General features: G+C 41.8%; 15 protein-coding genes and 2 long non-coding RNA genes across 23 annotated transcripts; 9 read left to right on the top strand and 8 right to left on the bottom strand.

The window, feature by feature from the left end:
- Window positions 1-413: 413 nt before the first annotated feature.
- Window positions 414-1,502, top strand: her5 (hairy-related 5). Its single transcript, XM_035161913.2, has 3 exons — window positions 414-478; window positions 564-659; window positions 765-1,502. The coding sequence occupies exons 1-3, from the start codon at window positions 428-430 to the stop codon at window positions 1,224-1,226; spliced, it is 609 nt and encodes a 202-aa protein (XP_035017804.2). The 5' UTR covers window positions 414-427; the 3' UTR covers window positions 1,227-1,502.
- Window positions 1,503-5,600: 4,098 nt separating this feature from the next.
- On the bottom strand, window positions 5,601-8,848 carry pfdn6 (prefoldin subunit 6). Its single transcript, XM_035161324.2, has 4 exons — window positions 8,654-8,848; window positions 8,375-8,445; window positions 7,715-7,839; window positions 5,601-5,977 (listed from the first exon to the last, which is right to left on the bottom strand). Exons 1-4 carry the CDS (start codon window positions 8,715-8,717, stop codon window positions 5,857-5,859), a joined length of 381 nt encoding a protein of 126 aa, XP_035017215.1. The 5' UTR covers window positions 8,718-8,848; the 3' UTR covers window positions 5,601-5,856.
- A 203-nt stretch (window positions 8,849-9,051) lies between these two features.
- mmgt1 (membrane magnesium transporter 1) lies at window positions 9,052-11,870 on the top strand. Its single transcript, XM_035161323.1, has 4 exons — window positions 9,052-9,174; window positions 9,473-9,525; window positions 9,629-9,732; window positions 11,010-11,870. Exons 1-4 carry the CDS (start codon window positions 9,096-9,098, stop codon window positions 11,164-11,166), a joined length of 393 nt encoding a protein of 130 aa, XP_035017214.1. The 5' UTR covers window positions 9,052-9,095; the 3' UTR covers window positions 11,167-11,870.
- A 1,142-nt stretch (window positions 11,871-13,012) lies between these two features.
- ints6l (integrator complex subunit 6 like) lies at window positions 13,013-30,452 on the bottom strand. The gene is made up of 18 exons (XM_035161322.2): window positions 30,179-30,452; window positions 29,982-30,059; window positions 26,649-26,798; window positions 25,174-25,263; window positions 24,778-24,961; window positions 24,531-24,653; window positions 23,577-23,740; window positions 22,773-22,925; window positions 22,508-22,640; window positions 21,178-21,272; window positions 20,957-21,067; window positions 19,628-19,843; window positions 19,380-19,506; window positions 19,011-19,153; window positions 18,083-18,314; window positions 17,553-17,993; window positions 16,255-16,348; window positions 13,013-15,946 (listed from the first exon to the last, which is right to left on the bottom strand). The coding sequence occupies exons 1-18, from the start codon at window positions 30,287-30,289 to the stop codon at window positions 15,844-15,846; spliced, it is 2,748 nt and encodes a 915-aa protein (XP_035017213.2). The 5' UTR covers window positions 30,290-30,452; the 3' UTR covers window positions 13,013-15,843.
- A 1,674-nt stretch (window positions 30,453-32,126) lies between these two features.
- mospd1 (motile sperm domain containing 1) lies at window positions 32,127-38,106 on the top strand. The gene is made up of 6 exons (XM_035160773.2): window positions 32,127-32,284; window positions 33,877-34,177; window positions 34,291-34,366; window positions 34,583-34,815; window positions 36,714-36,875; window positions 37,401-38,106. The coding sequence occupies exons 2-6, from the start codon at window positions 34,024-34,026 to the stop codon at window positions 37,430-37,432; spliced, it is 657 nt and encodes a 218-aa protein (XP_035016664.1). The 5' UTR covers window positions 32,127-32,284; window positions 33,877-34,023; the 3' UTR covers window positions 37,433-38,106.
- Window positions 38,107-38,642: 536 nt separating this feature from the next.
- Window positions 38,643-46,142, bottom strand: pabir2 (PABIR family member 2). The gene is made up of 10 exons (XM_035160771.2): window positions 44,765-46,142; window positions 44,549-44,627; window positions 44,394-44,447; window positions 43,442-43,485; window positions 43,262-43,316; window positions 42,819-42,920; window positions 42,191-42,276; window positions 41,740-41,804; window positions 41,256-41,355; window positions 38,643-40,436 (listed from the first exon to the last, which is right to left on the bottom strand). The coding sequence occupies exons 1-10, from the start codon at window positions 44,869-44,871 to the stop codon at window positions 40,298-40,300; spliced, it is 831 nt and encodes a 276-aa protein (XP_035016662.1). The 5' UTR covers window positions 44,872-46,142; the 3' UTR covers window positions 38,643-40,297.
- Window positions 46,143-47,351: 1,209 nt separating this feature from the next.
- hprt1 (hypoxanthine phosphoribosyltransferase 1) lies at window positions 47,352-55,343 on the bottom strand. The gene is made up of 9 exons (XM_035160772.2): window positions 55,111-55,343; window positions 51,198-51,304; window positions 50,059-50,242; window positions 48,618-48,683; window positions 48,200-48,217; window positions 48,039-48,121; window positions 47,850-47,896; window positions 47,655-47,731; window positions 47,352-47,485 (listed from the first exon to the last, which is right to left on the bottom strand). Exons 1-9 carry the CDS (start codon window positions 55,135-55,137, stop codon window positions 47,438-47,440), a joined length of 657 nt encoding a protein of 218 aa, XP_035016663.1. The 5' UTR covers window positions 55,138-55,343; the 3' UTR covers window positions 47,352-47,437.
- A 4,486-nt stretch (window positions 55,344-59,829) lies between these two features.
- On the bottom strand, window positions 59,830-69,904 carry phf6 (PHD finger protein 6). 3 transcript variants are annotated; one of them, XM_035162157.2, is made up of 11 exons: window positions 69,742-69,904; window positions 66,179-66,341; window positions 65,440-65,541; window positions 64,014-64,147; window positions 63,864-63,910; window positions 63,149-63,312; window positions 62,910-63,053; window positions 62,709-62,813; window positions 62,498-62,631; window positions 60,761-60,890; window positions 59,830-60,655 (listed from the first exon to the last, which is right to left on the bottom strand). In XM_035162157.2, exons 2-10 carry the CDS (start codon window positions 66,308-66,310, stop codon window positions 60,761-60,763), a joined length of 1,092 nt encoding a protein of 363 aa, XP_035018048.2. In that variant the 5' UTR covers window positions 66,311-66,341; window positions 69,742-69,904; the 3' UTR covers window positions 59,830-60,655. The 3 variants fall into 3 exon arrangements, with proteins under 3 accessions (XP_035018048.2, XP_035018047.2, XP_035018049.2); XM_035162156.2 differs by having other exon boundaries at window positions 69,747-69,903; XM_035162158.2 differs by having other exon boundaries at window positions 63,149-63,309; window positions 69,747-69,903.
- A 1,553-nt stretch (window positions 69,905-71,457) lies between these two features.
- cab39l1 (calcium binding protein 39, like 1) lies at window positions 71,458-78,589 on the top strand. Of its 2 annotated transcripts, none has more exons than XM_035161320.2 (9): window positions 71,458-71,831; window positions 72,403-72,550; window positions 72,653-72,817; window positions 72,980-73,098; window positions 73,809-73,977; window positions 74,058-74,117; window positions 74,202-74,267; window positions 74,373-74,516; window positions 74,905-78,589. In XM_035161320.2, exons 2-9 carry the CDS (start codon window positions 72,434-72,436, stop codon window positions 75,094-75,096), a joined length of 1,032 nt encoding a protein of 343 aa, XP_035017211.1. In that variant the 5' UTR covers window positions 71,458-71,831; window positions 72,403-72,433; the 3' UTR covers window positions 75,097-78,589. The 2 variants fall into 2 exon arrangements, with proteins under 2 accessions (XP_035017211.1, XP_035017212.1); XM_035161321.2 differs by lacking the exon at window positions 71,458-71,831 and adding an exon at window positions 71,900-72,293.
- An 8,295-nt stretch (window positions 78,590-86,884) lies between these two features.
- On the top strand, window positions 86,885-200,416 carry gpc3 (glypican 3). Its single transcript, XM_035160598.2, has 8 exons — window positions 86,885-87,443; window positions 96,954-97,115; window positions 152,556-153,241; window positions 162,258-162,403; window positions 163,400-163,525; window positions 168,927-169,038; window positions 184,920-185,106; window positions 198,474-200,416. Exons 1-8 carry the CDS (start codon window positions 87,287-87,289, stop codon window positions 198,647-198,649), a joined length of 1,752 nt encoding a protein of 583 aa, XP_035016489.1. The 5' UTR covers window positions 86,885-87,286; the 3' UTR covers window positions 198,650-200,416.
- Window positions 104,652-121,724, top strand: LOC118111858. Its single transcript, XR_004697147.2, has 3 exons — window positions 104,652-104,843; window positions 105,349-105,439; window positions 121,634-121,724. It is a non-coding gene; the product is annotated as an uncharacterized LOC118111858 (long non-coding RNA).
- Window positions 200,417-206,393: 5,977 nt separating the features above from the next.
- gpc4 (glypican 4) lies at window positions 206,394-237,906 on the top strand. The gene is made up of 9 exons (XM_035162265.2): window positions 206,394-207,158; window positions 226,349-226,507; window positions 231,929-232,326; window positions 232,702-232,867; window positions 233,913-234,043; window positions 234,140-234,286; window positions 234,381-234,505; window positions 234,602-234,774; window positions 234,864-237,906. Exons 1-9 carry the CDS (start codon window positions 207,008-207,010, stop codon window positions 235,085-235,087), a joined length of 1,674 nt encoding a protein of 557 aa, XP_035018156.1. The 5' UTR covers window positions 206,394-207,007; the 3' UTR covers window positions 235,088-237,906.
- On the bottom strand, window positions 237,206-239,133 carry LOC118112742. The gene is made up of 2 exons (XR_004697260.2): window positions 238,996-239,133; window positions 237,206-237,683 (listed from the first exon to the last, which is right to left on the bottom strand). It is a non-coding gene; the product is annotated as an uncharacterized LOC118112742 (long non-coding RNA).
- On the top strand, window positions 238,616-241,000 carry LOC118112741 (DELTA-sagatoxin-Srs1a). Of its 4 annotated transcripts, none has more exons than XM_035162267.2 (3): window positions 238,616-238,844; window positions 239,836-239,943; window positions 240,492-241,000. In XM_035162267.2, exons 2-3 carry the CDS (start codon window positions 239,876-239,878, stop codon window positions 240,916-240,918), a joined length of 495 nt encoding a protein of 164 aa, XP_035018158.1. In that variant the 5' UTR covers window positions 238,616-238,844; window positions 239,836-239,875; the 3' UTR covers window positions 240,919-241,000. The 4 variants fall into 4 exon arrangements, with proteins under 4 accessions (XP_035018158.1, XP_035018159.1, XP_035018160.1 ...); XM_035162268.2 differs by lacking the exon at window positions 238,616-238,844 and adding an exon at window positions 238,925-239,165; XM_035162269.2 differs by lacking the exon at window positions 238,616-238,844 and adding an exon at window positions 239,154-239,283.
- A 4,935-nt stretch (window positions 241,001-245,935) lies between these two features.
- brd8b (bromodomain containing 8b) lies at window positions 245,936-263,186 on the top strand. Its single transcript, XM_035162264.2, is given in 19 exon segments — window positions 245,936-246,039; window positions 246,822-246,918; window positions 248,355-248,424; window positions 248,568-248,617; window positions 248,741-248,863; window positions 248,944-249,024; window positions 249,953-250,017; window positions 250,595-250,761; window positions 251,241-251,432; window positions 251,783-251,876; window positions 252,215-252,357; window positions 252,537-252,975; window positions 253,624-253,661; window positions 253,747-253,816; window positions 253,819-253,939; window positions 254,352-254,444; window positions 255,787-255,855; window positions 256,145-256,430; window positions 261,542-263,186. Coding segments are annotated over 19 exon segments (2,277 nt in total). The 5' UTR covers window positions 245,936-246,020; the 3' UTR covers window positions 261,602-263,186.
- Window positions 263,187-263,280: 94 nt separating this feature from the next.
- On the bottom strand, window positions 263,281-265,210 carry si:ch211-39i2.2 (DNA damage-inducible transcript 4-like protein-like). Its single transcript, XM_035162266.2, has 2 exons — window positions 264,826-265,210; window positions 263,281-264,060 (listed from the first exon to the last, which is right to left on the bottom strand). Exons 1-2 carry the CDS (start codon window positions 265,193-265,195, stop codon window positions 263,615-263,617), a joined length of 816 nt encoding a protein of 271 aa, XP_035018157.1. The 5' UTR covers window positions 265,196-265,210; the 3' UTR covers window positions 263,281-263,614.
- An 8,448-nt stretch (window positions 265,211-273,658) lies between these two features.
- On the bottom strand, window positions 273,659-281,883 carry sting1 (stimulator of interferon response cGAMP interactor 1). The gene is made up of 7 exons (XM_035162386.2): window positions 281,485-281,883; window positions 280,344-280,570; window positions 279,744-279,936; window positions 277,840-277,948; window positions 276,669-276,916; window positions 274,433-274,619; window positions 273,659-274,101 (listed from the first exon to the last, which is right to left on the bottom strand). The coding sequence occupies exons 2-7, from the start codon at window positions 280,568-280,570 to the stop codon at window positions 273,821-273,823; spliced, it is 1,245 nt and encodes a 414-aa protein (XP_035018277.1). The 5' UTR covers window positions 281,485-281,883; the 3' UTR covers window positions 273,659-273,820.
- Between the last annotated feature and the right edge of the window lie 3,986 nt (window positions 281,884-285,869).

Here is a 285,869-nt window from a genome sequence, read left to right as displayed (position 1 = left end):
AGAAAGAAAGAGTTTCCCTCTTGTCCTGAATAAAGTAGGACATTGGGAAATTGTTACTTTTATTTGGCTTCATGAGTGAGAGAAGGAAAATAATTACACGACAGATCGAATGACTTGATAAAACACAACTTTGAGTAAATAAACGAAAGTTTAAACATTTGAGTGAACCGACTAACAGATGAAGTAACCATTGAAACCTGTGGAGAAAAAACGTTTTCTGCCATTCTGATCTCTAAATTATAAATTGAAAATAGAATGGGTGCTGTAGAGGTCATGTAATTTCAGTTATCTTCGATGTCACTGCTGCTGAATGAGTGGGGGGCGTGTCAGGGGCGTGGCTGTGAGCAAATAAATCAACAAATTCCAACGAGAACGCAAATATGCGCGCATTTCATTTTGGATCCACTGTACCGACACCGCTCTGAGCATGAAGGCTTTATCTTCACCTGAGTCTCCCAGACCGAGGGCCATGAGAAGGGTAAGCTGCCGAACTCCGGCTTTTAAAGAGAATATCTCATTTAGGAAATAAACGTTATCAGTCTAATGTTACCGTTTCCCTCCAGGTGCCCAAACCTCTGATGGAGAAGCGCAGACGTGAGCGAATCAACCACAGTCTGGAGACGTTAAGACTTCTGATGCTGGAGGGCACACAAAATGAGGTTCGTCTGTGCGTCATGGTTTTGTTACGGTGTTCGGGATTCCTGGGTTTCTGAATGTATTAATTAATTTAGTGGCTAATTTGTACTGTGGTTTTCTTGATTTAGAAACTGAAGAATCCAAAGGTGGAGAAGGCAGAGATTCTGGAGAGCGTGGTCCACTTCTTGAGGACAGAGAAGGATGAGGACAGAGTCATGTCCAAGAACCAGGCCTGCAGTGCCCGCCAGCACAACTACCATGACGGCATGAGGTCCTGCCTGCTACGGGTCAGCCACTTCATAGCCACCAAGAGCCAGGAGGCAGAGGAAACCGGCGGAGATGCAATTCAGGCTTCTCTTGCGCTCCCCGAGGAGCAGACTCACGCTTCCTCATCCGAACACATCCACAAGACATTAGTACCCGCTGGTGACTCTTCTTCTGTGGCTCCTCTTGTGGCCCGCCATCACAACAAGCACGGACTCTCTCATCCGTACCTCACCGGCCTCCACTGCGAGAGCAGGAAGTCGTTTTCCTCCGACGCAGCGTGCACGAACGTCACTGATCCAGTATGGAGGCCTTGGCCTCAGTAACAGACACTTGGGACACAGATTTTTATTTGAGACTATGAAGCTGACTGTATATGACAGCAAACTGTGTAAATATGTATTTTATTGTACAATATTGTATTGTACAGCCATGAACCCCTGTACAGTTAGGGTTAGGGTTACAGACATCATGAGATGATTTTTTTTCCCACATTTGTGTGGCGTTTTTATTTTGGCATCCTCGTGTGCAAATATTTTCCTTTTTTATATTTGATCTGTACATATGATATTTTTTCCAGACGGGGATGTACCAATATATTTGGTGGCGCTTTTACGCGTGCGTAAAATGTTGTAAACCGTGCGTAAAATCTGCTTTACTTTTGCAGCTCGATCAGGGGCGCTGATTTTTTTCCCTATTTGCACTGTGAGGTATATAAGGTTGTTGAAACTGTTCTACTGAAGTTGAGCTTGTATCTGACCTATCTACAATAAAAGTACAGTTTCCTGATCATTCACAGATTACTGGAGTGGCCTATTCGCTGTGTGAAACGTTTGTACTTGAGTAGACTATCCAGCTGCTGTTGAAGAAGAATAGGTTGCAGTTAACACATACTTTATCCAGGCTGGACACAACAGTTATGACACATCTTGTCTATTGAAATGTTGATGGTTTTCAAAGCAGAGTGGTCATTCACACTGCTCGGTCTCCAGACTGCTTCTGGTCCGAAAGTGTCCAATCTACAAAACCCCCGACGTCGAAACAATGCTAGAAACATACCTTCACTGAACCCGTTGGAGTGGGTTTAATATGCCTATACACCAACTCAAATTCTCCAGAAACATATGTTGATGAGCCCACATTAGCTTCTCTCTGATGAACGATTATGAGTGAGGCTGCAACCAATAGATTCAGTCTCCATTTCCACTTCTTTAGACCTTTCCACATCCTGAATCTTAGCTTGCCTTTAAAAAAATAACACGACATGGTAGAATAGGATGTACTCAAGTTGAATATTCAGATTAAACATGCCGAGAACATTTAGTGGTCATTTCAGTCCATTTAAAATAATTTTGTCAACAATAACTTCATACATCAAGCTGAAGTGGTTCAAACGTGGCCTAGCTTTTTGATGTTTTGCTAACTTTTCAGCGACAACATGTTTTTTGTTGTTGTTCAGAATCTGGGACTATATAGGTTTTGTTTGTTGGATTGTGTCCGCATGTTGCAGATGCGCACACGGTGTGTCCACTGTCGTGTGCTTCTCTAACTTTGAATAATGCACTAAAAGCAACAGGCCCCCGCATATCAACATATGAATGCACGCTGGATGGTTTCCTAACCGTTCCCCATCCTGGGTAAGGTGCGTGCTAACTGCCCAGTATAGACCCCTCTCTGAGCGCATGGAAATGGAGAGTTCACCTCCAAGTACAGACTGTAATCTTTGACTCGTGGTGACCTGGTGGTTCTGATATGTTTTTAAATTACCTGGAGAAGATGCTTGTTGAAGGGAATTATAATTCACTGATGAGGTCTGTGCATTAAAACTGGATGATGGACGTGGATATAAGAAAATATCCAATATCCTATTTCTATTAAAAATAAAACTACAATTCATCCCATTTCTCATCTATAGATGACCAATGTTCAAGCTGTCTAACTCTGCTATCCTTGTGCCTGGCCCCGGGTTGCAGTGCGCATGCACGCATTGCCTCGCAGCCTGTTTGGAAACCTCTCGTATGAAAGGAGGTGTTAGTCCCGCTGCGCTGATCTGTGGACAGGATGCTCCTTTGTGCACCTCAAAGCTTCAGCTCCCTGGTGAAACGCACACATCACTGAAGTAAATCAATTAAAGCTGGAATCAGATTAGAGTTTCATTTGAGGAGCATCTGTCTGAATGAGGTTTAAACAAGGCCTGGTGTATTGTCTGAGTAAAATGGATCCGATTAGTCCGGCTCGGATGTGGGCTATCAGCTTTATATGAGATTTTTATGATAAGGTTTCCAGTTTGTTGACTTTGGACAAGAAGAAGAAATGTGTCCCAGTGACTGAAGAATGACCTCAACTAAACGTGTTGTTGTTTACCACATCAGCGCGAACACAATAAATGCAAAGTGATAAATCACCGTTTGGCCTCATCCACAAACCATTTGACGCCTTCAATTCCCACGAGCCAGAACGCTTGAATATCCATATACAGATATACACGTAGAGTATATGTTGTCATAGTATAAATGCACCTGAACATCTTCTGGACTTATTTAAACGATGTGTGGAATAAATCCGATCTTAGTTTATATCAGAGCCCTTCAAGTGTCACGGCTTGAATAAAACCACCCCATAATAAACTATAGAATTAATTACAGTTCTATAGACTCCCACAAAATCTACCGATTAATATATATATTCCAATCCAGGATTTAGAGAATGTGTGGGTCTATATTTTCACCCGCGGCCACGTGTCTGCAGGTTTACAGCCGCAGTGTGGACATTATAAAAACACAGCACCTCAGGGTGTCAATGGGTTTGCTGGCACCCACGCGTCGGAGGTGACGAGCTCGTGCACGGACACCGCTCTGTGACCTCTCTTGTTGTTGTTGCAGGTTTTGTTGTTATTTGTTTTTTCCCACAGGCTTTAAAACATTTATATGTCCCCTGCAGCCCTGAGAAAAATCATCCAAAAAATGATTTAATTCAAACAACTAAAAGTAACTTTCAATAAATGTTGTGCTGCGTTATTCTGGACATTTAAATTAGATATGTCGGTATGTTGAGTGATTGCAAAACACATGTAAGGTTCAGAGGTCAAGTTAATGAACATATTTAAGTTTAATTACTAAAAATAGATGCTTATGATGTTAATCATTGACATATTTTAAACCAACAATAGTCTGCTGTATCCTACTTTTGTGATAGTGTAAAGTGTATACCTTCTGATTGGTCCATTCAGTCACATCCAAGTCAGAAGGAAGAAGTGATGTGAAGCTGCTGAAATGTGGAGAACAGTGAAGACTTATCCATCTCCAAGCTTTAACCCCACAGTGAACGCTCATGTTACACACGTGTTTGCCTACTTCCACACTGTTGTGGAAGTTTTGTGGAAGCTGGTGAAAGGAGAACTCAGGCAGCAGCTGATGTCTTATGCAGAAGATTTTAATGTAGACTTGATGCATCAAGGAGACCAGAACGTGAAACAATATACAAACGCTGACAGAGTAACATGAGCAATTGTCACCCACAGGTCTGAAGATGTCTCCCACAGCATCCCAGTATATCTCCCTCACCCTGCATCACCCATTCTAACAGCACATCCATGAAAGGCTAGAATTGCTGTCACTCTCTATGTTACATGTAGGTGTTCGCATCCTATTGGATAGTTAAGCCTAAAGTATGTATTCCTAAATCACACTGTGTCCTTGCATCTTGCCACTGGTGAAATATGTAAAAGAATTAAAGTCGGTGAGAGTTGAAGTTGGTGTCTCTCTGTCTGGCACATCTGAGTTAGATATGAACGTCCCTGAGCGTAGACACTACAATGTACTGTTGGTTGGTCCTTTATCGATAACCTGACCTTGGGCACTGCTAAGAGAGAGAAGGGAGTATCTGTGGAATTTAGTCAGGCACTATTCTCCTGTACAGATATGTGTAATATTCAATATACATTAATATATAGTGGCATATACAGTAATGTGTGAGGATGGTCAAAGATTCCTCAACACACACTGTGTGCTTTGGTTGTACACACATTATCTTCTAGACTGACGGCTACTGTGGAAATATTAGGCAACAAATTACGCCAAATTCTTTAGGAACACTTGGTAAGAGGTTGAGGGGCATTAACTTACAGTGAAGGCAGTAACAGGATGTTTACATTTTAAGATATTACCTTACTATGTAAAGAGCCTTGAGATAATGTATATTATGACACTATATAAATAAAATTGGATTGATATATCTGTATAATATAGTCTACAGCACCCTAAAGAGTCAATCAGCAAAGAGTTGTGAATGTGTAAGCTACTTCCAGCCATAAATGTAAATTCACACAAGAACTCCCAAATGTTATCTTTTTTAATCTGGTTTCTGTTGAGGTTATTTACACAGTTAAATCTGTAGAAGACTTTGGTTTTGGTTATTCATGTTGCCTAAATCCTCTGCTGGTGGTCAACAGCAGGGAAATTCATTAATTAAGGTGAACAATGCTCCACCGCTGTGTCTTTATTCACGGCTGAGCTGAGGGGAGGGTCAGTGACTGGACAACATCTGCTCTGGTGGCCACAGGCCGGCCTCCGTAATTACAGCAAATGCTAAACAGAAAAACCCAGACACACACACAGTAATGCAAAGACCTTATTGTGTAATCTAACATTATCAGTTTAACAGAAACACTGCTCAGAAATTTTTTACTTGAGAAAACTATATGACCTTCAATGAAAAACATGTTTATTAGCAAACAAGAGAATAGTCACAGTAAAAGACAGGATACAAGCAGAATTGACTCAACCACATGTAGTAGATTTACATTGCATGACTGAATGGGGGGGCATGGTTCTGCGCAAAGTAATCAACAAAATCCAAGGAGGATGCAACGTGCAACCTTTTCATTTGGGATCAACTGTACCGACACTACACACTGTACAGTGTGTGTGTGTATGTGTGTGCAGCTTCTCCACTCGGTCAGACTTTGCCAACAGCGAGGCCTTGAGCTTTCTGATACTCCTGCTGTAAACTGGACAGGACTTCTCGGTGCTGGTCAGATTTCTTCTCCATGTCTTTCAGGAGCGCCTCGTACCTTTGACTGTGACAGGAAGAAAAAAGAGAACAACATAAATGTTACAATACTAAAGAAACACCAGAAAACACCCTTTTGAGATCAGTTGTATAAACTGAATGCACTCACATGAAACATGCTGCTCACAGCTCTGTATGCTATTTCCTGTTTTGACACACAGCTATGATAAGCATACTTCTATGAACTTAGGTAATGAAGATCCTGCTAGTGACAACACTACAAAACTATCCATTGAATATGAGGAGGCTTTTCAGAACACAGTCACAAATGCTCAACTGAGACACCTCCTCACACATCTAAAACATACAGCTCGGACACCGAGGGTGGATATATGATACATTCTACTTTCAGTTTCTTTGAATATGAAGAGAGACGCGTTCAAGGGGATGAGGGGTGTTTAATAAAACCACCATGGTGTTATCTGACAGAGGATATATGTAAATTATATAAGATATTAAGACTGAATATCGATGTATATCACAATATACATCAAATCAGTGCCACTGCACTGAGGTTCATTACTCTGCAGGCAAACAAGTGACACTGCTCCTCTGATGTTTTCTAATCATCACATTTAGAACTGATCTTAAAAAAAAACCTGATGAATTCATATTTATGTTTTTGGATAAACGGGGCGTCGCTTCTTCTGCAACAAAGAAGTTAAAACACCACGTGGCGTCATAATCTGAGGGAAGAGCTTCTGTCTGCAGGAGTGTGTGTTTGTGTCTGCTCATCTCTGTCCCTCTTCATACACCAACTGAAAATCACATTTATTTTGTTATTAATCGATGATGTTGGATCATGACTCCGGATTGTTCCGGTCACTTTAACCCTGATGTCCTGTCTGTGCGAGTCACGTTACGTCTCGTGTTGTGTAGCAGGTTTAAACATGTGTCTCATAAACTCGAGAGCGAATAAAACAAACCCAAAGTAAACATCAGTCCTGTACGTGTCCTAATAACTTCTGATCAGTGATGTTAATTGTTAAAGTGTAACAATAAACACCATCAGTAAGCACAGGTCAGAGGGGAGCAGTCAGAAACCGACAGACTCTGACTAAGGGCGACTGGACGTTTAATGTGCGTCTGTCCTGATCCTGAAGCAGCGGTGGTTTTAAGTATTCAGCAGTGGAAACCCGCTTAAAATGAACGTAGCGAAAAACATGAATCAATTATGTTCAGTCACTGCCTCGATGCAGAGTCATCCACCTCTGTGCAGGAGCCCAAACATTAACACGTGTGCTGCTGCTCCTCCTACACTCTGTGCCGTGTGCGTCAACCTAACCCGATGCTGTAACTACATTCCAGCCACATGATTGGTTCGGCGCTATGCTCATTTTTATTGGCTGTTCGAGTTATCTGTCAAGACATGGATGGATGAGTTCTATCGACCAGGTCTTAAATATGTATCGAGGAAACGTTATATCGCGATAATTATCTATACCGTTTTATCGCCCAGTCCTAACTGAACTACATGTGCCCCCCTCTCTGTCCTCATTCTGCCGTTATCTCTCCGCATGCTCCAGATCTGACACTACTAAGACATGATCATTGCAGGACTGACAGATATAAAAAGAATGGACTGATCTATGTACTACTACTCTTCTGATGATTGTGAAATACTGTTGTCATGTTTACACATAAGGCTAATGAGGGGAAGTAAGAACCAATGTGTCTTTTGTATATACCAGGCATTTCTGTGCTCTATAGCACTACAGGCATGAACCAAACTTCAGTGACTCACATTTCTCCTTTTATATACTCCAGCCTTTTTGCAACTGTGGCTTTGGCCTCGTCCTGATCTTGTACCACTAATACAGGACCAATAAGTTTATAAACTGTGTTTGTGCTGTTCAGCAGATCCAGCTCCTGGAAAGAGAGAGAGAGAGAGAGATGACATCTTAAATACTGATCACTACTTTGATGCAACACATGAAGGACATTGAATCTGTTCCCAATGCAGATAAGAGAAGTAAATACTAAATGTTCTTATACTGGTAAGCTGAAGAAATGAATTATTGATAATCAGATCTGTGCACATTAGACTAACTACTGACTGTAGCTGCCTGCCTGCAGTTTGTCTTTGTTGGTATTTACCTGCTGTGCTTTGTTTCATATCTTGTGCTGTTACTTATTGTTATGCATTGTACCTGTCGGGAATATATTGCTTGTATGTGTTGACTATAACAAGTCATTTTATCTTAGTTTTAGGTTGCCATTTTAAGAAACTCTCCAGGGAACAGATGAAAATTAGCCTGTCGAGCTAACGCTGTCTCATTGACAGTAATTTAGCTGTTGATTAATGAGCATTGTCCCTGTCACACAAACAAATAAATGAAATGACTATAACCAACAACGTGAACTCCACGCATGAAACATAAGACATTAGAAGGAGAAGAGTTACCTCTTTGACAAAGTTGTTCTCTGTTAGCTGCGCCTCCAGCTTCTGTCTGGCTGACACGCTCTTGCTAACATCTGAATGACAGACAAACATTAGCTGGTGAGCGTAGTTATTGATCACGTGTTTCAACAATACACTTTAGACATTTCTGAGCGTAATTACTAGTTTAGATGTGTATGAAATGTTTAAGTAGCGTATTTCATGTGGGGCTAACTGTCCTAATATGGTCAGTTAGCTTGTTCGCTACAACATGGCTCGATGTGTGTAAGGAAAATGACCCACCTTTCTGCATCTGGGTATATATTTCTAGTTCCGCTTTTATCTTCCTTTGAATGGCATCTGCCATGTTTGTGTTTGTTTAAATAAACACCGGGTGAACTATATAGAAGAATGAGTGGATGGCTAAATGTGGTATGACACGAAGGAGCAGCGGCAGCTAACAGGAAGAGGCAGTAGCAGTAGCTAGAGCGGATGTCAAGTCGTGTCTTCAAAGTAAGAGCCCTTACTGGTCACAAAAGTATTCATAACATATAAACTCGCACACATTCACTGCATATAAAACAAAAAATAACATTAAAAGTGGTTTGGATGTTGGATTTGATCTACACGTGTTGTCGTCGTCTTTTTTTCAGTTTGTGAATTTATTTTGACAGCGTCACGGTTGCGGCTCTTTACGACACTGTTTTACGACAGTGCGCTCAGCTCCTCGTCGCCCTGGTTCAAGATGGCCTCGTCGTTTTGGAAAGGTGTCGTCGGTGTCGGACTTTTTGCCTTAGCCCACGCAGCCTTCTCAGCGGCACAGCGTGAGTATCAGGGCGGGGGGTGGACGGCAGGTCTGCGGGTGTGTGTTAGCTCCAGGCCGGCGGGCTCGGTTGTTCCCCGGCTTGGTGATAGGACATCAGGACGGGCCTCTCGGCTAGCTGGCTAGCTGTATGCTAACGCTGCACAGCTCAGCCCAGAATCAGACAAAGATACATTTATTATCTGTTGTTCATAATACACCACCACAGTCAGTGCTACGTTACGGGTTGTGTGAATTGTGTAATCCTCCGTTTTAAAGATGACTTGTTTCAAATCAATCCATCTTTTTTCTGTCAACAGATCGGTCATACATGCGACTCACAGAGAAGGAAAACGAGACACTACCAATTGATGTGAGTGACTTTCATCCTCCCAATAGGACATTTCTACCTCCAGTTTACAACCCACCCTACAGGTGTCCCCTCTGTTCACTAATGTCCCTCTGTCCTGTCGCAGATTGTATTACAGACCCTGTTATCGTTTGTGATGACCTGTTATGGTATTGTCCACATCGCTGGAGAGTTCAAAGAAATGGATGCCTCCTCAGAGCTGAAAAACAAGTAGGTCCTGTTGCCCTGTGGCAGCTCACTCCCCCCGGTGTTCTGTAGGTGTTGTTGTCCTGTGCCACAGAGGACACGTGCACGTCCCCACCTGCACAGCTTTTATAGCAACGTTACTTTGAATCAGGTCCCACAGAGACACACACAAGTCCCTCAGCAGCGGCTGTGTTACACTGTGGTCTGTGTAGTGAAGGTCCTGTGTAGCTCATTAGTGTTAAACATTGTGTTTTTGTTATTGTTTGATCAGATAATTATTGTTTCGCTTCATTGATTAATCACTAAGTCTATGAAAAAACAGGAGAAATAGCAATGACAGTTTCTGAGGACACAACAGATGTCTCATCAGTGAATGGTAAATGCTCTGTATTTATATAGGTCTTTTCTAGCCTGTATGGCCACGCAGATGGGTTTACAGTGCAGTTTTTCCATTCTCACACACACACACACACACAGTGCATCTATGTGCAGCACAGTCTCTATCACACATCAGTAACACACATAGATGCAAATGCAAGATGTTGCCCTTGGACTCTTTGGCACCTGAAGTACAGAAACTCAATTAGCTGCCTTTTATATGACAAAGGAAATACAGCTTATGATTATATTATATTTTTAGAAGTTGAATCAAATACATTTTCAGTAGGCGGTGTATATGTTGTTTTCATTGAAGAAACATCCCAGTTAATGGCTCAAAAAGAGGAATACTTTTCTTTTTTTCTTTTTTTAGAACAGTTTTTCTTTATGCAGGGTTTCTACAGGGTCTTAAAAAGTATACGTTTAAATAATCAGAATTTTAGGCATTGATAGCCTTACAAGAGAAGTTTTTGCATAATGCATAGTTTGTGGTCTTTCTCTATGATACAGATATGAGCTCGCTGTAAGAAAATCTTCAATAAGAAATTCTGGTACTTCAATAAAGCTTCAATCTGTCATACTTGACCTAGGTCTTAAATTTCATTCATTATGGTCTTAAATAGTCTTAGATTCATCTTGTTAAAACCTGCAGGAACTCTGTTATGGTAAATCCTAAATGGGTTTAAAATCCCAGGCCTGAACCATTTTCTATCTGTCAAACCCATTAACTGTGTGTTTACAGTTTTTTAAATGGGTTCCATGTGAAATCATAAAGATGCAAATTAGACATTTATTTGTTTACATGTAACCCATGCATTATAATACACTGCTGAAGTCAGTGTCCAACATGTGCATAACTCCCTGTTCATCAACATCTGTGCAGCACCAGCTCTTTCATAACTAACATCTGTTTCTTCCTCCAGAACTTTTGATACACTGAGGAACCATCCATCCTTTTACCTTTTCAATCACCGGGGCCGGGTGCTTTTCCGCTCGCCGGAAGAGGAGCCCTCCTCTGCGTGCAACCAGCAAGGTCCTCCCAATCCCATACGACTACGCAAGCTGGAGCATTTGCACTGAGACTGGCCTTTTTCCTGCCTGTAACATCATCTACGTCAGATAAGATTTGTTTTTCGTTAGACAGAGGGAGGGCAAAGTGAGAGTTCATCTTCCCTCTACTTTTATATAATAACTAATATGCTGTCCAAACTGTCATCAGTCCATAGAAGTGGTCACTTCCATATTCAACACTGACTGTGCCAACCCTTCAGTTCTTCAAGCAGATTTTGTTTGTATATACAGTATGTAAATGCTTTGGAGTCTTAAGATACCGAGACATTTCCCCCCTCCTGTCCCTTCTGAACTGAAGTGGGATATTGCTGTACTTTGTATATCCTTTGTGTGAGGGGCATAAAAGCACTTGTCGGGTTCCTGTTTATTTTCAACCACACATAAGTCTTGAGCTGGGCAGATTTTTCTTTTTTTGTTAACTGAAATGTGTTGTATGAACTGAGAACTCTTTATTTCCTTGACGATTTCCTTGAAGTGTAAAGGCTCATCTGTACATCCTGTATGCAATAAAGAGGTTTGATTAATGCCACAGGAAATCAGCGTAAGCTGAGACAACATCAGATGACTGTTCTAATGATACTGTGAACAATAAGGCAAAGTAGAAAGAAAGTCATGGTACATTCATTTGGGTGAACTTTATTTTCCCTTCATTTTACATTTTGTTAAGATTCAACAGATTGTTTTTAATTTAATAAAAAGGCGTACTGATTTTACCTGGGGTGTCAGAATCTATTTTGTAGTTTTGCCTCTCCTCATATTCAGAGGCTGTGAAGTTGCTTTTCTCCAAAGTAAGTAAATCTCTCATGAGATCGTAATGCTATGAAATGACTGCGTGCAGAGGAGGACTATAAGGGTGACCTTGCAGCTGGTTTGCTGCATCAGTTAAAAATTCGACCTCATTCAAAGATGTGCAGTTGTTCATGTTGGCCTGTAGGTGTCAGCAGAGTCTGAAAGTTACAAAGGAAACCTCAAACTAAAATCTCTATTTCCAGCTGAATGTGGCTTCTCTGATTGAACGTACTTGTGGTTAGTTCCAGTTAATATTAATGTTAATTCATTTCAGATGGTTTTATTGAACTTTGAGGAAATTGGTTGTGTGCTTCCAGTAGATCATTGGGTCAAGGGATTATTAAACAAGACAGGAACGCAGGAAAACTTGTTTGTTTTCTCATGTGAATTTGTTTTCACTTCAGGCCTTAAAAGGATGCTGATAAAATGTGGGGAAAAAAACACTTTGGTTAAACTTAATAATGCCAGTCATCACATATAACGAACCCCTACAGGTGTCAAAAATAAACCTACACACTCGCACTGCAGCTGATAAGAGGCTGAGTCGTGTTCATAATTTTTCAACGCCCTGAGGATGTGGGTCGGATTCAGGGATCACATCTGTAAACTAAAAGGGCACTCGAAGAGCAGATACTTCCCCTAAGGCTGATTGGCCACTGGGCCACCATATTGTGGATACACTCACTTCAGTCTCTGGATCTGCAGCAGCTGTTTAGAGATAGTAGCACGCTACACCTGTCAGATTTTTTCATAAAGATGTCTGCATTATTTCTTGAGAAATTCACATAAATGTTGAAAAACACCCCTCATCTTGCAACGTTAAAGAAAGTGAAAACGATATCCTGGATCTGCCCTTTAAATTGAATCGGCTCCAACAGTTAATGGAACCATCTTAGGCCAATACCACACCTTATCACAAGTTTCCATGAAATCGATTTAGTAGTTTTTGCAAAATCTTCCTAACAGACAGACAAACAGCAAAGAAAATATAACCTCAGAGACGGAGAGAATAAAACCTGTGGATCTGTTTTTAGAAATACACACAAATGCACACACTGACAGTAAAAACCATTCTACTTGTGGTTTATTTTTTGGTTTTCTTAAAAAAATGGAGCATGTTCATAAAACTTTACACTTTTGTATATGCATTTAACAGTTTACAAAATTGGCTTTTAAACATTTCTTTTCAAAATAGTTCATATACTCTGAAATAAACAAATTCACAAAAATAATCTATATTCCTTATGAACATTAAAAAGTACTGTACAACTGTGGTAAAAATGAGGAGAACCAAGGAGGAGTGCTGACTGTGGTTTGTGTGAAAAGCAGCAGAGGGCGGCTAACCAGCTGTTCAACAACAGATGATCGTCCACTGAGCACACATGCACAGATTCCTCTGAATAAAGTTGTAATTCTGGGAATCAATGGAGTGTTTGTTGTGCTGAGGAGGATGTGTGTGTATGTGTGCGTCTGTGTGTCTGTGTGTCTGTGTGTCTGTGTGGTGAGGGTACCACCTCTAAATGGATACCAACAGCTGCATTCACTGAACCAATGTTGTGTTGCTGTAATGGCAGGTAGGACAACACCAATGCTCAGTCAGTAAATCAGTCTTGTGTTTGGTCCATTCTCAGTACAACTCACTAATGTGTAAAAAAACAACAACTGATACTTCTAGATTCTAGACTATTGTATGACGTTTGTTTTCAGGAGCGAGTCAGCACAACTGACTTTTAGTAACATATTGGACCCAGTTTGGACATTTAGAGACTAAATGACCTTAAGAGAGAAATGTTTGAGGTTTCACCTTATTGACAAAAGAGTGGGCAATATGGCCTCTGAGAGGAGAGAAATGTGTCTACCATTCAACATTTAGCTTTATCATTTATAGATGTAACTATCTCTTTAGTATGGAGGCCCCAAAGTCCAGACAGGTGATATTTTGTATCTTGTGTTTCTTGTGTGCACATTATAATAACAAATGAAAAATATCTCATGGGAACAAGTTAATGTATGTGCAGCAAATTATGTCTGCTGATGAGAAATCGCGTGTCTCCGTACATTCCAAGGTGAAAATAAAATTGGATTAGCTGATTTCTAACCACCACGGTGAAACCACTATATCGACCATATGAAGTCGATACAGATCCATATGAATTTGTAGTAAATTATCTTTTGCAAATAAGTTAGTAACTAAGTAAGCACAAGATTCTGCAAATAAGATAAAAAATATCACCTGCTACATACTTTGGTATGGAATGTGTATTTTTGTATCATCTTATTCTGTTGAAAGTTTCCAGAACAAATACGGTTTGGTTTGTCATCACTTCCGGCTGCTGCATCCCAAAACACAAAACCTGGACAATTTGAACACTTACTTTTTTAGGACTCTATTAAAGACATTTTTATTGACAGCTGCTTTTTGACTCACTAGGATCAACAAACCCTCCTCGTCTGTCTGTCTGTCTGTTGCTGTGTCCAAGGTATACTTTCGTATTGTTGTTCTATGGCTGCTGCTGTTTGTGCTTTGCCTGTTTGTCTTGCAGCTTGTGCATGCTACTCTTGTTCTGTTGTAGTATGTAATTCAAGTAATGCTTGTTGTCACGTTATGCTGTTTTGTTGTGTATTAGTGATGAGTGCGCCGAAACGTTTTTGAAGGTGTGCGCTTCTGTTCTTTTAGTGTTTTGCCCTTTGCCAGGCTGCCATCGTAAATAAGAATTTGTTTTTAATGACTTGCCTGGTTCAATAAAGGTCACTGACTAGATTGACCAAAAATACACATTTCATTCGGGGTATTTTATCGTTGAAGTCCCCCTCCACTGAAATTCATGTTTTTAAACATGTTAAAAGGTCCTTCTTGTGCCTTTTATGTAAGAAGAAGAATTTCGGAGTATTTCCTCAACACTGCAGTAAACAAATGCCAATTGGAAGAAACCAGGGGATTGTAAAGTAACAAACCTAATGACACCAATCCTGTCAACTTGTGGGTGGGGCTATGTATCTGGAAAAGGCTCCTTAACTGCAGGTGGCGCTGTGAGGGTGGGGAGACAGGGAGCGGGGGCAGGGCCATATTAGTGTTACATTTTAGCCATTTCAAGGCCATGTTGGGAATTTTTGAGTGTATCAATTGAAGTTTCAGTAAAGTGATGATATACTTCAGTATATATTGCTAATGCAACATAAAATCACATCATCATCCTTTGATCCATATTGCCCACCCTTCGTGTTAATGCATGTCAAGATCATCAAATGATTATTCTCCCAGTGAAGATGTTCAGTACCAGTATCAACATCAGATATTAACACTAAAAACATGAGGGGAACCCAATTGGATCAGATTCCTCCTGTCGTTCATACAGCTACATGGTATTAATTACTCTAGAAAAACTGGTCGCAGTCTTACAAACACTTTTCAGACCAGCTGAAGAAAGGTGTTTTTAAAAAGAAAATAACAATAACAGGAATAATCCATCCTGTCCCCGTTCTGCCAATGAAGGATCTGTGGGCTTACTGTGTCTGTCTAACGGAGTGTGTGTGTGTGTGTGTGTGTGTGTGTGTGTGTGTATCTGAACAATGTGCTGATACAGACAAAAGCCGTATGGATGTTTAAGGCATCTGTCAATATAAAGAGGATTATATTTAAAGTCTCTTTAGTCATCCTCAGTGGATCTGTGCTGGAGGCCCCTTCTCCAGCTAAACCCTGACCTTCCGCCTCTAACAGGATGTGATGTAACAGCACAGGGACAGTAGGAGCGTCGGCTCTCAGTGCATTTGTCCTTTTTATGCCTCCAGCTTCTCAGTCTTTTTGAGGCAAGTCAATGAGGACGTCTCTTCGATGGTGGTGATATTCAACCGTGAACAAAACATACTTCAGTAACAAAACCAGAGATGGCTTCATCACTATCTGCCATTGTCGTTGGAAAGCAGCAAAGACGCTGCATGTTTCTCCTCCAACTCAGCAAGGATCAACTCCAGCTGCTGGATCAGAACCCGCTTCTTGAACCTGGTGAACAAAGTGAGTAGAAGCACTGAAATACACATGGAAACAGTAATTATACTGCAAATTACTATCAACTGTAATTATACTGCAAATTTAAGTCAAGGAAGTTAGAAACCCTCTAGAAATAAGCCAGGGAAGATTCTTTAAGGTTAGGTTGCTTTGAAATGCAAGGAAAATATTTAAACACAGGTCTTAATGACACATTGTTGAACATTTGTGTTGTGTGTCAGAGACGGGACTGCTGCCATGCTTTAAACAGAGCAAAAACTCTTCCACTTAATCCTATGATTAATAAACCGAGTCACTCTTACCTGATGGCCTCTTTGATGGCGTGTTGGATGAAGTACCTCTGAACATTAAAAGGCCCTTTCACCTGCTGCAGGAGTGACTCTATTGCATCGTAGTCTGAGAAAAAGTACAGAGAAAGACAAGGATGAAGAAACTGTTCAAAAGTTCCCAACATGGCATCTACGTATTTCTATATATATATTAAATAAAGAAAAATGTGGGGCAATTATTCCTAACATGTATTCATCTAACCCTCATGACAAAGAAATGTATTTGAGGCTTGATATTTAACAGTTTAAGGATTAACTTCATTATAAATAGCTATAAACAAAGGAAATCACAAATGCAACCAAATTGTATAACGACACCTTTGAAAATAAAATAAAACCTTAAGCTCAGTCAAATTAAACTACATGTATGTATCTACCATGTACAAAGCTACTGAGATATGCTTTGATACAACCGCCCAACTTTTTTTCTTTTTGCCTTGCCATCACTTATTTTGTGTCAACACCATCAGACACCAAATAAATTTACATTATGCTGGACCTGTAAAAACTAGAACAAAAACAGGTCGACAGAGCCCTGAAGAAAATTACTAATAATATGAATATATTTTCGTCTGTTTTTTTCCTTTTTTTGCTTCATTTTTAACTTTAACTCACTGTCTCCAACTGTCTTAAAATTCAGTAAATTTAGTATTTATATATTATTAGACAAACTAATCTATTTCTATATTTGACTCAAAACACTTCTGGAGAAGTGGGTATACTCAGCCCATCCAGCAAAGAATTTAAACAGTGTTATAAACAGTGACATGTAAGACTACTTTTGCCTATTTAGCTAACCTAGAAATGGGCAAATTGTAACTTAATTACAGTAATGTAGGGGAAGTGGGAACATATTGCACACCAGCGTACCGCTGAACTACCATCACTACTTGTTTGGGTAGTTTGCTTCATGTTTTAATTTCCTTCGAGGACTAATCCTGTTGCTTTTTCGAATGAGTTGGGTTTATCAGGAGGTGGTGAGGGTGATATTTTTTACCAGGAAGACAAACACAGATATGACCCGCCCTACTTGGCCTCTGATTGGCTTACTCTGATATTCTTATCCTAACTTACCAATCAGAGGCAGAGTAAGGCGGGCAAGGCTTTTGCTGTCCTAGGAAAACATTGGCTTTCAGTACACAAATGAATGATGCGCACAACAGGCGATTTAGAACTGGGTATACGCTTTGCTGACGGAAAAATAAGTGGGTATACACTGCATACCTGCGTATACCCTGCACTACACTACTGGCTCTACTGCTCTTACTCACTTCGTCCAGGTTTGCGGACTTCCTTTATGACCCGCGTCCGCAGCTCTGCTTGGCTTCCGTCTAGTGGTGCTATGAAAATGGTCTCCAGCATTGCCGGGTCATCGTCAGAGTCGTCGAGCTCGCTCTGCGGACTCAGTTGTTCACAGTTGTGTTTATCCTCCAGCGGCTGCTCATCTAGACAATCCTCCACTAGTCTCTCCTCCACTAGTTTCTCCTCCACTAGTTTCTCCTCCACTAGTCTCTCCTCCACTATTCTCTCCTCCGCCAAGTCGATGTCCTCTTCCTGATCAGCTGCTACCACCCTGGACTTCTCCTCAAGGGTCAGTGAAGGTGAGTTTACTACTACAGGGTCCAACTCAGTGGGCCAGATCTCCCCCGACTCCGGCCCAAGGCCTCCATCGCCATTACTCTCGGGGACCACCAAGTTGTTGCCATCCACTCCTGCAGGGGTGACAAAGAATTGGTACTCTCTCAGTGACTTTCAAGCAGTAATGTACAATCACTTCCAATTTTTGTATAAATAGTCTTACCTTTGTGCTGTGGGATGGGTTTGATGAGATTCTGCTGCCCTTGAACCACCACCGGAGTCTTTCCCACCACCACATGGTTGGTGTTTGCTGGTGGAGTCTGCGGCCGCCGCAGCAATGGGGACATACTTCGCCTTCTCTTCACAGTAGCACTCGAGTTGGAATCATTGGAATTTCCTCTTTTCTTATTTTGAGGGCCTGCGACAAACTCATCTGCCTCATCGATCATCATGCCCTGAGATACAGGTTTCAGAGAACAGAACAATTAAAGATGAACGATACTAAATATTGAATGAAAAAAAACAACATTAAAGGGATAGTTCGCAGAAAAATTTTAATTCACTCATTATCTACTCACCACTAGGCCAATGGAGGTGTGGGTGAAGTGTCTGAGTCCACAAAACACTTTAGGAGTCTCAGGCCTAAACAGTGTTGCAGCTAAAGTGCCGTCTTCAGACGTAATAACAGAAAAAAACATAACATGCCTCCATACTGCTCGTGGGCAGGGTGCGTGTTGGCATACGTTGTCTAATTTGAATGTCAGGGCTTGCGGACACAGGAGCAGTATGGAGGCATGTTATGTTTTTTTTCTGTAGTTTTTTTTACGTCTGAAGAAGGGATCCCATTTACTTTAATTGTATTGGATTTGGCTGCAACAATGTTTACCCCTGAGACTCTGTGTTTTGTGGACTCAAACACTTCACCTACCCCTCCACCGGCATAGTGGTGAGTGGATAATGAGTGAATTTAAATTGTTTTGGTGAACCATCCCTTTAAGAAGAATTTCTACAGACATTATACTAGGAGGTCAGCAGAGAAAGTGTCTCACTCGGACATTTGCGTTCACTCATGCACCTCCTCCGGAGAAAATACGGAGGAACTGCGGAGTTCAGTGCATGTCTGAAAGCAGCTAATGTCGACATATCTTTACCTTCTTATCCTGTTTGAAAGGATTCCCAAATGTGTGCAGACGTTTCGGTTGGTCGGGGTCAATCTCTCTCAGAGGAGACGGCATCATTTTTAGGTACTCCTGATAGTTTCCCATCTGAGCCACTGGGATACTGTGCAGATAGTCTAACAACCACAAGGAGTTTTATTAGCATGAATAAAATACTAAACGAATTACACAGGATTTCCTATATAACGTTTGTGTTGGTGTTTTGGGTATGTGGTGGTTTGGGTCGTCAATATCATCAAAAACAGATGTTGTTGCAGACAGTGATGTGTATGTATTAAATTTTCTTATGTTACTGTTGCAAATACCAGAGATATGACTATTCAAAGAAGCAACCTCACATACCTTCGTCTTGCCCTCGGATCAGTTTCTGTGAAGTCCGCAGCAAATTGGAGCGCATTCGGGTGACCTGGTCTAGAAGGTTCCGTCTGGGGATGTCGAAGGCATTTCGATAAGCCTGAGGTTTTACATCCTGTGAACACGTTAGTAAATCTAATCAGAGAAAACCCACCAAACTGTGCACTTGCCCTGTTTTTCCTGTAACTTAAAGTGTGTCACACTCTTCAGAAATGTCCTCGCTCTCCTAAATCTACCTTGTTGGGCAGAGCGATCTGGAAGCCAGCAAACTCTTTGAAGTTGATGTCCACGAGTCGAAGAGGCCCCTCCCCAGTGATTCCCTGCAGCAGCTGCTTGAAGTCTCGTCGGTGGGCTAGAGATAGAGAGCTGGAGTGGTTCTTCACCTTGATGCCAGTTTCTTGAGGAGCTTTCTTCCCCACAGACACGATTAAACGGTCGGACTCAATCTTTGCCTTTAGTTCAATTAAAAAAAAAACATTTTACTGTCTTTCCAGATGATAAAATCACACTTAAATGAAATGTTGGTTAACAGTACTGTTCGTAGCACAGACACATTTAAGGATTATGGAGTCTTTTGTCCCAAATATTAATGTAAAACCTCAAGAGAGTTTGTTCCTTTATACATAGTCTAATTTAATCAATATTTGAAGTACAAACATCATAGACTGTAACTCCTCTACTCATATCAGAAAAATGGGATACTATTTTTCTAATTATGACAACTCGTGCTGTACCTGTTCTAAACATTCCTGTTTGGAATGGGCTGTTTGCTTGGCCTGTGGTTATGCTGGTGGCAGCTTTATTTCTGAAACTGTAAAAGTGACCTGCAGTAATTGAGTCACAGCTAATAAAGACCAGGTGCTGGACTACACTGGACCATGAAGCTTCACCACTACAGCTGTCCACCTGTTTATTCAAAGTTCTGTGAAGCTGGACTCAGTAGGCGTGAATCAGTTGTTGTTGCAGTGATTGACAATGTCACAAACGTCGATGAGTGTGAAGCTGATAAGTTGAATGGTTCTCAAGACATGTGAGCCACATACAGAAAGAGGAAGATATCTGGAATTACTACTGGGATACAGACTGATGTAAGTGGAAGATTTTGTTTTTCTGAGCATCCATCACTGCACTAATTATATTCAGAGCAAAAACATGTACATGTAGCATATGTAGTTATGTTTCAGTCTAAATTTAAAGGCTCAATCTGTGGTTTTTAAACATTTAAATTGCAGCCATATTAACACTATACTAGAGATTGATTTAATTCTATTTATATATTCACTATATATAATTTGACTTTGTTCTGTGCTTATAAATGTTACTGAATGAATGAAACCTTTACGGCATCAGAATAATAAATAACACATTTCTTAGGTTGTGGTATTGAGGTAGACTTTATACTACAACCTGTCAATCAATTTGAACTGAGAATTTTCTTTCCAGAGTGAAGATGATCTTCAGTTGAAGGGCACTTTGACAATTGATCCAAGCTTGGGCTTTTTTCTCCCCTCCTACTATATCTGTCACACTGATGTTAATGGAAGCTGTGAGTGAGGAGTCTTTACCTGCTGACTGAGCTTCTTCAGATAAGAGATGACACTGTAACTCAGGCCGCAGTCCATCGCGTCTGCTATCAGATTAGGTGCACCCATCATCCTCAACGCCTTTTTTAAGGGCTGTTGGATAATTGTGGGGAAACAGTTTTGGGATATTAGTTTATGTGCAAAAACATAATAAATCAATGGATTAAATAATTATCAAAGTAAGTGACATAGCATCAGCTTACCATGAGGTAGTATGGAGGCATCGTCTTCAGGTAAATCTCTAAGGCCTGACGCCACTTGAGGTTTGGTTTTAGTTTGTGCACTTTAAACAAATCATCTGAAAGGAGAGAAAAGAAGAGAGGGATGTCTGAGAAAAAGAAAGGTTTTGCTGTTCTGGATCAGCGACCAGTCAGTTGTCCACCTGCAGCTCCTCCTGCTGCTGTACACACAATATTTAAGTGGGGAGTCTAAAACAAGCATTAAAACACACACTACCTTTTTATCCATCTTAAAACCACATCATCTATTTGTTGTACAATGTTACATTTCATTTCATTTCGCTGATACTTTTATCCAAAGCGACTTACAATAAGTGCATTCAACCATGAGGGTACAAACCCAGAACAACAAGAATCAAGAAAGTACAATTTACTTCAAGAAAGCCAAAATACAAAGTGCTATATGTAAGTGCCATATAAGTGCTACTAAAGTCCTTTTTTTAAAAACATTTTTTATCCAAGGTATAGTCGGAAGAGATGTGTTTTTGGTCTGCGGTGGAAGATGTGTAAACTTTCTGCTGTCCTGATGTCATTGGAGAGCTCGTTCCACCATTTGGAGCCAGGACAGCAAACAGTCGTGATTTTGTTGAGTGGCTAGCTCGCAGTGAGGGAGCAACAAGCCGATTGGCAGATGCGGAGTGAACGGGCTGGGGTGTAAGGATTAAATATGTCCTGGATGTAGACTGGACCCGATCCATTCGCAGCACGGAACGCAAGGACTAGTGTCTTGAAACGGATGCGGGCAGCCGCTGGTAACCAGTGAAGGGAGCGGAGGAGCGGAGTAGTGTGAGTGAACTTAGGAAGGTTGAAGACCAGTCGAGCTGCTGCATTCTGGATGAGCTGCAGAGGTCGGATGGCACTAGCAGGTAGACCTGCCAGGAGGGAGTTACAATAGTCTAGGAGTGAGATGACCAGAGCCTGGACCAGAACCTGCGCCGCCTTCTGAGTGAGAAGGGGACGTATTCTCCTGATGTTGTACAGCATGAATCGACAGGAACGTGTTGTTGCAGTAATGTTGGCAGTAAGGGAGAGTTGACTGTCGAGTGTCACACCCAGGTTCCTAGCAGTCTGGGTGGGGGCTAACATGGAGTTGTCAAATCTTATTAAAGATTAACAGTGTAATTTGCTCTGTTATAACCTTGTTATTTGTGATCATGTTTAAAACTAAAGATGTACGCAGATAGAGAAGTGCCCCAGGAAAAAAGTCGTTTTTAAATTCATTTTCAGCTCTGACTCGATGACCCAGAATGTTTGAGGCCACTTTAACGACACAGTTAACTGTCACACATCTTACCGAGAAGTGGGAGAAGGACTGGGAAGTTGTAAGGCATGACGAACAGGTTGACACAGGTAAGAGTGGTGCTGGCTTTAAGGTAGCCAAACGGCTGTCCCAGGTCATTCGGCTTCCCACTGCTGTTCACAAACACCTGAGAACAACAAGATTGTAAATGTTTCTAGTTACTGGTTCTTTGGTAATTCACTGGTTTTCAGAATAGTCAACAGGAGTGAGAAAAGAAGCAACTCATCAGAGCTGATTGGTGTGTGAATATGTACAGTACCTGCCAGCACATGTGTGGAGATTTCCGTTCCAGAATGTACTGGGTGAGCGGAGAGGGCTCCAGTTCATACTTGTCAAAGGGAAGTTTGTCAATCACCATGGGCTCACAGTCCACACAAGAGAAACGCACCATGGGGTGAGCAGAGCGAGGAGGCTGAGAACAGGAGATGGAGACAGATGAAGAAACTGTTATTATCTGTGATTTCGAGCCATGTGACATCTTTGCAACAGCAACAAAACACTGAAGATTTAAAGACAATGGAAATCACAGAGCAAGCTGGAGACTGGATGATATTGGCTATGAGTCAAAGTTACTGACTCTGAAAAACACTACTGCCAATAAAAGAGAGAAAGACAGGAAGATAAGAGTGAAAGTAAAGAGCAGGTTTGTGTGTAAATGTGCGTACGCTGGGAGGTGTACATCTAGAGAGACACAGACAATATGAATTGGGGCTGCATGATATTAGGAAAACATCCGATAACGTTGAATGTTGCGATGACGATATGACTCGCGATAAATAAACAAATGCTTGAGTATATAGTGTTTTAGTCTTTCTGCTTTGGGTTCGCTGCTAAAATCGACCCCATACAGTGAGTAGCCTATGCAGAAAGTCCGCTAAGAGTGATCATTTGGGGCTTTTCATACATGTTTGGACCGTAAAAAAGTTATGTTTTACAGTTTGCCTGTTGATATCGCGATGACAAATTGTATTAAATATTGTGCAGCCCTAATATGAATAGCACGTGATTAACAGTGTTCGGTCAAAGGTGCCACTGAAATATTTCTGAGTGTGTCTCAACTCACAAGCGTGGGAGAATTCTGGTCCGGCCAGAAGGACTCTGGTATGGGCCAATGCCCAACTGGCACGCCTGTCTTTGGGTTCGGCCGCACGTATATGAGTTTGTGGCAACTGTGCCACAGCTGAGAACTGAAGGACGACACAGGACGACTTGACTCCACAGAGATATCTGTAAAACAAGGGATTGTATGACATTAGACAGAAACATTTCTCAGTCAAATGCAAACAATTACAAGCAATTAATGGGAATTTGAGAGTTTTTCAAAGTACCACAAATTCACCAATTATGAGATTTAGTATTATTTAAACTACACAAATTTCAATCTATCCTTTCGACAACTAAGAAAATAAGTAAGGACGATTTCACACCTAATTGGTTTGTTCTGAAGCACGGTTTGGTTCATTAGCAGTGTGAAAACACTTTTTAGGACTGTTCAGACTTTCGGACCAATCGCAGGAAGTTGAGACAGCACAATAGCAGGAGAAAGAGAAGCGGCTCATAAGGATTGCTTGCAGTCTTTGCACCGACAATACAATGTTTGCATGACAAGGATGTTCATTTGGCGCATTTTAACTTGTGTTGAGTACTGCGTCTGAAGTCAGCGATCCTGGTTCGAACTTTTAGGTGTGAGAACGCCCCAAATCAAGTTACCTCAGTATGAAAGAAGTTGCTTATATTCCTCTGTATTTGGCTGATCTAGAAAATGCACTCAGTTCTCCTTTCAGTGTAAAAGTACAATGTGATGATCCACATTACAAAGATTCTCCTCTACTTTCACCTGTTTTACTGCTCAGTGTCTTTGCTCCAACTATCTGTGATGAAATGATGTGCTTAGTAAAATGTCCTGCACTTCTTTTAGAATCCACTTGATTCATGTTTTGACTGTGCTTTTGAGCCATTCAAAATGTTGTGTATACCAAGCTGTGAAGAAAAGAGAAGGCAGTGTATGAAAACTCACCTTCCCCAACGGGATCTGGCCCCGTCTTCTCAAAATTAATAACAACTCCACTTTGGACCTTTTGGACCAGAGATTCCAGACACTGGTTCAACATCCTCTGTGTCCGTACACAGTATGATCGCCCTGAGAGGAAAAAACACACAATGATCATATCATATAGTAGAATGATTTATTGAGTGCTGCCAAAAAGAGTATAGACACGCACAATGAATGACTCCACATGCCAAAGATAAAGAAAATGCCGAACCTCCAGTAACTTCACACATCTGGGTGATTGCGGACTCATCTGTGGGGACGCTACCGAGCTGCTCCGTGTCTGGTGTTGCTGCTCCCGGCAGCCTCAGCACCAACGCAAACAGACGCTGGTCCCACCGAAAGGGCTCTTTGGTCAGTTCACTGCCAGCCAAAGGAGAGTTCAGAGGCAGGTGCAGCTAGACGACATGCCGGGTTAAGGGAAGACACATAAGAGAGGAAATTAGTAAGTGACAACTTTCTTCTTCACTAATTCCACTGTTACACAAACTTTACACTTTGTCATAAAAAAACTGAAAATGATTACATAAACATTTTACAAAGCATTTGACAGTATCAGTGGGTGCAGTGCATAGTGGTGCGGCCACATTTTTTATGTTCTTAATCTCACCTCATCTGGCACCCCAGAGCTGTGCGTAAGCTTGTTCCCGTCGGTGATAGTGATGATCACAGATGGCTCTAGGAAGAACGGGTTTCGTCCCTGAGAGGGAAATGATAACATTTAGCAATTAAATCCCAGTTCAGCCAAACAGTGACCCCGTTTATTCCAACAAGCCTGACTTCATTTCCTCATTTTCCAGACCAAATTTACTCTTGTGAGCTGTGTCTTAAAAAACATTCACATCTCCTCAAAATTGGTCTCTCATGCTCACAGTGATGGCAAAATACACTGTAGGTATACGGTTTAAACAGAGGTCGACTTAAACACAGTAATTGGTTTGGTATTAGCATCCCACCCCTGATAAGAACCCTTGTAGGGACTGTGTTGAAACTCTTTTTCTTTGCTTTGTGTCAGGATGCATCTAAGACAGCGTCCTTGTGTTACACGTTACAGACGGAGGCTTCTACCACTGTGAGCTCTGCAGCTCACAGTGGTAGAAGCCTCCGTCAGACTTGATCAATACAAATACACAAACATAGTAGATTTACGCACCCCTGATTCAAACTAGTTTATTCATATCTGCATTCAGGTCGCGCTTTGGAGAAAAGACAGTGTGAGGAGCGGATGACAGTGATGACTGAGGACAGACGGAGTGGATTAAACTACAATAAGATTCAGTAGTCTTAGTCTCCAGGTAAAAGAATCATTAAAAACTTCCCAAGAATTCACATATGCTGTTGTGAATTCAGCATATGTAAAAAAAAAACAGAGTTGGTTTGACAAATGAATAATGTAGAAAAAATGTGAGGTCATAAACTCCAGAAACTGTCCTGATAATTGGGTCCGGACATTTTTACCGGTGCCTCTAACAATCAATTTAAATGCAATGCACAATAGGGAAACCTCCCATTCCCATTTAAAATAAACCCACAGAATTATATCACCTTATCAGTATATACACAGTATTTCATGTGCCTATTTTTATGTTTACTACCATTATCAATAAGTGAAATTATTACATCTGTCAAGGAGATTATGTTTGTTTGTTTATCAGCAGGATTATGCAAAAACTACTGAACAGATTTTCACAAAACTTCTTTAACATTGCGAGATATGACATTTTCACCAATTTACCAGGGAATAATAATTGGAACTTGCTGAAAAAACATCTGACATATTAAGAAGACTGATTTCTGTGAGTGTGTGTAATTTGGTGCAGCTTGACTCAAATTTAAGGGGACTGTTGGGGCTTGGCAGAGGTAGGCATTCTACTAAATGTCATTCTAGTTTAATAAAAACAATTAAATAGGTTTTTATGTAATAATTGATCTGCAACTAAGCAAAAATGGAAATTACTCTGAAAACTTTCAAATAAATATTAAAGCATTGAAGAATGAGGAATTGTTCTACTATTCACTTGTAGCAACACATGAATCTGCTGCCAAATACATGTTTGTGCGTTATAGGATTTTGGTGTCAAATACCTGTCCATAGTTGTCGATGCCTGAGACGAGGCGGTTGAGGTTAAGCAGGTCAAAGGCTGTACGTAGAGCGTGACCTAGTGTGGTCAGCCCAGACGCCTGCAGGTTCTTCAGCTCGCACATGAAGGTTGCATGGTTCTCCTTCCAGCCTGCCTGAAATACAAACATCAACAGTGGGCTGAATTCACTGCACAGCAGGAAACCTGACAACGCAGCAGCAGAGTAGGCCTGAAGTCAGAGTGTATAGTGAACAGCCACACACAGAAATAGATCCAAACCCAGATACCCAGACTTTGTAATTACAAACAGAACAAGTTCTGTTCAGGTACCATCACAAAGCCATTCATGTTGGGCATTTGACTGTCACCTTTGTCAAGTTTAAAACTTTAAGAACACATCGATTCTGGGCACCATTACATATTAGTGACCATAAAATGAGATCAGGTCATGTGACGCTCTGGAAGTAGAAGATAATATTGTGGAAATTCAGACCCACATTTGAGCTGAATGGTGCCGTTTCAAAAAAAAAAGGAAAAAAAAAAGAGTCTAATTTCATAGATGACAAGCATCCCAAAATACACTCCCTACTGCTGCCTTGTCCTCTGTGACGGAGATCCACTCCCACAGGGCAGGATGTGGCCGTGTGACTGCTCTTGGACTTTTCTCCAGGGAGGTCAAGAACCTTATTGCTGCCGCTTCATGCTTAATCTAAAGATGACCTGCAAGCTTACCACTTCCTTTAATGGGAGAGGACAGAGGGATCTAAGGACGTACACAGAGAGGGGTGGAGAAAAAGGATTGAAGTTTATCAACATGTATGCTCTGAATCAGAACAGTGGGTCGATTTTTGGATTATCATGGGATATCATTGAAGAACATTGATTTGGGTGGAATTTCCAGGAAAGGGCCGAGCATTACATGAATGACGTTAGATAAATGCTGGGCACTCATACAAGCAACCTCACTGGGTTGCTGAAGCAACAATTAAAGTGGAAGCACACATTCACATTGGCAGAAGCAAAGAAACCAACCAAACAGACTCTTGTGTAGGCAATCAGAAATGTAAGGCTTGGCTTGCACTCAATAATTCAGACTACAGAATATTTCTATTTTCTTCCTGCCCAACCTCCTCTCTCCCCCTCTACATGAACAATGTATTTCCTCTGTAACTGTGCAATCAGAGTATCGCCATTCAGCATAACCTTGTCCTTTCATCATAATCCTTGGTACACAAAGCAGGCAGAAGACAACAAAGCAGAACACACTGAAGATAAAGTTAAGAAGAGAAGTTGATGATGGACTCTACAACAAGGGAGAAGCAACAGCAGCACCTGGATGATTTTATGTGAGGGAGGAGAATTAGATCTTGGATTATTTGGCTGAGATGACAATTGAATGCATTTTTCTATAATCTGGATTTGTGTATACTGCAATGACTCAAGTAGAAACATTTGAGTTATCACGAATGACAGCAACAATGCAATTTGTTGTGACCCCAGCACTATAATATCGTAAATCAAAATGACGTAGTAATGTTTCAAGTGCTGAGGCTGTGAGCTGAGAATGATCCTTTTTCCCTTTTTAATATGGAGGTCAATAAAGAGCCAGATATAGCCTGCGTTATTTTAAGGCTTGCGCAGCTTTAAGCATTAGCACTGAGCAAGACTGTACATTAGTTAATAGATGAAATACCAAACATTATTTACATTCTTCACAGTTGTAGATATATTTAAATAAACTGTTACGGTCTGTAGAATGAAGTGTGGCCATGCACTAAATACATTGCAGTTAAAGTACAATGACATATGATGTTTGAAGTTCTATTTGAGTAAAGAGAAGTGGTTACTCTTAGAAAATAGCTCAGTTTATGAATCAAACGTCGGACGTATATTAGATCAATATTTGAAAAAAGCCTTTAATTATAGGATAATTTACATAAGACTGATAATGTTTAAGATATTCAGCGTAATTATTTATTCAGTGTAAAAATGTAAGAAGCCCTAGAAGTGAGAAAGACTAATAATATACCATTTAAAAGTATAATTAACTACATAAATCATAGTGATGGATTTAAAATAAAAAAAATATTTTACTTGCACAAATTCATATTTTACCAGCTCTCATTCTCAAATGACTTCACCTGCACATTTAATTGTTTAATTCTCTTTCCATTTCATGTTTGTTGCTTGTCCGACAAAATAAGAGTGCATTCCTACTGCAAAGGCATATAAATGAACAGTGTATAAAATAATACTACATTACTATTATATAGTAATGTAATAAATTACTGTGATATTCTACTGCAATATTGTTAGCAAAGTAATGAAAACTGAACTTTTAAAAGTATTGTAAAACCAAGAGCTTATAAACTGGTAATTACGTTTTACTTGCTCTACATTTTGCACCATATGCCTCTGTATCGATATTCTAACCCTCACTCTAGCAACTCCAAGATTGCATTATTATTTACTTTCCTTGGCATTATCTATTTTGGTCATGATGCATGCAAACAAATATAAAACAAACTATTGTGTGTGCCTCCAGGCATTACTGGCTGGGACAAAGTAAGGAACAGAGCATATTGTGTTGACAGAAGTGCTGGGGTGTTATTTGTAGACAGTGTTAGCCAAGAGATTTGTAATACACCAGTCACTGATGCAGATCAGGGAGTTCAGGTGCTGCGAGTCGTTACAAATGCGTTTTTATTGGGCAGCAGGAGCTCAGAGGAGGAGATGTAAGCCAGGTCATAAAACATGTCATCAGATGAGTGGTGAAGGTGGCTCTGCTGGCATGAGACCCCTTCACAGATCTGGATGGGTGTGCGTGGCCACTAGGGTGGGTTTGCTGAGGCCATAATGCTCATGATAAATAATGATCATATTAATACAGATCAATTTCTTCTACCGAACTCGCATAAAGATAAAAAATAAAAAAAATAAAAACGTCACGGTGAAGGGGGTTTATCAACTTTCAGACCAGATTGGCCAATGGTAATGCGTGGATGAGACAAGGGGTGGGGTAAAATACGACTGGCAGGCTCTTTGGCCAATCCGAACGCGGTACGGTGAAAAAAAGAGCGACGTCACAGGCAATAATAAATCTCTCCGCCTCCATCTCAACGCCCGAGACTTTTCTCAACACAAAAGCAAAATGTCCGCTGGATGTGGCAGTGCATCTCCGGGGCTGCGGGTTTTTGGAGCAGACAAAAAAAGCCGTTTTTCGCCACGGGGAAGCCGCCCAACACTGACTCCATCCCAGACGGACAATAAAATCTCACTGACAGAAAAACACGTTGGTCTTGTCAAATGTAAAAAATGGTTATCAGCTGCTAATTACCTTCACTCCGTATGGTGGATCATCGAATGTAACTAGCATGTACCTGTCGCCTCTACTAGCCGGGTCTCGGGCACGCAGCTGTCAGAAAAAGAAAACCAAAACAACATATATTAATTTCGAACGACCTTGCCCAAGGAACCCGAAGCTCACCGAAGGTGCACATTTGCTGAAAGAGTCGGGGTGAAATCGTTCTTTACCTTCATAAAGACCTCAACCGCGCCTTTAGCAACGTCCAGATATGTCGTACCCAAATAAGTGCGCTGATTCATAGAGGCGGACGTGTCTAACAAGAAAAGTAAGATAGGCATTTTAAATGGAGAGCCGCGGTGGTATGCTTTTCTAAAAGAACTGTTGTCCACATATGAGCTATCGTGCGGCCAAGCAGCTCACACATGTGTGTGTATTTGTTCGGATAAGCGCCCCCTCCAGCAGAGGGCCGCTGCCTGTGGCCTCTCTCTGTCCGCCTCTCGACAGCTCTGAGCTGCCTCGCGCTGTTCAACTCCTGCTCCGGACCCACAGGAACGCCCCGCCGCCTCAGCCGCGGCGCCATTGGCTGAGCCCCTTTTCCACCGACCACGCCCCTTCCCATATATTAATATATAACGAGGACGCCATGGCTGGTCTGCACAGTGCCGCCTTCTTTATACTCCAGTGTATATGTTAAATTGTATAATATGTTAAAGTGTGTATAATATGATCATTACCACTGAGCGACCTGCCTGGTTTAAAGTGAGACAACTGGAATCTGGAGCTGTTCAGATCATATTCAATGTTCCTGCCACATCCACAACCTCCATCACCACACACACGTTTGCATAGTTTTCCTTATTGGGACTTTGCATTGACTTCAATTCATTGTTTACGCCCTAACCAAAACCTCATCCCTAACCTTACCTAAGACCAGTCCATGCCCAACCAGAACCAGAACCTGACCACACTTCACATGTTTCCATTCACTGTAACCTGGAGCTCAGAAAAGAGGTTTTGTCTCATCAGGACCAGGCTTTGTTTAGTCCCCATGAGGTCAAACAAGCACACACACACACACACACTCTTGTTTCTCTATAGTTCTGAGGACACTCATTGGCATAATACATTCCCTAGCCCCCTACCCTACCTAAACCTAATTCTAACCCTAACCCAATTCTAACCCTAACCCAATTCTAACCCTAACCTAAACCTAATTCTTACCTAAACCTAATATAACCTAAACCAGTCTAACCCTAACCCAAAGCTAAGTTTAACCTAAACCTAATTCTGACCTAAACCTAATTCTAACCTAAACCTAAACCTAATTCTAATTCTAATTCTAACCCTAACCTTAACCTTAACCTTAACCTTAACCTTAACCTTATTCTAACCTAAACCTAATTCTAACCCTAACCTAATTTTAAACTAAACCTAATTCTAACCCTAAAACCAAGTCTTAACCCTCAAACAAACACACACACAAGCACATCACCTCTGATTCTCTCCCCTGTCACTATTTTGCTGCGTTCACGGCCCCTCACAAGCTCCACCCATCCAACTGGCTTAATAAGTATTTAAGTTGAACATGTTGTAAGTATATCAGTAGGTTGTCATAATGTTTGTACCTAGGATGTGTGCAGCAGGGGTAGGATGCGGACTAGAGAGAGAAAATGCACAATTCGTGCATATATGGTGAAAGTGACATATATGAAGTCACTTTCACCACAGCCCTCATCATCGTCAGTCATCGCCTGTTCCACATTCTCTCCGACACTCCATGAAGGCAACATCGCTGGTACATGAAAGGAGATTATATCAAAAGAGATTTTAAAAAAATACATACACTCCATAGATTTAAAGGTCAGTGTAAAGTCATGGTGGCCAAACCCAGACACAATGTAATAAATGTAGGTGTCCGATTACAGTTACTTTGGCAGTATACTACAAATTGTATACAATTGCGTTTGTGGTTTTCATTTGCTGCCCTTAAAAACAAGTTTTTTTTTACAATTAATAAAGTATCGCGGATGCAGAGGGAATCTTTTATTCTTGAATAATGATCAATTATACAAATGCAGTGGTATCATGTGGGCATTTATATTCCATATCATAACGTGATTAACGAGCCTTTAAACGACATCCATTGAGTCTCTTATTTACTAGTTAGTTACTTCTTCCGCTTTGTTGACGTCTCATACGTACTGTGCCTTCCCAGCATTCACCGCGAGCTCTGCAGCATATTATTGACAAAGAGAAGAGGCTGGAGGGAACAACAACAGGGTGCGATCACACACACAGACCGCGGAGACTCTGATCTGTGTGCTGACAACAAGGTAAAACCCTCCTCTGGCTTTTTGTCTTGATGTAGAACCTCTCCGGGTTGTGTCCTGTGTAATGACACCGCGCACAGACAGCGTTAAGTGGCGATCAGCTATCACCTGGGCTCAGACTAGCAGGCTAATGCTAGCTAACGTCACCAGCCCTGTACGGCGTTAGCATTACACGATAACGACGTGTTGACAGGGACAGAGCGAGCGAGTGCGACCGTGAGCATTATGTATTCTTTCTATTTCTATTTCTAATATAAACACTGGATCATGAAGACCTTATATCTTGCGTCTGTTTACACTGTCACTCACGATTACGCTGCACTTTAAAGGCAGGCTACAGTATGTGCTTTAAATACAGTCTTTAGATGCAGTCTCTAAATGTGAATATGACGAACCACAAAATATGACGCCTCAGGAAGTGATGAGCGAGTTCAGCAGAGCTTAGTGGACATCGAGGTGACTGTATCGGGATTTCCACGTGTACGTGGAAAACAAAAGTGTTGATCGCCACTTGGGTTGCGACACCACGAGCCCCTGGTTCCTCGAGGTGCCCCGTAACCATGTAAACACAGAGACACGTGACCAGACAGGCCGAGCTTCTGTTTGTCTGAGCTCAACTTGATTAAGGTTCATGTTCTTCATGTTGAAAAAGTGATGATGAAAAAGCAAAAACATGTGTCTATCGGTAATTAAAACAGATTTGCCCTGTTATACTGTAGTTAGATAAAGAATGTTAGCACTAGCATATACGTGTGCACTGATCCCTTTGAGAGTATTGATGAATTAGCTTGTGTAAACTGTACTAAAATAGCAAGGTGCCACGGCTTCATGTACCTCTTCATCGTTTAAACCGCAGCTCAATCTTTTAAAATAAGTGTGAAGTTTAGCATTACAAGCCAGTGAATTCCACCCAGCCATTATCTATGGCACTTATCCTTTGAGTGAGCTAAAGCCTATACCAAACCTTGACAGGTTGGCACTTTAACTTTGGGCCAAGCTGATATATAGTTTTTTTATTTAGTTACTTCTTGCCTCAAAAATCCACTATTAATTCGGTTGTAGATCAAACCTTGGTAGTGCATCGTACAGTTTAAGCTTTAGTGCATTAGCCACAACAGAATATCGATGTGCAAAAAAACCACAAACAGCAGATGAATACATGGAATAACACGGCACTTGGTAGAACATATACCTCCTTCAAGGCCCAAGACTCCTCTTAAATTCACACAAGCTGCACCAAATGTCACATACTCATATATATCCATTCCCTAAGTGCCTGATTATTTTAGTTTTTTAGAAAAATGCCTTATCTTGCAATGTTAAAGAAAGTGACAAAATCTCCTGGACCTGCCGCTTGATCCAGATCGGCATCAATATTTAATGGAGTCTTCTCTGACCCATACCACACCCTTCAACCAAGTTTTGTGAAAATCTTGTTTTTTCTTACAAATGTACAAACCAACCAACTAACAAACAAATTACCTTCTTGGCGGAGGTAACTATGAAGTGTAGTCGAACAAAAACAAAGTGTCACAGATTGTGAATATGTGTCATTGAGTAACTGTACTTTATTATCCTACTGTGTTACTTCACAGTGTCATGACATGGCGCTAAGAAGCTGAGAGCAGGAAGTGCCGTTTCCACCAAAAGGGAGTTTTCACAGCTTGATAGTGAGTAGAGAAGGGTGGGGGGCCCAGCAGGCAGACCGTGGACGGGGAAGGGGAAGAGCTCAGCTGGAGCCAATGCAGCAGCAGCATCGACAGCCTGAGCTGGTGGAAGGAAACCTTCCCGTGTTCGTGTTCCCCACTGAGCTCATCTTCTACGCAGATGAGCAGACGTCCCACAAGCAGGTGCTCACCCTCTACAATCCCTATGAGTTCGCCCTCAAGTTTAAAGGTTAGTGGACAGAGGAAAACACAACTTATCTCATGCTTCTGTGTACACTGTATCATATTTGGGAATTATTTCAGAATAGATTGGTAACTTGTGTACTTGTTGATTTTTGTCAGTGCTCTGCACAGCGCCAAACAAGTACACTGTGGTGGATGCCACCGGTGCCGTCAAGCCACAATGTTGCGTTGACATGTGAGTTTGTTTTTGTGTGTAGGACATTTATTTTTCATGCAGTGGTACGCCACCAAACATCTATGAGGTTGTTATTCATGCCCATGTCTTTGTTGTTCATTGATTTCTTTAAAAATATTAGTAGGTTTGCAAGGCAGTGTTGACTTTATATCTCCTGTCAGTGTTTATACAGCTGACCTTCCCACCTTGTTAAATAAAGACTACGTGTCCACACAGAGTCATCAGACACAGAGATGTGCGGGCCTGCCATTATGGGGTGTACGACAAGTTCCGACTGCAGGTGTCGGAGCAGAGTCAGCGGAAAGCTCTGGGTCGCAAAGAGGTGACGGCGACGCTCCGCCCCTCTGCCTCGCAGGAGCCGCCCAGCCCCCGGCCCCTAGATGATGAACGCAGAATCAAAGAGCAGTTTGCAGAAAGCGAGTTTTTTGAACAGACTGCATTTCAGACAGGTGAGTAGACATGCCTGATGCGTGGTGCTGTCACTAGATGGCGCCAAATGCTTACAAAAGATGTGCAAATATGGGAATTTCTCACCATTCACAGGATAGAACATACGTGTTTTTGGGCCTATGAACATACCCCTATTAATATCTACCTACTAACTTATCTATGATTTAAAAAAAGCAGTGCTCTGTCTCACCTTCACAGACACACTGTGACAGTAATAATAGTATAATGCACAGGTTGTAATTATCTTCTGATTCACATTTGTTACCAGACTAGTAGGTGACTATGAAGTGTCTTTTTTTCCTCCTACACCACGTTTACCTGTTTCCTGTTCATATTCTCGCATACATACTGGTATAAAAAATAGGATTAGGATGGGGTATGGGCTAAGGGAGAACCTATTAATTTCTGGAGTGGAAGGTGGGGGGTGCATTCAGGTTTTTTTCCCCCATTTCCTTTAGCATGGCGAAATGGGGAGTTAGCCTTTAGGGAGATTTAGCCCTCTGATTGGACAAAGCCTCAGTGCTAAAAAATATAGTTTATCTTCATTATGAGTCAATGCTGTAACTGCATTTACCAGTTTGCCAATAATGAGTCAAGTCCTATCACTGTTCACTGCTATGTGTTGCTAATCTGAGTACATATTGTAGTTATACTGTTAAGTCAACAGTTTTAGTTTCATAAACCCTGTCTGATCTTATTCTGTAGCTACAACATTCTTTGAGGTCTAGCTCCCTCTCTTTGATTAGAATGAAAATAAGTTTGGCTTTTCTTTGCCACAAAATCTGTTTAAGGCACATAAGTCTGGTGAAGAGTTTATATATCTCGTATATTAAGCAGCAATGACGTGATCCCACTAACAAGACCTGTCTGTGAATCCAAACTCTGATCACACACTGTTTCCTCTTTCTCTCTGCCTCCTCCAATGTTGTCTAAACACTATTAAAAGCACATCAGTGAGCCGCACCTTTGCACTGGGCATCATCCTCATGCATTACCATGAGCATGGACATGGACCATGAGTTTATTTTGAGTCAATCCCACACACTGAGCCACTGCTGGAAATACTCAGCAGACTATAGCACCAAATGTGTGCTAGAAAATACTTTCCATATGCAAATACACTATTTAATCCTCTTTGAGTAATGTTTGCTAAAGTTAAAAGTACAGTTATTAGAATGTAGTGACATCTAGTCTGCATGTTGCAGCTGAATACCCCTCACCTCACCCTCCCCTTCCAAATATGGAAGAGAACCTTTGGAAGCCCTCAGTTCTCATAAAAACTCAAAAGGTGTTTAGTTTGTCCAGTTTGGGCTACTGTAAAAAAAACATGGCAGCCTCCATAGAGCGGACCCGCTATAAAGTATTTAAATATAAAGGGCCCATTCTAGGGTAAAGAAAACAATTCGTACAATTTAGATGAAATACAATAGTGAAAACATCACCAGGATTATTTTATATTTTTAATTTCTGCCGATAGATCCCGATCACCTAAATCTTACAAACTGAACCTTTTTAAGTAGCCCATTTTTAAATGATTTTAAAAGAGTTTATTTATCATTTATTTCAGATTTGGATTGTATTTTCACGTTATCTGACACTGGATTTGTTTTGGTTTTTATCCAATTATTTCCCTATTTATGTTTTAATTTACTGGCTTATGTGAAGCACATTGCAGTGTTTTTCAAAATAGCTCTATAAATAAACATCAAACAGTGAGCTACAGGCCAAGAGCCACAGACCAGCGGGGGATCTCTGAAAGTAAGACACAGTAACATGTTGTTGGTTTGGGTCTTTTTATAGGATTTATTTTTACACCCTTAGAATAATTTTGTGAACTTTTCTAAATGATGAATCTGATCACAGTGTATCCTTGTGTGTGTGTTTGTGTGCTTGGTAGAGAGCCGTCCTGTTGCCGGAGGACCCAGTCTGCTGACGGTGCTGCTTGGGCTGGTGTGTATGGCCGCCCTGATGCTCCCGACGCTGGGGGAGCAAGAATCTACTGTGCCTCTCTACCTCCACTTAAGTGTTAACAAGAAACTTGTAGCTGCTTATGTTCTCGGTGAGTGAGACAACTCACGTCAGTGGATAATATCATTAATAACTTAATACAACGTACAAAATGCTGCACAGCAAAAAAATTAAAAGTTAATTTAGGAATATACAAGCTATTTTTTATCCGAGACTTAAAAGACAACGTCTCAGTCAGCCTTATTTTTTAACACAATTCATTCCAGAGCCCTGATGGGGAAAGCTCTGTCACCCCTAGTTTCCTGCCTAGAACCAGGAAGTGACAGCAGACCCTTGTCTGAAAATTGAAAGCTGTGCCAAGGTAAATAAGGAATTAAAAGGTCAGAGATATAACCTGGGGTCAGGCCATGAAGAGCCTTAGAAGTAATCAATGACATTTTAAAATCAATCCTATAACAAACAGGGAGTCGATGTAAGTCCCTTAGTTCTAGCTAATAGCCTAGCTGCTTGCTAGGACAGAATGAGGTTACATTTAAATTGGATCTACGCTGATATTATATATTTTGTTAATATGAAATGACATTGTGTGTCTGTGTTGTCTCGTATCATATTGCAGGTCTTCTTACAATGGTCATCCTACGCACATGAGGCGCTGGGAGCTGAGGAGGAGGAGGAGGAGGATGAGGATCGAAAATGATCGAAAAGACTAAAGAAAACATTCTCCCACTAGAGGCACTACTACGCTTCAGTGTGTAGAGCTGACAGCAGGGGACGGGGTATATTATTATTCAAATCGCCTCGTCCCCTCATACATACATTTTTTAGCATACTTGTTTTTAAATCCACACATGTATTGTGTTAATACATACATTTACACAACACCGAACTGATGCAAACAGAAGAGACCTCCGGAGTGTTGGTGTGAGAGGAGCCGTCCCTGAACAGGGTCCGTGAAGAAACATGAGGCCACTCGCCCAGAGTTGTCCTGTGGCCTCATATTTCCTGTGTCTGTATTTCTGTGGTCAATATTAGTTTGAAGGAATCCACATGCGAACATGATACCATGTATATAAAGCCATTCAAGTTTTGTTATGGTACTCACCTGTAACCATCACTATATTCAATGTTTTGAAGCATTTTCAGTGTAGACGTCATGCAGCTTGCAAGCGTTGATACCTTATCTGAGTGAGTTCTTTTTTTTCAGCAGTACGATACTTTTACATGTCGCCAAAGGAAAAGATTTTTTCTTTTGTTTGCCGTATTATGTCAATGCTACATCAAATGTTTAATAAAGTCTCCATACATCTGTCTGGTATAATGTTCATAGATCAAATCAGGGGTTTTCTTTGACATTTTTAAAGGGTTGGTCAGGAGTACACAGAACGACATCTCTTGTCTACTTTGTATTGTGAGGTAGTTGAAACAATCCCTAATCCCAGTGTAATCAGGTTTGACAGCTGAGAAGAGTCTTTGTTTACAGAGCAGTCGATACGGTTCAGACTGAGATGATCTTACTGTGGCCACAAGTGTATAGTTGATATTTCATATCAGTACGTGTGTAGTTGTACTTAAATCTTTCTGAGGACCATTTTGGGCATAGACCTTACAGAATGACAACATTTTGACCAGTCCTCACCTTTTCAAACGGCAGTTGAGGTCACAGAAAGGGGCTTGGGAATGAATTATGCCAATGAATGTCCTCACTAAGAGAAGTACAAGAATGTGTTGGGTTCAGGTAATAATGTGGGTGCTTAATGTTGGTGGATTTAATGTTCTCTGATGCCATGGAGATAAGGTGGTGTGTTCATACTTTGATCATAAAGAAATAATGTTGATGTATTTAAAAAACACTTTCACAAACATAAAGAAATAATTTATTTTGTCCTGATGTTCGCTACAATTGCGATCACAAAAGACACAAGCGTAGGCGAGATGTTGGCCAGCTTGAAAGAATACAGCCTTTCCATTACAGACGCAGTGTAGAATAAGAATATCTGCTAGATTCATGCCCTCAATGCTTCTTCAGATGACAAAATGGTTTATCTCAAATACCTTGTTGGCAGCAGGGCAAGCCAACTGCTTCTCCCCTGCACATTTTCTCAATTGTAAAAAAATAAACATTCAGTAGAAGGACTGCAACCAAAACTTTTCCTTAAATTGAAAAGGGCACACTTCCATAAAATGATTTACAATCACTTCCTTTTGTACATACACATGGAAGGCGATGGGGTTGAGCCGTGTAAGTTACACAAGAGACATGAATGAAGGGAAGTACAGGTTGAACCTCAATATGCAGCATTTCTTGGGCTCTTCAACAGAAAGCTAATATTTCAGTGTCATGTCTTCCCTTTGTAAGACTTACACACAGGCTGGAAACACGACAGGATTGAGGGTCCTGTGCAACAAAAAAAAAAAGCTTTTAATAAATGTAACAACACAGCAGAAACAGCAGTCTCTTCACTCACTATGGTGCCATTTTGATTTTACTGCCAATTCATTCAGGCAGTCAGCTGATTTGGTGTAAATGACAACACAAATGGGTCATTTTTTTTGCTGATATAGAAACCTATCACCATCCAATTCATATAAACTGTTTTCTCCATAAATAAAACAAACATTTTTGCCAGAAGAAAAAAAAAAAAAGAACATCATGTCCATCCTGAAAAGAACACAGGATACAGAGGAACCGTTAGTGTTGACAGACCATGTCCTTCCATCTGCGATTTACACTGAGCTGTTAAAGTTGCAGTGACGAACGGCGACGGGCACAAACAAGCCCAACTGAAAATTTCACCAGTTCACAGCCTGTCTCATAAAAATATTTTGAATCTGCTGAACCCCAGAAGTAGTTTACGTTCTTTTAACAAAGAAAACCTTCGCTGTTGTGTGCCCACATTCACCTAACAGCCAAATTTAAAACTATGTACGACATCTGACAATGTTAATATGTACATAATTACAAACAAAGCAGGAAAAAACAATAAGTTAAATCTTTTCTTACAAAATCTGCAGACGGTGTACATACAAAAGGTCTGTAGACAAGTTTTCCAGCACAAAAAATATGGAGAAATGTACACATCCAAATAGTCTCTTTTCTTTTTGTCCAGTGCTCAATGTCTCTTTCCAGTGAGGGGAACTGGTGGGACAGTTTTACAGGATAGCCACTTTTTATATAAAAAAAAAAAAAAAAAAAAAAAAACACAATATCACTATGAAGCCAAGCACCATCCAAGATCCTCAACTAGCAGCTGATGCTCTGTGACTTCGGTCATCCCCAGTTTCACTAGGTTCAACCTCTGTAAACACCAAACCTCGTCCATGGCTTTCATTTCCTTAATTCAAACATATCTAGACCCTCCAGAGAGCAGCCATGAAAAGCAAACGCAGGGAACATTATACTAAAACTAGCCGATGGTGAGGTGGAGGGTCTGAAAAGGAAACTGGTTCCCTGGGGAGAGGGGCGTTTTTTCCCCCTATGCCAGTCCTTTTTAGTGTCTCTTTTCCACCCCCTTCTCATTTTGGGGACAAATCCTGGAGGGAAGCGAAGGGCGAGTTGCTGGATGAAGAGGGCGACACCCCCTCCATTTTGCCTGGGGAGTCGGTGGAGGAGCCGACGCTGCTGAGACTGACATCCAGTAAATCTGGAGAGTGACTGAAACGAAAGAAGTCTTGTTTGGAAATTTACCGAGACACTGTTCCTTTTCCAATTTATATAATACTTTAAAAACAATGCTGACATATACTGAACTCTCCAGAATGAGTTACTACATTTAAATGAGCATTTTACATAAACACAAAATGAGCTCCAACAGTAGACCTACTCATATTTCATATTATATGCCCACACATGACCAAAACAAGCCTGCTGACTGTATGCAATTTGCTCAAAAGGTAATATTCACAACTGGGTAAAAAATACAAAGACATTTTGCACAGTAGTAAGTATGCACTGTTTAAAAAGGGCAGGTGTGCAATAAGGGAAAAAGCAAATGTAGTTGCAATATATCTAAAACCCAGTGGAGAGTAGTTATTCCCACAAATTGAAATCTTTAATTCAAAGTTATTGACACGAAAATCCTACTAATTCATTTTAACCATAACTCCTTAAGTTACGGTGGTTGCCTGCATGTTTTTGTTTACAGCACATAGACACTGGCATCGGCCTTTGTGAAAAAGCTGTCAAATCATGTCGTCTTTCCAAGTTCTTCATTGGCGTCTTCTACATGTATGATCCTGAGATATTTGTATTCCTCCAGTTTTGCGTCTGTCTCGCGTTAGAAATGTCACCAACTCACTCACTGTGAATTTTCTACTATATTCTTAAAGTTGCTAACTGACATTTTCCAGACATGTTACTAGGGTGTTGGAAGGAAAACGTCCGGCGCAACTGAATTGGACATTTGCGTTCTATACAGGCCCTCCAGAAAACTTCAGGAGTTCAGTGCAAGTCTGAAAGCAACTTGAGTCTTACCAAGAACTCAGATCTGACAGGTTGGAGATGTCGGAGGACAGCATGGTGGTGGTGCCCTGGAAGAGCCTCTTGGGTTGACTCTCCGTCTCCATCTCACCTCCTGAGTCAACAGAGCCGGACATTTAGAAATGTATGTGCACACACGCACTACGATTCAATATAAAGCACAAATCTTATCAGATGACTTGTCAGTGTGCTATTTCAGTCTCTAAACCTTAAATCAAAAACAAGAAAATTAAGTGAACTATTAGAGAAAAGCAATTACAATATTTGAACATTTTAATTATTATTTAATAACTCTGCAACCATAAGCGCTTTGTGTAGGTTAAAGGTTTGAAGATGGTCCCTAAAAGTTTTTCATTAATGTCACAAAATGTAATACCTTATTGGCTCTGTGCATAGCAAAAACACCATTTACATACTTTATATATGTATATTATCCTGAACATGATGTCTCTCTCTAGAAGCATGTCAGGTATCTCACCTTTGCGTTTCATTGGCCCCAGTATGCTGGCTCTGATGCAGTTGATAGGGCTTTGACTGCGTCGGCTGAGGAAGACAGAAACTTGCATGTTGTCAAACCAGTATATTTTTTGTAATAGAGACACAATCAGTGGCAATCAGTAAAGTTACACAGGGCCCAAGAAAATAATCTGTCATCTTCAGATGTATCATACGGATATATTTATAGTTTACTATGGCATGTACACAAATTATTGAAATAAATTATCTTAAAGTGCACAGACATCGTATCATTTTCTGCTAAGAATCCAATTTAGTGCCACAGGCGGGAAATTACAGTTGTACTGGATCCAGCTGGTTTCAGTACTGGCTCACAGAAAACCGAAATTTTCATCAAAATTAGAAAAAGGACTTTAACTATAGTGATTATGAAGTTGTTAACGCAAAGTATTACTCAAAAACTTGGTCCTCACCTGAAGCGCCGTGTCGGGCTGGGTATTGAGCTGGGTGTTAGGCCATTGCTGCTTACAAGGATTTGTAATGAAGGAGAGAAACACTGCTGCTCGGAGGGAAGGGAAACAGAAGACAAAAGATATCAGCATTGACACATCAAACTGAACAGATGCATTTTATTAATTTGATCCAGATTAAGGAAATAATCAGATTGTTTCTGTAATTATAGTTAATGCCCTGTATATCTAATTAACATACAGGTTATTTGTTCATCATTTGAAGTTCTGTGACATCTATAAACATTTCCCTCAAAAATGCAGCAAAACATATATAAGATGCCAAGAAGTATTTCTAAAGTACACTGATGTAGCTTAAAATAAAAAAAAGCTCATTTTATTATTGAGGCAGCAGCATACCGTAAGAAATCAATTTACTCAAATCCAATAGGAATAAAGTTCCTGTGTTTTGGGGGGTTTCCAATAAATTGCTTCCTGCAGGCTACCAGGCACACAGACTTCCATTCATTAGCCTGATTGCAGCGTGTTCTGACAATCAGGTTACCACAGACCGTGAAAGTACTTTAACTTTGTTCCTTCACTGAATAATCAGGTTAGGGTGTGCATGTAAACATACTGAAGTCAGATGTACCTTTTTTCCAAGCCCTCTGGTTGGGGATGGGGCCGGCGACACAGGCACAAAGTCGATGCGCTTTGGAGACGATGATACCGACTTCTCCAAATCATTGTCACTCTGGAAACACAATATCACTGCATACGTTTATCTTTTCTCAATTTAAAACTAGAGTAATATAGAGTTAGGTTGTAAAAATCATTAAGAATGTGGGAGTATTATACTACCAACTCAGTCTGACCTTGAAGGACTGGTGGCCCTGTTAACTCCCGTACGTTTGAAGTGTTTATCTAGCATGTTTGTACAAGTCCACTCTATGGTAAACAGAGAGGCTGACCATGGCCTGAGGCCAAAACATGCAGTGGGAAGATACAGTAGAGGCGACTTTCAAGGATACGCAGCAAAAGAACATATAAACACCAATGGGGGTTGGACAAGCTGTAATGAAGAGTTGTTTTTACCAGACTAAGGCTTTCTTCCCAGGACTGGCTCATCTGCATGGCAGTTTGAACTTCCCTGCGTGCACAAAAACACACAACAAGGAATTTGATTATGACTTAGCATTTTAACTACAACTGAATAGCATTTCAAAAGGAAAAATCTATCCATCCACCAACTGCACAGATAAATAAAGAACTTACCGCTCGTGAGCAGTTTCTCTGTTCATCACATCTACACCCTCCTCCTGCAAGAGCACACAAGAGGGTTAACGGCTACAAAGTCTGAGTTTATGATTTTAACTCTGAATACTGAACAACATGCTTTTAACAGTTGAGATGTTCCGATACCAGCATCAGAAAAATGCCTTTGAAACTGCTGAAAATGTTGGGCCGGGCATCGTCAAGTGTGCACATCTATGTATCGATCTGATCTAATACTATGTCTTTAAAATATATTTGTTTTTCCCTTATAAAACTGCACATTTTTTCTTATCCCCTGGAATCACTTCTTTGCCACCTCAAAACAGCAGGTGTGATGTACTGCCATTGGCAAGAACTGTTTTTAGAGCCGTGAAGAAGTGAATTCTGGTAGTGTAGCATTAACCAGAGCTTATTAAAATGTCTGCAAACTAACCCTAAAATAATCGTTCATTAGTCGTAACCGAGGTAAAAGTCTGAAATAATCGTGATATTGATTTTAGGTCATATCGGCCGCCCCTCAAAAGAGCAATAATATTTATAAATTGCACTTTAACAGCTATTTAAAGGGTTTACTTTACAGGGTTAGTAGGGTACAGCTGCTACTATACAGGGAATATGGCATCGGAACATTTCTACTATGAACAGTGTTCACTCTCAAGTCACTGCAATCAAACTAATTCAGACTCAAAAGGTAAATCACACAAAAACATGTTTGCACTTCACGTATGGAGAAGACGGGAAGATGACACAACAAGGACCAGTTCCTCTGTTGGAGCCTGATACTACCAGTTGATCAACCCTGTAAGATCGACGGCCCTGTGAACTCCAAACATTGGTGCTCTAGCATGTTTTTGGAATCACCGTCACTCCCTATGGCTGGAGAGGGGGGACAGTGGTCTCACATGCTCCATCTCAAAATGAAACCCACCCTAGAAACAGTGACTTTTCTTACTTGTTTGATCTGGTGAAGTCTGGTGCTGGGGACACGAATAGGCGATGAAGGCACCTGTAGAGAAGGACGTGAGCGGAGGGGAGAGCATTCAATACTCAATTATTCACACATTCATTAATTGTGTTAACATGCATTTCAATCAGAGTAATATATACCATGTTGGGCCTGTTGACAACTGTAGTGCTGTTTCTCCGGCTGCGCAGGACCTCTCTCTGGAACACTTGGGAGTTATCACTGCAAGGACACATTTACACACACCAACCCGATGTCATCAATCTTTTTACTTTTGAGGACAAGGTGATGCATTTGCTGCAGTGTGAATGAAAAGGATACTGCAGTAAATTATAAACAGCTATGTGATCATGTAAAACCTTAAGCCATTGATCATGGGTGCACTGTTGGATCTCCTCAAGTGTCCATCGGTCTGAACTAACGAAGATGGGATTTCCAGATCCAGCTCCATCTTCTCTTGGGCCATGCCTCCCGAGTTGCTCCTTTTGCTAGCTAACGCTGCCCGTCAACAATTCCTCAAAATGCTCAATCGGCTCGGCCACGTTACATTGTTGCTCTGCAAACTTCGCTAACTTTACGTGTGAAGAGGAAACATCAGGAATCAGGCGACAGGGCGGACGTGAGAGCAGCTAGCTAACGCGGTGTGGAGCAGATAACCCACAGCAAGGCCCCGTCGTCTGTATGAAGGAGGTTAACACTGGCTGTTAACCACCATAACGTTATCGCTACACTTCATCATACAATGGCTGCATGGTCAGTTTCCACTACCAACATTGTCTGCAATGTTATGACCAGTCATGAACTTTCCTGATGGATGGTTAGCATGCCATAGCTACATACCGCACAATGCCCGGTAACAGCTAGCTACCGACCCGTGAGAGCGCTGGAGCGAGGCGGCAGAGGCTGGCGACTCAAACCCCGCTCAGCTGCTACAGCATGATAGCGCGCTCACTGAGCTAACGTTAGCCACACTAGCCTCTCCGTAACTCTGAGAACAAAATGAATGTTCGCCACAAGACTAACGTAGTTAACGAAGCGACGCTGCTGATACACTCGTCCCCATAAGTACGAGTCTTCCCTCTGGCTAACACAGCCAAGCAAGCTAACTTAAGCTAGTCGATGTTACAGCCAACCGCCCAGCAACCTAGCCTGCTGAGCTAACTAGCTAAATTAGCGTTAACTCCAATGGCCACAATGCCATGTCCAGAGAGAGTCCGGGTCAGCATATCAATAAACGCTCCTGTCGCATCAGCCCGGTAGCTGGCGGGGATAGCAGACTTTTAAAAACAAGTCTGTTCCAAGTAGTACACACTCTATAATGTGTTATTTTCGTTTCTGCAGGGCGCCACCAAGAATGAGCTGGATCACAGAGCAGCTAACTGTGCTAGCACTAAACTTCACGCCCCTTTTAACGTTAGCAGACCTGTCCAATCAAACCCCTCATCTACCGGCGTGCTCAGGCGGGATGTGGCGGCCTGCAGCCTCTGGTTCCTGGGTAGGCTCCTCTCATTCACCGTGCATGTAATGTATGAATGATGAAAGGTCTCCTTACTCCTGATCCGAGAAATCCTGCTGGAAAAGGCAGCTTTGAATTCATTTACCTTGTTCATTGACACCTGTCCTGTGCAGAGAGTGGATGAGGATGAGGGGTTGATGGTTACTCAGATATGAGCAGCCAACCACCTCACTGTCCATGTTGTAATACTGACTGCTAACAACATCACAGTAGTCTTCAATGTGATGTTTTCAAGAACATCTATTCAACTGTCACAAAGAAGTGTGTTATTATTAGTTAGAACACAAGAAATGGAAGCTTTGATCAACATTTGACAGTTAAAGGCAGAGTTTGATTAACTATTTAACTTATAAAAGCATAGAATTTAAATTAAAGAAATTGCAATTCCTTATTCAAAGTTTTGATTTGCAAAATCCTCCAAACTCTTTCAATGTAAAATAATCAAGGAAATGTATCAAACAATTTCAAATAAGCTCATATGAGGACACATAAACGCTCGGCATGAGAAAAATTTGCAATTGTTTAATTCAGTTATTTGTGTAATTTTCCTTGAGCATTAGGTAATGCAGATACAATCGACAACATGTACTCTGTGTGTCCCTAATCACACACTGCACACTTGCATTCCCACTGTTTCCCAGATATTATTTCAACGTTCAAAGTAGTTGGTGTTAAGGTGTATAAAAAGCTTTTCTAGTAAAATCCACAGGTCGCAGGAGAAGTGAGAAGTGTCAACATTTAATGGCTGGTATAGCAAACTTAAGTCAACATGGCATCACAGAGCATATGATATGGTTGAATTAAAAAAAGTTTAATTCCATGATAGGTACATGTAGATGAATTATTTGATGAGTCAGTGATTTTTGACTGCCCCTTTACAAATCTCAAAAATAAAAAAATAATTGCGTTTTTACGTTAAATACAATTACTGATACATTGGATGCATTGGTGTTAATTTAGACTCTTAAATAAGATGATGTCATCTTCAGCATGCCAATGGGTTTTAATACAGACAGAGGCCAACATCTGTGTTACTTTTCTACACTGAATCTTAAGAAAATGTTCTCAAACAACAGTTACATAGAAAAGGATTTTGTCCCAAAATATACAAACAGATGTTAAGAGAATGTAACATTGTCTTCTCGAGTGCCAGTATTGATTGCCCACTGGTAAAAACATAATTAAAATAAAAGCATTACATTATAAAATAGAATAAAGGTGGTCAAATCTTACGGTACTACAACAATTGTGATACTGTACTTAAAATTAGCAGCATTGCTTTGAATAAATTAATCAATCGCTTAGAAAAATAATCAGTGTGGGGACAAAGCTGGGCTTCGTGCTGTTTGATGGGTTTGTGGTTCTTTCAAAGGCAAATCAGGCTGAAAACAGCAAATACAGTGAGTCCTTGGTGACCCGAGTACTTTTTCTGACACAAATGTGAAGTAATAACATATAAAATGGACCGCAAAAGAAAATGATATAACCATACATTTAATTTGTTTTGAAATGCTCTTCATGCCTTGTACTTCTCCTTCCCTGTTTCACTAATGACGCAGATATGCTGAAACAGAAAAGGATTAATTTAGTACCGCAGCATATTATTGATTTACATTATACGTTTAGAGTCTCTTAGCCTGGTCATAATTATTATATATGTAAAAAGACATTTATTAGCATGAATTATGAGATACTTGAATCATTATCTTTCTTTGTGTATCTCAAATACTTACATTTAGATCTCTAAAGTACTCGTTGTAGTCCAACGCGTATCCCACCACAAATTTGTCAGGGACCTCGAATCCAACAACTACAAAGAAAACAGGTGAATGCATCACTTTCTCATCTCCTTTTGGGCAAACACACTGTAACATATAGTCAAGAAAAACAACTGTAAGATTAACAGAAAACATTTGTCTTGAACTCACAGTCTGGTCGGTAGCCAACACTTCTTGGAGTTCTCTTCACCAACAAACTAAGACAGAATCCAGGTTGATTATCAATCTTATAAAAATGCTTTATAGCTGCATGAAAGACTGATAAGAAACATGATTCCTTTTGTCGCATAAGATACAGTAGTTAGTATTTTAAAGGAAGTTATGAGCAGATGAAGTTACCTGGCTACTTTAACCATTTTGGGATTGTACTGCTTGAGGAGCTCCAACAAGGTCTTCATCGTCTTCCCTGTGTCGATAATGTCCTTGAAACACAAAGAAGAGCATTTTAGTGATGCTGGAATTCAAAGTTTCCTACTTCAATATAATGAAACAGTACTTACCTCCACAATCAGGACATTCTGTGTAAAGAGGAAAAAAAAAAACATTATTTCAGAGAGGAGCAGTACACTGGGCACATGACACCCTCATGTGCGATTGACCCATTGTCTGTATTTAAAGATGAGTGTTAGAAGTTAGAAGCCAATAGTGTTACTGGCAGCTGACAAACAAAACAAATCTGTTTAGCTTAGTTTGAGTGTAGCACAGTCATTATCATCAAATATCACCATCAATATGTTTATAGTCCAATTAAAACTTGTTTCCAAAATTATTAATCAAGTAAATGCCTTTCAGCAGCATTAGTCAGGATGGAAAACGAGCAGTAATGTCTGCTTCCTTTTTTAAGTTTATACAATTTTAAGCCAATATTATGTGTCAACCGGGTTGTATCAGTCGTAATAATGCCTCCATATGTCTTACCTTGCCCGTCAGTGTACACAAGTCATCTCCACCGATAACTTTGATTTCACCTGTTGACTGGTCGTTCTGTAGAGACAAGAATAATGTGAAGACAACAATGAAGTGCTACCGACTTCACATTGTGACTTGTACATGTACATCAAAGACCAAACCACACAGAAAGGGCTATATCTGTTGCATATTGCATAATTCTGTTATATATATATTTCAGTCCTTAGAAAACATGAACAAAGCAGATTTTCTTATTTTCTTAAATAAATAGAGAAACTAGTAGCGAGTAGTAAAAATTGCTCCATAATGGTGCTAGTGGTCAAGATCTCCATAGGTAACTGTAAGTCTATACAAACCTACTAAATTATTAAATAAAAGACAGAATATTTAGTGATATGATTAAAAAAAAGAATTATGGATGCACGAAATATATTGGTCCGATATATTATTAGCTCAATAGTGGGAATTTGATATTATTATTTATTTATTTGAATCGGAAATTATAGCCGATAAACCCAGCGCCAGCTAATTTCGCCAGCTAATGGCACATTTCGAGCCCCGCTACACTCTGCCAAGTCGCCGCTACTTTTCAGATTTGTCCCTGCCTGCACTATATGATGTGGTCGCCGCTCACATTCATAGTCTGATAGATGCCAACGTAAGCGACGTTAGTTTTACCACAGACATATGGAGCTCAGACGTCAGTCCAGTGAGTATGGTTAGTTTGACGGCTCAGTGGCTGTATGATCATTTCAATATGAAATGGACATTGTTGCATGCAGTCGCATACAGCAGCCTGTCAGTTCTATAAGAGCCTTCATTTTGTAATTAAAGGTGCACTTTATATTTTGTTTCAACTAATTTTGATTAATAATTGACATTTCTGTTCAGAGATATTGTCAAAGCATTTCATATATTTTGAATTTTTATGCAAAACATTTGATAAGATTTATGTTACATGAAGCCCAAAGTATAGAGAAACCTTCTTTACTCTCATGCACTAAAAGTACATAAGATATCCTCAACCTTTTTCCTTTTCTTTATTGAGCATAATATTCCATGTGCTTTCGTCAGGTTTTTATCAGGCTTTCAGTTCTATAATTGCCTTTTTGAGTGGACATTATTGTATCTGAATTACTATTTTAATACATTGACATGTCTTATTTGAGATGTCAAAATATTTCATTTAAAGTCTTTTGAAGGAGAAATGTTCCTACTCCACTTAAAGATGTCTGAAGTTTTCTGATGTACTTCACTAAAAAACTAAACGAACACTCAGAACTGAGTCAGAACTTTTCTTTCTTGTTAACAGTGACAAATTAATTCATCCATATTTTCTTACTATATTTTTTAATTTTACCCCCAGGTGTGCATAAACTACAGGTTTTAAACTTCTTTTCAAGAAAAGTGAAATTGTTGTGACAATAAAAGATTAATATTGATGGTTTACACAGTAGCTCTTGAGGCGAATGAAGTCCACTGTCATTGGGATGGAGCGGTCACTGTTCCTGTTCAGGGCCTTGATATAGTCCAGCAGGTCTGCAAAGAACTTGTAGCCCCCTTTGAGCACACAGAGGGCCACAATGTGATGGCCCCCCATTTCTTTCATGATCTCTTTGGCCAGTCTCTCTGTCCTGGGGTCACGTGGGAGGGAGAGGAAAACAGACAGAGAGATAGTAAGAGACAGAGGAAAAAAGAGAGAGAGAGAGAGAGAGAGAGAGAGAGAGAGAGAGAGAGATGGGGGCAGGGAGGATAGTCAGCTCAGTTTTCTGCAACTGTCAGCAGCAGTTTCCATTTCCTCACCATTTGTGTCAGCAGACATTACTGTTATTACTAAACACTCCAAAGTACAACGCCCATAGAGATCCGGTTAACAGAAATTAACACAGAAAAAAAAGGAAAAGATGATGAGTTCCTGTTTCTAAGTCTTTTTTTACACTACTGGGAAAAATGCGTCATCATCAACCCTCCCACTGGCTCGCTGTGAATCCAGCGGGGGATCCCCTGCTGTGTTCTCACATCGATTCTCCCGACTTTCTGCTGACTTTATATCAGGGGGAAATTTGCGTGCACCCATGCACCTCCTCCAGAAAAAGTGGGGAGAATCTCCGGAGTTCAGTGCATGTCTGAAAGCAGCAAAGGATTTACTGATTTCACGTTCAGGTTTTGTAATGCTCTCTCTCAAATACTTGCGCTCGCACTCAAATATACCCTGCTTGCATCCGCTTCAGCTCCTCCCACTCTCTTCTTGTTTTTCTTCTTTGCAACAAGTCTGTCAAAATTCCGCAACCAATATGGTAGGGAAATTTCATTCGTCATCACTACACCTGGTATTCTATTGGTAGGGTAATCACAAAGAATTAGAAAATCTGAATGTGAAATCAATAAGTCCTCCTCTCCAACTGAAAGACCACAATATTGAAATAAGGTGGGGGACATACACTTCAGTAACCCATCTGTTACTGAACCTATGGCTGGGAGTTAATCAACAGAACCAATAATTCAAATTACCTACGTTTTATTTGATCCTGAGAATTAATCACATTTTTTAAAACTCCGCTACAAGCCAATAAAAATGTTACACCCCACCTGTCCAAGATGAGTCCATGTGGGATGTAGACCCTCTCCAGGTCAGAGGCATAGTGCTTTGGTATGCAGAAAAGGTCCAGGTCATACCCCTGCTCCTCATCACTGATCTGAAATAAAACACGACACAAAGGGGTTAAAGAAAATCTCTGGGAGTATTACCTAACATGGGACAAGGAGCATTCATCTGATACAGGGTAGTACGAGGGGGCAGTGGGTGGAGTCGGTAGTGATCTATGTTCAACTCCCTCCATATGTTTCACAGTTAGAGGACAGTGTGTGATTTTGCAGAACAAATATCCAGGATCTCCGCCCAGATCTACACTGAGGCAGTAGATACGAACCTAAGATTCTTAGAGAGGAATCTTTCCATTATACTCGGTCATGATTAAAATCTCCCATCACCACAACAGATCATCTCCTTCTAATTACATGTCTTTCCAGTAATTTCACACCTAGCCTAATTCTGTAAATATTTTTTTTCCTGTGCTTTTTTGTGAAATCGAATTTTCCGCTCCGAAATGAACTGCATGCCACATGAACCCAGTCAGCATAACTGGTATCATGTGACATCGGGAAGCTGGTGCAGAGCTGGACATGCTGTGGGAATAAATAATGTGAGTGACCACAGGCAAATTCACAAGTCAACAAAGTCTTGTTACTTTGCTTAACTCGGAGTTGCCAAGTGTACATCCTCTCATTGCATGAGGTTAAAGCAGAATAAAGCATTTCGCCTTATGTCTGCTCAAAGGGAAAAAACAGGTCCATCTGGTCGGGCTAAATCCATTCAGTTACAAATAATAGAGACTGATACCAACCAGATGTCCATGTGTTCGCCGTTAGTCATATGATTGTTGCCTGTTATTTAAGGTTTGAACCAAAAACATGATAAAGAACACAATGAACTATGAGTTTTTAGCTAAAGGTGTATTTTATCATCTGTGTCAGTAGGGTTGCAAAGGGGCGGAAAATGTCCGGTAAATTTCCGGAAACTTTCCGGAAACTTTCCATGGGAAGTTAAGCTCGGGAATTTTGGAAATGTTGACACTTTTTTTGCAAATGTTCGCTTATAACAGGTAACTTAAATGTAGTAGAAAACAAGACTAGGCAAGCCTAGCTCAGCTGGAACCTGGATGCAGCTAGGTGGGAACATTGTCTGCCAGAAACGTAAACCTATGACTTTCTGTTGTTTTTGAACGTCTTTGTCATTACCTAGCATATTGATTACTTGTTACACTGAAGCCATGTTCATTTTAATACCAAGTTTATTTGTATACAGTAGGCTAACTTTTTACAGCAGTGAGAGTAGGATGTATGTATGTCCACACAAAAGTACACCATCACCTCGATTACTCGCGGCTGTTGGGGTCCATCAAAAAAGCGAGAGTTGGGCTACTTATCAAAAATAAAAGTAATTACCGCAAATTAAAGGCTGAGCAATAAAAACATCATTCAAAACTCTATTTTAAAGATGTATGGAATGCAGCACACTTTGTGTTTCTTTGAAAAGGATGTAGCTAAATTGACAGAATTAATGGATTGTTTTATTTGTCTCTCAACCCGACATTATCAAATGCGTCAAATGAGAGTCCGAAGTCCTCTTGTCCGAGAAAGCACGCTGTATCCATTATTGATTGACAACGCAAACAGGTGACTGTATTTATAGTCCATAGGAACAAAATTGTCTTGCTGGCAAGTGGCTAACATTAGCAATTCTAGATCTTGCAGCATGTTGATCATGGTCGATGACATCATCAACATCGCTTTCTCCTCCGCTGAGCCACAGGAGACATTTACAACTACTTCCCCTTTGCACTTTACATCCATTTCCTCTAAAGTAAAAATATATTCAGAAACCACCAATACTCATCTCCAACATACTGTCACATAGAGGAAACTGCTGAGGTCAGATTTTCATATTTAAGTCCATCGTTCCTGCAGGTTTTGATAAGTTTTCACTGACCGGGTTCTATCCTGAGATCCACATAGAGACGGTAGAGTTCTACTCACAAATGGATTAAGTCAAAAATGTCATTTTAAAATTTTTTATTAGAAATGTTTGCATGCATGTCTGCTTATGACAAAACAAAATGTTTATATTTATGTCTGTATATGACAAGGTAAATACAGTTAGTATAAATTACCCCAAGGTTTCCAGTTTATTCCCATTAATTCCTGTATATTCCCGTTAATTCCCATGGAAAGTTTCCAACTTTGAATATTCCCGGAATTTTGCAACCCTATGTGTCAGTCAGTCTGAAGTTCAGACTGAATGACGATGAAACATTGGATTTCAAGTTCTGGAAATGTCCTGAAAAATAGAGCATAGGTTATTCATTAATAGAGGCCATCACTGGTTAGTGATTCTATGTCTTATCTATAATACATGGTACAGAATGCACACAGGACCTAGTGCCCTCACTCAAAACTGAGCTGACCGGCTGACACACATACTGTACATGTATGTATTTCTGTTTTTGAAGTGTAGAAATTCATGTTCAGTTTGGGACACCTTAGAAAAAGAAGAGTTTTGTGAGGAACATATGTCAGTGTTGTGGCTTAGAAGAATCCAATCAACATAACATTATGTTACACATTAAGTAAATTATGAGAGACAGAGCACAGCTACAGTACATCTCTGTTATCCCCTGGCAATCATGATACAATCCAATTATCATGTCCTCTGAAAAACTCCTAATATAGAGAAAATTGGGGTCAAAATGTTTACAAATGTGCAATAAATGAGCTACAGCTAAAAAAAAGATCTGACAATGTGTGAAACAGTTTGGTTTTCACACATTTATTTACTGACTGTGAATTGTGCGTGTGAAGATCGCTTGATAAACATGAGTCAGTTTACATTTGCTTGTGGAGTTGTGACTGAGACTCTTTTCAAGGTCTCCAACTATCCACAAATACATGCTGCGTTTAAATACTGGGAGAAAACAAGGACATCTGGGCCTTTGGCGAAGTCATGTGTAATTTCAAAGTGGACATCGTGTTTTTTTAAATAGATAGAATAACTTATCTCACCCCTCATTTAAAAACACAAACATTTACAAACTATAACTGGATTCAAGAAACTGCTTCTCAGTGGTGGACTTTTCTGTTCTGCAGGGGAAATATGCAGCAAAGGCAAAAAAACCCGATGTTGCCTAGATCTAACGTTAACCACCGTGGTGTTAAAAACTGTTGACGATCAGATAAGACATGGAGGTTACAAATGTGAGACTATGAACCTCGCCTTGAAGAAAGCTTAGAGAGAGATTCTCCATATTTTCACTAAATTCCTGTGAGATCATGTCATTTGATCCCACAGACACACAACTACCAGGCAAACATAACCCAGTGTTGTTTGGGTTTGGGTTATCTCCTTTTGACTATTGTGTAATATTTGTTCAGTTGCAGTCACAGAGGTGAACTGCCCCACCCCTCCCCTCCCACTCTGAAAACCTCAGTTATTTCCATGGTTATAAATAAACATAAAGCTGAGCACTGTAAAGGAGACAGACTGCATAGCGCCCCCTGGTTAGCAGCTCGTTCGTTGTCCTCCTGTGTAATAATGTGTTTGTAATGTGTGTATCAACGTGTAACTATGCTCACATATAACCCGCACAGTCAGACACACTAACCCGCACATGTGTCCGTGACAGACGTCTTCTGCGTCACGGACACTGCGCGTGGAGGGCGCGTTTCTGTGACGGTCTCCACAGCCGCGGGCCATGCTACATGTGAAAAACGCACATTTATTTTCCGCCAAGGCGACACACGCACGCCAGTGATTCATTACCGACAGAGAACAGAAAACAGTGGAAGCTGTATTTTTTATCACGCGTGGCTTTCCTGTAAATGGCGCGTTGTGCACCTCGTTCCACCTTCTGCTGTTAATGTTCCGGTTGCTGCGGAGGAGACTCACCACCACGCAGGAGCTGGATGTCGCCATGTCCGGGTCGCTCCCTGTCGGTCAGCTGTACGCGGTCTGTGTTCAGATGAGGAAGACTACGATGTTTTCCACGATGTTCCCCTTGTGACAGGAGCACACACACACACTCAAACACACATGGAGGTACAGAGCGGAGTCGTCACAAAGGGTTTTTTCTGTCTTGTTCCGGAATGTGTGCGTGTAGGTGGTGACGTAGGAGAACGGCGGGCAAATCAAAGGTGAAAGAGCCGGGCTAGCCCCGCCCCGCCGCGCCTAGAGGCGCTGCCTGTGACTGTCACCAACAGACTGTTTATAAAAAGGTGAAGGGAACCTCTGAAGACCATCATTTACCCCCGAACCCCGACATTCAACGGGTACAACAACAAGCGGAGAAAGCAGAATCGCGGGCTGACCGGCGCAGAGAAATGCGCGTCCCGTGTGAACAGCCAGGCGGCTGCGCGCTTGAGAATGGCGCGGCGCGCCGCGCCATTCTATCTCCAATATTCAGCGAAAAAACTTTTAAAATATGAAGAATTCTAAACAGAGTTTTTTACAGCTGTTCTAGTTCTGGAAGCCGGGGATTGTGGGAAATATCAGCTGTTCAGTTGTGTTTCAGATCAGTGAGTGGGACTATACAGTCAGAGCTTCATTCAAGAGATTTATAGTTTGTTAGTTTTTCGCCACACGAACACCAATTAATTGGGCTGGGAAATGGAACTCAATAGAACCAATAATCCTGTGTGGCTGCAGAGGGCGCTGTTGCTCACTAAAAGTTACATAGTGTTGCTTTAAAGTGTAGAAAATGTCATCATCCTGACCTTGGATTCAGACAACAGGAAGAAGAAACTCTGAGAGTAAACCTGACCTCTGGGTTAACTAACTCTAAGCTGTCAAACTCTGAGGTTTTAGTTCAAAACAGGTGATAACAATTCGTTTATGCAACTCTGACATAAATAAACCCCAAGTGATAGTGAGGAGACAAAAAGCTCTCATCAGTAGAATGCAGATAACATGTAGACATGGCAACTGGCAGGAAAAAGACCCAAGCCTCCTTCTTGTCCCACGTTGAGTTTGAAATATTAACGATTATGAGCATATACATAAAAAATCCATAAAAAGACATTAATGGCAAAGTTACATAGTGTTGCTCTAAAGTGAAGTGCACTTTATCACACTGACCTTGGCGTGACAAAAAACTCCTGATTAAGTCAATGCATGAATATTGTAAAAAAAAAAGTGTTATATTGTCTATTTGAGAGCAACAACCGAATGTCTTTATACTTACAAGTCTCTAAATGTGTGCTTACTGGATGTGTTCAAATGTGACCTTCATTGTAGCCAATAACAAAAACGGAGGCTGAAGAGATGGCCCTTATAACTTCTTCATCTAACTTCTAACTGTTGATGATACAGTTGTTTGCATCAAACATTTTTGAGAACCCCCTTAAATTTTATAATCCGCTATTTCCAGGAGACTGCAGCGACACCATGGTTGGAAACCCCCTAACAAGCCCCTATGCTGCTAGATTTCTACCAAAAGCGTCATCATTTTAGACATTTGGTCGAAGACTTCAGTTTGGTTCAATTTAGGGCCCCTCAGATCCCTATTTCCTGGGGCCCCCAAAGTCCCTTGAAACACCCCTTCCTATGTGTACTTGAAGAGAGGAAAATAAAAATCCCATTCAGGGAGTTGTGTGTTAAACTGTATTCAGACCAGCAGGAAATAAAGAAGAGACAAAAGGATATTGTCTTTGACACTGGGGAGATGATGGTAGCATATTATGTGTCTGACTAAGAGGACACACCTAGTCAGATACCTCCTTAAATGTGAAGGTTTCAGCTGAGGAGAAGGAGAAAGAAAACCTGCCCACAAGCACTTTAGCTGTGGCCATAATAACTGACTCAGAGTGAAACAGAACTGTCAATTTGAAACCAAAAAAGGTAGAGGCAACTAAACCTACTCTCTGAAAAAGTCCTCGGAACATAACTGTTCATGTGATCATTTGATGACACAGCACAATGAATATGCAGTTTTCATGGCTGCAGTGTGAGAAAATTTACCATTATTTGATTATCTTCAGCTAATGGTTGTTTTCTTTATGGCCTAATCTGATTATTTTTTGGATATACTGCTTGTTTTTACAAGTCCCCCATTGAGCGTATAGGATGAGATGTCCTATATTCTCTTGATATAATTATTAAACAATTACAAGGAAACAGCAGCAAATCTTCACATTTGAGAAGCTATAGATCCCTGAAATCTTTTTCTTTTGGACATGCACCCTAATTTTGTTATTTCTTACAGTAACTACTTCAAAATAGTTGGATAGTTAAGCTCATCAGAATGTTATAAGAAGGTTGGGGTGTTTTTGGGTGGTGTGTGGCTATGGCTCTGCCTATTAGCCATTCTAAATTGTCATTACAGGAAAACACCATGCTACAACGTGGTCCATACAAACAGAGACAACTTTTTTTTAATGACTCCAGTCCAGACATGTCCTGAGGAGATGTCTTCTTAACGATGTTGGCATTTTGAGACAAAATCAAATTAAAAGAACCTTGGAAGTATTTGGAACGTTTCCTCTCAGCTGTGATCCCAAAGGTCCCCGTCATCATTGTTGTTTACGTTATTTACTCCTTCATTCACTGACTAAAGAGCAGCTCCAGAGTCTATGACTACACGATAAGGTGGATTTCTGTGTGTAGTGTGTTCAAAGTGGAGGCACCAAGATTAAAATACAATGCTGTTAATGTTCACTATTGACCCACAATATGATGCATAAAGGAAATTGAGAATATATTTACAGCTGTTAAATATGAAAACAACTTGCAGATGGTGGAGAAACATTTAGATGAAAAAAGATCTCGTAAAACCCCCAGAAAGAGTATTAAATAATTTAAAATATATTCTGCTTTATCTTTGTAAAGTTAAATTGACAGTGGCACTCTAAAGCTGGTGATTGATCAGCGCATATTGCATCACCTCCTCTCAGCACAAAACAGTGTACTTTGATCACGACATGAATATGATTAAAGGCACATAATGAGAAAGGCACATAATTATCCAATAAAAGCTGAATTCCTTCAGTTGCTTCATATTTAGGGACCTAACATCAACTCACTGTCACATGACTAACTGAGACATTTAAATGGAACTGATTCATGGTTAATGTTGTTTCTAAGAACAATAGGTTTTTCTGCTAAGAAAAGTCAACATTTCGGCTGTGAAATAGTTGAATTAGCATAACTGGAACACTGAGCTGTGCAAAACTGGAAGAACATAACATTGACTTTTATAATTGGTTTTCCCTTTTATGTATTAGGGGGTTGTCATTATGATATGATTAAATAGTGTTTTGAATAATTGAATTAAAAACATTAGAATTAGATCTTGTAAGGGAAATGTAACATTTTGACCACAATATGATCATGTTAATTTCCCTTTTGATTGATCATGATTGAATCTCCTACAATGTAACCTTGATCATGCTGTATCCTGTACAACTGAATGAATCTTGGCCTGATTGCTTTAACTAAGGCATTGTTGTTTTCATGTCATCAGAAGATCCTGACCTTTGACTTTGTAACAACCCCAACCAGAGTGGGAGGGATGAGCCAAATGTATAAAGACAAAGAACTGTTTCCCATCTGTGTGCATATTACAAACTAACCTTTGTCGTATGCACCATGCTCTGAGCATTAAAGTGTGACAATACTGTAAGAGAATTGTGTCTCGTTCCTCGTTGTTAAAGTGGGATTGCAGAAATTGCCACGACAATCTTAAGTTTTACTAATGAAAGCTCTGTTCCCGATTTATAATGCCTGCACCTCGATTACCAAAGGCTTTAACAGAAATGTTAGTATAGTCATGATTTGACTTTTAGTTTGCTGCACTGAGTCTTTCCACTCTCAGATCTGTTGGATCCTTTGACCAGCTGCTTCTGGTCGAAGTTGAGGGGTAAAGTAAATCATTTTTTAGGCTTTTGAGTATCCTCAAGTTGTGGATACTAGTTTTCCATCGGTTAGTTGACAGCATTAGGCAAGAACTTCTTAAGTGATTTAAATAAAATTCTGTGGAGGGCTGGTACATGACCAATGTAGGGACCCATTTAATTTCGATGCAGATCGGGGAGTGGATCACTTTTTTCACTTTTTTTAACATTGATAGATGGGTGTTTTTCAAAATTTTCATTTTTCCTCAGAGAATAATTGATGGATCTTTGGGAAAAAAGAATCAGGCATGTTTAGGGGTCTGATATTTATGAGTGTGTGCCATTAGGCGAAGCTCAAAATAAAAATCTGGATGTAGTGAATTTAAATGTCTTATTTCATTAGGGGACTGTTGGGCCATTGCAGAGGTATGAAATCCACTGACTGCCATTGTAGTATTTTTATTTAGTAAATTTGTTCTACTTTTTTGTTTTTAATTGTACAGTATTGGATGAATGGTTTATATATAAAATATAAATTCAATTAAATGTACACCAAGTAAATAACTGCAGAGTAAATATTCCAAATGAATGCATAAGAGGCTTTTACTATAAATGGAGAGTAGAGCTGAGGTAGTCTTGCATGACTGCACGGTCTCACTTCATGACCTTACAGCCTGTGACTTTCCTCCCTCTTCAAACCTCGACCTGCCAGAGGACTGCTTTCTGCTTGGTGTACCCTATGGACACACTTTCAAATGAAATGAAAGACTCACTCAGTAAATGTGTAAAATAAAAATATTTTCTATTTCCAATCATTCATGGATACATTTGTAGAGATACAAGTCAACAGTACATCAAACAAAGTCAAGCCAACTCTTCTAAAGAGCTCTACTTTGCCCTTTAACAGCTAAATAAAAAAATGCCACCTTTAACAGTGGGTAAATCCAAGTGCATGCTGGCAAAACCTGTAATAGTGACTGTCCGAAATCCAGATATCCAAAATGACTCATGATAATAATACAGTAGCAAAATATTACATATCAAGAAAGAAAGGCTAACATGAAGAGTATTCTTAAGACATGATTACAGAAACAAGGTAATCAAACGGCACAACTTCATAGTGAGACTAGTAACAAACAGACCCCTCTTAAAAGTGAGTCCTTCAGAAGCTAAGGAATAGGAAGAATGTGTCCACTTTCAGCAAGTGTGGGTCATGTAATCTGGGGGGACCTGGGCACTGAGTGACAATCAAAACTTCAGCTCTTATTCACTGCAATTGTTCGCGTGTTTGAGACTGAGTCCATGATGGACTCTCGCTAAAGTTTAGCCATGGCGTTTCATGATCCACTAGCAGCCCCCCCGTGCTCTGCTCAGTACCACCGGTCTGTGAAAAGCTCGTCCAGACAACTAAAAACAGGATTTCACAAAGAACACGTCTGTTGCACGCTGGGGACATCGAGTCAGTTTACTGGAAGAAATTGTGTGAAGGACTCGTGGGAGCTGAAGACCACGACTTTGTGAGTAGGCTAAGATTCAGTATAAAAAATATCTCTCCCTCGCTTGTGAGTTCTGCAGTTTTCTCCAAACATCACATCCATCAGAACTACCTGTAAAAAACACATGACAAAAACTTTACAAATCTTTTTTTATTCATCCTCATATTTCACCTAAGGACAATTCAAGAATCTTAACAACAGTTTTTGTGTAACAACCTAATTGCCGTTAACTTGCGTTGCCGGTGTTCCTCCATGGTCGATAGCTGCCCTCTCTCTGCTGCGATTCTCTCGTTCCTCATCTTCCTCATCCCTCTCCTCATTCCCACTGTGGTTCTTACAGTACAGTCTAAAATACACAGACACACACACACAAAATACAGTAATACAAAGATATTAGTTGTAGTTTCTGATGCGTTTCTGTGAAGTGGTGCAGAATTGGTATTAAAGGTAATCTATGAGGTTTTTACACAATGTTTTAATAGCTGCTTTCAGAGATGTCCTCTGGAGGACCTCCAGAGAGAATTAGATCTGGACTTTCTCCAGAGGTTGATTTCACACATGAACAACACAGTGGGAGATTCTCCGCAGGATTCAGGCCAGGGGTGGCCCAGTAGGCAGAGACAGGACGTGACGTATTAATTCTGCTGCGGAGATCACATGTTTTTGTTTGCATCATATTGACACAGGCATCGGCTCTTATCACCACAAACTCTCTTGACATCTCTGTCTGTGTCTTCTACATGTGTGGCTCCGCTTTTTCATCCTGAGATATTTGGTTTCTTTTAGTTTTTTGAATTTTTGGGTCTGTTGCGTGTAAGGAACATCATCAACCCCCACACTCGCTCGCAGTGAATCCTGCGGGGGACACATGAGTTACTCTTGACTTTCTCCAGACTTTACACTCAGGGGCCAGGCGGAAATAGTCTGCTGAAACTTTGGAGGCTCTCACGCAGACATTTGCGTTTGTACATGCAGCCCCTGCAGAGAAATATCTCTGGGGTTCAGTGCATGTCTGAAAGAAGCTAATGAGTGGTGTAACATTATTTATTAGCATCTCACAACAACAGGAATTGACTATATTGTTTACAGACGGGGATTTAGTTTCACTGAAATTCAGCTGCTTTCCATAAGCATTTCAGGAACTGGTCTGTGAAAGCTAAATGTAGTCTATTTCTGCCATCTACAGGTTAACATGTACAGCATACAATGTAGAAGATGGTTTAAGTAGTTTCAGGGAGGATTTACTGCCTGGCTGCTGCACAAAGTTCTTTCTAAAGTATATGTATATTCTGGCATTTTACCTTTATTTTGATAAAGGAGAGACAGGAAGCTGGGTGAGAGTGTAGGGGAGGGACGCTGTAAAGGGTCTGGGCATCCAGAAGTCTAACCAGGGACATGCTGCTTAAGGAACAAGTGTCCTTACAATACAGCTATAGGGTCGCCCCATTTTAAGATTCTTTTTAATGGTGAAGGATTCTCTTTGTTCTGATTGGCTTGTTTTTCAAGAGTTAAGATGCTATGTGTTTTGTAATATTGTTGCATCTTTCCAGACTAAATTGTTAAAATCTATTGGATTAAATCTCATTTGAAGCAGGTTTGCTTGAGTTTGAATAAAAAAAAAAAACTACATATTCTTGGTCTAAATTAAAACAAAACAAAAATTTCAAGTTTGAATCAACTAAAGCTAGACTGATATGTTTTTCTTTGACAATGACAAGACTACTGATTTCCAAAGTCTAAAAAGGTTGTATCTAAATAACACTACATAAAAATAACCCAGGCTTGAAATAGCTGACAAAATGAACATATGTTCATATGTAAAACTTAGTATCAAGCAATTGTGTGGCAGCAATTACTGGATATATGAAGAGAAAAGTCTGAATGTAAAAATAGGTTATAAATGAATGTTTTTATAGTGAAGTGAAAGTGTTTGTCTGTAGAGGCTGAGCTCACTTGTAGATTCCGCGTGCCATGTTTTCGATGTACTTGGCTTTGTCCTGCAGGCCGCAGTGATAGTGGTAGGTCTTCACACATGCTTTGATTTCACAGCCAATGGTGGCTCCCAGCTGAGTGCACAGAGTACATTTCTGGAAAAACAAGCCAACCAATTGATTTTAATGATGAAACTACATTTCAAAGCATCTTTCAAAATAAATTGTCCTACCATTCTTTTCCCTCGCTTGATTTCCTGGATGACTGTTTTCACTTCAAAGTTTCCAAACTCAGCGCGCGATGTTGTCGTCAGCTGGACTGTCCCCGATGAAAAAAGCTGCCAGGGATCAGAGATTACAGAGTAAAGTGATATATGTGCAAATTTACGGACAGTGTGTGACACAAACACACACTCTTACAAACTTCATCTTACCATGCACTTGTAGTGTGCAGCCACTTTCTTGGAGTTATCGGTGTGAAGCATGCCCCTTGTTGCGTTCTCTTCCTCACCAGCATGACAAAAGCCACAGCGCTGGCCGCCATCTCCTGGGCTGGTCCGGAGAGGTGACCTGTCCCGCTACAACAGACAGAACAAAACTCAGTACAATACAGCCAACACACCATTCAGGTGAATTTCCCAGACTGCTTCGAAGAACGAGCGTGCTGCCTTACATGGGAGGAGCTCTCCTCGTCTGCAGCCTGTGAGGAGGTGGAGCGGGTGTCTTCTGATTGGCCACGAGAGCCCGCCCTGGCTCTCACCTTCTCAAACCTTCCTCTGCCTCTGCTCTGTGGAGGTGATGAGTCTGACTCATTGGCTACACCTCCCTCTTCATCTGCTGACAAACCAACAACCAAGTTTAACCAAACTAAAATGTATCAAAGTAAAGTTGATGTGTTATTCATGACAACTTTGGCATCAGTGTTAATCTTTGCCAATATGCACACATTTTAAAATTCACATTTTTAATTCAAATTTTATACATTTGGTTGCATTTGTCTTCTCCATTTATAATTGTTTATGGTCAGACTAAAATATCAAGCCTCGAATAAAAAAAAAATTGTCATAAAGGAATCCTATCGTAGCAATTTTATCGTTTTCCTCCAAAAATCGTCAGGAATATCAGTTTTGCCGCCTGAAAATTCACATCAGTCTGGTTCTACTTGTCGCTGTAAGAGCGCATTTTGTGGTATTGTTAGTATTTATTACTGCAACACAAATCACAATACGATTTAAACAAGACAATAGAAATAACTTATGGTAAATAACATTGGAAACAACCCTAATTCATCGGATATAAGCGTTAATAATGTGTGTAATATGTCTTGTAACTGAAAAGGAAAATAGATCCAATAATAACAGTATAACACATGTTTGAGTGGACTCTACCTTGAATGTCGTCCAGAGAATCATCTCGGTGTTTGCGACAGTAAACACTACCAACACACAGATGCAAAGAAATGAGGATAAAATGAACAGATTAAAAATATCTTTCTTCACGTCATGATTGATTGAGCGTCCAAACACAGATTGACTTACAGGTAAATCCCTTGTGAGGGATTCTCGTTGATTTGAGCTTTGTCCTTTATGGCACAGTAATAGTGATACGTCCTCCGACAGGTCTTCACGTCGCAGCCGATAGTAGCACCCGGCCGGTGACAGGAAGAACACGTCTGAGGGGGAAAGGAGAAAAAAAAGAAGCTGAGCACATGCTGTTTCCCAAACATGAATGTTCACTTGAAGAACGTCCTCACTCAGTTAATAACGTGAAATTTTGACATGTGGATCAGAATAGTAATTCAAACAGACACAATTGTCTGCTAAGTCCATATACAGATATCATGCCGCCGACACATTTATTGAGGAAAAACAAATGAAATGCAGCAGTGAAAATGGCAGGGAAGCACAGAAGTTCATATAGTAGCAGAAAAAAAGCTGCAAAAATCTTTAAATGAATCAGAAAGAAAACATTTACATTCATGCAAAAATACATTTGCAGTATTAATCATTATTAATTGTGTTTTATTGGTTTTATAATTAAAAAAAACACATGTGTATGTTAAAAGGAAGAAAGAAAACAACAACTACATACAGGCACATGACTTTAAGTAAACACATAACCATGGCACAGGCTGGTGAAACCATTGTGAAATGTAATGTACAATTTGTAAAACTGATATATGAAATGTTGCTACTTAGACTAAATTGCACGTTAGCATCAGAGTCCTAATTCAACAGTTTTTCAATATGAGGAATGAATCACAACGTGTTGATTGTATGCATTAATCTAGATATTATATCCTGAAATAATAACAAAAGCTGATTATTTATTTGCCCCACAGAAGCAGCAGTGGTGTCGTCTCACATCAAGAAGGTTCTGGGTTCAAACCTAACGACCAGCCGGGGGCTCACAAAGACGTGCAGGTTAATCGGAGACTCTCAATTACCAGTAGGTGTGAATGTGAAAGTGAATGGTTGTTTGTCTTTAATGTCAGTCCTGTGATACGCTGGCGACCTCTCCAGAGTGTACACCTTAACGTCAGCTGGGATTGGTTCCTGCTCCACACCAACCCTCAAAAGGATAAGCAGTATAGATAAGGGATGGACTGATTCCCTACTTTAACATGATGCTCATAATAGCATCAATCTCTCTCTCCTCTGTAGGAAACTCCTATAAACATGCACACATACACACCAGGACTGCAAAGAAAAGACTGAACACACCCCGACACACTGAGAAAACTTAACATTGAAGACATAGGTCCACACTCTGGTGGCATCACTAAGCAGTGTGTAAAATCACGCGTGCATCCTAATCACAAATATCCACATAAATACGCTCAATTTCATTTGAATGAGTCATTTAAAATGTTTAGCTTTCACGTCACAGAAGCTCTGTGGCCTTACACAATTCAGTTCTCCTTGACTTAGTAATGCTTCATTAAGAGGAGCAGCAGGCACTTACCAGTTTGTTCCCCCTCTTGATCTCCTTCTTCACATCCTCAATGGAGAATCCGCCGATGTTTTCACTGTCTGAGTGAGATGTGACCAGAGCGGAGGAGAACAGCTACACAGGGAAAAATATCAAAACTATTATTCAATGGTCTTTTTCTAAACACTTCCCCTTGAATAAATGTTGTCTAATTAATTCTGATAATAATATATTTTATATTTATAATATTTTCTTGTGGGTTCCAATAACCTATTTTTAGCAAATTCATTTCCGTTTGCCACTTATGATGCATTATTTCCCAGCAAACTAATGGTTAACATTAGTTTTACAAGTTTTACTGACATCAGATCGTGCCGTCGGAGCTGATTTCACTCTAACACACTTACAATCTTACATTTCATACTTTTGACAGTTTTATTGAAAGAGGGTGTCAGAGGGTGTGTAGCAGTGTTTTCTTAACTCAGCATCAACCAGGGGGCTATTTCAAGGATTTCCAGATTATTTATGATATATACAGATTTATTCTGAATGGATACATTATATTTATTTTTTTGGGCTTTGTAAATGTTAGGATTTTTGTCATCTTCTTCTTATAAGCAGCTGAAACAACATAAAAATTCAAAATCCACACTTTCTTTTCGACATAACTGTTCACAATTCTGCATATGTGACAGGTAGTGTCGTATGCATGACTTTAGCTTGAAGAATCTCAGGTGATGGGGTTGAGAACTACTGTGTGTGCTTTCCTCACCATGCACTTATGGTGGGCTGCCACCTTCTGGCTGTCAGACAACAGCAACTTGCCACACTCCTTGTCTCTGTTGGTTCTGCAGAAGGCACATTTAAGCAGCCGTGCTGCAGCTACTTTCTTCTGTCCCGACATGGCCAGAGGCTTTTTTTGTTTGCCCAAGAATCTAATGAAAAAACAACAAAAAAACACATAAATAATGAGGATAACTTTGAACCATTTCAACATCTTTATTTTGATCTCATTATTAATGACTTCAAATAAAAGATCTAAGACTTTCTAAACACACTAATGGCTTATTTCTCTCAAATGTCCCCACAATGCCTCAGATGATCTGTATGTGTGCCGCAAATTAAAACCTCCAGTAGAAGTTGTGTCTGTGAGGTTTCTGATTTGCAGTGTGATTATCTCACATGTTGTTTTTGTTAAGTGTTGATGTAATTTATAGAAAACTCTGCACCCTGTTTCATTGTGTTCTAACTCCAGAGTATCTTGGGGCCTGTAGTGAAAAATAATATCTACAGAATATGTGTATTGCTGATCAATACCAGAATTTGGGGAGAATTGATGAAGTTTTAGGAAGGTAGTCGAGGATGTTGTTGATGTGTCATGGATTAAGAGACATTATCAACCCACCACAGGCCAGCAATTAGCTACGTCCACCAGTCATCCCACAACTAAATCAGATTAAACAGACAGAGAGGGAGATCAACAGAAGCTGGAGGACCAGATCTGATGCAAACACACACACGCGCACACGCACACGCGCACGCACACCTTATAATTACAGACAAACCCCCATATACATGTGATGTCGTCATTTTATCAGGGCCCGAGCACCAACAATGCGAATGCCCTTTTGCTTTTCGTTTGATTATTCAGTAAAATGAATCGCATTTTTGATGGCTTGAAAATGTACATATTCTGTAGCAATTCGAAATGGGTGTGGCAAAATGGCTCAACTGCGCCCCCTAACGCAGCAATTCCGTTTGGTTTAACCAATCTTCCCGAAATTTGGTACACACGTGTATCATGACCGGATGAAAAAAAAAAGTCCTCTGCACCAATTTGATAAACGCAACAGGAAGTCGTCCATTTTGATGACATCTACACAGAAATCATGACTTAAAATCACAGCGCCCCCTGGTGGCAACAGGAAATATCTTGTTTTTTGCACGTCTTACACTTTGTTGTACTCCTCCTCGTCCATTGACCAAAACCATGTCAGACTTTGTCAGAATGGTCTCAAGACATTGATGATGAAGTCTAATCAAAACTGTGAGTTTTTGTCGAACACCGTGTTAGTGACGTGGCATCAAATTTAAATTTGTCGCTGTGTACTTTGTTCATCTCCCTAAAACTACATGTAATAACAGCACCCCCCCCAAAGACATTCATATGTTTTTAAGGAATGGGGCTGGCAAAACATCTGAATAGCGCCTCCTAAAGTGCAGCCCCGGCACCACGATTGTCCGACATGTACAAAAATTGGTAGAAAAATGTGTCATTTCATAAAGAACAAAAAACCCTCTTGGATCGATAGACCAAACAGGAAGTCAGCCATTTTGAATTAAGTGGCCATTTTTTACCATTTACAAATGTTGTATTTTGACAAACTCCTCCTAGAGCTTTCATCAGATCAACTTTAAATTCAGTGAGTGTCATCTCAACTCTATGGAGATAAAAATGTATTAAAAGTTTTAGTGTACGTCACACGGTGTGACCGTGGCGTGGCATCAAAGTCTGATGATTGCCAAAAAAGAGGGATTTATTATAACTCCTCTGCGCATTGTCCTATCAGCACATAAAAGTCAACAAAGGACAACATTTTGTCACAAGATCAGTGTCCAGTGCTGGAACAGCTCCATATGTCAATATTAACTCAGGGTAAAAAAAAAAAACAGTAGATCGCCATCTACTGATTCATCCTGAAACAGGAAGTTTTTTTTAACTTCACTGCACATTGTCCAATCGACCCCAAATTGCTCAGGCTTCATCAGAGCCCCGACCTGAACAGATCTATAAGTCTGGTTGTAGTGATGGCGCCACCTACTGGCAACAGGAAGTAAGCCTCGTTTTACAACTTTAATTCGATTTACATAAAAATGTTACTGTGTGGTCTTCACTTGATGGCGTGGACCGTAATGTGTGATTAGTAGGTGTGGTCTAGCGCCGCGTGATGGATGATGGAAGTGACGTGTTTATCCTTCCCGCGATGCACAAACCACACGCAAAACGGAGCCGTTTCGCCCGGCCCCTGTTCCCCCTCCTCCGCGGCCTCATCAGATCCTAAGGTCGCAAGTGCTAGGGCCCGCACAGTGCTGCTCGCAGCCCTAGTCTTTGTTTATGTTTTATCACTTTTATTCTTTTTAGTAGTATTTACTACTTATACGTTACCATCCCACCTCTCTACAGAAAATCTATTATTAAGATGTAAATTTGAAGTTTATAACTGTATTGCCTGATTTGAGCAGCAGTGAACACACACACACACACACACAAGCTATACTTTTAAATATATTTTAAAAAAACATGTTTTTTAACAAACCCTATATTCACTCTCTTCCCATATTCTGCCACATGTCTGCCCCCAATTCTATAAAAAATATATACTTTTCAAATTTGCAATTTTAGACTATGTTGCCTGTTGTGATCAGCATCTACATTTTATTTTAAACGATTTGCTTCAGATGTGCAATAATTCACACGTTCCTTCGAAATCCAATACGACTGGTTGTAAACCATCATTGTGTTGTGTGGAGTGTAGGAGAGCTGTCATCAGAGATGGTGTGTGGTTGCGATGTCCATCATGTGCTGCATTTACATGACACACGAGGATTAATAGGATTTGGTCAGCCTCAAAGGAAAGTGTGTTTTCTTTTATAAACCACAATAGCAGTGTGTGTGCTGCTGCTGCAACGCCTTGATATAAAGCCATTATTCCAGCCATGATCGCAGGGCCAGGCTTTTCACTGCGGCGGCTCCAGACACACACAGACACACACACACACACACACGATGCTCACTCCGCATGTAAATAACAACAACCAGGCTTTATTCACACCTCTGATCGCCCCTGAAACACCTCTCATGTCACATCCCTGCATTGCTCGTCCTCGTCACAGATGGAGGCCAGCGTGGACGAGCCCATATAAAACAAAAGTGGCGGAAATTTAAGGTGGAAAGTTTTGAATTAAAGGGTGTGTGTGTGTGTTTGAGTCTTCCTCCAACATGAAGTGGCTGTAAGTGAAAACATTTGTCACTATGAACGCCCTGAAATCTCTCCACGGGCCCTTCCATGTAGCTCTCTGAAAGGAAAACGTCTCGCTGAAATGTTGTATTTTGTACTGGAAGTGGGGGAACTGTGAATATTTCCCTTTAACTGCGGGGAAATCTCGTGACGGACGCGGGTGTTTTCGAGTCGTTTCGAAGTAAAGAGCGCCATACGTGATGTGCGGCTGTGAGCGGAGAGCAGCCCGGGCTCGTACGACACCAATACGGCCTGAGAGCACAACAGGCCACGCTACACAACAACTACCGCACAGCCGCGGACACACACAACACACCTCACCTGCTGCTGGGCTCTTAAACGGGTGAGACCGTGGAAAAGAGGGGAAAGTGTCCCGGGCGGCCGCTGAGCTTCTCTCCGTCCTTCACTAGTGATCGTGGTGATTTTCACGCTAGCATCAAGCTAGCTGCAGCGTCACAGACCGCAGACACTTCCGGGTGAGGCTTTCAAAGTAAGACGCGTGTAGGCGGTGCGCATGTTGAGATGTTTTAAGTGTGAAGGGAAAGGCACAGGAGGTCTGCCGTGTGTGCAGGAAACGAAAGCGAATTGCCTGATAAATATCTCATGGACACGGCTTTAATTTTGAAGTATCGTTTCCCCTGAAACAGACATGACTTCAGGTCACCAGATGTGACTGTATGTATGAGTCAACCTGCTTTGCAATAAAACCCGATTCTGATTCGGTTGCCTCGTGTAGATGCAGAGCATGTTGGACTAACATGTTTGTTATGTCATGATTGCACTAGAATAAGAGATGTATGAGCTGATTTCAGATCTTTTTTTCACAAAATGAATGAATTGTTGTATGTGTTATGTTGTTGTTTTTCCATCAAAGCCTTGAACAATACAAAGCACCAGCATCAGTTTGATTATTCAAACATAGATAATTCATTTGATGATTGATTATCATATAGAAATTGATGATTACCAGTCAAATCATCGATTTGATAATTGATCATTTGTTCAAATTCACATACAAAACACAGAGGGTGCAGGGGTAAAAAAACTAAGTGTGAAAGTTAGCCCATTAACAGGATGATCTGAGCACAGACTTGAGAGGTGACAGTGTAAAACTGTACAGTGGTGTACTGCTGGGAGATAACTAAGAAAATATGCAAAAGCAGTTGAAACTGTAACTGAAAGTTCCGAACACTGATGAGAGATTTGAACCTACTGTGCCTGATGCATGATGGTAGAATGCTGTCGGCATCTTATGGGTATAAAAAGGAATAGATTTTCAGTGTGATTTGGTGTGAAAGACAAACTGGAAGATGACATCAGAAGATACAGGAAAGAAGGACACTTGAGATTGTAGCACAATGAGAGTATGTTGATAACATAGACTGTATGGTTTATAATGCCCATCATCATTAAAAATCAGTCTTTAAATTTGAAACTGGAAATGATAATGAGATTTTTATCATGATAACTATCAATATTGAATGGTATGAAAATGTTTGTCTTGATATTTTTATCTTGATGACATTTTTGGCCATATCACCGAGCACTAAGCAAACCTCGGGATTATGGTTGTTCCTATTTTTAAGAAGTGTGTTTTTACACACTTGTGTACACACAAGTACACACTTGTTGAATAAGTTTATATATAACCAAGAGTATTGATGTCTCTGAAGCTTTTGAAAAAGTTGATTAATTGCATACACCAACATATATGATGCATATTACTACTGAAACAGTTTGAAACAGCATACATTGTACACAGGATGAAAAGGATGAAAATTTCAAGCCTAAAACATTTCTGAACTCAACTTATTTGCCTTTATCTTTTCGCGAGAACTCGGGTGCACTTGCTTTACGTTACAAGGCAGTCCGGTGGACGGAGCTTCGTGTGAAGTCCTCAGTCTCTCCACCCGTACGAAGAGTCTCCGAGCACTGAAACACGCGCATCTACAGCGGAGAAGGCGTCACCGCATATGTAATTATCTGGGGCTGTAGTGATAGGCTGAGACGAGTGTCAGTCGTTTTTCGTTGGGCGAACACATCCCGCCCAGTGTCCCGGAGCCGAGCTGCGGGTGGAGAGAGAGAGAGGCTCCACCAGAGGAGAACCTATGAGGACATCAGCCCAGAGACCCGCTCCTCACCGACACCAGGCAGCCAGCAAGTTAGGTGACAGTCGGTCACGAGTGGAGAGATTTTTCATGAAACATCTCAGCGATGAAGGTCGTCGGTTTGAGCCACTTGTAGCGTCGGCTAGCTCGGGTTAGACAGCCGCGGCTCCAGATAACGTGCCGGACGCTCACAGCGACGCTGCGGCGGGGAAAAGAAAGTGGAGACAACTTGCTAGCCTGCTAGCTAACCTTTAGCCACCGCTGAGCCTCCTTCAGCCTGAAAAGCACAGTTCACTCGGTGAGTCTGTGACAGCCGGAGCTCGATGTCCCAGCAGTGTGTGTCTGTGTGCGTCTGTGTGTGTTTTCCACGGGGCTCTCTGACTACATGCTCTCGTTAGTTTGCCTGTTTTATCGCTACAGCTAACTAGGTCACAAGCTAGCTGAAGTTTGCTGATGAACATCGCTGCGGGGTTGACATTTTCTTCTTGCCCCTGACATCATTGTTCCACTTAGAAAGTCAGCGTTTTTACTCAACTGGGCTCATGTTCACTTTGAGAAACGAACCAAACTAAACCCGAGTAAACTAACAGTGGTAGAGTTACTTCAGCGCTTCGCCCTCGATGTTGACTAGTTTAAAGTTAGCTAAGTCAGCTAGCTGTGTGCGCTGCTAGGCTCTTAACAACTGTTATTGTGTTTTTTACCTCGGGAGTGTCGAGTTTCAGTCAGACAGTGGAGCTAACCTCACTCTCGCTTTCTTCAGGTGAGACATTTCAGCCATTTCCTGATGCAGAGAGGTACAGGAAGTGGAGTTGCATGTACTTGCACAGGATAGTTTGCTGAAAGTGTGTTGTGTTTTTATTTCAACACAGATTGTTGGGCTCGGTTCACCTCTCTGCAGCCATGCCTTTTCCCTTTGGTAAGTCTCAGAAGAGTCCCGCAGAAAACGTGAGGAGTTTGAAGGAGAATGTGGCGTACTTGGAGAAACTGGACCCTGGAGACAGCAAAAAGTGTGAGAAGGTCAGCAATGATTTCTCCCCTTACTGGCTGTTTGACATCTGGCTCTTATTCTCAGCACTAGCTCATGATCGTAGTCATTAACTATTTCCCCCCGATTTAAAGGTTGCAGATGAGGTGTCTAAAAGCCTGGCCTCGCTGAAGGAGGTGCTCTGTGGAACAGGTGACAAGGAGCCTCACACTGAAGCTGTGGCTCAGCTCGCACAGGAGCTGTACAACACCGACCTCCTCATCACCCTCATTGCCAACCTGCATAGGATTGACTTTGAGGTGCTTCTCTCTGCTGTGACTTTGTGTGTAATGAAAAAAAAAAAAGTATTGATTTACTCTGTGCAGACACCAAATTGCCAGTAGGAGCGATAATGTCTCTGCATATCATCATTAGCCAGTCAGCCATTCATCGGACTGACTCAGTGTTTCTGTTTCTCACAGAGGAAGAAGGATGTGGTTAATTTGTTCAGCAATATTGTCAGACGTCAGATTGGCACTCGCACACCCACGGTAGAGTACATCTCTACACACCCACAGATCCTCTTCATGCTTCTTAAAGGGTAAGTTCATCTTCTCATTAAAGGTAATTCTACTCTTAAATAACTGGTAAATATCACGAGCAAATCCCTCAAATTATTATTTTGTTGTTGTGTTTTGTGCTAAGATAACTTTCCGTAAGCATGCCTCGTGATTTCTACATTACCCAGTATGTGTTTCAACAACTCCCAGAGGAACAAGCATGAACTTGTTGCATTCACATGTGGGTTACACATTTAGATGAACAGAGTGAGAGTTGAGTGCTGGTTTTACAGCTCCAAAAAAAGAAAAGAAAAAAACAGAGTTGTCCCGCGTACTCAAAGAGCAACCTTGTTTAACGTCTACACTCCATTATGATCCGAGAGGCTGGTGTCGGTGGATCAAGTGCTCTCTTTGCAAATTTCCACCTGTGTCATGGATTTCCTCTGCAGTGTTTTTACACTTTTTACCAAAAAACTTCTCATTTATGAAGAGGAACATTCAGCTGGATTTCTTAACTTCTGTCAATGTTAAGTCAGCTCTTTTCAGCCATATCAAAAATACATCCTGGAAAATAAGGCCTAAAAATAAATGTTGTATAAGTGCTAAAAACTTAGCAGTGTTATGTGTTAAGAGTGGATTTTCCTACAAATGAGGCTGGTGAGTAGTGGTTTTCATTTGTGTTACATAGACAGTGTGTGGTGTATAACTGGCTTATTAGTTGACCTGGACCTGACATGTATTAACGACACAGATACGAGAGTGCCGAGGTGGCTCTGAATTGTGGAATGATGCTGAGGGAGTGCCTGCGTCACGAGCCTTTGGCCCGGACGGTTCTCCTCTCTGAAGACTTTTACTGCTTCTTCCATTACGTCGATCTCTCCACCTTTGACATTGCCTCAGACGCTTTCGCCTCATTCAAGGTACACTGGAATATTTTCTGTCTAGAAAGTTTTTACAGTTCTTATCTGATATCTAAGTCTCCTTTTTTTTTTTCTCTCAGGATCTCCTCACTAGACACAAGATTATGTGCGCAGATTTTCTGGAGAACCAATATGACAGGGTGAGCTTTCTCCTGTTGACTTTTGATCTTTAATTGAAAGCAGGCTCATGCTGTGCTTTAACGTACTTTAAAATTATCCTTCAGGTGTTTACAGAGTACGAGAAACTCCTGCATTCCGAAAACTATGTCACCAAACGACAGTCTTTGAAGGTGAATGCTCCAGCACTCTGTCAAATCACAATTACTGATGGGCTCTAATTTGAGCTGCAGATTCAACTGTTACTGACATGTTTTTAATGATGCGCTGTTTTCCAGCTCCTCGGGGAACTTCTCCTGGATCGACACAACTTCACTGTCATGACAAAGTACATCAGTCGGGCAGAGAACTTGAAGCTGATGATGAACTTGTTAAGAGACAACAGCCGAAACATCCAGTTTGAAGCGTTCCATGTCTTCAAGGTGTGAAAATAGAACACACACATTGTCAATTCATTGTTTAAACATTCAAGTTGAAATGTCACATAGAATTTCAAATTAAAGAGTGATAGTTAAATTCATAAAATATTGAAAGTTTATGGAGAAGTCTGGACTGATGAAGCCATTTAATTTTAGGATAAAACTTTTCAGATTGTCGGGTGAATTTGTATCTTCACCTGCTTAAATATGTAGCTTACAATAAGGCTGAGTTCTTTTCATAGTGGCCGGGGTTAGAGTCCAGCCAGGGTCCTTTTGCCATCATCCCCCCCTCTTCCACTAACTGTCAAATAAAGGCAGAACAGTCATCAACATAATTTGAACAGAAAAACATTTCAGATTGTTAGTTTACCTCATCTCTCTCCTTTCGAAGGTATTCGTTGCAAACCCCAACAAGACTCAGCCCGTGCTGGACATACTGCTGAAGAACCAGACCAAACTGGTGGAGTTCCTGAGCCACTTCCAGACGGACAGATCCGAAGACGAGCAGTTCTGCGGCGAGAAGAACTATCTGATTAAGCAGATCCGGGACCTGAAGAGGCCCACAGCGCCGGAGGAAGCATAAAAAGCTGTGTTGACGACTGCTCGGCCAGGTGGTAGATTGTAGAGGTAGTGGCTGGAGCTGCAGAGAGGCTGAGTGAGAGACATGCTTCATTAAGATTTAATATTAACTACAAAATATAGGAAAAAAAGAGTACAGATTACTTCCTTCACTTTCTGTTTTTTTAGTGTGGATATGGAGGTGATTTCCATCCAGATACCTGAGTGGGCCAAGAACTGTTATTTAAACCATAGTGTTTTCTCTTTCGTCATAATGCATTTAATCCGTTTTAGTATCCTTGGACCTTAAACTGTTGCCCTTCCACATACACTGTTGCTGGCAGAGACTTTAGAATGACAGAAACGTCACCCCATGCACAACCAACATCAGCTCCGAGGTTTTCTTTAGTCTTTTCATCTTCAGAAACTTTATTTTAGAGATTGAGGTAAATATATTATTTTTCTAATGTGTCTTCATGGTAAACAGTTTCAAACATAGAGTAACTCTCTTCTCTCTGGACATTGCTTAGCCTCACTAATCACAGCGGTTTGATTTGTTGCCTTATTGTGAAGCTGTTGTGTTGCACAGGGACCTAAATTATCTTTCACATGTGGATCATATTGGCCAGGTCAACACACAGTGATTTTTTTTTTCGGGGGGGGTGAGAATTGTGTATTTCTTTGGCCTTTGGTCGCATGTGTAAGGTTGCAAAAGTTTGAAATGATCCAGCTGTGCTGTACTTGCCAATGCGTTAGATGGAACAGGAAGAGAAAATCAAAACCATAGAGGAATCAATTTATTGTGCTGCGTTTTTGTTTTTTTAAAGCTGTGTTCACTGATGCTTGCATGACTGAAATAGAAGCACAGCATCAGATTATGCTGCAGGGTAGTAGACATCCATTCAGCGCTAACATGTACAGCCAGGATATACAAATTGATCTCACTCAGAGCACTCCATTTCATCCTCACATGCTGAGCACAGATAGCAATAACTCATTTGAAATAATGATGTAAGAAATAATTCATTCATGTCTCTTGAAACTACTTTCCATTACGGTATAAGCACTGCTTAAAACAAGAAATAATATCGCAGAGGCGTTGCATATTGGATGCATCATACGTATGTTACATTGTAAATCTATCATGTTCATATCGGAGCATGATATTTAAAATTAGTCAACCTGTGAGACTTTGTACTAACTTTGGTTGAAGTTTATTTTTCTTGATTAATTTAACAGATTTTCTTTGACTAGACGACTGAGTGGACTGTAGGAAATGGTTTCATTTAAAAGAAAAATTTGGCTAAAACGTAAAGTCTCATATCTCCCCCGTTATTCAGTGTAACTCCATCTCTCCAACCATTATCTACACTACTGATCTCAGCTGTCATTGAGCGAGAGGCGGGATACACCCTGGACAGATCACCATTGTATCCTAACCATTTGCCTCTCTTTTTCCCCCGGTGCGTCATGTTTGACATCACAAAGACACTGACAGCTGAGGCGTATTCACCCAGGAGTCTCGTTTCCATCAATGCTGTTTGAAGCCGGAGCTGATAAAAACCTGTCAACTGCAGAGTCATTTCACCCGGGAGTGAAAGCTGATTATATCTATTCTCATTGCAGGAAAAAGCCTGATGTAAGTGGCGTTTGTGGGTTTTTAGACCAGTGGAAAGGGGCCTGTAGAGGCAAACAACCATTCAGGCCCACATTCACAGCTACAGGCAATTTTTCTAATTAATTAATCTAATTCCTAATCTACATGTCTTTGGACTGTGGGAGGAGCCGGAGTACCCGGAGAAAACCCACACAAGCGCGGGAATAACCCGCACAGTCCACACAGAAAGACTCCCGCTGGCCATCAGGTTCAAACCCAGAAGCTTCTTGCTGTGACCGCTCTAAACACTGCACCAGCGTGTCGCCCCCACTTTAACACCAAAGAGCACAAAAAGAAAAGAGGGTGGCAGATGCTGAAACACATACATAATTTGAATTACCATGTCCTTTTCTGATATGATTGTAATGACACATTGACAGAGAAAACACTGTAACATAACTGTGATGCATCGGAGAGCACTTTCCTGTCAGAAGTTACCACATTGTCGAAAATAACCACATGCACTGTTAAAACATGAATGAGTTTGTTTTTGGATGATGAGCACTGAGGTCCTCACCAGATCAGTTCTACTTTTTAAAAAGACTCCTTGATATAGTTGCCTTACTTCTGCTGTTGTTACTAAAGTGGCATATTAGGGATTTGGAGACGTGTTGTCTGTGCACAGGTTTTCTAGTACATACCTCATGGGATTTGAGTTTGCAAATGCTGTGTTCTCTGTTCTTTCCTTCCTAGACGGGATATTTTATTTGACATTTAAAAAAACAACACAACAGTGGGTTGTATGCATGCCTAAACTTGATATATATACATATGTGTGTGTGTTAAAACTTGAACAGGGACTGCAACCTGGTTTTCACAATGGAAAACTAGATTTTTAAAAATACTTAAATATTTCATTGGTTGGTGCCACACAAAACGTTAATTCATAATGAATTGCAGTGTGGTACCTTGTAATGAATGTTGCCTTATTTAAAGACATGTAATGGGTCGTAATGATCATGTAAAATTCCAGAACTCTTCAATTTGCTTTTGTTTTTTTCAACCCAAAGTCGACAAAAAAAGTACATTTCAAGTCCCGCATTTATGACCAGTTAATTTCTCAGATCCACCGAGACACTTTTAATGCGATTCTGTGGGTGGAAATGCATTTTTCATAGAAATTAGTATGGCTGCACTCAAAAAAGATTTTCTGCTGTGATTAAGTTGCTTATTAAAAACTGCACCAGAGAGTCAGATCCTTTTCAAGATTCAGAAAATAAGTAGAGAAGTGTGATATGATTGTGGTACATTATTCATAAATACGACTGAAGTCCTGCTCACTGTGCACGGTCATGTCACCAGTTAATGAAAGAAAGTTTGAAAGTGTGTTTGAGTTTCTAATAATATCCTGATTTGAGGCTTTGCTCTGTAATAAAATCAATATTATCAGGCTGATGTTTTACTAAATTTTCAACATTAATACTAATGGGTGTAGATATTCAGTCAAACTTCCTTGAAATGTGAGTTCAGACGTGCCGTGCACTTTGTGAAGGACGTGCTATACACAGACATCCCACCAGAGGGAGCAGTTGGCAACAATTGGCACATTGCATTAATTGTACAAACAAAGTATTTCATGTTTTCTTTAACCCTACCTCTAATTATGAGTATATATAAATCACTGACAATATTATATAGACATCAACACAAATCCCTTAAGATCAATATTATGTATTTGATGATTTAAATTTCTCTGTTTAAAATATTTGTTGTGCTTTATTTTATCCTATTGCCTTATTTTCCCCCCTTGTCTTTTTCCACACTCTGGATATATTCTCTTTATTTACCATGGGAGTGAATTATGTGTACATAACTTTATAAAGGGTAAAATTGTGAAAGCAATAAACTTTGTGGCAATTGATTTTTGTGTTGCTTCACTAGTTTGGCACAAACGGAGGGACTTTCAGTCAGGTGCAGCCACACAGTTGTTTTCTATTTACTATGTAGGTGTGTACAGACGGAGCTTCACTCAAATCTCCCTGAATCCTGTTCGTCTATTTGCACGTTTGACAGAGACAACTGGCAGCTTAATCATTCCCATGGTGCGTGTAGTTGTGGCACCTTTTCCAGCATCAAGGATAAAACAAGTCGGGACAGATTAACCACGACACACAGCGTTCCGCACTACACACGAGCTGCTGCAGCTGCATCATCACGCCATTACCCGTGTGAACATCATAGCTTAACATAGCATGACATAATAATGTGACATTTATTATGATAAATATCTCTATTGACGGAAATGAAATTTCTTCAACTGGCTTTTGGCCATATTGTCCAGCTCTTGGTCTAATCAGCCACAAGAGGTGAGAACACGTCTGTGGTAAGTTTATCTGTACAAACATTTATATATGAGGAACATCTGTGTACGTTCAAGTAATAAACTATTACAGACATTTTTAAATCACCACTTTGGTTTTTGGGAAAACATTGTCAGTCTCAATACACCTTTAACTGAGACATCCAGATAAAGTCCATACAAAAGCTGAGCTGTTGAGAAATAACTATTTCATGGCTGTTTGACCTTCAGCAGGATTATGAAAAAACTACTGGACCCATTTTATTCAAACTTGACATAAAATATAACAATCTCTGAGATTGGACTACTTCGAGGTTAATCACAAAATAAAACTCTAAACTAAACAGACAACACGTATATACTGTTATACAGACATGGTGCACATTACGGTGCTTAAGTACATGATGGCAGAAGCTGGTAGTGCTTTTTACTGCTGGTCCTCAGAACTGGTGACACATCCAAGCAGAGAAAAGCCTCTGGAGTTCTGCTTTAACTGCCAAGGAAGAACCCATTACATTTAGTGATGTCTTAGTTCTGTGTTGCAACAGATCCAAAATATCAATTGGCCATATTGACACTGTTTGAGACTTTTACAAATATTCAAATATGACAAAACACACACAAACCCCCAAAAAACCTGAATGACAATAAAGCAAAATAAATAAGTAAACAGATAAAGGGTAAGAGACGATAAGGGAAAAGGAAATAAAAGAAATAAGACAAAAAGTGGAGATTGAAGAGAGTTGGAAAAATAGAATTGCCTTTTATTGTAGAACTTAGTTCTTACTGAATGTTTCCTTTTCTCCAGCTTTAGAGAGGACGTGACATCACTGAGCCACTGGGTGTTGGAAGGAGCTGTAGTAGACTTCTAGTGAAGAAGAAGAATGTGGTGTCTATAGCAATTAATGAGGTGAAAGGTAGAATTTCTAAATGCTCGTGGTAAACTTAGATAGGATGTTTTGTTTTCTTTTACATATTCACCACATTTTCCCTTTATTCATGGATCTTGATTTAAAAAAAAGATTAGGCACATTAAGGGAACTGATCAGTGGATGGAGTTTTATTTCTGAAAAGTTTAAGCACAAGTGGTGATCCTTTTTTGTCTCATCAATCTCTGTCTCTGATTAAGCCCCCTTCTTCTTCTTCTTTTAACCCAATTTATAATTAAATTTCATATCTCTATGTATTCGCTAAATTATATGTCATGGTTTTGTTTCAGGGTGCCATTTTTATTTATTTATTTATTTGTGCCTTTTTACTTTGAACATTTCTTAACATCTCAGAATCTGAAAGTATGTCGAGGTTCATGATTATTATTGTCTATCTCTTTTCCCCCCCGTACCTGTTGAGAAATTGGCCCTTATGATATGGTCTATTTTGTGTGTGGAGTTGATTGAATTTAAGGGGCCTTTTGACGGAGGTATGCGATCTCTGTGTATATCTGCTAGATGACAGAAGAGGAAAGAAACAAAGATCTTTGTTCAGTTTCACCAAATCATTTCAAACCCTGTCTGAAGTCTCCTCCTCAGGCTGCAGCTTTTGATGAAGTGTACCAACACTCCAGTGTAACTGTGGCCGAGTCCTCACAAACCTTCAAGGGTAATTCAGAGGATTCTCTCTTTGTCTCTGTTTTGTGTGTTAAGTGAACAGAAGCTCATACTTGTCCTTTGTGGAAGCGGTTAGTTGTATCAAAAGGAGTTTTAAACATTTAGTTGGACAAAATAAGGAATTTGAAACATCACCTTGTCAAATTCTCACATCCGTTCTTCACTACTCCTCTGACATGTTTTCTTCTTCAATGAAAGATAGACGATAAGAATAATCGTTAGCTGCAGCTCCACTGTGACCTGTAGTTTCTCTGCGAAAGGTTGAAAATCCAATAAACATTCTAGATCTGCTGTTCAGGCAGTTATACAATATAGCAGCAGTGTATTGGGTCAATATTGCCTGTTGCTGTGCTATTTATAGTGTAAACAACGACTGAGAGGAACTTTTCTTGTAGAAGTTGAATCGTAGCTTCGCCTCCAGAACATTCATCTGATCTAAGTCAATCCTTGTTTGCGTCTTTGAAGTTGAATTTATTTGTTGATAGTCGTAGCAGAGAGTGTGACGCTGTCATGTCAGTCCAGCTCAAAACACTGGGACACATTCCATCCTACCAGGAGGTGTCCTCCAGCATGAGGCCTGTTCAATAGGCTGGCAAGCTAATGTCTCTGTGGAGCGCAATTACAACTGATGAAAATTTACAATCTGTCTGTGTGTATAAAATATAAATCTTATCTGTTACATCTATATGTTTGTGTGTGTGTGTGTGTTGGGTTTGAGGGCAAAGAATAGTTTTTAGAGGGTTAGAGTTAGGGGTTAGGGTTAGTGTAAGAGACTATAGGGAATGCATTAGGCCAATGAGTGTCCTCACTAAGATAAAATACAAACCCATCCACACGAACACACCATCGTGTTCCTGTGACTTCAGAGAATATTACATTGTCTTACAATGATACCTAACCGTAACCATAGTTACTACTTGCCTAACACTGACCCTTAAACTAACTTTAACCTAAACAAATCTAAATCTAAACTTAACCTAATCGTAATCCTAAACCTAAACCTAATTTAAACCTAACCCCCCCTAACCCTAATCTGAAAACTAACATTAGCCTAATCCAATCCCCTAGCCCAAACAAATCTAAACCTAATTTAAACCTAACAATAACCTAATCCTAACCTTAATCTTTATTTAAATCTAAACCTAACCCAAACTAAAACCTAATCCTAGACCTAATGTTAAATTAAATCTAAACCTAACCTTAATTTAAATCTAAACCTAACCTTAACCATAATTAAAATATAACCTTAACCTAAACTAAAACCTAACCTCAACACAGACCCTAACCTGAACATTATTGTAACCCTAAAAACACTCTCAACCAGCCCTTTAAAGTTGTGAGGACTGGCCAAAAACTCCTCAGCTTCATAAAATGTCGTCACTGCGTCTGGTCTGGGATCAAATGGTCAATGCGAAGACATAACTACAAGTACACACACACACACACATACTTGTCATAATGCACAGTGATCTTCCACTAACCCATGTGTGTTTACATGGGCTGTAAGTGTAACAGTGTACCAGGCCAACAAACCCTGCTCTTTCTCTTCTATCAGCAGCTTCTTACCACACATCAACCATGGCCTGTACTGGCTGAAATGAATCAGTCAGGATGGGCAGCTGCAATTTCTCTTCGCTTAAAACTGCAGCCAATCAGAGCAGCGGCATCCGCAGAGAAAAAGGCAGCATGGGAAACTGGGTTAAAGTTCACTGAGGAAAAGAAGGCAAGTAAGGCAACGCTGCAGCCCGTTCCCACAGAGCCACTGCTGAGGGCCGCCGTGCGCCATAAACAACCCCTCTGCGTCCATGGTCAGGATCTGCGCACAAAGTCCAGTGTTGCAACAACAACGTTGCGGATTATTTGTGTGCACGTGAGGCGGGATGGTGGAGGGACGTGCTCCTGCAGACAGAGCACAGCAGAAGGCTATGTGGGGGCAGGGTTTACAGAGGTCACAGGTCACAAGCCTCCTGGGTTTCTTTTGGCCAGCAGCACGGCGCTGAATGGCGCAGGGAGATGGGTTAAATACAAAACAACTTCCCCCACTCAGTCCGTCTTAAAGTCTGGAGTTTTCAGAAGTTTTTTTTTTTTTTCCAGGGATGTTGCGCTGCTCTGGAGGGGAAATGGTCCAAATGTGGTGGTGCCAGAGTGCGGAGGGGGTGCCATGTTTGTGAGAGGATTTGAGGACTATATCCGCAAAGATGAGTGCGTCGCTTGTGCGCGCCTCTCCCCACCCCCACAAAGAGAAAAAACAACACACAAAAAAGAAAGGATGCTCTCACAATTACATGCATGACAAAACTTTTTGTGCAAAGAGGAGGGCTGCAGAGGAGGCAACATCTGCGGAGAGAGGTACGCTGCAATACTGGGACCTTTCTGCACACACACACACACACACACACACACACACACACACACACACACACACACACACACACACACACACACACACACACACACACACATATGTATATGTTACAGTAGATGAAGCCTATATGTGATTCAGTCACTTGGATGAACCTCAACACTCTCCAAAGGTAGGCTGCAGCATTTCCTGCTGATTCTATTACAGATGAGTGTGATGATTGTTGTGCGTAAAGATAAGGATTAGGATTGGAAAAGTTTTCATGAGCTAAAAATGTTTCTTTATGTGCTTTTGATGTGCCTTTGATCTGCTGCTTTGTTTAAGGAAATATGAAGCATGTGTTCAAGTCATCTTGTGCTAAATCTTAATTCATATAGAGCTTTATTTAGTTAGTTTCATTGATAGTTAAGTTATTGTCGTTAGTCAGACTTTACGCATCTTGTATTTTGGTGGTTACAGTGGTTCGATTAGTTGTGTTAACGCTGCAGAGCTGAGGTCTTTGTTGTGTGTGTGTGTGTGTTGGCACATTAACTTCATCCATGTGTTTTTCATAATGCGTAAAAGACACCCAGCTTCACCCAGCCTCCGCTCACCGGCCACAGTGTTTGTGCTCGTTACGTAACAGAATAAAAGCGGATGTGATCGTCATTGAGACGCATTTTTTAATTGACGCGCTCTTCATCACATTATATGACGCACGTTGGCGCCACTTTGTTACAGGAGCCACACACCACGCGCTCAGAGCCGCCTCCGACATCCTGGTTAAACCTCGCTCAGTCGCCACACTGTAAATAACACCCCGCGATTAAGATCATGGTGGATGAGAAGACATACTAATGATTAGTGAGTTTGGATTCAGATGATTTGAAATGAAGTGTTGATCAGAAAATGGAGTCTCGTGGTTTCCTCCCCCTCAGTTGGTGTTTGCAGTGTCTCCACACACTGAGATTTACTGCTCTCACACACACAATGAGGGTTTTTAATATAATTTATATATAATAGATAATAGTTAATAGTCAGTAATAACACATTTCAAGGGAATTGAACATTTTAGTCTCTTAAAACTGAGATGAAAACTTTCAATGATTAAAAAAGTAACAGTTAAAGTACTTGTACTCAAGTAGGCTATATTTTTAAGTACTTCTTAACGTGACTAATTCAATTTTAAGTTCTTATACAGCCTGCTTCTACTTTCAGAAGAAAAGTAGGTTTTACTCAAATATATTCATTTATTTTTACATTAAGTAATTTTACTGATTGAGATTTTACCTTTGTGGTAATAATATGTTTTAATATGATGCTTTGTTCAAGATTAATTACACAGTATATATATTAGCTCCAGCTACAACATGTTCCAATGTTAATACTTCACTAATGATAAAGTAATTTAGATTAAGTTTAAATACATTCTTCTGATAGTGCTTCTGTACTTTTACACAAGTACAAATGTTATTAGTCAGTATTTTTTTTTACATAGTTTTATTAATACCTGTTTAGAATATCTTTGCATTACCTCTTTATTTATTTCCACATCTTTGATGAAATGATTTTATTATCTCTGATCATTACAAAGGAAACAATCACCAACTTTAGCTAAGCTCATTTTACTTCCTGTTTTTTTTGTATTTGATCAACATCTGTGAATGTAGGTTTTGTTTAGGTTCATCTTACATCACATAGTGTTTTTTATGACTTTTCCTCTCATCATAAAAACACCTTCATACTGCTGCAGCTTACAAAGCATTTAGATAATCTCCAACAATTAGTAATCGGATGGATTTTAACATTGTATTCATTCGTCACTAACATTTGATCTTGTTGTTGTTTCAGATGATCCAGACCTGCAGCGGTTGGAAGTGCTCCACTACATCAGCCCCCATGCCTCTCATGGTCCTCCAGCTAAGGTGCATCTAGTGTAGTTAGTGAAGTAGCTCAGTATCTACTGCGCTAGTTGCTCCTTCTGGCTGGAGGGCCTGTCGTTCACGCTCCGTAATGTTTTTCACTACACTTTTCCCTGCAGAGTAGTCGTGATGCAACACCTCAAGTCTTTCTTTAAAGAGCCTGAATATATTTCAGCTCTCTAAAAGTGTTCCTATTAGCCGGAGTCTGCATGTCACAGCTTTTATTTCAAGGGATAATTTGAAGATATCTTCACTGACAAATATCAGACAGCTATAATACAGAGCATATATTTATGTTATTATGGGTTATTTTCATTATTTATTCATCTGTTGATGATTTTGTCCGTATCAATTGTTTAGTCTCAGAAAAATAATTAAATAGTAAAAGATGTCCATCGCAAGTTGCAAGAGTTCCGGATTACATTGTTTTCTGATTATTCTCTCTATGTATATGTGAAATATTCAATAAACAGAAATTTTCTGTTTAAAATGATTAAAAGAGATTAAACCAGCACATACACTGTAAATAGGCTGGAAACAGCAGAAAGAAAATCTATTTTACTTTATACATAATTTTCTCATTCTGTATTTTATGACTTCAAGTGCTACACACTCTCTCTTTGATTCTCCAAAATGAAAGCATATAACAATTATCAAAACAACCTGACACTAATCTATCAGAGTTTTCCAGTCTGATTTCTCTGTCTAGTTGAGACATCAAGGGCACTGATGGAATAATTCCCAGTCAACATTTGAATATGTCGTGTTGCCAAAACAGGAAGTTGAACAAACTGCTGTCAACTGGTTTGCCTACATCTCTCAGCGTGTTTGTACTCAGTTCTTCTCCCTCACACACGTCCCCTGTGACTCGCAGCTTCTCCAGCCTCTTTGAGCTGACCGCGTTGGCAGTTCAAAAGTGCTCACAGTGCAGGTAGTGTACACACTCATCTACTGCAGTTTGTGCACTTCAGGTACTGCCGGTCACCTCCTCCACGCCTCACACTGATATCACAGCACGTGAACCGACTTGGAGGTTAACAGCGAGTTTTGTTGGTTTGCCCTCAGCTTCTGTCAGCCTCTGCTGTGCAAATCCATGCAAAGCTCTCTGTTCCTCACACACACACACACACACACACACATGCACACACAGTCAGAAAGAAGAGATGCATCGCTTTTTGTCTTCTGTTCCGAGCTTTGATGAACTCTTGAAAGTCTGAAAAATCTCATTCCCAGCAGGCACCAGAGAGCAGCTGTTGTGTAGTCATTTTTGACTCAACAGGCAAATCCTAACATTACGTCTCTTTTGACACTGCTGTTGTGTCTCGCTGTTTTCGGGTGGATGACTCCGCAATTTCAATACTTGACAAGATGAAAAGAAATTGCACAGTATCCATCTGCAATCCGCCAGATGTTGTGAACAGCTACGCATTTATTAGATCGTGGTATTTGAGATATTTGGAGGAAATGAAAATAAGAGATGGGTGCTGTTCTTTTGACTCAGTGAACCTTTGTGCCAGTCTGCAGAGAGGATGGGTTTCTCAGGTCCTCTGTGCTGGCTGACATGGAGACTGGACACTAGATGGCACCATTTCAACTTTAATGGAAGTGGAAGTAAAATAACTGTCCACTCGAGAAAAAAACAACAACATATTAGTGTAAAATAGATTGCCACCAGGTAAATGTAACAGAATGAGATTTATGTAATTATTATAAATAAAATGAGTGTGAATCACTTTTTCTTTCGGTCTGTACACCTCTGTGAATGTGCCACATGCTTTCTGTTCACTTTCTCATGTGCCTGAATAATAAAAGCCCATCTCCAGCTCATTTACTGTGTGTGTGTCACTTTCATTGTAATGCATGTGCACCTCCATGGTCACATGTAACCACTGCGCCCTAATTGCATCCTACAACACACAGGGCCATCCATCTAACACGACAGCAGCTCTATCCTTACATCACCACTCCTGCAGCCTCACGGCACCAGTGTATCAGCTCACATCACTACTATTATCACACGAGAGCGCACATCCCTTCATGCGCGCAGGTTCTCGCCGTGGCGCGCGTTTTTCTTCTCCTGGTGAGCGCGCACACAAGTCTGTGGGCTCGTTCGTGTGCGCAGCTACAGCCGAGAGGGGTGATGCACGTGAAGAGGGACTCTTAAGTTGTTGTAGTCGGGGTATCGCTTCACGAAGAGGCGCATCTCTCCAGTTGGACGCACGGGCGCACGGGGGGAGAAACAAAACACCCAGCGGAAGGATGCTGAGCCGAGCGGATCCAGGAGCTGCAGCCTCACCTCGTCAGCGCAACACCGCGGCTCCGTCCTCCTGTAACTTTTAACGCGCTGAAGTTGATTCCAGCTCTCTGTCGCTCTCTGCTCGCCTCTGCCATGGATGCTTCGTCGGCCCGCGGTGCGCTCTTTCTGTGCGCCTTCCTCCAGCTGTTCTCCCTGCCCGGCGGACAGGTGCCAAACTGCCAGGAGGTGCGCACCGTGTTCCAGTCCCTGCACCCGGGCTCCAAATGGGTCCCCGAAACCCCAGTGTCAGGTAATTTATCATTACAACTTCCACCTTCTATCCATCTCCATGCTTTACGCACAGAACGCCTGGCAACCGCATCCTCATCCTGTGATTCCCTCACCTCTGCAATTCCAGCTCTGACTGTAAACTCCAGTGTTCCAGCTTCAGGGACATCACCATTGCAACAGTTCTCTAACGCTTCCGAGCTTTTTCTCTCTCTCCAAGGCTGCTGACCTCTCCACGTTTCAGTGCTGAGAGTCAACCCCCACACACTCTCCATCCCTCTGGCTGAACATTTAACTAACCTGCTCTGAAAAATCCAGTGGTTACAATTACAGTGTCTTACTAAAATTTCAGGTTGAATTATAAAAAAAACAGCTCACAGAGTCTTTCTATTGTTCCATGCATGGAGCCTCAAGTAACCCAGCTTTGATTGGGTCACCTCAGGTATTTGTTGTGTGGGGTTGAATCTTTCTTTTGGATTCACACACACACACACACACACACACACAAAAAATCATTTTTTCTTTATGAGTTGATTTATAGTCGTGTTACAGGCTGGTCTCCTGGCAGCTTCTCCTCAGCCACACTGTCACAGAGTATAGATTAACTGTGTGATATGAATTGTGGCCACCCCTGATAACAGTTTTGTCAAAGATGCAATTATCCCAGCAGGGTAATTATTGTTCCCTGGAGCTCAAATGTCACTGACTGTGTTTGAGATGAGGAGGAGACGTGTCAAAGTGAATTAAGATGAAATAATTATAATAAAGCTCTTATTGAGATACAGAGGCGCAGGCCTGTTTTGCAGGACACAGCATGTTGGTGCACTGCTGGAGCCTGTTGCATGCTTTCTTTTCCTGTCTGTGAGGGGGGACCCCTCTCATGTGGCTGAATCACAGCCTGCTGTAAATGTTAATTGGGTGTTTTAGTGTCATGTCAGCACCAGGGGAAGTGCTCCAGGTGAACTGTTTTCTCTCCATTCTCTGTGCAGACAACATGCCAGGGGTGACAACTAAACACAACATTCTTCAAAGCACACCGCGGGGGAGATGTGCGATGCACTTTGAAGCATGTTTGGGTCACGCTCCCACCGCCACATATTCATCTACCATCTGTGGGTGCAGGCAGCTCCAACCACTGAGCCCCACGTTTCTCCATGCATCCATCTTTAGTCACACACCCTCCACCCGAAGGCCATCAAGCTTTTTATCTGCCACGCAGCCGGGGGGGGAGTCATCTTAACAGGAGAGAGATATATAACCTACCCCAGTCCTGTGCTCCTTCAATGAGGAGTCAGGCCGGACACTACACACACACACACACACACACACACACACACACACACACACACACACACACACACACACACACACACACACACACACACACACACACACACACACACACACACACACACACACACACACACACACACACACACACACACACACACACACACACCATTACTTACACTGCAAATCAATTCACCAGTGTGCCAGAGGACATTCATCTTGGCGAGTTAAGGGATAGTTTGGTCAACACACTCCCATGATGCCACTGGATGCTGAGTTGCAGAATATTATTGGGTCTTATTATGGGAACTTGTTGTTCAGTCAATACGTGATGTCTGAATTACTCTGCAACACATCTTTTAATGCGAATGTTGTGTTTGGGCTCCTTTAGGCCGCCAGTAACACCTTAAATAGCATAATTTAAGATTTATCAGTTTGATTCATGATGTTAATTTAACAACCACAGCTGTAACACAAAGTGTTTTTTTTGTGTTCTGTATTTGTGATTGGTGCTGACAGAACCTGTTAACACATCACAATAGAGCAGGTCTATCAGGATTTAAAACAGCTTTGTCCTTAAGGAGTCAGGGCGTCACAACTCTTTGGGATCTAACTGACCTTAAAAATATATTTTTTTCAAAAAGAACATACCTGTGTTCATGCAGAAAAGCTAAAACATGAATTATAAATGTTCTTAATTGAAAACTATGCTTAATGGTTATTTCTGTATTTTGTCAACTTCGTTGAAATCTCTCGATTTCTGTAAAAGCAAAGTTTTTATTTTACTTGAATATATTTCCACAAGTTGTATCAATAAGATCAGAAGAATAGAGAACAAACATTCAAAGAAAATATTTCAAATGTTCAGTTACTGTTGATGTTATTACTCAATGAAACCACAAAACTAAGAAAGTAAAGTCAATATCCATTATGGATTCATGTTAGAGACCCATTTACACACAGGCTATGTATATATATTAAGAATTCCCATTTGTCCCATTGAGTCTCAAATGAAAACATGTTCGTCATCAGATATGATTCATCAATGATTATAATTGTACCTGGAACACGCAAAGGACATAGCCTCACAATGATCAAGAGCCCATATGAACATTAAAGTTATAAAGATCGTTTCCTAACCACCAGTCTTTTTAGTAGAATGTTCTCTCTTTGTGTTTCTGCCCTTTTTCTGCAGCTCAACTAGCAAACACTGTCCTGGAAAACACAAAGAGGCAGTTTCTCTTAAAAAAGGCCGTATAAATTTAGAAAACTTCTAAAGCCTCATTTTAGCTTTAGATCAACTTTCAAATAGGCTTTTTTTTTAACAGAACAAGGACTATTTCGTTCTCCCAGCTTTAACACTGGAAGTGCATCACAGAGGAGGGATCTTTAAACGGCCAGTCTGAACAGGTGGGACGATTATTGTGAGACCGACATAAAAAATGATGAATCTATCCTTTAAACCTCTGAGAGAGAAAAACACACTCCCTTCATGAGCGCGCTATTAGCACTTGGAGTAAAATAATACAGAAATGAAACAAATTAAACTGAACCCTCATGGTCCCGGAGAGATCGCAGGACCTCCCTTTATGAACCACTGCAGTAAAACAGAAATGGGATGCGTTTCAGGACTCTGAGCCAAAACAAAGCACAGTGAGTAGAGAGCAGCGGACAGATATTCCACTGATTTAACAGTAAAGTAAGGTTTGGATTTTGCACGGGGAAAATGTCCTGCAGTGAGGGGCTGCTGTGTGGCCTTGGCTGCCGCAAGAAGTCCTTCATAAAGTCAATTTGTGAAGTCTCATCACTATGGCACCAACATTCCTGTTACAATAATGTGTAAATCCAGAGAATGATGAAAATTTGTGATTCCTTTGATGGAATTTGGGGATTAAGTGATCCCCTCATGTATAAAACCCATTATATGGATCATTTTCAGATGTAAAATTTGAAGGAAACCTCCTCTCAAAAATAAGCAAAGACTAGAGCAACGTTTGACAAATATAATCTTTATGTCGCACAACTATCAAGTTTCTCTTTTCCTCTTCTCTGTGTGTCATCGGAATTCTCCCGTGGCCCAGCATGGGGGTCCCAACCTCCACTGGCATAATGCAATATTGATTAATTTTCACCGTGTGCGCAACACCGAACGTTACATCATCCACAAATAATCATATTTACTGCTTTCACTCCGCCTATAACGAATGATAATGTATTCAGTTTTTGTGGGTTCTTTTTCAGTGTCAGTCTACATATCCACATGCGAGGGGGAAAAGTAGATACTGCAAAGAAGATGTTTCATTATTTTCAAACGCTCGCACAGTCACAAGCTATTTCTAAATAAATGATATTACATTTCTTTTCCACTGCAAAAACTCTGCTGCCTTAAAAATTATGGCACATATCAAACTCTTCGGACATGATCCCATTATTCTATAGCTTTTTAAAATATCCAGTGAGGACACTGTCTTGTCCATCATGATCTTTTACAGTATTTAAACACTGTATAATTTTTTTTCCAAATGAATATCCTTAATGAGACAGAGTTACGGGCCAATGCTTGTACTGTAGGTAGGATTTCCATAACTCCATATTTCTATCTGGAGCTGACGTTCTTTCACAAAGCATGAAATATGCAGTCACTCTTATATTTGGTACATTTTTGTGTGTGTGTTATTTCTTTTTTGGCCAGGCCTCATCCATAATATATCCTTGTCATTAATTAATGCAGAATAAGTTGGAGGTTTTCCGTCTCAGTCTCGTCCTCTGTAATTATTCTGAACTTTGTGCTCCCACAGAATTTGGCATGTAAATGCGGAACAGAGGGCTTGTCGCGCATGTAACACGAGTTCTTCATCCAGGCATACGGCAAATGAAAGATTGATGAAATTAAATTTAGAGGATGGCTAGCTGTGATTTGACTGGGGAAGTATCACTTTCACTCTGTGTGTGTGTATGTGTGTGTGTGTAGCCTGTATTGATATGGAGTATTGTGTGTGGGAGGTAGCTGATTCAGGGAGATGTCCTCAGGACGGCAGGACAGACTTCTAATAATGCTGCATGTGGTGCCAGGGGGCAAACACACACACAAGCTCAAGTTTTTCTTTGCTTTCCTGCAGCATGATTCAAAAGAAGCAAGAGCAGAGAAACAACATCAGAGCGGAGATATGAGAAATCAAAACCCAACACAGCTGTAGGAGGTGTAGCACCACTCATGTCTTTGTAGTGGTTAGTGTGCTGCTGCTGCCGTGGGTGGTTGTAGTATCTGAAGGTGAAACGGAGGCTGCGGTGTCAGTTCACACCACCGAGTCGTCATGTAGCATACAACGGGCAGAGCCGAGCACGGGCAGAGCCGAGCACTTACCCCGGGACATGAGTGTGAGAGCGTCTTAATCAGAGTCAGCAGTGGTTAGAGAGCGGAGGACGGTGGAGCTCTGACAGGAGCAACTGACCTGACTCGTGAGAGGAGCATCTGATTCACTCTAAATAGAAAAGCAGACGGTGACAGCTGCCACTTCATTTTCAACAGAAAATACTCCACAGTTCAGATATGCACTGAACTGAAGATTATCTCCTGAAATTATCCAGCGAGGCTGCATGTGAGAACGCAAATGTCTGAGTCAGAGGGTCCAGAGTTTTTCCTGACTCTCTCCAAACTGCAGATAATGTCCGAGTAAGCCTACATGAGAGCACAGGAGATTCGCTGGAGGATTCAAAGTGAGCAAGTGGGCGTGTTGATGGCGTTTCTAAGGCCATGTCCACACTACGTTTTCAATTGAAGACAGCATTTTCAAACTAAAACAATCTCTGTCCACACAAGCATTTTGGCTTACTCTCAGTTGTATTCCCTGTCCATACTAACAAGCTAATAACGTGACCACTCAAGTACACTGTGCATGCACATGCTGGTGTGAACAAGAAGGCATTCCGTCCTGCTGGACACAGGAAATGTCGCAGATTGCTCTAATAACAGCTTGTCTCCCAAACATGTAAACAGTCGTATCATTGTAAACTGCTGCGGTTAGCAAAGACAACAGGGTCAGGGACATAATTAAATCTCCATGTTGCTTTCTACACTGGTAGCTGAGGCTAAGGCGTTTGTTAGGGGTTCTGGAAGGCCGGGGGTCATGTGATAGGAGCCTGATGAATCAGCTAAGACTTTGTTGTGATCTAAAAGATCCAATCAGGAAGCGGTTGTGAACGTCTACGTCATTGTTTCCAGACGTCTCGGTTTCCGCCCATCGAGAAAAAAATGCACCCCTGGAGTCTTCAAAAGAAAACAAGGCCAGCAGCCTGTTTCCAAACTTCTCAGGTTTAGCGGCTCTAAAATTTCAGCGTAGTGTGGATGCTGGCCATTTCTGTAGCAGAAAACAAAGTAGTGTGGATATAGCAAAACCGGCATCAGACACAAAACTGAAAAAAACATAACAAAAAGAAGAGGAGTCAAGTTAGAAAGACAATGAGATTTGAGATCTTTTTGTGATAAGGGGTGAAGATGGTGTTGATGTGCTGTAGATATAAACATGTGAGCTCAGCAGTGGAAGTCATACGTCATGTCCTGCCTCCAGTATGCTGCTCCACCCCCTCACCTGAATGTTCTTGATAATATCCTGTTGCTATAAATGTGTCTGACCCAGAGAATCTCCTGCTGCTTTCTTCATACGAGAAAAGCAAACGTCTGACCCTCAGTCCTGACCCCATCGCCCGGACATTTTCCGGACGTCATGTCTGAAAGCGGCTTGCGAGTGTGTTTTCCACTGTGAGCTGTATAGTTCTATATCTCTTGGAAGGATGCTAAAAGGAAGGGTTCAGGGGATGTGGAGTTCTCTGCAGTAATTAGCTGCAGGGTCAGGTCACCCAGGCTTGTTGTTCATCATGAAAACACTGAACAACAAAGACCTGTTGTGTAAATGACACCAGACACAACCGATAGGTGGATCAGTTTGACCTGGAGCAACAGCTCTTTTTGTCTAATTAAACGCCGAGTTGTGTTGTGTTTATTCAGCTTTTCCTTTTCTGAAAAATCCATCAACCCCTCTTTAATGAAGGGATCCTGTGTTTAGTGAAAAAAAGACTCTTTCACATTCATGCTTCCAGCTTTCAAATTATTGCTTCATCAAACGATTTAAAGTAGAGCAGTGCACAAAGCACTAAAAATACTTAAAACAATTGTAATCCCCAGTAGCTAATGGTATTATTATTCCTTGGGTGGGTTGTAAATTGCACTATCGTCATTTCATTTATTGTCTCTACAAAGTGACACTGGCTTATTTTGCCCCGGAGAGGAAGCCATGGATTCCCACATGCTTCCACTTGACACTGGTAGCTGATGTATAATTTATGCTCATAATGAAGAGCTTTTAACATATTCTATATCTTAATACAACTTGTTTTTTTCCCCTCCATGGTCTCCAAAATTAAACTTGCGTGGAGATATCTTTCTAATTGGTGCGGAGAAACTTGGAGATACATACTGTGCTGGTGGCTGCCCCCGGCGTGGTGTCCCCGAGCTTGTTAAAGATGTGAGGAGTGGGACTCCTCTTGTCGTACGTGTGTGTGCACAGGACTGTTTGAGCCCCCTGCTCGAGATCTCACCCCTATGGCATTTAAACTGAAACTTTCTATCTGGAAAGAAGCGGCGAAAGGATTGTCAGATAAGGAGGCGACAAAGTGAAGGGCGATCAATGTGCTCTCTTAAAAAGCCGCTCAAAGACCTTGACACACGTGGAAAACAGCGGCCGTGCTGCATGTTGAATTGTCTGGCTCACCATTTCAGTATTGACTGAAAACACGTATAATAATTTCAATGTGTCACCTTGAGCACAAGCTTGTGTGCTTGGGAAATTTACATGTAAATTGCTCTGAGCTCTCACCTTGTCTTTCTTCATTTGGTTTGAGGGAATTGGCCATCAGGACACAATCGACTAATTAACCGATAGCACACTGACAGAACGCTGCTCTCTGCAGAGCCTGATGGCTATTTAGGCTCAAGGGAGGTGAAGTGAAAGAAACTCGGAGCAAAACTGTGCACAGATGACAAGGAATACAAAAAGGTAAGGGGGAGGAGAAAGGGAACTGAGCCAAAAGCACAAAAAAAGAGAGAAAAGCATGAAGCTTATTCCCAAGGGATCTGTCAGTCAGGAAGAAGGCTTTATTTAGACGGTGTGATTTTATTATTTGTGAAGCTCAGCGGGGAATCGTTTCCACAGCTGAATCCCTCACTTATTCTCCACCGCGCTGGAACTTCTGTAATGAAATGCATTTATCATCTGCAAAACGACAAAAGTGCAGATGAAACTGTCTGTTTGTGCTGACAATAATTGCTAAATCCCTGCCTCGTCTCACCTATGGCGCTATTGACAGCTTAATAATTTTTGCCCCTGCAGTCTGAAATTAACTTGATCTTATCTGTCATGAGTCTTTTGTCGGTATTGATTTAAGATATTAAGCCTGTCAGTTTGCATACAATAGGTGCGGTTTGACAGTTTTATTGCCTGTCTCACTCATTAGACTGTGCACCTTAAACCCTGATGGGAGTCAGGAGTGAGTGTTTGACTCCCCGGTACTTAATTATCAAGGCTGTCACTCTGTAGCGTCTCCTGCTACTTTAGCTTCCCTCAATGCTGCCTGTTGTCATTGTTCCAGCCCGAGCTCTGTTTCTGAAAATCCATTGTTTGAAGATCTCAAAGAGACAAAGCCTCAAACCAGCGGAGATTTTCATTTTAAGATAAAACCCTCCACAGAAGCCTTTCTTCTGTCTTTTGACACGCTTGTGAAAAAAAGTTTTCTAATATAAATCTATACACATACATACATATGAAACTGCAAATTAATCTCTCCGCTTCTGCATCCTACGCATCCCGAGCAGCTGAAGCTGGCAGACTCCCCTGACATTTGTTTACCTCGCCATCAATCAGGCCCTTGTCACCGATGCCTCTCAGGCAGCAGATCCTGCAGACAACTCCTCGACACACACGTTACAACTGCAGCCTCCACTGAAGCTTTCAACAGACTCATGGGACAGAGAGACTGAGAGGGGGAATCACAGAGGAGGGGGGTTTTCACTGGAGCTCCTCTTTGTATTTAAACATCAGGTGTTTGTGGCCTATTTGTGTCTTTGCATCACTTTTAAGCAGGGATGTGGGAATAAAGTGGAAATTTATAGCGTGTGTATTGGAAGTTCTGTCTCCACTGGACATTTTCTTCAGAGGAAATTCTGTTGTAGAAATGTGTGTTAACTCTTTTGTAAAGGCATCATTGCTTGAAAACCCACATTAGTTTTAACTACAGTATAATCTGCTTTTCAAACTTTGTAGACCAGAGTTCATACATCCTGCAGTGTAGCTGTGACAATTTGATAGTAGAGGCATGTTCAGGTATTAAAAACAAGAATAGCTCTTTATAAAAGATGTCCTTCAGTCCGTCCCCACTCAGAATTGCAGTTCATTCATCGTCGCCGCTGCACCAGCTGAGGTTCCGTCTCTATCCTTGATCAGACTGAATTCTAAGCGCACAGACTTCATCTCCCTGCTCACCGGGATTGTTTTCAAATTAAATGAATTTCTCCAGGGCGTTTGTTTTTTGATCCGGTTTGTGCGCGGCCCCAATGAAACATCCTTGTCACCCTAAGCTTTTCTTGCTCTGGCGTACATCTGCACCTTTCAAAAGAGCTCTGGGAATCCAATTATTTCTCATCTGTGTAAACAACCCTTAGTGTCTGCGGCCAGGTGCAGAAATGTTGTTTCATTGCCTTCTATCTCACTTGTTGCTTTTTTTTTTCTTGATGCCATATAGTGAATGCAAGAACCTGGGTTTGTTTGTCTGCACGCTGCACCGCTCCCAGCTCCCATCTCTTTGGCAAAAAAAATACTCCTTTTGATCCTCGGTGTGAAAAACGCAGCCTTGAGTAGTGGGGAACTGTCTGTTGACCAAACTGATCTCTGAGGAGAGCATCACGGCCTTGGTGTTTTGCTCAAATTTATCATCAAAATGACTCTTTTTTTTTAAAGCAGCAATTTATTTTTGACTTGAAGCCTGCTAAATAACACAGCTGCTACATTATATTCACATTCTCATTACGGATAGTAGATAGTGTTTCCTGCATGCAGAGGATGCTGCTGAATCTCATTGTGTGTGTGAAAAGGAAGAATGTTTCTTTTCTGTTTTTAAAAACAGTTAAACAAAGACAGCCTTCCAGCTCCTTCATCAAGACTCCTGTCCTGTCTGTGTTATTTCCTGCCAGGTTCGGATCTGCAGGTTTGCCAAACAAAAGGCCCGACCTGCTGTTCCAAGAAGATGGAGGAGCGGTATCAGGTAGCCGCACGCAGCAACATGGAGTCTGGTCTGCAGGTGGTCAGCGCTCAACTCAAACGCCTCATCATCCAGAATGCTGCCATTTTCCAAGGTAAGCAGTGAGTACAGTTTGTCCAAACCTGTCACAACAAAAACAAGAGCGCTTTTAACTGGCACACTGAAGAACCAGCATCATAATTACAATTTGAAACTGATAATTGATGCTCTCAAATCAACACTGTCTGTTTCCACTTTCTTGGCTTCGCATCCCTGTGAACGTCAGCAGCTCACTCCTCCAGGCAGTGAGTCACATGTAAAAAAAAGGCAGAAACATAATGCACGCAGACAGGGATGAGACGTTCAGCTGCTGTTCTACTAAATGCTAGAATGGCAGAGACGTGTGGTTTAAGTGACTTTAGATGTAGCGTGGTTGTTGGTGCCAGACATGTTGCTCCAGAAAAGTGACAGCCCCCTGAGATATTGGCGCGCTGCAGTCGGTGATGACTGTTATTCACCGAGTGAAAAAAACGCCAGTCAGCGGTGGTTTGCGGAAGCCGCTCACAGATGAGAGGTCAGAGGAGGCTCACTAGTTGGACAGGTTCAATCTAGCAGACGTATTTGAAATAACAGCTCAGTGATGTGGGGGGAACAAAGTGCAAATTGTCAAACCTGCGCATGCGGCGGTTCAACTGCTGTCAGCTGAGAACAAGAAGATGGCGGTACAGGAGGCAGGTGATTGCAGAGAGTGAATGACTGATCAGTGAAGTGACACTTGAAGGTGGTGGAAGGGGAAAGTAAGACCTTACGGGGAGCTATGTGTCTAATCAGCGAATTTGTGCTTGAGAGAACAAGCTGTTCTGGAGGCAAAATGAAATCACACCTTGTAGGCTACCGAGATGTTCAAACTATGTCAGCAAAATCAGTGTGGTACAATGGTAATTTCCATATGAGTAGTATTATTATTATTTCTCAAGTGTTAGAGAATCTTCAATTAAGCAGCAACAGCAGACCATTAATATGGACTAAGACTAATCCTGGCTAAATGAGTAGTTTGACACTAATACGTTCATAGCTTGCAGAGCGCACATTCCATAGAGCACCACAGAGCTGGCTAGCTATTTCCAATTTTTCAAGTTGATTAGCCAAGCTAAGCTAAGCTAACTAGCTTAACGTACGGACATGAAAGTGTTTCTAGTATCACAGAGAATACAGAGTGATAGAAGCACAAATAAAGACGAGTAGAAAAAGTCCATGACACTGAAGTTGACTTTTTCTACTCGTCTTTACTTGTGCCACCATGACTCTGTTTTTGATGTTAATAGTTTGTTGCCTACTGGACAGCAGAAGTATTGGTTGAAAAGTTTAGGCGCTGGTTTCAAGTTAACTCCCTGACGACACATGGGAACACAACTTTTCTTTCGCAGTGCCGCCATATTAGCAACAGTTGTTGTGAAATATCCCTTTCACAGTTAATGTTGAGCTTTTGTTATCACCCCACGCAGGCCTTTTCAGAACCATGCAGCCGCTCTGTTTGCTGTCTCGGGGTTTCCACTTGAAGCGAGATGTGTGGACTTGCTGGGCCAACTTTTTTTTAGAAGGCACACTCATGGGTTGTGAAACGCAGCACCATCCTGACATGCTAATTAAAACTTGAGGTTTAATGGGGACCATGGGGTTTGACTCGGTTGTTACACACTAACTATGTTAGAGACTGCCGCTGTGGTTAGCCTGCACTTTCCTAGAAGGGGTTCGATAGTAATTGCGTTAGCATAGGACTTGAGAGAACTCCCCAAACAGCCCCCAGACTGAAACCCTTTTAACATCCTGGTCTTATCTGTTTCCGTCTACTTCATTTTCATCCTCTCACTCGCTTCTCCTCTGTTCCTCTCCATCTCTATCTCTCTCAGACCCTGTCATCCTCTCTCTCCATGGCTGTCTCGCTCAGTCTACTTGACTTTTCTTTCTCCTTCTGTCTTTCTCCCTCCGTCTGTCTCTTCCTCTCGTGTTCATGCTGCTATTGGGAATTGAGTGCATGACTTGTTTGCAATCTTCTCTGCTGCTCTCTTTCTCTCTTCTTCAGCACTCACTTCTACCAGAGATCAAAGGGCTTCCCCTTTCCACTCGTCTATCTCCCATCTCTGAGTGCTCCCTCTATCCCTGCTTCTCCTCTCCTTCCAGCTCCACCTGCCCTGCTCTGCTTTCCCAAGCCTCAGACTACACCAGAGGTTTTCACCCTTTTGAAGTCAACGTCTCCAAACAATAGAAAATGCAATCGCTGTTTCAATCTTTGTCTTTTAAGCAGTGAGATGACAGGCAGCTTTAACATTAGGCTTTCCTCAAGATCAATACCAGGAAATAGGTAAGACATTAGGAATTTCTAATGATGCGTGGCTCTCGTGCAAAAAGACTCATATGCCATTTGACAGTCTAATGAGCCTTAGCTGATCTCTTTATAGGATACCAGGGAAATACTTCGTAATGGATAAACGGCAGCATCCACTTCCATGTGTGACAGACTCTTGGATTTCATTTTGATTCACATTAGTGAGACGATAACACCATACTCCCCCGCGTGCTGTGATCGTGCCTCGTGCTCAGTGGCCTGATGTTGTCCATTTAGTTGAAAATGGGAATCTGCAAACCTGTGCAGGATGCTCATCCCTTAAATCAATCTTTTTTAAAATGAGAATCTGATCTTGTGCATGCTGAGAATTTAATTTTGTTAATAAATTATGGAGTCCAATATTTCTGAAGAGTGTATTAGTATGTGATGCTGCACATAGCTGGATATATGATTTGTATTGCAGCAGTGGCATAGAGATGGCATAGATTACTCAAAGTGGCACTGCACTCATTTAGATGTTGCAATTATCATTACTTACTACATTTTCAAGAAGTAATTATGTTACTTTACTTATTAGTCATCAGCTACAATAACTGCATTACTCATTATATTACTTTCCATTGCTCACTTTGTTGAATACATTCTCCATAACTACTTTGAGAATGTCCTTCCATGGATAAACATCTCCAAAGCAGCTTGTTACCATTGCATTCTATTCTTAAGCAACATTTTTGAAGTTTGTCCCATATAGAGACTAAAATCTGGAGATCCCGGCATAAGTGCTAAGATACCTAAGAGCTGTCTTTTTTCATCTATCAACTAATTATATGGAAATGCATCGGATTGTTGTAGAATCCCTAATAATGGAGTATTCCTTAATTGTTATTATTAAATAATCAGTTCCAGTTGGTGAAATAATGTAAAATTATATAAATAACTGAAAAAAGTTGGAAATTCATTTAAAAGTTTAGAACTCATGTTTGTAACCTTTCATTAGTCCCCTAGGAATCACGTATTCTACTGATTTCTTTTGCTGCCTGGCTTTACATTTTCCAGAGATGGAAGTGGGACATTTTCTATCACCTTCAAGTTTTAAGGGGGTGGTCTTATATCGTGGGGTTCACATCCATGATCTAACACTCAGAACCCCGTCTTTCTCAGATGTGTCGAACCTCAAACCTAAATGAGTGTCTAAACATGGAAAAATGTAATAATGCTGTAGTTGCTGTATTGCATTGCAAGATCAGATGCTAGAGGAAAACTAAGTATTTATAGTGTTACTAACAGTCCCTCATCATATTAATGAAAACTTCTGTTTGTGTGGTGCTTTTAACAATTTTAAAAGACATTTCAAAAACAAAACTTAAAAAACAGAGGAAGCAAATAAAAGTTAATTAAGTTAATTAATAGAAATATAAAATACACATTAAAAGCAGTAATCTTTCAAAATGTGTACATTTTTAGTATTAGTAATTATCAGTAGTAGTACTATTTACAATAAATGAAAAAAATACAACTTTTTTCTTTTTCATAGATGACTAAATCATTATGAAATGCACTTGAGTCTCCAACTGTTTTCCTTAAGTGTCTGTCTTGTACAGTATTTATAGAAAGATAGTTGGTAAATCAGTGTGTGTACTCAAACTCACTCAGTTCCACTTTGGGCTGCAACACTTTTCTGATTCCAAATCAGAGTCCTAACACGGTGACTCAGCTGACTACGGCACAGATTTGTGTTTGTGGTGTGATTTTACTTCTAGTCCCATGTCATCCCCTCTCTCTCACCCACCCTCTCTGTCTATATCCCCTGTACAACCGCCAGACGATGCAGAAACTCATCCAAAACCATCTTCTGGCATTTTTGGATGATTGGCAGCTCTAATTGTTGTTATTTCCCCATCGATGTGTCCTTCAGAGCCGTGCTGCTGCTGCTGTAGTGATGCTCAGCCTGAGCCTGCAGATTAGAAATTAGATTATCCTCCTCTGTTAACGAGACAAGCTTTTATTTAACTTTTTTCATTTTAATGACTTGTTTGGGTTATTATTGTGTAGGAGCTAAAAGCCCCTGTGCCTGAGAGGGATCTAGCCACTTTTTGTTGCGCAGCGCTTGTGTAAAATGACACTTCAGAAAATGAGCCTCTCCCGACTGCAGTGCCGCTGGAAAGAACAAGACCGTGCTGCTGTCTGCTCACTTTCATCACAGCTCGGTGCTCCTCTGCAGCCCGAGGAGAAGGCTTCACCCAGAGGGGAGTCACACTCAAGTCCAAAGAGCAAACCCAATTAATAAACATGAGAGGACGGGATTGGCCCCGATTGCTTATACAGTCAAATATGTGGCGGCGAGGGGGGGGTTGCAGCTGGAGTGTGTGTGCAGATATCAGAGAGTTTGTGTGATATCGGTTGAAAAAAAGTGGGACAGCCAGCCTGGTGCTCCTGGAATGACTCAGTGAGTCCATGGGAGGCTGGCACAGTGGGGTGTTGGAAAACAGGTCTGACTTGGACTAGTTTCAGGCAGCATGAGGGCGAGATGTACGTGGCTGCACTCGCTGCTGTGAGTTTGGGGAGCTTTCTCCACTTTACTCTGAGCTCACGGGGGCCACGCTCTGTAAATGATCCGTAGTTTGGAAGCAACTTGAAAGGACACTCATATATTTTTTATCAAACGTAAAGATCCCGGGCAACCTGCAGTCTGCACTGCTCGACAAACTTCTGCGGGGACAAACACTCATACCACAATTTTAAAAAGTTCACTCCATGAAAGTGTGAATAAATCTTCTTTTGTGTCCTTGAGTTCCTCGTACCTCATTCCTACTGGGCTAACAAATTAGCATCTCATTAGCAGTCTCAAAAAATTCTATCGACTCCCCCCCTTCTTCTCCTGGATGGGTTTTAATTACTCTAAGTGTATAAGGAATTAGAAAGGCACACCCCCAGTGGCCCTGCTGGAGTCGGTTGGTGACCTTGAGAGGCGTTCGCCCTCATTTGTCTCCGATAGTGCTGAGTGGACGTTTGCCGTGGCAGTAACCCAAACGAGATGTGGCAGGAGGTGGATGATGCAGAAACCTGGCAGGCCCTAGCTGCCTCTCCATACAGCAGCCAATAATCAAAATCAGACCTCGCTGCCCTCAGCATCCATCCCCTGTCTCCCGCTCGTTAGCCAGCCGCTCGATCCTAAGTGCTCCAGGCGTCTGGCCCGAGCAAACCTTTCCTCTGTTCTTCCCATCAGCTGCTTTCCAATAATCATTCCCTGCCTCCATCTCTCCGTGGAGTCGTTTTTGTCTTATGGAGAAGTTTTCCCTGAGTAATCCAATAACAGTGAGGACTGGTGGGATGTGCGCCTGCTCCGAGATGTCTGAAGTTGTTTACTTGCTGCCCCAGGCTAATCTAATAACTTAATGATGGGGAAAGGCAGTTTTCCTATGTCCAATGGGCTCCTTCGAGCGTCGTTTACCAGACACGATGGGGGTATACCAGCCATTACCACATCTTCTTTCAACTCGTAATTTGGTTTTAGCGTAATTGCTGCATCTTATCATTATGCATCACTTATTTGTTTTACTTGTAATGAGATTTTTGTGATTTTTTTTGTGAAAGCTGTTGTATAGATTGATACTCAATAAAGCTGTGCAATTCTGTGGAGTGCTATCTTGTCTGTTTGAGTTCTGTGATTTCTCTTGAAGGAAAAAAAAGTCAGTGTCTGTCTGCAGTGAACAGCCTGTGAGAACATGTTTGTGTTTGTGAGCCTGAGGAAGAAACATCAGCTGCTGAGAGACAAAAGCACAAAACATCCCAGGTACAGCGAATGCACCACCGCTGCCATCCATCTTATTATTTCCTCTCATTATCCAGTCTGGTGTTTGTGAAGGCAGACTCATAAAAAACAATCGCTCACCAGAGGCAAATACAAAGTAGATGTTTGGGGGCAGTTTGCAATTAAATGAAGATGGTTTGCATGTGAATCTAATGTGTGTTTTCCCTAGTGTGTCACATTTTCCTCATGTGAGTCAGGCAGATAACGTGAACGTGATGTGTTGTAAAATCTACAGGTATAAAAATATACCTTTGTACCCTCACAGATTTGCCTGCAGCTGTGAAGGTGGCGTTCGGACTCTTTTTCTCTGCCAACAAATGACTGTGGTGAATGAGAGTAGGGGAGGTTTGAATGGCAACATGATTTGAAAGGTCTGCAAGGCTGCAGCTGGACCCCGCTTGTATCTAAAATGTATTTTATCCCTGCAGTTATTTGAATACTCGTTTGAATTGATGTCACAATTCTCACATGATGGATTTATTTTGTTAAGAATGATAGTTTATATTTTCATCCACGTTTATACTTCTCTTCGAGGGTTGTTTAAGCAACGTTTTCAATCAATATCAAAAGCTTTCACCTCCCGGAAGAACATTTGCACAAAATAATGAATTTCAAATCGATTGCTCTGAAAGAAGAAAATTGGGAACATTTGCTGAAATAGCTAGTGGACATGCTGTCGGTTATGTTTAAAGAATGCCTTACGTTGGGCTGGAGTATGGTATGACCTGCTGTGGTTATAAAACACTGACAATTCGGAATTTAGATGGATGAACAGATTTTTTAAATTAACATAAAAACACCTCACCACATTTGACCAAAGCTGTGTTGGTCTTTGAGGCAGCAGCCTGTTGACCACTGCCACCAGGAGTAATGGAGCTGTAAGTGCTGAACCAACCACTCTGCAGCTTCATCAAAAATCAGACTACTATTAAAATGACAGAATTTAAAGACAAATCATCCACCAACCCTCATCTGAAGCTGCGGGTCTCTTATAAAATAATGAATTATACTCATACACCCTCTTTTTCTTCATCATGTGCTGTAAAAAAACCTGTTCATATGGGCATATATAGGACAACATATTAGCTCATATGACTGTGAGAAGTCTATATCAGTCATGAAAACTTGGGTTTGGCTCTATGTCAATCTCATTTTTATCGGAAATTCATCAAACAAATTTAAATACATTGTTCTAGGACATTATTCAATAACTCATCTACATGTCAATGGAGCCTCACATCCCAATGTTTAGACACAAAAACGTTTTACACACAAGGCCGGGCTATATAGCTGCCCTGGCATCAACCCATTTGCCCTCAGCTGCCCCTCTGGGGGAACATAAAGGTGAGGCAAAGCCATGATGGAGCACGTAGCATTCAAATATTTATGAAGTAGCTAATGACTAATGATATAAAACCAATGGGACTATGACTAATACCCTCAAACAATGCCCAGCTTCTCATGTTTCTATCACGTCATGCAGTATGGCCTTATATTATGCTATCACATGAACCATCGCTAGCTAGTGAGCTAACTGGCTAGTTAGTGAGCTATCTGGCTCGCTAGTGAGCTCACTGGCTAACTAGTGAGCTCACTGGCTAGCTTGTGAGCTAAATGGCTACCTAGCTTCTTTCTAAGGAGCATAACATTGAGGAGGAGAAGGAGCTGAGGGACTGAGCTAACAGGTAAGCAGCAGATCAGTAGGTAAAAAATCATGATGGAAATGTCAAGTAAACATTTCCCACGTAATTATTTGAATGTGAAGATGGTTTGTTCACTCAGAAGCAGTTTGGTGTTGGAAGTAACCTGTGAACTAACTGCAAACAACTCTTTCAATCAATATGTTAAATAAGTGTTTTTCTGACCGAGGCTAACCCCCAAAAGCTTCAGTTCAGACAGCATGAGAAAGTAATACATATCTCTATAAACAAAACTACAGTAGATATAGCCGACCCCAGTCTAATTCCTGGCCTTCACCTGAAATCTTTGAGTCAAGTCACTGTCAGAATCACGTCCATGAAAACTCAGCTGGCTGCCCTGAAGTGTTCAGTTTTCTTTGTGCATTTCTAACAATGAGAGATGAATGTTGATGAGTCAGTCAGACGTTTTGGTCTGAAATGATTGGAATTGAATGGAAAATGCTGTGGACAATGCTATTCTTTTTTTCTGATTCTAATAATTGTATTTAAGACGAGGCACACCCACAAGGCTCCAGACCAGGGAGTGAGGGAGAGCATGCTAAGCATCAGAAGAGACGTTAGACATGTCAGACAGGAGAGGGGTAAGTGCAGAGTGTGTTTTTATACTAAAGAAAAGAAAAATAAATTCTGTATTCTTAAAGGTGCATCGTGGAGCTTAGGCAGAATTATTCTAGAAGGTGAAAAAAGCACATATGCTGCTTTCAGACATGCACTGAACTCGGGGTTGTATTTAAAAACACAAATGTCCCAACCAGTTGCACCCAATATTTTCCAGAACTTTTCCTGCCAGCCCCCTCGTAAAAATATCTGTGAAATGTCTAAGTGAGCACAGGTGGGGAAACAGCAGTAAAATTCCCTGCTAGTGGGCATGTGTTGACATTTCTTACGTGTGATGTCACAAAATTGAAAAAAAGCACACAATTTATATCTCAGGATAAAACAGAGGCGCCCTTCACGAAGAAGATGGAAACCTGGAAAGACAACGAGATTTGAGAGCTTTTGGTAATAAGGGCCGAAGCCGGTGTCGATTTGCTGGTTCAAAACAACAAATTTCCCCCGTAGAATTCATACGTCATATCCCTGCATGCTCCACCTGGGCGCCACCCCTCGCCTGAATGTTCCTGACATTCATATGTAGAGTATCACAAAGTAAGAAACAATACTGCAATAGCCCCTCACATGTCAGTGCACGTCCTTGGTCAGGGGTTAACTCACATGTAAACCATAGTTAGGGAGGAGTCGTCATCACAGCCTCACTAACTAGAAGGTTGCTGAATGGCTACACATGAAATCACCCCATCCTGGGAATCATTTCACTTCTTATTCGTCCAAATGAACCTTTGTTTTCATTTTTCACATGCCTTCAGTTCCCATTGTTTGGCTTTCCAAACTGTCTGCCTTATCTCGGCAGGCTTTATGTAGGTTGCCAGGCACTCCTGTCTCCACGGGAGGCCTCCTCATCCTATTCCCAACAGGGCTGGCATCCTGTTTAAAGTGCTCCTGTTGTCTCGCGTGCTTTACAGGACACCTTTTTTGATTTGACCACACTCACATCCCCCCCTTCAGAAAAAAAAAAAAAACGCGACGGCTGCCTCTCTGCTGATAATATGTCAGCCAGTCAGCGCCCCATGGGGTGGATATTTGCATATTATTTCAGCTGTGGCTCTCGAAATCTTCAATAGCGGGATTATCACCACAGAAGAAAAAAGAGCCAACACTTTCAGACTTGTACTTTGGGCTGTTCATCTTCTGCATTTCCACCATTATATTTGAACAAAGGCTGATTTTACCACTGAGATTGAGAGTTGGTGTATTATGTTGATTCTGGGAGGACCTGTGGAGAGGACGACTGTTGAGCTTTGCCTTTGAGCTTGTTTCAGAAATGATGGGAAAAAGACAATTTAAAAAAAGAAAATGCAGTTAAAACGTAAAATCTTTTTTATTTCTCCATTGCTTGTTTTATCTTTTGTCCTTGAATAGTAAAGACGTGTCTTAGTTGATAAAGGAAACCTTTCGTGAAGTTTTTTACTCCAAATGTACTCTTTCTTCTTTAGCTTGAAGGCAGGAAATTGTGCCTTACTCTGCTCAGGCCAGAGACAACGCTTAGCTCTGACAGATCTGCCTCATTAGATTAATTATTCCCATTCAGTCTTTGCAGGGAGACCCGCATTTTGTTTTAGCATCGGTGTCACTGAATCATCTTCAGGGACAGCACATGATTCTTTTGTTCATCTTTACAATTCCTACGCCACCTACTATGTCGCATTCTTTACGACGTGACAAGAGTTGTCAGGGGCGGTTTCTCGGGACGAGTGTGGCTTCTCCGTGTTTGAGCCACATTTTAATGATGTGCCCTGTTGCACGCCTCTCGAGCTGAATTTCATCATAGGGGAAAAACAAACAGTGTGGAGTGAGGATCAAAGTGTCATTTGAAATGCTATCATCAAACAGAGCTGAAGGGACTGACAGCTCCTCCCAGCTCCAGCTGAGAGAAGGAGCCTTTGTTTCTTTCAGCGTGTGATGACTGGTGCATCGGGCGGGACGGAGAGGAGAGGAGAGGAGAGGAGAGGAGAGGAGAGGAGGAAAGAAAAGGCAGAGGTTGAAGAGTGAAAGCAGCATTTTGACATGAACACATCTCATACTGAGCTAATGAGCTCCTTTAAATGAATCACCCGGCATCTTCATACATCATGTGAGACTTTTTCCTCCAACTTAATGGATGATAACAAATATCCTTTTCAGAAATGCCCTTAGTTCTGTTTCATCAAAGGCGACTCTCTGAGCTAAATCAATGCAAATGCAAAATCACATTTGAGCAGCCACATCTATTAACAAGACGTGTTTGAGAAAGTACAATTTGTCTTCATATTAACCCAAATGGCGCCTATTCTTAGATGTCACTTTGTTTATATTTATCCTCTCTGCAGGGTCATGGGCACAGTCAGTATAAATCTAGAGCCTGAACGATTCTTTACCACTGATGTGTTTCGCCTGCTAAACTTCCCTTTTTACTACCCGTTATTACGACTGCGATCACCCCCTCAGTGTGAAGCTATTTGAGTTCAGCTCTGTGGGGGCAGCCCCAACAAGACCTGAAGCTGTTTACATGTCAATCTCTTTCTTTGTGCGTGGCGTTTGGCAGGCTGTGGCATGGGACACCTGCTCCTAAATAAATGTTCAAGGTCTCGTTGTTTATGAAAGGCATCTTCCACTTTGGCGCTCTGCAGTAGGTTCACTCGCAGGTCTAAGTTGTTTGAACATTATTCAGATCGCAGTTCTGTAATATCTGCACAGAGTTTCCCCGAATAGAAAGATTATAAGACTGTCACGGAGCCAGGGAGCGACCCATTTATTTCTCATCATCCTCTAAGTTTTCATAGTTCTTCCCTCACCTTGCGACCCCAACGGCTCGCTCTCGTCCTCCTGCTCCTGCCATGCACTTAAAGTTCAAAGAGATGCATTTTTCATTTTGGCCTATGAAATATTGAAATGCTTACGCAACATGTGCTCAGCCATGCAGACATAACAACCGTGTCAGGGCAGGGTGGAGCAGGGCAGAAGGGCTGATCTCACATCTGTGGGTTCTCATGGCTTATTTAGAACAATATAAATAAGTAACAACAATTAACCAAATTTAACTTCTTCTAAAAGAGGGAGACTGTCCTCATCTGAAATATAACTCCCACCACCCATGTGTTCAAACACCTAAGATGACCTGTGTTTACCCACTGACAAGTGACCTCTCCATAGCTGCTTTCAGACCCGCACTGAACTCCGCAGATCCTCTGTATTTTCTCCAGAGGAGGTGCATGTGTGAACGCAAATGTCCGAGTAACACCCTTAGCAGTTTCTACGGACTTTATCCGCCTTGCCTCCTAGTACTGTAGAAATCCAGGAAAAGTCGATGTGTGAACACAGCAGGGGATCCCCACTGGATTGAAAAAGAGGTGACACACAAGTAGAAGACACCAACGAAGATGTCAAGAGAGTTTGTGGTGATAAGAGCTGATGACAGTGTCAGGGTGGTGTAAACATGATCATGTGATCTACGCAGTGTAGTTAATATGTCACTTCCTGCCTCAGCGTGCTGCACCTGGGTGCTCCACCTCTCGCCTGAATAATGCGGAGGATTTGTTGCTGTTGTGAATGCCTCCTGCTTTGTTGTGCATGTGTGAAAGGCAGATTCTGGTTAAACTCTGTAGCCAATTCTCCGCATTTTACCCGGAAGTCATGTCTGAAAACGGCTCATGGCAATATTATTGTCTTCTTTAAAGGTTGAAGTACTGTGATGTTGTTATATCAAATTCATAGTTTCCGCTCCCACCAGTCCATTGGGATCCGCTATGGTCCTTGTGACATTTATGTTTTCATCCCCCAATGTTCGCTAGGATACGCATGGACCCCTTTGCGAGCACTTTGTGCCCGCGCTGACTGTATGCTGCGACTGTGCGTGCTCCAGATATAATACATCCACTTACTGGAATAGAATGGAATGAGAGATCTGGTACACATTTCATTCATTTTAGTATGCCTGGAATGGTTATGCAACTCATGGAATGCAGACAGTATGGTCAATCCTTAAGATTCTCAAACCAACACTTGTTTCTGTTGACCATGATTTCTTAACTTGTACTTAGTAGACTCAGGCTATGTTCATAATGATACATTTTCATTTAATGCAGCATTTTAAAATGGAAAGGATCTCTGTCCAGATGACCGTTATAGCTCTGTGCATGTCACATGACCATTCAAGTACATTGGTCATGCATGTGCCAGTGTAAACAAGAAGCATATTGTCTCTGCGGTTGGTTGCCAGTAAGTCTACATTTTAGCCCATTCAGAAACAAATTTAAGACAAGGACCTCCATGATAATGAGTGGGTTACCAAAGTCATAATAATTAATCCTTGCACAACTAAATTTGTTTACTTAATAGTTAGTTCAAAACATTAGTACTTGCGTACCGTGCTGGATCGGGTCCAGTCTACATCCAGGACATGGTCAAACGTTACACCCCAGCCCGTTCACGCCGCTCTGCATCTGCCAATCGGCTTGTTGCTCCCTCACTGCGAGCTAAACACTCAACAAAATCACGACTGTTTGCTTGACATCAGGACAGCAGAAAGTCTATACATCTTCCCCCGCAAAGTAAAAACACACCTCTTCCGACTATACCTTGAATAAAAATTTAAACTAACAATTTAGTAGCACTTAAATGGCACTTACTTATAGCACTTTGTAGTTTTGCTTTTTTGAAGAAATTGTACTTTCTTGATTCTTGTTGTTCTGGGTTTGTACCCTCATGGTTGATGCACTTATTGTTAAGTCACTTTGGATAAAAGCGTCAGCTAAATGAAATGTAATGTAATAGTTGTGAGCCACCGTTTCCCAAAAGCTTTAGACCAATTGTGGTTTAGATTTCATACAAAAGTGGTTTAAACTGGCATACTTAGGGAAGGTCATGAAAAGTGTTGGTGAATAACAATAATGGCTGCATTGCCTCTTGTAAACGTTTGGAATGGTTAATTTACTCACTGTGGTTTTGCTGGTTGCAGCTTTCTTGAATAACAAAAATGACCTGCAGTCAGTGAGCTGCTGCAAGTTAGTCTGCTGAACGCTGGAGAAACAGTTCTTGTGCACACGCCAATGTCATGATAGATGACATCACTTACCGATGTGTCCCAGCCCCTGCTGATTCACAGTGCTGTTCGCTTCCTTATTTAAAAAAAGAAAAAAGAATGTATGTATATATATATATATATATACACACACACACATTCTTTTTTCTTTTTTAACATCAAGTACACACAGAACACACGTATTTGCCATATATCATTATATCACTACTATTTACCAACATTTTTTTTACTGTGTCTTTAAGGTTTCTAATGTCACACTATGTATCCAGTATCCATCCATTATTGCACAGTTTGGTCTAACATAGATTCTCACATAAAATGTAGGAATATAAACCTTTGGCCTAAAAACTGTTGGATCAGGGTCCTGAAAGTGAAGCAAATATGGAAGTGCCTGCGACGTCTATTCTCTGGAATTTTCCGACACTCTATGGTCTGAATCACTAGCTTCAAGTCCTATCAATGCCGCATGATGTCAAATAGCTGATAAAGCACAGTTTGTATTTAAGCATGTGTAGAGTGTCATTGACAGCTAGTATCGTCCAATGGGTGTGGTTTACAGGTGAAGGTGGGTGTGCAGTGTCCTTGAGCTGAGGCCCCACCCCCTCCTCCTCCAAATATGGTTACTTCTGGTTTCAAACAACCAAGTTGCACTGGACAAAGTGCTAAACTCGAGGCTTTGGAATGGCAGTTCACAAAACAACTGGGGATGGTCACAGTGGGTTGCAATTTTGTTTCTCCACAAAGAAAACGGTACAAGAATTATCATATTTTCATACCCTCTTCTTAAAACAATACCGCTGTCACCATTCAGGCAGCAGCCGAGACTGCAGTTGTCTTTATTGAAGCGATTGACCCTAGGAATTATTGATGAAGTAGGACACCATGTCCGCCCAGCAGGAGTGCGTGAAGAGGTTACTGTTGGCCAGGGGTTAGGCAGAGTCTTAACGAAGCAAAGAGAGAGAGAAGGTGGTGGAGAGAGCTAGTGCAGCACGCTCCTCTGCCTGCCTGGCGTGACTGATGTGAGGAGAAATGTTTGGGTGGTGAAGAGTCTGCTTCGTGTCCCGGCGGAGTCTCATCGGGGGAGCACCTCTCCCCCACCCCCTCCCTTTATATTCCTATATCACCAGCCGCACTGGCTGGATGAGAGGCTAAGTGGTGTGAAGCAGGGAGCTCTCCGACAAGCTCCATTACTCCTCCACAGCCAATTCCCCTGGTCCGCCTGTCAGTGGAGAGGTGATGGGGCGGACGTTGGGGGTGGCGGTGGGTCGATCAAAGGAGTTAGAAATGAGTAAAGTCGCATTTATTTACCAGTTTCCCAGCTATAGCTATATATATTCTTTAATAACTTCATAATGATGGCTGTAAAAGTAGCTAATTCTGCCTTGTTAGCTTGACTGTTTTAGCCTTCATTATAGGATCGTTTTTTCTGTTCTCTCCTCCTCAGAGAGGCAGTGAGACAGAGGAATGGCAGGAATATGTGAAGTAAAAACAGAAAGAAAGAACTGTGTCATGGCTAATTCAGACCTTGTTAGTATCGATCTGTTCAGATTGAGCACCCTTTCATTTATAATTCATCTCTGTCTGATGCGCACAGATGAGGGAATAAACTGTGTTTTAGTATGTTTTCATTAGCCGTCTGAAATGTTTTTTCTTGTGATGCCACAGATAATGATCCACATGGGAGTTGTGTTTCGGGTTATGTGCAGGGGGCCTCTCTGTGGCTTGGTGTCCCGGGCCTGATCCCTACAGCTTTGTCAGGTTTGACGGGGGCTGCGGGTGGCACCAGTGGCCACCGTCCCGTTACAAGAGGCCGGGATATCTGCTCCCGAATGCAGCGCTGCGGTCCACTTCAGGGAATGTTGGTTTGAACAAGGCGAGTGGAGGGGATCACTCCCCATTAATATTTGAGGAGCTCTCGTCGCTGCAGCTGTTTACTTAACAGAACACGCTCGGGGGCTCCCCTAAAGAGTGCACCGCGGAGGAGCTGACAGCCTCACCCTGTCACTCACTCCTCTTGTCCTCCCCCCACCCTCTCCCCTGTCTCTCGTAGGCGCTGTACTGTTACCTGTCTCCTTTCCCCAAGCTCCATCTCTCCCCTCATCCATCATGATCCCATCATGCTGCTTCCTACCTGTCAACCTCTGTAGTGACTGTCATTATTTTTCATTTGTGCAGCCATGTTGTACGAGGTAAGAGCAAATGCCTTGCTCAGTGAATGATTTCATTGTTTTTTCCCTCCGCCGCAGTCTAGTTTAAAATTCGTAAACATATCTGTATCTTTGATCTGCTCAGTCAAAATCTCGCTAATGTGTCAAAGCACTGGTTGCCTGTCACCTCAGAGCAGTACAAGTGGATTAATGTCTGTTAGGACCAAACTGTGTCCCCCTCCTCCAACGCTGCGATGATGATAACAAGCACTCACCCATGTAGGCCGTGCCACTCCTGGCCTCATTCGTCGCCTGTGAATATCACTGCTCTGAAGTCAGACAGAGTTCAGGAGTTCATGCAGCTTTAATAACTTAGTGCAGTTCCCTTAATTCCTCTCTGTCTTGTTTCTGCATTTATTCTGTATGACACACTTCACACTGTGTGAAGGAACAGACATTTAGGAAATATTTATATTTGCTTCAAGCCAAGAATTAAACTGGAAGATTAAAGCTACACTATGCAACTTCCACTTTAAAACAGCAGCTTCACAATCAGTTTGATGTTTCACAGGTTCACTGAGTCTTCACACCGAACGTCTGATTTTGCTCTAGTAAAAATTATACAGTGTTGCTTTAAGGACACTGTCACACACATGAATATTTAGCAGTGGCGAACCCTTGGCTCCCGTTCGCCTCCATTCTCTGCGAGCAAGGGGGGGTAAACATTCACTTTGTGTGGCGACGCAACTCTGTATCGTGGCTTTGTGTGGAGTTCAACTTTGGTGAACTTTGACCGGCGATCTCAAAGCCTCAACAATAGCATTTTTTTGTGGTTGACCTCACCACAAGACATCTCTTCCTCCTTCTCCTCACCAACCATGCCAGCATCTTCCTCTCTTCTTCACTGTGCATTTTCTCGCAACCCAAAAAGCGGTCGTCCAACAACCACTACAACAACCACAGCCTCAAATGGACAACAGACCTCATATTTGATTTCTGTGTGCATCACATCCTGCACTGCCCACATTCACCAACCGATGAATCGCCAATCGCCTCCACAGTCCATCATCATTCGCCTGCATTTGCATATGTGTGACCGTGTCCTAATACCAGCCTGGCTCTGTCCGACAGTAACAACATCAAGTAAAGAAATCCAAAAACTCACTTATCGCCAATTACATCACGCTGATTTAATCCATATTAAACAGTTTTTAAGGCTATTTATGTCATTGAGTTAAAGCTTAATTTGTGTATTTGTGTAATTTGTGTATCAGTCCTACCATCTGACCTAAGAAAACAACAAAGCGTGTTTCCCATAATGTCGAACAATTCCTTCAAGCATTAGTTTGCCATCCAGGATGCCTCACTGCTGAAACAGAGACAATAAATAGACCAGAACAAGATGGGATTTAAATTGGCCTCTTTATACTTTGAGGTCAAGCTTTCTTTTTTGTCTCCGTCTCCCTTTTTCTTATTCTTCCTCTGTACTTTACGTCTATCCGGCAGCTTTCTGTTCCCCTCAGTTGAGCAGGATTTGTCACAGGTGTTACCAGGAAGCCCTCGTTCTGTCCTGCTTTGAACCCTCCTTCATTTCACCGCTCTCGATATTAGGAGCAGGATTGATGCCGGCCAACAAATCGCCTAATCTCAATGATCGAGTCCATTTCAGGCCGGGAGGAAGGTTCTGTTTGTGTGCGTGCGGGCGTGCGTGCGTGCGTGCGTGCGTGCGTGCGTGCATGTGTGTGTGAGTGAAACGCCACATTAATTGAAAGAACTAGAGTTTCCCTCAGCCGATGCAGAATTCCTCTCATGTTAAGCTTTGTCTTGTGCAACCTCATTTGCACACCTCACACCACGCTGTTAGCCCTGTTGTGTTTTTGTTTGATGCCAGGCTGTGTTTTCTCTAAGTGGGCTTATTTGTCGAGCAAAACTGCACAGTCAAATGCACCAGGGAAAGTTTAGAGGCTGGTCACGTGTCTGTGTGTGTGCAGATACTGTAGGTCATGTTCAGGTTCGCTTGGTTTTCAGATCGTTTTCTCTTCATCTTCTTCACCAAGACATTTTGTCATGCACATGTTGCCACGTGACACATTACTTTGTAATGTTAAAGAACATTAGTTCTTTATATACATTATATACAATAAGAGTGACAGGACAAAATTAAAGTTAAAGGGAAAATATGTTCTCTAACAGCACATGTTTAGAAATGTGGGCTTTGAAAGATTTTCCTTGTGCTTTTGAAGTACTCTTAAAAGCAGTGCACTGAATATGAGTATGAAAGTGAAATGAAAGACATTGTGATTTCTTTACTTGGGGTCATTCTCCATTATGTTAAAGGTAGAGGAAGGACACATTTTTCAGATTAACAAACTTACTTTTTTTTTTTTAACGATCCTTTTTTCTTCTGTGCGTTTTCTCCTTTGTTTCGTAAATAGGGGTTTTGAAAACTGACCACTTTTGACAAAATCCTCTTCATGCAAGGTGTGCCTTTATATAAGAGATTAAAATTCATTGAAGGGTGAGATGTGGTGTTCCTGTGGATGAAAAAGGAACAAGCAACCTTGGTATAATGACAATGGCAGCTTTCATTTTAGAAGAGCACACACACACACACACACACACACACACACACACACACACACACACACACACACACACACACACACACACACACACACACACACAGAGGTTTCTACAGCAACTTAGTCTGACATTTGTGTGAGGTCTGCTGGTTCTGACAATGTTTATGCTGGAAAAGGTCCTAAAGAGGTGGCAAAAACGAGTACACACACATACACACACTGTGAACTGTCCAGACCCTGATAAAACCCCAGGAGAGGTGTTGAGTTTAACCACGACTTCTCAGAGTAAGCTGTAGACAAGGCCCAGGGGTGCAGCAGTGACTAGATCTCCTTACAACATCCCAGTATGAGTGCAGATGCCCTCATGAGATTAAGAGGCTAAATAATTAGAAGAGCGCCTGTGCGGGTTAATCACAGACTCAGGAGAAAACACGGTCGGTAGCGTGGCTCCAGAGGGGAAAAAAAAGCAGGCTGGTTATAAAATGGCAGCTAGAAAAAGGGGTAGATAAAGAACATCTATTTTCTAAGTTGTACCAATCAATACTTTTATATAAACAATGGATGGAATGATGTATGTGAAAGGTATCACTTGTGTTAGGGACCAACAGAGAATTAAGAACCAAATTTGTAGTTCCCTCAGCTCTACAGAGCTCTGTAGCTTCTTTTTTTTAGATCACTGCAAATATTCTCTTCTTTCTCTGCTCAGCCTTGGTTTTAAGCAGCAGCCAGGAGTTTATATCACAGCACTCATATACCCAATAAACCCATAAAACTAGCAACTATCTAATAGTACAATATCTAGCAACTAATAACCTTAATATCTCAAGGGTATTTTAGAAAGGAGATAATCTACATAGTAATATTGTACTGGGCAGGTGGACAGAAAACAAGAGGCCAAATGACGCTAATGTTGCTCTTAGTTGCACGATGTGTTAATAGTCAATCCTTAGCTAAAAGGTTCACTATAACAATTTTATTGATCAGAAATTGTGTTTTAAGCCTAGACTCTATATAAAATGTAACAATAGCGTATATAATAAGAGTCGGGAAAGTGAAGGTGATACAGAAGTGCATGAAACCTTCTCTTGATTGACCAGCAGAGGGCGACTCCACTGGTCACAAAAATAAGTCTTCTATAGAAGTCTATGAGAAAATGCCACGACTTCTCTCTGGATTTTTAACGTCAGTAAACATTTACCTGAGGAGTTCATGGTCTCAAACTTTCGTTTCAAGTCTTCTTCAATAAAGCATGATGTTTACGATGTTTATGTAAATTATGGTCACATGTAGATTAAAATAGACGATAAAGCACCATACGCATTAGGATGTGGATACTTTGTGATTGACAGCCAGTACAATCCAATGGGTGCAAATATGGCTCCTCCAAATATGGTTACCTCGTTTCAAAAAATCAAGATGGCGATGGATAAAATGCCTAACTTGAGGCTTGGAAAGAGCAGCCTCGAAATGGCAGCTCACAAACGTCATGGTGGGTTGCCACTTGGTTTTTAGATTGCTCTGCTACCCCCAAGTGGTAATTGATCAATTAATTACTGCAGCTTTTAACTTAAAGACAAATGAAAGTTCTTTCAAAGTCATTCAATTAAATAAAGAAATAGTCATTTTTAACAACATCCACAAGCGGCCATTTTGAAGTCATTTAATCTAATGATATATTTAATCTATCAATATTGTAGTAATTATATTTTGTTTATTTAACTTATATTTATTTGTAGAGGGAAGTTTCCTTCGTCAGCAAATCTTCTCATTTACAGCAACGCCCTGTTAAACTGAAAAATGAAATATGAGCAACAGTCATAAACAAATAACAGATAATTAACAAGGTGCCTAATAATTTGACACATTAACAGGTAAATAAGAAGAATCTGTAGATACAGAGAGTTACATTGTGGATTTCTGTTGCTGTTTATTTAGACCAACTGTATCGCTGTAGGTGACAATAAATCTCAGTTGAATGTCAACACATTGTTGGATTTCATCACCTTGTGTTCTTGGCTGCTGAAACAAGAATATTGTTCGGCTGATTGCAGATATTGGTCCTGGCCAGCTATTCTTTGTATTTCTTTGGTTCATCCTGGCAGAAAGCTTCTCTGTTCTTTGAAAAATAATAGGCAGCCTTGGGAATGTACTGAAATGAAAGGACAAGACAAGGCGTGTCAGAAAATTACTTTTCCCTCCAAATTATTACTTTTTTCCACATCTCTAAAGCAATGTCTCCCATTGACCGTTTCCCTTTGGGTCTTTTTCTTTTCTTTTTGAGTCTCTTTGTGTCGGACCTAAAATAATAAAAGGAAAAAAAAAAATACTAAAATTGAATAAAATCTGAACGAAATACCTTTCCTTGTATAGAAAGCACAATCAATAGCTGTTGCTGTCATTTGCGCGGCAGGAGAGACTTTGACTGTCAATGTCATTTGAAAGTCTGCACAGTTTGAATGGCAGCAGGGACACGGCTGCTTTGAGGCTCTCAGTGAGACACTGAAGGGAGGAACAGAGAAATTAAATCTACGACCCAGAGCTGCAGTCTGACTGACGGCCGCTGTCACTTCGTCTGTGACTCTCTTTTAACCAGCGTGGCGCTGCACTTTCACTGCTTTGCCCCCCACAGGAAGTTAAATTGGAGTCAAATAAATATGTTTTCATATCCACATGAAGATTTTAAAGGAGTATTTTGGGTAATCGATGAGTATTTGAATGCTTGTAGTGTATGTCTGTGTGTGCACAGCCCCCATGTGTCCTGCGCTCGTGGTTGTGGGTCTAATTATCGGGCGTCAGACGGAGCTAGAGGCCAACAGGTGTGTAGAGGAGGCTGCTCTGGATCAAAGCCAGTGAAAATAATTACACAACCCATCTCTCCCCTCTCCGAGATAAGAATAACTGCCTGCCGCCTTGTACTCAGACACGCTCTAACCACATATCCCTTTAACTTGGAGGGAAAAAGAGGACAATCAGTTTTACATTTATGCTCTGTGGTGCAATGACGGTGAGCAGAGGGATGCTCGGACGCCCTCACACACATGTCTGGGTACACATAGCGCTGAGGAGTGATCATGGGCAGACAGATGCAGAGTAATGCCACTCAGTTGAATATTTTATCTGTTCATCATTAACAGGAAGCCAAGAGCAGACATTAAAGGACAGACGCACGCTCCACCAGTGCTCTGGCATTTCCATGGCCTCATTTCAAAGTGCCTCTTTGAAGTCTTTTAACTAACTACAGTCGTGGCTGCGTTTATCTAAAACTACTATCCGACAATAAAACTGATCAGTTGGTAAAAAAAAGAAACAAAAGGAGTTTGATTAGATTAAACTCCACTGGACTCGCCCCCACTGTGCCGTGACCAACCTTGACTCAGTCTGATTAGGGTTTTTTTGTTGGCGAGAGATATGCATTTTAAAAGATTTCCAACTGGGAGAAGAAAATAGTACGTCAAAGTTATGGCAAACACAATTCAGCCCGTTCTCCACTGGACCGGTCTGCAATGGGAATAGATAAAATTGGCATTCACTCCCAGGTCGAATGACTCTGCAGTAGTCGTGGGTTTTTAATGCTCTGGCTCCAATCGGCAGTGATGGAAACATTACACCCAGGTTTCTTCTGTATTTTGGCAGTCTAGACATTGATGCTGCACTTTTTATGATGCATATTGAACTGGTGTGTAAATTGCCATGAACGTTTGTTGACTTTTGTTTTTTTACATCTTGGAAACAATGTGCAACAGCGTTTTTTGTCCTTGTATCGTGCAAGATGTAACACTGGCAGGCCCGTGAGTTGAAAGAGCTTCTCAGTTTCCGACATGTTTTACGATGACAAACATGACTTACTAAGCAGAAAGGCAAACTTTTTTCTCTCTAGCTTAGAATCACTCACATTTTTAGATGGTTTATCTGCCTTTAAAAAGAGGTATAATTGGTAGCACGGTGATACAGTGGTTAGTAGTAGTAGCAAGGTTCCCAGTTTGAATCCCTTTTCTTTCTGTGTGGACATTGAATGTACTCCCTGCGTGTGAGTGTGAATGGTTGTTTGTCTCTGTATATTGGTGCTGTGATACCCTGCCGTTCTGTCCTGGATATACCCCGCCTCTCTCCAAATGTCAGCTGGGATTAGCTCCAGCTCCCCCCCGAGCCCATAGAAAAGGATAAGATCTATAATGGATGGACAATTATTGAAATACAACAATATACTATTATATTTTTCAATGCTGAGGTTGATAAACTGAGGCAAATTAAGCTCAGATTCCTTGTTTTAAACACCGCAGGCTGTAAAGTTGTACTGAAGAAGAACGTTCTTGCAACCATTTAAGATCATGTGAAAGAAAACAACAGCGGCGGAATAAATCGGAGCTAAATCTCCTGTTTATCCCAAACAAGTGTGTTTCTGTACCACAGTGTTTTACTGACAAGAGCAGAATTACAAAAAGGCTTTTAAATTGGGATGTAACACAGCTTCGGGTTATCACTTCAGCACAATAGTGCTGGAGTGATATTTCATATGCCTGCCCCACAGTATTACTTCAAACCCTGCAGTTACACACAGGGATACAGGGCTTCTGTCAAGATGCACACTGAACGTGATGAATATGTAAATGAAGTCATGCCTGACTTTATAGTACGATACTGCGTCTCTGACTTTGACTGCTGTCCTTGCACAACTGAAATCTCTCGCCAGTTATGTGATGATAAATTTACATTTGATTCTCTATTCACAAAAAATGTTTAGTGACATTAATGAGGAGTGCGTGTGTGTGTGTATACTATATACTATATAGGACCTTGATAATTGATGCACTGTAGACATCCCTCCTGAATTCTATTTGAGAGTGTGAGTCTCACCTGACAGGAGCTGCAGTATTCAGTGGCTGCAGTCGGAGATACTCGGCATAATTCATATAGGCAAAATAATATATTTCCTTTCAATTCACTTGTTTTTGTATTTGTCATGGACAGTGCTCATTAACTGACGGACAAAATCCTGTAAGTGAGCCAGAATTAGCTGTATAAGGCAACCTGAAATAAAACAAAATGACCTATTTATATAATTACAAATTTCTATGGATAATTCATGTGCATTATACATATCATCCAAATGACTGTACAACCAACCCATGATTAAAAGACAGCACCGGCAAGAACAATCAAATAACGCACTACTGAGATACATTATAAAGGGTTGATACATACGATTTATACGTTTCTTGAACATTTATTATGTTTACAAGGTTAATCTAGCCAACCCAGGTGTTGGTGCTTCATTTCAGGTTAGAGTGGATTGATATAAATATGTTCAGTGATTTTATAACAAACTAAAAGAGCACTCAGAATAGCTCATACCTCCCCCAAGGCCCAACTGTCCCCTTAAATTCTATTAAGCTGCACCAAATTGTATACAGTCATCAGTACCCTAAATATGCCTGATTGAAATATTCCCTGAGAAAATGGTGAAAACGCGAAAATAAAAACTCCCCTTGATCCGTATTCCCACCAAAACGTAGCTCTTCCCTGACCCATATTTTATCCTTCCACCAAGTTTTGTGGTAATGCGTGCAGTAGTTTTCGTGTAATCCTGATTACTGTAGAACAGACAAACGCAGATGAAAACATAATCTCCTTGTTTAATTATTTGTAAACTGCTTGCACCTTGGCTTCTCCATCATCCTCATTAAAAACTGTATATAAAAGGAATAGGCACAGAATATGTGAGGATCCGCTTATGCAGCGAGGTACCTTTTATTTTTGTTCCATGGTTTCTAATAGTGCATCTTATTTCCACCCTTTCTCCTCTCGCAGAGCAGTCAGATTTCGAGGCTGCGCTGTTGGCAGGCTCGTGGCACCATGTCAGATTAATCAAACCCGATTAACGTGGATTTACCATAACATGGAGAGCGCAGAGAGGTCCTGGAAAGCAGCCTGTGTTTGACTGGGACTCATTGTGTCATGGGAGCCCCTTTTTGCCTGTGGAGCCCACATACTCAATAGGTGGGCTCAGGGAATACAATATAGTTAGGACCTGAAGCAATAACAGCATGATTCTGTGGCTTCTTCAGATAGTTGGGAGTTAACAGAATTTAAGTATCAGTTGCCTAATCCATCTTTTATAGATCTGGACTTAAATTCAGGTATGAGGGTCAGTGGGGTCTTTCCTGATTTGTTTAACAACCGCAGCCTATAGGCGCTGTTTGCATACAATGCACAACTTTCTGCAATCTCTGCAAGAAAATGTATCTCTGTAGATTGTAAACCGTAGCTTTCCCTCTAAAGCCACTGCATTGTATGGGTTTTATGTATTAAATTAATAATTAATTGGTATCTGTTTATTCATAAAGCGGCTCCTCTCACGTTTGTATTTAAGTGTCTTATTTACTGCACCGCTTCATTTTGTTGTTCCAGCTTCCCTGAGGTAACACCGACCAGACAGAGGCAGATTTTACATTTTGTGCTCCACATACCTGGAACAAATTGGAGCATAAGCTGAAGACTAATGCTGTAAGTGCAGTAGGACAATTCAGGATTCTGATGAAAACCTGGTTAATTAGATTCGCACTGAATAGAGTGCATGCCTCCGCCAAGGACAAACAGTCCTGCACATCTGTGACGCTGTTAGAACAGAGAAATAAAAAGGAAAAGGATGGTGTGATAATTTACTCACTCAGAACTCAACACTGTAAATATGTCTGATGTATGACATCAAGATCTATGCATTATCTCTGGATCTATAACCAGATCCAAAATGAATTTGATTCTTCCCCGGCCTATGTCCCATCCATCCACCAAGTTGAGTGCATATGAGTTAATTTCTTTTTTTAATAAAAAACTACTTTTTGTTTAATTCTGCTGAAAAATATACAAACAAACCAACAGACACATGCGGAAACATAACCTCCTTGGGGGGGATAACTAACTTGAAAGTTTTAATTTATTAGATTTAAACAAATAAACAAATTATTTTGTTTGTATGTAATTCAGGATATACAAAAATATATTAGAAGGACACTCAGTAGAGCGTCCAGTCCCCTTATCACATCACATTTAAATTCACTACATCTGGATATTTTGATCAAGATCCATTAATTATTCTCTGGTAAATCAGTGCAACTAAAGAAAGAGATAAAAAAGAAATCCTGGATCCACCCTCTGATCCGGATCTGGACCAAAATGTATTGGATTCTTTCCTGACCTTACCCATACCACAACCATACAAAGAAACAAATAAAAACAAACGCAAATGAAGACCTGAAAGTGTGTGTTGCTCATACAAGGGATATTCTCCATCTTGTCCTGTCTTCTAATAAAACACAGTAAAAAGTTGATAGAATCGAAGCGTATGCAGGCTGTAACAGAGGACGTCGTCCTCGTCTGTCCTGGCTTATACTGGGACAGTGCAGCTCTCACCTCACAGCTCTGATTTCACAGACTGGCAGGGCCATGTCACAGCGAGAGCAGGCATCACTGGAGGCTCCAGCTCAGCTGCCTGAACTGACCATGAGCTACAATTCCTCCCTGGGGTCTGACTGCCAGGCTCAGGGCAAACTGTGTGACAGACAAACAGCCGTCAGTGGCAGTCCACAGCGGACCTGAGCAATGCCCCCAGTAGGTGTGTGTGTGTGTGTATATGCATATAGTCCATTTCTGTCTGAGCTACTTAATGCAGACAGAAATATGACGGGACCCCCCAGTGAGACCTGAACTCAGGCCTAGAGGCTGTCAAGCGCCTACTCCCCAGTCTCTGTGCTGTGGGATCATATGATCAGAGCTGGAGAGAGTTCCATAATGTCCCTCTTAATGAAATAAAACATGAAGAGGCACTGATTCCAACTAAGTGTTTCATATGTTCAGGGTTGCAGAGGTGTAGAGGAGTATTAAGTGTGATGTTATTGAGGTCCTTTTTGTGCAAGTTGTTAGTGTGCAATGACAAGACGAGTAAGAGGATCAAAGCTTTTACTGCAAAATGTCCTCCGCATTCCAACTTATGATTCTTATAGCGAGCCAAGGACCTGTGAAATGCATGGACCTGCAGTAAAGTCAAACATACATTTTTCTAGTAGTGAAAACATATTTCAAAAATACAGAACATTACTGAGTTATAGTAGCAAGAAATATGTATCTAGAATGGCACTCAGTAAAGTGCATACTTAGCTTTGAAGGCCAACAGTCATCCCTAAGTTCAGTCCAGCCTGAGGCCAGCAAAACAATGCATATCATGAAATCAAAGCTTCTGTAATCTCAAAATTTTATTTGGATCCGCACCAAACTGCACACACTCATAGATGTCAATTCACTAAACAGGATTTTTTTTATCAAGATCCATCAATTTTTCCCTGGTATATCAGTGATAATGGAAAAAGGTTCCTGAGAGTGGTGTTAAAGAAAGTAACGAAAAATTCTAGTATCTGCCCCTTTGTCTGGATCCACATCATCATTCACTTCTTTCTTGGACCTTGGCCCATCCTTCCAATAACTTCCGTGGAAATCTATGAAGATGTTTTTACATATTTGCACATGAATGACCATCTGACTGACAATTTTTTAAGCAGTATTAACAAAAAACGACTGAACCGATTTCCACTAAACCTCGTATAGGCATGGGGCCTGAGCCTGAGAAGAACCCATACAATTTTGGTACAGATGGAGGTTAAAGGGTGGATCCAGGAATATTTGTTTCACTTTCTTGAACAGATTTTTAAAACACATAATTCATTGAGGGTATCAGACCTTTGAAGAGATATGTGCTCTACTGAGTGTCATTCCAGTTTATTTAAGTAAAAGGATCAATACATGCTAGACAAATTTGTGTAAATATTTAGGATTTGAATCTGTTTTTTTTGGTGGAATCAAATTTTTTTCACTGATTTCATTTCTTTGGGTCAACTGTTATTTTAGTGAAACCATCAGAATCTTAAAGTTCAAATATTTGATGGAGCTGCTAACAATTCAAATTGACACTGAGTTTTATTTGAAGAGATCACAAGTCAAAAGGTGTGGGAATCAGTGTTTTCTTTTTACAATGTGTTGTGTACAATTATTCCATGTTTTTTATTACGAAAATGTAACCTAAAAAAATATATATCTTAACATTTGCCATTTAAAATTAGTAGAAACATTTCCCTCTGAAATAACAAGAAAGACTTATCCTACATATATTTAGGTAAAACAAGGTGCAACAGGTGGGCTGTATATTTTCACTGAATGGAGGTGAAACAATAATCTATGTAAAGTGCAGCTTATTTACATGTATATGAAAACTCTGCTACTTTCACCTGGTTGGATTTATAGTTATTAACAGTGAAGCACCTTCAATCGTCAGCAGCCGACTTCAGTTTGAGAAAGTGGCCTGCAGCGTTCACACTGATCTGGCTCATTGGGGATTAAAGACTCTGTAGTACAGCCACTGGCCACTTCTGCTTTTATCTTAAAATATACAGTACTTTTCAAATATCAACCAGTTCTTAAATAAGAAGAGTTAACATTACAACACTTTAAAACTATACAGAGTGTTTCACATGTAGTTATATGTGCTGCTTGATGAGATGCTGGACTAACTCATGTCATAAAAATAGCAGAAGTTACTGTGTGAAGGACAAAACAAGTTGATGGTCACAGCTCAGCAATAATCACATGCATGTTAATTGATGCAGATAATTCCTATTAGAGAGGATAAAGGTAAAACATAAGGTAACTCAAGCTGTCTCACAATTTTGATGAGATTATAATTCTGTTACTTTAAATCTCCAGTTGAAGGCAACAAGAAGAGCAGGACTGCACAAAGGAGTCTGGCTTTGACTGTGTGTGCATGTCATTGTCCAGCAGCTGATACTGTATGTTTACTGCACACATTCTTCAGTGTGTCTACTCATTTCCTGCACTGTGAGGTTTTTTCACCCGTGTCTTTGTTGGTTTGTTTTTTGATTTAAAAAAATAATAATTTTCTTTTCAGGACTATGGAAAAACGTATCTAAAAACGATTTCTGCCAACCTCACATGATGAGGCCTGGGCCTGAGATGAACCCATTCCATTTTTGTGCGCAGATTAAGGGGTGGATCCAGGATTTTTATTTGTATGTTTTATGACAGAATAAATCCTTCACGTTATCAGACCTCTTCCTTTTTTCTTTTATATGCCTCCTATAAGAACTAGATGATCATGTGTAAGATGTTTTGGCGTCGGCAGAGACATGTGCTCTACTGAGTGACACTCACAGCTGGTATTGAGAGTGATGAGTCAGGGGAGATAAGCAGAGCTCGTCCATCTTCTCACAGCATCACATCCTGTCTGTCAAAACAGTGTCCTGTGGCACAGGAGACCATGACTTTGGAAAGAGCATGTGGATATTTTGGATAATACTATAAGAAGATATTTTTAAGATTTTAAGATTTTTTTGGACCTATAGTCAAATTGGAGTCCACTAGGGAAATACATACTCTCATGATTACCTCGGCAAAGTATTTTTTCATCTGTTTGTCTATTATTTAGCAGGATTATGCAAAAGCTACTGGACAGATAGAACTTGGTAGAAGGATGTGGTATCGGTCAGGAGGAACCCATTCAATTTTGGTACAGATCCAGATCAGGAGATAGATCCAGGATTTCCAACATTTTCATAGAATGATTCATAGATCTTGATGACAAAATTCAGGCATGTTGTGTGCACAATTTGGTGCACATCCAAATAAAAATCCAGATCTAGTGAGTTCATAAATGTGGTTTCAGGGAACTGTTGGGCCCTGGTGGTGGTATGAACTCTACTGTTATCAGTAACTACATTTAATGAATAAGGTAACACACCTCTGACTCTCTCTCTCTCTGACTCCCTGTCTCTCTCTCTGACTCTCGCTGCCATTTCCTTTGATGATTCCTCACAATGTCAATGAAAGGGTGTGAAATGAAGCTGTGTATGAGAATGAGAGTGAGGAGCAGTGAACGTGCACACAGAACCTCCCACTGCACGGTATTGACCCACTCTGCTGTCACGTTTCTTTAATGTTTGGTTGATCATACTGATTATTGCCTGTTTGTGCTTTCATTGGATTAACCATCTGGGACTGCAACTATCTAATGCCTTTTTACTACAGAACGTTACTCAGCTTTAGTGTCCCTGGTGGGAAAGAAAGAAAACAGATAATGAACAAAGACTTTAACAAAATATACAAAATTAGTGGGCAGCATAGTGGGGCAGTGTTCAACACTGTTGCCTCACAGGATAGTTTCGGTCCAAAGAAATGCAGCTCAAGCTAATTGGAGACTAAATTGCTCTTAAGTGTTAATGTGAGTGTGAATGATCGTTCGTCTCTGTATATCGGCCCTGCAATACGTTGTCCTGTCCTTTTTGCCCCGTGTCAGCTTGGATCGGCTCCAGTCTCCCTTTGACCCTCAAAGTTAAAGCAGTATGAATGGATGGAGGTTTTGCTGCATCCCCCACTACACAAGTTCTCATAATTCAAACTTTGTAGCTGTATTTACACTGTCGAATGACCTCCACACCTACTCCTGCCATAATAACTACAGCTAGAGTTCGGCTAACAATAAAACATAACTGTGGGTCAAAAGAACCTGCTGGACAGACAACTTACAGGGTCATGTTGTTGTTGTTGAGGAGGCAAGTGTCGGCCATGATTCACCCAAATATGTTTGCTTCTACCGTCAGTGTAAATGTGTTTGGCTCCAAGCGGCCCCCACAGTGAAGATGTAGACTGTTCAGCACAACACATATATCAGTCGCCTAATTTGTCTCTATAGCTGCTTTCAGATATGCAGTGACCTGCGGACATTTTCGTGGCATTATCCTGAGGGGCTGCATATAAGAATGAAGTCAGTTGCTCTGGACATCCTTCTGCCTCCTGTGCTACTATACTACACTTCATATTTTATTACAATACCTACAATGCAAACTAGACATTTCTACTCCTCCTCAACACAAGAGATACTTATGATAGCAGTTACTTCAACTGGCATCATATTCATTTTAACAAGTCACTTTGGAATTTCCATTGGTCTTAAGCTGCTTTCAGACCTGCATTGAAGTCCAGACCTTTTCCTGGAATTATCTGGAGGGGCTGTATGCGACAACGCAAATGTCCAAGTCAGTTGCTCTGGAAATTTTCTAGAACTTTTCCTGCCTGCCCCCGGAGTTAAATGTCTGGGAAATGTCAGAGTGAGTCCATGTGATAATACAGCAGGAAAATGTCTGGATAATTCACGAGAAGAATACAAATATATCAGGATGAAAGAGAGGTGTCATACATATAGAAGACGTTGACGAAGATGTCAACTTTGGAAGTCGGTGTTGATGTGCTGTAAACAAAAACGCTGTTCTTTCCATGGCTGAATGAATACATCATGTCATGCCTCCTGCCAGGCCACCCCTCACCTGGATGTTCCTGTTGTTGTTAACACATCGGACCTGAACAATCTCCTGCTTTATTCTTCATATTTGAAAGGCAAATTCAAAGGTGAACTCACTAGCTTTTATGAATTAATTTTTACAGTACACAGTTTCTTGTTTCTGATGTATCAGAATGATTCCATTCTCTGTCTGATGTTTGATTGTTGACCCATTTAAAACCACTGTCACACTTTCAACACTGTGCTGCCGTCAGTCTGCCAGTGACACACACCACAGTACCTGTCATGGGTGTTGATTGATCCCATGTATCTCCTCAGCAGTGACTAACACATATAGTGTAGGCGTTATTTGTTTATATTGTTTATAGGCAGCAGACATGGAATTCATTATGACGGGAGAGTATTAAAGCAGCATTGTTGCTGCTGTGCATGCAAACTAATGTCATTGTATTTCTTGTGTGTGACACAGTTTGCATGTAGAACCTCGGGGATATTCACCATGTCTTCTCTCTCGTGTTGTTTGTGTGGAATGTCTTAATGATCAGTGTTAAGACAAATCTCAGCTGACTAATTCCTCTTTGGCTGTGTTTGTGTTCACCCTGTTTGTCTATTTGTTTGGATGATTGAACACAAGCATGATGTTTCTTCTGCAGTGTCACATTTCCCTTTCATTAATTCCTCTGTCTGTGTTGTGCTTCTTTGTCGGCCTCGCTTTCATTTATGCGATCCGTTCTGTTCCTGCAGAGCAATCGAGCGCTAAAACAGAACGCACAAATATTTCTCTCATAATCTCAGACTCTTACAATCATTCTTTGTGAAGTACAACAGCTCGCCTTCATTTTCTAAACTCTAAACTAGTTTCTAATGATCAGTTTCTGTTAGTGAATCCAGATGATACTGTGGGTGTATATCAGCCTCAGCAGCTCCGCATCAATACTTGCGCCCTCATGAAGAGTAAACAGATGTTTGACAAACATCAACACACTGTTTGGACAGAATGTGTTCATTTTCTCATTTACATTTATTTATATCAGGCTATCTTCTTTTAGCAATTACATTCCTTTGTAATGTCTTTGTTTCTTTTTATCAGCATTAAACAAAAACTTCTGGACAGGTTTCCATGAAACTTGGTAGAAGGATGTTGTATGGGTCAGGAAAGAACGGTTAAAATGTTGTTGTTTATCCAGATCAGGGGACGCATCCAGGAATTTATTTTAACTTTCTTTAACATTGCAAGATAGAGATTCAATCACGTTTAGACGGTTTTCTCAGTAAATAATTCATGGATCTTGTTGAAAAAGTCTTGACATTTAGGGGACTGATATTTATGAATGTGCACAATTTGGTGCAGCTTGATTGAATGTGTTGGGCCTCGGTGGAGGTATGTGTATCTAAGTGTCATTCTAGTTTGATTTGGAAATAGCTGTTTGACGTTAAACAGAAAATCTTGAACACAAAGTGGTCTTACTGGAAATTATACTAATGCTAACAGCTTTAAATTTCCATATGAATGGTCCAAGAAAGAACCCATTATATTTTTTAACATTGCAACACAGGAGATTTTTTTTGACCTGCAAGAATTCATAGATCTTGATTTTTTTTTTTAAAAAGAGAATATTTACGAAACTGATGAGTGTGTGCAGTTTGGGGGGGCTTGACTGACTGTTGGGCCTTGGTCAAGGTAAGCGCTCTACTGAGTGCTATTATTTTCAGTGCAGTACATCTGTGCTGCTATTAGTTTTTTCCTGGGATATTTATAAAGTCAAAACAATAAATACACTATACAATCTTACTTGTTTACTTGTATTATAAACTAAGAAATTTGCTTTCAGTGATAACTTCCCATGATGAGTAAAAACGGAGAGACAAATTTAAACAGTAATACTATTCTAAATTATTTAAAGTTTGATGATGAAAAATGCAAAGAATTGTGAGATAACACTGTGTTTCAAATTAACCTTAAATTAACCCACACAATCATGATTAAAATGTTGCACTAATTATTGCAATAAAAAAGTACCTTTATTTAGTTGCTGCTCGGAACTGCTCTGAATCACATCTCATTATATTCTTCCGCAGAATAAGTTTCCCACTTCAGACTGCCCATATGGATAACATGTCCTTAAAATACTAGATAATAAAAGATTATCATAAAATGACTGATGCTATTTTTAAATTCTTAAAACCTACTTTTACTGACTGAGTTTACTTCTGTTGTGAAATTTTCTCAAAAAGAGCTAAATAAATATTATTATTATTATTATTATTATAAAATATGACTGAAAGCTACAGGTCAATTGAACTACGGATCTTAAACTGAGATTTTGTATCAAAGGACATCGTTTAGGACAAAGGAAAAACAAACTTGTCTCACTGTCTACTTCTTAATCATCCTAACAAATTAACCCTGAACATCTAAGAGCTTATAAACTCATATAAAATGTGTAAATCAATTTTTCTCATTTAATTCTTTTCATGCAAGTCACTGAAAGTGTAATCAGTTCTTTGTCAGAGCTGCTTCTCATCTTTAGACTCTATAATTGACCCCTTTAACTTGCACTCTCATCTTTCATTTACTTCCTTTCACACCTTTGCTTCTGATTTCTTGTCCTCTGCTTCCTCGAGCTCTGCCACTCCACCGTTCACCACCATCCACTCCAAGATACATCCTTCCCTCTCTCTCTTTCTGTCTCTCTTCTCTTTTCATCTCTCTCTCTCTCTCTCTATCCTTTCAGCCTCTTAATGTCAAAGACATTAAAGAGCTTTCCTGGAATGATAAATGTTTTATTAGGCATCACTCGCGCTTCTTTTTTTTGAAGGGTAAATACAAAGAGGAAGTGAAGGGAAAGTTCGTATCTCTGTCTCCCTCTTGACTTAATTTCCATATCTGTCAGTCTGCTCTCCCCTCCGCTGTGACCTCTCCTCTCCACTCATCCCTCCTTGCCTCTCCTCTTTCATCCAGTCGCTCCATTTTGCTCCCTCATCTCGCTGTACTGGGAACCAGCATGCTACACTCATGCCTCATAAAAGTCTGGTAATGTCTGATGAAAAAGAGAAAAAAAACAAAGTCCCATGATGGTGAAAACCATGGAGAAAACCTAATTTCAGTCTCTCCACAGCTATAATACTTTGCAGCACGTCAACAATTGTCCTCAATAGGTGGACAATCACTTTGATCAAATCTCAAGCAGCTCAAACACATTTAATAGTGAGTGGGGGTAGGCAATGGTGGTGGTAGGACTTAAAGAAAGGATCTAACTTCTCTGCTGCACTGTTGCTAAATCTTACATTTAGCCTCTAGGCTCGTAGATGATTGTATTTCCTTTTCTGTAATAGCTGTCTGTCCTCTGGGACTGCGTGTGTGCTCCATCTCCGGCACCCCACGGCTGTGCTGCTGATTGCTCCTCTTTTCTGAAAAAATGGGTCACGTTATGTGTGCTACGGCATGATACCTACTTCTACGTGTATTCAGGACAGAAGACCACAGTTGCTCGATGAAACGAAACCTGCTGCCGACTGATGCAGCATTTGAAGACGACACAAGGAAAACAGAATGTTTGTGCCTCCTGTAGAATGAAATATCAAGACGACAGCTGGCTGCAACTGCAATGAAATCCTTTACAGATATTCCTAGTACTCAGACTATACCCTGGCTTATGGGCGGTTGTGGCTCAAGAGGTAGAGTGAGTTATCCACTAATCAGTTGGTGGTTTGATCCCTGACTCCTCCTCCTAGTCAATATTCCGTAGTGTCTTTAAATAACTGAACCCTAAACCGCTTTGAGTGGTCTTTAAGACTAGAAATATATATATGAATACAATCCATTAACCATTTACTTTTCCTCCAGTACTATCATGATGTTCATGACGTTTGAGTGAAATGTCTCAACAACTATTGGACAAGTTTCCATTAAATGTGCATTCAAGTCCTCCTCATAAAGTATTGCAACAACTTTGTTAAGTCCCTTAATTCATCGAGCACAATCATCAGGTCAGAAAACTGGTGACAATCCCATTCGCAGCCCTTTGTAATTAGAAAATGTTAGCATGTTAACACAGTGAACTAGTATGGCATACACGATAAGCCTTACACCTTATGTTAGCATGTACGCATTGCCATTGTAAATATGTTAACTTCATGGACTGTATATAAAGACATGACATGACATCCCCCAAAAAGTGGAACAAAAGCGTCTCAATAACCACCTGGTGGCTGTCTGCAGTATTGGTTATACATCTCACCTTATCCATGTTAGTGGATCTGGCATAGACCGAACTAAAAAGTCAAAGTACACATCAAGTACATTATTAATGAGAAAAAGATGGTTTCTGTTACTTCAGGTGGTTCTTATCACACTGATGTATGTTCAAGTGCAAATTTTTCCTGTAAGTTTCTGAAGGTTTAGATTGCTGCAAAATCCAATATTTCCTTGTTTGTGTTAACGTTCAGCCCCGGAAAGTTGACATGTTTCCAGCTACACTTGTGCCATAATTGCTCTGGCCTCATCCATTAATACTTGCACACAAAAACCCAGGAGACCGCACACTGAGAGTAGCTCTGCGGCATCAAAGCCATTTTATCCATTTCCCCTCAGCTATCCTATCAGGATATATGGACATGTGATTGGTATGCTGGCTGGGCCAGGACCAATGATGCATGGAGTTGTAGCCCCTGGTTAGACGTCACAGACGAGAGGAAGCGAGCCAGACGCATGTGCACTTTGCCCGGCGTTTCACTTTAATCGCTCATCCTCCAAAACATTAAACACGTCAAAGTGGGTAATAGATTGGCCCAATTAACATGAGCTTTGATGGAGAACCCACCTTTTAATATTTCTAACACCTACATGACTGACATTAACATTGTTGTTGTGTGGGAGACTCTTATCAAGGTGAACTTAATTTGGAAGCTGAGTCCTCCCAGTCGTCAACACAAAATTAGAGTTTAGTGATTATTCGGAGTAATAATGCAGACAATTAATTTATTCACACAAAGGAGCGGAAATAATGATTCACATTTGTTGCTAGCCCTGCTCGCCATCCTTAATGATGTTGAATTCATGTGTGTGTGTGTGTGTGTGTGTGTGTGAGAGAGAGCGGCTGTTATAAGCTGCTTTTGGACATGCACTGAAAACAAAAACAAACAACAGCTACTTCCAGTAGATGGCCTTTGGACCTTTTGACACTAAAACAGTGTAAATGATGCCGTTTCGAATGTCGGATGACACCACACGAGCAGTATGGAGGCATTTTATGATTTTCTTTTGTTGATTTTTACGTTAAAAGAATTTAACACAAGTTACTTCAGTTGAATTGAATTAGGCTGCAACGCTGTTTATCCCTGTACCTCCAAAAGTGTTTTGTGGACTCAAACACTTTACCCAACCCTCCATCCGCATAGTGGTGAGTAGATAATGAGTGCATTTTCATTTTTCAGTGAACTATCCCTTTTATACACCGCTTCTTGTCTCTGAGTACTGCACATCGACTGCTCCACCTCTTGCATTAAAAATTTGGATTTGGATTTGATGCTGTTGTGATTGAAACCTCCTACTCTGTTGTGCATGCGTGAAAGGCAAACTGCGGGTAAACTCCGTAGCCAATTCTCCGGATTTTAGCCGCAGGTCATGTCTGAAAACGACTATAGTGTGTTTGACCCTAGAGTTCAAGGACAGTCTTGTGTGTGCTGCCTCTGGCTGCTCCTGTCTGTACCCAGGTGGTGTTTATTTAAGGAGCTCATCTACCCACACACACACACACGCACGCATGCAAGAACGCACGCAGTCACACACACTCTAACTTCAGCCTAACCTTGTGCTCTGAAACACATCACCCCAATTTCTACATCGGTACAAAACTGTCTGGAGTTTCTATCCTCTCTTTCCAATAATGTACTCCAGTGTGTGCACACACACACACACACACACACACACACACACACACACACACACACACACACGCAGACACACACACACACACACACACGCGCGCGCACACACACACACACAGTGACCTGAAGCTCACAGTGTGTCCTGCCACCCTGGATTAATTACTCTCTTTCCTGCCTGTGATCCCAGAGAGCGTCTGAGCTGCGTTAGCCGGCCTCTACCTCTCGCTAGTAGGCAAAGAGATGGCAGCACTCACCCATTCATCACCGTGACTTTGGGAAGGCAGACACAAGGGATGGGGTGCGTTGGCGAGTCAGTGGAAGAGAGAGGGAGAGAGGGTAGAAGTGAAGGTGAAAGAAAGGTGATGGGAGAATGGGAGCGGAAAAAAGCCAGGCCCCCTCTGATGGAGGCCCTCATTAAAAATTAAAAAGTATTGCTGTTTTGCCGGTTCCAGGGGTGTAGGTTGTAATGTATAGATTGCTGAGGTAACTCTTAAGGATGGAGGAAGAGGAGCAGCAGGGCTGTGAGAGTACAGGTTAAGGAAGGGGGGAGGAAAACTCGGAATGAGACACATCTTTATACCTGGAGAAAAATAACCTAACGCAGCACAGAGCTGGGACTCTACCCACTGGCCCCCCCCCCAAATAAAATTTGTCACGTTCATTTTTTATTCTGCTGGAGATGTCTTTTTCACAGTAGATGGATGAAGGCTTGGGTGGGAGGGACGAGAGCAGGCAGGAAGAGGAGGGCAGCGCCGAAGGTTAGAGCAGCTCTAATTAATGGAGACAAAAAGGAACGGAAAGACAGATAGAGGAGAGAAAGACGGTGGGTGTGTGTGTGTGTGTGTGTGTGTGTGTGTTTGTTGGCCTTTGATCAAACAGTAACTTGTCAGGCTGTTTGTGAGTGTGAGCCCTATTTGTGCCTCTGTGTGTCTCATTTGTGTTCTGGTGACTGAGGCGCACACCTTGCAAAACTGGCATCAACCTTAACAGCTGTGTGTGTGTGTGTGTGTGTGTGTGTGTGTGTGTGTGTGTGTGTGTGTGTGTGTGTGTGTGTGTGTGTGTGTGTGTGTGTGTGTGTGTGTGTGTGTGTGTGTGTGTGTGTGTGTGTGTGTGATGAGGGCAAACAAGGGAGTCCTGTTCTGCTTGAGGGATGAGGGAGATGCAAGAGAGGAGGCACTGAAGAAGAGAGGGAGAGAAGGGGTGAGGAGGTGGAGGAAGAGGAGGAGGAGGTGAGGTGTGTCTCATTCATTCAGGCAGCGTAGGCGTTTGTCTTTCATCTCCTCTCTCACAAACAACAAAGACGCTCTGAGAGTTATTTTTTTCTTCTTCCATCATGTACAATAGCCTTTCTTAACTCTCACCTATTTATAGTAGCACAGGTTGAGGAGTGCCGTACACTTTGCAGCAGCATTTAATTAGGCCCGTGTTTAGCAATAAACTGAGCGCGGTAGACCCGGCTCACAAACCCAACTGTGTGAGCAAACAAGAGGCTCAGCTGAGCTCAAGTGATCTGACAGGTGAAGAAGAAGAAGAAGTTTGTTTTTCCAGCTTTTGAAAAGGCAGTGTATGGAGAAGGTAATGATTGTTGTTGTTGTTTCTTGCAAACCTCCTGTAATTAATAGAAAAGAAGAACAGAGACAGAAAACAAGACAAATCCAGTGATGCTGGCTGATGCTTATTTGCATAATGCTTTGTAATAATCATATCAACAGTTCGCATGGCAGTGAGAGCAGCAGTGATGATGTAAGCCCTGATCAAGACTCAGCCCAGCTTCCTGACGGTTTTAATGCTGTAATCATAACTCACATTTATTTTATTTTATCTTATTTTTTGACATTTACATTGTACAGAAGTGTATTGCATTCACTTGAGAAAAAAATCTACTCTCTTTTTCCTAAATAACTTAATTATCTTGTTAATTCAGAAAAACAGGGCTGTTTTTTCTGAATTAACAGGATACTCCCCCCCAAAAAAAATCCTAGCACTGTTTTTCTGAATTAGCGAGATAATTAAGTCGTTAATTCAGAAAAAGAGAGCTCGTGATGAATAATTATTTTATTTCCATTTTACAAATTTTGAAGTATACTACTATACAGTATATTGATTCTTCTATTGTACATACATCAATTTCTGGTTACTGTCATGCTTAAGCGCTAAGCGTTAGATGAGAGGATCAGCACCACGTGTATCTGTGTGTTTGATGGTTGGCTGCAGTCAGAGTCCCACATGAGTAACCCCAGGTTGGATTTATACACATACAGTAGGAGTGAAACACAAGCTTGATCAAACTAGCAGCACATCTGCTCCGTCACACATGCATGAGACGTGAGATGGACGCATGAAAAATGCAACTGAAATGCCTCCTGTGTAGAGACACAACCAACATGTTTTTTCTAATTTGCTGAATCAATACACTTCATAGTAATAATAATAATAATAATATAGTTAATTATATAGCACATTTTAAAAAAAAAAGACCTTTGCAATAAAACAGATGATGCAAGCAATAAAAACAAAACAAGAAATGTGACAAGATTAAATACTGTAGATACTTTCAACCATACCAATTGTTAAGAATACACAGAGCAAAAGTTTGTCATTAGAAGAGATTCAAAAGGAGATTCTGAGTTTGCCTGCTTGATTTCCCTTAGCAGTTCCACAGCCAAGGGGCCCGAGCAAAAACCCAGTCCCCTTCAGTCTCAAGTCATGATTTTGTAAAAGTTAGTGTAGCCCTGCTAGAGGATCTCAGGCAGTGATCAGGCTCATAGCAGATTGCAGGTTTAGGCAGGAGCCCTGACCGTTCAAGACTTTAAATAGAAGCAGCAAAATCCTAAAATCAATTCAAAAACTCTCTGGTAACCAGAGAAGGGCAGCAAGGATTGGTGTAATATGGTCACTTCTCCTAGTACGTATAAAAAGCCTGGCAGCAGTGTTGTGATGTTTGCATGCTTCACTTGGTGATACTGAAGTAAAGTGCATTGCAGTAATCGAGCCTGGACGAGATAAAATCATGATTAGAAATGTATAAATAATGATTTGTTGCTTTAGTGGGATTTGCCTGTTTCTTGACAAACAGCAGTTTATCCACATGTCCTGTACGTCCCAGCAGAGACTCCACGGGTTGCCAGGCATTGTCATGGTGATATCAAGACTCTGGGAAGACACTGCCCCCGCCTTTCACCGAGAAATATATACAGCACACACCTCCCCTGAAACCACATCTGTAGGTTTTACATTTCTGTTTGTCGCTGGATAGAAAAAAAACAAGATGCATCATGTTAATTAGTCAGCCTGACGGCTCGGTTACATCAACAAAGAACGCAGAAAAAGGTCTTTAGCATCAATTCTGTTCAGTCACTGGGTGGAGTCGAGGGTATTTAAGTGTCATCCTGGTTTTATTCAGAATATGTTGGATAAACCTGGTTATTCATATCCTTGTTAAGGTGATCATCACAGTAACTGATGGTCTGTGTTTCCTCAACATGTCTGCTCTGTTGTGACTCAGTTACCTCAACAATGGAGAGTGACTGGTTTAGGTTGTGCAGTGTTCATTATTCTGCTGGATCATGGCCTCTCCATCAGATCAGCAGTGATGGAAAGCAAGAGTAACAATATATTTCTCGATCTACATTTCCAAATCAGACTTTTTCTTTCAGTGTATTCATCATAATTTCATCATTTACCGCCATCATTTTTTTCCAGCGTGACTGAATAAGTACTTCGTAAATGTAAAATCATTCAGAAGACAGGATGAAGTGGATGAAGTGTTTACATGCCACGGCATCCTCATGGCGTCTTCTGAAGAACTCCAGCTAGCGTGTTTCCCTGGGCAGGGATAATGGGTTATCCAGGTGTCTGAAACCAGGATAAGCTGTTTACATGCACAACACTGCTTTTGTCCTCTAATCCGTATCCTCTCTGCTGCCCTTAGTCGTACTGTACGTTTCCCCTGATGTCTTTCCAAATGAATCCCTTCATCACCATGCTGGATTCAAACAGGAGATTATGCAAGGCATCGTAATGACAATTTTTGGGAGATCCAGTGTTGCGGTAAATTCCAACAGTAAAACACATTTAAATGTCCTGTAAAAGGCTTTAACCAGATTGTTTTATGTTTGCTGTTGGAATGTTATTTTCGCAGCACAGTGGTCTAAAGCCAAATGCATTTTTCAGAATACAACACAAGGATCGCTGCTGTGTTGTTTCGCCGGCTGAATGTAGTGCCAATCATGCTTGTGTGATTTAAAAACCAAGAGATGCTTTTACTTCCATTGTCAATCTAAATTTGCTGCTTTATTATAATTTGCTCACCACTGGGCCATCATGCCTGGATGGGAAAATATTTTCTTCCAGATTAAAGGGGTTTACGGGCACAAAGTGATTTTTCTCTGTCTTGCTGTTGGAGCTCAGAATTCCTCATCATCATCTTTGGCTGAGAGATTGTTTCTCTCTTTTGTTTCACAAACTGATATAATCCCCAAATCTCAGGACATCTGTTACACTTGTAGGTTGAGTCACCAGGGGCGTTGTGAAACTCTTTTGCTGGGTTTAGTGCCATATCAATATTTTAGTGTGGCGTAGTAGCAGTCGTGGAAAATGAATACTGTGTCCCTTCATGTCCAACAACAAGACACTAGACACTAGAGCCAAGTTTGGGAGGATAACAGAGGGAGAGATAGTCTGCATGGGCTTCATTGAGCCAGTCAGTGACTCTGATTAATTAATCCCACTGGTCACATTATGACCATATGACTCTACCTCAATGAATATAAACTTGAATTAATGTGAGGGTTGGAAATTTTACACGATAAGACACATTTCCTGCTACTCCAGCAGATGATTACAATCAATCTTTGTAATAGAAACATGTTATACTTAAGTCATAGCTATCACATAATATGTGGAGATTCTCAGACATGCAATTACAACATGAAACTATGGCTGATTGAACACTTAAACACCTAATTTCATGCGAAAAACTTTGAAAAACTCCCAATCTTGCAATGATTATAAAAGTGAACGAGTAGATCCTGGATCCACACCCTTAATCAAGTTTGCTCCAAAAGTTAATGGGTACTCTCTTGACCCATACACCACCCTTCCCCAAGTTTTACTAGTTTTTCTCTATTCCAGCGATCAGACTATCAAACAAACAGCAATGAAAACAACCTTCATGGCAAAATGAGGTAAAATGTGCTGTACAAATAATTCCATGTGCAGGGGAGTGCAGGCTGATGACAGAAAACCAAGAGAACTAGGACGAGGTAGTAAACAGGGGAATTCAGATGTCCAGGGGAGCAGATCAGAGGGTCTACAGTGTCCATGGATAGTGATGATGAGGAGCTGGATTAGTGGTAAAAGTAAAGGTGCAGGTGCTCCTAAAGCGGACAGAGAACAAGACAGGGTTAGGGTATGGACGGGCGGGCAGGCACACAAAAACATTGTTATCAACACAGGCAGCCAATTGTGATGCAATTGCCTTGAAAAATATTTGTAAATATAAGTATTAGTTATTTTAAGGTGTGTTCAGTTCATATCTACTTTAGTTAATTTCAACTACAACTTTTGTATTTACTTGATTCTGGACAAACCATTGGTGTTGCAGAAAGTAGTGTACTTATTGAACAGCATGGGAACATATAAAACATTTTTTTAACAAGCTATAGTGTGAAGCTGTGTCTCAATTCAGGGGTTGCATCCTTCAGAGGACACGGTCTACTCGGCCCAAGAAGACCCCCTCCTTCGTGAGCCACGTAGACCCTGAAGGCCAAATCGAAATGAGAAGGTCTGGTCTACACAGGATTTAGGTGATCTGTGTCACCAGCTGGTCCCGGCCTTATTGTTGTTGCCTAGCAACAGAGCTGAAATTGGACACGATGAGAAAGTTTCGATTGCCCTCGGTTTTTGTAGTAGTGTTAGTAAAGTTGAGTTGAGCGAGATACTCAAGCATTGGATGGCGTCATTACTTTGTTGAAAAAAGGTTGGTCACTGAAGCACAATGAATCCTGTGATCGATTGGGCCAGATAGATCCACTTGTTGCAGCCTTCGTCTCTCTGTGATAAAAGGACACCTTCCAAATGGGACAGTCTAGCCTCTGAAGATGAACCCCCTGGATTGAGACACAGCTTTAGTGTTAAATAAGTCTATTTCAGACATGACCTGCGGGTAAAATCTGGACAATTGGCTACGGAGTTTACAGTCTGCCTTTCACACATGCACAACGCAGCAGGAGGTTCGGGTGCCGGGTGCAGCAGACAGAGGCAGGAAGTGACGTATTCATTCCACTGCAGCGATCACGTGATTTTCTTTACAGCACACTGACACCAGTGTCGGCTCTTATCACCAAACCCTTTTTTGACATCTACGTCCGTGCCTTTCTACGGACTTTATACTAGGAGGCCAGGCGGAGAAAGTCAGCAGAAATTGCAGAGCCTCTCATTCGGACATTTGCATTCACACATGCTGGAGAAAATACAGAGCAACTACAGAGTTCGGTGCATGGGTGAAAGCAATAGACATTTTTAGTAGCAGGTAAACACAGGTGTCACTAACTAGTTTATGTTCTGTTGTGTTTCTACAGATAATTAATTACTGTGAGAAACCTGCATGTGTTTATTTTCATGTCAAAATGGCTGCTGTGAAAAAGGTCTGTTATATCTGTGTGATTTTATATCGCCACTCTTTGTTGGCGACAAAGAGTGGCCTGAGAGGAGCAGAGAAAGATGGTCATCTTGGTCAATGGAAATCTTTCAACAACTTCAGTACTTCATCATTTATTGTGGCTTATTGACTAACATCCTTTTATCTTAGGTTACACAGATTTTAGAGATATTAAGTTTTTGAAGATACTCATCGCAGCAAGCAAAAATAGCATTGTTGGCACTGGAGGACTATTTCTGTTGCATAGTTTCAATTGGTGGTGCATCAAAGGTGACCTTGGTTCACAAGGAATCCTTCACTTCTTCTGCTCATCACAGTCAACACAGTTCACTGAGAACCTTTGTAAGGCCAGACGCTAATCTTCTCTAACATTAGGTCAAAGTCAGTCGGAGAACATTGTAGACAGCTGAAGATGCTTTGACTAAATCTGTCGCTAGACGTGGTTTTCATGTCTCCAGCTCTTCTTGCTGCAGCAGCGGAACAAAAGCCTGTCATGTTGCTTTGGTGCCTGACAAGGCTGAAAAACACTTGTTGCATGTTGTTGCTCAGATTTTGGTCCTTTTAAGACAGGGTTAGGGTGATTTATTTTCACTTTCTGACAAAGACATCTCATCAATTACTTTGCGTGTGATTTATGCCTCCAGGTTTATTAGGACCCGTTTCTTTTACTCTAACATATTCACTTACTGTCTGGCTTGTCTGGATTAAGCGTCTGCCCTAATATGTTCCATCTGATATTTAATTTTTAGAGCAGTTTGATTCAGCATGTACCTGAATTTGAAACTATAAGTCTGTATATGCTAGTGAAATAAGACAGAAGCGAGCTGATGGGCTGTGCAGGTGAACTGCCAAAATATGTCTTGCAATGAGGATGATTTAACTCCATCATGATCGCATGTGTATCGTTTTCTTGAAGAGGAGTATGTGACGAATTATTATATACATTTTAAATGAACCTTGTAAAATGCTGCCTCGACTCATTCTCCGTCTTCGTCTCTTCCGAGCATCCTCTGTGGTTGTCAGTGTAACGAGGGATGCTTCCAGTTAACAGCAGTGCACTGATGCATTCTCTGTCATCTTCTGAAAAGCTGGCTTTGGGAACTTGTTCTTTGCACTTCGCTGTTCGACTTGTTGTCATTTCCAAGCATTTCTTTTTGTTTTCTGAGACAGCCGCTTCCTTTTCCTTTACAAACTCCAAAGCTCTCTCCCTGCATTGTATCTTTGCTCTGATAACTTCCCCAGTTTTTGGTGAGTGTCTCATAGTCAGTCTGTCAAAAAAAAATCTGCAGAAATCGATTCCTGCTCCCTCCCTTTTTCATAGCCTGTGGCTATTTCAGTTATTTCCTGCTGATCTTTTTCCTCCTCAACCGCTTGACCTCCGTGCCCTTCCCACCATGCATTTCAGTCGAGATACCTCCCTGCTCAGCAACACCTATTCCAACAACCTGCAAGCTGCAGTTTGCAGCCTTGTGCGGAGCAGCAGGGTACAACATTTTTTCCCTTCTTGTATTTAGAGACCTGTTGAGGTTACTTTCTGCCATCCGCAAAAATCCCAGCTTGATCCTTTCTTCTTCCACCACATTTTTAAAACTGCTGCTGGTGAAAATTTCCACATTTTCCTGTTCCACATCGATGCCTGTCAGCACATTATTTCTCCCCGAGGCCATCCTGTGTTTAACTTTATACTAAGGTTGAAATCCTCCTGCAGAAAATGGTTGGTAATGTTGAATCCTTTGCTTCAAGTCAATGATCTCTGCTCCATCGAGCTCAACACGACACACACTGTTCAGTGTTTTAAGTTGCATTTGTCACAAGGAGGAGATACAGTAAACACTGAGGCCCTTACTCTGCACTCTGCAGCTCTGTAATGAAACTGTCATTGATGTCCTTCAACCCTCAGGGGCTCAGGCAGTCAATTACAAACACAATAACACCCCACACACACACACACACACACACACACACACACACACACACTCACGGCCCATTTAATATCATGGAAGGATGAGAATAAGTCATCTTCATGGCAGTCCTGCACTGTAAGAGAGTAAACACAGTATGTAGCAGTATATCACCGTTCATCTCGCATACTGTATATCATTACATATGATGAATGTGCCATTAAAGCCAATATAACAAACGATTAATTATTAACACAGCAAGACACATGCCCCATGGAAGGGTTTTTCTGAACGGGCCTTTCAGACACAGGGCCAAGGGATCAGGGGGCCCTAAGGCCAGGGTACCAAAGCCTCTGTAAGATGGGACTTCTAAAGAAAGCCAATGAAATTGCTACAAGACATGAACTGACCACAGAGACGCAAAATGACCACAAATAGGAACAAATTGAACCACAGACAGGTGCAAAATATACTAATAATAATATTATAATACCCCCGTGATTTTTGAATTGATGAAGATTCACACAATAAAAAAAACATTACATGTGTCAAACATAAAAGAAAGGTTCCCTGATTATGAAATGTTTTAAAGGGGACATAGCATGCCCATTTTACCACAAGTTGATATGGTTCCTTGGGGTCTTAATGAAATGTCTGTAACATACTTTGGTCAAAATACCACAAGGATCATTTAAAACAGCACCCTTTTTACCCTGTATAAAACTGCCCTCCACAGAGTGACCTGTTTTGAGTGCCTGTTCCTTTAAATGCTAATGAGCCAGCTCCCCCCTCCCCCCTCTCCCCCCATGATTTTAAACGATATAAATTACATATTTTATATGATATAAATTATCAAATATGCATCCCATACTTTGTATTCCCTTCTGTTGTCCTGGAGTTTTAATTTTCCCAATCACATAATTAAATGTCCCCTCTGCCCATCCACTACAAGCACACAAGCAGACAGACAGAGAGAGAAAAGAGGGGGCTATGAAGACCATCATTTACCCCAAACCCCGACATTCAACGGGTACAACACAAGCGGAGAAGCAGAATCGCGGGCTGACCTTATATATACAGTCTATGGGGCTGACCAGCGCGGAGAAATGCTCGTCCCGTTGAACAGCCAGGCGGCGCGGCGAAAACGGCGCTGCGCTGCCTCGCAGCGGCGCTCTCGCGTCGGTGTAAACCCGGCGTAACTACTGTAACCCGGCGTACAGTAGTGCTGAACACTGCGGAAGTCTTCCACACTGCTGGCTGTGTGGCGCTGACACAAATTCCAGCTCACGCATGGGAGAGCGAGCGGTCGCGCCCGAGCAATATCAAATATATTAAGACACTAATTATGTTCCCACAGTTTGGAGGTTCAAACAGCAAAGGCCTCATCAAATCAAGTCACTAGCCATGATCTGAGAACATCCAGTATAATAACACTGACAAAATAACAAACGGAGACACAAAATGACCATAAATAGAGGTAAAATAATTACAAAGAAACTCAAAAGGACCAAAAGGAAACCACAAAGTGTGAAAGAACCACACGAGTGTCTTGGCCTTTTGAAGGAGGTTGTGGTCTTTTTAATTTTGTATTCATTTCAGCTTGTATTAAGTCAAATTTCTTATCATCTCTTTTGTTCATCTGTGTAACTTAATGAGAGTGAGGTAACTTGTGTTTTAACATTAGCCTTTAATACTATGAGGTCACAAAGACTTAAGTATCTGTGTGGAGCCGCAGAGCGTCAGACACAAAAACCACAACTTTTAATCCTCTCAAACTTCTTTGTCTTCTCTGCAGCTTCGTAGTCACAATTAAGGCAGAATCCGTCCACAGCCTTCCCTCCTGCGCCTGACTCCATCTCTCTCTCTCTCCATCTTCACACTCCTTGTGTCTCTCGCTCTCTCTATCCCACACTGTGCACCCATCTGCTTCAAGAATTTCAAAAACAGTCTGTATCCCCTCGCTGCTTTTCTTTTGTAAGTTTGCTCGGTTCAGTCCATCGCTCTTTTATCTCTTTCATGTCTCCTAAGCCCGACTACAAAAAGGAAAGAGTCTCATCTTTTACTATTTTAGCACTTCATGACACGGCGATGCAAACATTCCCTCTGTAATGTTTGTTTGTGCCTGAAAGGGAGCTGTACAGAATTAAGCCGATGCATGGGCGCGATGGGTTGTTAGCATGAAAGATAGACGGAGGGTGAATAAGTGGGAGTGTATTCATCTTCAACCACAGGATCTACTTAGAAATGCATAGTGGATTAATAGAGCTGGGATGCTTGATTTGGAGAGGAGCACTCAAGCTGTGTTCGTCATGACCCCTCTCATCTCTGCTCCACTCTGGACGGCTTCTCATCCACATCCTCAAATCACAACTCTGGAGAGCAACAAGAGCTGTGTGTATGTGTGTGTGTGTTTATCCTTCCTCTATGTTTCGGTCTGTGTGCGGGAAAGTGATCCATTATTGGAATAGCCTTTCACTCAAGTATCACTTTTCCGAGTGCTAGGATTCCTCGGAGTCGGAAGATGTATCTGCTTTATGTGGATTTTTTTTTTTTGTGCACGCCAGGCGAGCGTTTGATTGGAGTGTCAGCTCTCTCTCACCCGTGGCCGAGTTTTGGCGAGAGTTTTGTGCGATGTGTCTCACAGTTCTGGCATTGCATGACTCCAGCTGCCTTTGAATGCAGCTTCAAAGCCTGCCTCGCTGAATGTTTCTCTCCACACGTTCTGGCGCTATCCACCAACCCCCCTGCCTCTTCCTCCTCCTACTCCTCCTCCTCCTTCTCCCCTCCAGCTCTCCGTGTTTTTCCAGTTCACTTTTGCCCTTGTGTCCTTCCCACCTCGCTGTGTCCTCTTTTCTGCTGTACACCGTGTCCTCTGACAGCGCCTGCTTGCCGGGCCGAGATAGAGCACGGCTCAACTTTGACCTCTGCCAGGACCGCAGCACCAGAGATCAATGGAGTCAATGGTGAAGGACAGAAATATGGAGACAGAGGAAGCAGCATGGCATATTCTGTATCAGCTGGGAACAGCAGTATTGGTCTGAGCCAGAGCTGCCTGTCTTTTATTAGGATATGAGCAGATGGGAGGTAATTTGGTTGTGGCTCATTGTTCTTGGGCTTATTTTATGAACACTGTATATGAGGTCATGTTTTTACAACGTATGGATATTCATATGTTGATGTTTTTTTGTGATGAGGAGTCTTTTTTACTCAAACCAATTTGTAGTCAAATTCAGGCCAAACAAACCACTTATGATAAGTGTCAAGTGTTTCCAGCTGGTAGCTGAAGTATTGCCAAACTTCTCTAATCAACAGTCATTGTCAGCAGAGATGAACTACACACTAAAAATACCATAAGTTTCATATTTGTGGTTTAGTTTTTATACAATTATTCTTCAGAACTTAAAGGATAATTCTTTATTACAATTTAAAGCTAAGCTTGGTCAACCTGGAAAAAATTGCAAGAGCAGGCTACTTATACAACAATAGGCCGTCTCATTAAAAGCACACTCCTAGAAGCTGACTTTTCGTTCCCTAGCTTCTGACCATTGTCTCTGCATCAGCAGTGAATGTCTCAGTCTGAACAAAATGATTGGTCATGTTTATTACAGTCCTGCGAGGGTCACAGACACTGGACTTATATCTTTTTTCGTACGACTTTATTGATGTAATCAGGACGTGAAGAGGATTTCAACAAGAATACGTTTTTCAGAAACAACTTACTAATCCTACCACGAAGTCGTATTTTTATAGTTTTGGCCATAATTTTTGTTGTTAAAAATAACATTGGGATTGTTAAATACCATGTGTTCATGTTTCTTCCTCTGTTGGACTTAGTTGACAGGTTCACTGATCTCTAACGCTTAATTTGGTGAATCCAGTGCTGTCATAACAGATAGAAATGATGCCACATACTCAAAAAACAACACACAAACTGAAATGATCCTGTAAGAAATTAAAAATATTTATAAGAAAGTATAATTGGATAAGATTGACAGATTCTCTGTGTGACATAGTGAAAAGCCCTTTTTTACATAATTTGTTTATGGATAGTGAATTCAGATGATAAGTGCGCCAGATGAATTATTTTTCCCCTTCTGTTTAGCTGTTGGGGAAACATGTTCCAAAATTTCATGGGGAGGAAGATAAATGAATGGAAAGTTGAAACTGCTAGTGTGTGTGTGTGTGTAGTCCTTACACCTGACACACCTTGCCCTCCCACTAAGGTTTGCCAAATGTTCGCCCACACTTTCACCACCTGGCCACTGCTGTGCACTGTGTGATTGTATAGTGTTCATCTGTGTGTGTGTGTGTGTGTGTGTGTGTGTGTGTGTGTGTGTATTTGACTCGGTGCTCTCTAACAGATGGAGTAACCTAATACATGTCTCATTTCTGCCCCGCTGTCCATTGGCCCTCATGGTCTGCTGGTGATGCTAAGTGGGCCTTACCAGCATCCTGTCTGCTTTGTTCCTGGAAACAACCAACCCCGCCCTGCCCATTTTCCTGCCACCGCCGCCGCCATCCCACATGCCCCCGGCACTCGCACTCAGACACACGCCAGTCCCGCAAGAGCCGCTCGTCAGGTGGAGCGGATCTCAGGTTACCTGGGACAGGTTGCTTTGACGGGGGCTGACTGAATTGTGTCTAGAAAAACAACATATTGTTTACAGTCAATGAACAGATGCTGCTTTTGTTGTAGACAGGCTCATGAGATTATAACTGAGTGTGTCTGTGTGTGTGTGTGTGAATCAACTTTTACATACAAGCTATTAAAAAATTCAACAAGCTAAAAAAAGTTTTTTATTAGTTTGTTGTAAAAAGTGAGACTTTGAGTATACAAGGTTTCTGCGTGACTCACAGTGTGCTGACTCGTGTCTTTGTGAACGGCTCTCCTGCCGGTCCTCTCTCGGTGTCCTGGACAGGTTCTGTTTTGTCACCGGGACCAGGTGGCAGCGGCTCCTCCATCCGTCTCCGTGGCGGCTAGAGGTGACACTCCATCAGCCAAATGGATGAGTCTCATTGGCTGCGTAATTTATTGATGTTTTCCTCTCCTGGGGATAATGGGTGCATGGGCTGCTGATTGATGAGCGTGTGTGTCTGCCTTTGCAGCGTGTCAGCCACAGTCAGCGGTCAGTCCGTCAGTCCTGTGCGTTGTGAGCCATAGAACTGACTTATGTTACAGCCGGCCTCATGAACATCAAATATGTTCATTTGACGGGCCTGTCATAGATTATATGAAAAGCCTGTTGGATGTGAGAGCTGGAGTCACTCAGAGCTGAAAGATGTCAGAAATAAGTGACCTCACTGTGACAGAGATTTATTAGATTTCTTTTACTCTTTAGATAACCTGAAATCTGCTGCTACTGATCAGGGTGTAATTGGTGTCTCTGATTAATGACAAGATACGCAGAGAAAGGAGATATAATGATAAATGTAGTACTGCAGAGTCGCTGTGTGCTCTGTGTACTCCCTGAAGACTGGACTTCCTTTAACGATGGGGTAACTCATTCTGGGCAACGACTGTTGATATTTGAAATACACCCCTCCCTTCAATGCTCAATCTCAAAAAGTTGGAATCGGCGACCACAAACATTTGCATTATCTGTGGACAAAATACTCCCTCTGTATTCACACAAGCTGCATGTTCAATGACCAGAATCTGCTGCGACAGTGTCTGTCAGTCAGACCTCAATGTACCATTACAGCTGCAGAGGCAGCTCCCAGTGGTCTCTTCTATGTGGAAAAGGCTCCGCCCTGTTGTTATTTTGTCATCTTCTCAGGGTTAGCTGTGCAGAGACCACAGCTTCAGCCCTCAGCATTTGGAGCGCTTTTATGAAAGTTATTGTGGGTATAATGTTCTGTGAGATAGTGTTGTTAACATTTCCGGGGCTAACAGTAGTTGATACCGTCTGAAACACTGTACGTTATCTTCGATAGTAGAAGGCAGAGGAATTATTACATTATTTTGTTTGAGATGTAACTTGTGATGCTTCCACTTGTTTTACTAAACATCGCTCAGAGAAAGAGGATCGAGATATCACTAGCATGTACTGTTGATGACCGTTCAGAGACCTTCGTCTTGTGCACTAGCATGAATACCCTTGTTGCTGATTGGCTGGAACAGTGTTGTGCTGTTCTGGTCGTCCAGTTTTCTATGTTTCCCAAATACAGAGCCAGGGCTGTGTATTCAAACCTGATTATTTTCTGTGCAAACACAGAACTTGCATCTAGTAAGGAGATATTAGCAGAATTTGACAAAAGATGTATTAAACTAATATGGTTTACCCCACCTTTAATGGATCTGATATCTATATTTGTATGCCCAAGGAAGTGGAGAGGCCTAGAATCCTTGGGGTAAACATTATCTGGCTGGTGTTTATGTGGACAGAGGTAAAAGAGGAGCAGAGAGGCAGAGACATTTCCTTTTAAGCCATGTCTGTAAAAAGCCCCGAGTCTCAGAGGAGGACCAGTTTTCCAGCAGCCAGCGTTCTGCCTCCATCTGTGATACTGACACAAAATATATGCTAGTGCTAATTTTAAGCGTGACCCAATATGTTTCTGAGGGCTCTGGCTCTGGTAATGTGTGCTCTTGACCTCCTGCAGCTGGATCCAGAATGTCCCAGGTCCCTGACACGCAGCCCCCTCTCCCCCTCCATTAGCGGATACCTGATCCCACGCAGGCTTTTCACTGATGAAAGAGAGCGAGCGGCGTGCGCAGGAAATGGGCTCACAATGGTTCTTACCATGACCCCCAGAGCCATTGAATTGCATTTATGAAGAGCCCTCTAGTCTTTCGCTTCACCATTACAAAGTGGCTCATCTCTTTGTGGTGTAAGAGATACTACAGGTAGCAGCTGAATTACAGGGTTTGATGTAAGAGGCTTTCATATCACCAAGCAAACCCAGGCAGGATGGCTTCAGGGTGGATGTGCATTTTCTGACTAATCAATCAATAACCAAATATAAGTGCTCTTTGCTCATATCCTACCAGAGATAGAAGACTTTGTATCTGTGAGTGTGTTTTTCTGCTCGTCTGTGTGAGGGCGTGTCTTTCCCTCCTCCCGCTCTGTCTCCTTGTCTCGGCTGGCAATCTGCACATCTGTCTGCTCATTGATCACAGAGGGAAGTGCTTTGGGGGCGCAGCAGGGCGGCCGTAGCCTGAAGATCTAAACAGATGTGTGCTGGTCCCAAGCATCCTCTCGTACTCACCCAAACACCCATAAATGTTTTTCTTAACCTTTATTCATCCGACAACTGTTTTGCCGAACACACATGCTGTCTTCCACCCTGTTTCACATGCACAATGGAGTACCACTCTCTTCCACTGAGGTAGAAGGGGGATAAACAGCTTGCTTAACACAGCACTTAATGAATTCTGCTGAACAGTATCCACTGAGTCTCATGTGGGAACTGCAGATAAGATTCCCTCGATTCAGTGAATTAAAAAAAATCATCTTTTATGAGCATCTTGGAGTAACACATTGTTTTGGCTCGAAAAAACCTCAAATTCAGACACACAAAGACTCAACCCACAGTGCCTTTTAAAATGAGGCTTGGACTACAAGGCAAAATCACTTATTTTTTAAGATTTTTCTTTTTTTTTACTTATTCAATTTCTTCTGGAAATGGACCAAACTATTGCAATGGACACTATACTCTGGCACTAGCATCAGTTAATACTATACTGAAGTAACTGTGCATATGTTTCATTGCTCTTCGTCTTTTAGCAGGATTATGCAGATGAAAGAACCCATTAACTTTTGGAGTGGATTTGATTCAAGGCATGGATCCAGGACTTTTTTTTTCAAAATTTTTATCAATTTCTCAAGAAATAATGCAGAGATCTTTCTGAAAACAATCAGGCATATTTAGAGGACTGATGACTAAGATTGTTGGTGCAGCCTGATTGAATTTTATAGGACGCTTGGGGAAGTGAAAAATAATCCTTGTCGGAGTCATACCTCAAATAGGTCAAAGATTGACCCACATTGAAAGTGTAACTTACACTTCCTAAGGATATTATTATCTAGGATGTCTATCTCCATAAATCTGCTGAGTAAGCATAGAGAAACAAAAAGCCTCAGAATTTGCCAGAGATTCATCTTATTTTTTAAGGTTTTCTCAGTATCAAAGTTATCCATGATAGTTTTCCACTGGTTCATTAAAAACATGATCTGCTAATAGCTAATATAGCAAAAGTAACAGAAGCTAGAAAACAGGGCTCAAAAGACAATATTAGTACCTACTGAGCTGAGCTAGGCAGTATAACAACACATTCAGTGAGCCTTTACAGGGTCTCCACATTGCTTTTATTTTTTCTGATGTGATATGAATGAAGTAGAGGGACAAGCAGCTGTGTGCACAAAGAATACCCTCAGAGATCCAGTTATAATAAAATATACTGCTCCACACGAGAGCGAAATTACAGGAGAACCAGCAAGCTAGTAGAAAAATTGCAGGAAGGACTATGGGTAGGACAACACAGGATCCCCCTCAGCCTCCCATAAAGACATAAATCCTGTCCAAATTAGACAATGTTCGAGTTGGACAGGTATTGAAGGTTGAATTGACTCAGTAATGTCAGTAGGCTGTATCACATTGGGTAACATAAGTCACCATAAGGAAGGACCATTGACTGTATATAAAGATGAACTAGGCATCTCCACATCCTCCCACTATCCAGGAATGAAGCCAAGTCGCATGGGATGAGGCTGCGAATTACAATTGATACACATGCTTGACCCAATGTGAGTCATCTCAGATATCAAGCATGAAGTTTCACCCCATTTTTATATTATACAATAAGAAATTAAAAACAAACTTACTGTGAAAATTAGCACACTTGAGCAAACATCAGTGCAATTAATATTTATATAGAAAATGACAGAAACCATCTTTGGAATAAATTTATTTTACTTTTTTTTTTTCATAATCCTAAAAGTATTTTTCATTATGAGTCTATATGTATAGTCAATCAGACGCACAAAAGTAGAACGTGAGTAAACCTGCATCCTGTGTGAGAACTGTCCTGTGCTGAATATGGCGTGGTGCTGCTTGGACACACAACAAGTTGGTGCTAAGTTTGCTGTCTGTTGTAATGTAATGGCCATTCAATTTAATACAAAAATTGGGAATAAGTCATGCTCAGAACCCCCAACTCTGAGTGACTTCCAGTGTCACTGCTGCAGCAAAACCCTGGAGTGCACTGAACATATTTTTCTTTTGAATTAAACTCTGATTTAAGTTATGAAAGAAGATTGTGTTCATTCTTCTTTCAGAGGTCACAGAGTTACATAGTATGTAGGAGTGGTGTTTCATTTCCTTTGCTAATGTTGTCATCTTCTCATATAGACGTCCATATCCTTATAATTAGTCACAGAAACACATTATATGTCCCACACAAAAGAGGCAGAGCCGTCACTTTGTTCCTCAGAGCTGTCCAAGGACCCAGAGCCCTGTGTAGGCTGAGCCTCATTTGACCTCAGAGAAGCATGAAGAGGAAGAAATTAAACTATCCAAGCATGGAAAAAAAATCAGAGTGCTGCTGTAGCACAAAAACCAATCACTTCCACTAATGTCCCCTAAACCAGTGCTTCCAGTCTCCCTCCGCCCTCACAGAACAGCTGTGGCTGTATCTCTCAACAAAGTGATGTAGAGGACTGGCTTTAAATGGGATTCCAACATCCTTCGCTGTTCTCCTGTCCAATGCTTCATTTCACTGAGTCTCTCTCTGATGGTCCCCCGCTACGTTCAGTAATGGAGCTTTAAATCCCCTCTGTTGTGAGGTCCTCACTTATTTTGCTAGCGGGTCGATGATGGCGCTCTGTCGCTTCTTGTGCCACCTTGTTGATAAGACTTCACTTTGTGCCGAGAGACGCCACTGATTATTTTACCTCCTCGTGTTGGCCATGCACCCCTCCCTCCCTCCTGCATGCTGTTTGTGTTCTTTTTGTTCCCTGAAGGCATCATCATGGCCCTGCCTCTGCCATTAACTGACTTATGTATTGACTAATTGACTTATATTTACTCAGTTTGGTAAAGGACTTTTTAAGATACTCTGAGCTCCTTTCTAGTCCACTCTTTTGTAGTAATGAAAGGTCAAACCTCAAATCTTGCTTTTCATCTGTTACAGTAGCTTTTTCCTCTTTATATTTCAAATAATCTTCTATTATTGGAATGTTATGTATGTTTGGGTTTTAATTCCTGTACGTGTTTGAACGTTCCCATTAGAGAAAACAGCAGATCGAGAAAAACTGGGTAAAAGGGGAAGAGGGGAGGCTGTGTGTGGGAAGTTTTTCTGCGACTGTGATCATTAAGGATAGGGTGGGTGTTATGGAGGAAATGCATCTATTTGACTGTTTCATGTTTTGGAGCTAAATTGCTGCCTATTTTCTGACAGCTTGGCGCAGTTTGTGTGATATCCTGAGTTGTATCGTCACCCACTATACACAACAGCTTTCAAAAGGTGGCCTGCATTTCACCTCATCTGACTCCTCATCTCTTATTCTGTTTCCCTCTTTTCAGAGGCCTTTGACCTGGTGCTGCGTCATGGACGCAACTCCACCCTGGCTATGCTGAAGTCGGAGTTCCCAGGGCTCGGAGGTGTGGCCCAGAGCTCGGTCGGGCAGCTCTTCCTCGACATGGCGCTTTACATCCTTGGCTCAGATTCCACAGTGGACCACATGGTGGCGGTGCTCTATGACCGCCTCTTCCCCCTTGCATACCGCCGCCTTCTGGGAGGCAGTGTGTCCTCTGCGTCTGAGGACTGTATAAGAGGAGCCTGGAAGGACTCAGCAGCATTTGGCCCTTATCCCAAATTGATGATGACCCGTCTGTCCCGTTCCCTCCTGGCCACACGGGTCTTCCTGCAGGCACTGAACTTGGGCATTGAGGTTGTCAACACGACGGACCACCTGCGGCCCAGCCGGGACTGTAGCCGGGCCCTGCTGAGGCTGTGGTACTGCCCGCACTGCCAGGGCATGCTGGGGCCGCCAGCCTGCAGAGGCTTCTGTCAGGCAGTGATGCACGGCTGCCTGGGGGGAGCGGCCGAGGTGCAACCTCATTGGAGGACCTACGTAGACGGACTGGGGAAGCTGGCTGGTTCCATGAGGGGAGAGCAGGACATGGAAGCTGTTGTTCTTAGACTGCCCTCAATGATCAAACTGGCTCTCAAGCACGCTGTGAACGCACGCAGCCGCCTCACTGCCCTGGTGAGTCCAGTACACTAATGCACAACCATAAACACGAGTTTACGTAGCTACCCCTGTAAGGACTATGTACTGAATTCCATTCATTGTGGAGAGCCAAACCAGAACCATATCACTAGCCTTAACCATGACAGAGTCATACCTAAACCTAACCTTAGTTGCACTTATATGGCACTTTCATGTAGCACTTGTAGTTGGGCTTTTTTGATGCAAATTGTACTTACTTGATTCTCATTGTTCTGTGTTTGTACCCTCATGGTTGAATGCACTTATTGTAAGTCGCTTGGATCAAAGCATCAGCTAAATCAAATGTAACCTTAACCATGACCTCAAAAATGAAATCTTACCTCATCAGGATCAGGCTTTTGGTCCCTATAATGAATACAAAACCAACAAATATGCTGCAAAATGTTCTTAAGAGGTACCAAAAACTAGAACACAAACATATTAGAACGCAAAAAATTATGCTCATATTCAAGGTTCCGTAATCCTCATCGTGTGTATTGCTGCTGCTCCTCTTTTCAGACTCTGTCTGGAACGTTTGGTTTTATCGCCTGTCTCTTTAAGGCCCACCCCCTTTCGATAAAGTTGAGTCTGTTCTGATTGGCCTGCTGGTCCAGTCGGTTGTGATTGGTCAACAGTTTCCAGCTCATGTAGGAAATGTCGGCCTCTGCTCCTGCTATATCTGGCATTGTTAGCCTCATTGTGACTGTGGCAACTCTCAAGCCGTTTGCATTTTTCAGAGAGAGGTTTTAGGTCTCTCAAAACAGCAAACAGGGGAAGCAGTAAAAGACATCACTTACACAACATCCAGTTAGTCACCTCTGTTTCTCATAACAAGAGCGGGAGGAGCTCCGGGTGTAAACTCGTCCTCATCACTTACTGCCGAATCCTTAAATCAGGTCAGTCTGGATCAGGTCTGGACCAAGCTCCTTTATCCTCTTTTTTTTCTGCCCCAGCGCCCTGTCTGGGGGGAGAGGAGCTCCTTTTACTGGTTTTCACTGTGCTCTTTTGAATTTTTTGCTCAACAGAACTTTTACATAAACAAACTAGAAGGGTGCTCTGCTGTATACTATCTCGCCCTGTCAAAGTAGTGTTTCCCATTAATTGTCTAGACTGTGGTGGCCCGCCATATTCTAATTTGATCCACAACAGTTTCATAGCTGTGTGCAGTGCTATTTGCCGTGTGCTTACCTTTTTATATACAGTCTATGGTGCTTACTCACATGCTCGCACTGTTAAGCCGTTACTGTTCACGCAGACAGTCAGAATTCACAGTTTCAGCTGCAGTTGTGCACATACCGAGAACTTGTCTTTCACACTTTAGTCTGTGTATCTGCCACTCGGAATCTGTTGTGTGTGAGAGTGATCTTTGTGCGCATGTACGTGCATGTGCAACCCTGCTATCACCATTGATTAAATTAATTCTGTGGAAAACACTGTTGAGAAACGGGAACAAAATTCTTGGATCTGCCAATTTATTTGTATCTGCACCAAAATGTTATCTCTTTCCTGACATATAACACATCCTTCCACCAGTTCTGTGCTAATCTGCCCGATAGTATTTGTGTAACCCTGCTAACAGACAGACAAACTAAAAGAAAACATAACCTCCTTGGCAGAGGTAAAAACTTGCACCAGAAGAAAGAAAAACTAAATAGGTCTTTCATAGGTCTCCTTTAAAAGAGCAGGGGGTCTGTGTTATAGTTTGTACGTTTGCAGATGTACTGGTGAGACTTTTATTGAGTATGGGAGGATAACTTTGTTTTGCACGATTAAGTGACCCATGGTGACATTTTTTAACTCCAACAAGAAAACATCACTTTATGCTAAGAAACAAACACACGAGCAGCTACAACTGACCCACAACATTGTGCAAGAATGCACCTTGAAAACTGAGGAGGAGGAGATGAAAGAGGCAAAAGAAAGAGAGGGATGAAGCATGTGTTTTCTCGGGCATCCTCCCAGTACGTCTCTCGCCTCTCACTCCTCAGCAGCGGTGACCCGTTATGTGTGGTTTCAACTGCAATAAAACAGTGGAGTTTGTTCCGTAGCCCACATGTGAAGTCAGATAGAAATGCTCATGAAATATGAAGGCTTTTCTCTGCCAGAGCTACAGAGCTGGATGTGCTTGTGCTCCTTTATATCTGCTGAACTTTTCACTCTTACACCCCAAATTCCCACTGTGACCAAGTTTCCACTCAGAACCCATCATTTATTAACGCACAGGTTGACCTCACTTATTCTGCAGTGCGAGGGCGTGTCTACATCCATGAATCGCTGACTTAGGGGAAATTGCTCTCCCCTTCTTTCTCTCTCTCTCTCTCTCTCTGTGTCTCGGTGAGATCCTTATCCAAAATTAAATACAGCCTGTGTGGGTTTATTTAAGACTGCAGTTCCCGTCACCACAGATGTCTTTACACTGTGTTTATGGCTCTGTGTCTGGTTCTAGTGTATGGGATTAAAGCTGCAATGGCACAGTATTGTTTAGCGCTGCCACAAGGTCATGTGTGTGTGTCTGTGTGTGTGAGCGTTTGAATGTAATCTTGTGGAGACACTCTCTGCTCTGTGGTGTCAGTGGAGGGACAGATGCATTGTTTCCCTGAAGGCTAATGTCATCTCACTGAGGAGTCATGGAAGATCAACTTCAATAAGACAACACCTGATTGCTTCAGCATTTGGCTGAATGAATTTCAGGATTAAAGGGACATTGCAGTGTTTTTTTGGTTTTTCATTAAAACAATTTATCACCACTATTTGTAGCTTGTAAAGTGAACACTTTATCACCCTGCCTGTGTGTGTGTGTGTGTGTGTGTGTGTGTGTGTGTGTGTGTGTGTGTTAAATATGCATTTTGAAGATATATCTGCATCCTATAGGACTATACACATGACCTAAAACTTATATAGATCAAAAATAAATAAATCAGTATGACATCAGAAGTGAAGTCAACCAGGTTGGCCTGGCTGTTTGTTACTCAGAAAACAGTCAGCCAGTCAGAAGAGATGCTCAGATTCCACCACATAACACTCTCTGCTTGCTAGAGATCTGGAGAGAAATGTGAGTGAGTAAAATTATTATCAATAAAATTATTGGAGATGTAAAGTTATATCAATATCTTATTTAAAACCACACATATATCAAATATATCCTCTTATGGATATCAACACTTGAAATGAAACACTGAGTGAAAGTGTAAAATATTAGACCTTTGAGATTTGAGAATTAAATCATATGAGTGGTTCAAATGTAATTTACATGCGTGTTCAGTAGAGCCATGCCATCCGTGACTCTCTTACATGAAATGTGTAACAGTGTCCTGGGTTAGACCAATAGGGGATATTAATTTATCTCAATGTCTCCCTCTGCCTCGTCCCTAGACTTGACAGTTGAAACGGGGAGCAAAATGAAATGCATTGTCCGACACATGTCACTCACCTATATACCAAGTCATATCTCCCATTTACAGGCTCAGTCTCTCAGGATGGATTCAGGATGAGTTTTCCAAGTTGTGGTTTTCGGTTTGGATTTCATTCCGATCTCCGATCTTGACTTTTTTTTCCTGTATTTGAAGTGCAGCTCTAGTTCAGCTTTTAGATGATAGATTTCTGACTTGAAGCTTCATCTTGTAGAAGTTGAGATCAGGATTAACCCTCTGACCTCTAGCTTCCAGACCGAGGCATCTATAGGTCGAGTGGTTAGGGTTCGGACAGGGGATCTTTTTTGATGCTAACATGCGCACATGTCAGAAACAAAAGTCAAAAGTTAGAGCAACAAAGACAGATTTGGTAATAACACTGCATAGATTCAACGAAGGATCTTTTTTATTTTACAAATGTAATAACAGCATCACGCCATATGTAGCACTGAAGACACTGATGGTGGTTACATTTGGGGGGGATTAATTGACACATCCTTTTCATGGATGGGACACATACCAGTTCCCTTCTGGATTATTCAACCACAGACGGACAACTCACAGCATGATATTTGTCTGAGTTGATTTAACGACTAGATATAGATACAAATTAAGCAAAAATATCTGCAGGCTGAGGGTTATCATTCACCCCAAATCTCATTGATGAATTGATGAGGAAAACTTTAGCCAACGGCAAAGTTTAAAAATAGGTAAGCATCAGTTTAAAAGACCATACATATGATTTATGGGCTACAAATGTGTAAAATTGCTGCTCTGGTTCTTCAAACCTTGACTTCAGCATGTGTGCATTTGGCTGTGAGGAGGAAACTACTCTTTGTACAGCAGCATCATGGCTCCACAGAGTAGTATGTCTTGTCTTGTGGTTTGCAGTGAGTGTAATAGTTGTGTCTGTGGTCGTGTCCCTCACTTAACCTCCCCTCCAGTGAGTGCAGACCCCTGTTACTGTGGGTGACAGACGGATCCACTCTATCTCAGTAAAAGACTCCTCGAGGTGTGAGAGGGACGTCTGTTCTCTCCTCTGCAGACATGAAACATTGTAACTGTGCTGCTGAGATGACCACTCATTGTCCGCCGGCCCGCTCCCTATAGCATGTTAGCATTCATTTCCTCCATCCAGTTCAACTCCAGCGTGAGTCAACCGCTGTTCAGAGAGAGACGAGGAGGGCGGCCAAGAGCCCCGCAGCTCCAATCTATTCCCCTGTCAACTTCCCACCCCACTCCCGGAGTTTGATGTCATCCACCTCCGTCTCCACATCTCATCCTCAACATCCTTTCGCTCTCTTTCATCCCCCCCCCCCATTTATTTCTTATTCTCTCGTTCTTATACATGCTGCTGGGAGAGAAGATGCATGATTTATGAAGCTCTATTTTTACCAGTTTCTGAGGAGAAAGAGAGAGGGAGAAGCGGCGACAAAAGAGATGGCAAAGAAAGGGAGAAGAAGAAGAATGGAGAGTGTGAGGAGCGAGCCCAAGGTGAAGGAGGACAGGACAGTGTGGAGCAGACATCCATCACCATGCGACCCCCTCGGCTGTAATGATGGAAATATGATGGATCTGACCAAGATTAGATGAGATGTACTGCAGAGTGCAGGAGTTCTGAATTGTTACACCCTCAACACGGTTTGACTCTTAGTTATAAGTCTAATATAACATCCAGTATCTCTGTGCGTGCCTGTAATACTTTCTGTCAATAATACACCTTTCATCAGCTCTCTTTTGTGATGTCTTCTGCCTTTGTGCACAAAAATAGCTCAAAGAAATCAAACCAGATCCAAACTGGTGCTTTACAGAGCTCTTATTAAATATCTGCAGTATTTTATTAATCCACTTAAACATGTAAATTACTGAGGACACAATGATCAGAGTCCGTTTTGAAGATTTAAAATCCACTTGAGCTTTCAAACGTGCAACAAATCATGTTTCTAAGTGCTCTAACCTTCCATCTAAGTTATTATTTATCAAGTCATGTGTTCAATTTGAATTATGCAAGATAAACTGGGGAGTTTAAATGTCCTTAAGAGCCCGATCCTTAGTTGGTTTGACCTGTAGACTGTATATAAAGATGGACGACACGTCTCCACAATCAAGACATTTTGGCTTCACTTATGGGGAGCGGTCATGGCATCCATCTTTACATACAGTCTTTGGTTTGACCGTCTAAATTACAATTATATTTGCATGCGTAATTAAAGAGCTGACATAATGATAACAAATTTGAATTTTCTTTATTAAGTCGTTAGTAACTGAAAAAAAGACTTTGATTAGTCATTTACACACAAAAATGGTTTAAATAAACCATGAACAAAACAAGGAAACATCAGATATAATCACTTTGCCCGAGATTGTTGGGTCTTATTTCCTCTATCAGTTGTGATCATCAGGTCCGTGTGACTGAATTGATAATTTGGTCACAAATCTAATTTAGCAAACAATCATTTGCACTTAACAGACACTTCTCAGTGTTCTGCTAATGCAGTGACTCTGTCCTACGTTTTCTATCTCGCTTAGTAGGAAACATCATGCTCCTAATTCAGATCGCCCCTGTCTCATCTGCCTCAGACATGTGTCTAAGAGACATCATGCTATAATAACGTTTCACAGCTCTGAATGCTTCAGGAATAGCAGAAGAGTGAGTGAGACGCGTGAAATCCATTTCTCTTACAAGCATTTCCTCAACTGTGATGAAACAAACGACTAACGTCTCATTTTAAATTAGACTCTTCATCTGAACATCATCAAATCTAGTGAGATTAACATTCCCCGCTCAGTATTTAGCCTCCCTGATGGTTTTATTTCGGGGACTTCTAGGTTTTATCTCGTAGGACCGTTTTTGTAGTCCAACTTTGTGCTTAAAAAAACTGACTACTTACTGTTTTCACAAGATCTGGAGATTTGTTGTTGTATTTCATTAATGTGAAGCAGGGATTTCTGAGCCGGTGGATTTAGTAAATAGGCGAATGGAGCTGAACTGATTAGTGAGATTTAAAGATTATTCTGAAAGAATCACCTCAGGATGTTCACCTTCATGTGTGAATACACGTAAATACATGTTTTATGTTTTAAATAGCTCCAATCAGTGTTTTTCTATGCTCCATATTCACAGTGTACAGTCACACATATAGCATACATCCTTAGGGTTTAATGTTTGGAGGGATGTATAATTAAAATGATAAATTTAAGGTTATGTATAAACAGCAGTGACTGATGCCGAAATGCAATAGATAAACAGCTGAATCATCAAGTAAAATCTTTAGCTACAATATGGGTAAATGGTTGAAATAATAAGCCAAAAATAACATTAATAACACATTAGACTGAAGGATATTGTTTCACAAAATTCTGGTTTAAATACAGATAACAGTCAACTGAAATAGTGCCCCGACAATGTTTCACCAGAAACCAATTTCAATGCTGGTGACAACAATGCATGGAGTAGTGGAAGCAGCAGAAGGAGAAAAAGGAGAAGGAAAGGGAAGAGGAGGAGCAGAGCTGAGCGCTGACTCAGTTGCTCCCCTGAGCCTCGACTCCCCTAGAACATTACTCACCTAATACTCCCCAATATGTTGTTCTAGCTGTGCGTGGCCTCCTGCCACCTTTGCCACAGTATCTTCTCTCCTGAAACTGTTTGCTTATTAATAACTCATTGTGATCAAGATGAATGTGTAAGCCGATTATACGTTTAAAGCATCAGGATCCGCGCAGAATTGCCATGGATTTGTTTGGAATTTATCTTTTCCACTGTGTTTGCACAAGCAGGGCACCGCACAGAGCCTTAAGATGCAGGTGTGCAAGTGCACAGACATGTGGGCCTCTGTGTCTGTGCAAGTGTGTGTGTGTCGTGTTACTGGCCGTCAGCAGCCCTCTCTCTCTCTCTCTCTCTCTCTCTCTCTCTCTCTCTCTCTCTCTCTCTCTCACAGGGAGGCAGGCTGCTCGGTGCAGATAAAAGTGTGCAGATACTTCGGAGCTCTCACACTGAGGCAGGCTTTATCTGCACTCTCTCCTGTTGGTTGTGTTAGTCCAGCCCTGGGTGATATTAATACCCAACTAATAAGCCCTTTCCTTGAAGAATCCAGAAACAATCGTCAGGTGGAGGGGGTGGTGGTGGAGAATCAGTCTCTCCCTTGTGCCCCAACTCCCCTACGGCTTCCTGGGAATGCACAAACAAAAAAAAAAGCTCCAATCACATTAATCATGGCCTGTGGGAGCACCGGCACACGCTCCAGGCGCGGGAGAACGAGTGAATTTCACAAGGGGAAGATGAAGAGCGAGAAAATGTGGTGGCAGAGACAATGGGCCAAAGTGTGTGTGTGTGTGTGTGTGTGTGTGTGTGTGTGTGTGTGTGTGTGTGTTTCCCTCAAGTACACAGGAGGGAAGTATTAGTGGAGATGGCTTGTCAGGGATGTTGGGTATTAGTGAATGTCTGGTGCTGGAGAACTTAACCATCTGTGATTATCCGGATGTTTTTGTGTGTGTGTGTCTGTGTGTGTGTGTTTGTGTGTGTGTGAGAGAGAGCTACAGTCAGTGTGTGAGTGTGTGTGTGAGTGTGTGTGTGTGCTGTTGCTATTACTGTATCCTTGGATGACAAGGCTGTATTGATTAACCCTGATGATTCTGTTTTACAACTAATCAGCATTTCTGTGTGTCAGCATGCACGCACTAAACAAGATTGCGTGTGTGTGTAAGTGTGTTGGCAATGACTTTATTATGTAGGAGTGCCTGTTCATCATATTAATGGGCTTAGGTACATTATATTCAAATGAATAATTGCATGAAATGATTCATTTTCTGTTTATGCTATAAATTCTGGCTGTCTACGTCTGTGTGTATGTGTGTGTGTGTGCTTGTGTGTGTGTTTGTGTGTGTGCATGTGGCCTTGGTTACCACCAGATGAAGATGTCCACTACCGCTCTATCAGGTCCCATCTGTATTCGGCGGTGTCGGTGCCAGCCTATTCACTTAAACTGGAGCTGGGCACAATTAGCTGTTAACATTACATGGCAGAATTAAACCCAGGCCAGAATCCCTGAGGGAAATTAAACCACCGGCAAATCGTTAAACCACAAGCTAAACATTAACATCCATTTGCATTTTTATTGCACCTGAAAAGAACGTGCCAGGTCCATTATCTCTGAGATACAGAGAGGGACGTTTTATTTATTATTGTTATGTCGTCCCGCGTGGAGACACAATGGCATTTATATGATGGGGGCAAAACGAGAGGCGTTATTTTCACGCTCGCGATTTTTGGAGTGTTATGATTACAAATTCGAACAAGGCGGCAACGGCTGGCAGAGGATACAATGACTTGTTTGTTATGCAAATCCCCCGCCTCCTTTCATCCCTCCCAAAAATAAACAAACACAAACAGATGACAATTTGCAGCAGGGCTCAGCTGAGTCTGGTGGGCAGTTTGGCTGTTGACAGGTTCTCTCTATGTGCAGTGTCATTGCTATTACGAGTATGAATAAACAGGCTTAGGGCTGTGAACTGGGAGCGATGAAACATAAGTGGGGTGAAGAGGTTTGGGGAACTGCATTCACTCACTCTGTGCTGGTTTCTCATTTTCTCCTCTCCTCTCGCAGGTGAATGGGATGTGCGCACACACTCCTCAGCGGGCCTCTCGTTCGGTCGGGGCCCCTCCTCCTCAGCCTCCAGCAGCCTCTGCAGCCCGCAGTGTACAGACCTCACCCTCAGGCGACTCTGATGAGACTTTGGCTGGCCTCCGCAGGTGAGGACATCAGGGACTGTGATCCAGACTTTAGCTACATGCATTATACTACGTTTTCATTTAGAAACTGCATTCGGAAACTAAAACAATCTGTGTCCACACAAGCGTTTCGCTCAGTATCAGTTTTAATGCCTGTCCATACTAACACGCCTTGAAACACATATCCCCTGACCACTCATGTAAACACTGTTCCTGGCTTGTCTCCTACATATGTATACAGTTATTCACACCATTGTTGTAAAATGCAGAATCATCCACGTTGCGTTCTACACTGGTAGCAGAAGTAGAGAAGGCTACATTGTGACAGAAAAGACCCAATCAGCAAGCGGTTGTGTGTCAATGTCATTGTTTCCAATCATCTCCGTTTCTGCTCGTCCAGAGTAAAACGTAACACCATAGTTCTCAAACTAAGACGGGGCTAGCAGTGTGTTCAACTTTCTCTGTTGTAGTGGCTCTAAAACTCCGAACCCGTAGCAGAGTTGATGCGTTTTCAAACAAAGACATAATAGTGTGGAATCAGCCTTTCACCCTTCCAGCTGATGAAGCAGCGCTCACACTTCAGACTGCAATATTTGTTATATTCTCCCTGACACTGAGGGCAGGTTTCCTATTGTTTCTCCACTCTGGTGTTTAACCACTCTTATGCAGTAACAGGCTTAAATGAATAGAGTAATAATGCCCAGCGGGGCCACTGGACTTGGCAGCAAAATAGCCGGATTAATGTCAATTAGAAATAGAAACACTGTGTATTTTATCCCTTTTACTCCCCTTCTTAGGGGGGGATCTCATCAACTTGCTTTCACTGCTATCACAGTGAATTTGACTGTCTCGTTCTATCTCTACCTCTTCATCTTTGTCTGTCATTCTTTTCTTTCTTCTTTCTTTTTCTGCAGGACAACTCGTCCCTGCTGACAAATATGAGTCATATTCAGTTTTATTGTCTGTCTCTCTCCCTCTCGCTTTCTGTTGAACTTTTCACGTCTTTCTCTGCTGCAGGGAGTTCATATCCGACCTGAGGGGCTTCAGCTCCTTCTACAGTGGTCTTGGGGAGGCGTTGTGCAGCCGAGAGCCTGCTCCAGCGAACCACTCCCTCTGCTGGAACGGGCAGGAGATGACAGACAGGTAAATCAATGTTTCATTCACACACTGCAGTCCCTAGACAACAGACCGATCCACCCTCTAGCACACCCTGCAGACTGCAGGCAGTTTGTGCTCAGGTTCATTGGCTTTATTAATGATCGCTTATACAAATAGTCTGCTCTGATTCCTTAATACCCAGGACTCCAGCCGCACATCTAGGAGAGTGTAGGTGAGTTGAAGGGTAAGTTTGCCCAGAGCTGATGAGCTTCACATACGGGGCTCCCCTTCTCCCGCTGAGTGTGAGTGTAAATCTTGACTTTGGCTCTATGGGATGTTATTAATGTCAGGCGTGCTGTCACCTTATTCTCGCTTAGTTAATTGCAGTTTCAATCACGCTCCCCTAACATCTCCCGCGCACCCTGTAGAACCCTATTTGGTTTTCGCAATATTTCACTTACCCCCCTGTCCTTTGGCTGTACAAATCATAACTTCTTACGTTTCCGCCCATGCCTGTCAGTCGGCCCCAATTTCAATTTGGCTTAGATAGTCACAGATATCCATTTTCTCTTTTTGCCTTGTAAATTGTGTGTGGAATTTAATCAGTGCACAGGCACAATTTTCAGACGAGATGTGCTGCAGGTTAATGTTTTACCTCTGGTTACAGAGGACGGTGTATAAGTTCTGTGCTTTTCTCAAACTGCTGAAAAGAGTCCGTCGCAGAGATAGAAGCGGAGCCTCGATCTGAGTAGGAGACACCAGGTTGGCGAGGGGGCAGAGCTGTCCTGAGGGGATGATTACAAGCTGGACCAAACTGTGATAGGAAGGTGCAGGAAGGCAGAGGAAATGATGGAGAGATTACAATGTCCCGAGGCAAGCAATTCTCCATGTCATCTGTGAGGGCATATGCCTGCAAATTCACTCGGGGTACATTTTCACTCAAAGACTTGCTCTGGGTCATCCTCCATTATCCTCCCAGACAGGACCTTCTCCAGAGCCAGAACGGGGCCCTGGTTCTCATCTTGTCAGATGCAGATACATTTAGATTTGGGTGGCTGGAGGGGATAAGTCCCGAAGGCGTTTGGCACTAAATGTCTCCGATACTGGAGGAGCAATCTTTGGAGCTAAATGTGGAACTTTTTATCAGGCGTATTTACCATCACACCTGTAGCCAAGATCAGAAGAGCAACACCTTTCCAAAAGAGGAAGAAAATCAGAGAGTGTTCCACTGATAACAGTGATAAGAGATGGGACAGCTCAAAATATTACATTTCCACTCCTCGTTTAGATTTAATGACAGTGTCAACCGTGTTTATGTGTGTGTGTGATAGCTGATAAAAGATATGGTGCTGTGTCAACTGTGAACATTTTAAATTACACAATGTTCAAACATTGGAGTTGACGATGTCAGAAACAGGGGAAGGTGTTATTTTTCTTTTAGCTGAAAGTAAGATGGTTTAAAAAAAATACAGGATGGTCTTATTTTTCTCTTGTCCTAATGTTTTCTTTTATTTCACCCTTCCTTTTAGTTATATTAATAGTAACATCAATAGAACATTGCCTTTCAAAAAATGCTTCACATTGACCAACATCACTGTTAATGTGTTAACATGGACATATGCTAATTTTACCTATTGACAGTCAAAACATTTTGATCACCACCTGGTGGCTGGCTGCAGTATAGGTCATAAATCCCCCCTCCTCCATGTTAGTGGAAACTTAGAATTCAAAGTTCATTCAAAGATAATTTTTCCAGTAAGTTTGGTCTTAATTAGTTATTGAATGATATATAAACTGGGTGAAATGCCATTATTGACAGCAGAGACCGACTCCTGATTGGTCGAGCACGTTTATCGACAGGACCTCACTTCCCTGATCGCTGCTGCGCAGACTCTGACTCCACCTTAGCATGATGGCAGCGTTTGTATCCAGGATATTTAGGCTTCATTTCTAGATAGTTGGAGGAAGTGCAGACATGTCGTCCATCTTTATATACAGTCTATGAATAAGCCATTTAAAGATAAATATCCAATCTACATTGATAAAGGACGTGTTGCACTAGAAAATAAATGATTTGTATTTCTTTTGAGTTTTCCTCTCAAGTGTGAAATTAAAAATGTTCATACCTAATCTGAGCAGTCTCAAAGATGGAGTGAAAAATTGTCATAGACGAGGGAAGATGATGATTACAGATAGTTGTGTCAAAATTTAAATAACAAATCTAGTGAGAGAAGTTCAAGCCTGGTGTACTTTCTCACAAGTCCATGGCTGGGCCTTAATGTCACACTACTTTTTAGAAGTTACATATATGGTCAGAACCATATCTACCTAATCCTATGTCAGAAATTGAATTTGGAAAGTGTTATTTTATTCCCACCCACCCCTACCCTATATCTCTGATTGGCTTACATTGTTATTCTTCCCTAAACCTAACCCAATCAGAGGCAGGGTAGAGGGCAGGCTTTCTTTTACTTAGGGTGGGGAAGAAAATAACGCAAACCATCTGTCAAGCAGCTCTGCTGGAGAATACTGGCGCCTTAAGAGTTTACAGCCACACTAACTGCTTTATTAGGAAGTACTTTGTGCTAAATGCTAACATCAGCATGCTGACATGCTGATGTAAAGCAGGTGTATTGTTTTCCTGTCAACTATCTGACTTCAACATGTTAAAAAGCAAATTAATATTTAGCACTAAACACAAAGGACAGCTGAGGTTTGTTATTGCAATTTGGTCTTAAATATTGATCCAAAGCATTGGACTAATTATAATTTTGTTTTTGTTGTTGCATTAGAGGAAACTTCCAGGGATCACCAACATGATTACAGCTTCTCCACAGGGGAACATGAATGTCTCCACCACATTTGATGATAATCTATCTGCTAGTGGATGAGCGATTTAACTAAAACACACAAATGTCAAGCTCATGAAACAATAGAGGAAAGGTCAAGGATCACCTAAGTAAACAGGAGACATCTCCTAGGGACTAATGGTATTTAAATACAAAATGTCATGCCAGTTCATCCAAGACAAAAGTGGTGGAATGGCAGATTAACAAAACCATCCAGGAGGAGACTTTCACTTGTCTAAATTGGTGTTGTACATTAGAAATCCTATTAAATATTAAGATTCTCTATATGGGGTAAACAATTAAATGCTTTCTGTTACATTAAGCTTCTCTTCCATTGGTCAACAAAACCAACTAACGTCTGACTTTTGTCAGTAATGGGAATGGGTACAATCCAATCCAATCAGCATTGATGGGAGCATGGCAACTGGGTGAACATGCTAATTTCTTCTATCTTTGCATTCCAAACTCCTGTATATACCCGCTAACTTTGGTGTGAAATATTATTTTGAAATTGAGTGGGTGTTTGAGTGTTGCAGCTTTTTTCTAACTCGAAAAAAACATACTTGAAACTACATGATTGTTGACAAACATAAAGTTCAGCTATAAGCCACACCAGTCATTTTCAGACAGTCCCTTCCAGCTATTTTCACAATGTCATCTAAATTCGATTCACTTTTTGCTCAACATGACATGACACACCGGAGCAGCCTGACTGTGTACGGGCCACAGACCTCACCATGCTTGGGACTGGAGGTGTGATCCATCAGGTGGTGTGAAAAGCATCACACTCCATTATGTATCCTCGCAACACCTGGACTCCTGCTTCTCCTCTCCCTTGTTTATTCACTCATGCAGACTGGACCTAATGGAATGGTAATTGGTGTTAGATTAGATTAGGTTATCATTGGAGGTAACCGATCACATCACCAAACAATAACACGCAGAAAACGATCGGATAACAAACTGAGAGCTGACAACTGAGACTATCAGTGGTGAAAAATGGGTTTAGTGGTGATACATGTTAAATGATGTCTCGGTAAAAATTATCCGGCATCTATAATGTGAAACACTAACCTGTTATCCCCGCTCAAAATCTCTCTCCCCTAATCCTCTTTCCTCCACCCATTTTCCTCTATTCCTGTCTTTAATGGATCGCACATCTCTTTCCATTATTAATGTGATAATTAGCTGAGGAGAAGGGGTGAGATCATGGCTAATAAGAAGAATAAATAACTGGGGAAATGTAATTTGAGTTTAATAAAAAGTCTGGGGAGACTTTGGGGAGAGCAGAAGACTGATGAATGGTAAAGGCAGGTGAAAGGTGTGTGTGTGTGCTCGTCTGTCGTAGTGATATGAGTATGACCTCATGCTTTGCACACACACTTTTTTCAAGGCCGTTTTTTTCTCTTATTCAATTTTTATCCGAAAATACTTTTTTCTCCAACACCGACCGATTTATCCTTAGTTTTTCCAACATTTGCAGGAATATAGACGTTCACATCTCGATCTCTGACCTCAGTTACACTCACATCTCTGTGGTGCCTGAGGAAAATGTCTTGTCAATCCTGACTACACCTCATCCAAACAAACCTGCCTCATGCATGCCAAAGCAGCTACTGTCCTCCTCAGAGCTCCAACGGCATGCTGGGAAGGGGTTAACTCCTGGCACTGACTCAAGGGAAACAACACCTGCAGGAGAGTCTCGACACAAAAGACAACAAACAGAGAGAAATCGGCCTCTCAGACTCTCCAGCTCCTCCTCTTGATAACATGCACATGTGTCGACAGAGCTGCGTTTCCTCACAGAGACGTGTGAGCACCTGCCTGTAGGCTGCTCCTTCCTAAATATACCCCCGGTGCTAAAGCAGGACAAAAAGTACATCTCTGCTAATGTCCTCTTATTAAATCCAGATATGATTAAAAAGCCACTAATTGCCCAGATTCGTGTGCATGAAATTAATCAGCAGCCAGACTTTGCATAATAGTTCAACTCCTTTGAGAATGTTGTCGCCCCCTGGTAAAGCTTGTAATTATAAAATATTTTATATGTGACATATCTGCTTCTTCTTGTCTTCGAGTTGGATTTTAGTTATAAATTTCCAATTCCTGAACTATAGTGGTCCGTACGCGTTGAAACCAACTGCCTGATGGTCTTGATTAAGGTGTACTCTTAAACATTTTGACCATAGTCCAATAAATACATTCTTTCTTCAGAGAATATCCAGTCTCCATAACTTTCATTAAATTTTTCAAACTATCTTTCGACATCAGCTGGTAAAAAAAAGAGTTAATCCCTATTTAACTGAAGACGTAATGTCTCCAGTGAGAGAGAAGTCAGTCCTCTCGTCAGGGTTGTATTACAAATGAACTTTCCAGCCACGAAACTGAGAACCAGAAGTGCTGTCGTTCATCTTATCAACACTAGATGGTGATAAATGCCTTGTTTGGAGTGATGGAGCAGTGGTCAGGTCATCGTGTCCTGCGCTCATAAAAAAGTTCAGCCAGTTCTTTTTAAAGCCAGCAAAAGTCATTTAAAAAAAAAGATTGAACAGCAAAAGAACTGACTCCCTTTTTTTTGTCTCTATCTGTCCTGTCAGGTTTCCCGGGCCCAGCCTGAAGCGAGTGCACCCAGGCTCTGAGTCCAAGAGCAACAAGCCCCCCGAGCCAATCATCAGCCAGATCATAGACAAACTCAAACACATCAACCAGGTGAGCAGAGTGAGGGAGCGTCTCGGGTTGAGTGCGTGCTTGTGCATAAATTATTTTGCTCCTCTGACTTATTTTGTTCAACTGTGTCTTTACTTTGAAAGAAGACAACTTTTTAACAACTCTAAAAACAAAAAATTGTTAATGATTTTATATGAACTTCTGTGTGTAACCAATTGAAGCAATTTTTGTTCAGTTGGTCCAACAATTTTTTTTTTTCCAATTGTCTGTGGTAAGTCTATATCTGTGCCCTCTCCTCTGTGGGTTTGTAAGTTTGTATTGGATCAGACTATTAGTTGCACTTCTTATTTCACAAGTGGACCTTAGATTTGGAAGTTGCTGCAGGTCTCACTTTGCGGCTCCTGTGGGTGTGTGACTGGGCTGGGTGGGTGCTAACATCTTCACTTGTCAGCACAGGACAAGTGAGGACGTTAAATCCAGCTTCTTTTTACCGTAACGCACCTTCCTCTCTCATATTTGAGAGAAACTCCACTGGGAACCATGAGTTCAAGGTGATGTCAAAACCTTGCTCATCTTAAACACAACAAAATAGTGTTGACAGGAAAGCTCTGAGTCTCATCTGCACTGCTCCAAAAAGCACAAACACCAAAACAGAAAGCCCCTCTTTTCTCTCGAGTTGTGACACGAGGAGTTGTTGTGGTCAGGAATGATGTCGTCCATCCACAGTAGCCCCCTCGACCCCCCACCTGTCGTCAAGGCCAAAGACCCCGCCCTATTTTTTACTGCTGCCATCACCATGGAAACCACCTTTTTGGAGTGGGCTGAGATGCTCACACAGAGGCTCAAAGTCAGCCTGGGTAGGTAGAAGTATCAGCCCACAGATCTGTTTGTAGTTCCTGGTTGCTGGTGGTTGCACTTGTAGCTGTCAACATGTCAGATTGCTGTAGACCACCTATAACCCCCCAGCCCCATACACACACACACATATATGCATAGTGTCTTCTAGCGGTGCAGTGTGTTTTGCGTGTGTTGGTCTTTGTGCGGGAGCTTCTGAGTGCTGCAGGCCTGTCTCTGTGGATTACAAACCTCCTCTGCTGTTTAAACAACCTGGGAGATCTAAAGAGCAGCCGCGGACCTTCTTCCACTCCCCGTCTCTGACAGCCTGAGACCCTCGAGAAAAAAATACGAAGGGCTTGTGGGTTGAGACGCTACAATTTTCCCATTACTTTGGCTGTATTACCTCATGCTCGCTATGGTCGCACTCTAAGTGAGAACAGCAGGATCGTTAGGTGTTTCCTCAACCACCACCTCACCCTCTTCAAATGGCAGACTGTATGTGTCTGCAGTTACAACCCTAACCCCTAACCCTTAAATTAAAAAGATTATAATAGACCAAACACTAACCCTAACCTTAATGCAACAAGCTTTTCAAAACGTCCTGCTCTGACAGGCACAATCATTTGTTCTCATATGATTAGAAGCAGAGCGGATGCAACGCACACTGTTCGCCATCACGATCCTGATCGGCTCCTGATGAGAATTTGCAAGAAAATGCAGTTTGGTGAGACGCCTGAGCTCGCTGCGTTTCAGACAAATCACACAATCCCTTGGAATCATGGCAACAGTCAATTCAGATGCTCCCAGAAACCTGATACTCATTTCTCACTGGCCCTAACGTTGCACTGATGACGTGGCGCATACATGTGGACATTTATGGCTCTTTAATATTGTTTACATAAACGCCTGATATTTATGCAGGTTGACTATTCTCATGGGAGCTTTTAATCCCATATCTGATGACCATACAGCGGAGTGGAGCACATTCCTGCTTGACCTCCAACTTCCCTTCAGATCTCGACTTCAATGGGTTGGATTAACATCTGACAAAAGACTGGCTGCGCTTGATTACATATTTCATGTGCAGTAAAACTGTGTATGACTCATAGCCATACCTCTTTTTTTTATTTGTGCAGGAATCAGATGACAATAATATTTTTACCACAAATCATCACTATAGTGGGATGCACAAAATAACAGGAACGCCTTTCAACATGATGCAACATAATACAATAATCCTGCAATGAAATTCACCCTTTGTAAAGTTTCAAATATTCCGTTTTTCTAGCCAGAGTGTGAGGCCTTTACTTACAGTGTGTGTGTGTATCATTTCTTGTTATGTTTAATCCACTGAATAGTCTATTTCTGAAGTTTGCAAACATGTTAGAAGCTAATTTAATGTTCATGAATGAGAGTATGTCCTCAATCACTTAATATTGTATTTATTGTCCGCCATTTTATTCAAGTGTAAATGGTATCTGACAAATGATCCCTTGTTTTATATGGCATTTTATTTTGCACTTTACAGTGTAACTATTTCTATATCACACATCACTCACACACTCTGCCACAGACGTCAATTTTGGGTTCAGTATCATGCCCAAGCGCACTTCAGCACACAATGTGGAGGAGCAGGGAATCGAATCAACTACCTTCTGGTTAGTGGACGACCCGCTCTTCCTCTGGAATTTAAATGTGTCCAAAATCCGAATGTGTCAATTGGTCCACCATTTACTGCCTTCAAAAATGAAGTGTCTGTGACATGTACACTACCTACTGCAATGCAATATCACATTTTTAGATGCAACACTCCACAGCTGTCAGTGTAGACACAAACTGCTGATGATAAGTGTCTGAAATCTTAATTTACTGCTCTCTGTGTAAACTACAGCATCTGTTATATAGTGGGAATGGGCACAGGAAGAGTCTACAGCTACGCTAGCAGCTCTGTATTGCTGTGCTTAGGTAGTGTTTATTTAAACGCAGGCTTTGTTTGCCAGACTGTGGAGAGTAAAAGGGGAGGAACACATTGACTGAAATGCCTCCGCTATCAGCTTTTTAATCTATCTGCATTCATATGTAGATATCTGTTGATAGAGATAAGCCAAAATCCCGTCTCTACTTACAAAAGGTATTACTGTTTGGGTTTTGTGAGGAGAAACGCTCAACTTGTGTGATAAAAGAAAGTTGGTCTGTGTTGGACTGTGAACAGTGTCCCAGATATATACCGTCTACACTGGAAGCTCCAAAGTATTGGTTGTTGCCCCCAGAGGTTAATTCGTGAGAAGAGATTGACCTAATGGGGGCACTAGAGAAAAGGAACCATTGATTTGTGTGCCATTTCATCGAGTAGATTCAAAAAAATCACAGGATAAGTCAAAGTTTTGACCTGCTGCTGGTGCCAGATAAAAACTGAGGGAATCATCAGTAATGTGGTTTCATCCTCAGGGGACCATGCATGTCTGCACATAATTTCATGAAAATACGTCCAATAGTTGTTGAGATACTTCAAAGCTGATTTTACCATCCATTGTCAACAAAGCGTGGAATCTGCCAGTGAACAGAAGGCTGATGTCACATATCACCAAAGAGACAGAACTGAGCTTAATAATGCTGCTGAACGTTTATAGGCCGTACACAGCATTTCATGGTCCACGCTTCTCTGAGCCTGCGTGTTGTAAACAGCCTCTAAAGGCACTGGAGAAAGTGATGTTGTTTAGTTAAAAGCAGTTTTACAAGGTCTTCGCCTCCCCGCCAGTTGAAAGGCCACCGGCTCTGGATGATGTTGCAACGGCTCAAAGCAAATGGACCAATTAACCATCTCATACGAGAAAATAGGCCACAGCTCAGAGATAATTACTTTCATCTGCCTTGTTTGTATGCATAGTGTATGCGGATGGTCCAACAATGCGATAGTAATGTTCCTGGAAGTCAACCAGCATGGTGCCATGCTGATTATTTCAGTCCCTCGCTGTCGCCTGTGTGCCTGCAGCATCTCAGACAGCATGTTTAGAGCTGATGAACGCATAGAGTGTTGTCGTCTACATACATTCAGCTCTGCTCACGTACTGCTTTTTACAAGTCCTATTAGGCTCTTTTATCCTGCACACATTTTCCATCTGAATGAACATTGTTTCCCTCTTGTGAACACTGAATACGATCAATGGTTCCTCCAGCTTGAACTGACCCACTTTCGAACCACGAATCCGTCCCAGCCCACGGTATACGTGAGACTGTGTCATAAAATATAGGGGCTACACTCTCCAGCAGTGAGGGGGAAAAACGGGACCCCACCAAAGAATCCACTTCCTTCCAACTTTAATCCCCCTGATGTTTCACTTCTCCCCTCTTTAAGTGCTCTGTGACGATTCAGCTATGCAGCGGAAATGTGTCATTTCTCACGTTGTCAGTTTTGATCAGAGTATCAGCAGATACAGAGACAGTCTGGCAGGGAGACCATTCGCCTTTGTGCCTCTGTGTTGCAGCTAAGCTAAACACCAAAAGGGAAAAAAAAATATCTTCGAAGCGGTGGCCTCAGCTCATAAAATAGCGCTTTCTCACGCCTAAAGCGGCTGATGTCATGACTTAGCCGTGGCCAAGTTTAAAGTGAGTCGTGCACTATAAATGGATGAAGAGAAATGACTTTCTCCTTTGGTTATTGCTTCTTGACTTGGAATCTTTAAACAGTGTACGACTGTGAGGAGCCATGGGCATGTGCATGCTTACACTGCAGGGTAACATGTTCCTGTGTGAGGTCCTGTCTGCGCGTTGGGCCTTGTATATGCAGCACGGTTAAAGTGTGCACCTCCGCACACTCGCCTTGCCTGTGGCTGTGGCAGAGTTGGTGATGTTCCAAGGAGGCCAATCTGATGAGTCTCATGAGTAAATATGACTCTGTAATGCTGTCATTTTAGCTGTTTTCCGAAATGACCCCCCAGGAATATTACTCAATGGGGTCCGGACATTTTCCGGAGTTTCTCTTAGGTTCTCTGGTCAGACGCGTTCACAACAGGAAAATCTCTGGAGCGCGGGGAGGCGAGGGGTGGTGCAGCATAAAGAGGCAGCAGGACGTGATGTAAACATTATGCTCGCATGTTTTTGTTTACAGCACATCAACACCGGCGTCGGCCCTTATCAACAACAACTCTCTTTACATCTTCATCGGTATGGCAACACTTTTTCATCCTGAGATGTTTGCATTCTTTTAGTTTTTTGTTTTAATTTTTGCCTCTGTCCTTTGTTAGAGGCGTCATAAACACGCCCTCTCACTTGTGGTGAATCCCACTTGAACATTTGAGTTCTCACATACAGCTTCTCCGCAGAATGTCTGGAAATTAGTTCAGTGCAGGTCTTGAAGCAGCTAATGGGAGAACTGGCCATGCGACTTCCCACATGGAGAGACTTATCTGGAGTTCGCTCTTAAATTAGAGCTTATAATTTTGATGATGTGTTCTTGCTCTGGAGAGAGATGAGTTTGTTTTTTTCTGAACATCTGTTTAACTTCCCAGAGTATTGGGTTTCTCCTCTGAACAACTAATCTCACAGGAGATGGTTGAGCTAGTGGCAAAATAGACCAATTATGTGATTGGTCTTTGATTACAGAGCGTTTCCCACTCATTTGTCGGACGAGTTTGCCATTTGCAGGGTCAGACCTCCTGGGATCGTTCTGACGACTTCTCTTTCTGGCTATGTGACATGTCTTTGGAGAGATGGAACACCATGAATATAAACTTTGTTGATGATTATTATGAAATCCCTTTTGGCAAAACACAATTATTTCATCTTAGACCATTACATTTGCTTTGTCATGTAAAGAATAAAAAACCTCTTCATTATGAACACCAAAGCGTTTATATTATAGCATCTTTTTTAAATGCTTTGTCTTTCACCTCCATCACTCTCTATCTCTCCCTCTTCACTTCCTTTCTCTCCATCCATCCAGCTGTGCTGAGTTGTGTGTGACAGACTCCAGTTCTGTCGCTCTTCCCACCTCCCCCCTTTTTCTTCCCCCCTCTCCCTAAACCTCCCCCTGGATCCCCTCCCTCTCCTCCAAGCTTCCCAGCCTAATTGAAGCCAGAACCTGGGAAAATCCTGCAGGTACAGGACAAGAAATCCAAGGTGGAAAATAAACCAGATCCCAAGCGGTGCAAATTCCATCACGCAGTCTCACTTCCTGCGAGCCACCAGAGCCTGGGCAGCGTGCACTCGACACCTCGTGCAGGCTCTCACAGAACACACTTGCTAATGTATAACTCTCACACACACACACACACACACACTTAGGCACGGAGAGTTTTTCACTGTGCCCACTTGCAGCAGTTAATCTTGTACACACATAGTTAGGAACCCAGCTACAGCAGATACATTTCCTGCTCATATGCAGCTGTGATACACACATTTGAGTGGCTGTGAATTAAAGCAACACTTCAAATAGCCTCTTTGAAATTCACGAGTAGATGCAATGCAATGTATTTATTATAATCGCAGCAGAGATAAAGATGGAAGCTGCGTCACGACAAGGCCAGCATGTGTTGGCTCTCTCCTACAGGGTGTGCTTACAATCAAACTAATAGACACCATGGGCGTCAGACTAGACCTGCTGTTTTGTAAACTTACACTTGCTAACCTAGCCATTATGCTCACTCCAGTCAAAGAGGCTGACTTCTGTTTGATGTTATTTACTGAGGGGTTATTTAATATACCCCCTCAGGGCCTTCGTCCTCTCGCCCTCCTCTTTTATTTTTTTTCTTTAATGTGTGCGGTGTTACAACTGCTCTGGAAGTGAAAGAGGAAAAGGGGGCTGTTATGGCGCTGTATTTTTGAGCGGGGGGATAAGCCATGAGGGTTCTTTAAATGAAGTGTGACACCTGGTGTAAACCTCTGAGGGGCTGCAGGGCGTTTTTGTGCAGGCAGAGGTGGTTTATCCTCTGCAACAGCATCGCACACGCATGTTATCCTTTCATTTTCTGGAGACTTCTGACTACATGGTAAGTTTAGGATTTGAAGAGTTATGCTTCCTTGACTTTAGGAATCCAACTACGAGATACCGACCCCCCGCCCCTCATCTCCAGACACACACACACACACACACACACACACACACACACACACACACACACACACACACACACATTCTCACACACACATTCTCACACACCCCACTCCCACCCTGACTTTCTATCCCGCTGGCTGGGAGGTCAGACGGAGCATGTGAGGGTCTTTTTTCCTCCCAATTAGTCTGCCTGCTAATGAGGCCCAACCATCTCTTTCCACCACTGCCACCCATTCCTTCGTACCTCAATACCTCCACCTCTCCCTGCCTCCTTGTCGCCTCTTCCTCCTCCCCATCCCCTCACCTTCAACCCTGAGGCCAGGGTCGGGGTACCTCTCTTTATCCCCACCACCCCTTCACTCCCACACCTCCACCACCCCACTTGGGTGTAATTATCACACAGCCTGCATATAAAAACCCTTCTGTACAAGCCAACCTGCTCACGATGTCCAGCAACCACTTCACTCACTGTTTTCACCTGTGAGTTTTTTTTATTTTTTATTCTCTCTTTCTAAAATGAAGATGCTGACTCTTTTCCTTTTTGTTGATTACTGTTGGCGAGCAGAGACACAAACAGCTGAGTCTTCCTGCCGAAGTCTCTGAGCTGATCTGCACATCCTGGATTTGTTGTCACTGGGCACAGTCACGTGTTGCTGTGTAACAGAATCCCCCCTCCCAAAAAAAGAGGTCAGGGGTCACACTTCCTGTTTCCTGTCTCTGCTAGGTCATCAGAGGGTCTCCTTGTGAGGGTCAGAGATCTCCTCTGTTCCCCCTCAGCCTTTTGTTTGGCACTGCAGCGCTCTGGTGGGATGGGGGTGTTTGTGTGTGTGATTTTTTTTTTGGGGGGGGTGCACAGCAGCGTGTAGTCTCTGTTCGTCCTGTCAAAGTGTTCACACTCCCTGACTTTATCATCTGCTCACATCTCACCCTACATACCTTTGCAGTATGTGGTAGTTCGTTTCCTCTTCCTTTTTTTTTTTACTTCTCCATCTTTGCCCCCAGTTTGCTATTGTCTAGCACTCTATTAACTACAGGATATACTAGCCAGCAGTTGAACAGCTGGCTGTAGCCACATTTCATTATCTGCCCACCCAAATGAGCATCCATGGCCTCCTGCCAATAGTGGAGGAGGTACACAAACATTTGACTTGAAGGGATAGTTCACCGAAAAATGAAAATTCACTCATTATCTACTCACCACTATGCCGATGGAGGGGTGGGCGTAGTGTTTGAGTCCACAAAACACTTTTGGTGTTTCAGGGGTAACCAGTGTTGCAGCCAAATCCAATACAATTGAAGTAACTGGGGCATCATTTACAAAATGTTTTTAGCCTAAATGTCCTCTGATATCCTCTGGAGCCGCGTTCACGTTTGCACATACACACACCGCACACACCGCACACACCACACACAAGCTCTCGCCCAAGGGTATGTGCGGGGTGCGGAGTAGCACCACTACTTCGGCTGGCATCGCTGACATTTAGGCTAAAAACATGGTGTAAATAACACTGCTTCAAGTCAAATTTGAATGTCGGGGCTTACAGACACTTGGATGAAACCACAGGAGCAGTATGTTTTTCTTCTGTTGTTTTTTTTACGTTTGAAGAAGTGGTCCCTAATGTTACCTGTCTGCTGGTTGGATCAGTGGACCAATTCCCCTCTCATTATTCATAACCTGAAAAAATATAGAAATACAACGTGAGCATGTAATGCTATCTTTTGAAAAAATGTAATGGGGTAGAAAGTACAGATATTAAGTGGAACAAAAGTTAAACCTACATGAAAAATAAATCTACTTTAGAAAAGTACAGATACTTGAAGTAACAAAGTAAATGCATTTGTTACATCCCACCCATGGCTCCCACTAGGTGTGATCATGGGATATGCACAGATAGTCTGCTGATGTCAAAATAGAGGTTTTCTTAGCAACACATGACTCTGGGAACCACGGCGATATCGTTTAAAGCAGACAGGCAGCAAACAAAAAGAGATTGTCTGTGGGATGTAATCAGATTTAGTGACCAGCGGCCTGTTCAGGAATGGGATGTTTTTAAACTATTAAACCCCATGCAGACAATCAGGCACATTCACAGACATAAGTCAAGATTTTCATTTGGTTAGCCTCAAAAAAAGATTGAAGATTGTTGTCATACCAGATATATTTAATACTAGGGGGGGGAGTTAACCCTGTGCCTTCATGTGCCGCCTAGATCTGAATTGAGAATGTCTGACTAAACAAGACAGAAATGTTTTGTTCTTCCAGGAGAAGAACTGACTGCAGTTTTCTAATCTGCTATCTTATATGTATGCAGAAGAGTTTTCATTAGCTTTAAAAGATTATCTACCAGAGGAACGATGTCCCTGCCAACAACCCCCATCCAAGTTCAGTCCAAACTACAGAAATCTGGAAATAGCCTTATGGGCTTAGTCGGGAAGGTGGAGTGGACACACGCCCAGTTTAATACATGACTGGAGAGCTACTTTTTCCCTCTGTGTGTTCTGTTCCAACTGGAATTAACATCAGGAAATTAATCTTGTCTGCATTAACTGTCTGAGGCTGGGCTCCTGTTGCGTGACATACTCGACCGCGGACAGATACAGGAAGACTACAGGATCCGGAAAAAAACCCCAGAAGAGAAGAATGAGAAAGCGTGGCTCCTTACATTTCATATTCAATAAGAGTTGAGTAATGAGTCAGGGAAAGCGGGTGGGACTGTTGGGCAAGCTGTGTCGTCCGAAACGCTGCTCGGTCTGTCAACGTGCTGAGGTGCTTTCCATGACTCATACTGTGGAAAGTGCCTCCTGTCATTCCTCTGCCTGTCTCTCCCATGGAGTCCCTCATTCATTCCCACCCTCTTACTTCTTCTCTTGGCCCGCTCGTCTAAACAGCTCGTCTGCAGACTCGACACAGGCGCAGCAGCTCAGAGTGCATGTGGGGATTAGGTGCAGAGAAAAAACATTTCCTTCATTTATTAAGAAAAATAGTCGGGGCTGAAAAGTCGTAAGTTTGATCTTTCTAAGACTGTGACCTGGACATCAGCCTCGACTTAGCTTTCAAAATATGCCATCAGTCGTACAGTGCAAGTTTAGTTTCACTGGAACTCTGAGATTAATTAGAGACAGTGTAAAATGCAGCAAGTCATTTTTAAATAAATGTTCTGAATGCACATTAGTTGTCTAGATAAATGAAACTATAAAAGCATTTTGTTTTAACTTTGAATTTCTCATTTGAGAACCTGTTTCGACATCACTATTAAAAACTAAAGGGTAAGTTTGATTCTTTTTTAGTTTTAGTCATCACTCCTACAGTTAAGTTAACTGCTGAGATTTGGGAACTCAGAAACATTGTTGAAAGACGTAAGATGGGGGAGGTAGCTTGTAAGTATAGACATTCACACCATAGTCTCTATACAAAGATTCACATCATTACAGGTCCCCAAAAGTGAAGCCAAAGCATTTTGACTACCCCCTGGTGGCTGGCTGCAGTATTGGTCATAAATCACGCATCCTCCATGTTAATGAATGGGAAATGGACCAAACCAAAAAGTCAAACACGTTTGTCTCAAAGTTGGGGTCTGTTATTATAGGTAGTTTTTATCACACTGATGTTTGTTCAAATGCTCCTTTTACCAGTAAGTTCTGTTTGAATTACCACCGCCAAGGAGGTTATGTTTACATTTGTCAACATTATTGTTTGTTAGTTGGCAGGATTACACAAAATCTATTGGACAGATTAGGGTTCAGGAAAGAACCCATTCAATATTTGTAACATTTTCATTGATTTCTCAGAGATTAATTTAGAGATTATTTTTAAAAAGGAGCCATGTTTAGGGGACTTAAGTTTATGAGTGTGTTATTTGGTTAAAAAAAAGGAATTCAAATGTGTTTTCGTAAGGGGACTGTTGGGCCTTGGGGGAGGTATGCGCTCCACTGAGTGCTTTTCTAGTTAGTTATTTGCCGCTATAAAAACGAGGTGAAACATCATGATTGACAGCTGAGACAGAAGAGAGGAAGTGGAGACACATCGTCGGTCTTTATATAGTCTGTGGCAACATTAGCATGCATTTGGAGTCATGTCTCTTGCCACCTGATGAATCCAATATCCACTCTCCTTTTATTTATTTGTCTCCACCAGCTCTAAAGGGAATTATCTGGCTCTTAAGCTCCTAAACGCTATGTTCTGTAAACTGTGTTCTCCAGTTAGTCGTTAACTTTATGTGGTGTTCGGACGTGGGCAGGTAGCTTCCTTCTTCTTTTCGCTTTCATTTTTTAATACAGCTGCCTGCTTTGGCTGAATAAGGGATACATGAGAACAGTGACAGGGAACCAAGAATTGAGGGTTAGAAAACCAAAACAATGAGCTGAAAGCAGCTAAAAAGCTCTGTGGAGCTAAGAGTAGTAATTCTCTGATCGTTCATCACAACTATAAGCTGCTTTCAGACATGCGCTACTCCAGACATTTTCCTGAAATTCTCCAAAGAGGCTGTTATGTGAGAACGCAAATATCTGGGTCAGTTACCCATTTTCCTGAATTTTACCTGCTAGCCCGGGAAGCAAAATATCCAAGTGAGACCATTTGAGAATACAGCAGGAAAATGTCCGGAACATTCACAGCAAATGAGTGGGCGTTTTGAAGACATTTCTAACATGCAACAGAAGAAAACTGGAAAAGAAAAATGCAAATATCGCAGTAAGAAAATGTAAAAGACAAAGATGTCTACTTGGAAAGACAACAAGATTCAAGAGCTTTTAGTGATAAGAGCCGACACCGGTGTTGATGTGCTGTAAACAAAAACATGTGACTTTGTACGTTATGTCCCGCCTCCTGCATGGCACCACCCCTTGCCTTAATGTTCTGGACATTTTTCTGTTGATGCAGTAAACGCTTGAAACCCCAAAAATTTGGTCATTGGCTTTCATCACTGAGCTAAATTGAAAACAGTATGCTGATGGCAGTGTGCATTTTAAGCATTCAGCTCACAGCAATTACAGATGGGATCAACATTAGACAGCGAAGCAGGGCCTTTGTTCTGAGCATGGGCTAAGCAGAAGTCTGCTTGGGAATTCAGGCTTCAAGTTCTTCTAGATTAGATTTGTAGACAAGATGTGTTGAGGCATTGATAGAAACATTCAGTGCAGCAGATTCCGTCTGGGCCGAGTCATGAGCAGCTTGTGCAGACAAGTCCTGTGCGTGGAGAGCAGGACATAACACAGGCCCTGATCCCAATCACACACGAGATCTCCTCTCTTTCTATTGGCTTTCTGTCTTCATTCCTCACCCTCTCCCTGTTTTACTCACAAGGGCACTTCAACATTCACTTCTAAATTATTATGTTATTGTATTACATTTTTTCAGCTCATTTTCAGATTTGTTCTCTCTCTGCCTGTGATTCATGTTTTGTGACGTAGGATCTCACGCTGAGGACTCCCAGCTGATGGGCAGGTTGTTTTCTGTCGCTGCAGGTCAACCAGTGGCCGGTCTCTGGGGCTCGGTAGCAGCTGTCATGTCGAACACTGACCCTGCGTGGAGTTCATGTCATGTGTGGGAGGCAGTGACAGACTTGCGGTTTCAGTGTCTCTGTCTGGGCTGGCCTGCACTGAGCAATCTGCCACATGTTTGGGCTTTGTGTGCAGCGTTTGAGCCCGTGTTTCCTTGGTGTGACTTGTGCTTTTGTGTTAAGGGGAGGTGAACCCTGTGGCCTGCGGGATGCCTGTAGCTGCACTGATTACATGTTCTCTGTGTCCAGCTGTCTGTCCAAGCCAGCTCCCGATGTGACTCTCAAAACATTGAAGAGAGAAAGAGAGGGGAATAGTGAGACTGCCAGATTTCTTCTCCTAATGGAAAACATACTGAGCATTTCTTTGGAAAATTTTTCTATTTTATTTGTTTCCTCGCTGCTTCCTTTTGCTTTTGGTTTTTTTTTTAATTGGAGAAGATTCCAGCCTAGAGCCACTTGAGGTTTCCCCCCTCTTGTGGTAAATATCAAGTCTCTTGCCGGATCACGCTGTGGCTCAGCCATGCCAAAAGTGCAGCGTCACTTTCGACACAAACATACATCCCACCCCTCCCCTCTACCGCAGCTGTGGCAGAGGCAGCCAGCCAGCGGGCAGAAAACACAGTGCCCAGCCACAGAGGCATGGGCATGGCCCCGCCACCCCCCATATTTAAACATATTTTTCATCTGCTGTTCATCTGATACTATTTATAGCTGGTATGTTCCTGATCCTATGATCCATGTGTGTCTGAAACTGGAGTTTGATTCCAAATTGTAAAACTCACTTTAGATCGACTGTAGCCTTGCTCGCCAGTCGGTCCAATACACACGACTCCGAGTGAAAGATGTCTCCTGTATCTCTTGTACGTCAAAGCCAGCAGCTTTACGTGGGTTTTTCAAACATGGGTAAACAAGCTAAAAAAGGCATTTGACTCCTTTCCCATTGCCAGTAGAGGAGTTTGCCTTTCTGTTTTTTTCCCTGGTGCATCATGTTTGACATCACAAATGCAGAGAATACTAAGGTGCACTCTCCCCTTTGCCCATAGGCCAAATAAGCGTGGGATACAGGATGAAATCCAATGGCATTGTTGATCCCCTGATGTTTTCTCTATTGCCACTGTCAGGTCAAAGTTTTCACTCACCGTGTGAAATATCATCTACCTGAGAGATTGGCACAAAAGTTCGTACGCACATAAAGGATTGGCTCAGTGCACTGCTGTGTCTGTGAGTGAGGACAGAGTGAATCAGAGGACAGCCTGTCTGTTTATGTGTTGGGGAGCTGGTGTGTATGTTAGCAGGAGGTGATTTACACCCAGTCTCAGCTCTAAAAGGGATATGACAGTCACTGTTTCCCCTCGCTCCGCTTACCTTTTTTTAGGTTTTGTTCTAAAATACCCTGAACCACATCTTCCGCTACTTGCTTTACAAGTGTTTGTTTGCGTTTTAATTGCGCCGCGAGGCGCCTCACCCCTCCCAAAGTGCGACCGATGTTGCCAGGATACAGACCATGAAGAGGAATTTCAGCACCTCAGTAAATCTCTAAAGGACTCTGGCAAATGCCGACAAACACAGCTCTGTCTTTAACAAAATGGTTCAGTACATTAAAGTCCTATTTGTCACAGGGGAGAGTTTGTTTCTGGGAGATAACGGTGTGTTTAATGTGACACCTGAGGGCTCTGCTCGGTCAACAGGTGGCGCTTTGCTATGCGGCCACAAATGGAGGTGAAATGTTCCTCTGGTCCAGCCGTGCTGTCTGTGAGTTACTGGTCCATCCCTCTATCTAAGTGACCAGGGGTTTTGAAATGTTGTGGTCATCGTCCGTGTATGGCCGCAATGTGCCGAAATGAATGGAGGGTTGTTCGGCAGCCATTCTGGGAACAGGCTTATGTGTGTTCCCTCTCTAAACTTTAGAGTTTATGTCCCTTGTAAAACCCAGATTGACTGAGTTTGTATATGCAGGCGGAGGGAAGAGGGTTGTTTATCCTCTGACTGACGTAATTCTGTGATTAGCTCTGGGTTTTTATACCTCCGCTCTCTGTCTCACACACACAGATCCCAGGCAGATGTCGCAGCTGACCTGAGACAAAGCCCATATGAACTCAATTTTCTCCCATAGACAAAAACAAGCAAAAACAACAACAAAAAAATGCAGGCTGACGTATACAGATAGGAAGGAAATCAATAAAAAAAAAACAAGGCGGAGGCAGCGCGGTGAAATGAAAGGAGGCTCACAGGGCAGGCGGCTGGAATTTAGCACATCTGTTAGCTTGGCAGGGCTCTCAATCATGTGTGATGCTGCGGAGACTGAAGGATGGTCAGAGAGCAGTCGTGACGGGTTGTCTGCAAACCTTCTCACATGTTTTCACTCGTGGCTACAAGACAGGATCGCTCTTTTTCATCAATGTTGTTCTAAAACTACACAATGAAAAAGTTACTGTGAACAACGTTTTTCAGTTTGTAACGTTTCACTCACTTTTATTGATTGAACGTATGTAAAGTTTGCTTTTTCCCATCCTTTTATTTTTGGTTCAGAGGAACTATAAGACTTTTTATGAAATTACTTTCTAGCTCTTCAACATTTATTTTATTATTTATGACTTGATTAGTTCACCACAGTTCTCCATAAACACTGGTGGTATGTGTTGCACAACACATTATGAGCTCCTGCAAATCACTTGGGAAAATATTGGGAACAAGAACGACTGCTTTTACAGCCCAGAGGCCAAACTGCATTAAGATTCTGCTGCAAATTAGGTTATATTCTGTTGAAAATTCAACACTTCTGCTTGTTTTATATGTTTGTCGGCTTCTGTGTGTTGTTGTCTTTTGTTTTTAAGACTTGACTTGTCTGTTCCCTGATTTTGTTTCATTTGTAACTTTTTCATGCTGCATCTTGACCTGGTCTCCCTCGCAAGAGAGGGTTCTAATCGAAAACATGATTTGAATAAGATTTTAAAAGTAAAAGCACAAAGTGTCAGAATATTACAAACATTAACATCTCTTTTTTTCCATCATTACCTTTCATTATCTTTCTCGTTTTAGATCTTGGGGCCTTAGTGTCCACTGGGGCAGGGTGTGTTATGTGATATTATTGTATCCTTGTTGCCCTGACTCGACCACTCAGGACACTGATGTTTGCCAAAAACAACACAATCATACCAGTCTGCTTGCCCCACTGTTTCTTTTTTCTACCAGTAAATTACATGAATCCACAGCCACAGCCCTTTGAATGAATCACGTTTGGACAAATATAACAAAACTGGCACCGATAACGAAACGGTTTTCCTGCCTGGTGATTATAATTAGAGTTTGTCAAAAACCAGCACTGTTAGATCTCGCTGTGTTTTTGTCTGGAATTTCCCCTCATACTGTTATAATCACACAGTGCACAGTCAGTTCAAGAGGCAACCCTCACTTATTTTCACAGCTTCGTTAAACCATTAATGCACACAGGCACATTCCGGCCACAGAATGATTCACAGAGCGACTAAGAGGATTTTAATGTCATTACCTTTAACTACTTCCTGTTTGTCCCACAGTTGCTGCGGCTTGTGACGGTATCTGAGAAACGCTGGAGAGCCCGGTCCCGTGGTGGCGGAGTGGACGGGTGGAGTGATGATGGGGATGAGGGATTCCAGAGCGGTGACTGTGACGATGAAGACGAATGCACTGGAGTGTCAGGGCTGGGGCCGCCACCAAGACGCAAACGGTTGCGCATCTTTGCAGGTTGGAAGCACGTGATTGAAACTGTATCGCAAAATCAACTTTAACTGCAGAGTGTGTGGTTTCAAATGAGCTGCTGCATAAGTTGATAACGTCAAATTACTTGAAATTGCATTTATGAGATGGGCTGAGAAAAACATGTTGGGCACAAGCTATTAAGTTGTTTACTTTTAAGCCTGCAAACCAAATTGGAGCTATTTATTTTCAAAGTGGTGAGTGCATGAATAGATTTGGCTGCTTCCGCAGTGAGTCAGAGCCATCACAGTCCAAACACAGGCCGTGGGCACAGCAGAGAGGTGTTGACATGACTACTGTACATGTTGACACCACCGTGACACTATGCCGCAGGAGAAGTGAGACTTCCTCAGGTAGCCGCCTCACCTCAACCTTTCGACCTCCGCGCTGTCAATCCCATGAGAAATGTCAGATGTGCTACCTGAAAGCCAAACATAGAACAAATGAAGCTACAAACTGTTGGAAGAAAAGAAACCAAACAGAAAAAAGGGAGAAAACAGACAGGGAGCAGGAACAAGGGGGTTTGATCGCTCCATACGCAGACACAAAGCCGACGCAGCTGAGCAAACAGTGCGCTGGGAGTAGTCCTCCTCTCCGGGGTGTTGTGGCAGAGATTTGGGTTTGTCAGGCAGAGAGCGGGAGCAGGAACCTGGGGATAACGCAGGAATCCTGCAGGGCCATCACTTCCAGCAGGCCGGGCCGTGAGAGTAAGACCCTGAGTCATTACACAGTCTCCTCAGGTTTACTAGCTGCTGAAGGTCGACACTGTGGAAAGTTAAAGTTCCCTTTATAGACTGGCTTCAATCTCTTTCTCATAACCCCAAAAATGTCTTGTATTTTTCTGTGAATTAGCACATTACCTTACCTTACATGTGCTTTAAGGCTACATCTACTCTACTACATTTTCATTTGAAAATGCATGGCGCATGGCGTCCACACTACTCTGGAGATTTAGAGCTGCTAAAACTGAGAAGTTTGAAAACACTGCTGCTCTACTGCTTGTTGATTGGATCTATCTGGTCTCAATGTAGCCTTCGCTGGTACTTCAGCCTCCTATCACATGACCCCCTCCTGGAAGAAAACAACCGTCATTAGCCTCGGCTACCAGTGTAGAACGCAACATGAATAATCAATTACAAGTGTTTTTGACTCTGTTGTCTTTGCTAACAGCTGTTATACAGTTAAATTCTGGATTTTACAATGATACAACTGTTTACATGTGTAGGAGACAAGCTATTATTTTAGCAATCTGCAACAGTTCCCATGTCCTTTTTACACTGGCGTGGGCATGCTCAGTGCACATGAGCGGCCACATTATATGTGTTTTCAGGCATGTTAGTATGGACACAAAGCAAATACGCTCGTGTGGACAGAGATTGTCCATGTTTTCATTTGAAAAGACACTGTCTCCTCTGGTTTATAGGCAGCTGAAGGTTGACACTGTGGGAATTTAAAGTTCCCTTTATAGTCTGACCTTAATGTCGACGTCAGTACCCTGAGTATGTCTATTATTTTCCTGTGAATTAGCACATTAAGTGTGGCACTGCGTCTGCAGGCACATATAGGCCTGTTTGCGCCTGTTTGTACACAAGCCAGTAATGTTTGCAGACCTTGTGGAGTCCCTGCTCATTGGCTGATAAACAGATAGCCACTGATAGCCTGTGATGACCCAGAGAAATGCTGACCTAGCACGTCCGCTCAGCCCACTTTGGTCAAACAGGGGACTGGAGTTCAAAGGTCGACCTACAGAGTATGAGGCCTAATGGGCTGCCTGTCTGTGCTCTGCTGCTCCGAGATGGACGAGGCAGATCTGTTTTCACAAAGCCTGGAGCAGACACACACACACACAGATGAGAGGAGTTGGGGAAAGGTGACAGGAGCTACAACAACAACAAGGTGCAGACAGGACAGAGGCAGACCTGAACCCCCCCCAACAGTCCAGCTGTCAACCTGCTGACCACACAGAGGATGTTCCCAAACGTGCATCATGATTGATCTGTCCTCGCTCATTCTCTCCACAGATTCCATAACCTTATGATCACTAACGCCACTCACCCACAACACATACAGACACACACAGACACACACACATGCTGCACATTCCCGAGAGAATTCCAGGCCAGGAGAGCTATTCCAGGACAGTGGGACCCCCCCTCACACACCACCCCCAACTCACAAAAGCCAGGCTCAAAGCCAGGCATCGAACTAGTTACAGCTCAAACATCAGATACAATCTGTGCTCTGACCTCTGGGGATGTGTCGGATACTTAAATTTTCCTCATAATTTGAGTGCTGGGAGATCTGTTGTATTCCAGTGTGTTCCAGGCTCACGGCTCATCTGGTAGATCACCATCACAGCAATCAATGACAACATCACACTTTGTAAGATAGTAGTGATGGTCAGATAATCAAATGATTTGTCTGAGGTCACTTGTTGCACCATATGCACATTGTTAGAACAAGCCTATGTAACTGACAGTTATGGAATAACATAAGGTAGTAAAGGGTGACATGTAACACACAGGTTTTTTAAATGTGGGTATTTACCATTGCCAGTGAAGGAGTTTGCCTTTCTGTTTTTTTTCGGCGGTGAGTCATGTGCGACATCTTGAACGTATATATGGAAACTGAGGCGTTCTCCCACTTCACTTTCTTGCCAGTCCTGTTGCACGTTGTTCCAAAGAATACGGACACAAACGTTCATGGTTTTTTATCCATCAACGCCCTAACGTCGCCCGAAAAGGTGCAGAGTCAGCATCTAAACTGACAAAATAAAGAAGAAATTCGTGCGTTCAGCCGAGTGTCATCTTTCCATCGCTGATGTTCAGAGCAGGAGCCGATAAAAACCAGTGTCTACTTGATCCAGGAGTGAATAGACAAAAGCCAGATGTTAGTGGGTGTTACTGGATTTTCTAACCAGTGGAAAAGAGTATTTTCACACTGGATGAGGGCTCACCTGTGTGTTCCGATGCTCTCATATACACCTGGCCTCAGACTGTACAGCCTCTGTGTCAGGCTCAAAGCGCCTGCCACCGTCTCCTCACAAACCTGCTCACAGATTCCTCTCAAAGCCTCTCTTCATTCACTCGTCCTTGCTTCATTTTTTTTCTTCTGCTGCTCTTGCTTCAAATGTGTACTGCAGTGTTTTCAGACTGTAGCCTCACAAAAACAGTGAGTAATTCACCGTACAGTCTTACAACGCTGCTACCCTTGTGAAACATGAAAACCTGGCGTCGAGGTGAATCATTTGTTTCCAGCTGAGTTTCAGCTCTTGTGGGAAATAAATGGCGGCGTGGTGAGACATCAGCCTCAGCATTAAAACCAGTTAAAACCGGTTGAAATGGTGCATTTAATCAGTGTATTACGTCGCTTCACTAGTCTTAGAGTTACCATTAGGGTTCCTTCTTGAAAGAAAATGATTGACATAAAGAAAAGGTGGAATCAACCACAGAAATGTCAATTTTTATAACAGGAGCTGACCTCTTAATTCTAATCCACTTATAGAAATGGCGACTTAAGAGTTTTAACATCCAACTGCTCGACTAAGTGACATGTTAAAATGGGTTTTTGATGCAGTTTGGAAACATTCGAGCGTCTGAAAGCCAACAGTTGGTGGGATCGGCCCAGAGCTCTGCCTTGTGTGTTTTCTCGCTGAGCTGGACGGGCCTTTGCTGTGCGCTGTACCTCGCCGCACTCAGCAGGAGCCGTGTGAATAGACCTGTTGTTATGCTCCTGTGCTCAGACGTTTGGTCACTGCAAGCACTCTGGAGGAAAGCTGTTCTTTCTTTCTTTTTTTCTAAGCTTGTGAGCGTTTTATTATCGCCAGGGGTTAGCAAAATACAAAGTAGAAATATTCCTGTAATGTGAAACACGCCGCTTACGGTGAGACGGTGGGCTGGGCTCACCTTTCAGTTCTGCTACAAATTTTGCGGCTGGAACAAAGGGGCGAGTAAAAGAAAGAAGAAGGTGATGAAAGAATGCGGGGAAAGAACAGAAAGAGACAAAAACACCTTTGATAACTCTAAAGGTTGATACACTGTGAAACCTAAACATCCTTCGCTTTGTATGAGGGTGGAATTAACAGCAAAAAGCGCTGCCAATAGGACAACCTGGTATGTTAATTAACTGCAGATGTGACCCCCGACCCTCAGCACATGATAGGTGAGTCACACGGCGCCGGTCCTCCACATTAGTGTTTGCCACATGTCTTCATCATAGTTGCCATAATCCAGACACTGTTGACACTAGCTCAGGCATCTCTGGGTATGTCCGCCATGTATTTCTGTTGCCTCCTTATTTCAGTTTCAGAGAGCTGACGATATGAGCTACTGCACTCATGAATGTGTGCCCAGTTAGAGTCGTCCACATGTGGCTGCCAGGTAGAGGGCCTGCGTGCCACAGGTTGGCGTGAGACAGAGGGAGATGTGCTCAGGCGTTGCAGATGTGCGCAGGTGTTTGGATGGCGGTGGAATCTGGGTGCCCACATGTCCTCTGTGGTCTACAAGAGCGAGCAGAGCCAGATGATACCAAGGTGCAACAATAAGCAGACTTCGGTATCCCTGTTTGACACAGCAGGAAATCGCCAATTATTTATTTATATAGCACTTCTCAAAACTAAGTTACAAAGTGCTTCACAAGTAAAAAATACATACAAAATTAGATAAAAACAAATAAAAGCATTAAAAATGAATCAAATCTCGGATTAATTTAATTTTTATTAATTAAAGAATAAAAACACTGAAAGAAGTATAAGCATGACCTGCGAATACAGCTCCCCTAAAGTGAAGCCAAAATGTCTCATTCACCACCCAGTAGCTGGCTGCAAGATAGATCATGAACCCCCCCTTACTCTATGTTAACAGCTGGGACAGAGACCAAATAAGAAATGAGAGTACACACCAGAAAACGTTTTCTCAAATATGGTTTCTGTCATTTTAGGTTGCTCTTAACACATGTTCGTTCAAGTGTTCAACCTTCTGATAAGTTTGGTTTTAACTAGTTATTTTGTCATATAAAAACTAGGTTAAATATCATGATTGACAGCTGAGACTGACTGATTGTGATTGTTTGAGCGAGTGTATCAACGGGTCCTTGCTACTGCCATTCTCTGATCGCTACTGTGTAAACTCTAGCTGTAAATACGCAAGATTGCAGTGTTTATATCCAGAATATTTTAGCTTCATGTCTGGTTAGTGGGAGGAAGTAGAGATATGTGTTGTTCATCTCTATATACAGTCTATGGTTGGGTCACATGTTTGGACTCAACTCTAACAGCAGTCAAAGTTGTATTAAAGTAATATTGTGTGAACGTATAGAGTATGCATTATACCTGCGTAACATCAGCGTGTTGTCATTGTGAGCACGTTACATTGCTAATGTTAGCATTTAGCTTAAAGTGCCACTGTGCTACAGGCTCACCGATACATCATTTGATACGTATACAAGAGGAGTACACAGACAGAATATAAAGATGGACATGACGGCTCCCCAAAACGGAATCCAAAGTATCTCAATCACCCCCTGGTGGCTAGCTGCAGTATAGGTCATAAACCATGCCTCCTCCATGTGATTGAATAGGACATTGACAAAACTAAAAAGTCAAAGTAGACGTCTAATACATTTTTCACAAGGATGTTTCTGTCATTTTAGGTAGTTCTTATAAGACTGGTGTAAGTTCAAGTGTTAATTTTTAATTAATAGCCTTATCAATTAGTTATTTGACGAGACGATTTATAAGAAACAGGGTGAAACATCATGATTGACAGCTGAGACTGACTTGTGATTGTTAAAGCGTGTGTATCGACAGGACCTCGTTACCATGGCTCCCTCCCCTGATCGCTACTGCGCAAATTATCTCATCAACACAAGATGGCAGCTTTCATGTGAGACTTTTTGGGATAGTCAAAGGAAATAGAAACGTGTTGTCCATCTTGAAATACAGTGTACGGGTGTGATCTGCAGCCTCCCTGAAAATCACTCCTAGGATGTTTATTTAAAAAAATACCTGCCATTCTCATCCTCTGCCTGAAAAACTAATCTTAGCCAACTATAATCTGTTTACGTTTCAGATGATTAATGGTTAACTTGAAGTAATGACTGCTGAGGAGGTGTTGAGAGGTTGGATGGTTGTTGGTGGTGGAAAGGCTGATAATGTGTAACACACTGGAAATGTTCTGACCCAATGTTCCCTGCCCCTGTCCCTCCTCAAGCTTATAAACAACCTCTATAAATTCAGCCAATCCTCCAAGTTCCCCACCTCCACCACGCCCCTCACAAAAATAATGAAGCCTGCCACCATCTGTGTAAACAGGCTTGGTTAGTATGAGCTGCAGTCTCTCACTCTTGTTCTTACTGGAGTCAGCCACAGGGCCCCGTGTGTCGCCAGCTTTAGGGCTGAATGTGGTGGCAGTGGAGGGGAAGATGAGAAAGGAAAGGGAAAAGAGGGAGGAGAGGAACAGGGGGATGAAATTACCCTCTTATTGGACCCTTGTTGGTCTTCCGCCATGGAGCTTTCTCAAATCAGTCCGGGGATAAAACCCTTAAGATTAGCCAGAAGGCAGGAAGAAGAGCCCTGGTTTTAATTTCTGTGGATACAAGCGCACAGTGCCGACTGGGTTCTCATCATGTACATGAGGGGGGCCCAGCAGTGTTTGATTCATTTTGTAGCCCGTGCATTTTTCTGTGTTTGTGTGTGCCTCACGGAAAAGCGTTTGTTTGCCCAAGAGCTTTATTTACATTCACAGGCACTTTTTGGACGCACTAAATTGATTCCAGGCCCGTTCCTGGGTCGTGTCCATCAGCTCAGCCACAGTCCACAAACACTCTGCACACAGCAGGGCCATTCTCGAGGCCTGCTGCTCTGCCGCCGCAGTGACACACTGCAGCCATTTTGTGGGAATGTCTTAAAAGCCTGGTTGAGGGTTTGGGGTGATTTGCATTTTACATGTTAACCCTCTACTTTCACCTGCACCCTCCTACATTCTCGCGCTATCCAGTGTTTTCTCACTGCCGCATGCTCTGGCTCTGTTTTTCCAGCCCATTCTTGAAAGTAACTCAACAATGCAGCGAACATTGCAGGAGTCCTGCTGTCGATAGACTCTGAGCTGCTGGAGGAAACCACAGGCTAACCACTAAAAAGGGCTGAGATAGACTCAACAGGAGCTCGCCGTATGTACAGTCAGACCGGCCAAATTGTCACTCTTGGCTGTATTTCCACTCTGCCTCTCTGTGACAGGAATGTAGGGAAAATTCTGCTTGTTTGTTGGCAGAGATATTTGCACAACAAACACGAGTCTCAATCTGCCAGCTACATTTCCTTCACTGGACTGACTGCTGGACCCAGGAGGAGAGTGTAAACAGATCTGTGTGGGATGTCAGCTTTCCTCATTATTAGAAGATAAAGATAGCATCCGAAGAATGTGTTCCTTAGAGGCTCCCTGCATGGCCAGGACCAGGATGTCCCCCAGGCCAAACATTGACCTGCCGGTCATCAGCTTGGCTCCGTGCGCGGCCACTCCTGCCTCTCTCTCTCTCTCTCACCCTGATAAGAAGCACCATTGTCCAATCTTTGAAGAAACACCCTCAACCGGCGCTCCCTGCCAACCTCTGACCCTCCGTCAGCACCGACCTCCTAGCTGCCGAGGTTCACAGGCCTCCTCTGTACGCGGCGGAGCTCCCCACCCTGAACGAGCCCCTTGCCCTCAGCACAGAATCAACTCTTTGTATGTTTGATTTGTTATGGTTTTTTACCTCTCTCACACTTTCCACCCTCACAGCGTCAGCACTGCAAGGAATTCTCGCTTAAAATTTATGCCTCTGTTTCATGCTTTTATTTCTCTTCATGCTCCTTCGATTCCTACTTTCTACGTACTTATTTCTTTCACTGTAAATGGAGACTATTGATATATTACAGGAAGGAACGTATCGAGAGGCCAGTGGGTTCAACATGCTAGTCAACCCTTCACTGACACCACTTCCCCTCACTGACCAACTTAATTAATAGGCGTTGACTTTCGCTTGTCCCACAAAGCAACAATTTACAAAGTGTCTGGGAGGGTTTTTTCCTTTCCCTTCTGACAGCTGTGTATATTCCTCTTATCAGAGCTAAGCAGCACATTCACGATTCAGTTTAGAGTTTCAGTTTTTCAGATTTAGACTCACTCAGCCATCAGTTTCTATCCTTCTTTTTTTGCTTAATTTAGTCTCCTAACCCCATTCTTATCAGTTCTGTACCTTTCCTACTCCATTATCTCTGTTTGTGTCCTCTGTCCTCTGTGGCGTCACATGTCCCTGTCTTACACTCTTGCCCTCTTTGTGGGAGGGTCCCTCAGCCTAGAATAACAGTGAGGGCTGTGGAGGTTGGGAGGCCAGTGCGGCTCAGAGAGCGATGCTGTTGCTAAGGCCAGGGGAAGGGCCTCCTCCAGGCGTCCCGTTTGTGTTGGCCTGACATTCCCAGCCTCTCCGAGCGCCCCTGTGGTCAGCCTGTGGGTGTGGAGGCAGACGGTCACATTCCCTCCAGCCCATGGACAGAAGCATCCCGCACCGCTCCCTTCCCAGCTCTCAGTCAGCAACGTTCCGGGTCAAACAGCCTTGGACGAGTCACAGAGGTTACAAAATATGACCAACAAGCCAATAGTTACAATCCAGCTCCTTATCTGTTGCCTTCTACAAGATAAGACCCAATCAGTCCTGCTCCTATCATGTTTTCACAGAACCATTGTCTCGGAAGCTGCAATGGGCAGCTCCCAACAGAGGATTGCACACACACACACACTCGCATGCACACTCCAGTCCCTCGACTTCGAAATTTGCTGAGTTTAATATGCAAGTGAATAGTTTGCTCTGCAGAGATGAAACGAGTGATAAAATATTTGCTTTGCTTCGGAAACCATAATATCTTTTAAGCTGTTGAATCTTAAAAACCTAGATCAAATTTGACCAGCTTAGGTGTGTGATGTGCACACATCGTCTGCCAGTGTAGCAGCAATCTAAACCATCTCTCCCCATTTCATAAGGAGCACCTGTGTTTGGAGACTTAACATTCCACATACTTATCTGACCAAAAAAAGGCCTTTGTGCATAGCACACATGTACTGAATAAACTGTACTGGACCATGAAGGTATACACACTCACCAGAAGGGTCATAATAATGTCTCGACTGGCTACTGATGTGCGTCATCTCCTAAAAGCAATTCTGATTTATTTATGCCTCTTAATCAAAAATCTAAACTTAAATTCAGATTCAGCTGCATTTAAGAAATGTGTCGACTGTAAATACAACACAGCACAAATGAACCATTTCCTGTGAGTTTCTGTGTCATGTAATCATCACCTGCACTTGTGTGTTAGAAAATGTGTCTTTCCTCTGCAATTGCAATTTTTTCGACATAGTTTGCTTGTTGTGACAACTGTGAGCTGGAAACGACAAGCCTCAGGCCCCGAGCGCTGCTGAAAACAAAACTCCAGACTGTCTCCCCCACTCTTTCCCTGTTTTCCTCTGCACAGACAGACATGCCACACAGACACACATGTACAAACACAGTATACACATGCATGCAAACACACACACACTTCAGCCCCTTTGACCTGTAAATGGGATCCAAACAAACGTCTGCTCCCCCTAAAAACTATGTAAGTATTTATTCCTCTGTTCTCCTGAGGACAGGGCTCTAAAGAGAACATAAAGTTAAGGCCTGAATGTGTCGTTGACTTGCATGTGACCGCCCAGCCGGCTCTTTCTTAGCGCAGAGACTTCAGTGTAACCAATCAATGGCTGGACTGTTGACCTCTTCCCTTCGGTCGTAACTCGAGCTCATAAGGCCACGACAAAGCTAGCAGGGGTACGTTAGCGAGGTGGTGTCCTTTGAGGAGTGATAGCCTTAAAAATGGATGAGCTGGAGGAGGGCTCGGCTCCACTGAAAGCCTCAAGGGCCCACATTGGTGACATTAATCACAGCCCGGGATGTGGCTCTATTTTTAGCCAGACGTTATCCGTCTATTTGGCTAATTTTCCCTTCCTGTCCACTGTCCTTGTTCCTCCCCAAAAGGCCATAAATGGAAAAAGACAAAGACTGCTGAATCTGGATTACGCCTGTCTGCGTTTTCCTCTCTTTCACTCACTCTGTCTATACTTTGCTCCACACACACACACAGGCACAGGTGTTCATCACTAATTATACCAGGATATTATTAGTCCCTGCAGCCCTGGGTAGGAGTGTAGGGGATCTAAGTTTGCACAGTGTTCAGTCCCCAATGGATTGTTTTTAAAGCCTGCAGAACAGGGCCCCTCTGTGGTGCTGCTCATGTCGAAGTGTTTAAACTAGCAAGAAAGACCCTTTTTTCCGCCCCCTGGTTTGAGGGATTTTTTTCACTCACATTATTGCCGCTGTAAAGCACACCAACACAATGCGCTCCCACTTTGTCTCTCGCTTTCTCACAAACACACACGGGGACAGGGCGCGCACACACCCCACTCAATCATCCCGCACACAAACACACAAATGCAGACGCGCATGCCCCCCGCCCTCCCTCTTATCCGCAGTGTATATAAAAGCTGTATCGAATTGCACCTTGAGCTTAATTGGCACGGCAGTACAGTGTGCCGCTGTCGACAGTGACAAATCGTTCTTTCAGAGCCCTGAAGAATGTCTGCCCACTGCCATGTCAGAGGACACAGGAGGAGAAAAAAGTTAATTGTCCCCTGGCCGCCATTCAAACGGTGTTGTAACCGCATAGAAATTCGTATGAGATGTGGTTTGGAGCTTTAGGGGTTTATTTGTTTGCCTCCTTCCGCTGTTTGAGATGGTGCCTGGCAGCTGTGGGCACCAGGGACCTGGAAGGAAGGGCCCTCGTTCTCTGTGTTTCTACTCACGGAGCGGAGGCTGGAGGTTTAGCTGGACTCCTCGCCGCTCCCTGTGATCACACAGTGGCTCAAATCAGCCACTTCATCCCACTGGATCACTCCCACTGGGGAGTACAGTAGACACATCAGATGAGACGGCTAATTCAATTTGGAGCTATCGGTTATTTTAGGAGCTCAGATGTGACAGTGTGTGTGTGTGTGTGTGTGTGTGTGTGTGTGTGTGTGTGTGTGTGTGTGTGTGTGTGTGTGTGTGTGTGTGAGAAAGTAATTGTTTATGCACACAGCCCCCTGACTATGTGAGGGAGGGGTATGTTAGAAATGCACCAGCGTTTGGGTTTGTGTGTGTGTGTCTGGAGAGGTGTTCTGCATCTGGCATGACGGGGGACAGCTAAGCTCATAGTTGGCGTTCCAAACCATGGAGTTGCTTTATTACTGATATCCTCCTTCCTTCTCTCATAACTCAGCCTTCTTATTTCAGTCCCCCTCACAACTCCGTCAGACAAAGTAGCACAGAATATGTAACACACACATACACACACACACACACACACACACACACACACACACACACACACACACACACACACACACACACACACACACACGTGCACACACTGGGAGGAAGAGCTCTGCTCAGCGTCAGCCGGAGAACAGCTGTGGATACAGAGCAGCAGTAAGTAACAGCAGAGCAGCAGGTGACCATGAAGTCACTGCGGCGTACAGAACAGATGGAGAAGAAGGGAGGAAATACAGGAGCGAGTGAGGAGTTAGGAAGAATTCACATGGAAATCTTAAGAGCGAGAGAGCTGTTTACTTTTTTAAACTTTCATCTAAATAAAGTATTCAACAAAACCTCTGCCTCCTCTCCAAAAAGGAACACACTTACACCTGGGAGTTTCCCCGTCTAACCACAGTCTGCTGTTAAATGAAAAGCCCAATTGCAGCAAATGAGTTAAGTGCCTTGCTTGAGGGCATATTTACAGTAGTTGTGTAGGGAGAGGTGAAAGTTAAGGATGACAGGCTGCTCACAGTGGACGGGGGTCACCGGTGTACACACTGGTGTAATTGTCTCCCATAACTAACTATTTTCTCTAAGTCCCAGAGAGGCTCACTGCAGACACGCAACGACGTGCATGATTAACGACACAGTGAAAACATAGTGTGATCACAGAAATAAAAAATGGCTGCATGTGGGAGGGAGTGCATGAACCTGACAGCACTGCCGCAGGACTTCTCCGCATCCTGACTTCTAGTCACTGGTGATGATAATATTCACTCTACAGAGTCACAGACGTTAAAACATTGTATCAGATCCAAGGGTACATATTTTGTATTCAGAAAAGTGGAGGTTTAGTTTTATTTTCTACACATATACAACCTCTGTTATCTGTGTGTCTACAGCTGCTTCCCCTGCTCGCAGTCTTTCTGCTTAGCTAAGCTAACTAGCACCTGGCTCTTGCTCCGTCATTAATGCACAGACACAAGAGCAATGTCCCTCAGTAAGAACACAATAATTCCTTTGGATACAGAAATGTTAAACCAAATCGGATCCTCTTGTGCATTCATGTGGTGTTGGAATAATCTGTAAAATTCACATGAATGCCACCTCAAGTCAGAACAATAACTCAGACGGTCCCAAAGATGATGTTACACAAGATGCCGAGTTGCTGATGTCATCACTAATAAACCAATTAACATAATTTTACAATCAACTCAAAATAGCAAGTTTTAATGTCAAACACATGAACACACCAAAGTCGGAACAATGACTTCACAACTCAGGAAATGTGACTTTTAGAGGAGCATGTGAATGCACAATTCTTTAGACCAAAGATAATATATCTATATCATGATCCTGGTCATATTTGCATCTCCCAGCAAAAAATGGCAAATCGGATTTTACGTGTGATGTGTAAAATGCAGCCAGTGATCCATACAATCCAAAAGTAAAATAGGCTTCATTTGTTCCCCTCCCCACTTTGAACTAGATAGCTATTTCATTCCCATCATCCTTTCACAAGTAGGTAGATTTGTTGATTTCATTTTACATTAAAGTTATATATATATATATATATATATATATATTTATATACGATGACATACATTTTGAGACATGATCTCATACAGTCAGTTTGTGGGTTTTTTCTTTATTTTTTGTTTTCAGCATCAAACCACTGAAGTACACATTTCAGCACTCACTCTCAGTAAAATATATGTCTGTGGGATTTAACATGTGTCTACAGCAATAACATGCGACATCTGGTTATATGTGGAGGTTGGATTTCTCGTTCTCCCAATGTAACATTGTTTGAACAGCTGTGAGAGACATCATGCAGAAGGAGGACAGACATACCACACGTGTTTTTCAGCTTTTGTGACCGTGTTTCTTCTAATTGTCTCCATCCTCTCCTCCTGTTTCTCTCGTGTTTTTCATTCTTTTGCCTCCTCTCACTATCTCATCTCTCTGCCTCCGTCTGTCTGTCTCGCCCTCAGATCTCGCTGATAACCTGGCAATGGAAGACTTCACCTTCCAGGAGCAGCTGCTGACCCCCCGGCTGGCCACAGCCGGCGTCGGAGGTGTCTACTCACCCACGGCTCCGCTCAGGAGGAGCTACCTGGTCCTGACGCTCCCTGTGACGCTCGCTCTGCTCCTGCTATGTCTCCACTGACCTGTGCACTCACACTCTCCCATCCCCTCTTTACCGTAGGATTCAATACAAACTCTGTGGAACATGGAAAACTGTGGCTCATCGAAAGGAAGCATGAACTACAGAAATTGGTACATTTTTCTTTCCTTTTAACGCGTCTCAGAAAGAACTTGTTTTGTTTTATTAAAAATCACTCAACAAACGTATTAAAGCACACCAGATAACCCCTTGGCGTTGTGTAAATAAGAAACCCATCTTCTGGTCCACTCTCACTATACCCTCTTTTTCACTGGTCAAAAAACCCACTAACACCCACTTACTTCTGGCTTTGTCTGCAATGTGAATGGATATAATCAGCATTCTATCCTGGGTATCCCGCAGTAGATGCAGGTTTTCATCAGCTCCGGCTCCGGCAGTGATGGAAATGTGACACCAGGCTGAACATATACTTGCTTACTCTGGTGTAAAAAGAGGTATGTGGTAGTGACTATATTTGTCGCCTCTTGCCTCACCTCCTCTTTGCCCTCATACTGACATTTATAGTTACAATGTGGCAAAGACCCCCCATCATTAGTCAACTCTGACATGGGGCCCGTAAGGGAAGCACTTCTTGGGAAAACAGACACTCAACTGTACTTGTTTCGCAGCCTGCAACAAGTTATTGCCCAGCAGGAGCATGTTGGAGGAAGAGGAAGAGCTTCTGCTACTTTCCTCTGTGGCAGTGAAGAATCTCCTGCAGGGAACTGAGCTGGTTGCTTGTTTGACGTGAACTCCACATCCCAGAAAGCCAAGGTGAAAGCTTCAGTTAAAGACGCCCTGTAACCTTCAAATGCTCTTTTGAATCTCCTTCCTCTCGCTCTCATTCCTTGTGTCCCTGTGATATCTATATTATTTCAGACTGATCCCAGCAATGCAAGTGTTTATTTATTTTTTTCACTGCTGCTGTTAATGTTTGCTTTATTTTCGTAACGCTGATGATTTTTTTTAACAGTAACAGCCCTATATGAGACTTAAAAACCTATAAAAGACTCAAGGGCTATCCACTGAGCGCCAGTCTACAAATCAGCCTGATAACTGTACAGATGTATGTTTCTCTGTGTTGGTGCCATGTTTACAAAAATATGTTGATTTATAATATTGACATATTTCATTTTAAGAACATTTTGTTGGTGGACTAGATTGTTGGCCGGACTGTGAAGCATTTCTAGCTCATTCTTTAGCACTGTCGGTGAAGAAAGGAGTGATGTGAAATGTAAATATGTATAAACGTGTGTAAATTGCATTCTACTAATGTTACCTTTCTATTGAATTATTTGTTCTTCGATGTTTTGTTTAAACCAGACGCCAGATTCTTCTTTTTCCTTTTGTTTGTTGATTTTAGTTTGTTGTGAAAAGTGGATTCCAGCTCCCTGGTTGCTAAGACATGTGATGGATGTGGGGAGAGAGGCTAATTAAAAGCCGGCGCTGTATGTGCTGCCGCCACCCAGCTGACTTCACAGCTGTACGTGTTGACTGTACTCACTCCAGACTATTTGACTCATGTCAGGAGAAGCACAGGTGTTAACTCATGACAGCAACAATGGCTCTGCTCCACATGGGTGTGCCAGTGAATCATGTCAGGGGTCCAGCAGGCAGAGCACTAGGGTCCTGACATCAGACATAGCTGCCAGGAACAGAACCAGGAATGGAGGATGACATGTTTTTCTTTTATTTTCCATGTTCTTTTTTTTCAGTTGAATGTTGTTGGGGAAAGTACAATGTAAAATAAACTAAACATGATTTACTGTTTGTGCTGTCGCGTCTCTTTATGATATTTATTGTGTATTATATTTGATTGATATGTGTTTTTTCTCATGAGATGGACTCTTGAGCTGTTTTCAAACATGATCTCCAGATAATTTGCAGGAAATTGGGTCCAGATATTTGAAGCAGTTTTCCTTTCACACATGAAGAACGCAGCAGGAGACTGTCAGGGTCACATGCTTTCACGGCAACAGGATAATGTGCGGAACATTCAGGCCAGGGGTGGCACCATGTCGAATATACAGGAGGCCGGACATGTATGAAATCCTGTGTTTTTCTTGACAACGTCGGCCCTTATCACCCTTATCCTTGTCTTCTACGTGTAGGACAGCTCTTTTTCATTCTGAGATATTTGTCACATGTTAGAAATGTCATCAACACGCCTACTTGTTTGCTGTGTATTTTCCTGCTGTATTCTCATATGAGGTGACAGATATTATCCAGACATTTTACCAGGGGGCTGGCAGGAAAAATTCCGAAAAATGTCCAGAGCAACTGACTGGGACATTTGCGTTCTCACATACAGCCCCTCCGGAAGATTCCTGGATAATATCCGGAATTTAGTGCATGTCTGAAAACAGCTTATGGCGCTGTGCCCTGTGACACGCTGGCGACCTGCCTCAGCTGCTACTAGCTCCCCAAGGAACCTTTAAAAGGATAAGCTGTTCATATTTTATTTATTCAGTATTTTCTCATGAGATGGAGCCTTGGTTTATTAGTCAACAGTGCATTTATCCAAGTCATAAAAAATATGATTTCAAACATATTTTTGATATGCAAATATACAGCATATTGACGAGAAAGATCCAAGCTGTAACCCCTCTCACATCACATTAAAGTCCCCGAAAACTTGGTTTCAACTTTCAAGTCTGTAATATTAAAACTCTGTAACTATATAAGCAGCAATCCTGGCTAAAGTTTGGGCGGAAAAACAGAAAAACAAAGTCGATCTGCTTCATCGGGACTGTGTTGCTGTGTTTGATCAGATTTGATTGACAGGTAGCAAATAACCCCATAACTGTCACAGACTTTCATTCTAATGTTGTTGAATCCTAACTGGTGAACACATGTGGGTAACCTGCCAAAAATGATTTCTAATGCCAAAAAATATGTATTTGCAGGAATTTCCGGAACCAGCATGGGTAACATTATGTAAATGTTAAAAAAGAAAACAGAAATTAAATTAAAGTTAATTTATTGTTAAAATTTAAAAAAATTGTACTTTTTTTCTAACTTCTAAACCAGTGAAATATTTATTATCCTGAAGTAGTCACCAGGATTTTTTTGTGTGGCTGCCGCAAAATCTCTCAGCCCTCAATGTATCATCAATCTTATGTGAGAATGCAGCTGGCTCACCGCAGTGGGGCAGTCACTTGTGGAGAGATGATTATGCAAAGCGACTGTCTTTGTGTCATTTTGCATCCCATCAACAAAAAGTAGGAGCTGACTGATGAAGTATTTTGTACTGTGATGGGACAGTACCTTGTACACTGACAGTACCAACACATAGCGGCAGATAACCTCCGATGCAGCCATGTAAAATTGTAAAAATTTTAAAAATCGTAAAAATTGTAAAAATCAGTTCCGTCTATGTGTTTCTTCAATGCTTTTCACTATAAGCTGCTTCAATAAAAGGGGCTGTATGTGAGATCTTCACCACCAGAGTCAGTTGCTTCAGACATGTTTTTGGGAACTTTTCCTGCCAGCCCCCCCCGAGTAAAATGTGTGTAAAATGTCTGAGTGAGACCATGTGAGAATGCTGCGGGAAAATGTCCAGAGAATTCACAGCAGGTGAGTCGGCTTGTTGAAAAGATGCTGATGAACGAGATTCGAGATCTTTTGGTGAAGCGAGCTGCAGTCGGGAGTCAGTCCTGTTATCGGGGTAGCTCATTTCTTGATACTCCCACCAGGTAAGAATAGAAATCTTCTTACTTTACATGAGTTAGTTCCAGTCATTTTAGATAGTGTTGGCCTTGATGGCTTCTTCCATAATTTAGAATAACAACTGTTTGATCAGAGTTTAGAGAGTCCATTCATGAAAAATATAGAAATAAAGTTATAGAAATATGATGGATATGGTTTGATGTTATTCCCACACATTCCATGTCAACTGAAGGTTATGTTGCCAGGTGGATACATTGACCCTCCTCCCAACAAGAAATCAGCTCATGAACACAGGGTCAGGCTGAATGAATGATGAGGAACAAAACTGCATTTCAGTTTAATTGTCAGGCAGATTTTAAATCAGGATATGAATAAGGGAAAATATACACTGTTAGATTGGTGCTTTTAAGGTCAGCTTCAAACAAGTTCTCTGAGGCTGTCCAAAGTCCTTCTGGGAAATGTAGCAAGGTATTACCTGAGGGAGCAGTGAAGAACAGCAGAGAGTTGCATAAACCAAAAACCCAAATGACAGATCACTAAGTACTTTCTGGGACACCTTGAACGTCACATATTCAGGTATTCAAGGTGGAGTTGTACTTACAGAGCGAGGAAACATAACCAAGGGAAAATAGAATGTTTTCCGCAGAGGTTATGAATAGGACATGTATATGTTGCAAGTATATATGTTACTTTAATGTGCCTTTCACATGTCTGATCCACTTCAAAGCCCTTCGTGAATCTTCTGATTTATGTGTCTCTGGACTCCGCTCGTAGTTCTCAGGATCTGCAAAGCAGCATCTGAGTTATGTGTGTTTTTTCTCTGCATCTGTTTTCCTCACTCCCAGCTGATAATGGACCACATTATTTCTCCTCACACTGAACCCCCATTAGTTTGACCCCCAGTGTCACCTATTACCCAGGTAACAGACCATCATCCGCAGCCCAACAATGGAACTCGCTTCATTAGTCCTAATTGTTTGTGTTTCATCTCCATTTTTAAAGCCTGTCTACTTTCCTTACAAGGCCAATCACTCACAGCTCCTCACACAAACACGCCTGTCACTGCAAATACACTTAAAAAATGTTTCCGCCGTCCTGCCTCTCTGCTGTAACTTTTCACACCCACACACCCTCTGCTCTCCAGATCCAGTTAAAAATGCCATTGTTATCCAGCTGTGCTTTTCTCTCCTGAACTGGATTTGCGGCCTTTTAGATGGAAAAGAGAGGCTGATTATCAGGAGATGAGCAAACGCTGGCTGCAAGAGAGAGCAGTGGCAAGCCCAGGGTGGTGCTGCTGGTGGTGGTGGGGGTTATACTCTGAATGCTAATGCGAGGCTGGAGAAAGGGCAAACAGGCCCATTCAAATGCAGAGTTCATGTGTTTTCTTAGGGTAATATTGGGGCAATGTTGAAACAGCACGCATTATGAGAGTGAAAGGTCAATTTGATGTTAGTCAGCAGGAACAGGGGGAAAAGCTGACTATCAGGAATTGTTGCATTTTCTGCCTGGGTGATTGACCCTCCCTATGAATATGTATTTCAGCACTATTTCACGGTCCCACAGAGATGTTTGGGGCTTGGCTACCCTCGTGAGCCTGAGGGGTCATCAAGCGACGCATAGAAATTAAAATAACAATTTAATTCAGGTGCTTTTGAACGTGCACCCGAGCCCTTTTTTTTTTTTAACCAAGCTGGATGCTGAAATTCCTGTGCCTAAGAGAGAGAAAAACAGAGACATGTCACGTCGTTCAAAGCTCATTCATGTCTAATTACCATGGCACTGGACCATTTTCTTACCTTTTGTTTGGCCCATTGAGAGCAGCGCCGGGCCCACGCTCTCCCATGCACACACAGCTCCCGGCATCCTCCTCCTGCTCCTCGGCAAAACCCCTCGGCCTCCCCCTGCAGCCGCCGCAGTCACACAGAATGAATGGAGCCGCCTGAGGAATGTGGACACAAAAGGAGGAATGTCATTTTGCTGAGTGCTGCACCCCCACCACCCCCAATGGAGGTCCGCGCACACACACACACACACACACACACACACACACACACACACACACACACACACACACACACACACACACACACACACACACACACACACACACACACACACACACACAACACACAGAGGAGAGAGAGAGAGAGAAGAACCCCACAAGTCCAGGCATGTTTAAACACAGGGGGTAGAAAGTCTTACTACGACTTTTTTTCTGTAAATTAGAGGATTTGTATATAAGACAGGAGTAGTATTGTTGCATTTTATAAAACTGTTTTTGAGTATGTGCGATAGATGAGGAGACAACGTGGACATGATGTGAGGGCTTATGCTTCTTTGAAAACCTTTACTTTGCTCGTCTTCTTTAAACACAGTCTTTAATCACCATCGATTTCGACTGCTTGTCTTGTCAGTGTAATCTGAATTTAATTTGTTTTTTCCCCAGTGAAACAAGATGCAGCGAGGGGCCAAAGGTCAGAGGCAGAAAGCAGCAGGACAGCACATAAAACAAACTTGTGCCTGAGAATAGAAAAAGTGAACAGGAACAAAATATATCATAAAACATGACTGTGATAGATTTTTGCAGGAGGACCGATGACAGTCTTTACTTGGGTCTCAGGGTTTATTTCTGTACGCCACAGCAGCAGGATACTCAGTGTGTTTCCCCATCTAATAGCCTTAAATGAATTGTGACTGTTTTATACCTTTCCCATTTCTGTCATCTCTATCAACGTACAGCTGCTGCGACACGCTTCCATTCCTCTGTTTACTGTAGTTTACAACACTGGGCGCTCTATGTGACAGGCAGCTGCATATTAAAAACACCACCACTGCCCCGTTGCTAACAGGACACATGCAGCCTAACCCGTGTTTGTGTAAGGAGCAGGCCTGTCATTTGGACTCCATGGTTACTGTAACACTAGCCACGTTTTAATCTCAGGATTTTAAACAAACCAAGGTCCACTGGATTATAGCGGCTGGACAGAAATAACAAATTTTGATTAAGACAGAAAATGTGTCACATGCTTTCTTCTCATGTACATGGCTGTTTTGCTATAATTTGTTTAGATTTTTTTTTTTATTATAAATAAAGATGTAACAAAAAGATCCTCACTACTATTACTATTACAACCGGTCGAGGCAGATGCTGGCCCACACTGAGTCGGGTTCTGGGGTTTGCTCATTGTGACTTCTCAACTTTACTAGGAGATGGTTCATTTATTTAATTTACTCTAAGTTACTTTTAGTTTTTATATTTATTTTATGTTAACTTTAATAATCAGAACGATACATTTTATTTGTATTGTACTTTTAATAATGTTCAGAAACTTTACATATCATTAAAAATGGATTAAGATTGAAATAATGTATTTTTTTGTGCTTTTTTTTTAACAATGCTCAAAGACACTTTACATAGGATTAAGAAAACAGAGCAGATAAAAATGAAAAAGTATAAATATAAAATACACATCATTATCACACACTGACATATAAGATGGGCGTGATAATGAAACATTAAAAGCAGTAGCAGCAGCTGAGAAACCTGCTTATTTATTTATTATTAGCTCATTATTATTGTTGTCGCTGTTGTTTATATCAATCTGTATTCCTTTTTTTATTGTATTATCACGTGGTGCTTTGGTGTCATACAAATCAAATTGAATCATCATGGATAAGATTCACTAACAATGCATGGGGTGATTCCCCAGCACACTTTATCACCACTGATGACTTCTCTCATTTTATGTTAGGACAGTGAAAGCATGATGAGGGATGTCTGTTTACTTCAAAGAGTCTTTTATCTGCACATCGGCAGATAAGGAGCTCTGTTAAAACACAGGTCAAACCGGGGTCTGCAATAAAAAGAGATTTGTGATTTCCACCACTTCGCGTCATGCGGGCCAACACTAGCAGAGCCCTCGTGTTGTGCCGCAGCACAGCTCCACCCTCGTAGCTCCAGTCCTGATTTTCAAGCCCTGGTACTTACCGCTGAAGTCTAGACACCATCACCGAGAGAGAGAGGGGGGAGGGGGAGGGAGATCCTGGGTTTAAAGTCCCCGCTCCGCGCTCCACCCCTGGTGTTTCTCACTTCCACCTCTTTGTCCCCCCGGAACTCGCACTCGTCCCTGCGCGTCCACCAGGGTTTTCTGCCCGCATCTGGATCTCTGAGCACGGCCAGCGGCACAGTGCAGGCTCCTCGCTCACAGATACCCGTCGTTCACAAGGGAAAGACAAGAAAAGAAGACAACTTTCCCGGCGTCTCCTCCTCCTCCTCTGCTGCTGCCGCCGCCCTGGTTTATCGTCGAGGCTGTGAAGCGCTGCAGGAAAGTTAGAGAGTTAGAGAGAAAAGTTTTTTTTTTACAGGTTTTTCAAAGTGTTGCTCTGTCTCGTTCTCCGTGTTTTTGTCCTCTGAGTCCGGGACTCGACACGCACCTTAGCCTCCAGAGGGACGAGGTGTGCGCGGTGTTCGCCTCGGTGTTCGGAGCCCGGGTTGTCGGAGCGGTGGCCTCCCCGGAGCCGCTGTGAATGAAGTGTCGGTGGAGCTGAAGAAAGCAGCGTCTCCATGAGGAAACTCAGCGTGGGAGTCGCTCCAACTCTGTCCTAGCTTTACCTGAGCGGCCATCGTTTGCTCCTCTCACTCTCCCGAGCCTCTCGTAGTTTTCTGTCGCTGTTGTCCGTCCCTGCCTCACCATGAAGACGCTGCTGTGTGTGGTGTGCACCCTGCTTGTCTTGTCTGTTTCTGGGACTGCGGAGCAAAAGTTGAAGAACTGCAATGAAGTCCGTGCCGCGTACAGCTCCAAGGGCTTCAACGTCAACGACGTCCCCAACAAAGGAGTCAACGGTGAGTCTTTTTAAACACTTGCTTAATTTTTTGTCAATTTTAACCTGAAACCCAGTCAGTCCGGAGCAGTGGGTTCCCAAAGTGCGGCCGGAGGACGACCCCCGGTCCCGGGGTGGTCTCCCGGTGGTCCAACGGCTCCTGGGAACTTTTTAAGCTAGCAGAGTTAGCATGAAGAGAAACCGGGTTAAATCGGTCAAATATGTCCACATGACCTCATGTTGGCTCCCAAAGTACAACCGAGGCAGTCATTGTTACTTATAACTAACTTTCAAAAAGTTTCCCACAAGTTCTTTGAGGCAAAACGTTGTAAGTCATTGAAACTTCAAAGTTAATCGGTAATTTTTTGCTAGCAGACATTTTGTCAGTATAGATAAATGGTTAATGTTACAGACATGGTGCTTTTGTGTGTGTGTGTTACATGGCAACTACAGTTAAAGTGTGGGGAATGAAGCAGTGCCACATTTTGGGGGTAACTTCTTCAGAACAGTGGTCCAGTTATTAATCTAAATCTTATCTTCTGTATGGGGACAGAAAGCAACTCACCTTAGTGTAAAATGTAAAATGTTATGGTGAGGACGGTTATGTTATGGCGGTTTAAGGTTTAGACAAGTAGTGACAATGTGTAAGGTAATTCTCCAGGAAAGCAGTGTGTGTGTGTGCGTGCGTGCGTGTGTGTGTGGCAGCCATTCACTGCTCCAGTGAGTAAATATAGTCCTCATCTAGGAAATACTTGCAGGTAATTCATAACAATAAAGAGCTATAATCAACACACCACCCGGCTCCCCCACTGAAAGAAGCCAGGCCTGTGTTTATTTCCAGGCTTCCTCACTACGGGCTCCTATGGCTGTGAAGTGCGGGCAGCCGGCAGTGATTTAGTAAACATTGCTGTGCATTGTGAACAAGGCTTATGACTTTTTCCTTTTCGCTGGAGTTGTGATTTTTTTTTTTTCTTCTTTTTCTATGGCTTTAACATTTTCTTTGAAGGCACACGTTGTACTTGTACTTCTGTCTGCAGGACAGGATGGAAGGCCCCCAAACAAGGCTGCTCCGTAATAAATAAGCACAGCTTTGTTAGCAGGCAGACGAGAGGTGAGAAGGCAAATTAATTGGGCTAATCATGAGTTAAACCCAAGTAATGGAAACTCATGTAGAGGGGCTTTTACAGCGAAGGCTCGAGGGGGAGCAAGGGAAGGGGGTTGGGGTTTGAAATTCCACTGTGTCCTGCATACTTTAAATCCCTCCCTTCTCTGATTTCCTTTTCATTTTTTATGGTGGTTAAAATGAATATGCACACATATATTCACCCACCTAAAATCAGTCCAGTTTTTTGCTGTGGCTTTAGAAGGATGTTTTTGTAGATGTAGGTCATCTGGGCACGGCTACTGTCAGGTTAGGGTCTTGGTTTCCCCTTTTTAAGCCACTTTGGATTGAATAATTAGCTTAATCTGGCATTTTGCCACATACAACCATTTCCCCTTTTTATCTTTATGTATTTTTTTTTAACACAAACCTCTCAGGAGTGTTCACTGTGTTATTTCTTCTGACAAGGGTGACCAGTTTGTATATGTCCTCTTTATTGTACTGATGTCCTTCTTGAGTTTACGCTGCATAGTAAGAGGATGTTCAGATTGTCCTTTTCCGTTGAAGCCACAGCAGCTCATTAGAATTTGATTTGGACCAAACTGTCACAGAGGCGGTGAAATAATTTTTTGCCCCGCATTTCATTCAACTCTATAGGTCCCTTTTGTTTTCCGCCTGCATGTCTTTGTGATGCTAAATGTCATTGAGAGTACCCCAACATGTCTGCATTGGTCGGATCTAATTGTCTTGGCTTCTCTGGATTTTGAAAGAAGGAATGAATGAAGGCAGTTTTATTGTGCAGGTTTGTGTTGTATACACACGTGCCTTTTTCTTACAATAGATTCCTGGTGTATGTCTGGGCCCTGGGCAGGACCGACCTCAGTGAGCAACCCTTTGTCATTGAGAGAGACTGAGATAATTGATCCATAGAAAGCAACAGGGTCTACTGTCATTAAGGAGTGTTGGGGGGCTCCAAAAAGCAGACACAAAAGCTCTGCACTCTCTAAATGTTTCATGTCGCTGTGGAGAAATTGCTCCAGGTGTGCAGCCTGATTGAACTTCCGTCATGTTTGTCAGAGCTTCACTGCTTCTCTTTGTAACAGGTCAAACTTCTAACATTAATTCTTTCCTAACCATAACACAGTCAAAACTAGTTTTGAGGTTGAGCAAGGATTAAACCATTACTTACTTGGATATGTATATAACACAATTGTACAGTTGATAATCAAGCAAATGCGTATAACATCTGCAGGAGTATAAATAACACAACATATGCAATGAAATAATTTAGTTCCACAGATAAATCTAGAGTGTGCAGTCACAATATGTACCACTTTTATTTTAACCATAACTGTTGAGTATGATGTAGCAGAGGAGACCTACTTAAAAATTATACAGTATCTTTGCCAGTCGTCTTGGAAGTATTTTTTGAAATGTTTACCTCCTTTTGATACATGCATCATAAATCTGATTGGTGGAATATGAGTCTTTATTAGAGACATGGGAATCAAAACTCGCCTCTTACAACATTCAACATCATGTTATTGTTGGCAGCACAGAGATAAGAATGTTTGTTACCACTCAAATTTCCGACAGGCTCAGCCGAAACCAGACTCGAGATTCAATAAAGATGTTTTAATGCAGTAAAACTGAAATGGAAACCCTGATTGCCTTAGCATAGGCAGAATTAAGGGATACAGAGGAACAGCAGGCTCAGTTGGTGAATTCCTCGTTGATCCCATGGTATCAATCTTTTACCACTCACGTGGAAGCAGTTCAAGACTTTTTTCCCCCCTAGTTTCTTGTTTAGGGCTTGTGGTTGAATACCTCACATAAATGGGAAATAAATCACACTCACACTTTTATCGATGACAGATAAATATTGTAAGCAATCATAAAGAATGTAAATGGTGGTTTTACTGTCTGTAGAAATCTGCTGATAGTAGGTATGTTATATTTGATCATTTGCTGCATAGCTGCAACATGGACCAGCTCTTTGAGCTCACTCTGAAAGCAGAGCAGCTAACTCTCACCAGATTGGTATGTCAAAGGCTACTCGTTGTTGGGCTGGATGTTGTGCTTCCCATTTTGTAGCTCATCAAGCAAAATCTGTTTTGGTTTACTCTGACAGTTGGGCTTGATGTCATGCGTCAGGTATGGGACAATGGTCGAGATCAAAGTGAAGAGGGTCGTTTTTCCTCCCTTCAGCACAAGGAACGTCCCTTTCCTCATAATCAGTTCAGTGCATTATGACTGAAACTCAAAGCGTGCATGACCTCAGCACATTGGCCTCTCGCTGAGCCCGAGACATTCTGCAGTCTCACATTGTGAGTGCTCCTTCGCCCTTGGCTGCTGGCTGCATGCTCTGCATCATTACGGTTTTGGGAAATAACAGGTTGTGTTATTGCAGTGACATTCAGCAGATAAGATAAGAGCGGGAAACTGGGCATGCAAAGTCTGTGTGAGCCTTTAAAGCTCAAAGTCCAATATTTGAGTGGCTCTGCTGTGTAAGACTGCCCTTGTATTTTAACGCCTGTAATAATTAACCAATAAACTACCAACCAAGCATCTTACTTGCCTCTCAAGGTCAATCCCATAAAATATAGATGGCCCTCTATGTTTCATGTGAAGAACAATGCCAGTCTTATCATTAGGGTAAGCAAGTCTTATCTTGAGTGCAGCACTTTGCAATGAAGAAAATTGTGCCTAGTGGTTGTACTTTGTGTGTTTGTCTACTTTCATCATTGTTCAAACCACCAACTGAGTGAAATGTTAAGTTAATGAAACTGTATTCTTCCATGAGATATACAATTGAATCAAATCAAGTTGAAACACAGTTAACCTTCTGGGCCCAAAACTGTGTTTTCCAAGAAAAACAATAAAGCTTTTAATGTGTGTAAAGGTTTTAGCATTGCAGCTTTATTTGTTATTGAATGGTCCTTAAAAGAAGAACAACACCTTTAGCCCAAACTCGTTTTTTTGTCGAGCACAGCACGATCAAACTGATTCAGGTGTGTCATTCAAGAAACCGTTTAGTCCCTCCCACAGGTGTGCGGGGTGCCGTATACTCATGAAAGTCTGACTCATGGTAGTACAGTGTAAATAAAGAATTACTCATAGTGTGGCTTTGGATTAGTAGTAGCAAAATTCCAATTTTGCTGGTGAAAAAGTGGTGTAAATCTGTATTCTTTTTGGAAAAAAAGGTAAGTAAGCTGTAAATGTTAAGAACTGCTGTTGAGTTCAGTTTAAACAGAAAGTTCAGTTTAAACAGAAAGTTCTTGGCACAACAACAATTTTTTCCAAGAGGAATTCTTTTTGCGAACATGAATATCAGTGATTAATTGGAAGAGAAAATTGATAAAGTGTGTGGGTTGAGATTAAATATCCCTTATTAAAGCCAAAGCATTCTCTGATAACATTCCTGAGAGATGGGATAGACTTCTGCAGCTTGTTGGCTTGAAACTTTACCAAGTATTTCTTTTAACTCTCCTTAATATGCCTTTTTTTTTTACCTTTTTGAAAACAGGCGGTATAGTTAACATATTAAAAATACAATCATCTCAGCTTTCATTGCTGACTTCAGTTTTTGTTTTGTCTGCAGGTTGCACGAGGATGACTGGGCAGGGCTCCTTAAGTACTCAATAATGTTAGAGGTGTATTTATGAATCATCATAGATATTGACTTGCTGATTATTAACTGTTGATTCGCTAATCAATAAATATGTTGTATGTGGTTGGAGTTGCTCCTCTCTGGTCTTATCCTTGGAGATCAGGTGAAAGCAGTGATACAGGGAAGGCTCCTGTTGCTCCCTGCTCTGTATTTGTGACATGTCCCCTGTAACTCATGGCGAGCCTTCAGGATAATTGAGTTTAGGTATCATGAGGTTGAGGTCTTGTGAACCTGGGGTTAGCCTAGCTGCGACATTCAGTGTCCAGATGGGGCCAGGGGAGGGAGGCTGGCTACACGTGCCTGCCAGCTCTGCTGTACCCGCCACTCTTATCAGCTTCCTGTGATCACAGCACGGCAGCTCTGCGATCAGCGGCTCTCACTGCGTCCCTTTCTGCTCTGCCAGCAACAGTTATCATTGAGTTATCATTTGTCCAAAACAAATCTGCTTATCACAGTGAACACAAAAATTGGCTGCACTAAAACTACCTGCTTTAGTTCCATGGATCTTGTTTGGTGGACGGAATGATTTTGCCATGTTGGACCTGATTTGCTGCTCGGGTAGCCACCTTCTTCAACAACTGTGGAATGTTAAGTTTCCCTCTTTCACTCGCTTAGTATGCTCTGGGTGTAGCATCAATTCAATGGCTGTGTGTGAGTGTGTGTGTGTGGACTGAGCGTTTGTATTTCCATCTCTCTGCATCCTTTGCTTTGACCCCCCCAAATGGCCAAGTGAGCGACAGATCAGTAGGGGGTGGTTTGCTGTGTGTGGGAACAATTGAGCAACCCCTTTTCGGCCGGCCTACCTCCCCCCTCCTCACCGCATTCCACACCGGACCACCAAGACCTGCACACAGGGAACCCCAGAGCTGGGAACACATGGCAACAAAGAGGGCAGGAGGGACTAACTGAGGCATACAGAGAATGAGAGGGGGGATTTGAGTGACAGGAAAGAGTTTTGTACGGTGGCGTGTCAGACTGAATATCCAGGAGAAGTGGTGGACCAGGCAGGAGCCGGAGAGCCACTGTGTGCGTGTGACACAGGCTTAGGGAATCTGGGGAGGTAACTGGAGGCAAGCATGCATGCACTATGACTCATCTTCACTCCAACATACAGGCTTATACGTACAGCCTGCTCCTCTTAAGCTGCTTTCAGACATGTACTGGACTCCACAGATCCTACGTATTGTCTCCGGAGGAGGTGCATGTGTGAATGCAAATGTCAAGAGTGAGACACTCTGTTTTTACAGACTTTATCCGCCTGGTCTCCTAGTATAAAATCCGTTGAAATCTAGGCAAAGTCGATGTGAGAACACATCCCCCGCTGGATTCACAGAGATCGGGTTGAGGGGTTCTGGACGCTTCAAACGCGCCACTGACGCAAAAATGAAAAAGCAAACAAAAGACATTAACGAATATGTCAGAGTTTGTGGTGATAAGAGCTGATGACGGATGTTGGGGTGCTGTTAACAAAATCATATGATCTACGCAGCAGAGTTAATACGTCACTTCCTGCCTCAGCCTGCTGCACCGGGCTGCTCCACCTCTCGCCTGAATAATGCAGAGGATTTGTTGCTGTTGTGAACCCGTCTGTGCAGAGAACCTCCCGCTGTCTTGTGCATGTGTGAAAGGCAGATTCTGGGTAAACTCCGTAGCATATTCTCCGCATTTTACCTGTAGGTCATGTCTGAAAAGGGCTTTAGTAACTTACAGCACACGTCTCTGTCTAACACAAAGGTTTTAACTAAAGGACTCAACAGATCATTTTTGGCAGAGTGGCCACAGTTAAACTTTGACTCTGTATTTTGATGGATCTGGATTGGTCTTTGTCTGATGCAAACTGTGAGAAATTCAGATCTGGCTTTGTGGTTTTCCCTACTTTGAGTTGAGGGAAGTAACCCCCGAAACTCCTTGTTAACACGTCCTGTTAGCATGCTGTTCAAGCCCCCCCACCCCCCTTCCCCCTTATCCCGACTAACATCAGTTAATTTTCTTCCCCCACTGCTCGCTCTTTAGCAGCTCCTCTGGGAGGTTTTGTTTCATTTCCTGGCCTTTCCTTTCTTCCTCAACTCTGGGTTATTTCCACTTTTCCACCGTCAACAGTGGTTTACTGCTATTTTCCTGCTCTGCTGCATTCAGCCTACTTACCTCCCTCTCATCTATTCTCAGCTTTTTATCTTTGCCGTTTTCTCTGTGAAGAAAGGCTTTTGGATGATGCATGGGCCAACTAGAATGCATCTCTTGTTAACACACATCTCTCTAAAGCTTTGATATCTAATTGCTGGGAAGCACCAATAACCCTTTTCTCCTTTGATACTACGTACAGAATAGTATCTGAGTGCAGCATATTTTTGTATAAACATCCACAGTGCTTTGTGAGGTGACATAGCTTATTAATACAGTCAATGCAACACTTAAGGACCTCTCTAATTAATTGCCTTGGCACTTATTCGAATTTGTTTAACTACCTCTGCCTCCATCGTACGACACCTCTGGCTGCTGAAGTCCGTTTGTGCAACTGACTCTTCGTGTTGTAATATTTTTTGTCGCTCTGATATTTGAGCTGCTGTGCGTCTCCTTTGTGTTGATCACCTCGGAACTGGTGTCACTCAGCCAGCTGTGAGGAGTGTGGCGCACGGCTGTGTGCTCTGATCCCAAACTGCAGGGGTGGAGTGTACCCCTCCACCCCCACCCTCCTCCTACTCGCCGCCGCTCCACTCACTCACTGACTGAAGCCATCTCAGTGCGGATCTGCCAGTAGTGCGGTTATGATGTAGGTGTAACTCAACCAAAGTTAATTGATTTCCTATGAAGCCACAGTAGGGTTGATGTCTGTGTTGATAGTCATGATCATCATTAGGATTTGTGTGACTCTCCAGAGGCCAGTGTGGTTACGGAATGAAGCCAGGGACTTGCCTGGGTGTTTGGGCTGAAACCCTAGTGCTGGGTGCAGGCCAGGCGGGCTGTAATCCCTGCTAATTACTCCCAAGGCCTACATCAAGACTCCCACTGACGAGGCAGTCACTCACACTTAGCTCACTTTTCCAAACTGCAGTTAGCATAATAGGTTTCCTAATATTTACCTAATCCCTCTGTGTGCTGCTCATGCTTTGATTTATTTTCATATAAATTATATTCTTTGAGATCAAAACCTCAGGTTTTGCTCTTCAAAAGTCCTTTCTTCTTTCAAACAGAAACTAACTAGGCGGGTCTTTGGCTGCTTCACGTAGCTCTGTGAATTTGACTGACGCATTGATGCCATGTGTTTAAAAGCAGGTCATCAAAACAAAAATTTTAAACATGAAGAAAACAATGGCAGACGTCCTGCTGGCTAGGGGCTGATAAGTAATGGTAGAAAAAAAAGGCACAGATGAAAGATCAATACTTTGTTAAATGATGGCTCCAAAGCTGTAAATGATTTGGCCTGTGTTTTCTGAGGGTGGGTTCCACTGGCAGAAAATTAGGAAAACAGCTTTGATTCATCGACAGATTCAGTATATCATCAGGGAGGGACTAAGCCATCCATGGCTGAGGCCCATTAAACCATTGTACCGTTAGGTTTAGACTTTCTAGTCCCTTTGACGGTCAGCGATGAGGGGCTCTCTTCCCACCGCCACGCTGGTGTCTAGTTTCGTAAAGCCCAACAGGTATATCAGAATCTTTGTTGCCCTTTTGTAGCTGTGAGCTTCCAGAAACCTGATCTTGTACCTGACCTCATTCTGCCTGGGGGGGCTTCGCCGGGCCCCGTCCTGCCGCAACATCTGGTGGACTTCAGCTGCTTTTGGATGTCTGTTATAAACATTGTTAAAGAGCTCCCTGTCCTTAAGAGGGGTTTGCTGGCTTTTACTGGCAACGTCAAAATGTATTGTTTGCGGTCAAGTCTTTTAAAAGCTCTCGTATGTTTCAACAAAGTAGAATTTTTTGAATTCTTTTATTGTGGAGTCGGAGGGAGGGGCGTCATGATTTGTTGTGTGAAACTTACTCATGCAAATGCTCATAACCAAGCATCAAATTATCCTTAGATAGTCTAGGCTGTATGGCTGTCTCTGGGCTTCAAAGCATTAGTGAGTAATATCAGCAAATATTTGAGGTTTGTTGCAGCATCTCAGCAGTTACAAGATGGCTAAGCTGTTGTTAACATTTGCCAAACTCGTCGATTTGTAATATGCCATTTTCCATTTTCATATCTGGAACTTTTCAAGGCCCACCTTCACTGAATTGGAAGTTACTTTAGTTTATTACTTTGATTGACTTTTTCAACATCTTGTTAGTGTGGAAATTTGTAAGTTTATATCACATGGTCACATGCAATGCTGCTGTCAGTGCTAGTAAGACAAGATCGGCCACGCACAAAACTAGAATAGCTAATAATGATACATAATGAGTAATGTTGGATTAGTGTTTCCTATTTCATGAATTATTTGGATATTTGTTGTAATGCATATATGATAATAACAACAAAAATAATGAACAGACGCACCATTGGAGTACTCATTTTGTATGCACAATACCATAGCAACAGTCAAAGCTTTGAAGCATCAGGGTCGACCCTACTAGTGGGTGGCTCTCGAGCAGTGCGTGTAGAACATCTTAGGACCTTATTGCTAAACAGTAGTCAATTTCTCTGACAGCACAGCAGTGTTTGTGCAGTGTCCCATGGTAAAGCACTTGGCCTTAAGTAAAGAGTGTTTTTCATTTTCTCCTTTAAAGTCTGTTTTCATTTGTGTGCCATGAGTCAGTGGAAAGATGGAGGGCTAGTGTAGAGGGACAAGCCAGGAAGGTCTTTTGTGCCTCTCTTTTTTTTTTTTTTTTTTCACCCCTCTCTTCCCTTCCCTTGTGGTAAACACGCTGTGCTGTAACTTGTCCTCGCTTTTTGTCTGAAAAACCTCTGCCTGTCTCTGCAAATCTTAAACATAACACAATCTCGCTCTCTTTCACTCAGATTTCCTTTGCTCATGCACACACACACACACACACAGACCTGGCTATAGCTTCAAGGTGGAATCTGTAGTAAAAGCAGTAGATCAAACACTGCAACACTGCGGCTCATCAAAAGGCACAACCGGAGAGAAAGATGTGGAAAGGGTGAAAGATTAGCGGAGTTGTTAATGTGAATCACTGCCTCTGACTTGCTCTGATAGATGGAGCAGTGGTTAAGTAGAGATTCCCAGAAGACCAGTGGTAGGAAGGAAAGTTTCTTGATTTACTTGTGTTGTTTTTTCTTTTTATGCATGGATCTGTTGTCCGTGCAGTCCTTGTCTTAGGCACTCACGATGAAACCAAATGGCTGAATGGTCGGGCCTTGCACGAGTCTGAACAACAGTCACGCCAGTCACCAGTGGTTGCTTTATTTAGCAGATGGAAATCAAACAAGTTGTAGAAAATTTGTGTTGGAAACGCTATGAAAAAGCTAGAGACACACCTTCAGGTGTTGGGAGTTCGACCTTTGTTTTTTATGATCTAATATCTTCAAAGCTATGCTTGTATATTATTTGACCCCTGGCAGATTCCCTGCTCCTGTTTACTTTCAAGTCAGAAAACTGTGTTGTATTGTGTAAAGATTGTTTATGACAGTATGAACAATTAACACTGATTAATTTGTTTAGGTAAATGAGCTCCAGCTAACATATTTTGAACTCTGTATGTTTCTACAGTCTCTAGAATAGTAATAGTGTTCATTCTTTAGGTGTTGAGGTGTAGCTTTTAGTTAGTTTAAATCGCTAACACCTGATTTACACTGTGTTAGCAAGAGACTTAATGTAAATGCTTTAATTCCACTTACACTAGTCTGTAATCAGAATATATCTTTACCATACGTTGCTCTCAATGCAGATGTCACAGAGTCAAACTCTGTCCTCCAGGCTTTGTGACCATAAGAGAGTTAATATAAACTGTGCTGCAGGTGAACTTTGAGAACAGCCGAAGTGGGTTGGAATTGGGTGTCTAACTTATTTGGGAAGTGCAGGAGCGAGTTGAAGCCCTGACAAAGCAGTGACCTGGGAAGTGGTGAAGGCAGGGAGCTTTTGTGTTGGGAGACAAAGCCGGAGATGCAGGGCTGGGACAAGAGAGGGAAACAGACAGAGCGAGAGGCCAGGGCAATGTTGTGGAATCTCCCCAGGGGCTTCTGGGTAAATGTTCATGGATGACAGCGTTTTGGAATGTTCACAAATGGAGAGTTTTAATTGGCCAGAGGCCCCGACTGGTTTAGTAATCAGAAATGGACTCTGGTGGCAGAGTGCTCAGATTTATGGATCCCAGGGTGTTTGGAGTTTGTCAGACTAAGTGCCTTTGAGAAAGTAATTGACATGTTGGAGAAAATGTGTACGAGTTAGCACAAATAAACATCTTAATGTGACTATCTTTCAATCTGAATAAGAGATCGGCTTTGCAGATCTTTCTGAAAGTGAATTTCTTCTGTGCAAAAAGCAGTAAATGAGACATCGACGCTGTAATACGTTTCGCTCTGCCTCGTACCGTACAGCAGTACACATGCATTTTTCTTTCTCATCATATTCATGCCATGCGTCAAGAAAAGTTTGGCGGTTAGGTGTTTTGACAGCTGTGTTGTGGAACAGATTTTGATCCCTGATTCATACGAGGAAACAGACATTATCCAAAGCTTTGTGACTGGCTGCATAGCTGAAAATAATCACTCCAGAGAATGCTATGCTAAACCAAAACTTCCTGCCTCATAAATGGATGGTGAACATTGTTCTAAATTGAGTAAATCTGTCAGAAGCAGTGTAAGTGTTTCCCAGGCTCACTGCTACTGGGAGGCTCCACTTATATATGGATTACACTTGATGCTGAATCATGGTTCGATTCAACCTTAGTGTCATGACTCCTCATGTGAGGGATGACTGCTTTCTGATCAGCTGACAACATGCGGTTTGAGGCAAAGTCAAATGCATGCTAATGTCACGTCGTTAGTGATTTAGGTTAGACACGACTTAACTATAAATGCAAAGTTGAAAAATAGTGCATGCAGCTATGATATCACTCTTTTTGTGTACACTATGAACAGATTCAGTAAATGGTATATATCTGTGTATGGTTTATGTACATTTTATTTTATGGTACTCAGTTTCTCCTTCCCGACTGTACTGCCTTGCTTAATGTGGCCTATCTAATAATTGACAAAGTTCACATGTACTCTTTTGTACACGTGCTCTGATTTGTAAAAGCGATTTGGATGGAAACACCAAGAAAATAAATATGGCCCCTAACCCCTAACCAGCAATTTGCAAAAAATAGAAAACGTACAATGTCACTCCCAATAGCAGCACAAAAAAAGACGGAGACAGGGCTCCACTGTACATATTTTTACTGAGGCAGACATGCATATGTTTAGGTTACAATTCCCATAATATAATTTACTACTTAAATTTATATCTTAAGCGTTGTTGCCCACTTCAGTTACCTCCTTTACAGACTATTGACTAGTTATGAGAGTAGCGTATTGTCTGAGTTATGGAGCCACATGCTAAAGACGGCTCACCTCTCCCATCAAGGAGCACAGTATGTATTGTGGAATATCCTGCTTGATGTCCAGGTTAATGTAGCACCTGGTTATTTTTCTGGGGCGAGGGGGGGGGGTGTTAATTAGAAAGTAACATTCGTTACCATGGCTTTTTTAACAGTAAGTATCCTTCTTGACACATGCAAATATAACCCCTGTGAACATTATTCAGACCAACTTGAGCTATACTGTGTGTTCTTTAACTTTTCAGTTCATTTAGGCTTAAAGACGCTGAGCAGCAGGGAAGTGAAACACTTAGCATTAGTGTAATGGAGAGGTTTTGGCATCACTACCCACATTTTTATTAAAACACTTCAGTCATATTCAGATGTCCCCTGCCAGCACATGTCAGTCCCTTGGACTTTCCTTATGGAGCCGAGAGCCCAAAAGCATTAATGGTTTGGCCAAAACTGCTATAAACTTGTCATTACTCTATTTTTGTAAGAGGCTGAAGTGTAGAAACGGAATAGGTGGAAGTAGCGCCCTGCCCTGATTATCTCCATATGAACAGCATAGCCTCTAATAATGGTTTCTGCTTACAGCATAATCTTGTTGAACATTTTCCCATTTTGCGGTGACTCATCCATAGCTAAGAGTACACCCATGTACACAGGATATTAGAGTGTCAGATAAATGTAATGTATGGAAGGGTGTTGACATTTATCTTGGCTTGTAACATTTCAATTTAAATAGTTCTCTCTGTTTTTGAACATGACAGTGGTTTTGCTCCTTTTAACATGGTTTGGAAATCTGAGAACGTTAAATACTACGCAAAGATTTTGAGGCTCAGTTTTCATTGTGAAACCCTGCTCAATGTTCTATAACATTTAATCATCTTTTTTGACTTGCCGGAACATTATTATGTGCTGTCTAATTTTCTAATCCTTAAGTAGAACTGTTGCTATGCACGGATGGCAGCAAAGTAATGGTTATGTTGTCTGGGATGTCACTGGTCTGAGTCCCTAGAGATGAACTTGGAAAATCTGGATAGGAAAAGTGAACAAGACTCACTTTCCCCCTCCTAAATTAATACTGGCTTAATGCCCTTGAGCAAGCGTCTGTGGTTGTGCTGAGCAGCAGCTTGATGTGAATGTGTGGAGGTTTGTAACCTTCCCTCCCCGTAAAGCTGCTCCTCCAAAGTTGTAAATAAGACAGAGCTCTTACTCAGCTCACCCAGTTAAAGGATTTGTTGTTATATAGAAAGAAATATCAAAATGTACCCAGGCACTTCTCCTAGCTGTACACTGAAACTGTAAGATTCAGTATATAACAGGACACTGGTGGGATTTATAGTGCTAGACTGTCATGTGGGAGAGTTCCCTGCTAAACCCTGTACAATTATGGAGCCATGACAACATTTCATCCACTGTCTTGAATACATGGTGTGTGGGTTTAATTTCAAAATGACACATCGCACATTCAAACAAAATTATGCCCTTTCAAAGTTATTACTGAAAGCTGATAAAAAGCAAATAATTTTTGCTTTCAAATTAGTGATTTATTATTTTATTTGTTGAGGACTAAATTATCAGAATCATTTAAAATGTTTAATTACTGGCTAAGAAAGTAATTTGAAATGCTTTTTTCCAAATATGTACAACTGGAATTTTTGTATTCATTTGTAAAACCAGATACGGACATCTCTGAACTCTCTGGTTCTCGCTGATGAATGAAAGGGAGACAAAAAAGAAAGGGGTGATTTGAAAACATGCTGCAACAAGAATGAATTTAAGAAGGGAATAACTTAGGAAACAGAATTGCTATGATTTTGAAAGTGAAATATGCAGCTGTTGGTCTTTTTTTATCTCTCCTTTCAGTTGTGGCTTCACCTCATCCCTCTTTCCTTTTGCTTCTTTAAAACAGTCCACACAAATGATTACGCCTATCACAAACAACATGCTTGTTTGTACAACTTCACACCTTTAAAACAAAACGCCATGAACTCTTGAAGACCACAAGTTCAGCTCATGTGATTGTGCCTGACAGGATGTAGAACAGAAAAGTTACCCAACAAATGGCACCAATCCTTTAACCCCCCAGGATAATTACACCCTAGACAGAGGTGAGGAGCAGGAGAATGTTATGGCTGCAGGGCGTGCAAATTTACAACAGTCTGTAAGAAATGCTCAGTAGACTGGCAGCGCTTTCCTTTACATGTTACAACAGGGTGCATAATACTGTATGCCAATTAATAGTCAACCTTTGTATTGTAGTGTTGTTTCACATACTTCACTCTACTGGCAACATTTGGAGCTGAGTTTTACATGTTGGACTAAGATTAATCAGACCAACCTCTGATATTTTCACACGTTTTTCAAGTTTGGAAATTAAATTGCCCCAGTATCCGCTGTCTCACATTACCTAGATTCCACTGGGATTGGATTAGTATGTACATAAACTATGAGCTGCATACAGTTTATCATGTAATTATTTACAAATGTCGAGTGTGTGTGTGTGTGTGTGTGTGTGTGTGTGTGTGTGTGTGTGTGTGTGTGTGTGTGTGTGTGTGTGTGTGTGTGTGTGTGTGTGTGTGTGTGTGTGTGTGTGTGTGTGTGTGTGTGTGTGTGTGTGTGTGTGTGTGTGTGTGTGTGTGAGAAAGCTCCGAGGTAAGGTTTAGTTGCAGACCACCAGGCTCCAATTAGTGACAGACGTCAGTGAATGGTTCATGACATGCTGTACCCCATGGCGTCCTTCATGGCTCTCTTAGCAGTTTAAGTGAGGTCCTGGATTCAGGAGGGTTCAGAAATAATCCTTGAGGGACCTTTATGACTCAAGATTGGAGAAGATTACTGTTTTCTATTTATATTTTTGCAAGTGCCTGCGACTTTCCAGGCTGTTAATTGCCTGTATATAGGTGTGAGGGGGCTTTTTTTGTATGTGTGTTGGTGGTGTTATTATTGGGGTTTGGGGGGGGGGTATGTTACTGTGTGTGGTGGATGTGCTGGCTGGCGGACAGGGAAGGGGGTCAGAGGACAGGACCTCTCTCAGAGGAGTGGCTGTTAACCCCTGACCTCGCTGGTTAAGCCTGCAGGGTGGTGGCAGTCGAGGCGGAGGTGGGGGGCACCTTGAGGTCTGTCTGGTTCAGGGGCACATGATGGCAGGCAGAGGGGGCGGTGAGGTGTCTAATCTGGTTTTTGTCTGTTAGGCATTTTCACCTCCCCCACCATCCTTCCTCTGAGAACAGAGTTTGAGAGGCAGGACAATGTCAAAGGGAAGTGACTTATTTTATGAGCCATTTAAAGGGGATGGTGGTCTCCCCACAAAGGAAAGCCAGAGAAGTGGTGGAGAGCTGATGAATACCATGACACACAGTCACATGCTTGTTTACAAGATGCTCTCTTGTTTTGTCCACCATAAATGGCAGTTTTCCTTGTCTGAGTGACACTTCATTAACGTGCTGCCTCTGTGTCTTATTACATTTTTAAAGTACTTGGGAAGCTTGAAGATTGAGAGGCCCCTGAAAGGAACTCCATGAGACAAGTGAGAGCCAGCTCGCCATCCATACAAAGACTATTCATTCCAGTCATGGTAGAGAAATGATGCGTCAACCTACACCGCTTATTGTGAAACAGTGAGGCTGAAACACGTCACGCACAGTCCGTGTTGAGTTTATTTTATAGGATCTAACTGTTCTCATTAACCGTTCACTCTGTTCTGCTCCAACAGTGCTATTTTTTTCTCTCCCAGAGGTTTGAGAAATTGGCTGCCACAATGTTTTCACAAAGTATGCATTAGCTCAGAATCTTCAGTTTTCAGAGACTTAATCCTTTGCGCTAACAATGTGACATTTGTGCAGACATTCCTGTGAAATATTGACCATCTCACTTTTATTTGTGTACTTTGGTAACTAGGGATATTTTCAACGTGGATATGGCTCTAATATGGCTTTAATTGTACGCCTGTGCTGTAGGCGAGCAGGGGGCCCTGCTGGAGGAGAGACTGGATGGCTTTTTCACCTAAAAGTCAATCTGTGTGTGCGTGCACGCTCCTTGTACCTCCAATCATGCTGGTACAAAGAGCCATGTGTTGAGCAGTGATGTGATGTGTGAATATGTTTAAGTAGGGGCTGCCAACTGTGCCTGGGTGAGCGGGTGTGTGGGTGCGTGCATATGTGTAGAGCAGGGGATCGGTTGGAGGGGGAGAGATGAGTTTGGGGAGAGGACTGTGAGAGAAGGAGTGACTTGAGGCTTATTTGGACTTGATCCCAGACAGAGGGGTCCGGTTTATGGCGCCAGGGTGCATCCCTCCCTCTGGTGCCCTGTTTAGATGATTGTGATGCTATGAGTCACTTCTGACTCTACAATTTAATATTTCTTAACATTTTTAGCTACTATTTCAAACACGCAGGGAGGTTCTCTGAAGTTTGTGAGCTATTATTGGCTTTAATGTTTGGTGTGCAGAAGTAAAAGTGAGATTGTTTGTGTGTGGGTTGCGGTGTTACAAAGTTAACAGTCCTAGCACATCAAGCTCTTAAAACAAAAGGAAACTTCGTATAGAAATATGCTTTTATATCTTCATCTATATAGGTGTATAGTAGTCGTTCTGTCCATCAAATAGAAGTCAATGGACGGTGTCTGATACATGCACAAAAATAATGAAAACAACCTCAAGATGTCACAGAAGAACAAATTGACATGTCTGAGTTGTTACAGCAACACATAAAACATAGCAACCAGCAGTGAAGATAACAAAACAGCCCACAATCTACGGACAGGCCAAACCAAAGGAAGTGTTCCAACATGAACTGATAATACAACAACGCTCAACCCAAGAAGAAATTGGATAGTAAATGTTTTAATGCTTCTCCAAGCAAAGTGAGAAACTCCACACTTTTCCTGTCATTGGGTGTCACTTGGAGGAAGATACATTAATTATTTTACGATAATGTAAATGTGCAAAATCAGTGCAGTAGTGGTTAGTAAGTGATGGGGACAATAGAAGCCGCAATATCCAGTTTACACCTGTTTAGTTTACGGTGGAGCCAGCCCGGTATAGATTTGTTGTTGTCCATGCCAATCTCAGGATATCAAATATTTCTGAAAATATATCTACCGATATATTTATTTTAAAAACCTGGCAATTATTCCTTAGATGTCGTTATGCAATTCTTATGACATAGAAATGTAATTTAGACTTGATATTTTACAGTTTATTTATGAAGAACCACATATATAGAACATAAGTTTATAAAAAAATATATATATATAAACACATAAATGCTCATCTTTTCTGCATTTTGTACTCTGTAAAACAAAGTGCATGCCAGCAGACATAAACTTCGATAATAATGTCTCTGAAAGGCTCATATTGACTGATATTATCAGCCAACTGATTTATCTGTCAGGCTCTAGTTTGCAGTTTTGAGTTTCCTGTAGCTTTCAATAATACACTTGTGCTTGCAAGGTTTTATATAAACGAACATGTATTTCACTGCACATTCCCTGTGCAAAAATGGGGTCGAATCATTTCTTCTGCCTAAATTGGTCTTGACATGTTAAATGTGTCTTTCAATAAATGCAGGAAAATGTTATAGGTCATTTTAAAGCTTCAGTCCATACAAGACCTTAATGTTGCAGTAACTTGCAGGCACTCAGGCCTCGAGTCAGTGAGCACGAGCTGGTGGGGAAAACCAAACAGGCCGTTGGTGCCTGGATGCAGTGAAAGGATCACTGTGTTCCCCCAAATTCCAGCAGCCATGTTTAAAACAAAACATTATTGCAGCTGCAACTTCGCATTTGTCTACCCCTGACCCTCATTTTGATTGGATGTTCAACTCATTTCCAACAACTTTAACATTTGCTGTTTTATCAAAGACAGTATTTGAGTTTTGAATAATCATTTTAGTCAGAAGACGTAAAAATTCAGTTTTTTACTCTTTATTTTGGCTTTATTGATTTCAGTATCGATTCTCATGTGTGTGAATGTGAAAACCTATTAAAATGTTCTAACAGCCGGCATTTTCAGAACATTGTTTAACTACACTGATGCTCCAAAACACTAAAACTTCAAATTTCTCCTCGGAGGGCTACGTAAGCCAGGAGCGTGACACTTTTTACGACAAATAGCTTTTTGCTGTTTTCAAAATGTGTTATTTTTTTTTATTTTTTTACAGAGCAAGCATTAAAACGAGCATCACCAATTTAAAAATGCATCACTTGACAGTCAGAGTGGTCACATGGAAATTGCCCCATTCACTTTGCAACAATCAGCAGACCAGTGCTCTCTTGTGTGTTCTCCACCGTTACACCTTTTTTTTCCCTCAAATTTATGGTGTTTGAAATACCACCCTGTGTGGCTGCAAAGCCAGAATGACCTTAAAAAACTCTGCTTCAGGTTTAACCGCGCCATTGCACACAGCTGAAGTCAGCCGTCTTACCTGCACACAGTGAAGAGCTAATCCCCTTTTTTTAAAGTTTGTGTTTTAGAAGGCAGTCAGCACTCAGAGAAAGATACAGTGTTAAACTATCAATCAGGACAGGATAGTGCCAGGATAAAGTGGCCAGCTAAAGACTGCTCTGAGCTTAGTGTTGCAATTACTCCACTGAAGTGCAATTAAGGGGGTTTTCACTGCGAAGGTGCGTTTGATTTAGTGAGCGTGTCAGGTTGTTACTTAACAGACGGTTTTATTCTATAGAAATGCAGAATATTCTGTTAATGACTAATGTGAATGTGTTTCAGTATCTACGTTAATTGTCCAATTGGCTCAGTTTATTGTAAATCTACACATTGTGTTTTGTGTTTTATGAGATGCAGCCTCTTCTGAGCAGATTTGTATTCTGACATTCCTATTGTTGGTTTACAACTGATCTGTTTTTATTCTAACATAACAGATTGCATGTACTGTATTTCTCTGTAATGTGACTCATGATGACAGATTCCTGTAGCAGATGTTGTCTAACAGCGTGTTCTCCTTGTCTTTTCCAGGAGCCCCCCTGAAAGTGTGTCCGCAGGGTTTCTCCTGCTGCACGGTGGAGATGGAGGAGAAGCTGAGCCAGCAGAGCCACTCAGACATGAAAGCTCCCGTCTCCAGGCTTAGCACCAACCTACAATCCACCTTCAAACAGAAACACGACCACTTTGACAGTAAGCAAACAACCCTACACCAACAATCACACACACATGCACACCAGGCGATTTTCAGACTTCACTGTGCTGGTGGCCCTGAGGGTCCCCATTGGAGCACTTGTGTTGCATGATTTTTGACGGACGCTCCCACCTGCCAATGCACTGCCCGAAGTGGAGACAGTCAGTCTGTGTCTGTTGGCCCGTCCACCTGTCTCTCAACGTCTCAGCTCCCTGCCTCATCGTCCCCCTAACAGCCTGGTCCCCAGCAGCTCGCTTCACTCCTCTCCAGAGAGACGTGTGCCCTTCCAGACGGACCACACACATAATCAGATTTAGTCTTCTCTGTACTTCCTGTTCCTCTGTGTGTGAGCACATGTGTGTATGCCTGTAAATATTGGGATCGGGTTACTCTTGTTGAGGGTGGGCGCGCATGGGAACGTAACACTGCTGAGTCACCAAGGAAGTAGGGTGGCTTTGAAAACCCTCAACCACACAACCGTGCCACCACGGCAGCTCAGCTAAAAAGAAGCTTAATAATACATGTAGAGCATGAGACGTTTTCTGCTGCAGATTCACAAATAAGACAGGGAATCTTAGAGTTTCTAAATACATTGGAGTTATGCTTTTGTAAGGGTAATTAATGTGCAGGGTTTGATGTTTATGTACAGTACACATGCATGCACATGTGTGCATATGCAGGTCAGGGGCCTTCACATCTTATGTGTCTGTGAAAGGCAGCGAGGGATCGTCAGTAACAGGAAGCGTGTGTATTACAGCCAGATGTGAACAGGAATGTGACGTGTCGGAATGCAGTCGCTGCTCGAGCCGTCCGCCCTTCTTTTTTTCCTCTCTTACTGCCCTTAGTCCCCATCCCATGCCTCTCTCTCCCCAAAAAACCCCTCTCTTTGCCCCTCAAACTCTTCTTTCTCTTTCCATCTCACAGTTGATCATGTTTCACCGCGTGCATGTCTCTAACAAATGTTGTTGTTTTTCTGCTCAGCTTTGTCCTCCAGCCTCTTTATAAATCTTTGCAGATTTCTCGCTCTGACTCAACCGGTGCTCTCTTCGACATTGATTTAGGGCTACAGCTGACAATTTTCACAATTGATTAATTTATTGCATTATCCTTTTAATTAATTATTTGGTCTATAAAGTGACGGCAAGATGCTTACGATTATATATAACCTAGACCCTAGGCTGATGTCAAATTCCAAAACAGTCATGAACCCAAATATGTTCAAAAGTAAGAAACCAGAATAAGGCACATTTTAGAAGTAGAAAATAATGAATGAAAAAAAATGTTGGATTATTGAATTATTTTCCTGTTTCTCTTTCGTTCAATGAATCAATTAGTGATCGTCATTTCTACTTTAAAAAAAGGCCTTGTCCTTCTTACTTTAAAGTCAATGTATACATCATAGTATAATTCTATTTATAGAAGGTTTTTACAACAGTCTTTTAATTAAACTTGGAAATTTATATTTTGCAGTATTTCTTAATAGAATTGTTATTGTCCTGAGAACATAACAGTACTTGAAATTGAGAGAAACATTTTCTTATCAAATAAAGATGTAATTTATTCTCGCTGCATTGTATTGGTCTGTTGAAGCAGGTGTTGAAGTATTTATCTGCAGACTTTGTGATAGATGTTTAAGATGTGATGGATGGGACTAAAAATTATTTATTGGTTTTAGATTTGAGGAACTGATACCGCAGCCAAAACTATCTAGAAAATTTCCACTGACATTTTACATAACTTAAAAACCTTTCAAACTCTACTGTAGCTTCACAGTCCTATCCCACCACCAAACAAGTAATGTTTAAATACTTCTAGGTATTTTCTTCCCTCTTACTATATCTAAAATCTTTTTATAACACAGTGATTCATACAGTCATACAGAAATTAACAGAGCTGTAACAACTTGTCCAAGAGGGGGCAGACCTCAAGCTTACAGGGAAACTTCTTCCCTGTGTTTCATTAACCTTCCTCCCCCTCTGTGCCTCCCCCCTCATCACTGTAGGCTGCTCGCTGCTGTCTCTGAACTGTTAGATGTGGGATCTCTTTACAAAGGCCTGCTGTGCTTTTTTCCACCTGGGCCATTAGACCTTCTCTCTCACTGGATACGATGACAGGCTCGGGTTGCCGTCCCATTATTTCCTGTTGTCACACCGAGACACCCAGGAGCAGGCACATCCCGTCAGTGAAACCGGCACAGGAAGTGCTTATCATTGTATTGACTCTTACTGAAAAAGACGGCCACGTCAGTGATGTCAGCTGACTGCTCCTTAGCAGAGTGCATAGGTGCAACAAAAAAAAAGAAGCTGCAACTGTACATGAAGTTGGATGCAACAACATGCACTCGCACACCAACAAACTCAGGAAGTGGTGTATGTGATTAGGCAGGCTCTCATGCGCCTGGAGCTAGGAGTCATGGCCAATTAAGACCAGAGCCAGAAATAGTTCTCCCCTCTCTGCATCTCTTCACTGTGTGTTTGTCCTGGCCTCAGCCTGTCTGTCCTGTTGCATTGACCCTGTCCAGCAGAGCAAGCCTATGTCTGGGATTTAAGCACATGGATTAAGGCCCCTTTCCTCCACACAAACACACACACACACACACACAATATAAGACACATCATCCGAAGCAGTGAACTCCAACAGCAGGAGGGACAGGATCCCATCCCATAAGAAAAGTGAGAAGCGCAGGGACTAATTGTCACAAATAGGATGCAATTACTGCCTGGGCTGGGATTGGGAGGAGCAGAGTTTATATGGACACGGGTGGGGGGGCATGGGGAAAGGGGGGAAGCTCCTTGGAGGGGGAGGAAGTGGGAGGGAAGAGTGGGAGGAGATCAGTCAGCTCCTCTATTCCTGTGATGGATTGGGCCTAACATTGCTTATAATTTAAGGCTCTTCTCTCTGCAACATGTGGAAACGGTGACAGGATGAGGGAAGGGAGGAAGGAAAAGACAGATCCTCGCAGAGACAAGAGTCATCGCTGTTTTACATTTCACTTCAGCTTACACTCTCCCATTGTAACCTCTCACCCAGATTCTCATAGACCATTGGCTGAGCGACAAGCGCATTTTTAATGGAAAAATCCTGAGGGAGTGTTCAGCTCCTCAGCCTGTTGGCAGACGGCTGCGTGTCATAAACTGTTTTTAATGACAATGCAAGATGCCTATGTAATGCTGCTCATACTTCAGAGCCTCGGCTAAGGGCCAGATAGCCTCTAAATGCCCCCTCCCTTACACACACCGTGCACAGATCGCTCTTTCTAACCAGTGGGTTTGTCCAAACTCATTACAGGGCTTATCTGTTTAGCATATAGGCATTACCACTCTTAATAAAGTGTAAAGGAAACAGAAGTTTAGGACTGTCCTGCTTCTTGCCTCCTCCTCTTCGACTCCTCTGTCTCCTTTCACTGACTTTAAACTTGTGGCTACTATGACATTCCAGGGGGTGGGGGTGAACCTTTTGTTTTAATCTCTGTCAATGGAGCGTGGAACTTGGTGCCCTCTCCCCTGGCTTTGTGTGTGTGTGTGTGTGTGTGTGTGTGGGTGCATGTGTGTGTTGGAAGGAAGGTGGGGGCAATGATGGTGGGGAGGTAAATGGATGGGCTGCAGTGTTTCCGGTATCCTTGGCGACACAGTGGGAATTTGGAGTTAAAAAAGCCCTCAACTTAACCCGCCCCAAGTTGCCCTCACCCCTCCCCTACCTAATTTTTTTCGTTTTAGTGTGTCAGTCTGAAGTGGAAGTGACAGCGCTTCTCGGGGACTGTGTGTGTGTGTGTGTGTGTGTGTGTGTGCGTGCGTGCATGCGTGCTGGTGGCAGTGAGCGTTTAGTGACTCCCCTTGTGAGAGCATGGGAACTTTACATTTCAAAGGCAAGCAGAGGACACTGAGAGAAACTTGCAGCGGGACAGAAGTTTTGTGGGGGGTGTGGAGAGCGGATTAAAAAAAGAGAGATGAGTGAAAGGGACTAAGTGTATGCTTGCATGCACGCGGCACAGAAGATGAAGCATTTTTCAGAGACTCTGAGGAATTCTCATTTTGTTCAGATTAAGAAAGTTATGGGTTGGGAAAGGGGGTCTGTGGGAGAGGGGGCCTGGATTATTGGGGTGGGGAAAGTGGTGAGGGGGGGTGATGGACATTCCTTAGGATGAAGTAGGTCATTGTTCCCTGTCTCTCGTGAAGAGAGCTCTCTGAAGGAACTGATGAAGTGAAAGCAGCGGAGGGAGGGAGATGCAGGACTGGTTTGAGGGGGTACAGGTCCAAATACGGGAGAGGAGGAGGGGGGCGTCGCATTATTCAGTAATCCTATTGAAAATGCCTCTGAAGGACAGTCCAAGAGAAGCTGGGAGAAAGGAGAGGGAATGGAATGTGACAACAGAAAAATGCCATTGATGGTGGTCAGTTTGAAGCGGCTTGATATGGAGAGACGTCTCCACTGAATGGCAAGTCCACAGAGACGAGGAGCAGCGCCGCTCGTTCAGCCTGACAGAGATGCTCCGGCTCCACCTTTCACCCCACCCGCTTCACTTCGCTCCTCTCATCTCCTCGTTGTCAACCGACCCCCTTCACATCGCACATTCCTCTGCCTTTCAGCCAAGATTTTATGCTTGAGCCGTTTCTGTTGAGATGCTCAGAATGTCAGGACATGGTTGCAGGTGAAGCAGAGTAACTTAAGTCTGATTTCATTCGGTGGGAGCAGCTCAGAGCCAGAGAGCATAGGTGTTGATGGAGAGCTTTACATATCAAGATCTATAGATGTACTTCAATACAGTCATTCGGTCAGAAGTTTTACAGCTGCAACATATTATTTATTTACTATATGTACACTGTAGAGATGTTTTGATACAGTTTTTCTCTGCCCGATACCAATTCCAATACCTGGACTTTGTATCAGCCAATATGGACTACTATCCGATACCAGTACATTAAAACAACTTGTTCTTATATTCTAACAGGTGATTACTAACTCTGGATGGAAATGGTTCTTCAGATCTTTTACATCGCCGTTTTACTTATTGGACTTTCCTGTATTAAATATTTGCTAACTACTGACAGTGCAGCTAGCTCTGGTGAATGCTGCTGTTTTTGAGTCTCAAAGAAGTCATCTCCAGGAAAAGAAAATTGCAGTTTTATCCAAATGAAACAAATATAATGTATAGACGTGGTATCGAATTGGTACATAGATTTGCTTACTGGTATTTTCGGTAGTATCGGAGGCATGCTGGTATTTGTATCGGGACATCTCTACTACACTGTGGTGATAATGGAATCACAATGTGTTTGTGTTGTCTGTTGTTTTTACAGAAGTTCATAGCATCTTAAACTGAATCCCCATCTCAAATGTTAACCACTATTTGATCTGTATCTTTTCAACCTCAACATTTATTCATCACATTAACTTCCACATCTTTCTCTTCTTTTCTCCAGAGTTTTTCCGTGAGCTTCTGAAAAATGCGGAGGTCTCACTGCACAACATGTTTGTGCGAACATACGGGATGATGTACGTGCAGAACGCGGAGCTATTCAAGAACTTTTTCGAGTCCCTGACTCGGTACTATGTGTCTGGCAGCGCTGCTGTCAACCTGGACTCCATGCTGTCGGACTTCTGGGCCGACCTCCTGGAGCGGATGTTCCGACTAGTCAACGTGCAGTACGAATTCAGCGACGCCTACATGGAGTGCGTCAGCCGGCACACAGAGCAGCTGCAGCCATTCGGCGACGTGCCCCGTAAGCTCCGCATCCAGCTAACCCGGGCCTTCATTGCCGCACGCACCTTTGTTCGCGGCCTGGCTCTTATGCCAGAGGTGATCAATAAAGTTTCAATGGTAAGCGAGAGTTGCTTGTGAAGCTTTTGTCTTTCCCAAAAAAGGATATAGCAGTCAGTCAACCTCTGGACACGGAAAAGCTTGCTCTATCCCTCCCTCCTGTTTCTGACTTCATATCTTTCTTGGAAAAACTGGCAGGGTTTCCACTGCAGTGTCTCTGATAACATAAACCTCTTTGTCTGCTCTGGTATTGCATGGTTTTTCAAGTTAGTGAGTGATTCATTGATGATTAGATTCTCCTGATTTGTGGAGTGGGATTACAAAATGACTGTTCATACTTTCCTAGTCTAAGTATGTGTCTGTGTTGCTGTTGGATGAGTGTTTTTGTTGTGGTACAGTGATAGCTGAATGCTCACTGCCCCCTGCCTCTTCCAGGTCAGTGCATCTCCCAGCTGTGTGCGAGCGGTCATGAAGATGATGTACTGTCCCTACTGCTCGGGCCAAGTGGCCCTGAAACCCTGCCAGAATTACTGTCTGAATGTCATGCGTGGGTGTTTGGCCAACCAGGCCGACTTGGACACAGAATGGAACAACTTCCTCGGTAAGCAACCGTCATGTGAACAAGGACACTTTCTGCAGTTGTTATCAAGCAAACCTGACCGTAAATGCACCCTGCTCTAACCAGAATCACTTAAAGTGTTTGATTTGGCAACAAGACACAAATTCTTTCACATGTTGTCACCGCAGTGCTCATATTTCAAGTTTTATCTAAACTAGTTTTATGTAAACATTTTTGCCTCTTTACGCCTACGGGCATTACACCAGGATGACATAACAGGATTGGTGGCTTGATGGAACTGGGGTAATTACATGTGAGGAATATTTTTACCGATCGTGTTCACCGGCTCTATGGCACTTCAGTTTGGTAAAAACATGTATAACAAAGGAACACAGTGTATTGTAAAAATAAATCGTGTACAAACACATCCCTCATTCTTTAGTATCTTGTTGAAAATAAAGGGAGCGAGGGAGTGGCTGTACATGCTGTACATGTTGTGGCCCTCAGGATGACTACAGCTCCTATGTTGTGTAAACACAGGCCCAGATCAGTTTCCTTCTAATGAGGGTGGCACACATATCACTCTTTTGTATAAATTATATTTGCTCTACATAACTAGCTTTGACATCACCATCACATGTGTTCGTCCCTGGCTGAGGACACTGCTCACTGTGGAGACAGTTTCTGTGCAGCAGCTTTTCTCTGCAAGAATCCAGTCTCTGTTTAACTGTTTATCAGTAGCCTGCTCGCTGGTGTGTGCTTCCCCCTAGTGGCCTTTTGTAGCATCCACCTCAGAATAAGGGGAAATAGATATAAGATGACTTTCATGATCCCACTCTTGGGTAATAGATGGGACGATGGGAAAACATGTGAAAGTGTAAAATAGAATAAGTTAGGCAATAAAGCAGAATTTTTCAAATCGGATTGAAATAAAAATATAGAGAATATACGCTTTTCACCACAGACAAATGTTATTTGTAGAGAGAAATATACTTGAGTAAAGTAATTTTATGAAATATCTTTGCAGTGAATAATTTTTTCATGTGTTTTTTATTTTAATGAAATTCTCAAATTTTCTGCTCTTCAGATGGTATGCTTAGTCTGGCTGAGAGGCTGGAAGGTCCCTTTAACTTTGAGTCTGTCATGGATCCCATCGACGTGAAGATCTCCGAGGCCATCATGAACATGCAAGAAAACAGCATGCAAGTTTCGCAGAAGGTCAGTATATTTTTACACAATTATTAAAAGAAAAGAAATAAGGATGAAAGGATTCAGTTCCACTTACATAACTTTATTCTTGTTCACCTCCGATAGGTTTTCCAGGGTTGTGGGCAGCCCAAACCGAGCATGGCCTTCCGTTCCAAGCGTTCTCTCAAAGAAACCGGCTTTACTGGCCGCTTCCGTCCCTACAGCCCTGACGCAAGGCCCACCACCGCTGCGGGCACCAGTTTGGATCGATTGGTAAGGTCTAAGAAAATCCAGAGCACACTCGGTCTACTATTGCTTTGTTTTAAGTTGTTGTGTCTGACCCGTTCTTTGTGTCTTTGCTACTTAGACAACTGATGTGAAGAAGAAGCTGAAACATGCAAAGAAGTTCTGGTCCACATTACCAGAGGCTGTGTGTGTAGGTGAGAGGATTGCACCTGGGGATGAGTGCTGGAACGGAACCGCAAAAAGCAGGTAAGAAAAAACACACCAAGTACATGGAATTCAAATTTTGCTGTATTGTTGTTCAGTCTGACATTTTTGACTAATGTTAACTCTCACTCGACACAGGTACGAGTCAGTTGTCATTGGCAACGGGCTGGCCAATCAGGTATCAAACCCCGATGTGGATGTAGACATAACAAAGCCAGACATTATGATTCGCAGTCAGATTGCAGCTTTCAAAGAAATGACAAGTAGGCTCAAAGCTGCGCACAGCGGCAACGACATCTCTCTGGAAAACGGTGAGGACTATAGTTCTTAAGGATTTTAATCTATGATATAAAGTCCTAGTTGCACACGTCTGACCCTCTGTGTCTTTTATGTTCCCCAGATGACGGCAGCAGTGGAGGAGAGGAGAGCGGCAGCGGCTGTGACTCTCCATCCTGCGACACAGACCGGGACATGTACTTCTCCACTCCACCGAACCCTGGCAATCCCCGGGTTGATCAAGTGGTGGTGGGCAAAACTCCATCGACTGGGGCCGCCACACACGGAAGCATGGCGCTGGCGCTCTGCGGGCTGGCCCTGGCCCTGCTCGCTCCCCACCTGAGATAAGACTGGCTGGGCAGGGAGAGGACGAGAACGACCAGGAATGACGGAACGAAGGGGGAAACTGTCAGAGAGACTTTAAAAGACTGCCTTCAGGACCTTGGACTGTCCGCCATTGGGGAGGGAGACTCTTCTTAATATTATAATAACTTCACTTTTAATTATTTGTTTGTATGTTTTTAAGGACATCAGTGTACAGCAATATGATTTTCGTCCCAAAAATCCACTTTATTCCCCTTTTCCCAGATAAACCTTAACTCCTTATGGCTCTTAGGGAGCTTCACTATGGTTCTGCTTGCTGCCTTACAAACATGCTATAATTGCCTTATTCAGGCAATTTCATAATTAATTAGTGTGCCTTCTTCAGTGATTGCCACCTGATAACTCAATAGGAACGAGTGAGTGCCTGTGGTGGGACATGTCTTCATAATTCTGAGGATTGTTTTTCTTTCCATTATTCAAAGGTCAACACATCATGTTGTTGTGGGTGTTAACATCCCATAACGATGACTTTTCACATTGCCAATGTGCACACTGTGAACATTTCTGTGCATTTATACATTTACACACATGAACCAGTCAAAAGCTCTGATGCTGCCTGTTGATCTCCACTCAGGAACAGTTTGAGCTTCAGTTGAGTTTGAGCTGCAGAACGCTCATAAATCCAGAGAGAGACGTTACAGCACAGGTGGTAATGTTTCATCAGGAGCTTTCGGGCGTCTGTGAGCCCAAACATGCAGGTTATATGTCTGCTATGAGCGTTATCACGACTTCACTTTGAATTTCCACATGAATTTGTTAGTTTCCTCAGCTTGAACTTTTCAATACTAAGTTCATACCTCATGCATGCTCTCGATGTCAATGCAACCGAGTGAGTTGAAAGTGTCTGAAAGAGTTGAGACGAGCGGCTGGCGACCTGCTGAAAGGTAACCGCCGTGGAAGAAGGACTCCCCTGACATTACCCCTAAAGAAGGCAAAGCTGACAAGTCCTGAAAGCCCTTTTTGGTACTGTAAGCTCAGTTCAGCACAGAAGATCTGACTCAGCAGTCTTGCTGTTGGAGAAGAGAGGGTGGTGACATGTATGTTCAGAGCATTTCACATTAAACTAGAGAAGCGGAACAAAAGACAGTGCTTTGATCAAATGAGAATCGAGAAAAGATTATTTTAATACAGGGTTTAATGTTGAAGAGGTGTTGTAATTTTTAGATATTTTTGGTATGAAGATATATATTAGGTACTACAGTGGATTTTACTGCTAGTTTTAGGTGGTGGAAGAGGTCAGTGTGCACATGGGGGCACTTTTGGTCAGTGAGCACAGTGTGTTGGGGCTTTATTTTATCTTTTTTTTTCTGCCCTCATCACCTCCGCCCCACAAAACACACATGTACCTCTTAAATGGCCTTTGTCACTATAAATGGACTCATCCTGAACCGGTTGATCTACCTATCCTCATGTTCTCATCATTTCGACTCGAGGTGGAATGTTGAAGTATTGCTACCAAAATGAATACAACATATGGTGCCTGATCTTCGTTTTGTTTAATTAAACTTGGTACATCATTAGCAACTCGGTAAAGTCTGAAAAAAAAGAATGTCGATGTTTTATCTTCTCGTCTCAGATACCCTGAAGGGTGTTTGAGTTCATCGTTACCGGCAGAAGAGCACAACATCAGATTTTTCTATGTGGTTTGATCTGATGAGTGTGTCTGTTAGTTGCATTACCTGGTCATTTCATCTCTAAAGATGCTGCCTCATGTAGCTTCTGTACAGTAATTTATGCATGTATTTGAATGTCATTTCCAACTCTTTTAGAACTGACGTAGATTATTCACACTACAGTATTCAGGAGGTTTCTGATATGCAACGTTCAGGGGACGAATATTAATTTTTCAAAGTATTTGATTTGATCTAATATTGGAGGTTTTAAATATGCATTTTTACCAAAATTGAACAATGGATTTGCATGTTTGATATTTGTCTGCAGCTGTGAAACAAACAGGCTGCCGTTTGACAGATGACTGACAGAAGGTGAATACTGGACACATCCTGTTCGCTTCTTATTTGGCTTTGAGATAAAATTGAATTGTCTCCAAACAGTGATCAGCAAGGAAAGCAACATAAAGAATCTGATTTTGGAGGATTTTATTAAACATCTATGCAACCTGTATAAAATCCTGAAGCCTTAAATTAGAATTATGAAGCTGGGCTTCAGCAGCTCCATTTGACATCACTTCTGCATGTAACTGCCTCAATTCCCCAGATATTTTTTTTTTTTTTTTTATGTTCCACCAACATTTCTACAAGAGCTTGTGCATGTGTTCGTGTCATGTGACGCAGCGTGTGAGGAAACCCAACTTTCTGAGAGTGCTAGGAAATGTTTTTGGGTGATGATGGTAAATGTCTGTGCTTGCGGGCCAGGGCAGCGACATTTCCCAGCTGGCAGGAGTCGGTCCAGCTGCTGGATGATGTTCTCTCCATCCACAGAGCAACTTCAGTCTTGTGACTTTAAAGTTGAGTGGGACAGGTGTCGAAACCCGTCCCTCTGCCTTTGGCCCACAAGAACAGAGAGGACTCACTCTCTGAGGAGCGAGTGAGGGACTTGACTGAAGAGAATAAAAGAGAAAAAAGAGATGTAAATAAAGAGCAGCCGTTTTTAGATGTCTCTAAAAGAGGCCATAACATTACACCAGATTTTTACTTGTCAGAGTATCTCCTAAATGCTATGAAAAAAACAAGATGAGATAGATGTTAAATTGTAAGAGGAAAAAAATGTATATTAAACAACATTTCTTAGTCTTGTTGAAATAAAGACTGCCAATATTTAAACTGTGAATGTCGTCATTTTCCTCAACACTTGTAAATACGATGGTCCAGGGTCTGTTGTCAGTTTCTTTGTTCTTTGTCAACTCAAAGAGGGCGACAGGCTCATAAGCTTTAGTTTCATCACAGAAATTAAAATTAATTGTTTTTTTGTATATTTTATTCTGCACAGATAAATACAAATACATGAACTGTATACAGTGCAGAGGGAGGCAGAAAACCCAATGGAATTATTTTGAAGCCTCTAACTAAACATTGTTTAATTTTCACAAAATTAGAAAATATTAAGTTGACATGCTGAAAATGATATGACTACCTATGAGAGTCAGCAAATTAACAATAACATATATAGCCCAATTAAAAACAATTATACTTTATATTTTCAAATGGTGTAAAGCAGTGGTCACCAACCTTTTCGAGCCCAAGATCACTTTTTAATTCCAAACGTAAGCCAATGATAGGAGGGTCATATTTATTATTTATTGCAATTTGTGTTAAAGGCTGAATGTACAAGAAATAAATATACACAAAGAGAGGCAGTTGTGCAACTTTTTCTATTCAATGCACAATATTCAAATCAATATCAATTCATATTTACAATGCAAAATATGTAGCTTCTCAGTTCCACATCATGTTCTGCAGAGGAGCTGCTACTGCAGCACTATGTTTTTACATATAGGCTTTGATTTGAATATGGCCACAAATATGATTATTGCCTTGTATGAAAGAAGTCCCTTGTACTCAAATAAATACCAGTACTACACAGTATGAAGCCGTGCATCTTCTGCTCTTGCAAATAATTCACAATGAAAAAACCTTTTTAAACAAGGGAATGGATTCCATTAACAGAAACGCTGGAGTGCTTTTATTTTGAAAAGGCATACAGAAAGTGTTGCAACCATTTGTTTGTGACATAAATTCATCAGATAAACATTAAAACTCAGGTAAGATCATTTTCTCTGTTTATTCTGCTGTGAACCACAATGTTTATCTGTTTATGACACAAATGTATTTACAACACTTTCTGAATCCACTCATTTGTTCCAACGGGGCTTTGATTGTTATCGACAGACCGAAAGATGCGCATCGTCATACCGTACAGTCCTGACATCTAGTCTCGTACATAATCCGACTTGTATTGAAGGAAATGCAGGAGACAAACCAGCAGCTCAGACGCCAGTAGCGGACACACAGCGCGTGTGAAAAACAGACAACCGACACACAGACAACCGACACACAGCTGATCTGCGGCGCGACGACAGCCAGTGAGTCCAGAGAGTTGGGGGACCGACAGTGAAGACTGGCAGATCGACCTGTAGATCGCGATCGACGGGTTGGCGACCACTGCTCTAGACACACTTCTCTTTGGCACTAGGCATGCAGGTGTAAAATACTTGAATTATCAGATTTTCAACAAATTGATTGCTATGCTGAGACGATCCGGACTCTGTCTAGGTCCCTCCGTCCCAGCTACACCTCCAGTGCAAAATATAATGTTACTATATTATGATAATAGTTATGATAATCATGAGCCCGAAGTCAGAGCCCAATCTTAAAAGTGTGTTAAGTTAATAAACACTCCATATATGTATACTAGTTAACCCAGTTAACGTTTTTGAAGCTTCTTTGATCCTACAGCTGTTCCAAACCTTGCCCTGCAGACACGTCTGTCCCTCAACACAATGGAAGAGGGGATCTTTTTCCTTTAGTTAACCCAGTTAACTAGTTTTAGATACACAAGTCTGTTCACGCAATCTTCACATACAAAATGCAAAATTTCCATTACACCCTTCAATCCTAAAGTGATGTCTTTTATATCCAAAGCCATTAGTCAGCCTCCTGAAAAACTGTGACATGACTATCAGCAAAGCACAGGTCAATGCCCTCTGCTTCAGTGATACTGACGTCCCTGAAACAGTTGTGTCTTGTCTCTAGGCGTGACTCTTCCCCTGCCACCACTTCACACCTCATCACGATGCCTTTTCGCCAATGCACCGTGGAGATTAAAAACGACTCTGGCCGCTACACTCTGGCCAACCCAAGGTGATGTGTTGCTCATTTTCTGACATACATTTTAAACCTGACTTAAGCAGGTCTCTGAGTTGTAGTATTTGGTAAGAAGTATCCCCAAACTTCTTTAATCTGGACTTTTATTTAGTGAGCAGCGACATTACATGATGGCCAAAAAAAGATAAGCTATCATTTTTTGGTTTTGCATGTTTACCTGCTTGTTCAAACTGCATCGTGTTGGGACACCCTGTGACTGTTAAAGTGGGTCTGAATACTCGCATACCCTTTTGTACATTAAAGTGCCATTACTGCAACTGTTCTCGAAGTCAAAATAGGTCCATTGTTTGAATCGTGTTCATGTAAGTGGTGAGGAACGTAATTCACGTTCTTTGTTCTGTGTATCTAAATGTATTTTTAACCTAAGCTACCGTGAGCAGTTCAGATTTGGTCCAGAGAGAAATGAGTTTCCCAGTTTGGTGTAGAATGTCTTTGGCCTGCACCACCACATCTTGCACCTCTGCTATGGAAAACCACTGAGATTTATGTCGGTACTGTCTGACACGTTGTGTTTCTGTGTTCAGGCTGTTCATTGAGAGAGGCTGCTGTGAGGTCCCTCTGACACCACTGGTGGGTCCCTCCTCCACTGGCAACGCAATGTTCAACAAGACCACCGGCTGTGCAACTGGAGCCGTTGGCGTCTTCACGTATAACCTTTTCAATGCCGATCTGAACGACTACAGCCACTTCATGGCTGTCATGTACTCTGTGCCCTATGACCGGAACATCTACTCCACCTGGTTTGCTGTGGGCATCTTTGAAAGAGAAATTCACTGCGACTACTATCTGTATGATATGATGTATAATAGAGTTGAACACAACTTTGTAAGAGCAAAAGCTGACGGCTCTGGCATTTCTTATGAGCATGATAGGGCTATTGTCAGTGCCTCCATGTCTAACTCATGTCAAGCAGTCTTGAGGGTGGACATCAGTGATACTGGCAAATACTGAGTTAATAAAAGTTCCAACTGTTATAATGTAAACTATACTGTAAACCGACAGTGAGTTTAATAAAATATTCCAAGAACCTCAATCAACTGTGGTGTTCATTAATCAAAACACTTCAAGTATGAGTGTACACTGAATCTGTCACAACTTCAGTCAGCTCTTAACATTTTCATTGTCTTATCTTATTTTTTGCATGTACTAATTCTCATGTCATTTCAGAATTCAGCCACTCCCCCCTGCTCTGCATCACCTCTTTCCCACGGATCCCAGTACCTGCCCCACCCCCAGACTCACCTGCTTTCCATCAGTCATTAGTCACCCAGTATATATACCGGCTCATTTCCTCTGTTCTCTGCCAGATCGTCTAGTGTGTTTTTTCCTAGCTTTCCAGCGTTATCCCTTGATTCATTGTTCTGCCTGACCTCCGCTCTGACCTGCCTTCTGGACCCTGGATTCCCGTTTTGCCTGCTCCCTATCGGATTTGTTTGCTACCTCTGACTGTCTGCCTGGCTTTTGACCCCTGATTATCCATTAAACAAGAACTCTTGCTATTCCTAAGACTGCTCTAGTGTCGTGCTTTTGGGTTCACGTTTGCCATTTTGCGCATCCTGACAGAATCCTAGTTATTGGATGTGTGATTTTGAAAAGCTGATCCATCAGATCCTGTTCTCTTTTGCATTGTCCATGTATAGATACAATTCACCTGTATGGGAATTTGAGCTAATGCAGATTTAATTTGGCTGATGACACCTCCTAATACACACAGGTCTAGTTGATGGGGCTGTTTCTTATGGGTTCAAGTCTATAAGATTTGAATTATATCAGTTTACAAATTCAAACAGTTTGTAAGTGAGGCAGTGTGAATAAAATCTGTGAACAAAGGATATCAGGGTATCATTGTATTCCATGAAGTTGCTCAGAATAATAGCAAATATATAATGTGCTGTGAATGTAATAGAAGACTCCACAATGTTGTCCTTCAAAATCGTCAACACTTTTCAGCACCCACAGTGGAGATGATCGTAACTGATCCCCCTGCCCTCTGATCAGACTGTCACGATCTAAATATAATTCAGGTTTAAAGATATCGTAAGTACTTCAGGCTCTCATGCAAAGTGTGGGAACTATGAGTGTTGAGTTTTCTAAAAGCAATCGAATCTGTTTTCAGATGTTCACAAAATCAACTTTTATCAGTGTCTGTGTCACCACATTATTTGTTCTCTCTTTTTTTCCACTAAGTCAAATCTTTTCTACTCAAGCACAAACCTGAATTTCTCGTGGTGCTTTATTTTACAGGTTCACAAAGATTTAATAAAAGCTACTAACTTGTTTCTGTGATCATCACTTTACAAGCTTAAAATCTTTTTGACCATAATTTGAGGCCATCATTACTGGACAGTTTGATGCCCCTGGACTGATCTTTCTATATTCGAAATATATTTGACAAATATTTGAAACTAAATTCATCATCTCCTGACCATAATCGATGCTAGTGTATCTTCAGGCACAGAAATCTCAGAAGCAGCTGAGAATCCTGTTTAGACAGCTTCTCTCAGATCAACCTTGATAACTTAACTCCAATTAGCTCATTAACTTGTATTTTAGAACTCATCCCGACAGAGCTACTCATAGAAATTAGTACTTCACTGAAGCAATCTATCATTATCACCAGGCTAGGTACCACAATCCTTTAAGCTAGCTGTAGTAAACCTAAAAAAACACCCACTCTGGACCTGGATTAATGCAGAGCCGACAATTTAACTGATAAGCACGAGCTGGTCTTTATATCAAACAATTGGGACTGAGGGGATCGTGTTGGATTTAGACTAATTAATGATTAACAACAATTATGACTGAAATGACTGGAGACAGAGAAAAGAGAGATAACATTGGAGGATATGATTGATCTGAATCAAAGGGCACTTCTGTAGTTACATTTCTAGAGAGGTGCATGCCAGGCTATGATGCAGGGTACGCAGCTACATCAGCGTTTATTCAACAGGGAAATATAAACTGGCTTTTAGCCATTAAGACTCTGTTGTCTTGTTCAGCATCTTCATGTAATTTAAAACAACAACCCATGGAAACTTATTTTAATTAGAAATAACCTAACCACACTTTTATTTGCATTGAAAAAAGATTTAAATAGGATGAGTTACTGTGTGCATGTAGGAGCGTTGACTCACCAAAAACCAGAGCCAGACCATGAGACATCCCCACAGCGATCACACCCGACACTGTCTGAACACAATCAAATACAAAATAATACAATATTCAATAAATAAGACAATATCAAACTTTCTGCCTCCACTTGCACTCACACAATCTGACACTACGAACACATACCGACACAGACACACATGTGGCATCTGTGTTCATTGGGCTGCATTTTTTAAACAATCCTTATCATGCATAAACCTCATTCTCTTTCTTGCTATTTTAACAGATAAGAAGAAAGTTCTGTGTAAACACATATTCCCATTGGGCTGCATTTACTTTTGCTTCCTATATCTCTACAGTATTGTTTTATCTTTGTTCAGTTGATTTAAAGCTGAACAAACTCAAACTCACTATAGCAGTTGGCAGTCCAGCATCCCCTTTGTCCTAAATAAAAGATAGACATTTTGTGTTGTTTAAAAACAACAATAAACAAATTAGACCACTGAAACAAAGCTCCAATTCTGATGCCAGTCTTGAAGTAAAAACTCCTGTCACAACAAATATTCCCACTCCATTGAAACCAAATCTGCAATGGAACGAGAAAAGGAAAACAGACAGACTATCTGATGATCTTCCTAAATAAACACAGATAGGTAAGTGTATATGTGTGTGTGTGATAGTCTCACAGCAGCTGATACGATTTGTGCAGAGATTCCCTTCAGCAGGCTGTGTCGAAGAACAGAACCATGAACTGTCGCATTTAGATCCACGGTCCTTTTTCTTCACACATGTACCCTGGAGTTGGACTGTCTGTGTATCAGCCCCTGAAAAATAAGTAACTCTGTCTTAATTTATAAGATACACATACATATTTTTTTAATAAGAAACATATCTTTGAACATTCACAGCCACCATCATCTATCTTTTAGGACAAAGACCACGGTCTCCATAGTCAAACAGATTTTAATATTGCAGATCAATAATTAACAGACTGAGAAGACATTTTTCGATAATACACTGTCACAAAATGAAAGCCCCAGTTATTCTAGTCACACTAGAGAACAGATCAGCTAATGTCTTTTTTATAATCTCAACGTGCTCAGTTTGGGGACAGAGAACACATTCCCTCAATGTCACGATCATTTAAATCTTTATATTTTCAGCACCTAAATTCAAATTATCTACCTGGGGAAAAATAAGATCAGCTTTAAAGCTCCAGTGTGTAAGATTTAGGAGGATGTAATAGCAGCAAGATTCATCATTGTGTTTCTGCTACCTTAGAGACCACACTGTAGAGATAATATTAGGGTTTCATTTCACAGCTGTAGACTCTGTGGGTAAAGGTATGACGTCTGGTGCGTCACTCACTTTATCTGTTCTGTTATAATAAAAACATTATAAAAAGAAGAATGATTGCAGGGGCAGAAAGCTGCAATTACAGTTTTCACCCCTTTAACAGATGCTAAAAGTGAATTTGTGAATTGTTATCTGATTGATTCCACCTTAAGATCCCTGAAGCAGCAGCATGAAGCCACAATATTTAAATTTATCTCCACATGAGTGAATCTCATAAAAAAATTAACACTGCAGAAGCTATTTGATATATAGGTAATTACCATCTAATGTATATAAAGATAGACAACAACGCAGCTCCGAAAAGTGAAGCCAAAGCGTTTCAATCGCCACCTGGTGGCTTCCTGCAGTAGAGGTCATAAATCCTGCCTCCTCCATGTTAGTTATTGGACATGGACCAAACTAAAAAGTCAGAGTACACATCATATAATGTGTCTCTCAAAGATGGTTTCCGTGATATTATGTAGTTCTTATCACACTGATGTTTGTTCAAGTGCTCATTTTTCCAGTAAGTGTGAGTCGCAATTGGTCGATCATGTTTATCGCAAGGGCCTTGCTACTGTGGCCCCATCCGCAGCCGCATACTTTAGCTTCATTTCTGGACAGTCTTAGGAAGTGGACAAACAGTCTGTGGTAATAACAGGTGCAATGAAGTATTCTATATGTCAGCATCTACAGGTGGTAGACAACAGCTGCAAAGGCAACAACTGCCAAGAGAGAATCAGTGTTTATTGATGTTACGGTGCTGGTGCTCATAAGATTTCATGTAAATAAATTTCATCTTAATACTGAAGTGTTGTTCTCCTCTTAATACCTTGTTTTATCAGATCTGCAACCAGATACTTATACTGAGACACAACTATCATTATTTCGGGAAATGATTATATGTGATATCATTATAGCTGATAGCATTATATCTGATATCTGATATCAGTATATCTGGTATCATTATATCTATAACATTCAATCTGATATCATAACATCTATAACATTCAATCTGATATCATAACATCTATAACATTCAATCTGATATCATTACATCGTGGTCGTTTTGAAAAGAACATACAGTTCTGGTCACATTTTGCTTCTGACATGATCTTGGGTTCATGTTTTGTTAACTGTAAATATTTTTGGTGAAACTAATAAAATAAAATGACACATTTTTGTCCAAGAAACCCAACTGCAATCATGATATGAACTTTTTCTATTTGTATAAAAACGTCATTAGAAGTGCTGTGATTGTCAGTGTGGCTCCCTGGATACGTGACGCATTAGATCAACACACGATAGGAAAATATATTTGAGCTTTAGACAACAGGGGAATAAATAACAGGCAGTCAGGCTGACTCAGACCGGTGTTTCTTCAGTAAAGTGAAGAAAGTCGTGTGTATACCTGTTGTTTTTTTAATGGGGTGATTTTTCCTTCTTTGAAGATTTAGATGAAGAACCAGTAAACATGTTACCAGTTGTAGTCCGTGTTTATTCTCCATATAAAGAAGCAGGTGCCATGACAACATGAAGACCGACAGGCGCGCGTGTACCAGTCAAACCTGTCCGGCGGAAGTTGTGCTCACGGCCTAGTCACAAAAGAAATGGCGAGCGGTATCGGCAGTGAGTAATATTTTCTAACTCCTCCTCGATCCTACTTGTGATTTACAACAAAAACACCAAACCAGCAACACGCGGCTTAGCTCCATTAGTTAATTTGACTAGAGTTGTGTCGTTCTTTGTTAAAACGCTGCACAGTGTAGCTGTGTGTGTCTCATCAATAGGTCCCCCGTAACCAACTGTGCTAAGCTAATGCTGCTATTAAAACAGTAGCTAGCTGCATGCTATTGTATGTGAAGTAGCGGTCTCTGAATGTGTGTTTTTGTTGTTTCTGTTGTGTTCAAACGTCAGCACGTGTACCTAAAGAGTGTAACTAAATAAACACGTCTTCATAACACACGATACACGCTAGTAGCGGCACTGCAGCTAACGGCAGCTAGCTAACCTGGTTAAATAAACAAAACATACGTGAGTTAAAAGTGTTGCTGGGCTTGTTTTATGTTGTTTATCTTGACTTTAGTGACACATCACATGCCGTGCAGTTTATTGTATGGATGTGGACAGTAGCGGGCGCGCACACACACGCACACACACACAAAACACATCCACCAAAACAAAACACACGACCAGCCTGAGAAAATACGAAATAAACTAAAATCTGAAGGAAAGATGAACTCACCAGCTCTTAGAGAAGGGAACTGTATCTGAGTGTTTTTATGTATAGTTGGTCGTGTATGTTCTGAGTTTATTTATGACAGATTGTATTCATTTCTCAAGTCTTGGGGCTTTCAGGGATCCCTGGACACGTTATAATGTGTATTTGTGTTGTTGTGTCTCCTCCACAGAACACAAGATACTGACCGTGGGGCCGACGGAGCCCTGGTCAGTCCGGGAGAAACTGTGCCTGGCCTCCTCGGTTATGAGAAGTGGCGACCAAAACTGGTAAAGAGAAAATCTGCTGATAAAGGCAGCGTATTCAACCAAATCTATGCAGAGTTCTGTCTGTGGTATTTGAAACATGAATGTGATGGATGAGTTGCAGGAATGGGAGCAATAAGAAGGAGGTCTTTAGCTTTTAGTTGGACTCATAGTAAATGTAACGGGTCATACACCACCTACCATATTGATCATTATATGGCTGTTTTCCTCATCCTTTCAGTATGACCAGTTCAACAGATGGAGTCCGTGGATATCCAGTGTTGTGTTCCGATGTTTAATTTTACTCCCACTCCAGTTGGATGTGCAACAAAAGGAGGAAAAAAAATCGGAAGCAAACAAATCGATTCATGAGACAATTGTCTTTGACCTGAAGATTGTTTCCATTATGCTTCCACAACAATGATCTCCATTAACAAACGAAAGCATCAACCACAACGAAACACTTGGATTCACTAGACGTGAGAGAGACAGACTGAACGTTTTTCTCATAAAATGAGCTGCAGGCAAATATTAGTTGACGTCAGAGTTTTAGAAAACCTCCATTTTCCATTCAGCAGGAGTGGCACAGACACTTGTAGCATTCTTTAAACAGTGGGAATTAAATATTTTTGCTGAAGAATGTGTGGAACTTTTGAGTCATGATCTTACTGTAGGACGAATCTCTGACCAACCTGTCTGTCTGTTACTTTTTTTTCATACCACTCTGATAATAATATGAAGCACTACCCCCTAGTTACTCATTGACAAAAGTTGCGTCACCTGTGCTGTAAATTTACCAATTTCATAATCCCTGAAAATGGCCTGTTTTCTTTTAAATTTAAATGATTTCTCAGTTTTAATGATATAAACCTTTGTTTAACGTTTGGCAGTTATGGCTTATCTTTCACCTTTGAGCTTACTGCAAGTGATTTGCTTTAATTTCAGTAAAAACTGACCAGCAGTGTACACGGTTTGGCTATGTCCATGCAAAAAGTACTGCTGTCTTAGTATGTGGTGTTAAAACCGGTCATCTCTGGTCTCTCCACTAGAGGTCAGACATGGGCAAGCTATAGTGACTGAACAACAGTGACAGGTGGATCTTGGACAATGATGGCACAGAACTTTGACAGTCAATAAGTAATTTATAAGAGAGGATAAATACCAACCTGATAACTGTGAAACGTTTACAAACAACCAGCTGAACCCTAACAAACAGAAATGAATCACTGTTGCAGTATTCTGTGTTTTCTTTGACCTGTGCCAGTGCTGCTGATCAATTTAATTGTGATTTGTTTCACATCACCCTGGAGTTCTTTCATATGTCCTTTATGTCATTTATCCCCCAAATTTTATGGTTTATTCCTTTATATGAATGCATGTCTTCAGTCACCAGATGCATTTATTTTCTGATTGTCTTCTCGACAGTTGTGTTTATTCTGAGGCCTCTATTTGTCTTCCAGGGTGTCTGTAAGTAGAGCCATCAAGCCTTTCTCAGAGCCGGGTCGTCCGCCTGACTGGTTCTCACAGAAGGTGAGAGAATGTTGAAAACCTGTGCAACATTTTTCTCCATTTGTTTCTCTCACTATCTAATTCTTTAACTTTGTGTTCTGGAAGGACAGGCTGCAGCCTTCTTCAGCATTTGCCTCGAGATAACACCTTTTCTTTTTTCTCAGCACTGTGCCTCACAATACTCCGAGCTGCTGGAAGCCACAGAAGCACCAAAGTTAGTACTACAATGCACACATACACAGACCTATGAGAAGAATCATGATCATTTAACTTTTTTCACCATAAATACAATATTTTGAAAGTTATCCTAAAGCCTGTGCATCCGTCTTTGCTCCAGGCGCAAGCGTGGTGAGAAGGGCGAGGTGGTCGAGACGATAGAAGATGTCATCGTTCGTAGGCTGACCACCGAGAGGATAGAGGAGCTGAAGAAACTACTACGAGACACACAGGAGCAGTACAGGTACATATACACCTGAAAGAAAGACATTTGACAATTGTGAGATGTGACTTTTAACCTCCCTGTGATTTCTGTCCTGACAGGAAGTTGAAGAAGGAGGTGGATATGATACAGACAGGTCATATGGACTCTCAGCTGAAGGAGCTGTGGGCAGACATCACAATGTAAGACTCCTCTCAGTTTTTCTGTCTGATGTCGATTGTATTTATTACTGTTGATGCGTGACCCATGTTATATAAAACCGACTCTAATGCGGACGCCCGCGTGCAGCCAAAATTTGTGTCTACGCTCACGCTCTATATCGACCTGCTGGAATAGAATGTGGGATCAGGTTGGCGTGTGTGGAACACCAGACTCATTATAATTTGAAAGTAACTGTGGACATGAATGTGTGACCAGAACAAGCACATAACTGGGTCTGGACACAGAACTCAAAGGAATGGTCAACTCTGTACAGATTGTAGCTTTGTAGACGGTATCCCGCATGGCTCTGGGATTCAGGTTTGCTGCTTTCACATCAGGCTGATTTTATCCCCTCTGCAGTTGCTTTCAATTACATTCCACATCCATTTTTCAAACACCCCAATATATTGTCGACCTCCTACTCCTGTTTTATGTCCAATCAGGTTCTCGGGTCATAGGACAAAAATTGGCTGTTCCATGAAGCTGCCATAAAACCAGAGGTCACAGTGTCTTTCGAGCTGTTTGACTTAGTTTGTGAAATACTCTCCACCTAATGCTCGATCACACTTAATCTTTCTGAAGCAGCTGAAAATGTTTTTATTCTGACAGTCTTTAGTTTAGGGTCAGGGTCGTCTGAGTTGCTGCTCCATTTAATGAATTGCCTATTTATTGGAATTTCCTTGTCTGTGCTCAGAACCTTTGTACTTGTTTTTGTCTCCATCCTCATTTGTTTGTTGTTTATTTTAACCTTAACCATATTTCTTGTTATCGTAATTTCTTTTATTAATACAAAATATATAAATAAATGTCACCTTCTTACATTTCAGCCACAGTATTTCCCCTTACTTGCTACATCTGCTCAAACTATCTGTGATCTGAGTTTTGATCTGTTTGTTTTTCCAACTCCAGAAAGAAGAAGCAGGATGAGGACGAAGCCGAACAGAAGAGAAAAGCAACAGAAACAGCGTATCAAGGTAGCTTCAGTCTGCACATTGTGACGACCTTCATGTTGAAATATGTTATTATATCTTTTCTTCTGGAAATTCAATATCTTGGATGATGATGACTTTATGATAGGTGATTGCATTGTGTCATCCGTCCGATGTTGACTGGCAGTGTTAGAGATTCTAAAGATGCATCAGAATATAATTTTCACTGTAGTTATGTCATCACGTGCATTTGCCAAATGCATCTGTTTTCCAAGGTGTTGGAGCGTTATCTGCTTCTTTGTCAAGATAAGTGTTTTCTGCGATAAATAGTACACGTACAGTATAAAGGATGTACACGTAAATATAACAACCACAAACAACAAAGGAGTTTTAGCAGAGTTTCTACACATTTATATACCAGTAAATGTTTTCTTTGTCTTGATGCATCTGCAACCACTAGAATGATGCTTTGCTCTGGCCTCTCCTTGGAAAATCTTTTTCTTGTCAGGACAAGAGGTTGTTTTTCTTATGGCTACTACATGATGCCATGCTCGTGATTTCTCTGCTGCAGTTTCCTCACGACATTGATTCATTTTCAAATTTCTCTCTCTCTTTGTCACAGCTCGACAGGCAGTCAAAAACACACCAAAACGTTTGCCCAGTGTAACTGTTCGTTCTCCTCTGGGTGCCAGCCCACCAGCAGTGGAATCTCAGGCCGACTCCTCAGTCTCTACACCTCCCATGGATACAGGAGGTGGTGCCTCCGATGACACCACGACCCACTCAGTTGTAAGAACTTACTCGTTGATAAGATGCCACGAGAATACGGCACATGCTGAGGGAAAATGTGCTACATAAGGTTTTCAATGAAGTTTTTTTTACAAACCCTTTCCAAGATTTATAACTTGAAACAGATTCCTCAACATAATATTACTCATATATAATTACTTTACAGAAGTATTATCCAGGCTTCATTGAGATGGATTTGACTGTACACCGTCACATGGACTGTAATTCATTGCCATCTCTGGTTAAACTGGACTCCTTTTGTTTAACCAGTCTAACCATCTATTTAGTATGTTGACTTTGAATTCAGTGACTCCACAGACGTGCCTTTCTATACCTCCAGCTTCTTTATTGTGTCATTATGAGTCAGTGGACAAATCTCATCTCACATGATGGCGTTTTTGGCAAAGCTGGATGGAAACATTTACTATAATGTAGCTGACCGTTCCAACCACTCACTGATTCTCTGCTGCCTCTGCCAGGTTCAGGGGGTCGGGGTTTTTCTACCAGTGACGGACACTCCCGGCCCTGGGCCCAAAGATGGAGGCCTGGCTGCTCTAGTAGATGACTCGCCGCAGAAGAGGCTCCTGACCCAGAAGTCCACCCCGCCACCTTCTCCTCTTCTGTCAGAACTGCTGAAAAAGGGCAACCTCATCTCAGCTAGCCCCCGCCTGGTGAGTGGCACCTTAAAGCTTTAGTCAGTACATTTCCAAAATAGAGGAGTGAGAGAAAGAGAATTTAAGTACTTCTATAAAAAATGTACTTACTTCATCAACCATATAATAAATGCTCATAATGATAGGCTGCAATAAGAACTTTTAAAATGTCACTACAAAAGGAGAGATGATATATCCCTAAATGCATTCAATCTTGTTTTGGTGCTTTTCAGTTTTATTCACTGCTAGCTGATCTTGCAATATCCAATATCAAGTCATCTTACTCCAAAGTGTTTTTCACTGCACTGGATTAAAATGTTGCTTTTAGGGTTTTTCCCCCCTTTTTATTTTGTATTTGTTGATGTCAGGTTGCAGAAGGAGACTTGACTGGAGGCCTCACTAATGGATTACAGACTGCCACTGCAGCCACTTCCTTACCCCCTGGTCATGTGGTCATCACTGGTAAATATAAGTTAATCTAACAGTAGCTGTGTCCTAATTCAGGGGCCGTGTAGTCTACATGGCTGTGACAGATATTCATTGGGTTTTCAAAACATGCAATATGTCCCAAGTCTGTAGACTATATCTGTAGCCAAATATTATCAATAGACATACAAATTACCTATATAAGGTAGATAAAAGAAACAAATATTACCAGGCATCAAAGAGACATAAACTGTGATCACAATGCCACCAGATCAATTTCCATTATATTACTAATAACGTTAATATTGCAGTGATGTTTTTATTATGTGCTCATATTCTTATTTACTCTGCTGTGTGTGTGTGTGTGTTTGCAGAGGGAGAAGCTGAAGCCGCAGTGAAGGTAGAGCTTGGTGAGGAGACGGGGTTAGTGGAGGAGGACTTTGTAGCTGTGTCTTATACGGGAGACGAACTGGACCTGGAGACAGTAGGAGACATCATCGCCATCATAGAGGAGAAGGTACAGGAGATGTCATTCTGTTTACATGTCTAAGTCATTTAATCTCACTTGAATTCTCAAAACAACCAGTGATTAAAACTGTTTCTCGAATCATTAATATCATAAAGGTAGTATGTGCTACTTTTGTCTTATAATATCATTTTGTCTAAATCTTTCTCTCTCCCCGTCCTCCTTCCCAGGTCGATGACTCTGTGGAGCTTTTAGATGCAGCAGCGGTGGAAGCAGCGCTCTCTCTGTGTGAAGAGGCCGTTTCAGAGGGACACACCCTCCCTGGCCCCTGGGAGACCCAGGAGCTGAAGGCTTCGGATCCTACGCCCACAGTCCAGGACTCCAACCCCACACAGGAGCCTCAGGATGTGACCACAGTGTCGGCCCCGACACCTGCAAGCACAGAGACCCACACCCAGCCGGAAACCAAAAGGGAAGAGCAGCAAAAGGGAAACTGTGAGGGACCAGAGGTGACAGGAAGTGATGTCACTTCTTCTGTCACGTCTGATGACGGCGCCACAGGAAGTGAGGTTACGGAGGAAGCAGCGACAGGGAAGGAGGTCACTGAAGCTACAGTAAAGAGTGAAGTAGAGGAGTGGAGCCAGCCTGAGCCCAACCCACCTTGCCTAGGTGGGTGGTGTACAAACACACTCTATGCCGTTTATTTAGTCTCCAAATATGCCCACTTAAAAACGCCTGCATATATCATACAACAGTGCACACAACAGTATCCGTGAGTGTTAAACCATACTCTCGAGGGAGCATCTTTGCTCTGTGTGCGCATCTGCGGTTCCATGAGAATTGAGCTGAGACCAGCGCGGACTTCCTTCCCTACGCGCTCCCAGCTGCTCAACGCTGCCTGACAGTTGCTCGCTCTTCGAGTTGAATTTGGAGGCGGGGACAGCAGCTGATGCTCCCTTCCTTCGACTGGTCACTTTGAACACTCCCGTCCCTGATTGTCTGAACCCCTTCCCCTTCAAATTTCTGTCGCAATTGTAAACTTTGTGGATCAAACATACCGACCACAGTCGTGCACGCAGAGGAGAAATGCTCCCTTGCAAATCTGTCTTTCCTCTTCGGGATAATGATCTGTTTCCCCTTGAGTGATTTTGCTGTCGCAGATACTTTTCTGTGCACTCGTTCCGTATGCGCAGGTGTGGTTTTTACTTGAACAAATTTTGAGACCAAATAAACACCATAACACACACACACACACACACAAATATCATATTTGTATGTGTAGATTTTTTAAATCCTGTTGTAATTCCTGTTCCACAGATTCTGAGGACAGCTCTGTGTCTGGGAAAGAGTCCAAGGTAACTCACTTAGTTGCAGACTTGCACACATGAACACCCTTCCTAAATTGCCGTCATTTCACTTGTGTATTTTTTTTTCTTCCAGGAGGTAAAGGAGGAGGAGGCGGGCAGTGAGGGTGACCCTGAAGAAGGGATGGAGCTGAAGGAGGAGTGTGGGGAGGGCCCTATCTGTCAGAGGTGGAGCGGGCAGCCAGCGAGAGTGAAGATGGCTACGGCCCACCCTCTCAACGCTACACGGCAGATTCACTGGCCAGCAGCCCAGCCTCCTCTTCCCAATTGTAAGTGTCGTACACTGCTTCTGGAATGGTTTGACAATTGTGTCAGCATAACTAAGTGTAACTTTATAGTGGTAGTGACAGTGTGCATCAATCCAGGGCAACGGCCTGAGATAACCTCCTTCCCTTACTGCAACAAAACATTTTAGGTGCTCTGCTGCAATAAAACTAGATAAAGCTCAGCTGGCATTGTCATGAATATTAATGTCCTGACCTCTGAATCAGATTAGGACTCCATTTCCCTGAGCTAAGCAGTCTGTGACTGCTGACATCAAAATTGTAACACTATGTGCTTTTGTCTCGCTGCCACTTGGGCTTTCTCTTCTGCTTTCATTTCCATTCACTGTGGATCCTCTCTTCGTTCCCCACTCACTTCCTCTCTTCCTCCCCCTGTTCTCCACTGTCTCTGCATCAGATCTACCTGTGGCGAGGACCAGGAGGCAGTCCAGGCACAAAAGATCTGGAAGAAAGCCATTATGCTGGTGTGGAGAGCTGCAGCCAATCACAGGTGGAGCTTCTTGGCCTGTCCCATGCGAGATAATCCATCAGACTTTATTACTCAGTCGGGTTCATTTAGAAAGTGTTGTTTTGGCTTCTTACAAAAGCATAGTGTATAGAGCTTGTGTTTGTTATAAAAGAATATTATTATATATAAACCATATCAGGTCTATTCATGATAATGCATCATACCACCAGTGCCATGTAGCCAGCTCTTTGAAAATACCTTAGCTATTTCCCAGGCACTACCCCAATACAGCTAATATATTTGAAAAGAAAGCACACAAAAAGTGAATCATATTTTTTTTATCAAATCAGTTGTAAATTATGTGATTTTATCTTCCAACATGATGGTGCTTAAACCATCTATTATATTTCAATGTAACGTTTGGCTGAATATAATGTTCCTGTTAAGAATTGCATGTAGAAAGAATCAGTCTGTCTAATGCACTGTAGAATGTGAATATCCACAAATGGTGATTGGGCCATGAGTATTGTTTCTGAGAATGTCTAGGTTTTAGATCAAATATATACTCACAATTTTTTTATATAGTTTTAAATTTTGCTTGAAAATTTAAGTGCAGAGGAAAACATGTTAATTTCAAATGTAATCAGTAGCCTGTAGCAGCAATAGATTTATTTTGTGCAGAAATGTGAAAAACACTTACTGGACAAAATCTTTTACAAAATTTTAAGATAAAGCTACACTACTATGTTTAAGTTTTAAAACGCATCACTGTTGCTACATTTATGCTTGTGATCCACACTAAAGTTTTCCAGCGCCTAAAACTAAGAAGTTCGGAAACGCTGCCGTTTTAGTTTGAAAACTGCATTTTAGTCTGCACAGGCAGAAATTGTTTCAGTTGCAAACAACGCAGTCACCTGCATTCACCCTTAGATTGGTCCTTATCAGTCACAACTCGACTTCCAGCGGTGAATGCAAAATGTTGTAAACTAAGAAAACAGCTTTCCAAGAAGACCAATAGCTTCCTCTTTAGACTGTTACGCACACGCCCAGTGTATGTGAATGGTCATGTGATGTGTTTTCAGGTGTCGTACCGGTGAGGATTATTACTGATACAGAGCTGAAATGCTTGGGGGATCGCATTAAAACAAAAATATATTCTTTTGGATGTAAACCTAGTCTGCAAGTTTTGAGTTCAACATTTGTGTCTTTTCTGTTGACTGTCCCTGTAAAGTTTTCTAGACAGTAGTTTTCCCCTTTTCTTTCGAACAAACCTGTTCACAGCGAAACAGATGATTCACCTCTTTGGAGAAATAAATGCCAACAGTCTGCTGAAAGAGGATCTGATGGCAGGGTTTTACAGTTTCTGATGTCCTGTGTCTCTCAGGTACGCCAGTGTCTTCCTGCAGCCTGTGTCAGATGACATCGCCCCCGGTTACCACAGCATCGTACACAGGTCTGACCACACACATATAAAACACTGAATTTTAAATAACACTCTAAGGCTATTATCCTGGTTCAAATAAATGTGTAGGCTTTCTTACTCATGTCCTAGAAAATAGTGTATTATGTTTTTTGTTGCACGAGTCAGCTTGACAGGGCAGAGAAGCTCTTGTTTGTTAAGATCAACCATCAACAAAAATCCCCGTTGCTGCAATTCCATTAAACTGCAGAATATATCAAAACAAATAATAATACAAACAACTCCCTCCGTCCTGTGACTCCTGCCCCTTGTCCTGTTCCAGACCCATGGACCTGTCGGCCATAAAGAAGAACATCGAGTCCGGCGTGATCCGCACGACAGCCGAGTTCCAGCGAGACATCATGCTCATGTTTCAGAACGCTGTCATGTACAACTCATCGGACCACGATGTGTACCACATGGCACTGGAGATGCAGCGTGATGTCCTGGAGCACGTTCAGCAGTTCCTGGCCACCCAGCTCATCATGCAGACCTCGGAGAGCGCCATCTCCGCCAAGAGCCTCCGCGGCAGAGAGGGAAACCGTAAGCCAGGAGAGCCAGCTGAGAAGGTGGGTTGGGTGTAAAAAGTAGGATTCACTTCAGAGTCTCTTAAAGTTTCAGATAAGTCTCATTTTGATGAATACTGAATTTACATAGTTCATGTTCCGAAGCAGAGCTGTGTTTGTTTGAGGTCCCTCATGTTTATAGCCTGACTCCCTTTACTTGTTCATAGGCCAGAGTAATAAATTCAATACACGTAATTATTTAATAACTGGAGTAGACAACCAAAAATGTCCACAGAAACTATTCAAAACATGTTTATAGTAAACTCCACTTCTTCACTATCCATCTGTCTGTAATGACCTTGGAGGCAAACACATGTATTGACTTGGTCCCTGCTCCTACTTTTCTATGTCTTTGATCAACCCTGATCGAACAGAGTGCAGAATCTTAGGCCTCCACCTGGCAGCTGCTTTTATAGATGAATAAACCCAGTTTGATACAGATCAGGTTTTTTAAAGGGGACATATCATGCAAATTCCACTTTGTTAGTGCTTCTACAGGTTAATGTGGGTATCTGGCATGTCTACCAACCCAAAAACTCTGGAAAAAAAAACACTCGCGCGTTTTGTTATGGTTCCTCTAAGTCAGAAACGTCATGCTTGAGTGACTCGAATGAGCTTCCTGTGTTTTGTGTCGTAAAATACACTGGAAGTCTCCCTACATGGCCTTGGCCCACCCCCCACCTCATCCCCCCCGCCCCCCCACACTCGTTACTCCGGGTTTACACCGACGCAGCGAGCAGCGCAGCGCAGCGCCTGCTCCTGCACGCAGCCGCCTGGCTGTTCACACGGGACGAGCATTTCTCCGCGCTGGTCAGCCCGCGATTCACTCACATGTGGCATTTGTCTGGATCGTTGGGACTGGGAGGCTGCAGCAGTTGCTCGGGCGCGACCGCCGCTCTCCCATGCGTGAGCTGGAATTTGTGTCAACGCCACACAGCCAGCAGTGTGGAAGACTTCCGCAGTGTTCAGCACTACTGTAACACTGGCACAAACACAGAGCCCCCACTGCTACGCCGGGTTTACGGACGCGGAGCGCAAGCGCCCGTTCTCAAGTGCGCAGCTGCCTGGCTGGTCACACGGGACGAGCATTTCTCCGCTGGTCAGCCCCATAGACTGTATATATAAGGTCAGCCCGCGATTCTGCTTTCTCCGCTTGTTGTTGTACCCATTGAATGTCGGGGTTCGGGGGTAAATGATGGTCTTCATAGCCCCCCCTCTCTTTCTCTCTCTCTGTCTGTCTGCTTGTGTGCTTGTAGTGGATGGGCAGAGGGGGACATTTAATTATGTGATTGGGAAATTAAAACTCCAGGACAACAGAAGGGGAATACAAAGTATGGCATGCATATTTGATAATTTATATCATATAAAATATGTAATTGATATCGTTTAAAATCATGGGGGGGGAGGGGGGAGCTGGCTCATTAGCATTTAAAGGAACAGGCACTCAAAACAGGTCACTCTGTGGAGGGCTGTTTTATACAGGGTAAAAAGGGTGCTGTTTTATATGATCCTTGTGGTATTTTGACCAAAGTATGTTACAGACATTTCATTAAGACCCCAAGGAACCATATCAACTTGTGGTAAAATGGGCATGCTATGTCCCCTTTAAGCGAGCGGATCATTTTGTTCAGATGGACATGTGACTTGGGAAAGTCCAGTTTTGGAACCATATCACCTGTTGACATCACAGATACAATTAACTGATAATGGGCTGATGCTGTCTTTTTTAACTGATATTTGATGGACTAATATATGTGTGTGTCATTTGTAATAATGTTTTCAGATCTGGATTGAACAGATAATTAACATTCTTGCACACTGGCATTTTGGTTTCATGTAGAATTTCAAATGCCAAAATCCTCTTACGTCGTGTTCAGACATGAACTCTGAAATAAGTCCATAAAAGTAGGTCCGGACCTTTTCCAGAGTTTGCACGAAGAGTTTTCACATATGAAGAACGCAGTAGAAGATTGTCAGAGTCGGATGAGTTCACAAGTATTGTAGAGCGTGCCAGAGGCAGGACATGATGTACAAAATCCAACCGAGTCTCTTGCTGTCTCCACAACTTCCCTGAGAATTTCTGAGTTGGTCCCCGTCGCCAAAAACTCTTGAATCTTGTCAAGTTGACATCTTTGTTTGCATCTTTCACGTGTATGACATCTCTTCTTCATCCTTAGATATTTGTATTCTATCAGTTTTATGTTAGAAGAAGCGTCAACACACCCACACGCTCACTGTCAATTTCCAGACATTTTCCTGCTTTATTCCCACATGAGCTCAATGTGACATTTTCCAAACATTTTTCTAGGGGGCTGGCTGGAAAGTTTCCAGAGCAACTGACTCAGACATCTTTTTTTCACAAACAGCCCCACCGGAAAAAATTTCAGGAAAATGTGTGGAGTTCAGTGCTTGTCTGAAATCGGCTTATTTGTGTTGCCGTCAGTGTTTCACACTCAATGTAAAGTGTGGTTATGTAAACACAACACAACATGATATACAGAATACACGATGGCAGGTGCTGACAATGCATATAAAATCATGGTGTTTCAGGTGACAACATGATTACTCACGATTACTTTATTTTATATTTCAGGCTCTCCACTGAAAATGTATATTGTCATATTGATGTTACTTTTATATTTAGGAATATATATTTTGAATCATTACACTATCATTCACTCACAATGTGCAAAAGGCAGACATTCACACACTGTTGAATACATGGAAGATCTGATCCACAGCCTCCGCCTGCTGTACTGTGCTTCAGAGAAATGATTCCTGGTCTTGACTCCCTCGCTGGTTCATGTCCTGCATGCTGGCTGCACCTCTCCTCACTAACTTCTGTCTGTCCCTGACTCAGCTGTTTGTCTGCCGCTGTCCAGCTGCTTTCTGTCTGCTATCAATTCTATTACTTGCTGTTGTTTGTGTGTGTCTGACTTAACTGCATGAATGTGTGAGTTGTGAGTGTGTGTCTAACATCTGTTCGACTCATGGCGGATTTTTATGGAAGTATTGTGTTGTTTTAAAGAAGTCATCTCAGGATAGGGAATATCCAGGAATGTGCTTAATCTTCATGGGATGTCCACAAATGTATTTTGATCATAGACTATATTTAGCAAGTTTTTAGACAAGTTAATGAAGTTTTTAAAATATTGTTTGGCTGTTTCTCCACAGCATGCTCAGCTGGGTTGGATATGAGTCTGTCACATTATCTTCAGAACTTGACTGTTAAATGTTAAAATATATTGCAGCTCATACAAATGAATGAGAGTCCTGAGACTCTGGTACGGTGTTTGTGAGCTGTGTTGAAGACGTGTGCATGTGTGCCTGTCTTCTTGTGTCTGTCATTGATCTCACTATTTACGATCTGCAAATCTGAGTGTGGGTGGATATCTGTCTGTCTTTCTGTGTGTGCGTGTGTGTGTCTTTGTGTCTTTGTGTTTTTGCCGTGCAGCGGTCAAATGGACTCCCCACCCCCCCGGCGTGCTCCCGTGTTTGACGCAGACTTGTATGAAACTTGCTTCACACGCACGTGTGTCTTTTCTCTCTTTCTCACTCCAATGTTTGTCCTCCTACAGGACAGTGTCCCAATGGCCTCTCCTGCTTTCCTTCTCTCTCTCTTTGTAAGTATTCAGGTCCTCCCTCAGATTTCACCAGAACCAGGAAACGCTCCGCACATGCTTGTCTCAGCGCAAGCGCGCGCGCGCGCACACACACACACACACACACACACTTTACGCATTCATCTGTACCGCTCATCTCCTTTCTTTTTCTCAGTTCAATTGTGCTTTAGTTGAATTAAAGGAAGCAAACCTGTTGTGAGGATTAAAATAATTATAAGAGCCCCTTTATTGGTGCTATTCAATAATATAGCTCCAAATTGTCATGCTTGTAGTAAAAACATATCCTAATCAAAGTGTTGTTAGTATGTTTGTTTAAAAAATGATACAATTGGCCGACATATCATGATAAACCTTCTTTAAACAGCAACAGTCATAATGAAACTTTTAAAAACTATTTAATTATAACAACTAAAATTGCTGAAGCTGTAAATATATTATTAGATATTCCTAAAAATATCTCTTTTTATATAATTATATATTTTTGGATTTTGTTTTATGATATGGATATTTTATTTGATTTAGTTGAAGTTGGAAATAAAAGCATACAAAATATGATTTATTGATATATGAATTGATAATCTCTTTGCGTTTGATCAGATTTTCTTCACATTTCCTTGTCACCTTCAGTCCTGCAACAGTTGTTTTACTTTGCACATATTTATTGGTGCATTCAAATTGCTGACATCACCTTTTTCAAACTTAGCCCCACCCACTTCAGACCAGTGAGAAGAGAACAACACAAATATCTCATGAAAAAACTTTGGGGCCCTAACAATAGATTATAATGGCTTTTAGAATAGATCAGATTTTTTGCTGTCTTTTTTAAATTAGCTTTGCTCAAAATGAAACGGTAAACTTCCTGAAAATGTCCGACTTTGGACTGATCCACTGACGTGTCTTTGTGTTTCCTGTTTGTGGAAAACTTTATTCTTCCATACTCAACAGTAGAGGAAAAATACTCAGACACAATATCACTGTATAGATGTGTGTTGTGGATAAGAATTGAAGAACTCCTTTACCTTTCACTCTTGGCTCTTTCTTACAGTGTCTCACACACACACATCACACTTCACTGTCTGTGTCACCCTCATAAACATCAACACACACACACACACACACAGGCTCCTTCCATCACCCGAGCTTCAGTCGACCTTCGGTTTTTGACCCATGCCGGTTTCCTGTGTTTTTCTGTTCTCGTGCGGTTGTCCATGTCTCTGCATGTTCTAATTTCTTTTCTCCTTCTTTTTTACTTTTAAATGTTTTTCTTTCTCATCATAATTTTTTATGTTCTTCATTTGGGGAGGAAGCCCTCCGAAGTGGACTGTGCTGTGTTTTTGTGCGGAGCTCCATCACGTGAGGAGGCCCACCTCAGGGCCTCCCTTCACACTGTCCAACTGACCACCACCCTGCCCACTCCCATGTTAATTCTTTCTCCTATTCTCTCTCTCTTCTTTCTTTTTCCCTGTTCTCCTCATTTGTCTCCCGCTGCAGGACGGAGGCACCAGGGGTCGGCGCAGTGCCATGGAGGCGGACCTCAAAATGAAAAAATAGCCTGAAATTTCAGAGGAGATGCTATGAGTGACAAACAGCCACTTTTGGAATCAGAGAAGGTGGAGCTGAATACTTATTGGTCTCTTCGGTTGTTTTGTGAAGAGGACTGCAGACTCTGTGCCTGGTTCGAGTGTGTGTGTATATACACACCTAGTCATCCGTGCTTTGGCGTAGACGAGGGTATATGTGTCAGTGTGTGTCAGCCAGTGGACCTGACAGAGCTGCATAGAGCTTCCTCTCTTCTGGTTCATATGATTAGTTTGTGTGCAGCACTATAGGATTTCACTCCGGGACAAAACTAACCAGGGCACCACTTTACCCAAGTATCATTTCACCAGCCAAGGTAGTTGGTCATCATTTCCTCCAGCTGAGAGGGAACAGCGGAGGACTGAGAGGAAAGAGACAAAGAACATTTTCACCAGCAGATGTGTTTGGGATCAAATGATAAAGGACGGGTGAGTTCTACTCACCAGATTGTATCAAGTTAAATCGTGGACGCATCAATACTAGTCAGTGACTGATCATTGATCTTGCACCAAACTGTGCACTAGCCATCAGGGCCGAAAACCACGCCCAGGACGGTCACACAACAAATAATGATGTTCAAAATGATGGAATTAAGATCATCTCTGTTAGATCACGACAGTGAGAATAACTAATCACATCTTTATGACTGGATTTTCAGGGTTTTTATCATTAATGGAGCAAAGATGATTAAATTAAGGAAATCAGATCATGTCACTAAACTGGTTATTTATATCGACTTTGTTTAGTACCTTACTTTATTGCCTTAAAGGAACATGTTTTAGCACATTAACTGCAAAATTCATATACTTTACATTTCTGCTGATATTTTTCCAAAGAGCAGGTTCCATAAAATACCATATTTAATTAAATTCAACCTCATAATCTGCAGGCAGAAATGAAACATGCCTGAGTTATGTCATCACTCTCAGTAAACCGTTGTCTTGTGTTAGTGAGAATTAATTTCATCATGTATTTAATCTCCTTGCTTGTGCATCCAGGTAAACTCAGGCATCTTAAGTTTTTACAGATCTGAGGTACTTTAATTATCCGTTATACCTCCTCACTGTGCTGCATGAAGCATAAAGATATATAGAACCTTTGTTTTATTGCTGTTGATGAAAATTGTATTGTTAGTGTTTATACGGTTTTATCGCCTAGCCCTAAGTTCACAGATTTAAAGTGTCACTGAAATCACTGAGTTTTCAAATCAGTTCCTATAGATGAACAGAGACCATTAGCTGCTTAGTTAACATGTGCAAAGTGAAATGATCGATAGTCATGTAAAACCTATGATGTGTTGCGTTAAAAGGGCTAAAAACACAGAATGTGAAGATTTTTGTTGCCGAATTAGTATTGATGCATCCCCACGTGTCACTTAGGCTGTAGCCAGTGTGCTATGTAAATAGCATAAGAACCGTTTGTGTAATGAGTGTTAGCTGAGAGTACAAAAACAGGTTTGTACTAGTGACGGATCATGTAGACTTTGTTTTGGTAGCTGGTACATGTATCACGTGTTCTGTTGTACATTTGTTAAATAAAGATTTGATCTAAGCTTAAATCAAGTCAGATGTTTTTTTTCCCCTCGCTCCTGCCGTCATTAGTTTGACGTCTCAGTGGAGATGAGCTGATTGACACCCATTGAAACAAAGGTCTATGAAATACTGTCACATTTATTTAAAAATTACTTAAATAACAACAAGTACAACACATTTCAGGAGGGAGACCTGCCCATTCCTGAAGAAAATGTCCATGTTTACAATGCATGTTGCAACATTCAACTATGTGCAAAAATACTACAGTCACACTGTCTATGGAGTAGAAAAACAAGTTAGACATTCATGTAGGAAACAAAAATCTGCTTAATACTATAAATACAACACAGAAGCATGTTACAGACCACACTCTCAGACTGTGCATGAGGCCCAACATTTGAAACATAAAAACCAAGGTTAACAGTGAATCGGGTTTACTGCCTCAACTTCGCCCCTAGCTGAAATCATGGATGACAGGACTGGCAGAGGAGTAAAGCTTCCTCTTCACCAGCCGGTACTCTGCTCTCAGCTTCAACACTTTGTTGGTATCAAAGATGTTCTTGAGCGGCGGCCAACCGTCGTCTTTATCTGCCTTGAAGATCACAGACAGTTCAAAGGTGGGGATGACGCTGGGGTCCGGGAAGATGCTCCCCACGGATTTGAGGCCATCTTTGAACGCCACGTAGACTGCGATGGAGGCGCCACGGAGCCCACAGGGCTCATCGGCCGAGGAGCGCACCACGTCCTGGCCGATCCTCATGGTCATGCGGTGAGGCAGCAGCAGCACCTGGCAGTGGAGGCTGGACGCCTTGGCCTCTGTCAGACAGCGCTCGATCTGCCGGGTCACATCCTGCTGCAGCAGCCGCTCCTCATGCTCCACACCAGTGTCCAAACTGCAAACTGTGGAAAGATAACCAGTATTGTTAGAACAAGTGGCATTAATTCACAAAAACACATGAAGTACATTTTTAAACATGCTTACAGAAACATGCAACTTTCTTAATTTAAAAATAATACTCCTACTCCTCGCCCTGAACGTCTGTTCTTGCTCTATTAATGTCGGTGAGAAGTATGTAACTGACTGATAGTTGCAGCAAGTTAAAGGGTAACAGTGAAATGTAGATCAGGAAGACTTAAAAGTAATTAAAAAACAGTTTCTCAAATATTCAGCGAGGAAACTTAAAAACAGCAGCAGCTCTACTGGAAGCCGAGGATCATGGGTAATATCCACGGTTCGGTTGTGTTTCAGTTCAGTGAGCGACTACACAGTCAACACATTGACAAGCTTCCTTTTCCCCAGGACACGAAAACAATCCCTCAGAAACAGCCTAAAAGAATGAATGGCTGCAGAGGGCGCTGTTGCTCAGTAAAAATTACTCAGTGTTGCTTTAATATCGGCGCTGAGTGTGTCATCAGCTGATCCAAGACCCGATTCACTTGCATCAGACTCATCCCTGTCAGGTGGATTAGGGAATTAAAGTGTCCTTCCGCCAAATAGTATAGGACCATTTCCAATAAAGGTTATTTTACTTCAGTTAGCGGATTGATATTTAACTGTGATGAGGTTATGGGGGTCAACTACAGCTGACCTCCACGACAGTTTCTAAATTAACTGTTTAATATAATTTCTGAGTTAAACGTGATGTAACTTTGTAAACTACTTACAGCGGGAGTTGTTCTCTCTCTCGTCGCAGCTGTCGACGCTCCCCCGCCGGGCAGAGCTGCTCTTGGTGCCCGGGGATGTGAGCTGGGACCAGTACTTTCCGATCATGTCCGTCACGCTGTGCTCCGGCTCCGTCAGGACGGACGCTCCGTGTCCGAAAAGCAGGGCCGCGGTAAACACCATCCTGGTTCTGGTTCGAGTTGGCTGAGCTCCAGTTTCTGTGTTTTCTCCATGTATGAGGTCGGCGTGAATGAGCCGAGGCAGAGGGAGCGATGCTTTTAAACCGGAGGAGCCGCGGGTTGCGTCAGCTGAGCGTGTGGGCGGAGCTGGCCGCGTCCATCCAGAAGGTTCCTGCGGAGCATCACGCAACATGTCCGGGCATTACACAGGTGAGGAGGCCGGGAATACATGTACTACCAGTGAAATTACTAATACACTGACGGAAATGTCCTCAAGAACCACATTAACTTTTCTACTTTAGTACTTTTAAATATACTTGAGTATTTCAAGTAAGAGTACCACATAAACTTTATACTTTAGTAAAAGTAAGTACGTTCTTGAAAGTAAAAGCACCAGTTAAAGTAAGGAAGTACTTTTAAATATGCTTGACGTATTAAAAGTAAAAGTACCCCATTCGCTTTTTACGTGAGTAAAAGTAAGGAACTACTTTTTAATATGCTTAAAGTCTTAAAAGTATATTTATATATTTATCAAATATATTTAAATTTTATCAAATAAATCTTGCACCCAAGACACACACTCTGGTGTCACTTTATTAAGCACACTTAGCTAAAACTAATGCAGCTTAAATACTGTAGCTGAATCAATAAGTCAATTAATTGATTAATCCATTTTTTTCATCTTCTTTTATGTGAAATAATCAAATCATGAATCATTGAAAACTGTTTTTTTTCTTTCCTATTGATTTGAATAATTGACAGTTACAGACATGGGTTTTATAGGTCCATAATTTCCCATGGACAGATCATGAACAATTTAACATGCAGTTGCTAACAGATGTTTTATTATTTACAGTGAACACTGAATGACCTCTAATGATTATTTTAAAGTATTAAATGTTGAAATTGTTCCGCCAGGGTGTTGTCTAGTCTGGAGGCATTTAGAGGAGTCTCTTTAAATCTTAGGTCCTGACAGAGTTGCCCCACCTTTTATTTGTCAAAAGCACTAAAGGCTGCGGGATGGAGGAATTTTCCTTATTATCTTTTCAAAGACACAACACAAACTGACAACTAAGAAAAGCTGGTTGGAATCATTAAAAAACTTTCAGGGAATCTCCGGTTGATGGGTTTTTCTTACTATTGCAAAAAATTGAAAGTGCTGATTTCATGTATAAATTGATCAGGTTCTTAGGCCACGGACAAGTCAGTTGTTTACTTTAGGGTCCAGTTTTTTTCCTTAATAACATGTATTAGAGTAACAAAACAATAACATGTCAACAATAAGGCAAAATAAGGGTCGTTTCAGTATTTCTGGCATTAAGGAAAAATCCAGATTGGGGATTAACACTGAAGTTGTCGGCATTCTTTTACATTAGATTACATTACATATAGCTGATGCTTTTATCCAAAGCGACTTAATAACAGTTGGCGAGAACAGTTTGACCATTTATGATCAATCTGCCTTAAATGTTGGCAACTATCATAATAGTTCAGACATTGATCAGTCACTATACCCTTGATTTTTTTCATATAGACAAAAAGCTTTATTATGAAATGTACTGTATAGTCAAACAAGGTGACTATTACAGTAAATATACATAGAAGAAGATTTTAGTGAAAGATACTAGTTCCATCAAATTATCTCTTCTGGTTAGAAGAAACACTTTAATTCATCTTTATGACACTTCCCAGAAAATCAAATTGCTTCTAGTTTTCCCTGAGGCTCTGTGTGTGTGTGTGTGTCAGGTCTAGACATGGTAGCATGAGCCCTACCTTACTCACAGGTGAGTAAGATTTTCTGACACTCGTCATTTAGACTCGTGCACAAACGCACGCACACACCTGGTGGAGCACCGGAGGCGTATCCACTAAACTCAGGATTGTATCATGCGTAAGCTTTACAATAAAAATAGCTTGAATATATATAGCGCCCAAGGACGCTACTCCCACCACTGTGAAACACATTCACCTAAAAGAGGCTCACAATGGGTTGACAAACATACAGACGTCATTAAAACACACCGTGGTTTCCTCGTCTTATTACAGAGTAGGAGAAAAGTCAAACTAGGATCAAGGAAATGTAAACCATCACGCTGGTTGTTGCTGCTTTTCACTGACTGATCAGTTTCAAAATAAGTGTTAAGATTTTATTTCATTCCTAACTTTTAAGAGGTTTGTGGTCTGTTTACATTATTTATGGTAGGCTCAAATTATGGTGGAAAATAAGTATTTGGTCAATAACAAAAGTTCATCTCAATACTTTGTTATATACCCTTTGTTGGCAATGACAGAGGTCAAACGTTTTCTGTAAGTCTTCACAAGCTTTTCACACACTGTTGCTGGTATTTTGGCCCATTCCTCCATGCAGATCTCCTCTAGAGCAGTGATGTTTTGGGGCTGTCGCTGGGCAACACGGACTTTCAACTCCCTCCACAGATTTTCTATGGGGTTGAGATCTGGAGACTGGCTAGGCCACTCCAGGACCTTGAAATGCTTCTTACGAAGCCACTCCTTCGTTGCCCGGGCGGTGTGTTTGGGATCATTGTCATGCTGAAAGACCCAGCCACGTTTCATCTTCAATGCCCTTGCTGATGGAAGGAGGTTTTCACTCAAAATCTCACGATACATGGCCCCATTCATTCTTTCCTTTACACGGATCAGTCGTCCTGGTCCCCTTGCAGAAAAACAGCCCCAAAGCATGATGTTTCCACCCCCATGCTTCACAGTAGGTATGGTGTTCTTTGGATGCAACTCGGCATTCTTTCTCCTCCAAACACGACGAGTTGAGTTTTTACCAAAAAGTTCTATTTTGGTTTCATCTGACCATATGACATTCTCCCAATCCTCTTCTGGATCATCCAAATGCTCTCTAGCAAACTTCAGACGGGCCTGGACATGTACTGGCTTAAGCAGGGGGACACGTCTGGCACTGCAGGATTTGAGTCCCTGGCGGCGTAGTGTGTTACTGATGGTAGCCTTTGTTACTTTGGTCCCAGCTCTCTGCAGGTCATTCACTAGGTCCCCCCGTGTGGTTCTGGGATTTTGTTCACCGTTCTTGTGATCATTTTGACCCCACGGGTGAGATCTTGCGTGGAGCCCCAGATCGAGGAGATTATCAGTGGTCTTGTATGTCTTCCATTTTCTAATAATTGCTCCCACAGTTGATTTCTTCACACCAAGCTGCTTACCTATTGCAGATTCAGTCTTCCCAGCCTGGTGCAGGTCTACAATTTTGTTTCTGGTGTCCTTTGACAGCTCTTTGGTCTTGGCCATAGTGGAGTTTGGATTGTGACTGTTTGAGGTTGTGGACAGGTGTCTTTTATACTGATAACGAGTTCAAACAGGTGCCATTAATACAGGTAACGAGTGGAGGACAGAGGAGCCTCTTGAAGAAGTTACAGGTCTGTGAGAGCCACAAATCTTGCTTGTTTGTAGGTGACCAAATACTTATTTTAACGAGGAATTTACCAATTAATTCATTAAAAATCCTACAATGTGATTTCCTGGATTCTTTCCCCCCATTCTGTCTCTCATAGTTGAAGTGTACCTATGATGAAAATTACAGGCATCTCTCATCTTTTTAAGTGGGAGAACTTGCACAATTGGTGGCTGACTAAATACTTTTTTGCCCCACTGTATATATATATATATGTATATACACTGCTCAAAAACATGAAGGGAACACTTAATCATCACAGGGTTAGGGTTAGGGTTAGCACTTTCAAACCCTATAACACCAAGTCAGTTAAACTTCAGGGATCAATCTGTCCATTTAAGAAGACCAAGTGATTGTGAATCAATTTCAGATGCTTTGGTGTAAATGTGACAACGGAGGCAAAAGCAAGACAAGCCCCAAACAGGGAATGGTTTTACATGTTTTACAGGATGCCACATCCATACGTGCGGTCCGAAGAAGCTTTGCTGTGTCTCCCGGCAAAGTCTCAAGAGAACAGAGGAGACACCAGGGGGCCGGCCGTTACACAAGGAGAGCTGGAAAAGGCCGTAGAACCCCGCAGCAGGACCGGTTTCTGCTCCTTTGTCCGAGGAGGAACAGGAGGAGCACTGGCAGAGCTGTACAAAATTACCTCCAGCAGGCTACTGGTGTGTATTTTCCTGACCAAACTGTCAGAAACAGTCTCCATGAGGACGACATGAGGGCCAGACGTCCTCTAGTGGGACGTGCTCACAGCCCAGCACCGTGCAGCTTGATTGACATTCGCCAGAGATCACCAGAATTGACTGGCGCCCCGTTCTCTTCACAGATGAGAGTAGGCTCACACTGAGCACATGTGACAGGTGTGAAAGAGTCTGCAGACGCTGTGGTAACGTTATGCTGCCTGTTACATCATCCAGCTTGACCAGTTTGGTGGTGGGTCAGTGATGGTCTGGGGAGGCATATCCTTGGAGAGTCAGACAGACCTCCATGTCACAGCCAACGGTAGCCTGACTCCTGTTAGGTACCGGGATGAAACCCTCAGAGCGATTGTCAGACCTTATGCTGGTGCAGTGGGTCCTGGGTTCCTCCTGGTGCAGGACAATGCCCGAGTGTTGCGACAGTTCCTGGATGATGAAGGCATTGATGCCATTGACTGGCCCTCACGTTCCCCTGACCCAAATCCAATTGAGCACCTGAGGGATGTAATGTATCGGTGTATCCAAGTACCACCACAGATTGTCAAGGAGTTCACTGATGATCCAGGTCTGGGAGGAGATCCCCCAGGACACCATCCGCCGACTCATCAGGAGCATGTCCAGACATTGTCTGAAGTGCACACAGGCCCACAGAGGCCATACACACTACTGAGTCACATTAGGAGTTGCCTTGATGAAATTCACACAAGTTGGATCAGCCTGTGATTAAAATATTTTACTTAGATTTTCGGTGTGGTCTGGAATGCAGCCCTCAATGGGTGGATGATTTTGGTTTCCATTGACTGTTGTTTTGTCATTTTGTTCTCAACAAATAATACAAATTACATCAGTAAAGATCCTCAACTTGAATAATTTGTTCGTCTAGATCTGATGTGTGATTTTAGTGTAATATATCCTACTTGCATGACATGAGAGCAGACAGACTGAATAGGTTCACCACTGACATCTGACTCACCTTTCTGGGAAATGTCCCTGCTTCTGTTACATCACAGCTGCCAACCAATCACGGTATGATCTGATGCTGTCATCACAAAGACCTGACACCAAAGGAGGAAGTGTCTCTCTGTAGACCTGCAGGGGAACTACAGGATTTTGTTACAGCATATGCTCGCGACATAACCAAAATGAATTTTGTGTGTGTGTGTGTGTGCTCATATTTATTACCTCTTTAGCATAAATGCTAACACTTTGAGAAGCAGTAGACCTCATAGGGACCAAAGCCTGGTCCTAATGAGGCAAAACGTCGAGCTCCTGGTTAAGGTTAGGGGTAAGATATAAATTGTGGTTCGGTGAAGGTTAGAGTTAAGCAGGAATCTCGGTTAAAGTTAGGGATAATGTTTTTGTTAGGCTGTCCACAATGAATGGAAGTCAAAGCAAAGTAAAAAAAAAGGATAGCTGTGCAAACCTGTGTTTTTTTCTGTGTGCACAATGTAACCATTTAATTCATTTTCAGTTCCAAATGAACACCTAATCTGATGCATAGAAAAGTCCCACTTTCAAAATTATCTTGAACAAATATTTCTGTGTGATGAAGGTCACAGGTTTAATGTTTCATGAAGTCATGGATGACTTGAGCCATTCATGAGCCAGTACGACCTTAACAAGTGTGTCAATAATCACTCAATAACCTCATGAACTGGATCAGATATATCATTAGTTTACATGAGTGCAGGTCACTGATATCCAGTCTCCTGAAATCTCCTGTCAGTAAACAGTCAGTCTCTTACTGTGTGTAAACTCTGCCAGTGTAGTCTATCCACAGAGTCGGCTGATGTCAGGTGGTCGGGGTGTTGGGTTTTTGGTGGAGAACAGGTCAGACCAGTCTCCTGTATCTGATTCGAAAAACTCACATGTCCGCAGCGGAGAGTGTTGTTTTTTAAAATCCTAAACGAAGACACACAAGACAGGTGAAGGTAGAGCGCATACCTACACCACTGTTAACACCCTATCTCGCCATGTCATAGAAAGTGAAATAACATTCCTGGGTCCATCTGTTTATCAGGAACAACTCCAAAATTGAACAGGTGCTTCCATGACTCATGTCCCACCCCTCCACCAAGTTTCAATAAAATCAGTTCTGTAGTTTTTGCGTAATCCTGCTAACAGTCAGACAAACAGCAATAAAAACCAAACCTCATTTGTGGGGGTAAACATGGTCAAAACACAAACTCTTATCAGTGTGCTGTGGAATGTAAGTTATTGACATACACTCGTATATCTGCTTAATGCAGTTAAAGACTTCACAATATCGTGCAGTGCTCAAACTAGATAGAATATATAAAAAGATAGGTACACATTACACGACAACATTTTTAAAAATGATGCTACAAGTGAATGTTCAGATGACAACAGGAAAACACCCAGCAGAATTCAGTTTACAGTAAAATGAAAAGGAGAAAAGAAAGTAAAATGTACATTTGAGGTCCTGAGATTTGTGCACCAACAGTCTCTATAAAAGAAAGCACGTTATGCGTTGTTCAGATTGTGTTATCAAATGTGTCATTCATGGTTAATCACAGCTCCGTCAGTGTGGAGCGAGAAGAGTGAATTTTGAAACCTGTTCAATCCCTGTGTGGAGGAAGCTGGGAGAGAACCTTCACCAGTACCAGAGGATCAATCAGCGCAGGTGAGAGCTGTCTGCGGATTGATCCTCAGGTTTAAAAGGCTCAGGGAGACACTCAGGACCGAGACACACTGAGAGACGCACTGAGAGACACTAAGAGACAAAGCTGCAAAGCCGAGGCACCAGCAGGAAGTGTTGAGATTTATGTTTGGTGTGGACTTTATGTTTCTTATGAAGGGAATAAAATGCTGAAAAGCAACAGCTCCGTGCCATGGTCATCTGCCACACCCTGTATTCTCAAACAGTGTTTTCCAAACTTCTTGACTTGTGACACTCTTTGGAAATTAACTTGGAATCAGGTGAAAAAATGGTACAGCTCTCATGCCTTTCTGTGCATGGGGAAACAGCTGGTCTGATTCTGTCCAAAGGTGACAAAATCTAACACCTGATTTGTGCTAAACTCAGCAGATTAGCTGCAAGGGAACAAGGGCTTTCACCATGAAGTTGAACTATTTCTTTAAAACAAAGATAATAAACCTGTCTTCTTGTAACTCTTGCTTACAAGGAATGGTCTTAGGTTGGAGGTGAGTCATTGTCATTGAACTTGTTTCATTGGAAAGATTTTCAGAGGTCAGAGGTAAACATGAACATTGTTCCTCAAGAAACAGAGAAAAGTTCAAAGAAAGATTCAAATTACATTTCGTGTTACAGAATTTTGTCCATCACCTCTTCAGGTTAGGAACCATGAGCTCATAGAGCATCATGACGACCTGCCAATCTTAACAATCAAACAATGCTCCACTGTTTGATTCCCATTATATTTTTGTCTTTATCGACATGCTACATTTGTACATGAAATGGTCTCAGTGTGCAGTATTCAAAAACGTGTGTTGCTAATGCAGTGTGGTTTGGATCGCATCCTTCTGTCCTCCTCCCCTGTCGGGAAAACATGCGAGCTGTTGACACATCTGATGCAACTTCACCATCCTGTTTCAGCTGCAGCGCTGTTGGTCATGATGTGTGTGTGTGTACATGTGATATGCAGATAAACAGGCATGGTGTCAGGTGTCTCCTGACTGCTTCTTTTGTTTACACTCTTAAAACACACATGTACAGTATATCGTTTTCTCCCCCCGGTCTCCTCTCACACAATTTGCTAATCTGAACCTTCCTAAACTGTCCTCAGTGTTTTTCCCGTTTTTTCTTTGTTCAGGTCTACCTGTGACTTGACTTCCCCATTTTGCCTTCAAAATGATAGGGTCCTTATACTTAAGAATTATAAAATCAACATTTCATGCCTTTAATCCCATGTGGAGGATGTATGGCACAATTTGAATGTATTAACTTGGTCATTGTTAAAAATTAGCTGCTGTGATTTGTTTGAAACATTACCACGGTTACATTTTAGAAATGAGGCTAAGACTACTCAGTGAGCCGTCTGGTAGCGTCAGCCAGAGTACATGACCTCATGCAGCCTTTGTGCTACTCCAGATGATTAATTAAACTATGTATTGAATGGACGTTGGCAGGAGATCATGTCCTGGTGTCTTCAGGGGGAAGGACGATGACAAACTCTTTTAAACAACTTTGTCAAGTTGCAACACTGACGTCGCACTAAAGCATAGTGCACTCCCTCTTCAGACTGTCCCATACTTAAAGATGGATGACAGGACTGCTCCCAAACCCCTAATAACTAATTCAAAAAATTGAATTAGTTATTTAATGCTAAAAAACTGGGTGAAATGTCATGATTGACAGCTGAGACTAACATGTCTTTGGACTGTCAATGCGAAGGACTTATTGTTACATTAAGTCAGTTTACATAGTTTACATAGATTTCTAATTGTATGTGTCAGTACATATACATTTGTTGTGATAGTTTCCGTGTTTACTATTGAGGAACTGTGAACAAATTATTCATTACAGATTAAACACAACTCGTTTTCTGAGAAAAATGTTTTATTTATTAAATATTTTCAGATTACAATTCAGATATACTTCAAACTGTTATAAATGGAGTATGATAATGTAGGCGACCGTGCATGCATACATGCATGTGTGTGTTTATATTCCTCTGACTCCTCTGTGTGTCTGAGCATGTGTTTATGTTGGTCCATCTTCATGTTCGCTCATTTCAACAGGTACCTTCAGGGGTTGAGGCTTCTCCAGGCTGATCATGATGGTGGGCTCCCTGCTCAGTGGCTCTGGGTGCTGCCACCTGCCGTTTAAGTGCCACACACTTGGCTGGACGCTTGAAGTGTTCGCTAACGGGTTCACCGTGTCCTGTTTAGGACGAGGCGTGAGGCAGAACTCCTCTTTCTCCTGCTGCTGCAGGTGTGTGAGGATGGCCTTGGACAGGAAGTGAGAGTCGTCCTTACGCTCATCTAGAGGAAGAGGAAAACATAGTCTGAGGTTTGTTTGAACACACTGCCTCTAATTACTTTCACTGTTTTGAGTTCACCATGTTTTCAATGTGTGTCTGTTAAAATAGGGAGCTTTGAAATTGGCTTTCTCACAACAATCACAAAGATAAACATTCTTGACCTTCATTCTTTATTTTAGTCATACACCATAAACACCCAATTCCTGACTGTCAGTCTTTGTGGAGAGTCAGTAGATAAGCTAAAAACTGAAATGCCCCTAAAAGCAGTCTGTCTCACACTGTGTGGCAAGAGACACAAACACACACAGACACACACTTAGCGGCCCCCTGACCATTGAGCAGGATGAGTGTGTAGCGGTTTCGACACTCCAGCGACTGCTCCAGGATGTTCTGCAGGGTCCTGAAGAAGATCAGCACCTGCTGCCTGCGCTCAGGCTCCCCAAAACCAGCACTGCTCTCCTGGGACATGTTGTAGAGTGTCAGCAAAGGTGTGGCATACTCCACTACACACTCACGGCCCTGTTGACACAAACACGAAAACACAAATCTGAAAACACACATTAAACAACTACACAGAGGTGGATACATTCCCTAGACAGATGATCTTTGAAAAGCTTGTGACACTCTCGCACCAGAAATGTTTGATTACCGTGTTTGACGGATAGATAACTGTATTACAATAAATTATTCTTCCACTGGTGAATTATCAGGTTCAACCAGGAGGTGGTGCTCATGCGGTGTATGGAAGGGAAAGATGCAGGTGAAGGCATTGTACTGGACTAAATATTTAATTTTTGTGTCTCAATGTACAAATCACCTTTGTCAAACAAAAACGTCACTAAATGTCTCAATATATGCTCAAGACGAGAATTAATTTCCTTTTACACTAATATTTAAAGTGAAATAAATTCTAATCAATGGCATAATTAAATTAAGTTTCTTAAAAGTGGTGAAATAACAAATTGTAATTTGGATCAAAAAGCACCCCAGCTAATGTCAGGGCAAGTTTAGAAAAATGGGGTCTACAGAACAGTTCTGCTGTTTTTTTTACATAATGTGAAGACTGTTGGTGAGTGTTTTGTAATTTGCTGATGAACCCTTTTCATAAAATGTAGTTTAATGCATTTTTTTAGTCAGTTCAATGCAATGAAAATTTTTCTCATCAATTCTGCCAGAGACACAAACATAAACTCCACAGCAGCCCACTACAGAGCGAGTCAGTCCCTATCCACAAGGTTGATGGTTTGATCCCTGGTTCCTCCAGTCCGTATGAATGATGAATGACAGAAAAAGCGTTGCATGAATGTGTGTGTAAATGGGTGAAAGCCACTTGAATTGTAAAAGTAAAACTGGAAACCACCCACTAAAAATACAGCTTTCCAAGAAGTTTACACAGTCACTGAACAGCAGTAGGCCCAATAATTAGTTGGTACATCATTTCTTAATAGCTTAAAAGTTTGAGTTGACCTCAAACACCTAGAGCAGAAAGTTTCCTTTGATGTTTGAGTTGTCCAAACTTAATAAAGTTTAGTTAGTTAGTATGGTGAAAATCAGACCATTTTTCCCACTTGGTGGAAGAAAACCTCAGATAGTGTACTTCAATAAAAATTGCAATACAAGAATGTAAGAAAAAAACTGCTCATTTGTCAGAGCAAGAATGTACGCCAGAATATTAGGGCCGAATACAGTCATAACATTATGGGAAAGAAAGTCGAAAAGTAGCTGCTGGTAGTAATCGACTACAGCTCTATCATTGATTAAATCTGCGTTATATTTAAAGAGGTTTTCAGACTCTCAAGAAACAATAAGTTTCTTTACTGATAACGTTCTTTACTGATTACTCATTACTTTATTCATTAATATACTTGGTGTAAGACGGTATTATCAGTCTCATTTTAACATTTCAGAAATAGATTAAAATGAGATCAGGGGAATTTGGAGGCCAGGTCAACACCTTAAAATTGTCATCACCAAAATGTGTGATTTTTACTTCACATTTCAAAAGTCCCACATTTGCTATCATCTTATTTTCTGTAAAATACAGCCACAAATCTGTTCTGGTAATCACTTTGAAATAACTGGAGGCTATTTTTGGTCTGACATGAAACACGGGATGTTTTCATGCAGCCCCAACCTTCCTTTCCCTTCACTGGAATACAGAGCCAGTTCTGAGCCCAGTCACTGTTAGATTTGTTACATCAAAAACATTGAATATAGAACACATTGAAGTACTTTCTTAAAATACTGAAAAAACAATACACAGAAACAGTCCCTTGAGTCTGTCACTTTCCTGTGACTCTCTCTCTCTGTCGCATTCAAGATGAGAAGTCTTTACAAATCTGATCAGAGGAGAAAATATCAGCACACTGAGTCTCTCAGCCCACACTGGCAATAAGAGGACCGACACGGAGTTGAATTATAGCACAAGAAGTTCAGCATTGAAGCTGTAGTTTCTCTGGGAGGTATATTTATCTGCCTGTAATCTGATACTGATGAACTTCTTATCAACTTATTGTGTAAACATGTAACAGTGTAATTTTAGAAATAAACGATCATGCAGTTATTTACCTTCCTCATGTCCTCGCCCACCACTCTGTAGACGCTGTGCTTGTAGACCCGGCCCCGGACCCCTGCCCTGTCAATCTCACTGTTTGGGAGGTTGTCGTGAAAACTAATGTTGTCGTCCTCATCTTCTAACTTGTGCGAGATGTTGGCGTTGAGAGGAATGAGGATCAGGAGCTTCTTGGAGCCGCGCCCCCATGAGGAACCGTTGTATTGATGGGTGGATTGAAATGATGCGATGGAATTCTCCAAACCTGGAAGGACACACACGTCTGTTCATTCACCTTCATTTATATATCTAGGATCACTACAACACAGTGCAAGGTGCAATACTATGATGTAATATTAGGGCCATGCCAAAGAAAAAAATATTTTAAGCTTTCGAAAATAAATTTGTAATATCATGAGAATAATGTCATGATTTTAGGCTACTTGTCATTTTACAGGAAGAATATCAGAAAATCTGGACGTTGGCTATGATAAAATGAGGAATGGTAAATTATTCTTTAGTAAAAGTTTCACAGATAATTAAATACTTCATCTTTTGAAAAATCTGTCTACTCTAAAGAAAGAACCACACAGACTTGAAGGAAATGTTAGTGGTCGAGTGGGAGGTTATCCTTTGTGTGAATTTTGTAGTTTCTCTAGAAACAAAGAGATTGGTTCAAGATTTTTGTGAAATTCCAGTGAGCACTGGTTCTCCTTGTTGCTACAAAATGTTACAAATGTTATTTATAATTTTATTGTGAGGAATCTTTGTGCTCTCTCTCTGAGCTCTGAGAATCTGAAAACACAGAATCACAACTGGTGTTGTTTTATAAACTTTTCTTTATTCTTTTGATATTCTTTTGACTTTTGACTTATAAATGTATGACTTTTTTCCTCAAAGTACTATTACCTTATTCTCAGAATCTATGTATTCCCTTTAGGGGCCCTAATACCCTAGTGCAATGCTATAGCCCTCTGAATATCTTGAGTGTCACCAAAGATGAATGTCTGAGGTTTGAAGTTACCTAATTAACAGGCATATATCTACTTAAACTGTTAAAATGGTAAAATGGTATGGTATTGTGTTAATCCACACATTCTGGTATTCTAATTATAGGTGATTTATTTCAGAGACGAGGAGGATAATCCAAATGCGCATTGTGTGTGTGTGTGTTGTGGCGTTACTGACGTGGCAGCACCAATCGCAAGTAGCCCAGGTAGAAGGACCAGGCCAGGCCGTGGGCTACGTTCATCTTCCTCCCCTCGCAGATGTCTGACACCTCCACCTCCGACGGACCCTGCACACCGACCACATACAGTAAACAGCTGGAAGCACATCACAACACCTCAACCTCTGCTCGGGAGCTGCCTGACACCTTTTGGCAGGACACAGAGAGACAGAGCTGAACCTAATCTATAACGCTGTAAGTTTCTGTAAAGAGTCTGAGAGAAGCTTTGTACAAAAATGATTCAATTCTTTGAGGACAGAATTAGTGCTATCGTCATTCTCGCTGATGAAGATGAATATTGAGTCTATTTTTACTCCACATATATCAATTATAATCAACTGATCCTTCAGGAAGTGTTCTTACATATAAACTCTTCTGTCTGAAGTGTAGTCCTCAAAGTGCAGTTAACTCTCAGATTATGACGTATCTGGTATAAGATGATCTAAACTTATACAGGTTGTGAAGACTGAGATTCCTTTTTCAGTCATCCAGGAAGGGAGACTCATTGATACAGGTCTAACTAGTCAGGACAGGTTTTTTTTGTTTAAGATGTAGAATTTAATATTAATGGTTTTACTGAAAGTAAGTGTAGACCATAGACTGACAGGACAGCTTCTCCTAAACTGAAGCCAAATTGTCTTGATGGCCCCCTGGTGGCTTACTGTAGTACAGGTCAAAAACCATATGGGACATGGACTGCACTAAAAAGTACACGTCAAATGTATGTCCAAGTGCTCATTATTCTGGTTTTAATTCGTTATTTGATGGTATAAAAATGGGATGAGATGTCACAACGGAGGAAGTGGAGACGTGCTGACATTTTCACCAATTTTGCAGGGAATAATTCATAGATCTAGATGAAAGAAGTAAGGCATATTAAGGAGGCTTATATCTGTCAGTGTGTACAAGTTGGTGCTGTTGGACTGAATCTATTGGACTGTTGGGACTTATGTTACGAGGGAGGTTGGCCTGGGATGATGTAACACACTCTCTAATGATCCTGTAGTCTTGCCTGTACGCTCACAGTTATATTGAAACTCTTTTGTCTTTTGTAAGACAAGATAGTGTCTTTGAAGTAGAAGTGGACAAAAGGGAGAGCAGCTGTGCCACTGAGCAGGATGAGGGTCATGGCATGAGGGTAAACTGCCAAGCAAAGCAGTGGAACCAGTCAATCCAGAGCCACATTCGATGGAAAGTCTGGTGAAACAGACATGTTGCTCTTGTTGCGGCACTTGGAGCTGTGAATACTGGGGTTTAATATTTGAATGTCATCATGTCTATAGGTAAATGACTCCATGGACGTCATGTAAGATGTTGTACTAACACCAGTGTTTAATTTCTGTCTGTGTGTGACAGTACTGAACATTCGCCCTCTCAAAACTGTCTTTGATTAGCTTTTCTTAGCCACATCAGAAACATTTTTCTGGGGCAGTGACTAGTAGTGAAACAGAAACTGAATGACACTGACTCATAGTTATAAGGAGTACAGTATTGTCTGGAACATAGACAGAGAGCTGTAACCCAACCTGTCAACTAGGCCTGTACTTACCAGAGATAATGACAGTTACTGTACATAAGTGATGCCTGCTGCTGTACCACTGTTCTTCTATGTTGTGTAATGGTTGTTGTAGTTTATCTTTTTCAAATTGCTTATGAATTACATTCCCCAAAGCACATTGTTGGATGTTACAGCTTTCAGTGTTTAAATGTGTACTAATGTCAGCCTGAAAGGACACTTAAACATCTGTCATGTAATGGTTAAAATATAGTTTTTTTAGTCTTTGTACTAAAGTGAAAGGGACCAAGACCCCAGAAAATACAAAACCAGTGGTGTTTGTGTTTGTGTGTCAGGTCTGGATCTCACCAGGACTCCCAGGCTTTTAAACAGCGCGTAAAGAGTTGAGGCCAGAAGGAGGACTTTCCAGCACTGGCCTTGGTTGGACAGTGGTTGTCCATCCAGGTAGAGCAGAATACCTGCCAGCCCGGCAGTCAGCACAGTCTTTCCCTCCAAGCCACAGGCAGGAAGCACATGGCTCAGCAGCCCTCTACCTCGATACCTGGTAAGAAAAAAAAACATATAAACTGAAGGAATGAGGGCTGTGTGTGTGTGTGTGTGTGTCCTACACTTATGTTTACATGTAACCACATTGATAGAAAGGGTTTGGCAGCAAACGTTTTGAATTTAAAACTGATCTACTCTGTCCAGAGAGGAAAGAGTAAACCAGACAGTAAAGAGCTAGGAGCACTAGAGCTAGGAATCAGGGTTTAATTGTCAGTGGGTTTGAGCAACACGCCAGATATTACGCCAGATCACTGAGCCATGGTTTAAGCTAAAAGATCAATTAAAATGGCTTTCAACAATGCTAAAAGAAAGGTACTGTTTAGAGATATATCAAAAGAAAACACAACCACAAGCATTGAACACTTGAATCTGTCTCTTCTCTTACTCCAACTGATCTCTCACCTTGTGTTTGAATGGTACAGCATCTCCTCTGCCAGCAGACAGAGCCCGTGCAGCAGAGGGCCAAGGGTCAGGATGAGTATTACCATAGCAACCCAGCCAAATAACCTTTCAGGAGACAGAAACATGATGCATCCCACTGTTATGGCAGCCAGCACCGCTGCACACATCTTAGGCAAAGTCCCACGAGGCTTCGGGATGAGAGCGTCTTGATCTCGGTGGCATTGCATCTGTGGGGGAAGAGACATCTGGTGTCAGGAGTCCTTTTATAAAAAAACAGCTGTAACACTTAGTATGCAGAGCTAGCTGACCAAGAAAACCTACTTGAACCCGTTTGAATGAAGTCTAAACTATGTGGAAGTCAAGTGAGACTTCATCAACCCTTATACCGACTGAGAAAATTTGGGTGGCGAGGAACACTTCCTCTCTGTAAGTTCTTCAAGTGCCACCTTCTAGATTTAACATTGAACATTTAGATTTAACATTTGACATAAGGTTGAAATTTAATATTTACATTTAACATTGACATCATCTTCAATATATTTTTTACAAAATATGTAAATATGACAAACTTCGCATATATTGTTGTAAATCTGGTAAAAAGGTGACTTTAAAAAATACACACCACTTTTTAACATGTGTTGGAGCTAAAATTGGTGAAAAGTTGCTGTTATCTTCAGCATGTGCCTTACAATCGGCACCCCCCACCTTCTGTCTAATTCAGAAGGTCCAATTTTAAAAGTACTGTACACACCATCCTCAAACAGCCATGAAAGACTGAATAGCCTCATTGCTTTCTACTCTGGTTTCCGGTGCAAGTTTGTCTTTAGTTGTGCCACTGTTTAATGAATGAATGCTTTGGCCAACCTCTGTCGAAAATAATAATGCGTCTTAATATGTTCTGAGTCACCAGTCTCAAGAATAACAGGGTCACTACTATTTGTAATCTCAGTTTGCGGCAGCTCATACTCACACAGAGTTTGGTACATCATCCAGAGAAAGGTCTGTGATTTGAGTTGCCTCTTCTTGTCCTTCGTTTTAAGTCATGCAAAAAGTCTAAACATAACTTGGACTGGTTTGTCTAAATCTATGAAAGGGGAATTATAAAATGAAACAAGAGAAAGAAATGTATGAAAGGACTCACCTTGGTTAGTTTTCTGGATCCTGATTAGAGAGACTCCTTCTCTTGTTCTTCTGCCTCTCGTCTCCTCTCGTCCTCTCCTCTGCCCGACCTTTTATCATAGTCCAACACTTTCAGTTTTAATTACCGGTAAATCAGCCCTCTGCCTGTACTCACTCCATTTGAACACGTGTGCACTTGTTCACATTTCCTTCCGCTCTGTACACCTATCAGCCACAACAGTAACACTGCTCTCTATGTTTTGGTTGATCTGTGTGTATATACAGTGTACCTCCTTGTTTCAACAACACCAGCTGTGCTTCTTTGTTTTCAGATTCTCAGAGTTTAGAGAGAGAAAGCGCAAAGATTTCTCACAGCAAAACTATTCATAACATTTCGTAACACTTTGTCACTTCGCTGTTGCCAAGTATTTCACAACTGAATAGGTGTTGGTGCCTCCTTCTTTGCGTCATCTGTACATAAAAGTGTAAAAACAACATCCTGTGTGAGACGTGTTGCTCTTCAAGTCTTTGAACCTCTTTTGAGGGGTTTGAGGGAGCTGCAGGCATCTCTCAGTTTTATTTAGACATTGTTTTTAGTGTGTTAATCTGCCAAAAGATGATCCAAATTTAGTTAATTTAGGTGAAAGGGATCCATTGACATTAATTGAATATAAAATAATCCTAGTGATGTTTTCGCGAGTGTGTTTCATCTAAATTATACAAATTGTTGTTTTATTTACCCTAGAATGGGCCCTTTATATTGAAATACTTTATATTTACATCAGGAGCAGGTCCTCTCTATGGAGGCTGCCATGTTTCTTGTAGTAGCCCAGACTGGACAAACTAAACAGCCTTTGAATTTTATGAAAACTGAAGGTTACCACAGGTTCTCTTTCATGTTTGGAAGGGGAGGATGAGGTGAGTGGTGTTCAGCTGCAACATGCAACTTCACCACTTTATGTCACTTTAAGTGGTGAATTTGTCTGATTTATTTTCAGAAAATCTTTAAGTTTGCCATGATATCTAGTTTGTTTCTTATCACTCTCTCTCGGGTTAAGCATTGTAATGGAGGTTCGCCCAGATTGTTATTGACAAGGGCCTGGGGTCCTAAAACAACCAAAGCTAATTGTCTCAGGGGGGGGATTTATTGCTGGACCCACAATGTACATGGAAGCTTTTTTCACCCCAGCACCCACAGACCAACCAGTACTATACAAGAAAGGATTAGGCTGCTTAACTTACGGATATAAAATTAATAGGCAGCACTTTTGATAATTAAGCACGTAAAATCACCCTATTTGAACTGCTTGTATACAGTATATACATGTGGTGAGAAGGGGTTGCAGTTAGACATTGCAGTTAAGCATGAGACTGCAGAGCCATGTGCACACCATTCAGTCCATGGTGCACACAGAGAGATCACAGAAACTGAAAAGAACATTTAAGAAGCCAGGAATTAGGGTTAGGGTTACGGTTAGGCCCTAACCCTTCAGTGAAAGCTGTATCTAGAGAAAGTCACTTATATTGGTTTGATCTCAGATTTGAATTCAAACACAGAAGAGAGAGGGGGAATGGAAAAGAGAAGGATGGTGCAGACTTATGTGAGCTGGAGCTGCCCATCATTGGAAACACAGCACTGCAGGTGAACCCTCAGCTGAAGGGACCATCGGGACCGGACATGCTGGGTCAGGTTCAGACAAAATGTTTTCAATAAAGTTTGGGTTAAGGTCCCACTCGGTGCGCACACAGGGAGTTCTGCATAAACAGACCCGAGTGCAGTGAGCACCACAGCATCTCCTTAACCATCTCTCCTCTCAGAACAGAAAATATGTGTTACTTTATGGGGACTTGTCTCCCTTATGGGGACAAAAAGCATGTAAATCATTACATTTTATGGTGAAGACATTAAGATTAGGTTAGGTTAAGGGTTAGGCAAATATATGATCATGGTTAGAGTAAGCCTGTCAGTGTGTGTGTGTGTGTGTGTGTGTGTGTGTGTGTGTGTGTGTGTGTGTGTGTGTGTGTTTGTGTGTGTGTGAGTGTTTGTGAGTGTTTGTGTGAGTGTGTGCGCCCACGGTCAGTCGTGGGGAAATAAAGACACGGTATCCATTCCAAAGGTTCATGCATATTTTATTCAAGAGTAAAAAAGTGGATCGTCCCATGGGGCATGCTTACAGTGTTAGTGACTGGGGGAGTCAAACCGAAAGAGAGTAGAGAGGGAGAGAGACAGAAACAGAGACAGAGAGAGAGAGAGAGAGAGAGAGAGAGAGAAAAAGTAAGAACCGTGGCACAATTTCTATGGCACAGGGTCTCCCAGGGGGGTTCACCTCTCCCAAAGAAGCACAACAAGATCAACCAAGGAGCAACGCAACATGAAGAGCAACCAGCAGAGAGAGAGAGAGAGAGAGCTTAAATATTAAGAATAATGTCCATAATAAATAGAATCATAATAATCATAGAATCATAAATATCATCAAATAACAAGAGGAATCATCAAGAGTCATGATCAGAGAGAGTACACTTTTTTCCTTTAAATTGTGACGGTAACACACCGGCTCTTCTGTTAAAATGTGTCTTGCTGCTTTTTGCTTTGAACAGCTCAAATTTTAACCATGCAATCATGCTTTGGCTGCCTGAATGCCTGTGCCTCTGTATATAGTATGGTCATTCATCAATGCTAGTTTAATATTTGTTTATCATTATTCATATTTATCATTTAAAAACAACTCCTGTACATCGACAAAGAAGAGAGGAGAGAACGTGGACTTGACACTTTGAATAGAAGCGTACTGTCATTCTGTACAGCGTCGAAAGAAACCGGAAACACAGGTTGTGAAAAAAAAAGAAAAAGAAAAAAATATAATAACACAAAATGAATACAAAAAATAAATTAACATTATGTACAAAATAAATTATTCATTATTCCTCAGTTCATTTATATCAACCAGAAAACAAGAAAAAAAATCCTACCATAGTGAAACACAGAGCACAAATATAATCTTCACATTATTATCAAAGAACTTAACTCTGCATGCACTGATGCGTTAATATAAATGCTTTACAAAGACCTTTTCTTCTGACTTCTTCTTGTTGTCTCGGCTGCTACCTTCACCAGAAGAGTCTGTTTCCTGTGTGAAATATCATTTCCTGCTAGTAAGGCTGGAGATTCCCAGCCAACGCTGCTGTTTAGTAGCAGACAGAAAGGAGGATGTAGAAAGAGAATGGATAGAGAATGACTTCACATTTCAACTCCCCCCGACTCCCTTACAGACAGAAAGCATCTTAATTCCACTATACTGCATCGTGCATTCTGTGATCATATGCATCAGATGTGCAATAGAGCCTCTCTATGTATCCTATTTACACATGACAGGTAGGGAGGAACACCTCAGATCTGATCCGGCCCCGGTGTCAGGCCTTTCCACCAGAGTTAACTGGCCTGGGATCAGAGTTTTGGGGGGTGGATGGTTCGGGGAGGGGGGATCCTCCACTTCACTTCAGCTGGAGGACGGGTGCTGTGCTACAAAAGTAAAACGGGAATCTCCTCCCGAGAAGAAAAGGTCAACTAGGGCTCAGATTAGACGGCAGCTGAGATTATCTCACGCCGACAGATAGACCTCCACACCCCTCCACACTCCACATGTCCGAACTTTACTCAACCGCTGCCTGCTTTAGGACCAGATCTGCCCATGTTTGCAAAACCAGGACGCATTTTCAAATATAACCTCACGGACAGTTACATGTTGAAGCATGTGCACGCAGACAAGAGAAACTACAACCCTATACAATTGTTAGGATTTTAATAATATAATTAGACACTATAGCCCCGAAAAGGATCGATTTTACGCGCACCATGTTTGTACCTTAACAGAAAGAATTAATGTGTGTGTGTCTGTGAAGATGGCAATGAAACTGAACTCTAAACAAATGCAGTATGTTAGACAGGGGTGGGGGCAGGGGCAGTTTGGGCTGAATATGTGGGAGAATGTGTGGCCTTCACATAGTGACTTTTAGTAGCCGTTGCTGGCTGGTTTTAATCTTGAAGTTGATTGTTGTGTGTGTGTGTGTGCGTCACATCGCAGTTCAGTCTCGCACCTGTCTGATAATGCCTGTTGTGGAGACTGTACATCTGTGGCATACAATACACTGTACTTTAACTTGTTCTCATACCTAACTTACTATATTACAGCCTAAACTCCATTAGCTTTTTTCAACATCACACATACATGAATGCACTGTTTTCATAAGAAACTGTGACCTACCCTTAGAAAGAATTCAAGCAGCTGCCACTAGGTTCTGAAGGACAGATAGGAAAGGCGTTGTTTTGTCTGGAAAATGCCCATGCTTAGACACACAGAACATACAGCCGATAACGCAAGGTTTCTCACTCCAATGAACAACAACACC

Source organism: Hippoglossus stenolepis, chromosome 7 (assembly GCF_022539355.2).
Source record: "Hippoglossus stenolepis isolate QCI-W04-F060 chromosome 7, HSTE1.2, whole genome shotgun sequence".
In the NCBI taxonomy this organism is placed as follows: Eukaryota; Metazoa; Chordata; class Actinopteri; order Pleuronectiformes; family Pleuronectidae; genus Hippoglossus; species Hippoglossus stenolepis.
The sequence above is the reverse complement of the archived record's forward strand: the minus strand, read 5'-3'. Positions and strand labels throughout refer to the sequence as shown.

What these genes read in the sequence shown, in the direction of transcription:
- cab39l1 (XM_035161320.2), top strand. Translation starts at nt 72,434, where the DNA reads ATGCCTTTTCCCTTTGGTAAGTCTCAGAAGAGTCCCGCAGAAAACGTG. An exon ending in TGCATAGGATTGACTTTGAG is followed by an intron (nt 72,818 to 72,979) that starts GTGCTTCTCTCT and finishes TGTTTCTCACAG; the next exon opens with AGGAAGAAGGATGTGGTTAA. An exon ending in CTCTTCATGCTTCTTAAAGG is followed by an intron (nt 73,099 to 73,808) that starts GTAAGTTCATCT and finishes TTAACGACACAG; the next exon opens with ATACGAGAGTGCCGAGGTGG.
- gpc4 (XM_035162265.2), top strand. Translation starts at nt 207,008, where the DNA reads ATGAAGACGCTGCTGTGTGTGGTGTGCACCCTGCTTGTCTTGTCTGTT. An exon ending in CCCCAACAAAGGAGTCAACG is followed by an intron (nt 207,159 to 226,348) that starts GTGAGTCTTTTT and finishes TGTCTTTTCCAG; the next exon opens with GAGCCCCCCTGAAAGTGTGT. An exon ending in AGAATGGAACAACTTCCTCG is followed by an intron (nt 232,868 to 233,912) that starts GTAAGCAACCGT and finishes TCTGCTCTTCAG; the next exon opens with ATGGTATGCTTAGTCTGGCT.
- hprt1 (XM_035160772.2), bottom strand. Translation starts at nt 55,137, where the DNA reads ATGGCGACATCCAGCTCCTGCGTGGTG. An exon ending in CATCCAGCTCCTGCGTGGTG is followed by an intron (nt 51,305 to 55,110) that starts GTGAGTCTCCTC and finishes GTTTTATTTCAG; the next exon opens with ATCAGTGATGAGGAGCAGGG. An exon ending in CATGGACTCATCTTGGACAG is followed by an intron (nt 50,243 to 51,197) that starts GTGGGGTGTAAC and finishes ACGTGACCCCAG; the next exon opens with GACAGAGAGACTGGCCAAAG.
- LOC118112741 (XM_035162267.2), top strand. Translation starts at nt 239,876, where the DNA reads ATGCCTTTTCGCCAATGCACCGTGGAGATTAAAAACGACTCTGGCCGC. An exon ending in TACACTCTGGCCAACCCAAG is followed by an intron (nt 239,944 to 240,491) that starts GTGATGTGTTGC and finishes TTCTGTGTTCAG; the next exon opens with GCTGTTCATTGAGAGAGGCT.
- si:ch211-39i2.2 (XM_035162266.2), bottom strand. Translation starts at nt 265,195, where the DNA reads ATGTTGCGTGATGCTCCGCAGGAACCTTCTGGATGGACGCGGCCAGCT. An exon ending in GAGAGAGAACAACTCCCGCT is followed by an intron (nt 264,061 to 264,825) that starts GTAAGTAGTTTA and finishes ATCTTTCCACAG; the next exon opens with TTTGCAGTTTGGACACTGGT.
- mospd1 (XM_035160773.2), top strand. Translation starts at nt 34,024, where the DNA reads ATGCAGCAGCAGCATCGACAGCCTGAGCTGGTGGAAGGAAACCTTCCC. An exon ending in GTTCGCCCTCAAGTTTAAAG is followed by an intron (nt 34,178 to 34,290) that starts GTTAGTGGACAG and finishes GATTTTTGTCAG; the next exon opens with TGCTCTGCACAGCGCCAAAC. An exon ending in CCACAATGTTGCGTTGACAT is followed by an intron (nt 34,367 to 34,582) that starts GTGAGTTTGTTT and finishes GTGTCCACACAG; the next exon opens with AGTCATCAGACACAGAGATG.
- gpc3 (XM_035160598.2), top strand. Translation starts at nt 87,287, where the DNA reads ATGGATGCTTCGTCGGCCCGCGGTGCGCTCTTTCTGTGCGCCTTCCTC. An exon ending in CCCCGAAACCCCAGTGTCAG is followed by an intron (nt 87,444 to 96,953) that starts GTAATTTATCAT and finishes ATTTCCTGCCAG; the next exon opens with GTTCGGATCTGCAGGTTTGC. An exon ending in GGGCAGGAGATGACAGACAG is followed by an intron (nt 163,526 to 168,926) that starts GTAAATCAATGT and finishes CTGTCCTGTCAG; the next exon opens with GTTTCCCGGGCCCAGCCTGA.
- pfdn6 (XM_035161324.2), bottom strand. Translation starts at nt 8,717, where the DNA reads ATGGCAGATGCCATTCAAAGGAAGATAAAAGCGGAACTAGAAATATAT. An exon ending in AGAACAACTTTGTCAAAGAG is followed by an intron (nt 7,840 to 8,374) that starts GTAACTCTTCTC and finishes CTCTCTTTCCAG; the next exon opens with GAGCTGGATCTGCTGAACAG. An exon ending in GAGTATATAAAAGGAGAAAT is followed by an intron (nt 5,978 to 7,714) that starts GTGAGTCACTGA and finishes TTCCTGTCACAG; the next exon opens with TCAAAGGTACGAGGCGCTCC.
- pabir2 (XM_035160771.2), bottom strand. Translation starts at nt 44,871, where the DNA reads ATGGCCCAAGAGAAGATGGAGCTGGATCTGGAAATCCCATCTTCGTTA. An exon ending in GACTTCACCAGATCAAACAA is followed by an intron (nt 43,486 to 44,393) that starts GTAAGAAAAGTC and finishes GTGCTCTTGCAG; the next exon opens with GAGGAGGGTGTAGATGTGAT. An exon ending in AGAGAAACTGCTCACGAGCG is followed by an intron (nt 43,317 to 43,441) that starts GTAAGTTCTTTA and finishes TTGTGCACGCAG; the next exon opens with GGAAGTTCAAACTGCCATGC.
- her5 (XM_035161913.2), top strand. Translation starts at nt 428, where the DNA reads ATGAAGGCTTTATCTTCACCTGAGTCTCCCAGACCGAGGGCCATGAGA. An exon ending in GACCGAGGGCCATGAGAAGG is followed by an intron (nt 479 to 563) that starts GTAAGCTGCCGA and finishes GTTTCCCTCCAG; the next exon opens with GTGCCCAAACCTCTGATGGA. An exon ending in TGGAGGGCACACAAAATGAG is followed by an intron (nt 660 to 764) that starts GTTCGTCTGTGC and finishes TTCTTGATTTAG; the next exon opens with AAACTGAAGAATCCAAAGGT.
- ints6l (XM_035161322.2), bottom strand. Translation starts at nt 30,289, where the DNA reads ATGCCTATCTTACTTTTCTTGTTAGACACGTCCGCCTCTATGAATCAG. An exon ending in TGCCTCCATACTACCTCATG is followed by an intron (nt 21,068 to 21,177) that starts GTAAGCTGATGC and finishes ATTATCCAACAG; the next exon opens with CCCTTAAAAAAGGCGTTGAG. An exon ending in GATCCGAGGGCAAGACGAAG is followed by an intron (nt 19,154 to 19,379) that starts GTATGTGAGGTT and finishes TGTGGTTGTTAG; the next exon opens with ACTATCTGCACAGTATCCCA.
- sting1 (XM_035162386.2), bottom strand. Translation starts at nt 280,570, where the DNA reads ATGCAATGCCACCGAGATCAAGACGCTCTCATCCCGAAGCCTCGTGGG. An exon ending in TTAAAAGCCTGGGAGTCCTG is followed by an intron (nt 277,949 to 279,743) that starts GTGAGATCCAGA and finishes GTCGGTGTGCAG; the next exon opens with GGTCCGTCGGAGGTGGAGGT. An exon ending in CTTGCGATTGGTGCTGCCAC is followed by an intron (nt 276,917 to 277,839) that starts GTCAGTAACGCC and finishes GTGTCCTTCCAG; the next exon opens with GTTTGGAGAATTCCATCGCA.
- mmgt1 (XM_035161323.1), top strand. Translation starts at nt 9,096, where the DNA reads ATGGCCTCGTCGTTTTGGAAAGGTGTCGTCGGTGTCGGACTTTTTGCC. An exon ending in AGCCTTCTCAGCGGCACAGC is followed by an intron (nt 9,175 to 9,472) that starts GTGAGTATCAGG and finishes TTCTGTCAACAG; the next exon opens with ATCGGTCATACATGCGACTC. An exon ending in TCCTCAGAGCTGAAAAACAA is followed by an intron (nt 9,733 to 11,009) that starts GTAGGTCCTGTT and finishes TTCTTCCTCCAG; the next exon opens with AACTTTTGATACACTGAGGA.
- phf6 (XM_035162157.2), bottom strand. Translation starts at nt 66,310, where the DNA reads ATGTCGGGACAGAAGAAAGTAGCTGCAGCACGGCTGCTTAAATGTGCC. An exon ending in CAGCCCACCATAAGTGCATG is followed by an intron (nt 65,542 to 66,178) that starts GTGAGGAAAGCA and finishes TTCCCTGTGTAG; the next exon opens with CTGTTCTCCTCCGCTCTGGT. An exon ending in ACGAGGAGAGCTCCTCCCAT is followed by an intron (nt 63,054 to 63,148) that starts GTAAGGCAGCAC and finishes TGTCTGTTGTAG; the next exon opens with CGGGACAGGTCACCTCTCCG.